Source organism: Bolinopsis microptera, chromosome 2 (genome assembly GCF_026151205.1).
Source record: "Bolinopsis microptera isolate Bmic1 chromosome 2, MBARI_Bmic_1.0, whole genome shotgun sequence".
Taxonomy (NCBI): Eukaryota; Metazoa; Ctenophora; class Tentaculata; order Lobata; family Bolinopsidae; genus Bolinopsis; species Bolinopsis microptera.
In genome coordinates, this window is record NC_087073.1 from 17,190,088 (window position 1) to 17,428,772 (window position 238,685).

The window sequence follows — 238,685 nt, forward strand, 5'->3', positions numbered from 1 at the left end:
CGATATATACATGGCCTGGCCTGGTACTGTTGAGGAGCTTCTACAATTTATGGAATGGCTCAATAGTATCCATCCGGACCTTGTGTTTACTTACGACTACTCTAAGGATGGTGTTGAGTTTTTAGACACCTATGTCTATGCTGTTGGCGATGTTATTCATACCAAACTTTACTCTAAGCCCAGTGACACCCACTGCTATCTCATCCCCACCTCATGTCATAGGAGCCATGTTCTCAAAAACATACCCTATGGTGTGGCGAGGCGAGTGAGGCAGAACAATAGTGAAGACACTAATTTCTTAGAGCAAAGGGAGGTATATACTGGTTACCTTGTAGCCCGTGGTTACCATTCTAATATTGTAGACGATGCTTTCAACAAATTCAGCGATATAACCAATAGGAAAAACTTGTATGCCCCTAAAAATAAGGATGAGACGACTACTTGTCTAATACCCATGGTGATGGATCAGAATCCAGCACTTCCCAACATGGGGAGCATTATTCACAAGTATAAGCACCTTCTTAATCTCGATCCAGCCTTGAAGAAGCTAGTACGTGCTGACAGTGTATTTGTAAGTCACCGAAAGAATCAAACTATCGGTGGCATGCTTGTACACAATAAGTATCGTGCTAGTGGAACTGTAAGCAGTGATAGAGATGGAGAAGCCACTGCTAGTCAATTTCTTGAACCATACGCTGCAATATTGCCGGCTGTTCGGGAGGCTGACAACGCAGGGTGCCATGCCTGTGGAAAATGCTATGTTTGTAAGCAAAGTTTCCTGTCCCCTTGTTCCAAATTTAGTAGTCACCATTCTAAACAAGTTTTCCCTATTACTAAATATATAACTTGTCAGAGTAATAACCTTATTTATTTAATGGAGTGTAGAACTTGTAAACAGCCGTATGTAGGATATACTACTTCTAATCTCCCTAAGAGATTTTCTAATCATAAGAGCCACATTAAGAAAGGTATCAGAAGTTGTAAGTTAGTAAATCACTTTTTAGATATTGATCATGATTTAGATTTTAGTTCAGTAGCCTTATATAACTCTTCACTTAGTACGCACCTTTCTGTTATTATAGTGGACGCTATTGAATTTAAACCTGAAATAAGTCAAGCAGATAGGGAAAAGGCCATGGAAGCTAGAGAGGGGTTCTACCAGACCCAATTGAAAACCCTTGAGCGTTATGGGGGTATGAACACCCTCGATAGTAACCACATCCTTTTTAAATCCGCTGGAGCTTAGTGTTTAGTTTATTTATTTTATTTGACATGATCTCAGCCTATTAACCCGTGTTTAGTTTACAATATTGCTATCAGAGACGTGTTATATTCATTACTATTTATATATTTTTACTGCTTGATTCAGAGAAATCTAGCTTTTTCCGAGAAACTAATCTTTAATAGATTAGATAAAATGTACGCAGCCATTCTTTTCGTTTGATTATTAATCAGTATATTTTAGTTTTGTACCGTTTTAAGTCACATAGTTTTGTACGTCTTCCTAAGACTTGTTTTCCTTTCCTAGTTTGTAAGTTATTTTAAAGATTTGTGAATATTCCAGTTGCTTTTAGAACAATTTTATCTCAGATAACGATGTTTAATAAAATGATGCAAAGACTTATTTCGAAGATCTAATCAACACCGACTTTTAATGTGTAGGAGTACAGCTACAAAATATATATATATTATATCACAACCGCTTTCTTTTATTGTGTAGAAGTCCAGCCATGAAATATATATATATATATATATATTTCATGGCTGGACTTCTACACAATAAATATATATATATTCCGTGGTTTCCGTCAGCAAATTAAAGTTGCCACATAAAATTTGAAAATTTGTAATGTTATTCTTCAAAAATATACCATTTCAGAGATGTCGAACCTTTTCTTGAGGCTGTCAAAAACATGACGAGATATTATATTGATCGTGGCGTTGATATATTTAAAGAAGCGATATCTGGTAAATTGTTTCAACTTGAATCAATAAATTTAAAAAAATTGGGTTTTCAGAATTCTACAATTATAAATTTTAAATCTACCGACATTTACTTATGTCGATTTTAAAATAGATAAATAAATAACGAATGAAAAATAAAATAAAACAATTCAGTGCCGGGCATCTCAATCCGACTGGCTTTCAAAGGAGTTACAGACTATTTTCACTTGTTTTCGAAGAGACATAGCGACCTGGTGAAACTGTTTCTAAGTCAAAACGTTGGTGGTCCGGCTTTGATATTCGACCGATTCCAGGAAGCTGGTGCTACAACAATTGGGCATGCTAAAGTTACTGGGCCGCGCTCAGCCTGTCATTCCGCCAAATCTTTATATATGTTATTATATATGTTAATTATATATGTTAATGAATATGTTAATGAACATAATAGCCTGGGGTCCTCAGGTAATGCTAAAGATGCGCCAATTACACGAAAAGTTTTAGGCCTAGGTAAGATTTATTATTATTATATGATCGATTCATGTGATTAATAATATTATTTATTTTATTTTATGTTATACTTATGTCGAGTTACTATTTCTCACTCTGAACATATAATAAATCACATATGCAAATGCTCTCTATTTGTGGTGTACTGCCCAAGACATGGCCACATGACTCTATGTCAGACGACGAGCGGAAGACAACTTTCGGAAAGAGTACCCCAGTCCAATTTCATCTGTGGCCACGGAATGGCTGGCTGACATGGAACATCGAGACAGTGTTCGTATAGAGCACGCTCGCAACGTAGGAGAATACAAATTCGGTACCCGTAGACTTCCTGTCGACGGGTTTTGCAGGTTCGTTCGCATTTTATATTAATAAATTCAATGTTTAAAATGTCGACGTTAATTGATTCTCTCACCCTTATCCTACGGTTAAATATTCATTTACATGACGCGTTTTATATTTCAGAGCTACCAACACCGTTTACCAATTCCACGGGTGCTGGTAAGTTGTATAATATAGACCCTAACTTATAAAATATTTCATTCATGTAACGAGTTCGTAAATTCACACATGATAATTAATTTCTGATATGTTGTAATTTAGGTTTCACGGTTGTCCTACATGCAAGATTGATAATCGCGACGAGAAAGTGCAAGGTAGAACCCTGAACGAAAAGTTGAAGAAAACTCAAGAAATTAGCCAATACATTCGTGACCTAGGATACAATCTCACGGAAATGTGGGAATGCTCCTGGACCCGATACAAGGAGAATCATGAAATCCGCAATAGATATGTGTATCCAACCGAACACTTATTCAGGATGACCAAACATCAGATACTCGAGTCAATAATGGATGGTCGCATATTCGGTGTCGTTCAATGTGATCTGAAAGTTCCTGACCACCTCAAGTCGTATTTTGCCGAAATGCCGCCTATATTCAAAAACACCACAGTGACGGTGGACGATATAGGTGAACATATGACTGATTTTCTTCGTTCTACGGGGAAATCATTCAAACCAACTCGATACTTGATTGGTTCTATGTTCGCCTACAAAATCCTAATCATCAAGCCGTTACTGATTTGGTATGTTCAGCACGGACTTGAGGTGGCAGAAATTTATCAGATTATAGAGTTCTGCCCGAAAAAATGTTTCAAGTCATTTGCAGATAGAGTATCTGACGATAGACGCGGTGGAGATCGCGATCCTGCTCTGAAAGTGGTGGCTGAAACCAGCAAGCTAATTGGTGAGTCTTTTAGATTTGAGGTTTTCGATGCAATTCCCTGATAATGTTGAATTCTCTCATTTACTATATTGATATTACTAGTGTCGATAATTGTATCATATTATTGAGATTGTTTCAATTTGTTGTCTCATAATCTTTTCTACTCTTGCAGGAAATAGTTTCTATGGCTATTCTATAATGAATAAGGCTCGACATACAGACGTTAAAATAGTCAATGCGGCGACAGCTTCAGACCTGATCAACAATCCCCGATTTTCTACCTTGGATGAACTTTCGGACACCTGCTTTGAGGTTGTTATTTGAATTGTGATTTTTAATGTCTCGCTTTTTCAAAATTTTGTATATCTAGGAACATATTAATGTAATATACATCACGATAAACTTATAAAATATTTATTAGTGTACAATTTCAGGTCACGTCGAAGAAGAGAACGATCAGACATAACTTACCTATTCAAATCGGATTTTTTGTCTACTCGTATGCGAAATTACGAATGTTATCTTTTTATTTTGATGTATTACTTAAATTCATCCCTCGATCCTTGTTCTCGCTTTGTGAGATGGACACAGGTTAGTCGGCACCGCGCACGTACATTTACTTTACAATTTACAACTATTAAATATTCTGAATCTGACAGTGTTCGTGACAGTCAAACGACTTGTATTAATTGTATATAATTCACAGATTCATTGTACATGGCGCTTGCAGCCGACACACTGGATGAGTTGGTCACTCCTAAGCTACAATCGCAATGGAATCAAGCTAAATTCCAGTGGTTCCCGAGAACAGATACAGCTGAAAATGTTGCATATGATAAACGAACTCCAGGTTAATTTACTGCCTTACACTATAAAGACTTAAACTTCGAATGTATAATGTTTTCATATTTTAACTGGTTACCTGGTTACCTGGTAATCTGGTTATCTGGATTATTTCGTATCTATGGTACTTATTATTGGCTACATATTATTAATATATAATACTCAGTTACTTTTCAGGATTGTTTAAGGTGGAATGGAGTGGCGGCGGTTTTGTAGGTTTGTCGGCTAAAACCTATTTCTGTTTCGAACCTGATGCCAAACAGAAAGAGAACCCAAATGTAGTTCCCTCTGGGACCCCATTCTTCCTAAAATTGCCAAATCCTTAAAGTCCAGACCATCTGGCATTTCCTTCTCAACCTCAACAGAAGACTAAATTTTTATTGACATTGTACTGTATTTTTCACTTTCCCACCCACACCTCCCCCACCCTCCATCCCTGACACCACTCAATCACATATAAGCATTGTCCACCACATCACATTCAGCTGACGACGATTAACACATGTTTATCGAAAGCTTCTACAAGTTAAATCATCGTATCTCTTATATGTTTTTAACCCAACTCCACTCAGAAAGAGAAGTGTTCGACAAAAGGCATCAACAAGGCAGCTCAGGTCACTATAGACCATTTCCGTTCAGTTCTGCAAACGAAGCAAAGTGTCAGCTCAACAAACAGAGGCTTCATTGTCAAGAACAACACCATGCTGAGCTATCGAATGGAAAGAAAGGGCTTGAGCTACTTTTACTGTAAAAGGAAGATACTTGATGACGGAGTTAGCACCACATTTTTAGACATCTAGTTGTAAAGAAATTGGACACAGTTATGGATTTTCAAAATAGAATAATATTACTACATCAACATACCGATTATTTAAATCTAATTTTAAATAATTTAAAACATATTGATCGTTTTTTTGGCTAAATTGTTACTCAAGATTCAACGTCACCGAATTTCGTCTAAATAATTTGAAACAAGCTTATCATTTTCCGCTAAATGTACACTAAATACAGACAGACAGGATTTAAAACTACGCTTGCTCAGCTCTCTAATGAAATAAACACAATAAGCACCGCAAGCGTTTGAAGTTAAACGCTGCAACCACTTTCTGTTACGTGAGATAGTCTCATCCCCGATGTAACTTTTTATTGCTAGGGTAAAATTAGCTTCAAAAGTAGCGTCGTTGTAATTTCGCCCATAACTGTCGATAAAGTAAATCCTCCCGTGTTTGCGCTGTAACACCAGCCAGTGGTCACCAGGTGACGACGAATTACCAGTATTAATCACCAAACTAAAATCTTCATCAAGTTTTGGTGGTAAAATGTCGTACGCAAAATTAGCGCCCCGAAAATGACTGACGTCAGCTAATGTTTTGTCAATCTCTAGCGTATCCATATGGTCACATCAATGACAGATTCATTGCTTATATACCATAAATGGAGGCTTATATCACGATTACCTGACGATCGTTTGTCACCTCTATAATTTCATCATACCAGGCTAAAACCATCAATACCCTCCCTGCTGGGGCAGCTTTTGGGAACTCTAGCTGGAGTCGCACAGTTCCGCTTCTTTGTAAATTCAGGGCTTTCTGATTCCCGCCACTAGCGTCTTGACTCAAATCAATGAATTGGGCTGGATACGCTCCATAATAATGCTGTAGAAGATTATCACCGCTATTAATATATCCGGATTGATTGAGAAAAGCGTCCCACATGTATGTGTAGTCGTCGTTTCCTATACGTTCAACGTTACGTGGAAAATGTTCACGCCCATTAACGTATTCCTGCAGTGACTTTAGGGGATGTAATGAGAATGCGTTTTTGGAGCGAGTTTTCCCAAAACTCGCACGATCCTGGACACCAATTAAAAAAGAGTGTGGTAGTGTTGAGCCAAATATCGATGATACAGTCAGATCCGCTGCTCCTTCTGGAATAGAATGAAAACTCAAAACGCTCTTGTCGGTATGATAAATTGCATTTTCTTTTTTCAGCCTCTGTTCAATTATGTTAAAGACAGCGTCCTGTGGTCTCTGAAACGTGCAGCGTAACATTATTTTATCGAACTTCACTTTGTCTGTATGATTGTCGGGAGATAGGAGAATGAACTCTGAATAATTTTTGGTTAGTGTCACTTGCAATGCAAGTGACACTAACCAAAAATTGCAAGTCTTGCATCTCCAATTCTGACGGAAGTAGCTTGTCCTGTTTGAATATGCTAGCATCGAGGTCAGAAACTAGGCAGACCTTTTTACCTAGAGCTATGTTTTTAGCTCTATCTTGTCCACCACCGTTCACAACAGCTGTACCTGTATCAGGGAAGAAAGCAACGTCTTCAGAATGAGCCTTAGTTTTAACAGTATCGATCCAGTATCCTTCTTTGGAGTGTAAATGAGGGTGACAACCCGATCGTGTGTTCAAAGTGGTTTCCCAGAACTTCGAAATAGCATAAGCATTATCGAATGATTGAACTAAGGAGGCGGATCCAGCAGTAATTTCAACATTCCTGTATAATGCAGCTGCCAAGTGCGGGAGAGTACTGACCGGGTGATTTGCTTCAGGATTTGCGTCGGCCGCCGTCAAGACACGAATTTCACTCACAATTTGAACATTTTGCAGCATCATTTTTGACATGGCCGGAATTATAAACGTCAAAGTGTCAGAAGCTTCAATAGATGTTGTCGGAAAAATATCGATAGTCTTTGTTTCAACAATTCCAGTTTGTGTGTGAATTGTTTCCCAAAGGTGTAAATTTGAAGGCAGAGCCTCCACAGATTTAACATATTTGGTCATCGTGCTGTTAGTGTTAAGTCAAGAATGAGAGCCAGCTTACAACCGGCTTTATAAAGCCTAGGAGAGCGTCCCGTATTTCGGTTTTTTGACGTTTTTGTTGATCTTATCTGTGGAGATGGCATTTCCCAATTTCCTGACTCCGTAATTTGCTCCTTTTTCGATACCCTTAACTGCTAATTTTTGAAGCTCTGGCTTGGCTAATTCGATGCCACTTCTTAAAAGTGACTTACCTATTGGCACGACTTGTTTAAACATCTTTTTCAGAAAACCGCCGATTCCGAACCCGGTCTGATTATTAAAATGATAGACTCTCAAGTCGTTATTCAAAGCGTTTTTGAAAGCTTGCTCCGATGAGCGGTTTGGTGTATAAGTTTGACGCATTCTGTCAGGACAGTTCAATAATTAATTGCAAATGAAATGTTCACCTACTTATATAGCTACGAATCAATCGGATTAGAATTGAGGTCTTCTAATGTGTAAGTTTAAAATAGTGGGATAGTCCACATTCGTAATTGAATCACAAACAGATCCGCATCCCGATGAATGGTCAAATTTGACGTCCTCACCATTTTGGTCTGTGATAATGAAACTCAGGTCTGTGAAAGAACTTACGGAAAGTGGCTTGTAGCTTGGATTCTGAAATTCGTGGAAGCTGTACCCCTTTTTGGATCGTAACGGAATACAGGTCATCAATCTCGCAAATGTATTATTGATTATGGAATCTTTCACCACGCTCGAATAAAGAAGACCACATACGACTGTGGTTTTCAGTGGGTAATCGTCAACTTCAATCTTATTCTTGTCAGCTGTATCTTTATAGCACCCAAAGATTTCAAAGAGAGGAGATTTTTCATCAAATGAGAAATTTTCTGTTCTCTGGGACAACTTCAAAATATTTCGACCATTCAAATCGATCTCAAAAGTTGGAGGATCCTTTAAATTTGATCTTTTTCCATCATAATCTTCATCAAAAGTTTGATTCATTACTTTGTAGGCGGCCCTTAAAATTTCGCATGATCTATCATAAAAGCCATTTGAAATTTCGAAACGTGAGATTTTTCCGCCTTTGATGACTGCAAAACTGTTATTTTTTTCTGTTACATTGAATATTGGCGCATGGTATATGCTTTTGACGGCAATTTCATATCCATCTGTGAGATTGATTACGCTATTGAAGCTTGAAGAAAATCTACTCAGGGAGTCTCCGCTTGTCACGGTGATGTACTGCTCCATTTTTTCGAATAATGGATTTTGAGGTTTGATTTGGTTTATTTATAGAGCCCGTAGTCTGTATTTTAGAGTCTACTCTCTTAATTTTAGATCCTAATCTCTTTACATTAGAAGCAGTGCGTTTTTTAGACTTTGATTTTTTCACATTAATCTTATCCTTCTGAACAAGTCGGTCTGGGACGTCAATGCTTTTCCTGATAGACGGTTGATCTGCTGAAACCAATAGAAATCTCATAATATTGCCGGGATAAGAGGCAGCACCGTCTTCAATATAGTTTGAAATATTGAGCCGCCTTTTTGTACCTTGGTATTTATAGATTTGTTGGTACCCTTAGCCAGTGACTTGATGAATTTTCTGTGAGGTTTTAGTTTCTTTACGTGCTTTTTCTCGAGTCGTAAAGTCCCATTTAAAATGTATCGGCATAAAGCCTTGATTGCTTTATGCATATCCGGGGTGTTTTTTAGAATAATGATGGCATTGTTTCTTTTAGCTTTTGACAGCATCTTTAATGCTCCATGGTGTGATTTAATGCTCATGTGAATACGCTTGGGCATTGCTCAAAGTAATCAGTCGTAACTAACAGCTCCTCTGGTACAAATGGGTGAAACGAAAGTAATACGAAATCAAACGGTTTCACATATTTATAGGCTGAGAGTAGCAACTCTTGTCTCGTTCCCAAAATTTGTCTACCTAATCTGGCAACTTGTGAAAAATTTTTCTTATTTTTGAAAAGAAGCAGATACTGACTATTATTAGATATCAACCTATAGAGTTCATTATTCAGAAACAAACTGTGAGATATAAAGATTGTAGTTGTGTTCTTGTGTGACGATCCTGCTATGAAGTGTTGTGCAAGTGCTCTATTCAGTTCGAGAATGAGGTCATCGCAAATAAAGAGTTTTGGTCCCTTATATTTATCAATTACACTAAGATCGAGACCTTTCACAAATGTTATTGGTGGGTTTGATTTATCTTTTTGCCAGTTTTCGAACTCTTCTTGATAAGCACCATACAAGTAAAATATCTTACTAGGCATCGGGTCAATCAGCTTCTCGCGAACAATCCTCAATACAGCAGTAGTCTTGCCTGACCCACTTGAACCAATCACCAAGATATTTGAATTTGCAATAAATTTAATCGACATTCTGGAGCTCCTCACTGTAGAAAGATCCTAGTACAGGCTCTTTATCCTTATCTTCAAGTAAGAATGTTTTTGGTTGCGTATCAAGTAATGCTTTTATACGAAATATTTCGTTCGTCCAACGCTCTTCATACTCTTTAGCAAAATCTCTCTTGTATGTTATAATTCGCACTTTTTGTCCTACTTTAAATTTTGCTGGCTCTGTTTTAAAGCCAGGATATAACCGTAATCCTTTTCAGAAACTTTTGCTGGTTTCATTTTTATTGACGAGTGGTAACTATTATTGTAGGCATACACCAAATCGTCAATATGGTTGACCCAATTGTTATTCTTATATTTTGTAAATAGTCTTCCTATTTTCCCTCGTAATGTCCTCTGTACCCTTTCTACCAAAGATGCTTTCGTTTGCGAATAAACGTAGTACATCTTGGGACCAAAAGCCTCTAACATTCTATTAACATCAACATTAAAAAATTCGGAGCCCCGGTCACACATGAGACGTTTAGGTCTTTCAGTCATTATTAACAGAGCGAGTGCTTTAACAATCGACTTTGCTGACTTATCCTTTAAAGTTTTGACCCAAACAAATCTCGAAAAACAATCAATAACGACACACAAATATCTTATATTGTCATTTTCTCCTTTAAATTTTTGAAAGTCCAATAAATCAATTTGCCAAAGATCTTTTGGTGCGTGGGTCCATGTTTTCCGAAATCGTTTAGGGCGAATAGCTTTTTTATGTAAAGTGTAAGCATCTAATTTACGTAGAGTATGTGAAATTTCCTTCTTCGTCACTTTAGGATATACTTTCTTCACTTCTCGAAAAAATTTGTCGGCACCACTATATGATCCGGGAAAGCCTAGATCTAAGTAGAGTTTTGATAGATTCATTTTTAGTGTATAGCAACAGAAGCAAACTAGCCGTTGATATTATTACCAATGCAAAAATTAGACCAAAATCTAATCGAGGCTTGCATTTATACGAGAAAGGTTCGACATGAACCAGAGGATCGTGGTATTCAGAGTCACCCCCTATCACGCTAGTAAGGTTACATAGGTAATACTCGGAGTCAAATTTCATTGGGCGGTGAATAGTTCCTTCGTAAAGCACGAGTTTCATTTTTTGGTGATTTACTTTCGGTGATAAACCATTCCACTCGAAAAGGAGCGTTGAGCTGTTTCTAGCTGTGTAGAGTGCATAATTTATTTCATTCTGACCTAACCACAGCTCAAATTGTCCATTTCTATGATGAAAATACGCGTAATTGCTCGAACCGTTAAACAGAAAATACTCAAGACATTTTGGATCAAATGAAATCTTAAAATTTTCAAATTTGGACAATTCTACAGTTAATACGACAACAATCACTAAAGAAAAATTCAATAATATATTTCGCATCTTGAAACTTAATGAGATTCTAAATGTGAACAGTGTCCTTATATAACATCTCGGTAGTCAACTTTCCCACAAGCCGTTAGAATGGTTTTGTCTTTGTGTCGCCACCCTTCTATCTCAACTACGTCATCTTCTGTGATATCGTCCAATAAATTATATAACCATGATTTGCTTGCAATTGTTATTGGAAAGACCATATCATCTTTTTGAAGAAATAACTCTAAGTAGCCACGGGAGTAGTTTTTATATAGGACTGTCCACTTTCCCTTTAATCGCTGGATTTCATTGTCATGTTTTAAGACGCACTGCTCTGCTGTCAATGGAAGCTTACAAATATCACATGACTTGAATTCGCATCTTATTATTGATTCTAAAACAAATCGCCTGCATCCATCGCGGGTTGTATAGTTACCAGATAACAGTACACCGGCCCCCAACTCTATTTCATCTTGTAACTCAGCGGTCACCCGAAATAAGTAGACATCGGATTGAAATCCTGTTTCCACAACGACCACAATTCTGGTGTATTTTTCGCGCTCAGTGATATCATAGATTGTTCCCTGGAGCAGCATCTTGAGAAGTGATAGCCTTTTTACTGCGTTTTGCTTTTATCAGCTTCTTGTCAGATGAAGGTTGTCGCTTTAAACTGCTGCATTCAGTCGGTTTGGGTTTTACAGACCCATCCAAGGTACTTTCTATGACAATAGATTCAGCAGCCGATCTAGAATCTTTTTGTCCATAAATGGCGTGATCGTTTTGATGTGTGATGTACTTTCCATACATTATTGCTTCAGGTGTGCTGACATTAAGAAAGATTTCTGCCAGTTGAATGTAGTCTCTTCGATTTAGGGCAAACCATCCAAATTGTAAAATGAATTGATCGAAAAGATACTCAAGATCAATGACAACACGCCCCAAGTATCGGCGAATTTTATCCATCAAACTCAACTCGTTGTGAAAATGTAAAAGTGGACTGATAACACCGTTTCTGCAGGCCAAGCATTCTTCAACGCACATTGTTATGCATCTTTGCACAATCTCAGCTGTCACATAACCCAGCCAGGTTCTACTGCTAGAATTACTTAGTTTCAAAGTCATGACAAACACAAACGTAATACACAGAAATGAGAGTTTTACTGTCACGCCTCTGTTTTATAGGACGAGTCTATGACGTCACGTGACAGAGTTAGTGTTACCACGAGGGTTACTCAACATTTTGTCCCAACCTTTTGATTTGTATGTAAAAACATCAAACCAAAATGACACATGTCCACACATTTGAGGATTACTCTTGTATTTGATCATCAGATAATAAGATGCAATAAATAGACTTTGAATCGCCAGTACACTATCGACAGTCTCCAATTCTTTTACAATACCCGTGAAAATGTTCTTCGTATCTGTAAGTAACTCATCAATAGAGGTTCGGTTTCCTGGAATTTTATGAAACAATTGGGCGGCGTATTGCTTAGTGTAAGCAAGAGAAAAATCCGTTAACTCTCTGAAGACCTTCTCAAATGTTATGTTGTAGCGACTTGGTATCGCATTAACATTACAATACATACGATAAGCAACATAACTCGGTAAATCCATAATTTTGACACGAAACGTAACTGAACAAAAACGTAAATGAAAGTTTATGTCACTTGCGTCGCCAATTTATAAACATCGAAGCGAACACAAACGATTTTCTCCATTCTCCATACAGTCGAGGGTCTATGAGCCATTGCGTAAGCTCTAGCATCTTCACTTTGCAAGTCATCAAGGATCTTTTTCATATCTTTTCTATTTTTTACCTTCATTGGTAATTCGTATAGCATTGAATTTTGTGACGGATGAAAGAAACTCAAATCACCTGTGCGATGATTCCTCAGAATAAAGCCGAAAGCCACGTTGATTTTGTAGGCATTATTACGATTTACATGGTGAGTTGAAAATAGTGTGTGGAAAGTAAAAATCGATAATTTTTTTATGAAGGAGCAAATTTTGAAAGTTGAATTGCTATCAGTTCATAAACTTTACATATTTCATTCTTGCCTCTCATTTGATTCTAACTCATAATTTGGTTGATTTTTGGCAGTTTTCCAAAAAATCTTAAATTCGTCCTAATGGGGTTCTCAAATCGTGTGCCCTGGAAATCGAGTCTAAAAATCTATATTCTCCTACATTTTTAAAGCAATCACCCTGAAACTTTCAGGGTATGTTCTAGGGATCATTTAAAAGAGATGAGCCAGACAAAATTTTGAGATATGCATTTTAAAAATTTTTATTCGATTTTGAAAATCGTCGATCTCAAAAAATCATCAAAAAACAAGGTCCAAGATTTTCAGAATCGAATAAAATTTTTTGAAGGCCTATCTAAAAATTCTGTCTGGCTCATCTCTTCTAAATGATCCTTAGAACATATACTGAAAGTTTCAGGGTGATTACTCAAAAAATGTAGGAGAAAATAGATTTTTAGACTCGATTTTCAGGGCACGCGATCAAAAATCGCTCGCGCAATACAATTACCACACATGCGCTGACCTTCGACCGGCAATAATTTCGGCTAGGAACGATATTTTTCCACGGCATCAAAAGAATCTGATAGGTATTACTCCCTTCTATCAGAAACAACTAACTAAAAAGTCGATTTGGAGAAAATTTCCATGAAGACCCCCCTGCCCCCATAATACAGTCAAGTCGGCTATAGACAATTGTCTTACACGTTATCAATATGTCCTAGCTAATAAAGGACGATGGGTTGAGCAAATTATTAATTATTAAGTATTTTAATTGTATTATCATAAAAAGTATATATTTTCATTACCTAAATATGCAAAAATTAAGTGGAAATTTCATTTGTCAAAAAAATTAGAGCCATTTACTTTCCACACACTATTTTCAACTCACCCTGTAATTCCATATCAATTTCTGAAATATATTCTTTAGCTTTATTCCGTGAGTAATCGCAGTGACGAGAAAATGGTACACCGTTCTAAGACGACCTTTATTAGTAACTCTTGTACGAATTGTCTGGTAATGTTTTTTGTAGATAGACTTGTATTCATCCTCAACATCGAGATTAATTTCGCTGGGGAAGTCCATTGTTTAATAGGTTAATGAGAGTCGTCCTTTGTGTCGCTCCTTAAGTAGGTCATACTATCAAGTATGAAGTAGGTTACTTTGTGTAATTTGATTTGGACGCCTGTTCAATTATATAATTTAATATGTCTAGCTTATTAAGAAATGGATGACTACCGGATCGTCAAAACCTATCACAAGACCGTCAACCGTCTGAAAATAAAAACTTATCTGCATCAATTCATCAACCGCAAATTCGTGAAATTCGCCTTGGGAATTACTAAAGTAATTCCCATCACGTGACATATTTATCACATCTAGTATTTGTCTTTTACTTCTTCCAATATATATGGGTCTGATAGCATCACAAAACAAGTACACAGCTTGAGTACTATTTAATTCGTTTTCAGTGTCCTGTTGAGTACTAGATGAATAAGGTATATGAGGTATATACGCAAGTCTTTTATCATTAGAACGATTTTCTCTCTTCACAAATAATGAGAATACACTCTGCGACGATTGGTCTGGCACAATCTTCAGACCGCTTTCGCCGTAATATATGGCTGTATAAGGTACAGAAACGAATCTTGGTTTGCTGTAGTTGACTATTTCAACATCTTGTGACTCGCTGTCGATAATGTAAGTTTGTGAGTTGTTAAAATCTAGAGAATCGTAGAGCTCACACAAAACTGTATACATTGTTTTCAATATGTCTTCAGACCAATACCAGTTCTCTGGTGGTAGAGAAAGAGTATGAATATTTCCTGTAACATCTTTGACAGAAAATGTATATCGGATAGGTTGGTTCTGTGGAATCGGAAAGTTCACAGATTTTAGTCGAATAGATTTCCCCTGAACAGACAAGGGTCGATCAAACATGGTTTTTATTATTTTCCCTCGTCCAGAAACAATTAAACTTGTTTTTATTTCATCCATTGTAGATTTGATCATGATGATGATGTCACACGCGATATGGAACTAAACTATGAGATAGCAGGAACGCTTTTATAGAATAACTGAGAGAAAAAATGTGAAGTTTCTCATTAAACAAGAGACGTTGCTTCTAGCTGGTAGGTAACTCATTTAGCATTCAGGTGCGCTTGCAGCTTGCAACTGGCTGATCCTTTGTTTAATATCCTGTAAATGGAATTGTCTATTCTGAAAAGTACGGTCACCAATAACATCAACAGTTTCTTGATTGGTGTTTTTGCAGTGAGGTGCGTGCAGTCGACCCGATTCGGGAATCAGAATTGGATTATTTCTCCTACAATAAGGTAGTTCGTATACACTGCTTTCGATTTCAAGTATTCTTATACGAACTCTTTTGGGTTTCTTCTTTGTGTACAGATTCTTTAAAACTTTTTTGGTTGGTGTCTCTTTAGTGTAGTCTTTATAGTTGTTTTCTGATTTAAACCATGGGTTATTCGTTCTTAGATCAAGTTTAAATATTCGCTCTAGAGTAACAACGAATTCGAATTTTTGTAAATTGTTGCCAAATTTAACATGTTTAAGTTGAGTGGATATTTCAGAGGCGTGACAGGATGAGTTAACTCTGTCGGTAGAGAAGGTTTTTGGTATTTGTAAATCCAATGAGAAGAAAATATTTTCGACTTCGTCAACTGCTAATGGTTCAGAATTTTCTATTTCCGAAAAGTATGTTGTAGACATAATATGGTGAAGGTTTGTGGTTACGTTTTAATATGATTAAACTATTGTAGTTTCTTAAATACCTGTAACCGATTAACGTTAGTTATAACGGTTATCGTAACAAAAGCAGTCCTTCGGGGAAGTAGACCAGGCGGGATTCGAACCCACATGTTCCCGCAGAGGAAAGTTACCGTTAACTCACTAGTCTGAGGCCCCAACCGGACTGCTGCATAATCACAATTACGAGTGTACTTATGACATTCAAAGTTATCGCGAAAGTCACGTGATTGTTTCCTACATCAGCTGACCTCTGACTCTATATAAACCGACATTACACAGCAAGGCGAGTCACGCGACCGTTTCCCTACGTCAGCTGACCTCTGGCTCTATATAAATCAACATTACACATCAAGTTATAAGCAATCCACGCGATCAACTTTAACCAATCAGAAGACATACAGCCGCGTGATATGACGCTGAAAACCAATCAAATGGTAGTATTTTGACTCATGTGACAACTGTGCAGAATAAATAGGATATCGATATTGTACAGCACCCAGATCACTACTTACAGTGGTGTCAAAATTACCCGCGCTTTTGTCCTCATATGCGACGTGTGTAGCCTTTCAGACATTGATTGCGTAAACGAGGTGTCGTACGTCACCTCAAGGGTGACAGGGGGCTGACCATGCCCGAACCTAATTGATCATTGATTGGGTCTGAGGTTACGTGATTATGAGCAAAGCAACGAACTGGCAACAAACTAGCAACAAACTGGCAACAAACTGGCAACAAACTGGCAAAAACTGGCAAAAACAAACAAACTAGCAAGAATGCTAGTTTGCGCGGCGTGTCGAAGCGGCGAAGTCCTCCAAGGTCACAGGGGGAGCTGAAACCAGGTTTTCGATCAAACTTGTCATACGTTGTATGACCCGCCGCGCACGAGTGCGCGGCTCCCCCTGTATCGCCGAAACTCTACAGTGAAGCAACCGTGGGGGTCACCACGTGATACAAGTTCAAACGCTGCCATGTGTAGTCAAATGTCGCCAACAGTTGCTAGCTCGTCCAATGAAATCGCTGCATTATGGAAGTCAAGCTCCGCACATGAATATATGTAATTCAATTATGCATACTGACTTGCAAAATGCAGCGATCTCGATTTCATTGGACGAGAGCAACTGTTGGCGACGTTTGACTACAAATGGCAGCGTTTGATCGAAAACCTGGTTTCAGCCCCCTCCCCTGTGAGGTCGCTTCACTATCGGTCTTACGACAAAGGGGAGCCGCGCACTCGTGCGCGGCGGGTCATACATGACAACTTGTAGCGCGATGCGTTACTGTGCTAGATCGGCGAGATGCGCTACTGTGCCGCGCCGAGCTGCCATGAATTGACATCGTCAATTAAATGACAACGTATGACAATATTTAATTGTCATATCTTCGGTTCCATTGAATGAGATCATTCAATTTGACGGATGTTACTCGTCTAAATTTCTTCGAAGAAGCGCTGAGCGCGCGCCGCTTTCTTCTCGAAATGCTCGATGGCAAGTGCTACGAAGTAGCGCGCGCCGGGCCAGACCATTAAGTTTAACAATGGTCAGGATCATTTTGAAAATTTGTGAAGAGCTTCCATGCAGTAGGCTTTCACAACTAGGTCCAAATTTGGTGGTCCGCGGTGGATATCGGAATTGATATAGTAATGAAAATGGGGCAAAATACGTGGCTTTTTAGCTGTAACATAATTTTTGATGGTTGGATATGCTCTAAATTTTGTGGACAGTTTCATTGTAAGCTTACAAATTTTTGTTGAAATTGGATCAAGGGAAAGGTTACTCAATACGCAGTTTGCTTTAATGTTTAAGACTTTTGTGCTGGCCGAAATTAGCGCTCAAAACCTTGTCATACGTTGTATGACCCGCCGCCCACGAGTGCGCGGCTCCAGCTCCCCTAGCTGTATTATATCGTAAGAAGTTTCACTTCACATTTAGTGAAACGACTGTGAGGGTCACCACGTGATACAAAAAAGAACCATCCTACAGTCGGCACGCGCTGCTCACTCATCACTGTCGATGGCGCACTACCTTTAAAAAATGTATCAAAGCCAAATCTAAGTCAAAAGATTTTCTACTCGTACATTTATGATAGACATCCGAACTTTATCTGTTATCAATAAAACTGTGAAACCTATTGTATCATGTATTAAAACTTTAAAACAGCGACACAAAACTTTTTAAATTAGTAAAAAGTGTTGCAAACTGAGCCAGTTGATTCCCGGTTCAATATCCGAAAGAATTACGCATCCAGATTGCAGATTGGGATTACCTGGGGACCCCATGAGCCCAGGCTATAATGTATAATGTTTATTATAAACATATTGAGATTAGGCGGAATGACAGACTGATCAGCGCCACCCAGTAAGACTGGGACCCGGGCACTTACTAGTACAATCAAAGTCTTAGCAACTTTAGCAAAATACAGTTATTTTTAATCTTCAAACTTTAGCTTCAATTCAAATTTTTGTTTCAATTCAACAATTCAACCTTCTTCATTTTTTGTTTCTTTCTTTTCCAAAATTTTTGTAAAATTGTAACGCTAGAAATCTAAGTCTATTTACTTGAATGTTTAAACAATACAGATAGATTTTTTTTATTAAATACTTTTCAAATTTTACAGAGTACAGCAATAGATGAATATAAAATAGAATCGTTCAAAATATCGCCCCCATCTGTAAAATATGATGGGCACCCAAACACGGTAAACACATAGTGAACTATGTCCGCAGTAACTTGGACCCATTACATCGAATTAATCTAAATCCAAAAATTTATGAAAAACTATTTAATAACAAACAAATCCATGATGAATAACTGTGGATATAGAGTCAAAATTGGTATTTCAATACGTCAAATTCCAGATACATTAGATACAGGTCTAATATGGTCATTAATGTGTTAGAAGGTGTGCGGGTGAAGTGTGATATGATGTTGAAAGTATAGGAAGGAAGATAAAAAAATTAATAAAACAAAAAATAATAATATGGGGAGCAAAGAGACTAGGCTAGACTGTTGTTTCACTATCTAATAAACATTTCCATAGATGCTTAGTGACCTCAGCTTTGAAAAGACTAGTAGACACAATCTGTCTTACCTGTAAAGGGAGTCCATTCCACAGTATATGGGTTCTGTAGAAAAATGATTTTGACAGTGGGCTATTTGAGGTACATATGGTGTGTGAATTTTGACTTAACTTAGGTAAAATTAATGACACAATAGACAGACTGTCGAGGTGGCAACGTCTTAGTCGAGAAGTGCCCTGATATAAAGAGAGATAGTGACTAAACAAGTAAGGGATATTGGTCTATAGTTTTCAACCTCACTTTTCTTACCTTTCTTAAATATTGGGACAACATTTGCAAGTTTCCATTCTTGTGGAATGTAGCCGCTGTTGTAGGATCAACGAAAAATGCATGTTAGAGGGTAAGCTAAACCTACGGAAAAATTTTTTAGAATTTTACCGTGTATGCCATCTGGTCCCTGGGCTTTATTTGAATTAATAAAAATGATGACTAGTTACTTATAATTAATTATATTAATTAAGAGTGAGTGGCCTTGAAGGTCCCCTTGGACCTTCAGAGGTTAATCACTCCCCAGTTCAGTATGTAATACGCCAAGGACTGTAAAAGATCAGAGACTGCTAGTAAGGGCGGTCTCTAGGTATGATTCAGGGTTGGACAAGTGAGACTCGTAGTTATGTTTAATGAATTATTATAAGGAAGAAGTACAACACAATTACATGATCAAAGCCTCTCCTTCTGGAGAGTTACTACAAATTTGTTCCTAGAGGCTGTCCAGTTAAGACTATGTCTCTCCCCGAAGGAAGAGCCAAACAATCTTAGAACAGGTAGAGTAGTAGAACTATTAGTCAATACAAACTCAAACCCGACTGGACACTTATGAACTCAAAATCGCTTCTTTAAATATGAAATCTTTGACTCCCTTGACCCTCTTGACTCCCTTTATTATCAAACATGTCAATCTTACAAATGTCAACAATCCTAAAATAATTTAGAACCGAAATGTGATCCTTTGTAAGATTATATGTCCCAAAAGTCAAATTGACTTGTACTCAAGTATAAAGTCGAACAATTTACTCCAATAACCACGGTCACTAGCAAGTTCTCTCAAATGAAGAATATCATCATACGACTCAAGCAAGATGAAACGCTTCCAGAGGTCAACCTTCAGGTGGTGTAGGAGGTTACGTCTGTGAGCCCCGAGTCTACCAACTTCACTACACATCTCGACAGCAAAACACAGCGCAGCTTGAGCTGGTGATCTTTCATCGCTCCTCAGTATGTGTCCTAGCATCTTCCACCTAGATAACTCAGCACGCTCAGACATAGGGGTAGAGTTACTCTGTTTGTAGAGGGTATCTTTGGACATCATACTGCGTGGCCAGCTGACATTCATGATCTTTCTGAGGTGGTTACGGTGACATGCATCTAGTTTGTCCCAGTACGATTTGGGCATTCCCAGCAACTAGAGTTATACATGAGGATAGATACTACTTGGGCCTCATAGACCTTCAGCTTCTTCTGTAGGGGGATCTTACTCTGGCACCAGACCTTCTTGAAGTTCTGGAATGCTACATTGGCTAACATGATTCTTCTGGTGACATCTTTCCTACTTTCTAGCAGAGAACCCAATAACTTGCTACTGCACCATTCATCATTCATTCTAAGGGGTTTACCATCATCCATGACCTCATCTTTCCCAGCTATGTAGACGTGTACAAACTCTGTCTTTGATTCATTAATATTCAGATTCCACTCTTTGAACACCTTAGTAGCGATAGGGAGGAGGGCTTCTAGAGCATCTTTGTCTTCACCAAGATAGTCGATGTCATCAGAGTAGGCATCTTCTTCAGGCATGCCACTAGGGCTTATAGGAGGGGTTGACTCCCTTGACCCTCTTGACCCTCTTGACTCCCTCAGTAATCTTTGGAGTATAAGCTCCTGGTGTCAGGTTATTACATTGTGCGTTAAATCATCTGGTTGTCATGCCAACTTTAGCAAAAGGGCATCCTCGCGTTTGAGAGATTATAGTAAGAACTGTTTCTTACAAAATTACAACTAATAGAAAGTAAATATATACGATGTCGCAAAATTAACCTTTGTCAAGGATGTTGCAAAATTCACCTTTGTCAAGGATTCTTTTGTTATATATTAGGATACTTTAAATTTTCTTTGTAGTATCAAAAAAAACAGCAAAATCATTAAAAGTAGATCACTAAGCAAATTGCAGCGTGACAGTGCGTATTCAGTATTATATCCACCAGCGTGCGCTTTTTCGCATAGCGGGCTCTCACCAGCCCGCTGTAAAAGGGCCCGATATCTTTACAGCCCGCTCATGATATAGCCCGTTAACAAGTGACATTTAATTTGACCAGTAGCAATATAGCCCGGAGTTCTCTAAAATATTTTCAGTTTCTGTATCGTCTCCTTGTGAAATTCCTTATTACACTGACTATATATACATTTTATTTTTGTGTCCGGTAGGGTCATGCAGCTCGTGAGCAGATGACATGATACTTTGATTTATATCAAAGTTATTATAACACACTACATAATACACATCAGCACTATAATCGGTCACCCTATATTATTGATATTCATCGTCACTGACATTACATTCATTATTCCCACGGCCCAGGAATGCAGTGCATCTCCAGCCCCTAAATACGACACACCCCTTTATGATTGGCTTACATTGAACAAGTGACGTGTTACCATGGTTACAACAATTAGTGGTGACCTTTTCTAGAGTTGACTTTTATACAAGCTCCATTGTTTATTTATAAAATTATATATTAACTGTAATACGCCCGCTGGTGGATATAATCCACATCACCTCGACCTGCGGGCGGAAAAATCGTATAGCACTCGGGCCCGATGGGCCCTCCGTGCTATACGAAAATATGTCCTCCTCGGGCTAGCGCCCTCGGGGACATATGAAATATTGCACGCGCGTGCGCGTGCAATATTTTGTTCCGCCCGCGAGTCTCCGGTGATATGTATATATATTGATCCAGGGCATCTAGTCGCAAAAATCAACTAATACACAACAACGTCTGTGGCAGCATGTCCATATATCTTCATTTGCATTTTGCGTTGTTACCTGGGGACCCCAGCCTATAATGTTCATTGTTCATAAACATATATTCTGCCGAATAGAGATTTGGCGGAATGAAAGGCTGAGCGCCGCCCAGTAATTTGCGTTGAATGTTGATAGAATCTATTTTGTGGGGTTATATCATTACCATGATAAAGATGGTATCTGGATCCAGGATCTAAAATTAGAAGTACGAATGAGTGGAACTTTTCAATTTATTCGTATCGTACGTACTTTTCAATTCTACTGAAAAGTTCTCCTTCTAGATATCGATGGAAAAGTTCTAAATCGCATGTTACGAACTATAATATTGAGCGTTTTCAAAAACTTGTGTTTCTATATTCCATGATCGTCGATTAACTTAAAGTTTAACTTTAAGAGAAACAAGCTGTTTAAAAAAAGTAAATTGTCTGGTAATTTTGTAGAATTTTTGTTTTACTTTTAAATACTTGCGTAATCACTTGTACTGTAGGTTTACAACCTACCAGGACGCGCGCCGATCGTTGGACTCGTCGATGGAACAGATATTTTACGAGTATCACCCGTTAACTAATCACCTAAGAATTGTGTGTTTAATTTGTTCGCGAACGGTATATTTTCTCTAACATCGGCAAACAATTACATTTTACAACGGCCCCGATGATAATAATTCAAAAACAACAAAATTCTATCTGAATCGTACGTCGTATGACTCGGACTTTTCAAAGTTGCGTACAAGTACGTACTTTTCCCCCTTAAGGGGGGGTTCACCCTGATTTTTTTTGAAACCTGGTTTCGAGATAGCAGTTGACCAACAAACTAGGACCAGTGACCGAACTTTTGAGGGGGTCCCGGACCCCAACCGCCAAACGGTGCCCGCGGGGCAGCCACGCCCATATTTGGTCCAAATTAGGCCCAATTTAGCCAAATACCCTGAACATGCCCAAAATCCAGATTTTAAGTGCTTTAGTTGTAGCTAGTGGTCCCATGAACTCGTATATGAATTTTCATCAAGATTGGACAAAAAATGACTGAGTTATGAGCCAAAAACCATATGACCATATTTGGGCATACGCACCAAATTTGATCGATTTTGGCCCATAAATTAACGAGTCCGTACATCTTAGTCCAGGATAATGTCCGCCCGGTGCCCAAGGTACGCCCTGATAGGCCCCGAAATAGAATCTTATATTTTCGAAACATCAGCAGACAATCTAAGCAAATAATCGGATCACGTTAAATTTTTATTGACCTGACAGTTACATGTTAGTTCTCTCAGTTTTAGTGTATCAAAAAATTTCGATAATGGGATGAAATTGATTTGCGATTTTGATACAACTTGTTGGTCCAAATTTTGGGAACTAAAGTTCTCATTTCTTGGCCAATCTTTTATATTTAATTTTTGCTGACGGACAGAAAAATAGCTAGCTCTCTATTTACGTTAATAAAATATCCCTAGACGGTAAAAATGACAAACCTACTCTTAATAATAATAATAATAATAATAGGATTATGGCCACATGGCCATCTCGACAAAACTTGAAACCCAACTGCACTCTACGCTATTGCAGTTCGCACAATATTATCAAAAAGAAAAATGTTCCTATCCGGAACATTTAATGATTAATTATTTTTAGGACGTTAACATGTAGTTCTGAATTTAACAATCAGGAAACATTGATTCCTCGGTATTTAGCAATCAATGGGTTATTAGACATGAAATGTGCATATGAATCATGCTCACATGTATTTATTTTTGACATCAAGGTTTCGCTGAGATCCCAGAAGTGACCCTTTGACGATGCTCCACTCGCTATCAGTTCATTTTTATAACATTGAAGTCGAGCTTTGAATGCGTCTACTGAACTGGCTTCTTTAACCGAACTTGGTACTTTGTTCCAGTAATTGGCAACACGGTTACTGAGGACCTGATTTCCTCTTTTATCTTTTAGGATCTTGGTACCGCTACGTGATATCCTGAAAAGATCTTGTCCATAGTCCACTTTACCCGTCGTTATTTTAAAGGTTTCAATAAGATCACCCCTCATACGGCGCTCCAGTAGTGTTGTTAACTGGAGGATTCTCAGTCTCTCATCGTATGGTAGGATACCAATCCCGTCGATTATTCGTGTAAATTCTCTCTGAACGTCTTCTATCTTCTTAATAGTCCTCCAGTTTCCGTGCTCTGCTGGTAGATTCCACACTTGCACAGCGTATTCGATGTGAGGTCGAACTAGAGTTCTGTAGACATTTAGCATAACAAATTTGTTACGGCAGATCAAACTTCGTTTGATCCAGCCTATAACAGACTTTGCTTTTTTCACGGACTTATCTATATGATCACTCCAGTCCAGGTTTCTGGTAGTTAGAACTCCAAGATCCTTTTCTGCCTTCACTTGGGGGAGGCGTTCCCCATTCATGAAGTACTCGTGCATTGGATTGTTACGCCCAATATGTAGTACCTTACACTTGCCATCCTTCACATTGAATCTTAGGAGCCATTCCTTCTCCCACGCATTGAGTTTCAGTATATCATCTTGTGCAACACTGTGCTTAGCTGTGCTCGTTACTAGCTTAAGATCGTCCGCAAAGAGTGATACGAAGCTCTCAATTCCATCAGGGAGATCATTTAGAATCGAAAGCCTTCTGAAAATCGAGATACAGTATATCAGCTGACCCGTCCTTCTCTAGTATCTCACTGACAATGTCCATACATTCCAGTAGGTTCGAGACGCAGGATCTTTTTGGTAGGAAACCGTGTTGTTCATTCACAATCATGGGGGATACGTGAGCTAGAATATGGTTCCTTAAAAACCTCTCAAAGATCTTGGAAAGAACGCACGTTAGGCTAATAGGGCGATAATTGCTGGCTTGGGATTTATCCCCCTTTTTATGCAATGCAGTGACATTTGCCTGCTTCCAGATTTCGGGAATCTTTCCCTCGTTGTAGCATTTTTGGAACAGTGCTGTGACTGAATCAGCAAACTGTTTGTTTTCGGCTAGTGTTTTCAAAAGCTTGGGGTGTATATCATCAGGTCCAACGGACTTCCAGATGTTAACTTTACGAAGTTGATCTTGAACTTCACTTGTATTGAATTTCAGGTCAGGAATCGTCTCCTTTGCGCTGTCTCCGGGTAGTGGGTCAGGTAGACCTTTATAAAGACATTCTCTCAAAAATCGAACCGGGAGATTTCGATAACGAAGGAGTTCCAGAAAAGATGGACTTATGGATCGAAATGGATGGAGTAATAATCCAACATTGGGTAAATGGCAAATTTTCATCTACAATGTACATTGTACAAGTGCATCTTCAAAAAATGATAGCAATGTTGTAGAAGAAAAATTGCATTCGCCTGAAATGTTTATCTTTTTAGAAATATCGCATCGTTTAACTGTGTATTGTGTAAGGTACTAAAACGACCATTTAAGAATCGCGAAGGTTTAATAGTTTTGATTTTTGAGAGCTGTTTTGTGATTTTCCAACGTTGATTTTCTCAGGACTTGACTGACTGGCTACATGACCATGGAATGGCTCGAATACACTACAAAAACGAATCATTGAACGTTAACATGGTGCTACAATTCTCCAACAACGATCTAAGGGAAAAGTTCAAAGACGATCCATCATGGAAGAAGCTACAAACGTTGGTAACCTACTCCGAGATCCAATTGAACACCACCACCGAATATGAGGTACTCTACGAAGAACATTTCTTCTATTGGACCATGTTAATCGCAGTCTTCTTCATCATCATCGGACTAGTTGGACTAACAGTCAAACTGAAAAACAAAAATTACAATTCGGTGGTTAAGATAACCAAATGTTCATCTTCAATATGGATAGTTGTGGTAGGAACCTTGCTCGCTCTCTCTGAAGGAACCTACTTCGTGGCTAGTAAGGAGATGGGAAAGAGCGCCTTGCTGTACATGATGGTAGCTAGTGCGGTGTCCAGTTTGATTAGAGTCGCCATCATTGATTACAAGATATTCACCACGATTCTCTACTCCTTCCAGAACGTCATGATCTTTCGGCCCTTCTTCTTCCGGCGACACAAGGTTGGCTTTTCCAAGTGGCTACTTAGAACAACGCTGGGACAGTGGGTTGTGACCACTACTTTATTCTTATCTGGCACTATGTTTCTCGTTAACTTCAAGCCGACGGAGGGCGGATGTGAAGAAGTATTCAAATGGGAGGATATCTGGAGGGTGACAGTTATAGGGTCCACGTATCTGTCGTTTGCCCTGTCCCTCATTCTCAGCTGCATCTATGTAGTGGGCTACTCCACCGCAACCATCACTAATCTGTCACAAACCCGCCGAGTGGAGATGAGACAAACGTTGGTGAGCTGCTCTGTCGAGATCCTCTCCGACGCGAGTATCCTGCTTTACATTGGCCTCATCGCACAAAACTGCATGATAAATGATGTTGTTCGGCCATACCAGTACCTCCGAGACAAGAACTGCACTGAGGTAGCACAGAGACTGCAGTCTCTGGAGATAGGTGTTGGCAAGTGTGCAGCTCCAGTTTTGGCTTCTCAGCCGCTCTGTCAAGAGTTTGCCTTGCTGGTTCTGGAGCTCATCACTTGGTCTCTGGACAAATTTTGAGTTAAAATATTTAGAAAGACTGGTTTACAACTTTTTTGATTTCGATGAGTATATTTTGTTTCTTTGAAAGTGTAACAAATAGCCTGGTGCCGAGTTCTAACGGCAGAACAACCGCACTTTTGACAATTGATATAAGAGTCATGCCGTTTCTGAGGTTTGCCAGTATATCTTTGCCATCCGGCTAGCTAAGATTTTATTGAGAGCTTTTCTATTTATGCTGGCTGCTGTTTTGAGTGCCTTCGCTTATTTCGATTATCATTAATTATACACCGTGACCGAACTAATTGCGAATTTAATTTAAATTATATTTACATTTCCAAGAAAACTACGGATTCTACGAATTTTAAAGATATTACTAGTAGTTAGTACTACCGAGTTGTACAACACTGATATTTACTAGTACCACCGACTCACTGAACTTGAATTTCCATGAGAGCTTCGGTAAATCGGGATTTACTTCAAATTAATAAAAAGAATTTCTGAAACCAATAAAATATTATATGTAAAAATTTGATCTCCTGAAAATCAAAATATCATTCTGTTAAAGATTTAGTTCAAAAATATCAAAGATGAAAGAAAAGAAGTAGTGCATTTTTTTCTGACGTCAATTTAATATCATACAATATCTAACAAGCTTTAATTTAATTAATTGAACCCTAAAACTTTGGGTGTGCGACAATTGACCCCCCGACAATTGACCCCCCGACAATTGACCCCCCGACAATTGACCCCCCGACAGTTGACCCCCCGACAATTGACCCCCCGACAATTAACCCCCCGACAATTAAACCCCCGACAATTGACCCCCGACAATTGACCCCCCGACAATTGACCCCCGACAATTGACCCCCCGACAATTGACCCCCCGACAATTGACCCCCCGACAATTGACCCCCGAAAATATAATTTAATACAATTAACCCTGACCCTGACCCTGACCCTGACCCTGACCCTGACCCTGACCCTGACCCTGACCCTGACCCTGACCCTGACCCTGACCCTGACCCTGACCCTGACCCTGACCCTGACCCTGACCCTGACCCTGACCCTGACCCTGACCCTGACCCTGACCCTGACCCTGACCCTGACCCTGACCCTGACCCTGACCCTGACCCTGACCCTGACCCTGACCCTGACCCTGACCCTGACCCTGACCCTGACCCTGACCCTGACCCTGACCCTGACCCTGACCCTGACCCTGACCCTGACCCTGACCCTGACCCTGACCCTGACCCTGACCCTGACCCTGACCCTGACCCTGACCCTGACCCTGACCCTGACCCTGACCCTGACCCTGACCCTGACCCTGACCCTGACCCTGACCCTGACCCTGACCCTGACCCTGACCCTGACCCTGACCCTGACCCTGACCCTGACCCTGACCCTGACCCTGACCCTGACCCTGACCCTGACCCTGACCCTGACCCTGACCCTGACCCTGACCCTGACCCTGACCCTGACCCTGACCCTGACCCTGACCCTGACCCTGACCCTGACCCTGACCCTGACCCTGACCCTGACCCTGACCCTGACCCTGACCCTGACCCTGACCCTGACCCTGACCCTGACCCTGACCCTGACCCTGACCCTGACCCTGACCCTGACCCTGACCCTGACCCTGACCCTGACCCTGACCCTGACCCTGACCCTGACCCTGACCCTGACCCTGACCCTGACCCTGACCCTGACCCTGACCCTGACCCTGACCCTGACCCTGACCCTGACCCTGACCCTGACCCTGACCCTGACCCTGACCCTGACCCTGACCCTGACCCTAACCCTAACCCTAACCCTAACCCTAACCCTAACCCTAACCCTAACCCTAACCCTAACCCTAACCCTAACCCTAACCCTAACCCTAACCCTAACCCTAACCCTAACCCTAACCCTAACCCTAACCCTAACCCTAACCCTAACCCTAACCCTAACCCTAACCCTAACCCTAACCCTAACCCTAACCCTAACCCTAACCCTAACCCTAACCCTAACCCTAACCCTAACCCTAACCCTAACCCTAACCCTAACCCTAACCCTAACCCTAACCCTAACCCTAACCCTAACCCTAACCCTAACCCTAACCCTAACCCTAACCCTAACCCTAACCCTAACCCTAACCCTAACCCTAACCCTAACCCTAACCCTAACCCTAACCCTAACCCTAACCCTAACCCTAACCCTAACCCTAACCCTAACCCTAACCCTAACCCTAACCCTAACCCTAACCCTAACCCTAACCCGATTAATTTACCCCAGTTTAATTACAATTGTCGGGGGTCGATTGTCGGGGGGTCAATTGTCGGGGGGTCAATTGTCGTACTAAGCCCTAGTTTTCGCGACAATTGACCCCAGTGTAATTACATAAAGGGTCAATTGTCGGGGGGTCAATTGTCGGGGGGTTAATTGTCGGGGGGTCAATTGTCGTACTAAACCCTAGATTTCGCGACAATTGACCCCAGTGTAATTACATAGGGGGTCAATTGTCGGGGGGTCAATTGTCGGGGGGTCAATTGTCGGGGGGTCAATTGTCGGGGGGTCAATTGTCGCGGTACCAAAATTTTGTATCTAGACATTTTCTGGCGCATATTTGAAACACATTATATCAGATAAGTTGGGTCGGAGAAATGTGGGGGTCAACGTTTGATGGTGTGTACACTTTTCAGGTGTACTGTGTAGTGCGTAGCTTTCATATTTATTTTTAATGTATTTTTTAATATTCTGTATCACTATGGTATGTTCTAACGATTACAGACGTGTTACATTCTTATTTTTGTATCCTTATTTTCGTGATATATAATAAGGCCCCTTATAAAGGGAGAAAGAGTTGGAGAGAGGGAAAGTAAGCGAGACACTTAAGTATCACAATGCTGGCAAGCATTACCGTCGCCCTTATATTCACAATACTATTTACCCCCTATACTATTATATCCCCTTTATTGTTTTCCAGGCATTAAGACTCATCGAAAGTAGTTCAGCAGGTATATTTAAGTTCAAAACATTCTAATTCAATGTTAAAGATGACAGGAATAAGAAATAGTTATATGGAGGTTTTTAAGACATTTGCGCAAAATACGCGCCAGCATGTTAGTATACGAAATTAGGTAAAAAACCCAAAATCGCCATATTCAGGTGCCTTAAAAACCATGTTAAAATTGAGTAAGAGATCTGAAACTTTGCAGGGCGTCTAGACCTTGTCCAAATCGACTGTAAACAAAATTTCATGTTTCAGCAGTATCGGCAAGTGGGTTTTCTGGAACCCCTGTTTTACAACAGATTGTCGTGAAGTATATCTATCTATCTATCTATCTATGTATAGACGCTTTTGGCAGTCAATTGTAGCCTACATTTAAGTGTCCGTAGATCCAAAAGTATAAACGATACAGTCATCTCGAACCACAGGTTTTAAAGATAATCGTTTAAGCTTTAGTTTACATTGTATTGAAAAATAATTTAACGTCATCATCATCACTTGATGACGTCATCAAATTAAGTGTTTTTAAAACTTAATTTTTGACAAAGTAACAACTTTTCAAATCGATTTTACACCATTAAGGAGTAATTTTATTCAAAATCTGAGGACATTTTCACCTTAAATAATTGTTCAAGCATTCCGAAAATCTACCGGAAAAGTTTCCTACCTTGCTCCTTCATAAAGATATTTGCTATTGAAGTTAGTGCTTTTTTGAAGAATAATTTTATAAAAACACAAAAGTTGTGAATTAGTATTCTCTGGTGTTGGGCCATCCCTTGGGTTGTGGAGCTCAATTTTGCTTCTTAAAGGTCTAAATTGTGTTATAGGCTAGTTTTAAAGTTGAAAATCGAAAAGTTGCACACGTGGGGACACGCCCAAATTGATTTAAAATAGCTAAAATCACTAAAAATTGTTATTTTCACGATTTTTATCAACTTTGGAGTCCCGTTGTGATCCAAGTTCTTTTTGAAATCTTCTGAAACTTTGCATGCTTATCAAACTATATATTAAATACCACTATGCAAAAATTTACGGTGATTCAATATTGTATGCGCACGCAACGTCCGCTCAAAGTTTGCACGTGCGAAAGGTGAGAATTTTGCTCATTCGTGATTTCGAATATATTCTGCTTTCCACAATATTTAAATGGCATTATATATGAATTTAATGCCAACCTAAATGAGTAAAAAGTGCCATATTCAGTCGGTTATCGACAGATATACCTACCTAAACACAAGGAAAAGTTTTCAAAGGCAGAATATCGAAATCGTTGAAATTATCTCCTTATTTATAATTATGTTAATGAAGTTTCGACTGTGTAAATTATCCTGACATTATAATCAAAAAGAGATGATATTTGACCAAAACCCATAATCATGGGTAGAGTGTACCGCTGCCAGTGTCTCTCTTTTCCAAACAAAAGGAAATGATATTAATTTGAGGAACCGTCCGCTAATGCAAAATGATACCGAGAATGAAATCGGTCGCTCGCTTTTCCCATTTAATAAGCTTTATTACAATTCGTAAGCCGTGAATGAATGGGAAAAGCGAGCGACCGATTTCATTCTCGGTATCATTTTGCATTAGCGGACGGTTCCTCAAATTAATATCATTTCCTTTTGTTTGGAAAAGAGAGACACTGGCAGCGGTACACTCTACCCATGATTATGGGTTTTGGTCAAATCACATATATTATATTATATAGGTTCAGTCACTCCACAAGTTGATTCGAATTATCTAAGCTTACGCTGGATTTGCATTAAATCTGCAGCGTTCGACTTTACATTTAATAATATAACGGAAAACCTGCATAAATAGTGCAAACCTGTTGTGGGTAGGGGAAAGGTTAGGCAGGTTTTGTCTTAATTCTGCAGGCTTTTCTAATAATCAACAACTCAATTAAATAATCACGTGAGATACATCTCTGCGCGAATAAGATAAATAGGCAGGATTGCGGGAATCATATTAAGGCTTTAGATTGATTATCAGCCTTACTGTAAAACCTGCCAAATTAGGTGGCAGGTGGCCATGGCTTGAAGGGGCCTTTTTAATGGACGGTAAAGTGAGGCTATCAGATCATTCCTAATTTTTGAATTGCGTTTGAACAATAACGTCCTTTAAACTATCCTTTGACCTGGTATACATTATATGGATACTTTAGGTCGATGGCACTTATAGACTCCACCTATTATACCCTTTCTTTCTTTTGATGAAGGGTAAAATAAGGCTAACTATCAAGGTTTTGTTAATTTATACTTGTTCTACTGCTTCTTCGGACTAGCCCTTCAAATTGTTTGGAAGCCTCATTTCACCATTTCAAAAGATGGTTAGCCTCATTTTCACCTCAAATATTTAAAGCTTAGATCTCGATCAAGTATAATCACTATCTATACTCATACTAGACTTATCTAAAGGTAAAGGACGACTATCTGCCAATGTTTAGTGGCAAAGTTGTTTCGCATGATAATAAACCGAGATGAAGTTTATGAACATTTTTTCAGTAACTTAATATGCAAAACGAAGACAAGTATTGGACAGGGCAGAACAGAATTATTCCATAAATGTTCAAAATCAAATATCATAACACAAAACCTCCAGTATAAGTGAATCTACGGATAGTTTAAATTCTTTAATAAACAGGTTGAAATCATAAACTTTGTTTTAGAACTTCATTTTTGAAATATTTATCAGAATTGAGTAATGATCGTTAAATTGAAGTGACATTGTAAAATTCGCCCGGGGCTGAAGTAGCTGAAACCAAGTTTAAAGCCTAAATTGAAAAACTAAATTGAAAACTGGATAAAAGAAATCAGTTGGTCTTTCACTGTGCAGCTACTTTCTTTTAAACTATCAATAACTTACAGATACAACATTGATAAGTGCCGTAAAGGCGAAGAAGCAATTAATGAGCTATTCAATAACAATAAATTATTATGCATTAATGATTAAAGCCATCTCCTATTCAAATGCTCAATTTAATTGAACTTCATACTTCATACTCATAGGTTCACTTTCCAGTTATTAATTTTGATGTGACTCATGGGTGCCATCTCAGGACTCATTTTTTAGAAACATTTTATTCTCCATAACCTTCTTGTAAATTTTAGATCCTCTCTTTACAAAATATGGGACAAAACCCCGACCCACTAATTTCATTTCCATATTATAGGCCCATATCGGAACCGGAGAGTGAACGAAAAGATTTATTTTGATCCGACCAAAATGTCAACTTTGTTCAAATCTTAAGCACACTTTTGTTTAAAAGTGAACTTACATTTGGATTTAAAATCCACGGTGGTACTAAATGATTCGTCTGATCAAGCTGATTACGATTCTGTACAAAATATTTCAAAAAAACTGATACTTTTTGAGTAATAAGCATTTTAAGCCTTAAATCTACCATTTTTGGCCCTTTTTACGATGAATTTTACTAAGTCGTTTGAGGCCACATTTCATACCTTAAAACTCAGAATTGAGAGAAATCCTGTTCCAAAAAGTTGGATATGATCATCAGCTACACTCACAAGAATTTTTGAAGCGATATCTGATGACCTGGGCGAGTGGTAAATGTACAACTTTGGTGGTAGGCAAAGTTTTTTCACCTTGTTTAGTCTGTAACTTGGTCATTTATTGTTCAATTATATAATCCTTTAAAGGGTTGTCTTGTACGGAGTGTAAGTAATGTTCAGTAAAAAAATCAGCCAAAAAACTTTTAAAATGGCCGAAGTATCGGTATTACAGTGACAGACTTCTCCAAATTTTAAAAATTTTCGAAAAAGAAAAATATTTTTTTTCTCGATGAGGGAATATTTTTAGAAAACTTTTAAGGTGTGCAATCTTATTCTTTTTGTCTATTGAACCATAATATAAAATAAAATCGATGTTCGGAGCAAAAACGTTTTTGGTGTATCTCCCCTTAAGTATACCCAGTGACGAACCTAACAAGTTCTATTAAATATCTACATTTCCTGCTCCTCCGCTACCTTGTTGTGTTTATGTGATGACAGGGGACTGGCTGTACTTCTGGACCTATCATACACCTGCCTGGGTAAAGAAAGCATATCAGTAGTCTTTGAAGCAAGGTTAGCAAGGGGCATACTCTGGTACCTGCCATTTGTGGCCGAGTTCTCAACTAAATGTACCTGAACAGTCCCACAAATCAGTGAGATTTCCTGGATAAACTGTCGAGATCTGAAGATGTAGATAAGGGGATTGACAGCACTGTTCAGGTAGATCAACATCTCAGAGATCGATCTGTAGTAGAACCAGAACCGGGTGATGGGAGTGTTCTTGTCCACCTTGAAGAAGACTAGAGCGTAGCGGGGAACGTAGCATATAGTGAACGCCAGAACGACCATGAGAGCTGTTCTAGAGGCCTTTACGAGGGAGCTAGTGTTGCCAAGTTTCTGTGCTCGACCCCTCTGTGCTAGAGTGTGCAGCTTCACTATGTTAGCGACGGAGGTGAAGGCTAGAATAGCGTTGGAGATCACGAAGGTGGGCACGAACAGGAAGTCTACGTATTTCATGAGGACGGGGTGGTTCATGATGTCCCACATGCAGTAGATGAACACGGGGCTGTAGACGTAGGTAGTCCAGTAGAAGTAGGGGATCACTGCGATCAGCAAGCAAAGCACCCACGCTGTCACCTGTCAGGATATGATTTAGATTTGGCATCTTTATTCTGAATTTTGGATAATTTCTTTTATCGATTATTGCAATTATCATAGATTTTAAACGCATTTGAGAACATATTGAAACTTAAATTCCTGATATTTGAATATGTTTTAAGGTTCTAATTCTAAATCTGATCTTTTTGTACTGACCGACGAAACAACAGATCGTTTATACGTGATCAGAGTTTTGTAGCGAAGAGGAAACCGCAGAGCTCCGAATCTGTCTATTGCTATGAAGCAAACCGCAAAAAAGGACATCTGAAAAGTGAAAGGTTAACACTGTTATACTTATAACGGAGAAAACTTGATTTGGATGACAAAGATTAAGTTAGTACGACAAATCACTATACATTTCGCCAACAACAATTACTCTTCGATTATCATAAATCCCATGAACCTGTCATATACCCATATATACCACTGCCTTTTCAAAGTTTTCATGCAGTAACCAACAAAATTTATATGTTTTTTGTAAATCGGTTCAGAAATGGGCGAACGTATCAATTCATTACGGTTAGCCAATATATCTCTTGTTCACGACAATTTATTTGACCATGTGCAATGTGCATCGATTAACGATTTCAAACTCATTTGTATTCCTTTTAATGGTTTTTCATTAGATTTCTAAGACGCCCGACCTTCTAAAGTTCTAATCATATACAAGATATATCTTGTGAATATAAAACATAATAGTAATATAAAAAGACCCAATGTTTGCCAGCTGGTTCTATCCCTCAGAACTTACCGCCCCACCTAGTTTGTAACCACAGCTTTGCAAACTCAAAACATTTATCTTATAAAGATCTAATTAAGCACAGCTGCAAATTAAGAGAGAAACCGTACTCATGACCTAACGTTAGTTCATTAGCCTTCATCAGTTGATGTACAACCTGTGTTGTAGGTTCTAGCTTGGGTTAAACGGTTTCTAACTTATGACGTAAGACTCGTGACTGAGCACCGTGTTCTTAGAAAGACCAGGGCTATTAGTTTACAAGGTACAGAATAGTATTTTCTTAAAACAGCTGTTACGCGTTGAACTAAAATGTTCCAAGTCATGACGACTGAAGCTGATGACTGTATCAAGTTACATGTGCTCCAGGCAAAATTCAAAAGCATATTCTCAGATAGAAAGCTGCGATCACAGCTTATATACATGAATAAATAAGTAGCGATAGTTGTAATAAATAGTGATTTCATATCAGACTAGTATACTGTATAACACGTGCGTGCATGTTGCTAGGATGGGGTATAATTATATAAACTATCATACTAGCGAACAAGATTACCTCAACAGTCAACATGCTATATTGTGGTATATGAGGTGGACCATGGCTGATTGATATGAGTGGATTTTACTTACTTCAGCTTCACTATTATAAGTATCACGTACGTCGTACAGGTGGGGAATATAAATAATTTATAACTGTAAACAAGATTATTACCCCAAATATTGTAGTATATAGTGCACCATAACTGATGAGGCCTCTAGAATGTGTATCTTATTACTGAACCTAACGCTATGCTGTGTTCAGGTACAATGATTAGGAATATCAGGTCTTCCGTAAAAATCTGTCCATATAAACCAATTTCATTGGTAATTTATCTACAGTTTCAAAAAACTGTGATTGCAGTGTTTCCAGACTCTGTTAATGAAGGAAAGGAACCCATAAATATATCACTTAAATTTATTTAACCACATTTGAACTTTGATCCACGCGGATTAATTTCTTCACTTATAAAATTGCGGACTATTTATTCAAAATTCTCCAGAATATTAATGACCTTTTAGCCTCATTTTAATTAGTGTGGTTCATGCGGGCAGTATTTCTTTACAGCTGCGATGCTTATTATCATGATTAAAATATTTAAATTAGCATTTACTACTATTCTAAATTTACTGATGGACTCATGACAAATTAAGCCGTAAAATATCCATAGGATTATAAAATTATAAAATCCTCACAATAGGTCAAAATATGCCGTTGCAGCTGTTAATACCTGTCTCACGCAGAAGTAAATGACTCCAGAAATGTTGCAGAGTATCCTGCCCACAGAGGAGTTGGAGTCGTTGCTGAGTACGTAATCTCGCTGATTGAGAAGGGAGGATATCACCACAGGTAACTGGAATATACACAGTCCTAGATCACTCACTACCTGAAGAAAGGGAAACTTTAGGGTTGTATAAAGAGAAAGGGAAACTTTAGGTTTGAAGAAAGAGAAAGAGAAATATCATGCTTTTAGTTTCACAATATAAGTATGTATTATAGCAGCCGTGTTAATTTATTTGAGAATAGTTTGTAATCAATTTGGTTTGTGTGAGGTACAGTTTTATGTTTTCACTTTTGAGTTAGATGCGTTATTTGCATTCTTATATTCATTTTACTTTCACTTTTGACTACTGCACATTATAATTTGATTGCAGTGCTGTCTCAAAATACTAGTGAAGGTGTGCACAATATGACACACACTCACTTGACACGCTTGTAACAATTCTTAAACACTGTCGGTGCTAGGTCATGCTCATATTCATTTGAAATTAATTTTGTCTGCCCTGTAACTACAATATTCTTGAAATATCATAATGAGTATTGAACACGTGTTTGAACACGTGGGCTTCCCAAAGCTTCAAAGTGAACCTGCACGTGCATTTAAAGATTCAACTGACCAAACTGAGAATGAACAGGTTGCTGGGCAGCTGCTTTCTCAAGAGTCGTACCACTGAGATACACATGAGGGCGTTACCAACTAACGCCGTCACCATGACCAGAATGTTCTCGATCGCTAGGAAGACCTCCAGTCTGCTGTTGATCAGGGACTGAATCATTTTCCTACTAGGGACTTAGGGAGAGTGAAGATTATTAGCATTTGTTGTTTGATACGAGTAGACCGGCAATAATAACACTGGTGAATGTGAATAGCATGAAAAACATTCAATCGTTTATTCAATAGAAGAAATGAATTAAATGGTCTCCTAAGAACAAATAACATTCGGGGATTACAAAGGCAATTTAGAGCCAGGAAACGGCAGCTGACTGTCCATCCAATAAAAGGTGTCAAGAGTGACAGTAGTATTATCGATTATGCTCGAGACCCCGTAATATTGGGTCCCTTAAAGTCGCACGAGCAGTTTATGCTAATTGCTAAAAGCTATTGTTCAACCGAATCCAAGACTACTGTTCTGTCTGTCATGTATAACATCGAAATAATTTTGCATTCGAAACAGAGCGCATATTATTTCAAACAAATATTAGCTAGCGTTCATCAGCGCGAACCATGTCACCGGATGGGACCGTCACCATATCATTCATAGTCACACAGCAATCATAACGCTCATTATTGATAATATGGCCGCTTAGGTAATATCTGAAATCGAATGGTCCCACCGGGATTTAATATTACTAGTATCGTCATGCGCCCTGTATTCGGTCTCGTAAGTCATAACACTCCAGTCGTAGTAAGGTTCGTGATAACTGACCAATGGCCATGCGAACATTTCTAAACTGTAAAATTTACCTTAAAAGCTTAAAGAATTCTTTTTTAGATTAAAAGAAAATTACTTATAATGAACAATCAAGGCAAGCTCATTTTTCAAAGATTCTTCTTCAAGATGAAATGAACACCTGTAATACTATGTTTCTTAAAACGTAGGAAGCCTAATTACCACTACTTTGCTTTTTGATTCTGTATCTGATATAAAGGAGTTTTAAAAGCAGGCAAGACCATAAAAAAGACACAAGTCAACATGGCTTATACAAGATATGATAATTCAGCTTGAGATCACCATTAGTAGTAGATATATAGCACCATTATCGACTTGAATGTGATAATACATTAATGGAATAGAAAGAGAACAAAAAGAAAGATGATCTGGATCAATATAACCCCATTACATTTTTCCATATCATCTAGGTTTGTGCAGAACATAATCGGTTGTTTAAAATGGGGTGTGGTCACTAGGGACCATGGTGGAGGATAAGACGCGGCCTGGGGAGTTATAAGACAATTAATTAGCTCTGCTCACTCATTGTTGGGACTCTGCACTATGATATCCTGATTCTACGGAATTTTAACGGTGTGTGTACTGTGTATACAATATAATACAACCGGTCGATGGATAGTCAATAGTATTAAATAAATTAAAACTATATTAAATAAATTAAAACTATATTGATATTTTTCATTCAAATTAAAACAAGTTAAAACAAATTCTTTATGCCGTGCATCCTGGGTTTGAACAGGATATGCCCGCTTAAATATGACATAAAGAACAGTCGATCACTCAGAAGCACAAACGTTGACCAGGTCGGCAGTTTCATTAAAATATTAATCATATAAACTTTTAACCACAGTACCAAAATGATGTCACGTCATGTGGCGACTTTGATGGTGCCACCGGGGACAAATAGTTACTTACTGCATCATGTAATCTTTTAACAGTCACGTGAGCTCCCTTTATTTTCCTAAAGTACTACCAGGAAACTAAAGGGAGCTCACTTTTCTGTTAAAAGATTACCTAATTCAGTTATTGACATCTAGCATAACTAGGGATGATTAAACTCAAATCAGTAATTTACTTATACTCGAGTATTTGTAACTTAAGTAACACGTGCTGTTCTTTGTAGATTTTATTCGATCAAAAAGTACGTTTCCAATACGATAATATAAGTCCAATGTCCGTAGCAGGTTATAACGGTAATAAAGATAAAAGATGATTACCGTAGTATACTACTATTACTAGCATTAGATTACGAAAAGGATGATAGAAGCAAAAATATTACCATCTATTCCGTCGAAACTGATGTGATCGGGAAAAGTTAAGACCAGTTTGGTCAGATTGAAGAGATTTTACTGATTAGACACTATCACACTATTGTCGATATTTAGAATAAAATATTCATCAGAATTAGCGTTTTAGACTAATTATATCAACATTACTATCAACATCAGCAATCCGAGAATAATCTTGAACTCCACTAGAATTAATACGATCACCTTTCACCATACAGATTTGACGTAGTTTGACTCCAATGGAGTAACTCTATAAATTTATGATCTTCCAATGATAATCACAACTTAATCCTGGCAGACCACAGCATAAAATAGTTATCAAATTTAATTCGCTTCATGCTAGGTAACACCCACAAGAATCATTTACCTTAAAGTTTAAATACCTCCGTGCTTCATAACTCTACTAAAAATGGCGGCGGTTTAAGTAGCGGCGTGGAAAACTACTGTAACAGCTGGTTTAGGAAGTAATAAAAGTCGGCTAGGTTCTATTTAAATGGAGCTGTGCAAAGTATTGAAGAGCTTGGGAAACCGTAATAACCATGGTAATCGTGACTATAATAGCCGGTTATTATAGCAAATGAAATTGTTTCATTTCCACCAAAGTAGTGAACACTCCCAGGGATCTTACGTGGATAAACTGTTCATTTAAAGGGAAATCTGGTTTCGACTGCTTCAAAAACTCGCTACTACACCTATTTACTAGTAAAATAGTAAGGAGCTGACAGCAACTTAGTGCTCTGCAGTCTGCATGGTTGACGTATACAAGCAGTGAATTTAATGTGGCGGGTGAATTAATTACATTAGACAGTTCTGCAAATCGTTTTGAACTTTTATTTCGACAACGCCAAAACGTTTATAAAATAATAATATTATCTTGCGGTCAAGCTTTGAAAATATCACTTTTATATAGTACCATTTATACCACCCATACAAAATGAACAGCACTGTCGGCGCAGAACGACGAACTAGAAGCTGCATCATCAACATGTACTAGTAATCTCCGGGCAATTGTGAGTTTTTAGGCTCCATGATGGCTATAGTACGGAACAGCTGGTCAGTGGTCACATATTATAAGCCGGACAATTTTCAGCTATTTCTTATGTAAAATCAAGTAGTATAACTTCGGCAGCGGGGACCGGTAAATTAATGAATTATATCTCAGCATGTGTTATAGAGCACGATATTGTGATTAGTGGGGTCTGAAAAAGGTACGAACTACATATTATAGCATATGCACAGTTGTGACACAGTAGTAGCGGTGACACTGTAGTGACACGGCAATGACATAGTAATGACACAGTAGTTACACGGCAGTGACCCAGAAGTTACCCAGCATGGTTACACAGCAATATACAACAGTAGTAGCGGTGACACGGCTGTTGCAACCAAGTTTGCCACTAAGATTTTATAGGTGTTGTATCATTTGCCAAATATGCTGCATGAGTCTCTACCCACATTATAGATGCATTAAAATACTAAGTCCCTATTCAAATTATAGATGTATTAAAATACTAAGTCCTTATTCAAATTATAGGTGTATTAAAATTTGTAACGACCCGCACCTTAAATGCCCCTAATATACTCAGTTACAATCATGATCAGTTCTACTAATCCTTTGTGTGGACTTATCAACATCAGATCTTTGGGATGTCTCTTACAACTACTTTAGATTCGTGTTTAGTTCGATAATAAATCTACCGCTAACCAAAAGCGGACCTAATGATTTGACGCCGTTTACAGATATGGCAGCCAGACTTGTAATGGCCAGTATATTCACAAAGGCAAATGGATTGAAAGGCCACATATTGGCGCCAATTGCGCCCTATTGTATATTTTAGGTACTCTACTGCCATCTCTCACAATGTTGAACTGATTTAGCTATAATATAAGAAAGGCTAACATTATTATTTGAGACTATTTAACGAATTACGGGGCTAGTATGGGCAAATGAAATTGAAAGGAGATCTAAAGTACCAAATTATTTAGCTCAGGATTTCACAAAGAAGTATAAAAGTTTGTTGCGAAACTGTACTGGCGTGTTCCAGCCCTAAAAGTGAGCAGAAACTGTTTCGGCAGTATATATGACGATTAGTGTTTGGTCACTGACTCTCACTGTAGTAAACTGAGAAATGTCTAGTCTCGGCGCTATCACAATCAGTGAGCTGTCATCGCATGTAATTTGAATGCACGCTGAAACCCACCAAAGGTCATGCGCCATTTACAACTTCGCTATTTTCTTATTTAGCAATCTCGCCGACCAGATAATCTCAAACAGAGAGGAGAGTGGAGACACCCTCCCTGATATTATTTAGAAACAGAGAGGAGAGTGGAGACACCCTCCCTGATATTATTTAGAAACAGAGAGGAGACACCCTCCCTGATACTATTTAGAAACAGAGAGGAGACACCCTCCCTGATATTATTTAGAAACAGAGAGGAGACACCCTCCCTGATATTATTTAGAAACAGAGAGGGGACACCCTCCCTGATATTATTTAGAAACAGAGAGGAGACACCCTCCCTGATATTATTTAGAAACAGAGAGGAGACACCCTCCCTGATATTATTTAGAAACAGAGAGGAGACACCCTCCCTGATATTATTTAGAAACAGAGAGGAGACACCCTCCCTGATATTATTTAGAAACAGAGAGGAGACACCCTCCTGATATTATTTAGAAACAGAGAGGAGACACCCTCCCTGATATTATTTAGAAACAGAGAGGAGACACCCTCCCTGATATTATTTAGAAACAGAGAGGAGACACCCTCCCTGATATTATTTAGAAACAGAGAGGAGACACCCTCCCTGATATTATTTAGAAACAGAGAGGAGACACCCTCCCTGATATTATTTAGAAACAGAGAGGAGACACCCTCCCTGATATTATTTAGAAACAGAGAGGAGACACCCTCCCTGATATTATTTAGAAACAGAGAGGAGACACCCTCCCTGATATTATTTAGAAACAGAGAGGAGACACCCTCCTGATATTATTTAGAAACAGAGAGGAGACACCCTCCCTGATATTATTTAGAAACAGAGAGGAGACACCCTCCCTGATATTATTTAGAAACAGAGAGGAGACACCCTCCCTGATATTATTTAGAAACAGAGAGGAGACACCCTCCCTGATATTATTTAGAAACAGAGAGGAGACACCCTCCCTGATATTATTTAGAAACAGAGAGGAGACACCCTCCCTGATATTATTTAGAAACAGAGAGGAGACACCCTCCCTGATATTATTTAGAAACAGAGAGGAGACACCCTCACTGATATTATTTAGAAACAGAGAGGAGACACCCTCCCTGATATTATTTAGAAACTTGATCGCGTGCTTCAGCTAGCGGTGTTCTCAGTGCAGCGAAATCAATGCTTTTGACAAATAACAAGCACACTACTGATTTACTACTGTACTGAACCCATGATATTGGTTTGAACCACATGACAGCTTACTCTCTCGACTCAGAGAACCGGCCAGAGCTCTACTCACTAGAGCTGAGGATCGTATCTTATCAAAATTGCGACGGTAGATTGATCAACAAATCCGCGTCAATATAATTTTCATAATGAGTTTGCGATCCATGTCTTGCTTTATTAAGATTCTCACCCCAAAATTATAAGTGTATGGATATATTCTAGACAATCATATCGACTACGTGCACCTTACAAATCGAGCTGTCCTATATTAAATCAAATGAGATGGCGTACCAAAATTGGCTCTCGTACTAGGTCTGTATTACCGCATGGATTACACGACCGGTGAATTTGTTTTGAAATTTGATGGTTTCAATATATATCGGGCGTATGGTAAGTTTTAGCCCAAAATGGTGATCTCTAATGAACAGGTTTTGTCTCTTCGCCCATACTGAAAATGGAATTTATACGTAAGTGAAAACCCAGCCCCTGCTGGATCAGATAGCTCTGTTTAATCCTACTGATTTGATCAAGTCTACCTTAAATCCAATAAGGGATTGTTCACATATTAAGTAAGCCAACTTAGAGGGAGGGGTTTTGAAAAGTTTGTAATTTCTCGATCACAGCTATGAGCTATGTTTAAAGCGGCTGACGGAGGTCTAAGATACCTGAAATTTGGCTAACGTAACATGAGGATGATTTATAAGTTAACATATAAATTCAAAGAACAGTACAGCGTGAGCACGGAAGACGAACTACCGTGGTGGCGTTAAAAGGCCGGCCAGGTGAGTTATCGGTGCCACTACCGATTTGTTCTATTTTTCTTTGTTCCTCATAGCGGGCAGTATTATATTTATATTGTTTTAGCTGGACAGGTCCCTCTTTCTTCTCTGTAAAACACCTGGTCCCCCCTGTATCGTGGTTCTTATTTGACAGTGGCCCCAACATATCGAACACTTCTTATAGCGAGTCTCCTACCAGGGCTGTAAAGTGCAGATATATAAAGTACAGATCTATAGCTTGCTAGAGAGAGATCTATCAAGATTTTTGATGCGTTAAGACATATGGCCTGATCAAATTAGAAACTTCGGATCTTTTTATATAGTTATAGGTTTACAGAACCAGATATAAAAGAAATGAGAAAGAGAAAAGAAAAACTGACGGTCGCCCTGCTTAAAGATCCGAGATCTTGCATACTTATTAATCTGTTACAGGGTTTGGCTGAGCTTCAAACAACTGGCACAATTACAACCGCAACATGAGAAAAGACACGATTGAGCTTGTCAGTGCAAACTTCAGCTAATGAAAACTATTTTGGTCCGTGGTTTACTCGGTTTGAAGATTAATCAAAGATACTGCATGCACAGCTGAAACAAGGCTGAAGTGTATGATGGAACCTCTTACGACGCAAAATCACAAATTTGTACTTGCAGGGAGATAGGTTGTGTGTATCTTGATTGGTTAAAAGCTCCTCGTAATGAGTGTCTCTAATTTATTACATGCATCAGTTTTAAAATTTTTAAAACCCCGATGGGCACTCTCGAAAAACATAATTTCTTAAAAAATGTATCAAAAATAAAAATTAAGTCAAATGTGATACAGATAAATCAAAGAAAAAGTAATCGATGGTGTATATCAATAAAAAAGAATTAAATAATCAAACAAGTTTTGTATACACATCACACTTACAATGAGTTTGATTACAATGTGTGAAAAATTGTAATTATCAACGTAGCATTGATGCATTGATTTGGTTAGATTACCAGGAATTTTATAAAAACCTAGTTATAGACATTACCCCCAATTATAGCAGCAAAACTCAAAACTGTTACGAATTTGAAAGCAAAACAAATTTTATTATTGCAAGGTTGAGATGCCCTATTCATCAGAAATGATGCTGCAACTTTATGAATAATTCAAATCATCAGTACAGTCCACTCCTTAACCCATTCCAATACTCATCCAAGATCATTATTATCTATCGTATCTTGACTGAATCGTGTATTATCATTGAGTCTCATGATTTGATGTTTCTTTCATTAAAATTTCTGATTATAGACTCACTGAGTCTGAACAGAAACAATCAGAAATGTGAATGAAAGAAATATTCTATCTTGCTAAATGCCCCATAATCATACTTTAATGGCCTAAATATTTGTAGATTTGTAGAATACGAACGTTAGAGGACAATGAACTAATAGTAAGTGGTATTGTAACAGTTGTTTGATTCCATATTTTCGTTATTTATATTGCAGATTTGAAACATGATAGCCTATAATCACTTATTAAATTACCAATAACCTTGAACATTATATTAACTTGGATTAAATATTTAGTGATTATGCGTAAGTTGTAACTTACCAATAACGTGAACAATGAACATGACCACTTAGATTCGATAATCGTTTAAGAGCTGTGATATTCAGCTGGAGCATTGCAGAATGTTCTAGAACATACTGTGGAGTAAAAGGAAATTGAGCTAAACTATAAAGGAAATTCAGCTAAACTGTGCATACCAAAGGATAATTGTGGTATCGCCCACATCCAGGAAGACGGCAAATAATCTGCGAGGAAATAAAAGACCTGACCTTTTTTTCTTTTTTTAGGACATGAGAATATTTTTAAGGGGGAACCATTGATTTGCGAGAAAATTTAGAAATTTCTGAATTTGGGGGTACTGAAAATGTTCTAGAACAATACAAAATTTAGATATTGATGGAGAGCCATTGTTTATAATTACTGTCACGTGTTAGAAAATACGGTTCACTTCCTTGCCAGTGTCTAAATGATTACCCCATTTCAATAGTTACAGTTTCAACACTGTAAGAGAATGGGGGAATAAGATTAGACTTAAAGAGAATATTCAAAGCATATCTCATATCTATTATAAGCATACGATATTCTTCGTTTATCGTTACCGAGCACAGCTCCTAAATGAAATTGCAACTAACACATGCAAATGAAAATGACGCGACGCAAACCATTTTCAAACCAAGCTAACTGATATTGGTAACCAATGTAACGGATATTGGTAACCATGAAAATATACGGTTAGGTTAGCCGCACACGGGTTATAAGGGACACACGACCATTTAAAAGCTTAAATGGTCGGACTATACGAGCCTGGGCCCTGGATATTGCTCGGCGCGCCTAATGCTAAGTCGTGTAAATTAGAAGGAATACATTTGTTTAGTGTTTAGTGTTAGCCCCATGATGCAGGGGTAATAGGGTATTGTGGGTGAACTTGATTACCAGGTAGGTTACTCAATAGTATGAAGATTATACCCCCTCTCTCTCTCTCTCTCTCTCTCTCTCTCAGTCTCTCGCTTTCTCTCTCTCTCTCCCAGTATCTCCCCCTCTCTCACCCAGAGTAGACGTGCTAATGGAACACGAGAGTATTCAAACGAACGTGTTAAAATGACACCCAGGACAATATGCGGAGACAGGGTCGCTAATGACGAGGGTGAAGGAGCACGAGAAGGGAATAAGAAGGGGATAAGAGGTGGGATAAGAAGGGGGATATCAGATAAAAAGGGAGATATAGAGGTGGGATTATAAGAGATGGGATAGGAGGGCTGAGGATATGGAATTAAACGGACACGACACGACAAGAAAAGACATCCTGCAGGTATGACAAATGATCTGCACTGATCTTGGAAGTCTGGCATTTGCCAATTTCCCAGCAATTTATAGATTCCATCGTTAGATCGTTAGCTCGCAAATCATTAAATTGGTAAATTTGATATCCGTTTAGAGAATTGACGCTGTTTAAAAGCCGAATCATATATTTTACTGAATTAGGACATGGGAGATTAAAGATGCAAATTTAAACGGGACGTTAAAAAACTAAATAGAGGCATGAGGTTTATTTTTTCAATAAATATGATCAATTACATTTTCACCAAACTGTATGATATAAAATTCAATTTTTATTAAAAGCTACGAACATTTAGCACCGTTCGTGATCGACCTGTGTGTTATCACGAGCGTCTAATAAGTTAAGCAAAAGTTGCTATAAACGATACTAAAGACTTGTAAAATTGCTAGAATCCAGCTAAATACATGTGTTCACGAAAGGAAAGCAAAGTATCGTGTATACTCGGTGTACGTTTGAAAGAGATTGTACGACCTCTGCACGAATGAAAAGCAGAGCATAGCATGTATACCTAAAAAGCAGAGTATAGTGTATAACTGGTATACGTTTGAAAGAGATTGCACACACACACATAGGTCACAGCTGACCCCCGATATAAAACCACAAATTATACTTACAGGAGGGTGAGTTGCACCTGTTCAGAGTAAATCACTGATAGCAAACCTGGCGTGCAGCTCACACAGTCATGTGTCTGCAAACTGGTAGGAACTGTGGATTATAGCACAGACTTGCATTCCAGATCTGTAGAAACTATCGTGAACTGTGGATTATAGTAGAGACATGTACTCCAGATCTGTAGAAACTACCGTGAACTGCGGATTATAGTAGAGACATGTACTCCAGATCTGTAGAAACTACCGTGAACTGTGGATTATAGTAGAGACGTGTACTCCAGATATGTAGAAACTACCGTGAACTGTGGATTATAGTAGAGACGTGTACTCCAGATCTGTAGAAACTACCGTGAACTGTGGATTATAGTAGAGACATGTACTCCAGCTCTGTAGAAACTACCGTGAACTGTGGATTATAGTAGAGACGCGTGTACTCCAGATCTGTAGAAACTACCGTGAACTGTGGATTATAGTAGAGACGTGTAGGTACTCCAGATCTGTATAAACTACCATGAACTGTGGATTATAGTAGAGACATGTACTGCAGATCTGTAGAAACTACCATGAACTGTGGATTATAGTAGAGACGTGTACTCCAGCTCTGTAGAAACTACCGTGAACTGTGGATTATAGTAGAGACGTGTACTCCAGATCTGTAGAAACTACCGTGAACTGTGGATTATAGTAGAGACATGTACTCCACATCTATAGAAACTACCGTGAACTGTGGATTATAGTAGAGACGTGTACTCGTGATCTGTAGAAACTACCATGAACTGTGGATTATAGTAGAGACATGTACTCCAGATCTGTACAAACTACCGTGAACTGTGGATTATAGTAGAGACGTGTACTCCCGATCTGTAGAAACTATCATGAACTGCGGATTATAGTAGAGACATGTACTCCAGATCTGTAGAAACTATCATGAACTGCGGATTATAGTAGAGACATGTACTCCAGATCTGTAGAAACTACCGTGAACTGTGGATTATAGTAGAGACGTGTACTCCCGATCTGTAGAAACTACCGTGAACTGTGGATTATAGTAGAGACGTGTACTCCCGATCTGTAGAAACTATCGTGAACTGTGGATTATAGTAGAGACGTGTACTCCCGATCTGTAGAAACTACCGTGAACTGTGGATTATAGTAGAGACATGTACTCCTGATCTGTAGAAACTACCGTGAACTGTGGATTATAGTAGAGACGTGTACTCCAGCTCTGTAGAAACTACCGTGAACTGTGGATTATAGTAGAGACGTGTACTCCAGCTCTGTAGAAACTACCGTGAACTGTGGATTATAGTAGAGACGTGTACTCCAGATCTGTAGAAACTACCGTGAACTGTGGATTATAGTAGAGACATGTACTCCAGATCTATAGAAACTACCGTGAACTGTGGATTATAGTAGAGACGTGTACTCGTGATCTGTAGAAACTATCATGAACTGCGGATTATAGTAGAGACGTGTACTCCAGATCTGTAGAAACTACAGTGAACTGTGGATTATAGTAGAGACGTGTACTCCAGATCTGTAGAAACTATCATGAACTGCGGATTATAGTAGAGACATGTACTCCAGATCTGTAGAAACTACCGTGAACTGTGGATTATAGTAGAGACGTGTACTCCCGATCTGTAGAAACTATCATGAACTGCGGATTATAGTAGAGACATGTACTCCAGATCTGTAGAAACTATCATGAACTGCGGATTATAGTAGAGACATGTACTCCAGATCTGTAGAAACTACCGTGAACTGTGGATTATAGTAGAGACGTGTACTCCCGATCTGTAGAAACTACCGTGAACTGTGGATTATAGTAGAGACATGTACTCCAGATCTGTAGAAACTACCGTGAACTGTGGATTATAGTAGAGACGTGTACTCCAGATCTGTAGAAACTACCATAAACTGTGGATTATAGTAGAGACGTGTACTCCAGATCTGTAGAAACTACCGTGAACTGTGGATTATAGTAGAGTCGTGTACTCCAGATCTGTAGAAACTATCATGAACTGCGGATTATAGTAGAGACATGTACTCCAGATCTGTAGAAACTACCGTGAACTGTGGATTATAGTAGAGACATGTACTCCCGATCTGTAGAAACTACCGTGAACTGTGGATTATAGTAGAGACGTGTACTCCCGATCTGTAGAAACTACCGTGAACTGTGGATTATAGTAGAGACATGTACTCCTGATCTGTAGAAACTACCGTGAACTGTTGATTATAGTAGAGACGTGTACTCCAAATCTGAAGAAACTACCGTGAACTGTGGATTATAATAGTAGAGACATGTACTCCAGATCTGTAGAAACTACCGTGAACTGTGGATTATAGTAAAGACGTGTACTCCGAGTGAGGGCCGGTGGTAATGGTTTATAGACCATACTCTATCATACTTTAGATATAGAGTATAGACTAGCGATTGTATGTCCGGCGGAAAGTTAACCACAGAATGAAAGAATGGCACAAAAGAAACACGTTATCAAGATTTTCAATATACAGGATGATCGCGGTTTCTAGGGAACCTGCTGTGGTTGCTATATGTTGGTCTTGGCAACCTGATTATGAACTATTGGATCACCCTGTATAAAGGAAAGTTCCGGAGCGACTTGTGACAGACTTAAAAAGAATACTAGCTTACTGTTTAACTGGACGTTTTTGTTGCACAATAAAATTTCACATAACCTAAGCTGGAAATCCGGGAATCTGAGAATCTGGGAATCTGGGAATCTGGAAATCTGGGAATCTGGTTAACTCTGTAAGTACTAATTATATATTCCATAGTTGCTCCCTATAACTAAACCGCACTATTACTCTACAACTCTGTAAGTACTAATTATATATTCCATTGTTACTCCCTACTAAACCACACTATTACCGCACTAAACCGCACTATTACTCTACAACTCTGTAAATGACGATTCATTTCCGCAATCCTTGTGCCCTATTCAAAATCCTTTGCATAATTCAATTTAAAAGGGTAAACCACAAAACCCACTCTGTTTTCAGAAATGAGACGCTAAATATATTTTGTAACCAAGGATCACTGTAATAGAGAGAAGAAACTCCGTTAGTTAAATTGACGAGAATATAGGCAACAAATGTCTTGGCCTTCAATATCGGCAATGAGATGCACGTAGCAAAACCTCGATAAATCAATTGCAAGGGAGAGCGAGAGTAACGCACGTTCAGCGTGCAACATTTCAACTTGGAATTGTACTATAACTTGCCCATTGTCAAACCTACAGTTAGTAAATATTACACCTGGTAAACTATAGTTGTTACTGTCCATCTTTTGGACCACATTGAAAGCTAACAGTAACAGTGTCATATAGTTCCAAATATCGAGTGTAATTTAAAGTAAGTAGACAATAGGAACTGATGATCAGACTCGATGAAGCAGCGCTCCACTATACTTTACAGTTTAATACTCATCTAGAACTGACGACATGTCTATCAGTATTAGAGGAGGAGAAGTAAAGAAGTAAGGTAGCACCATTACGTCAGTAAGGAGGAGTAAAGAAGTATAAGATAGCAGTGCACCATTGCACTTCAGTGAGGTGAGGTGCATTTATTTGTTGACAGTAACTCCAGGTGAAGAAACAAAGCTCTAAAGTTCTGCCCTCCAGGACTTAGGTCCTTGGTCCTAAGTGGTCATGGTGTGTCAACAGCTCCAACTCTCCAAGTCCAATTATGCTCAGGACCAATAAGTCAACACTGATACCCTTACAGAATAAATACAGTTCTGCTAAAGGCATTGCTGATGCAGTTAGCGCTGACCACCACTGATTTGGAGATAAAACAAGTCGTGATAACGCAATCATAAACAAGGACCGGGTGGTATGGAGATCACAATGGAGATCACTGATTCTGCACGTTAAGACCTGCCTGGACTTTAGTGCGATACCCTCAGTGTTATGACACCACTTAAAGGTCATGCATTGATCCACCCTCCCCGTTTTGAGAGCACCGTAATGAGCTAATACAGATTTATAACACCTTGTCGTTCAACTTGTGCACCTTGGATTCATCAAAATGAGGTTTTAATATGATATTTGGTGAAAGTAAGCTGTTTTGGCGGGCACTCACCCTCCACCACTGTCCGCTGGCCCAATGAGATTGGAGTTTGGATGTTCAATTTTCAGGGATATCACGGACGTGAAATAATGGAATATTGTAATATGGTAGACAGACTCAGGCTTGAAGGTCATTTTTATCCGTTCTTATCAGCTCCAATGATGATTACATGTGAGATTTATGAGGCCAGTGAGCTATTTATGGGGGTCATATCGGGATGTGGTTTAAGAAATGATTCATTCTTAACTTTCTCATACTAATTACATGACCACGATCATAAGAAATGAGGATTATAAACCGATAATTTTCCTAGGTACAGTAAGACTAGATACAGTAAAACTTATACGAGAAGCCCGGTATAGTATGGAGAAATATGACTGTTATGATTTTGAATTGATCATAAAGCCAACAGTCAAAATAATGCCTCAAAGGCAGGTAAATAATTTGTTGATCTATCCTCACGTGTCCCACCGGCCACCCCTTTGGCCTACAAAAATATGGCTATTTTAATGATGATGGAGGCACCGGACAACAAAGTTGGTAATTGCAGGCTGTAAAGTACGCCAGTGCAAATAACAGCCAGAATTAACTAAAGTTACGACTTAATCGTTATAACACATACAAGAACGAAATGTGAAGAAGTTGCAAAAGTTTTAAGAATATTGTGAATTTTCTGATAAAACAAACGCGCCGATGGCACACTAAATTATTGATTCGGATTGCATTGAATTGGAATGCTTAATTGATAGATACGTAACAGAATTACAGTAGGCAGATGGTTTGTAGCGAAAGTATTTCAACAATCCCTCAACAAATTCTTCTGTAATCTGTATTTAGAAGAAAATACCGGTATTTCGCTCCTCAAAGCCTAAAACTTTCCAATGAGCAACGAAAGTCAGATCACGTGGTCTGTGACCAGATGGTCAAACTGCTGCCTCCAAGAATGAATTTAATATACATTAGAGCAGGCTCTGTGTGCAATGTTCTCCGACCTCCGTTGTTACATGTTATTCTGGAAAATACCGGTTCCGAGATAAAAAACATGTTCAGAAATTATAATTCTTGGTAATTCAGCCATGGGAGTGGGAAATGAGTCCCATTCGTAGTTTAACTACTATCAGTACAGGAAATCATTCAACTTCGTCAAAAAGTGGTTAGAACTAGGTTATTCTAGATATATTTTATTGTTATAAAGTAATATAAATCCAAACTTTAATACGACGGGAGCAAAGACAAGGTTATTTAAAATACACCGCTCGAAGGGTACTGTGGTCTGTGTAGGTACGCAGATCCAAAAATCGATCAGTCGGGCCCTCGCAAAGTAAATCAAATTGGCCCCTGATTGCAAATCAAAGGAGCATATTATCTATTTACGGTGATAAGCTTATAAATAAGCTTCCCTTTGATTAAAGTGGGGCACGCAGAGCTTTCTCAAAATACTCGTACCTACTATGGTATTACACAGCAAGAGTAATATGATATAAGGCTTACAAAATCAAACAATCGCTGATTTTAATAAACAAATATAACGCTCTTGAAGATATTCTCTTACATAACCTTGTAAACCTGTAAATATCACATATTGTAAAAATAGCACACGTGTTGTGTGGTGTTACCTGGATATCAACTATATTTAGGCAACTACTTCCCAGATACATTAGCGGAACAAGTTAACTGTGAAAACCAGGCAGCAGCTTAACTTAGCTGCATTTGGAAACCTCTTGGATTGTCAAGCTGATCTTTAGCTTTTATTGACAGCTACCCTCTCAGGGAAAGTCTAAAGTGGGTTCAGGTGTCCGTGAGCCCCCTGGACTGTCCAGTGGTAACAAAATGGTCAAACCACTGAGCTTTAGCATAGCTCACCATATTTATAATAGTCAGTTTAAAAAGATATGTAGAAGTTAGATAACAAGTTATCATTAGTTTTATGTTAAAAAGTTTAAAGACTCAAATTACTGAAAGCTCTCGCTTCTGGGTTTAGAGGATTTTGATCTGAGAAATTTAACTGTGTCTCCATGGGTTGACTATGTTTCGTCAAGGAATCGAACTTTATAGACTTTACGGCGCAGACGAAACTGTGCCAGAAACTTAGAAATTAAACGAAGTAGATAAAATTATTTTATGCTATAAGTTAATTCAATGTTACAAGACAAATGCAATGTGTAGAAGTGTCGAGTAAACACAGTATGTGGATGAAATTTGCCGTTTTAAACAATGATACATATACAAATTATACATTTATTTAAGTACTTATGCAATAAGATGTTATTAAGAATCTGACCAAGAGAAATAAGAATTTACCATAATAACGAACAAATAACGGTATGAAGAAAATCAGTAAGATGAGTACAAAATCAGGTATGGAAATAATAACTCTGATATGATTTAGTTGTGAGACATTTAATTAAGTTTAACTTTTCAAATAAGCTGTTTTCCTTGTATTGCTTAATCTTTGCAAGAGGAATGTTTCCTGCCACATAACGTCGAGACAAGGAAATAGGAATATACTTAAGTACTGAACACTGACCACCGAATCTCCGATCAAATTCAAGGAAAATATTTAGCTGAAGTACTGACCACCGAATCTCCGATCAAATTCAAGGAAAATACTCAGCTGAAGCACTGACCACCGAATCTCCGATCAAATTCAAGGAAAATATTTAGCTGAAGAACTGAGCACTGACCACCGAATCTCCGATCAAATTCAAGGAAAATACTTAGCTGAGGTACTGAGCACTGACCACCGAATCTCCGATCAAATTCAAGGAAAATACTTAGCTGAAGTACTGAGCACCGAATCTCCGATCAAATTCAAGGAAAATATTTAGCTGAAGTACTGACCACCGAATCTCCGATCAAATTCAAGGAAAATACTTGGCTGAAGCACTGACCACCGAATCTCCGATCAAATTCAAGGAAAATACTTAGCTGAAGTACTGAGCACTGACCACCGAATCTCCGATCAAATTCAAGGAAAATACTTAGCTGAAGTACTGAGCACTGACCACCGAATCTCCGATCAAATTCAAGGAAAATACTTAGCTGAAGTACTGAGCACTGACCACCGAATCTCCGATCAAATTCAAGGAAAATACTTAGCTGAAGCACTGACCACCGAATCTCCGATCAAATTCAAGGAAAATACTCAGCTGAAGCACTGACCACCGAATCTCCGATCAAATTCAAGGAAAATATTTAGCTGAAGAACTGAGCACTGACCACCGAATCTCCGATCAAATTCAAGGAAAATACTCAGCTGAAGCACTGACCACCGAATCTCCGATCAAATTCAAGGAAAATATTTAGCTGAAGAACTGAGCACTGACCACCGAATCTCCGATCAAATTCAAGGAAAATACTTAGCTGAGGTACTGAGCACTGACCACCGAATCTCCGATCAAATTCAAGGAAAATACTTAGCTGAAGTACTGAGCACCGAATCTCCGATCAAATTCAAGGAAAATATTTAGCTGAAGTACTGACCACCGAATCTCCGATCAAATTCAAGGAAAATACTTGGCTGAAGCACTGACCACCGAATCTCCGATCAAATTCAAGGAAAATACTTAGCTGAAGTACTGAGCACTGACCACCGAATCTCCGATCAAATTCAAGGAAAATACTTAGCTGAAGTACTGAGCACTGACCACCGAATCTCCGATCAAATTCAAGGAAAATACTTAGCTGAAGTACTGAGCACTGACCACCGAATCTCCGATCAAATTCAAAACTTCCCATTTATTGACCACCCACCTGATAAATTAGTGACTTGGCGTTACTTCAAGGATTATAAGAGTCTCAGATTATTAAGCTAAAACGAATTATCTAAAAGAGAATTAGTCTTGTGACCTCACAAGGAATATCAATAAGAGGGTTAATACTTAATTCACAGCTAGTTCACAGCTAGTTCACACTTCACAGTTAGTTCACAGTTCAGGTCCTCGTTTTAACAGTAATTATACCAACAAGGTGCAAACCAGCACAACCACTACTAATCCGACTAAAGGACTGGTGCTACAATCCTCCTGGTGCTACAACCCTCCCTGCCTCTCAGTTCACCAGTACCAAACTATTTAACAACTCAATAACTCCTTATTTGGATTAAGTTAGTATATACGTTAAGATTAAGTTAATTAATAGGATTAAAATTAAGTTATTGAAATAGAGTCTGCAGATCTGGGCACAGATCCTATAACTCCGCTAACACATTACCAGCAGGTAATTATTGGCTGCAGGCCCGTACTATTTTGCAGTTTAACCTGGCACGGTGCAGGAGTGGCTTAGAAAACGAACTGAGTACAGTAGACAACCCCTCCTCCGCAAGCAATCCCCTCCTGGATAAATTGACCTTAGCTTACCTTTCTAAATAAGAATTTAAGAGCTTAGCTGAGCATTCGCTGAACTCTGTCAAAGTCTGTGATGTGTCCCGAATATTGTAATACTGTCTGGTGTTTGCCTTTAGCTGCAAGTTCGCATACTGTCTACCAGTGTCATAAGAGTTAAGAAATTAAAATGTTTTGAAAAACACATGCGGAGTCCGCGTTGTCATCTCTTAATGAAGCTTTTAGAAATAAATGAGTTCGTAAAATTATCAGATTCTGGTAAAATGTTACAGTTTGTCTAATAAACACTTGGCCTATTTGGTTTAACCAGCTTATTATATAATCGTGGTACCTCTAACCGTAATAAATGGTACTCAGCTACTATCGTCAATTTCATCAAAATTCAAAACATCAAGGAAAGAACTAAAAATACCACAGCAACATGTAAATGTACGTGTATAATTATGCTTGATCTTTTTCGCAAAATTTAACTGCAACACGCTGGTCGCTGCTATACCGTTTGATAAAGTCTTTTAGCATAAATTCATTTGTGCATGATCTATATGCAACATTTCAAATATAATATTGAATTCGGTCCAGCTACTACTACTAGTACTCTATTGAATTCGGTCCAGCTACTACTAGTACTCTATTGAATTCGGTCCAGCTACTAGTACTAGTACTCTATTGAATTCGGTCCAGCTACTACTACTACTAGTACTCTATTGCGTCAAAGTAGTTACTAAACTAATGTAACTTGAAAGAATTTTAAGGTTTATTAAATAAATCTTATTTCAGAAAATTTCAGGGTGTAAATACTTAACTAGTGCCAGCTCTTGTACTGCAATCATGGTTGCAGACGCTAAAAGATGCAGCCGCTAAATGGCGCGGCCGCTAAAGGGTGCAGCCGCTAAATGGTGCAGCCGCTAAAGGGTGCAGCTGCTAAATGGTGCAGCCGCTAAATGGTACGGCCGCTAAATGGTGAAGCCGCTAAAGGATGCAGCTGCTAAATGTTGCAGACGCTAAATAGTGCAGCCGTTAAAGGGTGCAGCCGCTAAATGGTGTATCCGCTAAATGGTGCAGCCGCTAAATGGTGCAGCCGCTAAATAGTGCTGCTTGAACCCAACCAACCGGTTTTATTTAAAAGAAGCATATCTCAAGAAAGTATCTATAGGCGTATGAAAATTTAAAATAGCATCGTACGTTTTATTTTTCGATGCTGATTTCGAAACACCCCAATGACAAAGGGTTAAAACGCGTCCCTGAGGATTTATGGGCAAAAAAACTGTTGTGGTCACGTGACAGGCTATTAAAAAAGCTTAACCTTATATAAAAATGTTAGCACCATGAACGAATCGAACTGTAAGTATAAAATGTAAAAGGAAAACATAACATGACTACATTCAGGACGCTATATCCTTGAGACCTCGAGCAGGTGCCCTTTGCACCTTAACACGTATTTATGTTGTAGTTACCATGTAACTATAATGGTTTTAGCACCTTCAAGGACGGTTGGACCTCTATAATGTTAAATCCTGGTCTGGTGACAAATGGCCTTTCTTGTGCGTGTGTTGTACTTGTGTGAGAGTAGTCTTTGTAAGAGGACCTGCACCAACAACTCCTAATTAGGGCTTCATTTAGTGCTCCAGATTCTCTAATGTTACTTACCTATACTTTTTGTTTAATAGTATTACAGGCAATCCAAAGCGATAAAACTCTACTCAATAAGTTACAAACTATGTGAAGCTCTCTTAGATCCAATCTATAGTGGTTGAAGTACAGGTTACCAGGGTGGTAATATAGGCTGCTCGAGTACAGGTTACCAGGGTGGTAATATAGGCTGCTCGAGTACAGGTTACCAGGGTGGTAATATAGGCTGCTCGAGTACAGGTTACCAGGGTGATAATATAGGCTGCTCGAGTACAGGTTACCAGGGTGGTAATATAGGCTGCTCGAGTACAGGTTACCAGGGTGATAATATAGGCTGCTCGAGTACAGGTTACCAGGGTGATAATATAGGCTGCTCGAGTACAGGTTACCAGGGTGGTAATATAGGCTGCTCGAGTACAGGTTACCAGGGTGGTAATATAGGCTGCTCGAGTACAGGTTACCAGGGTGATAATATAGGTTGCTCGAGTACAGGTTACCAGGGTGATAATATGGGCTGCTCGAGTACAGGTTACCAGGGTGGTAATATAGGCTGCTCAAGTACAGGTTACCAGGGTGGTAATATAGGCTGCTCGAGTACAGGTTACCAGGGTGATAATATAGGCTGCTCGAGTACAGGTTACCAGGGTGGTAATATAGGCTGCTCGAGTACAGGTTACCAGGGTGGTAATATAGGCTGCTCGAGTTCGTTCTATACTGGTATTTCTAAGGTATTACCAGGCTAGTTGTAGGCATTTTACGGTTTTTTAGTTTTTTAAAGAGAGGCTGGGCCAAGATGACCCACGAAAGGATAGCATTGGGATGCTCTGCCTACCTCTGGGGTGTGGCAACCCTGTGAAAGCTGGTTGCCGAAACCTGGTTTCGGTATCGTTTTCTTTCTAGACTAGTTCTCTAGTTATACCAGCCTGCTACATAATTGTGTGGTATTAAATGGTTCGTCTACAAAGTGGTATTTAAATTTTAATTTTAAAATAAGGTCTTCATAAGACTCCCCTGCATCTCCACAGTCTTACCATGCCCACATTCCACAAGGAGTTGGAAAGGTATAGCGTCGTGGTTTGAAGTGTTCATAAACCATCATTAAGAAGCAGGGAGCAGTCGCCGCTTTATTAACTACCAAACTGCTTATTGCTTAATCCCTGAGGTTTTTGTAGTTTCGTGATAGTTACCTATCATGTAGAGGATGGTTTGGCAGAAGTGGTTGCAAAACCAGTCACTATCAAAATGTTAGCAATTAGTAGTAGTAAATCTTTCAAAGTACGGAATATCTCTTTAAAAGAGCATCCTAGGCACCTTATAGATATCAAAACGCATAAAAAAGAAAACAAAAACATCAACCATCTTCTAACTTCTTCCACTCCTCCCTATCTAAAGCTAAAAATCTAAGGTCTTCGAAATCAGTCAAATTCTTAAGTCTAATATCAAGATTTCTACTAGTCAAGTCTTTTCTAATAACATCTAATAAGTTTAAACATGGTCTACCCCGTCTCCCTTCCATAAAAATATCAGAATTTATAGCAAATAACATAGAGGTGTATGCTGGTGAGTCTTCCTGTCCTCTTAAGATATGTCCTAACATTCTCCATCGAAACTTAGAGACTCTCACAGACAAGGGAGTGACATAACAACGAGCATAGAGTGCCTCATTAGAAATAACCCCAGTAGGCCATCTGATGTTGAGGATTCTTCGGAGGTGTTTGCGATGAGCAATATCAAGTTCATTCAACGAAGCTAGTGGTGCAGCCCAGGAGTTGCAGTTGTAGAGTAGAATAGAGACTACTTGTGCCTCGTAGATTTTGATCTTCCTTTGGACTGAAATCTTGCTCTTCATCCAAACTTTCTGAAATTTACTAAAGGCAACATTACCAAGGAATATTCGATTCTTGATATCCTAAACAGTGCACATCAACGATCCTAAAGTTTTGTTAGAGCGCCACTCTTCATCACCTCTATACACTTTTCCAACAATCACCTTGCGTTTAACAGTGGGTTTAGGATCTGCTAAATAAAAATGGACAAATTCAGTCTTAGCAATTAGAATGATTAAATTTAAATTTGATTTCACCCAGCAGAGGAAGCTGACGGCAAAAATGAATCTGCTTTTCAGCGCTTGTCATAAACTCGGAATAAGTGAAGTGTAAAGATTCATGCATGGAGCTGTGCGAATGTTGTTGATGAACAATGCAGTGGAGAAATAATTATCATCCCTGAAATATTCACAACAAGTGAGGATGAAAGGTGATTCTAGTATAGCTCATCCTGACGGAATATGTCACTTTCTACGGCAGATCTCTTGCTACTGCTAGAACCTAAGATTGCCTAGTCTGAGAAAGTCACTTCTTTATTCCGGTGGGATGCGCTTAGTGTTCGATTTTAGCAATTTCTAGCAGTTTCTAGCAGTTTCTAGCAGTTTCTATCAGTTTCTATCAGTTTCTAGCAGTTTAAGCAGTTTCTAGCAGTTTCTAGCAGTTTCTAGCAGTTTCTAGCAGTTTCTAGCAGTTTCTAGCAGTTAATCAGTCCTCTCTGGGTTTCAGAGCTCTGGGTACTGTATTTTATAGCACCCTCACAACTAGTCCAAAGCTTAGTGGTAATAAGAGCCTTCCTATATAAAAACCATTGTGGTTTACACCTTTTGATAATGTAAAGGTGCTAAAAGCTTTTTAATATTGAAACTTTTGCAGGATCAGATGCAAACAGAAATCTCCCTAAAATGGATTAATTGTGATCTTCTCCACAATTTGCAGTTCAACTTCAACACCTTCTGTGGCAGTAAATGGGGATCAGACAGTATTTTAGATCAACCTGACAGATTATGACAAGGACAATTTTAAAGATTATTCTTCATAATGTGCTATGATAATGACGTGCAATGGCTCTGCTGATATTGTACGCTTCAAAATTTCATCAAAAATATTATGGTGTGTATTCAGAAAGGTTCAAAAGTATTGGATTCGTCTGCTGACCAGTTAATTTGTAATGAGCAAACAGTCAGTTTAATGATTTTTTCATAGCATTTAAAAAATTAGGTAGGCCAAAAGTCAGTGTGCAAACGTTTGCAGTTTGGTCTTATATCTCCGCCGTCTTTTATATTTGAGAACTGTTGCTTTGCAGATGGCATACTGTACCTTCTTGTTCGAGGATTCTGTCGCAAAATTTGAAAATTCGAATATTTTAGACCACGCCCATTCAATATTAAAACACCTATACTGTTCTCTAGCAGCTGAGCTTGCTGGACGCCTAAGTTTTTTCAGAGCCGGTAGATTATTAATTAATGTTGCATCTGATCTGAAATAAGTTAGGCAAAACGGATTAGAAATGACGAAGTTATCAAGCATTTTGTGTATCTCGTTAACAAAATTGACTGGATGATTATGTGACACCGTGAAACGACACCTTAATTGGGCAGCCTTAACAATTCCCATAATGTTTAACGAGGTGGTTAACGGGGTCACCTAATCACGTGATTAGGTGAGCCAATCACCTGATCACGCGTCGGCGTAATGAATAAACTCGTTATGCTTCGTATCTCGAGAGGAGCTACAACTCTAATTTTTTTCAGAACAAACGTAATTCGAATGGCCAAACACAATTCAATAAAATTTAGCTCGATCCGACAATCCAAACTATCAAATAAATGCAAAAATGAACCTTCATTTGAAAACATTGAACACGAATATTTTTCGATTTGACAAATTCCTCGAACCAATGGTGGTAGTAAGTCATACCTGTAAGAACCCCCGATTGGTAGATGAGATGCCAGAATATTATCGTAATCACGCTGAATGCTCGAGATACCTCGCTACGTACAGTGTTCATCTGAGACGTGACCATGTACGTGACCTTGAATCTCTACCCCGTTCCAGTAGCTTCTAGAACAAGTTTTCCCGCCCCATCGTAACTCGGAGATGCCCAATTACCTTACCTACTCAAATTGCCAATTCCCATGGAGGAGCCCCGACCATCCCACGACGGTAGCTCGCCCCTAATTAATTGGAAATCGGAGACGGAGTCAATGGAACTTGGCACTGGTCCCGAGTGGAACGCGTCGGACAGAGAGATGGGGACACTTCTCTTCCAGGCAATTACGTTACGCAGCGCAGTCCCCGCCGAGACCACGAATCCTGGATCTGGAGGACCACGCCGCTTATATCGTGGATCTCAGAATGCCGACTAGGAGAACTCATACCTTGGATTAGCTCTCAGCAGTTACAGAAGGACCTCGCCACTCCAGATGCCGGCCCGTCCGGAGACCTCTCTCCTGCTAACGCTACTAACCCTATCCTTCCCCAACAGCAACATGACAAACCCACCAATGTCAGAATGGAACCATGCAGCGATCATAGGCGCGACAGCTCGCCAGGAGAACCACGACAAAGACGCCCGACATAATGCTCGACGACGAGGAGCAGGGACCACAGCTCGCGACAGCTCTCTGCAAGCACGTCTTGCCCCTACTGTTTCAGGGCGAAAAACCACCCTGAGAGTTTCACGAATCAATTTTAGCTGCCACGAAGGCAGTACTCAACGCGACCTTCGGTCAATTGGAACGCCGAACGCTGGCCACAGACATGTGGTCCAGCTACGTGCAGACAGTCGCCATCAAAGCCGCACGCGCGGTAATTTACGACCCGAAAGAACGCCGGGAACCGCTGAGGGCGCTCATAACAAATACAATACAACAGAGGATACCTCTGATGGGTCTGCGCAGGGTGGAAGTGGCCACCCAGACCGAAGAAGAACGCCCGGACAGCAGCGCGGACGCCGACGACGCGGAAGACAACGTCAGCGCCCGCTCAAGCGACCACCAGCCCGACCAGGAGGACGCGAACCTGGTCATCCTCGACCACTGGTGGTAATTAGCACGCACCACGAAGACAGTGTTTTTCAACACTCAACGTATCCTTTCGAACATATCCGCATATATCATTTCATCATTCTCCTCCGTGCAGGACTAGTCTTCGGGAAACCTGCACGTTAAACCTTGTTTAAAAGCAAAAGTTAATACCGTAATGCCGTGCACGAACGGCCGTGCAATAACTAGGAAAAATCGCTATTACGTGTAGACCTACTCGACTGCACATACTCCACGCGAAAGTGACTGAGAATAGGGTTGCAATTGCACGCTTGTCATATTTAACGTCCCCATTAACTAAAATTCCAAGATAGCAACGCGCTATGACTGACGCAGGAAACGTAAAGTTACTCGGGATCGACCTCGGGACGACCACGACGGGCGTGGCGGAGTCATGCACGACAACACGCCGACGATGGTCACCTGGAAGGACAGCGCGACGGCGATACTCTCGACCTACGATCTCGACACCCAAGAAGTGGGAAAGGACCACTCGAACAACGCCGCCGACTTAGTGCGCGAGTCGAAGAAATTTATGGGTCTGTCCGCCGCATTATGTCAGGACGTTCTCGAGAACTGCAAGTATCCATACAACATGGAAGGAACGAACTTCGTCGGGTCAAGCGGCGTAGAGATGCGACCGGAGGAAGTCGCAGCCCAAATCCTGAAGAAAGTCGCCGACAAGTTCCCGGACGCGCAAGTGAAAACAGTGATAACGGTCCCTGCGTACTTCGACGACCTCAGCCGCCGAGCGACAAAGAACGCCGCCATGATGGCGGGGATCGAAGTGGTGGAGCTCATGAACGAGCCGTCGGCGGCAACAAACGCCGAGGCACACCGACTTCCGAAAGACTGTAAGGTGATCACGATCGACATGGGAGGTGGCACCATGGACGTGGCCGCCATCGATAAGTCGGTCAACGCTCTAAAAGTCGTTGGGATGTCGGGAGATCCCCACTTGGGAGGCGCCCAAATGGATCGATCGTCGCCGACTGGATCGTCTCCAACAAATCGCGGAAGAAGAAAGGATGACGATACAGTAACCTGAGCAAGGAGGCGCGCTCTCGACTTCTGTCAGCAGTTAAAGAGGCGAAGCACGACCTTTCGAAGATGACCACAGCCGACATACGAGTCACCAACTACGACGCCAAGGGTGATCTGTCGGTCACCTTGACGAGGGACGACTTTGACAAAATCGTCCGACAAAAGCTGTCGACCGTGACGACTCACATTACCGAAGCTGTCCTGGACGCTGGCGGTGGAATGCTAAGGACGTCGAGAGCATCCTGCTCGTAGGAGGAAGCGCTCGATAACCCCTCCTCAAGACCCTAGCAATGGACACGCTACCCACCGCCGGGATACTTGAGGGCGTGAACGTCGCTGTCGCTAAAGGAGCCGCTAAAAGGATTGGCACCTGTTGCAACGGCAACAGAGTACCCAGCCTACCGAGATCACCGAGATCGCAGTACACACGCTTGGTATTGGTGTCGTGAACGACGGGTTCACACCAATCATACCGAAAGGCACTCAGCTGCCAGCAATTCGCGATCGACCCTTCACCACGAGCGCAGATTTCCAGAAAGTCATGCACATCGCCGTGTTCAGAGGTGAGACTGAGAGTGACTGGGGCAGTCTTATAACACCTGCCTGGGCGTATTCGCTCTGAATATCATGCCGATGCCACGAGGCGAAGCTCGAGTCGTCGTAACGTTCCGAAATAGCGACTAAGGAATGCTCACGGTGACCGCCAAGGAAATTTCGGGACTCTGATCATCCGAACGCCAAGTACACATGACGAGGGACTCACCCGGAGAGTTCCATCCCAGCGAGAAAAGTCGCTGAAAAAGACGCCGCCGAAGAATCTAGCATTGCCGACTCTGCTTGACGAGGAGTGAACACTGTATTTATCATATAGTAATAGACTGTTTTCTGTCGCTGAGACTTATTAAATTATTACAGGAACGTGACTCGATCAGTTCGAATTTCTCGAACTCACTACGCTAAGACGTTTTTCTATTTTACGACCTTAAGGTCGACTAAGTTACGAAAGCGCTAATTTTGCGCGCTTGGGTTTGCATGTTATGCGTGACTCTTTATATTATATTACCACTTATTATCTAACATTACTTAAGGGGAGATACACCAAAAACGTTTTTGCTCCGAACATCGATTTTATTTTATATTATGGTTAAATAGAGAAAAAGAATAAGATTGCACACCTTCAAAATTTTCTAAAAATATTCCCTCATCGAGAAAAAAAAAATTTTTCTTTTTTCTTTTAGTACCAAATAGGTGATTTTAGAAGACAAATTGTCTTAAATAATTTTCTAGCTCGAACACAAGGATCCCCCCTTGTATAAATTTTGTACAAATTGTACACATTTGTTTACAAATTTTGTGTCTTTAACTATTATAAATTTGGTACTAAAAGATTCGTCTTACCAAGCTGATTACGATTCTGTAAAAATTATTTCAAAAAAACTGATACTTTTTGAGTAATTAGCATTTTAAGCCTTAAATCTGCCATGTTTGGCCCTTTTTTACGATGAATTTTACTAAGTCGTTTAGGCCACATTTCATAGCTTAAAACTCAAAAGTGAGAGAAATCCTGTTCCAAAAAGCTTTCCATGATCATCAACTACACTCACAAGAATTTTTGAAGCGATATCTGATGACCTGGGCGAGTGGTAAAATGTACAACTTTGGTGGTAGGCAAAAATCCCAATTTTTATTTTTCCACCTTGTTTGGTCTGTAACTTGGTCATTTATTGTTCAATTATATAATCCGTCTTGTACGGAGTGTAAGTAATGTTCAGTAAAACAATCAGCCAAAACACTTTTAAAATGGCCAAACTATCGGTATTACAGTGACAGACTTCTCCAAATTTTAAAAATTTTCGAAAAAGAAAAATTTTTTTTTTCTCGATGAGGGAATAGTTTTAGAAAATTTTGAAGGTGTGCAATCTTATTCTTTTTGTCTATTTAACCATAATATAAAAAAAATCGATGTTCGGAGCAAAAACGTTTTTGGTGTATCTCCCCTTAATCTATTGCCGACTATCATTGACTCCTCTCGCAAATATAAAATGATGGCCCCGAAATGTTCAGGAATACGCAGGTACTACTCCTTGTGCGAGTAGCATGAGCTTTAAAATCTTTGGTGCACGTGCGAACAGCCGCATCTCGGGCTGTCTTCTATACGCCTTAAGTTTGTACTACCTTTACCTAAATTTGGTATTTGACTTTTCCGCATTCACAGAGGTAATAACTGTTATTCCTGAACACCCGAGCGCTTCCTAAAGTTCGATTCTTTATTCTCAGCATCAAAGACTAGAGTACAATTCGTTCTGAATCATGCTTGTAATGTTAAGGCTTGGTTGTCGTAAAATAATGTTGATCTTAAGTGTAATTGCTTAACTATAACCACACCTTATCAGGAATGGACGACCAGCTATATATGCGATACTGATTATTCGGTGTCGTGGCGAACTGTGTTAATAACCGCGGTATTGCTCGGTAAGCATGCTCGACCTCTTCAGGACCTACGCCATGTTATACGAAACCATGTAGTAGTGTAGGTCCTCAGAACCAATATCTTCTTTCGGGTTACTAACCGGAATTCTTTTCAGTATCACAAGCCGCTGGGACGCAAACGGTGACTATCACGGGTGATAAACGACACAACGCAGCCCCCTCGACCGCGTCAGTATAACATTACTGATTGGAGACGCAATTACGACCTTCGCAACGACAGACTCCTACCACCCTATGGAGTAACCCAGACTGATGTTGTACCTGTTACAACTTCCCGTCATAGACTCGAATGAACTCGACCACGGACAATATATTATAATGTTGTGAGAATATAGACGATAGCGTAAAATAAATAGTCGCGTGCTGGGCACAATCGAAATAACTATTCATTTGGAAGTTTGAAGATACGTAGCGAGGCGCAGTTAAATTATTTTAAACAGCTCCCGAGACGATGGGGTTTAAGATAATAAATGTACTTACCTTATCGGACCTTATTTGGACGGACATTACATGAACGGACATAATTGTGAACGGACATTAATATGAACGCTCGAAGGCATTCAAAACCATAAAAAATCCGAATTTTTTTCAGTTTTTTGACTTTTTTTAATTTCAGCAAATGATTTTTTAATCCATTTTTCATACAGTAAGTAAGAAAAGCAGTCATAAAGCAGTAAAAATGTTAAAATATGTGTACATGATCAGTGTCTAATATCACATATCATCTTCATTAAATGGGTTTTCGTGCATGAAATAGTCCATGCTTAAACAAGCATCAGTGATTTCTAGCTTTTTGGAAACCTTTTTTATCAAACTACCCCGGTCCTGCATTTCAGTGTTAACTTTTACAAGCCATTCGGCGTGAAGTGGTTTTTATCTTAGACAACTTTAGGTTAACCTTAACATCACGTAGAGTTTTCCTAGCACTGTTTCATTACCTCCCCTCAGTAATATGAACTATAACAACGTCGGACAATGTCCTCGGCAACACGATTTACCGTAATGTCTAGAGGCTGGAACAAGTTTGTCATGTTGGCGGGGACTATAGCTCATGAACTATATGTTGTTGAGTGCCATAATTTTGTTGACTTTTTTCCGCCAAGTGACCCTTGAAAACATCATATACTAGTAGAGTTTTCTGTGCCTCCGGCAGACCAAGAAAAACGTTTCCGTCGTTAACTTACGGCACAATAAAGTTCTCAAAGTTGTCATATTCTGGACAAAAAGTTCGAAATGGAAAAATTTTTGAAAAAATTTCAACGGACTTTAACTTGGACGGACATTAATTGAACGGACTTTATTTGAACGGACATTAAGATACACGCTAGGGCCTCCAGCGTTCAAGTAATGTCCGTCCAAATAAGGTCCGATAAGGTAGTATATACGTGTACGTTATGTTTTCGACGAGGTACGCCGCCTCGTGATGGTTTTTGCACGTGTACCGTGTTGATAATTCAACAGTGGTCATGACCGGCTTTTATTACTAAATCTAATTCGCTCGCCCAAAAATTTCACGTGACTTTGGTTTTTATGGTTTTGCAGCCGTACAAAATGGTTTTACATAAACCCTAATCCCAACCCTAACCCTAACCATAACCCCGAAGTTGCTCTATCCAGAGCCCTTGCGCTTGCAGTAGCGCGCGCCCGCCTGACTTGTGAAACAAGCGCGCCCGAAGTGGCGCGAAAGCACATGGTTAGGTGAAACCCCGAAGCTAACCATAACCCTTACCACAACCCTAACCCTAACCCGAGCCCTAAGGCTGAACAATCGAATTCATGTTTTACTAGCCTGTCACGTGACCAAAACGGTTTTTTGCCCATAACTCTCCGTGGAAGCATTTTTACCCTACGTCATGTGGGGTGATTCGGAATCAGCGTCCAAAAATACACCGATTCAGATCAATTTCACACCCAAAGGGCCTTTTCACAAGAATTTTCTTAAAATTTGGGCGAGCGATTTAGTAGCTAGGAGCGGTCATGACCACGTGAAACGATGTGGTTACACCAGAGGCAGATGCCGCCTTCTTTTTTTTAAATTACGCAATTATATTAACCGAAAGTTTAGATGATCGACCTTTATAGCGTCGCATGTCAATGATAGACATTTTTAATTTAAATGGCCCTCTAGTCCGTTTAGGAAAACCGCAGACTCCTTACCTTTAAACCCTTCTGAAAGATGGAACTTCTGAACCTGCTGTTGTAACATCCACTCCTAATACTGCTGGCACCTAACTTGTTGACGAGGACGTCAACTCTAAAAAAGAAGAAAGCTAGAACCCCCGATTGGTAGATGAGATGCCAGTATATTATCGTAATCACGCTGAATGCTCGAGATACCTCGCTACGTACAGTGTTCATCTGAGACGTGACCATGTACGTGACCTTGAATCTCTACCCCGTTCCAGTAGCTTCTAGAACAAGTTTTCCCGCCCCATCGTAACTCGGAGATGCCCAATTACCTTACCTACTCAAATTGCCAATTCCCATGGAGGAGCCCCGACCATCCCACGACGGTAGCTCGCCCCTAATTAATTGGAAATCGGAGACGGAGTCAATGGAACTTGGCACTGGTCCCGAGTGGAACGCGTCGGACAGAGAGATGGGGACACTTCTCTTCCAGGCAATTACGTTACGCAGCGCAGTCCCCGCCGAGACCACGAATCCTGGATCTGGAGGACCACGCCGCTTATATCGTGGATCTCAGAATGCCGACTAGGAGAACTCATACCTTGGATTAGCTCTCAGCAGTTACAGAAGGACCTCGCCACTCCAGATGCCGGCCCGTCCGGGACCTCTCTCCTGCTAACGCTTCTTTCCTATCGACGACTGGGTGAGTACTCCTAGAGTGGCCTTAGACTATAACGTGTTAAATTATTCTATCGCTAACTAATGTATGTACCCAATGCTTAGTTTATTTACCTTGATGTCAGAAGCTCGATTCTGGCCCCTTAAATAAGCGTACTTCACTAGACTTAAAACATACAAGTATGTGACCTAAGAGTCACTAGCACAGGAACAGTCCTGTGCTATAATTATCATTGACAGTGTTAAGACTGGGAATCCTCGCGGCTCCCAGCATATAATCGTGGTGCAGGTGGTAATGCACCGGTCCATTGAGGTTGGGTGTCACTATATTAGTGGAACTGTACGATCCCAGACCCTGGTGAGACCTGAAGGAGGATATGATCGAGGTAAGTGCTAGCCCAAATCTCCTGGCTAACCAGGCATGATCATATTTCGAGAGCAGTAGGTACGCTCTCGTGGAGCCTATAATAAGTATCCTGACCTACGTTTTATTAGTGTGTTTCGGTCCACCCTTTTGTAGATATTACCGTTTCAACAGAGCGTTGTGTCTTACAATACCGGAAAGAATTATTTCAATTGGGCACTCAGTGACTGAGCTATTAAGTCCAACATTTACACACTGACTTTTGGCCCACCCTGGATAGACGTTGTATAAACGATACATTCTAAAATTTGTATCTTTGACCTTTGATGTCTGACTATAATTGCTTTCCCAACTTATGTTCACTACCATCGCACCGATCACGCAACAGATCATTTTAAGAAGGTCTTCTCCCAAAACCTCGAAGACAGTCTGGTGCATAACTGACAGAATTGCAAATTTATCTATTTTTGTTACAGATTTATGAGCACTATAGTATTAGTTGATTATAGGTTAGTTATAAATAAATATGTCTGCCGAACTACATCATGATTTTTTTTGCCGAACGGATTCAGTCAAAAACTCTGTTTAGTTAAACACCGAACGAAGTTTTTTGTAGCGGCTGTCTGTTTACAGGAAAGTTTTACGATAAATTCATACTCACCACAGCAAAACTCCAGACCGAACTGTCACCGAAATATTAGTAGTTTCTTGATCTATTAAGGGGGGTTCAGCCTGAAATTTTATAGCTGCGATATATAGCTTAATATTTATAGAAAAGCTATAGATCCACTCCTCAAAAGTTTGGCCATGGGTCTTAGTTTGTTGGTCAACTGCTATTTCAGAATCAAGTTTCACAAAAATTCCAGGCTGAACACCCCCCCCCCTCCCCCCCAGCTTTGGAGGTCAGAAACTATCTGACAATATGGATATTTGTATAAATTGCTATAATTTTTACTAGCCTGTCGCGTGACCAAAACGGTTTTTTGCCCATAACTCTCCAGGGAAGCATTTTAACCCTTCGTCATGGGGGTGATTCGGAATCAGCGTCCAAAAATACACCGATTTAGATCACTTTCATGCCCAAAGGGCCTTTTCACAAGAATTTTCTTAAAATTTGGGCGACCGAATACCGATTTAGTAGGAGCGGTAGGATTGCTACCTGACTCTGACGAAGCAGGTGACTGTGGTTTGTTGTTTCCTCTATCTTCTGGTTTCGGAGGGATTATCCTGGGTTTCAGGGTCAGGGCTAGAGGTGACATTACCATGTCCTCCACACCGTCTTCATCTGAAGATTCCTGAACAATATACCTTACTCTTGTAGTTGTCTCATAAAATAACAATTTCTTTTGACAAATTCGTTATTGTTACAGCTTTTCAATAGGATGATGATAAATCACCTTACACAGGACTATTACGTGACTAACTTTAACACGTTCTCTATAAGAATATATTATGGCTCTGTGAATATAATATGGCTCTGACGGGCAATCCAAACCCCTAACCCTTATATACTCACTCTGACCCTACCCCTAACCAAATCCCGGCCATAACCCAAGCATTTGCTAAAACCTAATTTAGCCTGACGAGTAATTTGACCTACTTATATGGCACGTGATTTTTTCGCCGATAACTCCGATAACGCCGATTTAAAGTGATTCTGAAGTAACTCTGAGTGCCGATAAACGTGGCTCCCTAATCGCATCCTCCTTTCCCGTATCTTCATAGTTGCCCTTGGAAGTTAACCATGGACTTTTTTGAAGGATTTGCCAAACTTCCAGGCTACGTTTTAAAGCGCCATCCTTAAAATTTTAATGTAGCAGCCATTGAATGATCGAATATCAATGTCAATGTGCTTCTTCAATGACATGTTTCTGAGCCATACAATAGCAATAGTATTGACTCAACTGTAGCGACGAAAAACCGCATATTGAGTCCCCTAGAGCCATGTTCGGAGCCATTAAGATGGTCTCAGAGCGATAAAAAGATAGACATCTCAACAATGGATTCAGAGTTCATAAGTTTTAGTTAGAACCTCGGCCGACTAGAGACGCAGTTTTTGCCATGTTTATCCTAGATCACAAAAGAGTTTTAATATAATAAGGCTTCATCTAATTAATGAATACAGATACTGAAATATCATGGGCTTGATCAAATTAAAATTCGTTACTTAGATTGGATGAACTTGAAGTTACAATTTATGAATTAATTTAGTATAAAAAGGTTTTTAATTGACTACTTAGTAATATCACGCCTACTTATATATATTATATATATACAGGGTGGGCCAAAAGTCAGTACCCATACGTTGGCCTTTATAGCTCAGTCACTGAGTGTCCAATTTAAATACTTCTTTCTGGTATGACTTAGTACCACCACTGGTTCGAGGAATTTGTCAACTCGAAAAATATTCGCGTTCATTTTTTTCAAATGGAGGTTCATTTTCACATTTATTTGATAGTTTGGATAGTCGGATCAAGCTAAATGTTATTGAATTGTGTTTGGCCATTCGAATTACGTTTGTCCTGAAAGAATTAGAACTGTAGCTTCTCAGATGACCGAGATATGAAGCATAACGAGTTTATTCATTACGTGTGATTAGGTGATTGGTTTACCTAATCACGTGATAAGGTGCCCCCGTTAACTACCCCGTTAAACATTATGGGAATTGTTAAGGGTGCCCAATTAAGGTGTCGTGTCACGGTGTCACATAATCACCCAGTCAATATTGTTAACGAGATACAGAAAATGCTTGATAACTTCGTCATTTCTAATCCGTTTTGCCTCATGTTTTCAGATCATATGCAACATTTGATAATCTACCGTCTCTGAAAAAATTAGGCGTTCAGTATGTTCAGAGAAAACAATATAGGTGTTTTAATATTGAATGGGCGTGGTCTAAAATATTCGAATTTTCAAATTTTGACGACGGAATCCTCGAACCAGTAAGTACAGTATGCCATCTGCAAAGCAACAGCTCTCAAATATAAAACACGGCGGAGCTATTAAGGCCAACGTATGGGTACTGACTTTTGGCCCACCCTGTATATATCATAAACACAATTATTACCCATAAAATTAGCCATATGTTATATAAAATGAGCCGAAATAAGATTATAGAGTTCATTCTGTAACTGACTTCATTTTAAAAATTGACAATGTCCATAACTCGAGTATTTTCGTTCACCCTATCTGCATTTTCCATGACGGAAACAAACAAATCCTGAACTTCCTGGGCATCTTTACAGTTATTGTCTCCGTCACAGCAGCAAGTTGTGTAGTTTAAGGCCCCGTTAACACTGTGATACAGCACCACTTGGTTTGCAAAGAAAGGACACCAGTAAGATCCCACCGAATGGGTTGAAGTCATCTCACCCCAGCTGTATTTGGTGGGATACTTGAACCCTACCTGGTTACTTGGCAGGAACTCGCAGTAGGTTCCTTCTGGGTGAGAGTTGAAGTACTCGGAGTGTGTCCCTGTCTCCACTCCTTCTTTGTAATTCGCAAACAAGGGAAACCTCTTCTCCTCGATACAAGATTTGAGCTGGTGGCTGATCTTTTTAGCCGTCTCCAAGAGCGTGGTTTCTTTGGTTATCTTCTCACTTGTTTCAACCTCAGCAATACAGAGCATAAAGCTCTCATCCCCGGGATCTGGATCTACCCGGCTCCTGAGGTTAGCAACAACATCGGTGTACAATTTTGGAACCCCCTCTTCGGGAAACTCTCCTCCTTTTCTCTTAATGTGAACTGCAGCTACCGCGTAGAACAAAGCTGCAAAGCTGAGGCAACCAACAGTCACCCCTGATCTCTTGCACAGGGCTTTCAACTTGGTCAGACCCTCTACAGTTCCTATTGCATGCAGAGTTTTATTAATCCAAGGGTTGCCCGCCTGAGATGCTGCCAGTTCTTCACGGTTGAGCGGCATGAGCATCTCCTGAACCTTGGCTCGTTCCATTCTACCATCAATCATCTTCTCAACTAGCTCGTCGTTCTTCACAAACTTGGACATGTCCTCGCCTGATATCAGCACCGCAGCTGGTGACAGATCCACTGCCTTCCCAGAGACCAACAGATCATATTGCCTCAGTATCTCGTTGATTATGCGGAACCCTGTGGTACCGTCACCAATGCCGTGGTGGTATCGGTTAAGCAGGATGTAGCAGTCAGGTCTCTTTACAAGGTAGGTTTTGTGGAGTGGAGCCCCAGATCCACAGGAGAAGGGTGTGTTGACTAACTTCTCTGAAAGAGCCCAGCATCCAGTGTAACCTGTAACCCCTCCCGTATCTCCACTCTGGTCAATGAACTCGAACACATCGGAGAAATCAGTAGCAGGAGTGAAGCATATCACTCCATCTTCTCCCTTCCTCACATCTGCTCTAAAGTTAGGCTGATTGTAAATGAGAGCCCTGACTGCTTCCTCAAGCTTAGCAGGGTCAATGTGGTCCGACTGGATGCACGTGTTCATTAAAATGTTACAGTTCGAGCTGTGATCCAGGTTTCCAAACAGCTGATTCTCCCAGTAACCTAACCTACGAGTGATCCAGAGAGTAGGGTCATCAGGTCCGTGTAGAGCCATGCTGTCTCACTGGAAACGTACTGATTGTTACGTTTTAAATAAAAACAATATAATAATGTTCACTTTATTATTGCTGTCTATGCATATGATATTTTATTACTTAATGGTTATTGTTACTATCTTGTAGTACACTAAGTTAGCAGTTTCCATATTTTATTACTACAGTATCTGCCAAAACCAACATGGCCCATGTAGGAGGGGGACTTGACGTTGCATTGTTTCCCACTTTGCCCTGCATCCCAAACTGACTGTCGGCCTCCACTCCCTAAAAACTTACCTTTAGTGAAGGCCGATGGTCAACAAATAGCGATGTTTTCTACTTTGATATTAAAATTGAATTGGAATTTCATGGCTCAAAAGCTCAAAGTCAAACCCGCCATGCCGTTTTAAAATTGACTTGGACAAAAACCCAAAGTCAAATTAATTTCGATGTTGATCTATTGAATTGGAATTTCATGGCTCAAACCTGCCATCGTTTTCTATTTCAATATTGAATCAGAAGTTCAATTTCATGGCTCAAACTCTTCATGTCGTTTTAAGGAAGTTGGTATATTTCTCGTTAGGGTTAGGGTTTCAGCATATGCTTTTGTTAAAGATTGGGTTAGGGTTAGGGTTAGGGTTGGGATCAGATTAGAGGGCTAGGAATTGAAGGGCCAGCTATAAGAGAACGTGTACTGTTTAAAAAGTCACGTGACAGTCGAGTGAATATTGATTATTGATTAATCATCATGCTAGCTTGTACCTTGCCAAGCACCTTTCAACTACTTACTTTAGCTAAATATCTAATCGATTTTGTAATTTTGTATGAGCACTATCACTATCAGAGCGAAGTTGGGTAGAATTTAAATTTAAATTTAAAAATTGTCGCATTGATATAAATATAATACATATTATCATAAATATAATTAGGGTAAAAATAAAAATTCACATTACGAAATCAACAGGATGATCATAATTAATCAATCTACACTCGAATTTCACTGATATGATCACGTGACTCATTTAAACACGACGTAAAATTCAAAATTCTAACTAAAAATCTAACAGTAACGGCTTACCCTCTAATCTGACCACAACCCTAACCGTAACCCAATTAATAACTGAAGTATATAATATATATTCTAAAATCATATACTAACTTTTTTTAATGAGCTGATTGGCTGACATGTTATCTAATCTAAGATGAGTAATCTCAGTTACTCAGAATATTGCTTATTTTCTCAATTCGAACAGTTTAAAATGAATCCTACAGTTACGATGATTATATCACATAACTGATTATGATAGTATAACTAATCACGGACGGGCGTTGATCACGCATACAAAATGGACACGGACAATAATACAAGTTCAAATTACACACGGTTAAGGGAATTGTTCCACAGTCAGTCATTTTTTATTAGATTTCACATGATTGAGTTAGAAACAAATAAAAAACGTATTGGCTACTTTAATAATAGCCACTCAAACAAGAAGAGAACAAAAAATTCAGCAATACACTCCACACCCGTTCAAAACTCATTCAATCCACATCACATATATCAATATGTATTGCTTTTCTGTACTATTATTTCGTCCTTGTTATGTTACTCTGTTTTACCATCTGTATTTTTGAAAACCCTTTTACAAATCCTGCTAAATTGATCCAGCTTATTAAATCTCCCCTCCTACTAAATATCAACAGTCTCTGTAATTTACTTTGCAATTTCTACCTTGTTATCATTGGTACTGCAATTAGACGTACAATGAGTAGCTTATATCTATTTGAGGTAAAACACTACATACGTTTTTTGTTAAACACTAGGGGGCCAACCGATATTATCGACCGATAATTATCGGCGATAATTTCCCAAAAATCGTTATCGGTTATCGCGATAATTTTCGAGAATTATCGCGATAATCAACAAATTTTTGTTAGGGTAAAATGGCCAACATTTAACATATTTTTCGGATCCTTTTCTCTGTTTGTAAAGTTAAAACCCAGTGCTGGCATAATTTGCAGTGTGATGGTCTGCTGACGTACTGTGTAGTCTGTACTGTGTAGTGTGTATGAATTTGTGGCAGTGAAAATTGAAATGTTGCGTTATTGCATCTAGTAGGTAACTTGGAGGTTGCATGGTCAGACGTAGTTATTGTTGTTTGTTGAAGCACGAAAAGGAACTCAGCCTGCAATAACGAGACTACAAAACCCGTTGGAGCTCGCTGTGCAGTATGTTGGAGATATATGACCGGATATAAACTGATGCAATGCACGGAATTTTAGATGACTTGGAGCTAGGCAATAATAATATAAAACTGTATGTAGAAGAGACTGAGTTAGCTAAAGACATTACCAAGACTCTCACACCGTTCAAGATTGTAACTGATTTTTTGTGTAAAAGAGACAGCATGCTCGCACAAGCAGAAGTGATTATTTAGTTTATTGACTGCAAGCTAGAAGAGATCTGAAATAGACTCGCCACTTTCTCGAACCCTTCTCGATAGGCTACGTACACGATATGCCAAGAGAAAGAACCTTCACTTCGTATCGCTGGTAAAGTTCTACTCGGACCTCGGTATTCTAGATGAAGATGTAAGACAAGAATACAGAATGATCACAAAGTCAACCTTGATACGTAACTCAAAGTTTCTGCAACAGCTGTTGTTTAAGCAGAAAGAGACAAACAGCGATTGAGCTTCACAAGTAGTTCGACGATTGGTCCTATCAAAGAAATACGTCGTGCATGTGCTGATTTCTTTTTTTTTAATGTTGCTAGAAGCAATAAGCAATAATAAGAACATATTTTGTTTATGAAATATGGGCTTGTTAAATAAAAGGGCAATGCCAATATTGCAATTTGTTTCTTTAACAAAGCAATCAGCACAAGATGTTACATAGCATATGAGCATAATTCAAGTATGCAGAGTGCATACAAATATTACTTAAATTATATTGCCAAATTTATCGCCGATAACCGATATTATCGCGATAATTTTGAAAAAATTATCGATTATCGCGATAAAACAAATGTTGTACCGATAATGGCAACCCTATTAAATACAATCCCAAACGTGGTTTAATCCCATATCTACAAAATATAACTGGATCACTTTACCTTTGAGTTTGGATACTACTCATAAACTTTCTCCTTATCTTTATTTGTAACCCTAGCATGAAAAATCCAGGACCCCCGGGAAACTGATCAGTTGTTTATTGTATAACGTTCAGGGCTTAATCCCTTTTGATGAACTTGGAGATGCAAATGCCACTCTCCACTCCACAACCATGAGGATTTCGCCACGGTTAAACCACGTACGATCAATTTTCCCTACGATGTACTTGTACCATTAATTCTTTTGAGTGAAAAGTGTGACTGGAAAAAAGTGCACTATATTTACATACTATGTTTATTAATAAATGAGTGGGATTCGTGCATGGTAAAAATTGACGATTTATATGACCAATGCAGCACCGCGCATCAACAATAAATGAATCCAGTAATTGCGGAAAATAACTTTGCGAAGGAGGAATTTCACTGTAATTAATTAACACATGGCTTGCGAAGGAGCAGACTTTTGTCATCACCGCAGGTCCATCGGGCCACCTCATATATCCAAATCCGATTACTTATTCCCTACGATCTTTTTGCCTTCGGCAAGAGTAGGGAAAAAAATTCACGAACTAAACCATTTTATTTGTGTCAATAAACCAGATATTGTAGTTTATAATGAAACATGGTTAAAGGACAAAGTCCATGATAGTGAAATCATCTCGACCGATGAGTACAAAGTATTAAGACTTGACCGTTTTATCTTTATTCGTCCCCCGGACCCCCAGAATAGTCGGAAATTCAGATTTAATGGGGGTGGTGTCCTTATTGCCATAAAACATTGTCTTGGCGGGTTTGACTTTGAGAATTGAGCCATGAAATTATTCCGATTCAATTTCAATATTAAAGTGGAAAACGATTTGACATCGGGGTTTTTTTCGAATCAATTTTAAAACGATGGCGGGTCTGAGCCACCATACACTAGGGTCTAGGCAATTAACAGTTATCAAGAAAGATACAAATAGAATTTAAGGCTTTATCGGAAAATTTATCATAACACTAAAAAATCCAAGGGTCGCTCAAGATATTATATATCACGGCTAACGTAAATTGGTGCAAGAGTAGGGGAAGTAGGGGTCAAATGAAACGGGTACAAACTTTTGGATGCAACATCAATACCATACATTGGGATATACTCATATTGGGTACACAAGCTCTTAAGAACGTTCTAAACACTATCAACCCACTTCATTCATTAAAATTCAATAATTGTTTATTTAATTAGATGTTTCATTTGACCCTAAGAATTACTGCATTTCAAATTACCAGGGTCAAATGAAACAGGCCTCCTCAGTGTCAAATGACTTCCCCTACAGGTTGAGAACTGTAGGGGAAGTAGGGGTCAAATGAAACGGGTACAAACTTTTGGATGCAACATCAATACCATACATTGGGATATACTCATATTGGGTACACAAGCTCTTAAGAACGTTCTAAACACTATCAACCCACTTCATTCATTAAAATTCAATAATTGTTTATTTAATTAGATGTTTCATTTGACCCTAAGGGGTACTGTTTCATTTGACCAAATCGTATATGGTGAGAGTTTTTCAATACAGCATGTTAATTGTATGTTCCTATGCTTAAAAACCACTAGAATACTTAAATACGATCACTAATGTTGAAGATTAAATCAAGAAACATTCGGTAAATGTAATTGGTTCAAGCACAGAGGCACCAAATGTTAAGCGCAACATTCTAGGGAAAGATGAAGTGGAGAGGAAGTAGATTGTAACTCTATAATCAACTTTTCTCATATATTCTAGGAAAGGTATATGTAATAGGTAATTCAATAGAAGTCGATCCCGCCTGTTTTAAGCCATGACAAGTTAATAGTACTAGAGATATAGCCGTGTTTCATTTGACCCTGGTGTTTCATTTAACCCCAGCTTCCCCTATACTCTCTCAGTCCGGAAACAGCCCGAAATTTGATTATAAGTTCCCCCTAATAAGATTATACTCTTATAGTAGCACATACGGGGGTTGGTGAGTCTTTTTTCAAAAGACTCACCAACCCCCTTCGCGGTACTAACTGTTTTTTCGGATAATAATTAAGACACCCACCCCTTTTACCGGCTTTTGCAGACTAACTGTTGAGAAATCACGGTACTACTACTAACTGTGTCTTGGTATATAGAATAAGATACCCACCCGGCCACCCATAAATTGCTTTAAACAGCTCATAGAAACATTGGGAAATGGGCAAATTATACCCACTATTTAGTAGGGGTTTTGATTTCAATGTAGTCGAATTAGATAAAAAGTTACAACAAAATTTTAAAAATAAAAAAAAAACTCAAAAAAAAAACCCAAAAAAACCTCAGAACCCATTCCCAAAATTGAAATTTGAGGTAAAATGGGTTTTTTGAGGTTGGACACCCCCCTTAGTACCATGTATTAACTGTTTTTCTGGGAAATGAGCAGCATACCCACCACTTAGTACAAAAATACTAACTGTCCCACCTACCCCCCCCCCCTCCTTAATGAAAGAATGTGATACTGATCTGATACGCGCAAAATACCAGGCAGTTGATCTTGTGTTGCCGGAATTATTTGTGTATTTCCAGTCCCTTTTTTTTTTTTTTTTTTTTTAAATTTTTTAAGAGAGGCTGGGCCAAGATAGCCCACGAGAGGATAGCATTGAGATGCTCTGCCTACCTCTGGGGTGTGGCAACCTTGGGGAAGGTTGCCGGTGAAATCAGAGTGATTGGTGGAGGATGGTGTAAGATGATATATGAGTCAAAATGATACGCTTAAATGCCAGCTAGGTTTGGAAAAGTAAAACGAGACGAGACAGCATATGAGCTAATACTTTAATACTCTTCCGGCACAATTAAGCGTTTGGTGCGGTTTGCGAAATTGACAATTGTGGTGATGTGTTGGTTGTCGAATATGTCATTGACAGAGAGGTAGTAGTCCTGGAAATATTAACCTCTAATTTGGGCAATAGCTGGACACTGTCCAAGGAAGTGTGAGACAGTTTCCTCTCCGTCGCCGCACATAGGACAAGCACTGGTGTTTGATTTGCAAATGGTGTGAAGGTGTTTGTTTAAGCCGCAGTGACCCGTGATGAGGTGAACTGCAGTTCTGTAATCTTGTCTGTTTTTGCTGAGTGTAGTGTTGAGGTTTTTGATGATTTTGGCATGCTTGTGGCCGAGTGTCAGTTTGGTGTGTCTGGGACCGTCAGTTAACCAAGTTTCCTGATTCAGTCTGTTGACTTTGTTGTCGATTTGACGCTTGATGTAGGATTGTGGAATTGGACACTTCAAAGTGGATTCACTGGTTGTACCAAGCTTGGCCAGCTCATCTGCTTTTTCGTTCCCCCACAATCCGATGTGTGCTGCAATCCATCGTATCTCTAGCGTGTTGTTGGATCCGAGTGCATTAAGAGAGTCGTAACAGTCTCTTGTAGTTCTACTTCGCGTTGAAAGCGCAGAAATAGCTTGTATAGATGAGAGACTGTCAGACCATATGATGATATGTGTGTTGGTATAGGTAGAGAGATATTTGCAAGCTTCAATGATGGCGGTGAGCTCTGTTTGGTAAACAGTGCAATAATCAGGGAGCTTGAATGATCTTTCTTCAAGGGTGGTGTTATTGTTGTCAGTTGTGATGATATAGCCAGCCCCGCATCCTGAGTCTGTGAGTGACCCGTCAGTGTAGCAGGTGATCGTTACACTGGTAATGTTGTCGATGGTGTTTTGAAGTGAATTTCTATATTCAGTGGTATCGGCTCCAGGAGTTGTGACGGTGAAGTGCCGTCCCAGCATCATGGTTGGTGTTGTTAGGTCTCTCGTTGCTCTAGGTGGGATAATGAGGTCTGCCATGAATTGTTTGTTGATAGTGGTATGATTTTTGATAGTTCCCTTCCTGAAAGCGATAGTTTCAAGAGTGAGGCTGCCATAAGCTTGTAGCCTGGCCGCACCCTTTGCTGCTTCGCCTTGCAGGAACAGTATGATGTCAGAAGTGTCGGTGAGGTGATTCAATGCGATAAAAGGTGTGCTTGGCATGGCACCAGACATCATTCTGATTCCAGTCCCTTGCGTATTTCCAGAATCCAGATCCTTTAACTTAATCATAATTTAATTTTTGCAAAAGCATGATCGCGATAGATCATAGAACTATAGAATAGAAGAATTTGATAAAATTCGGATTAATTTCATGCAACGGAACTCTCTCTAATAGTAATACTGAATACAGATCATCTGCTACAGGTCTTATCACTTTAAAGGACTAGGAGTTGACCCAACTAACTATTTTACTGTTACGTACACAGTCTCACTATCTTTATCTCACTAATTATTCTAGAAATATTGTGGGAGCATTAATTGAGATATTCTATCTTTGCTCTGTACAATTGAGACGACTTCGACTGTACTCGAGGTGGAATAATGAGGCACATAATATTCACGATTATCAAGTATAAGAAGACTTTCAAATCTGGCGAAATTGAAACTAGTACAGGCTGTATTGAAAATTTCGCCTGATCTAGTGATCTTGAGAGATCAATTCAATATTGAAAGTAGCTGTCTGTGAAAATACCGTAAGCTGATGAAAATTAAGCCCGCTTTTTAAATAAATTTGCAAAAACAATTTCTTTAAAACTTTATAATTATAGTTGCTCTGCTTTCTAAAACCATGTCCTAAGAAATTAATAACTGTTAGCATTTTCAATAAGCTCATGAGTAATGGGCGGGCTTCATATGTTGATAAGAAATTAAGGTACCGCAAGTGCAATCAATATAATACCACAGATCTCGTAATAGTATATTAGAGCTTGATATGTGGGCCCTTCCCCTGCAGCTTATCGTAAGATCATAAGCTGCATAATGTAGGTATACCCATATATAATATATATATAATATATTAAAGTCACTATTGTGACGGTACATTAGAACCAGACAGAAACAAAGTGTGAAGGGTTATGTAGAGGATTTATGTTTGTGCACTCTACCCCTCTACCCCTCGAGTAATGCTTCATTGCTTATGATTATTATAGTTGTCTTCTTCTACAAACAAATATGTGCATCCACTTAAACCGTCAAACAAAGAATTCGGGTCGTATCGTTGATGCTAGAACGCAATTTGTAGGGTTTTGATAATCGCTATCTGCAGTATCTGTTTCTAGTCATTATTAAATTCATTTTTCATTTTTTCAGGCCTGCACTTCACTAATTGATGAAACATAATTGATCATTAACATTATTTTCGTCGGCGCCGTAGCCTAGTGGTATCAACTTTGGCTAGGCAGTCCTTGGTTCTTTTTCAGTTCTCCCTGCGAGATCCGGTCAGCCAACCAAGTTTCGATTGGTACAGGGCCTATAGGCCTTGGAAATTACAAATGATACAGGTATAGGCCTAGGAAATTACAAATTAATTGTTGGTTGCGGTGATTGGTTCGGGGCTCCTTGTTCAGAAATGCATGAATATCTTCCTTCTCGCTTACACTTGTATGAGCTTGGAGAAGCATCCTGATCGGATGCATCATGATCTCGTAATGGGAAGCTTAGCACGCCTTAGTCTAGTAGTAAGCCTTTTGAACTGTAGCAACACTACAGATCTATTAAATTTATTGAGATGCACAAAGTGCTGGGGCAGGTGTGTATATATTGCGCTACTATTTGGGGTACTAAATCTTTAAATTCCAATCAGTCTTTATTCTCCGCTCAAAAGAAAGCTATTCGCGCTACTGATTCAGAATATCATAACTATTTTTACGACAAAGAAAAACGTAAACTGCCATCTCACACTAAATCCATTTTCAACAAAATAGGAATTTTGGCTCTTCCTAATCTCATTGCTAAAACTAAAAGCTGTCTAACTTTGATGCACAAGGTTTTATGGGAGTAGCATCATCAAGTATCTGTAGTATATTTGAAAACTTACCGCTTAGAATTACGGTAAGGAGATAACCACAGTATTTTGAAATTAAGTTCAACAGATTACGTAATACGTATCACCGATTATAGCATCCCTAACGTTATAGGACCACGATTATATAACAACACGATAAACGAAATAAATAAAACTTTTCCCTTTAACGTACCTAAGTTACACTTACAAGATAAGTTCATTAATTCATTTAAGGACAACATTGTACGTTACTTACTCGATAAACAAAAACTTGAAGTAAACAACTTTTCGTGGACGGACAAGAACTTTGTCCTTTACAACTTTTAAACAAAATACTAGCAAAATATAACAGCTGTAAGAATCCTCAACGTTAGTGGAGTCGAGTAAATGAACTGCGATAATGCATTTAATTAACAGTCAGTCACTGCAAGTGCAATTAATTTTTCAACTTTCACTACCACACTTATATCTTACCTACACATTTTTTAAACGAAATTCCTTGCAGTTGCACACCGCGTAATAATAAAAAAAAAATACTTGGATTTCTACCGCTTTGATACTGATAGTATGAAAATATTGTTATTATGATTTTTATTTTTTATTAAACAAACATGACAAGAGTTTAGTGGGGAAATAATATAGTTGATTTATATAATATTGATTATTTATTCTTTAGTGTAGATTAACTTTATTTTTATATTTACTAAGTGTGAAGGATCAACCATATTGCATATGTTATTGTTATTGATATTGTTGAATTATTTAATGATAATTTTGAAGTGCAGTGAAGAAAAACTCCAATTGATGCCCAAAGATACTCAGATTGCAAACATACTTGATACTACCGTACGAGACAAATTTATATTCGACATAATATTGATCCGGTGACCTTACTGGGCGGCGCTCAGCCTGTCATTCCGACGAATCTTTATTCGTTTATGTTGTTTATGAACATAATAGCCTGGGGTCCCCAGGTAACGGTGACCTAAATCAGTAAATGATTTGGGAACGGAAATATGGAATTTTTGCCAAAAACCACCGCATTTCGTACCCCAAATTAAATCATGGTATTTGGGGATTGTTGTCATTTCTTTGTTTTACAAAAATAAAACTCAATATTTGAAAAAATCAATAAAATTAAATATGAAATTTTAAAAAATGACAAGTCAATTTCTTCTTGATCTTCTGGTTCAGGGACGTTTCTTTCTCCATAGTGTGTAGTCCCAGGTGTATGTACCTCTAACAAGCTGTTTCATCTTATAAACAGTTTCTCCGCGCGGTGCCTTTGAAAGTTATAGTTTTAACTTTACTTCCAATCCTCCAGTCGGAATGGGAGACCGCCGGTGTTTGTTATCCTCCACCACTCTCGAAATTTCACCGCCGTGGCAAATGAAATAGAAGTAGAGCTTGCTGACTTCTAATGGAACGTGTCCAACCGTCATGAATCATATTTTTAACTTATTATTATATTGATAGTTATAAATCGACAAAGTCATAATTAAAGAAAATGCATGAAAAATAATTTGGGGAAAATAATGATGGTGACTTAAAATAATAAATTTTGGTACTCCGAAAATATGATGGTTTTTTGGAAAACCACCGACTTTCGTACCTTTTAAATATGTCTCGTAAAGTACTTGCATCCCTCACAGAAAATGGTCGATTACGCAACGGTGTTATAGTAGGTTAGGCTTGACTCTTATATAGAACAGGGTGGGGTATGGGGCCGGGGGATTCTCATTCAGTAAACATATGTATGTTGGGGGCAGTGCTTATTTCGGTTATTTTGCGATAGTCTAAACGCGATAGCTAGTGCTAGTTAACGGTAACTATATATTGTAAACTATGTATCACTTTGCGATAACTAGCGCTATCGTTGCGATAAATAGCGCTATTGCAAAAGAACCCTTATCAGGAACCGTAAACATTACAACGGTTATGAATACCATGCCGTGGTATACAGCAGGTTGCCGTGTTATGCAAACATCGTCATTCAAATTGACTAATGAAAAGACAACATTGAACATGTGTGTCCAAATTTTCTTTGACCAATGAAAAGGCTTAAACTCTTAAACTTAAAGCTTTAAAGGCCACTTGAGAAAATGAGAATATCATAATCAAGAATTTGATTTGATTTTAAAAGGTTTAACATGAGGATTTGTATATTTTAAGGGATATTGCTTAAAGAAAAAAGCGATGTTTGATTTAATGCTATTTGTTATTTGCATACAGTTTGATATTAAGGTCATAAAATAAATCAAATGATTGATGGTTAGGAAATTTAATGGTTTTGACATGGTTGTGAAAATGACATGGCTATTTCTTCATCCTTCGGGAATCGGGATTTTAGTTTATCACCGATATTTGCTTTTATCGGTTAAATTTTACGGTTAAATTTTACCTTTATAACTTAAATTTTGTGTTAACAAAAAATCTACTCTACTGGTTGCTATTAAATGTGTGATGAAACAAAATATCGTACATTCATACATCAAAAAATATCATGATTCAGTTTCAAATGGTCAAAAATATATTTTTAATTTATTTATTTAAATCTATTTTTAAGTATTGTTAATATAACAATGTTATATCACTAGCTCTTATTTAAAATATCAGACCTCGCAATTGTTTGACAATTTTCAAATCAATCCAGGACGCACGGGATTGTAATGAAAATAACTTTGTGAGGTTGTAATATACTCACAGCGTCATACTCATAGTGACAAATGCAGGTGGCGTAGATGCTATGCATCAAAGACAATATGGCTTTAAAAATATGAGGGAGAACGAAATCAAAACAAATTTGTTTGATATTTTTAAATTAAAAGCAATTCGTTGTTATTTTTAAACATTTATCTATCAGTAATTATCTTACTGGGCGGGGCTAGGTAATCGTTATCGCGAGTTTTTGTAGTTGTCTGGGTGAAATCATGACGTGACTTTGAGAACTACCACACCTTGAGTATTTTTACATAATGTCTGGATCAATAATGCTATTACTACTAAACAATGCTTGCACGTACTGCACTATTTCGTTTTGCTGACGTATGTGGTTAAATCAAGTATTAAAAATCTTTGCCCTAGTTGGTAAGTGGCATACCTTAACGTAATGTCTTGCTAAAATAATGTAGTTATTTCTGGTTTGGGAGCTTATTCTACGAGCTTTTTCATTCCTCGTTTAATATGAGTCATTTTTGGACTCTCAGACTACCTAGTTGAGTGTGTACCACAACCTAGCACCTTGCCTAAACGTTTGGAATTCTACTGGACCTGTGTGGCAAGCCTGCTCCCCAAATAAACAAAAAACAGTAGCCACACATGATTTGTAACTATATTTAAGATCTGAAAGACGTAATTTGTAAAATGGTGAGTTCTAGTTGTAAAGTTAGTAAATTATTGTTTATTATTAATTGCAGTACATGGACTGGTGACTGGAGTATGAGGACTGGTCACTGGATTACGAGGACTGGTCACTAGAGTACGAGGACTAGTCACTGGAGTACGAGGACTGCAGTCACTGGAGTACGAGGTCTAGTCACTGGAGTACGAAGACTGGTCACTGGAGTACGAGGACTGGTCACTGGAGTACGAGGTCTAGTCAGTGACTAGATCTCAATTCATGTTACGACTTGATACAAGCTAAGAAATTAGCTTCGTTGATTTGATTCGAGAATTTCATCAAATAATGAACGTTAATAATATGACATGAGGCGTCGCTTGGCAAGTGATCGTTCACATATTAGGTAAGCTGTCTGTTTCCTTCTTCTCTGTACTCCACTTTGCACAACATAGCTGATAGAGTAATAGCTTTTGTATAGAAATAACAGTAAAGGAGCCTTCAGTTTTACGTCAGGAGTGGACGAGGGGGGAGGCCGGGGAGGGGGTATGGAAATGCTGACGGTTACTGACGGTAGAAGGGATTTGGGCCCTGCAGCTGACGTCAGCAAGTTATTTTAGTCTGGCAAATGCTGACATACTTGGGGGGGGGGGGGGGGGGGGGGGGGGCGCGGGGAGTCTGGGTCGTTTAACGCTAACAGTCGCTGACTGAGAGTGAGAGGGGAGTGGTTAGAATGACCAAAACTTGCTGAAGTAATATGTGAACGCTTCCCAAGATTTTTAAAAACCAATGCTGACTAGGTTGTTCACGTTAATCTCTAACGTTAACAAAAGACCGGAAAGTAATTATTGAACTAACATTGTACGTGGCTCATCACAATATTAATTGATAACATGTTACTTGCACCACCTTCATTATTTTACTTTTCATATCAGTCCACATTCCAAGCTCGCCACAAGCTGGGATATTAACTTTCGTCATTAATATAGCCTATAAAGCTGTAAGCTTCGTTGTTTTTTAGCATAGTTGTCAAGTCGACAACATTTTTATTATTATCTCTTCCGCCCTAAAGCCTTATCTTGGAAACGTTTATAATAAAGGAAATGAGTTAATATTTGTTTGTCGTGTTGTGTTCCACAAATTCAAAGAGTTTAACCTTTGTTCTTAAAACAATTTCCATGCTCAGGAATCAGCTTGTTTGGAAACATTGTGGGTATATATAGTGCACGGTTATGCAGCTACATTTGGTAATGGGGTAAGATATTTTAACAATATTCATACTATGTATTATAACCGGCTATAAGTTACAACCGGTTATAGTTATATATATAGTTATATAAGTATGTAACTTTAACCGGTTGTAACCCTTTACTTTCCAGTTCCCATTCCGGCCATTATCCCATAACCCATTGTTCTCATTCCAGGTCTTTCTACGCTAACACTCCTAGCCCAGATATTGGTAATAAACATTAAACAGTGGCAGTTTGAGCATGTTTGTTCAGAAGCTCAGTAAGTAGAGGCTGCAACTGAAGGTACATTATTGTGATGTTGCCTGGTTGCCGAATTCTGTACTATGTAACCACCTCCCATTATCCTCATCTTTAGTCAGGCTTCTTTCACTCTTACATGGCACAGATGGCACTCATGGTCATTTGTAATTAGCAGTAATGACATGAGTAGAGCTTGCTTTGCAATTACATGTCATACTTTACAGCTACTATAACACATATTAATTGATCCTCCCACTCTTAACACATAATATCACTATGTCAGACACAATGAGGAACCTCTCTCGTATGTTAAAACGAGTTCTATATTCAAGAGATTGAAACTAAGGGGGTCTAAGTAAGAGCTTAAAGGTGCTAATTACCTCTAAGGCCTCTATTTAGATCCCTTAGTACTCGTTACAGTGCCAAGGATCTATTATAATTAACGTTAAATATATTGTTGTAGCTTCTTTAATTAATAATTTTATTTGTAACTCATTCTTTGTCCCTTTCTAACATCTTTTTTAGTGTAGCCTTTATGGCTCTGTTTCTCTAACAGTACAGTCTGATATATACTGTATAGGTATAGACACAACCTTGTGCTCATAGTTTAAGATTCAAACTATTAATTAAGTTTATCAATTTCAAGTTTCAGTAGGGCGAGAGAGCTTGAAAATATTCCTCCCCGTTGTACCGAAATGGGTCTTTAAGTGTTATTTTATAAACCCAACGTTAAGAATTGAGTTCTCTGCAACTGTATAATGTGTATATACTCCTTGGCCAAGTTTTTGTTTTTGAATGTCCCAACATTTTCGTTGTACGTGAATCGTGATTTGCCATGTTAGCAATATTAACATATCTCTGTTTATTGAAGGTCTCAGTTTAGTATTTGAAAATGCAGTTGGCTGTCTTCCTTAGAATCCATCAACTGTATCTTATTAACCACCCTACCTACAATTATACACTACAACCTTGTATCATAGCATTAAACTTATTGTGATAATTTGTAAAGCTGTAAAGACAAAAGTCTCGTCTGGTTTTGTTTCAGTACATGTTCAGACAATGGAACAGCTGGCGTGAGGTCGTTGCTTAGTTAGTCACTTAATTAAAAGCTGTTGATATGAATACAGTTTAAAATTTCAGCAATTTCACTGTACTTTATTTAATTGTATTTATACATTGTATTTGAGACTACAGATATGAAAAAAGTGTTGATAAAGACTTGTCAACAAGTTGGCACGAATCAAGACGAACCCAAATTCCACTACTTTTCATGTCCCTGCGGCTGCAATGATATCTCTCTAGTTGTTTATCTGTAGTTTACTTTATTCTTCTAGATGCTTTGCTCTACTAAGGTACGTTTTAATATTGGTGATAAGTAATAGATAATCGCTTTTTAATTACATTTACCACGTTCAATAGAACTATTTATCACAGTGCTGGCAAGCACGACCGTTAACATTTACACCCCCTTTACACAGTACACGCACATGTTGCTGAAATTAAACTGCACATATCAGTTAAAATTGGACATCTAGCGCTATAAGATGCCGAATTTTAACTATCGCTAAAGAACCTTATCACTCTGTGAACTGGAACTTAAATATGTGATATGTCTGCCATAGCTGCATTTTATCGGGATTTGTACTATTTAAATTTAATGGTAAAGGTATGACATAAGAGTCCCCACTGAAGCGGTTCTTGATTACTTAATTATATAATCTGTATCTTTTATAGCTCTATGCTTACTTTACCCATCAGTATTACTGTCGAAATATAAAGCTGCTCCACTAACCTCTTCCAGTGGTTTTATTCCGTTTAATCCCTCTCATATAAAGTTCACTGTAGTTACATCATAGGGAGACAAATGGTATCTAAAAATTTGTTAACCCACCTGTCAAGACTTCCAAATCTACCAAATTACTCGGTGAAATTTGATCGGTCAGACAATTTCTGTTAGATTTGAATAGCGGGAGAAATACTGCATGACGTGAGGCATTAAATTCTTGACATTTCTATTTAAATGGTCCCAATATTGATCTTGATTTCACTAGTTATTGCGAGCTACCTATTAAGCATTGGTAGGGAAGATCTTGCTGTAGACTTTTAGAGTTATAACACTTCTATTCCACAGAATTACTTTCCCTTTTTGAGTCTGATCTGGTGGTATGGGTTTATGTAACATTACCAAACTATTCTCGTACTGATTTAAGCTTATCTTATACTTTAATTATAGTTGTCGTATTCCCATGGGGACTGCAGAGATTAGGGATGAATGCTTTCTAGAGGGGTGTGATTATCAGTTTCTCATAAACTTCATTAAGCACAAAAAAGTAAAAGCTTTCCGGCTTATACAGATAAATCGGCTTTTTTGTAGTTACGGCAAAACGAGTAGGAATATGACTTTTATTTTGTTCATTTTGAAAATATGAACCTACCTACTGGAGATCATGTCAACCTCCATTGATATGAGAAATACATTCAATAAAATGTCAATGAAATTTAGCCGGTCAGACGATTTGAATTATAATTCACCAGCCATGGACATATCCAAATACGGAATTCCATGACATTTAGGATTAGCTTCACGTCCTTGAATTTAATCTATAAATTTCTCATCATGATATATTTGTCACGACCTAGAATATGTCATATTATTTTAAACCACGTGTTTGTACACGTGGCCGGTTTAGTGGAATGAGTTTATCTTGACAAGTCACAAGACTACCTGAAAGTTATAGAGTTAGACTAAATTTAATCGCGTAATGACCCTTTTTATGAAATTCTGATATTCTAACGTGCTATCTTAAAGTTAATTTTTATCGTTAAAAGATCGTTTTGGGATGGACAGCGAAATGGTTAATACTATCAACTGGTACGCAGTCTAGATACAGTCCACAAATTGCGTCCTAACCAGTCGACCACCAAGTCAATATACTATAGAGCTATAATATAGGTTGTCACGTTGGATTAGCACAATATACGGGGCTCGCACCTAACAGAGCAACAGGCTCTCCGTTAGGGCCTGTATTATAACTGCTTCAACACGTATTGGACTTGTTACAAGGTTAATTAATTGCATTATACCTTACAAGACATTTTTATAACGTACGAAATGCGACGGTTTTCCCGAAATTTCGCCATATTTTCGGACCGCCAAAATTTCGGTCGTCGTAATAGAATCCGTTGCATTATTTTTAGCTTATTCCAATAATTGTGGCTTCATCGATCCATTTTGTTTTTGAAAAGTTAGTGATATGATGGTGGGACAAATAAACACAATATTCCATGATGAATTTAATGTCAAGTTATACGTTTTAAATTTACAATAAATCACATTTATGTGCTAACATAAATGTCTTATAGACTAAGTCAAAATAAACAATTTAATACCAAACTTGATTGACGATGTCAATCCGTCGAGATCGTTGCTCTGCGAGGCAGAGCAACGATCGACGACGAAGCAAGAATGCTAGTTCGCGAAGGGGGTGATGCAACGACCATTAATGACCATTAATGACAATGTCAGTTTTGCCAAAATTTCAAATACTGACATTAATGGTCATGTTTTTTTTCGCACTTCCTGGAACAAGAAGGACGGACACGAGGACCACTTAGAACCTACCTAAAGTTAATTAACAATAAGTAGACGGTACTTTACGTCTTGGAAGGGGATGAAAAGTTAATTTTACAACTTTCTCAAACACTCATATTACCACATATTACAACTAACCCAATTATACCATAACAATTAATGAAGATCGCTATCTAAGCTCTATTTAAGAAAGAGATTTATACCAATGATAACATCAAGCATCAAGGTCTCTCTCTCTCTCTCTGTTCTGGTCAACGGTTTCTGGCCTCTTACTAAAAGATGGAGGCCTTCTCACCGTGCCCACAGAATGCAACTCCTGCTAGCTGCACGCCAGGACTCCCAAAGTATATACGAAATCATAAAATAATAAATATCAATGCAACAGACCCCTGGAGTCTTGAAGCTGTCACTACCTGTCTCAGAGCAAACCCACTTCCGTTGTAGTACTTCTGCGGGCAGACAAGGGACTTCCGAGCAAGGTCAAAGCCTGGGAGATATGTCTCTATGCAGAGATGGGCCTATGTTGAGTTCCTAGTATGGGATTTAGCGAAAGTTCCTGGCGAAGAATCCTAGGAGGTTACCCAAAAGGGTTTTCCCTATCCAGTCTTGTCGACTGTTCCACAAATTTGAAGATATGATTGTAGTTTACTGTTTTTAAGGTAGAGTTTACCAATTATCCTCATTCTGAACGTCATGATCTGGATGCACTTGCAGAGGAGGTGCTGGGATGTTTCTGCTTCTCCTGAAAAGTGTTCACAATCTTGCGTCTCGAAGTTGACGTTGTTTGCCACGTTCTGAAAATAAACTAGTGGGCTGTGACCTATCCTGAAAGCGACCATGTAAGCCATCTGATGTGAGTTCCAGAAAAATTAAAGTTCCTGTATTTATATTTGTGGAGGAACATCTCAAGTGGAATGTTCCTTTGTCACTGAGTGTGGCCTAATTGGGAGGAAGGGATCTGGTCCTATGGGGATGTTGTTGGATTGATCGTCCCTTGCGAATTCGTCCGCTAGTTCTTTACCGTATACTCCTTCATGTCCTGGAGTTCTACTCGATGATAATACCTAGTGAGTTGAGTTGGTCTGAGATGTTCAGAACAAACCTGGAGTTAAAACTGGTGCTGTTAAGCGCTTTAAATGCAGCCTGGGAATCTGAGATGCTAAGTTATCATTAGTCCAGATACTTGCCATGTATAACGCAAATAGCGGGTACAATTTCCTCAATGAACCTGAAGAAGGAATATCTGTCCTGAAATGATACCATGTATCGTCGAGCTAAAAAATGAATCAAAAGTTCGAGTAAATCGTTAAACGTTGTATGTCCTATTTGCATCCCCTAAGCATTGCAATGATGTTTATTCCTGGTCCGGTTAGCTTTGCGTCACAGAACTAAAGAAGTCCACTATGCTTTAGTGAGCTATGCTGTCCACCAGGGTACTGTAGATCTAATGGTTCCCCGTGTAATGGGGCAGGCTGTGAAAAAGCATCTCTGCAGGATGTCCGAGATGAACTGTTTTCGAGTGTTGAGAACTTCCGCTGTAGAACTGAATAGAACCAGTTGCAGTAGGGGTGTCAGTCAAACACTGCTGGCTACTAGATGATTGTAGAGCGTCCAGTCACACTTCAATAAAGAGTGTGGCAAAGCTAACCCGGTCCCCTGAAAAGTGGTTACTGGAGGAAGAAGTGCCAGGAATTCTCGCTATCAGTGTGTCCTCGTAGTCAGAGTTGACATCCCTAACACTGTCTTATCACGAGCCTGTGTCTAGCGTGTGTCAGCCCTAACGCATTAGCTGTCTTAACTGAAAAGACCTGAAAAGTGGTTACTGGAGGGAGAAGTGCCAAGACTACTCATTATCAGTGTGTCCTTGTAGTCAGGATGAGCGAATTGGGATCCCTAGCTCTGTGCTGGGTGACTTCGATGGGACCTGAATGCTGAAAGAGAATTTCCTGGTGATTTAATAGCTCTTAGAGCTATGTATCTGTGTCTAACGTATCGTCGTTTGTGTGTGTACTATCTTGTAACCTGATATCTGAAAGAGAAATTTCCTGGTGCTTGGTAGCTGTTAGTGTTGACTTCCTGGTTCCTATGGGAACTTTGAGTTGGCAAGTCCCAACCTTTGTACTCAACAAGAGAGCACACCACCCGTTAGTGCCAACCAGGCCACACCACGTGGAGGTTCGGAGAGGATTTCGTGACCCAAATTGCGGGTCAAGCATCAAGGTACCGAGCAAGATTTAATTCCGATGAATGTTCTCTCAATCTAAACTTATTATTGAACCATCCTGGGTCTTCACCCAACACTGGGAAGATATATCGTGCTCAATACAGATCGCCACCGCAGGTCTTCTCTCTCCCGATCGAGCATTTCCTTTTCTTTGTGATGCTTTAGATGTCTTAACAGATATAGAAAGCACTTTGCCCTGCACAACCGTGCGCCTTCTTTTTTCATCCTTGCCTGTTATGAGTATACCAGTTATTGTTCCACCAACTTGCACCTCTTGAGCGTTGCATAGCTCTGGTTCTGCTAAACCTTTACAGACTGGGCAATACAACCCGATACTTGTATCCAAGGCAAGACCAAAAAATCTGTTCCTTCGGCTTTTCGCACCAAAGTTGGTCTTGCCTTGGTTACAATATTTGGTCACGGCAGACCGATAGTCTATCTCCTTCCCCCGAATTCTGACCTTAGTGGAGCTATCAACCAGCTCTTCGTCCTCATAATCAGAAAAATTGTCTTCACTCTCATGGTCTGATTCATCATCTGATTGTTGTTCACTACCATATGAGAGTGGAAATTGGAGACTCCGCCGTCTTTCAGAAATAACATTTCCATTATCACCTGAAAGATACAAACTTCTATAACTAGAAGAGGAAACAAAGAGTTCCTCTCCAATCTTGGATCCTCTTTTTAAGCTTTGGAAAAGGTTACTCATCTTGACCGAACCTCCAAAATCAACAGCAATCTTTTTCTCTGGATGTTTGCTCCACTCAGAACGAAAGAGTGTCTTCCACCGGGTATGAGCGGTTTTATTAACACTTGTACCACATTCAACATCAAGCGTATTCTCCACCTCTAATAGTCGGTTGTAACGACCCGTGGCTTCAGGGAGTCTTGTAGAGTCGATTTGTGTGCGTCTACCGGAGTGCCGTCCAACCCTAATTCGAGCGAAGAGTTGTTCATTATGATCAGACGATAAAAACCACGGTATTACTGGTGCTTTGGGGTGATTACAAATCAAGTCGACAAAATACAAGACAAGGCCGTTAGCTGCGGTTATTAAGTCTTTGAAGCTTTCTCTAGTTATGAAGTTCTCGCTGGTATTGAATTTCTTCGAGTGTTCTCCCCACAGAGTGAAGAACGTGAAAACAGTCCACGCATTTTCAGCTCTTTCTGAAACAGTCAGCGATTTGTCATAAAACGCTGCCAGGAGCAAAAACCCGGCCTTAAGATAGGCCGAGAGGCTCAGAAATCCTGCTTGTTTTAGAACATCCCATGTAGCCATTAGCTCTGCAGCACACTGCGGGTTTTGTCTATCAGAGTGCTGCAGAGTTGTAATAGGGGATACAGAGTCTCTGAATTCTTCACTTTCCGTAGCGAGTTTAAGAATCATCCCCCAGTTTAGGGTGAACTTCGTGTCCTCGATCGAATCAGAATCGGCCATTATGATGAATCTAGTACTGAGGTAATGGAGACAGTTAACCAGTTTTTTCAACACATGACAGATGTCCTGCATGGGAACAGGGAAAGTCTCCTGTTTTGTTGAAGTAAAATACTGGCGGGTACTCCAACTTCGACAGTTCGCTCTGACAGCCAGATATTTCAAAATTTGAGATATCTTATGACCATTAATGACCATTAATGACAATGTCAGTTTCGGAAAAATCTCAAATACTGACATTAATGGTCGTTGCATTACCCCCTTCGCGAAGCAAAAATGCTAGTTCGCGCGGCGCGTCGAAGCGGCGAAGTCCTCCAAATACCAAACTCAATAAGTGAAACTGAAAGATTCGAGCCGGACCCCTTAGAGGAAGATGAAGAAATCGATTTATAAGTTTCATTTTGTTTCAACATGATTTTACCGATTTTTAGAAAATTTTGAATTTCCTTTGTGTCAGAAAACAAAATGATGAAAAATACCCTTATTTTCTGTGACGTCCGAAATGTGACGGTTTTTGTTCAATTTTGCCATATTTTCGGACCGCCAAAATTTCGGTCGTCGCAAATTGGTCCGCCACAAAAATGTCTTGTAAGGTAGGTGTTAAGAACATTTAACAATCTCACTCCTGCTGCTGGTTGATGCACAATTCTCAAATTGCATCAAACGTACGTGTTCCTGTATTTATTGGTCGGATGTAAGGTTGGTTTAAGAGCTGCGGTTTAAACTGAAAGGACGATTAATCGATACCATATTTTATTAACATTATCTCTGTAGTTTCCTTTGGAGCTTTAGCTGCGTGTGCCGTGTACGTTTATTTTTTACTTTTTAGAATTAATAGCTTTTTTAGATGGAGTCCTTTGCAGAGTACTACGAAAGGGCCTGGTACAGACTCTATCCCAGCACCCCTGTCCTCTTCGCCGACACCACTGGAGGTGGAATCAGCACGACGTATTGGCCGGCATATCTATCTCCTCTAACGTCGTACAACATGGGATAATCCTACCATTTGGCGTTTAATCGATGTCCTGAATAAATAGCAAAACCTGACCGACTGGGAGATTAACCAAAAGCAGTTGAGACTGGTTGTGCAGTTGAACTGTCTAATAAGAAGATTCTGAAGACTGAAGAGTATAGTATACTCAGTATACGAGCTGTTGACAGTATGAAGCTAGTCAGCTGAGACTGCTAAACTATCCATTACCGATAATTTATTCTAAATCGTCCACAAAGTCTAGTTGTGTTTTGTCTCGTTGCCGGGCCGGGGGGTTTATGATTACTTTATAGGATTTTGATCGGTCGGTAAACTTTTTTATGGCCAAATTTGAGTCTTTTTGCTCGACTTTTACTTTGATCATTACTTCAGTCGACACCAATTTAAGAATAAACCCTAACCAACATTGACAAAATCAAATTCTAACCATGAGCCTCACTAAATTGAATGTAAAATATATCCACTGATCTAAATTCTCATGCCCATGGACATTATGGTTCAGATGCTGCCAAAATATTTTGTTGTTTCCTTGTCAATTTCTTTAATCCCAAACAATAAGGCGATCGTAACTGACCAAAATTTGAAATATGTATTTATTTTGCATATTTTAGATGGTTGACATAGTTGTGCTAGTTCGCTACAGTGTTGTCAAATTAAATACTTCCAGTTTCCTTACTTGCTGCTATTTAAGTAAGATTTGTATCCACTTATTTAATATTCCTTGTTTGATCTGCTACATTCTTTAATTGATGTACAGTCAGTAGGTAAGATAGGACCTATAGTACAGACAGATCCGTCTGAAAAAATCGATCTGCCGTCACACGAAGCTTTTAAGGATTTTTGACGTTTTTGAGTGCCATTAGGTGCCCTTTATGGCTGCAGGCTGACCAACTTTTCCAAACTTTTCCACGTGTGTCGTGTCTTAAGGCCACTTTTTGCCACTTTACCACTTTTTACCACCTATCTTGTTTGTCGAATATTTTTAGTTGTGAACATCGTAAAAGATTGCGGATCAATCGAGGGTGTTCATATTATGAGGAAGAAAAACTTTTGCGCAGACAATTTTTACGTCAGATAATCAGTTAATCACTTAATTGGATAATTATCAATTAACTAATTAGCAAAATTGTAAATATTTTTTATTGGCTCAAAATGATCGGAATAGCTAAAAACACGGATAAAAGTTATTTTTAGAAAAACTTTGAAAGTTTTTTTCGAGACTTGAAAAATTTCGAAAATTTAAAACATTTTTTCTCCCAAAAGTGATCAAATTGCATGAAACGCGGAAGCAAATGCTCTCCAAAAAAACTTAGTGAATTTTAATTTGTTTCAAGAATACTAAAATCACCAATATTTGTAGTTGGAGTTCAGTAAATCTCGGCAGATTTTAGTAATCAGGAATTACTAAGTGGAAAGGTCTGAAACTGAAAAACGTCTCCGATATCAATTCGGCAAGATGGCCGTTGGGTTCATTGGATATACCATCTTGCTGTTGATAATTTATATATCGTTCAATGCCACGAAGTTGATGCAAGCAAGTTATTTGAAAGCCATTTCATCGTACGCAATTGTTTCAGTGGATGAAAGCTACATGTTATGGAGCACCATGACTTCGGCTCTACGCATCTACTGGTTTTCTATCGACCTGGATAGCTGAATCTAATCTTATTCTTGCCATGTGTGGTCGTCTTTGAAAGCTTCTTGGTAAGCGCAGGGTTACCTGGGGACCTCAGGCTATTATATTTATGTTCATAATCATAGAGATTCGGCGGAATGACAGGCTGAGCGCGGCCCAGTAAGCGCCTAGGGTCTCTGCTGACAAGAAAAACTATGCAGAATAACGATGAGAATAAGTTCAAAAAGGTCTCCATCACCATCGCGCTCTTCACGGCACTGTTCCTGGTTTAAGTTATCTGCCTTACTTTATGTTGCTTGCAACTCACATTGTTAGCACTTTTTGTGTTATTAAAGTAAATAAATCTATCCACCGTTATGGATTTTTGGTGGCCACGTTTCTTCTACCTCTGCTAAATTCAGCTGCAAATCCCTGTCTTTACATCATGAGGATGCCTCGGTACCGGAAGTGGCTAGGAAGTGCTCAGTGACCGGAATCATCCAGCAGAGTTACAGAGACGCTCTGGAGAAAGGTGAAAACAGGGGTGAAGGTTTCTGATGCTTTTTCAGCAAAATAATGCATCCATGCTTTGGAAACGAATGGAACCGATAATCCACAGTTATCATAAAAGGACTGTCTTCTGTCCATCAACCTTAATTTGGGAGGACGAATTTTGACGTCTTTAATATATATTATGTAAGGAGAAGGTAATGTGTATTTTGGATTTATCAGAACAAGGACAATGCAAAATGCAGTCACAACAATTTACATAATTATTCCGTGATTCGATTGGAAGAACCAAGTCCTCACGTAGATTAAAGAAAATGATAACCGTTGAGTGGGCCAAGTATTGGCTGGCACCTTATAAATTTTATAATTTAATCAAAATAATTAAAAATAATGGTTATATCTGATAAGACGTAATAGTGTCTTATATCAAAAGTCAGTTCTGTTAATTTTTTGACTCTTTGATCCCTTCAAAGGTTTTTTTCGTATTCTTTCTGACAATTTATAAAATTTAGCAATTTACCTACAGCTATGTAAAGTTTGTATATTATATAGTTTATGTCATATCTTAACCTAAGTGATCAAATTGCATGAAACCCCGGAGAAAAATGCTTTTCAAAAAAACTTAATGAATTTTTCGTTCCAGGAATACTTAAATCACCAATATTTGTAGTTGGAGTTCAGTAAATCTCGGCAGATTTTAGTAACCAGGAATTACTAAGTGGAAAGTTCTGAAACTGAAAAACGTTAACCATACGATATAAGAGTTTCATAACTTAAACTAATTACAATACAGCCTTATCGATTTTCACAGAAACTGCACCAATGGCACAGTCAAAATCGAACCGATAGCCTGCTGTACTATCATTTTATTGATTTCAATAAAATTTTAGTTTCAGACCTTTTGCGATTCCGCACGTGCCGCGATTTCCTTTTGTCCTGGGCACTAAACCGAGTGGAACAAGGGATGTGTGTGATGCAGGCCACTCCAACGACTAGGAGTAGACCTCCTTATGTATATTATAGCATGTTGTAGCATATTGTAGCATGTATGTAATATGTATGTATATTGTATGTACAAGTAAAACGTAGGCGGTCACCACTTTCCTTGACGAGTTTATGTTTCACTCATCTTTATTGTTTAATTTTTATCCACCTCCATGAAAATGAAAGGTGGGTTGATTTTCTTTGAGTTTGATCTCAAAAGCTGGTTTTATACGACGGATAGCTTCAGCCTTAAGTCACTGCTATTAATGTTATACAATCGTATTGACCATTAGTTTGTGTTCGAGTGTTGTCACTTAGTAATGATTCTTTATCAGTGGTGATAAGGCATTGGAGCTTGGTGCTTTAAAATTCCGTAAGATTTAAATTGGTCGAATTTTCCATTTGTCCTGTCTTTTTATGTTTTATGTATTACCCATATTATTTCATCGCCACATCTATCTCGTGCGTGAATATTTAATTAGTGGCATATATCTATTATCATAACTTTAAAATAAAAGGATTTATCGGCGAACAATTCTTCAGTATCATTATTGATTAATAAATTGTTGTCTGGCAATTTAAAGATCCATTTTGCTTAATGACTGCTAAGTTATGATTGTGAGATGACTGCTACTTGGTAAGAAGTTCTAAACCTACTTAGCAGAAAGTTTAAATTCGTGGTAGCATTCGATTCTAAGGTGCTTTATTTACCTCCTACAATCTGATTGTAATTGATATTTAGAGTTATTATAACCAATTATGGCGAAGAATTATTTTGACAAAGATTCCTTCCTCAGATTGTAGCGAAATTATTCTTTCAGTGTATTATTATAGGAATTGCTTCTGCAGCGTAAAAATGTGTTCCGAAACTAAAGAACAAATCAATGTTTCAATCTTATGACTCCAATTTATAAACTGACTAATACAATAAATAACTAAAGCAGATGGCTGATCCCACGACCGACCTTGCAACCAGCCAGTATAGGACTTCTGATCCCTACGAGTGGGGCGTCACATTCGAGTGGGCAGATTACCTTCTAGCCTCCTCCTTTGTTCCTCTTATCCTACTGGGCACGTTTGCTAACACCAAAACTTTTGTGTTGCTTCTCATAAACCGTGGACATGTTAAGTAAGTAACATATTCGCATGTGCTTTTCGTTACGTGTTTTTGAGACGAGCGTCCAAATTGTACAGCTACAGTTGTTAAACTATAAAAGACTAGTTAGCAAAATATACTCGGGAGCACTTTAGTAAATATCAAAGTTAGGTTTGATTAAATTTGCATGGCTAAGGTTTTAGTTTGATTAACAAAATTCTGAATATAATAAATATGCTATTACTCCAAATCTAACAAATAGCAGTGGGCACTGAACAGGGCCTTGACATCATTATTTCTGAAGCTGATGAATTAACTTCTCACCTAAGGTACTTTTTGAATTCCGAGTAAAATTTACTTTCCTAACACAATGAAACTAAATAATACAGGGTGGCCCAAAAGTAACTACCCACACGCAACCCTTTAATAACTCACGTAATTCGTGTCAGAATTTCACAAAATTTCAGAGAATAATATAGATATGGGTCAAACTTAGAATTTCTGAAAGTGTCGCAACAGAATTTCATGACTAACAGATGAAATATTACAGGTTGAACGCATACGTGATCCTCTCAGTAACCCTCTGTGTAAGTGACGCTCTGATGCTCCTCTTCACGGGTCTCCCCACCGCAGTGTCCATGTTTAAACTGAGGAGAGCTATACCCCATCCCTACTGCACCATATCCGGCTGGTTCCTCAACTTTAACATCAGACTCTGCTCCTTCATCACAACTTGTATCTGCAGTATGAGATGCTTTGCAGTGCTCTGCCCCCTCCGCTCAAAGTCCCTCCTCGGAAGCAAATCCCTAGTGCTAATAGTGCTGACTTCAAGCACTCTTGCCTTTCTCAGCGCCTCTCTTCCTTTCTTCTTTTCTGACCCGGGCAATTGGAACCGGGTGAAGTATTACCAGTTTAACAGGGCGATCGGGTACTGTTTCTTTATTCTACCCATCTCCTACACTGACAACTGGTTCCTGACCATGTTATTAATAGAGGGTGTTTTCTTTGTCCCTTTTGCCATCTCCATAGTGACGTGCTGTGTCATGATACCTGTTCTTCGGAGTAAGGCTCATCATGGACCAATAAACTGTGCTGAAGCTAGAACTCACAAGGCCATTTGGTCCATTTGCAGAATAACCCTGTTTACGGTGGCTTGCTTCGCACCACAGCTCGTGTGGTCTATTTTGGATAAAGTGTGCGATTTTTATTCGTCAAACTGTTCTGAAGACATACACGGCTCAGATTATTGCAGGTAAAACACGTTTTAACTTCTACTTAGTCATAGTGTATAATTAATGCGTTCTTTAAAAAAGCGCCGACGGTATATATTTTTAGATTCTTTACCGTTATCTCGAATTATACTGAATTTAATCTCCTAAAATACTGAATTCAATCTCAAAGAATATCATTTATATCTCAAAATACTGAATCAAACCTCTTAAAGCAGGCACTGTGCATCACTTACGATAAGTACCTACCTCAACTACAGTTTAACCCATCTCTTAATGAACTTCTGTAGAGCCACCTTCAGCCCCTTCGTATCCAGGCTGAGTAGCTACATCAGCCAGTTATCTGCTAACCACAGAATGAATGGAGCAGCTACTTTGCGTTCCCTTCAGTCAAGGTTCGCACAGAGGGTTAATAATGTGGGTAAAATGGTGAGTTTGGGCTGTTAGAATATTTTTATTCATGTTAAAATATTAGCACGTCTTGCATTCGATTCCGATCATTAGCTCATTAGTATTTGTGCAACTTTATGGTTGAATATTTTTAAATTAATGAGATATCCTTCAGGTAACGTCTCCAGTCCGGTTCGGGATTCCAAAAGATGACATTTCGTTTCAAGTTTGTCAGGACACTGAATTTTTGGCACTGAAAAGTCCTGAAGTTTGTTCATGAAATAACATTCATTTTTAACCTTTTAATTGTTTTTGCTGGGAGGATACATGATTTATCCGTTTTAGTAAATTGATACTGTTCTGCTAACTTACCTGAGCTGCTGATATTTATTTAAACATTAAACAACCAATCTTAAAATGCTCACAGTCAAGATGGTCCATTTTAATCTTTAAAGGGGGGGGGGGGGGGGCAATGGGTATTTTTTTGTGAAACTTGATTTCGAGATAGTAGTTGACCAACAAACTAGGACCAGTGACCAAACTTTTGAGGGGGTCCTGGACCCCAACCGCCAAACGGTGCGCGCAGGGCAGCCACGCCCATGTTTGGTCAAAATTAGGCCCAATTTAGCCAAATACCCTGAACATGCCCAAAACCCAGATTTTAGGTGTTCTACTTGTAACAAGTGGTCTCTTGAACTCCCATATGAAATTTCATATTGAAGATTGGACAAAAATGACTAAGTTATTCAAGTCAAAAACCATATGCCCATATTTTATTTGGGCATACGCACCAAATTTTGTAGATTTCGTCCCATAAATTGGTCAAATATCAATATTTTTCAATTAAACTTAGATTTTTTTGATTTAGGCCTCAAAAAAATTTGGATTCCAAAATTATATTACAGAACTTCAGAATTTGGCCGCCAAATTTTTTTGAGGCCTAAATCAAAAATTTGTTTTTAAAATAAGGTCGAAATGCGATTTCGAGTTGATTTAAAAAATTTCATGCAAAAATTTTGAAAACTGATTGAGTTGTTACAATTTTAATGAAATCAATTCCGCGATATCGCAAAACGAGATATGGACAATTTAGTTAATTTCTTCATTTTTCCCCCTTAGCTTAATAACTCGATAACTTGATAATTTAATAGCGTAGATACAATTTTATTTCTTGCTGTATATTTTTGTTTTGAACTTGTTGTAAATTGTATTTCTTGCTATACATTTCTTGTTGTTAAATTTGACAAATTTTGGAATTTAGAATTCTCTAAAAATAGGTTCCGTCAGCAGTGATGTAAAAGATCCTCTCTAGGTGTAACGAATGTAAACAATAAAACAAATTATAACATACCTTGTTCTTACATTCCAAAATCAATCAAACTAAAAGTAAAAACAATTGTAATTAATCCATGTCGTAATCCATCGTAGAATACAAAACCTGTTTCAACCGCACCCTACTGCTAAGAAGAAACAGATTTTATAAAATATTTTGTTTCCCTAAATTTGTTGCAATAACTTAAAATTAAATTTTAATAAACCTCACCTATTCTAGAGCATGGATCAGGTCCATTCCATGGTGGAACGTGAGCTTCACATTCTAATTGAACTGAAATTATAGATGTTAGAGATGTGGGATAATGCTACGAGGAATCGTGCCTACTAATATTGTGTGTTTTTAATCATTTCACATCCATGCTAATCTTCATTTGACCCTTGTTTAATTTTAAAATCACACGAAATTTAAAAAGACAGCATATAGTATATTTAGACAACAATGTGTCACCAAATTAAGTAATGTCCCCTTACCTTGTTTCTCGATTATTGCCACCTCATTTATATACATATAACGCCCTGAGATTCTTTCTATCATCACCCTGTTTCCGGGAAAGCAGCCAGATCGATCCGGGTGGTAACCAGGCTGCTCACCTTCTGTGAGAACTGTGACGGTAACGTGTTGAGTGCAGTCTGGACCCTCGCAGGGATCACAGTCCCTCTCCGAGCAGCTCCATGTGCGGCGAGCATTACCATGAGCCCCATACCAAACTACCTGATCAATACAATACACCTGGGCAAGTGTTATCTTTACCCAACACGCACCGTGAGAATCAGCTTTTGTGTTCGAAAGGGTTTCCAGATCCAAGTCTATAGCATGTGCAGCAGCGGACTCCTCCTCGGTATGCCTGGTATTAGAGTGCTCTGCTAAAACTGGTGTTATCTCTCCAGAAACTCTTTCTCTTAACACTGAAATTAACTTTGTAATTAAAGTATGCTATGAGAATCAGAGTTTTTTAGATTTAGTGGTTCAATCCCCTACTTTTAACTAAAGTAATAAAAATAAAATACAGTTACTAAGTATCTTCATTACTAACCTGCTAATGAAGGAGACATTGTTCCAAGAAATATTAATAATAACATTGACATGGTATATCTATAGAAAAGAAAGATTAAAATGTTGCACTTAATCGTTCATATTTTAGTCATAATCATATATTATGAACATAATCTGGACTTAATATTAAAATTATTGCTCTTGATATAACTGCTAGTTTGTCTCAGTGTCAGGTTCTAGGATGCTAATCGTGGGGTCTCACGAGACGGAGAGAAACATTCCAACGCTAAACTGAACAGAAAATAATGCAACTCTGTAACTAATAGTAACGTGCCTAACTGAACCCACATTAGGTGGGCACGTAGCACTTGCTAGTTCATTTCCTATAAGATCTAGATTCAAGACTGTACCATTAATAAACACGTGTTTTTTCAGTTGTCTGGTTGGTTTTATAGACAGTAGATTATCGGGAAAGGATGCAGATGGGAACTTATCTTCTATATTATCTAGTTATTAATAACGGTATAGAAAGTAGAAATGTGTTCAAACTTAATTACTGATTATTCACATCTGGAGCGAGTAAGAACTTATAATTAAAAAAAAGGGTTCTATGGGTTCCATGCACATAGCACTCATTTCATCCTAATTTGGAAACACTGTTCCACGATTTCCTGGCTGTTTCGGTTGACACATTCGGTATTTACATCTTGAGTAATCTATAAGTGAGGCAGCACTTTAACACAGAGAAATAAAACTACCCAAGTCACAATAAACCACTCCTAGATATGAGAAAGTATTTGGATACATTATAAAGGTGAAGGGTAGGTTACTGCCCAGAAGAGAGTAATAACTATTAGTGTGGGACGAGGAAAGAGGAGGAAAGAAGAGGAATGACAGCTACAAGGAAAGACGTATGAATGCTATAGTTCCTATACTTATTGGCCCGAATTGTGACATCCCAAATGTATTCATAAAAAACCGTGCCAATTACGGATCGTCTTGTATTAAACATGAGCTAAAAGATCGAGCTGATCCCCCTCAACTCGTATCATAGATAAAGAACAGCTAAGTAGCAGAATTATGTCTCCTATCTGTCATTATCCTTTTGTAATGCCGATAACCCTGGACAATAAGGCCGAGTTTTAACGCTGTCCAAAGTCCAGGCTTACACCGGCTGGTGGACCAGACGGAACCAAGTAATCTGACCACTATGATATACGTTATTAAGCATTATTTATATAAAAGCTTGAAGTATTGTGTGAGATTGAAGTAACATGTTTAAGGCCAGGGGAGGGGGGAACCCCAACCGCCAAACGGTGACCGCAGGGCAGCCACGCCCATATTTGGTCCAAATTAGACCCAATTTAGCCAAATACCCTGAACATACCCAAAACCCATACTTTAGGTACTCTAGTTGTAGCTAGTGGTCTCCTGAACTCGTATAAAAGATATTTCATGGCGGCCAAATTCTGAAATTTTCCGGGAAAATTTTGGAATTTGGCCGCCAAATTTTTTTAGAGGCTTAAATCAAAAATCCGTTCTCAAATTGAGGTGGAAATGCGATTTCGAGTAGAGTCGATTCCGAAAATTTCATGGAAAAATTTTGAAAATTGATTTTTTTTAAATTTAATTTTAATGAAATCAATTCCGCGAATATCGCGAACCAAGATACGGGCAATTTAGTTCATGTTTTGTGGTCTTATCGCCTTAGTATCCACATTTAAACAGATATAAAGCTATAACTTACAGAGAATATGTAGTGTAGGCTTACCTTTCATATAAAGTAAGTTTAATTGAAAAATATTGATATCTGACCAATTTATGGGACGAAATCTACCAAATTTGGTGCGTATGCCCAAATATGGGCATATGGTTTTTGGCTCATCACTCAGTAATTTTTTGTCCAATCTTGATGAAATTTCATATACGAGTTCAAGCGACCACTAGCTACAATTAAAGCACCTAAAATCTAGTCTGGGTTTTGGTGGGCATGTTCAGGGTATTTGGCTAAATTGGGCCTAATTTGGACCAAATATGGGCGTGGCTGCCCCGCGGGCACCGTTTGGCGGTTGGATTCCGGGACCCCCTCAAAAGTTTGGTCACTGGTCTTAGTTTGTTGGTCAACTGCTGTCTCGAAATCAAGTTTCACAAAAAAATATCCATTGCCCCCCCCGCCCCCCCCTCCCTTAATGTAAAACATTTGTAGTTGGGATTTGGGACCTAAAATATAAGTTATAAATCATTCAACAATTTTATAAAGCAAGATTGGGACTGAGATTAAGAAACCGAATGGTTTTTATCAGTTAGTAACTGAGTTACTTTATTATTGGTGTGATTATTGATTAATACCGAACTGATGTGATCTTACTTAGTCTTACGATTATGAAAATATAGTAAACATTTCTTTGACGCTCACGATTTTATAACATTTAAACACCTGCTCTAAATGCCTAATATTTTTCTTTGACAATATAAATATTTTACCTATTACCTGGTTATTATGGGGCAAGGGAACGGGGATTGGAAGATAACCAAGTAACTTGGTTATTGAATATTGAGCTGCTAAATACCTTAAATCCTTAAGAATTGGCAGGTGTCCGAGGTGTATGAATGAAACAAACAAAATACAACTTTTTTTTCAGTTTTCCATGTTTTTAAGCCGTTGCCGGTGAAAAGTACAGTATAAATAATAACATTTTGTCTAACCATAAACATTATATAATTGAATGAATAAACAAATGCAAACATAAATGAAATCCTTACATGCTGCTCACATTTTATGTTTTATGAAAATAAATACATACTTGGTACTTTTTATAACTATAAGCATTTCATTACTTACACAATTTTATATGTTTTATAACTCATATAACAATAGCTAACATTTCACAATTAAGACAATTTGATGTGAATACTGTATAACTTATATAACTATAAGTATATTATATAGTTTGTCCCCTGACCCCAATCACTAAATTATACTTCAACTGTTCTCAAATTATAAACATTTCGCAATTTGCATTATGATTATGTGATTGTTCATATATTTATCGCAAAAGAATGCAACTGCTTTTCTATCACGATCAGTTCCAAGTTTTGGGAATGACCGGTTGTTATTGTAGCGCGATGCGCTACTGTGCCGCGCCGAGCTGCCATGAATTGACATCGTCAATTAACGGTTGTTAATAATCAATTTATGGATTATTCTGGACTCAAAATGTTCACCAGGAAGTACAAACCAAAGAAAACACAATGTGACGGAATTTTCACGGAATGTCCTCTTTTCCTCACGTATGACGTAGTGCAATCATAGTCGACTATTCCTTATTTCTATGAATCATCACAACTTTCAGGAATCTCTGTCAGGGTGTGTTAGTGCAAATTCACTAGGCGGTGCACAGCCTGTCATTCCACCATATCTTCATTTATGAACACTAAAGCCTAGCATGTGGTACTGGTCCCCAGGTAAGTGCCAATGCAATGCTGTTGATGCTTTAGTGCAAGCGCGTCATTGAGCCACAACGGATTCTAAACAAAACCTAATAGGTCATCTTCCTGAAATTGATAACTATTTATTATTTATTATCTAATTTAAATTATCATTATTATTTAAATATTCATTACCAATTATCATTTGCATTATTGATTTTCAAAAATATACTGATAGTGATACGGGATATACCATAATTATATAACTTAACCTTCAAATTTAATTTATTAAATTGATAAGTGATACTATGGTAAACAAGCAATTACAAATACAATCATGAAATTATAAAACAAAAACTCTGAAGCCATAATATAAATAATGATAACTAACCTCCATAATGAAGTATGTCCGAAGCCACCTCACAAACAGTCTCATAGCCACACAGCAAAAGAAGAGCATGACCAGAAAGGCAATTGCTATCGCTTCTTCTGCATCTTCCTTCCCTATCATTACAAGTCATTATCTGAAGCGGGAGGACTGTTGATAAATCACAGGTGTTACTGTTAACTAATGAAGATAACAAGATGCTGATTAGGGACACGACACAACAACACGACTAATTAATGTAATACAACTATTTGAAACAAATGAGTTGATTGATTTCAAGTCGCTTATGTAGAAACAGAAAATTTCGCAATCATCTAGTGGTCGAAAGTAGCAGAGTTGCTGTGCGATTGCAGCAATAAAATCATGACACATGCAAAGGACCTAGACAGGGCCGGGAACATGAGACAGGAGACAGTTCCAGGAGACAGTTCCTCTTGTCTCCTGGAGGAACATGAGACAGGAGGAACAGGAGACAGGAGGAATACCAATAGTGGTCTAGGAGACAGGAGGACTTGCAGCACATTCCGCGTTTAAAATTAGACCCAAGCTCTTTATCAATTTGAACTAGCACTTAAGCCTCTTTGAAATTGATAATCAATGGACGTTAAATTCAATGAGATGCTATCTACAACGGTTCCAGAGATATTGTCCACAAGTGTCTCTAAGTCTACGAATCACGTCCAAGACGCGAATAATGTCGATAATAACTGCACCACGATGTTTTTTTCACTGTCAATGTGGGCCCTGTCAGTGCGCGGTGATATCGTGGCAAAAGCCACTATATACCTGAGGCTGAAGTGAGGATCGCGACGTGGGACAAAACCGCACTGCACATTGTCGATAAAACGTGAGGTTAAAAAATTAACTACAGCATGCAGTCCACATCAAAAGAGAACTCGTTTCTCATTAAATCGCATAGCCATAATTATTTGTCGCAAGAAATCAGAATAATCAGAAACTATTTGGAACTCCCAAAAACTGTCTATAATTATTTCTGTACAAAGCATTTTCATCATGCTTGACAAAATATATATGCATTTCAATGAAATTTGCATTTCAACATGAAAAATGCAGTTCTCCACTGCACTGCAGTGACTCGTGATAAAAACAATTCGAAATGAAAACTGTGAAAATGCAGTACGTTATAACGAGCACAGACGTTTCACCACTACCGGTATTTTGTACATCTAACTTAATTAAGTCTCATTAAACTGCTCCCCGTGCAGGGCACATCTTTTAAATTATAACACTAAAACACTGCAATAAATATTATACTACAATATAATATATTGTATATAGCCCTTGCAAGGTAAACATTAAATCGAGATTGATTGTGCCTCCAAAATTACAACGGTTCCGTAGAACATCATATTTGAGATCAATCAGAGATCTAGCCATTCCAAATTCTATCAGCCCCTAATCTGTGTTGGAGAGCACGAATTATCCTATGAGTTTTCCAGAAAACCCAGACAGCTCCGTTTCTTTACTAAAAGGTTTAGTCGTCTGTCAACCTACAACTTCCTGGCCGAAGTGACTACGGAGATCTCATTAATTTCCATTTTGTCTATCTTAGATTTATTCAGAATTCATTACTTCAGAACGATGATGCCGAGATGGCTCGTATTAAGGACTTCAGCCGCAGACTGGCCCTACAGCCCAGTCATATGGTGGCAGCTGTACGGGGGAACATGGGATCGGGCTTAATATAGGTACTGCAATATGCAAGAAACACTTACTTTATTACTACTATAAAATAGCAATTATCTATAATTAACTATAATTAAACATAATTTAAATATAATAAACTAGAATGCAGCTGATGTTACAGTTACAACAATGTAAGGACTGTGTTGCAAGTAGTGCTACTAGACAGAAAGAAAAGGAGACAGAAGGAAACGCAGTACGTGTTACTGTAATACTAATACAATAGCTGTAGTGGTGTTATTCTTCGCATATAAACACTATTCTAACTGTAAACAATACCTCTCTCCGGAGAATTAGACAGACAGTACAACAGTGTGTACAATAAACACTAACATAACAGTACTAGGAGTAACATAGTATGAGTAATACAGACTGTAATATAGACTGAGCAATATGTTGCAGTTTGTTTGCAGATGTAGCGGTTGCTTGATGAGTGGAGTTATGATAAGCAGCAAATATTAATGTAATCTGTGAGACCACACCCACTTAGACTATACTGAACTACATCAGAAGTTCTGATTCAGAACATAGTAATAAGATTGTAACCATGGTGACCATTATAGCATAGTGACCTTGGTTACTGTTGTTACCATGGGGCTATTTCTAGAGGAGTTTCTAAATTACACCTGAGATACTGGAAGGGGTATTGTTTAAACTTTAATTCATGTTCTACAAATTGAATTATTGACTTTTGACGGTGCGTGAAAGTTGATTACATTTAGATTACATTTCTGTTTTACTTGGTAACCGCCACGTCGATACAAAATGATACCAACTTTTAACGCAAAGTAAATCCTGAATATTAACAAATAGAAAAACAGCGATTATACTCTTATCATAGTGTAATTACTTCCCAAGCTTATCAATTCCATCCGTAAAACATTGAATGTAAAATTCGAATATCAGAGAAAAATGCAAACGCCTAATATAATAAGTAATTACAATATAAATTAACGAATTCAGGTCGATGACATGGCAAAATTTGATGCATAAATTCCCAGTGTGTTAAAACTTTATTGGTCTTAAAGTTAATAGAACTTTTCAGTTTTCTTGGTGCAACAGAACTAAAAATACTGCAACGAGTCATTGGACAGAGTTATCAAGATCTAACAGCCGTAAAGTTGGGTACTTCAGGTAACATATCAATGAGAGTGTCCATGTCAAACCGGAAGTTAGATAGTCTCATATCATCAGGAGGACCAGGAAAGCCCCTAGCAGTGGCGGGGTTCCCTCTCCTGTTCCTCCCTCCCCTCATCCTGTTCCGGGAGGAGGAGGAGGTGTTATCAGCTCTCTGTGTAGAGTACGGGGGTTGTTGTTGTTGTTGGGGGTTGTTGTTCCTACTGGAGAGGTCCTGAGAGTACAGTCCCCTGTGGGGAGCAGGTGGTTCGGACACGTAGCCGTGCTCTTTAAAGTGATCACGTGACCTTGAATCACGTGACCTGTTGTTGTGGTGATCTGGTCTCTCTTGTCTGTGTTCCCGGGTGTTGTGTCTGTAGTCCCCCTCGTGTCCGGGGTCTCTTCTTGTGGTGTACTGCATGCTGTTATCTCCTGAAATCAGACCTTGAAACTATTAAAAGTCAGGATCATTTCTTCTTTTAGCGCAAGGCGAAATTAAGTTTATCATTTTCATAAGAAAATTTACATCACTTTTAGTACATCATTCTTACCGTCGTTGAAGGAGGTTCCCCGAGGACGGGATCTTTCACACTCGCTCGCATTATTACGTTTCTTTCCCGTGCGGTATCCTCTCACATACTCCCTGAAACAAGAAAGAGTTTTACAGCTATTCTTTTCTCGCCATCTTCGAGCGTACTACGTATGTGAAAATTTAAAAATAACATTAAAATCTACGAAATCCACACGCAGAACCACTTCCAATATCGGAAATTAACTTCTGGCGACCACTGACCTGATAAACTGGTTGACCATAAAGAACGACTCCTTCTTCTTCTTGAATCCAGAAGCTCCTGGTAGCTCATCTACAGGGAACCAGTCAATATTAGCTATCTCACCTCGCACTTTGGTGTAGAAAACAGTGGTTTGGGGTACGTCGTGTACTATGTACAGTCTCACTCTCCTGTCGCTGCAAACCTAGTAGGGACCATTATTTATTTAAATAGGACCAAAAAAGTATAAATCACTGGAATATCGACGATGACGCAGCTTTAATGTTTTAATATTTGAAGGTTAACTTGATTGATATTATAAGCGACACACTATGTGAACGTTCATACCTTCTCAATATAATAGTTCCTGTCTGCGAGGGAGCTGATATCAAAACTTGTTTCCTCTCTAACCTCTCTAATAGCACAATCAAACGGGTCCTCGTCTTCTTCAATCTTTCCTGAAATCCAAAGACATTTTGATAGGTATTGCTTAGGTAACTTACTTCTTTACTTAAATAATACTGATCTAAAGAAATCAGAGATTAATTATTGAAGCTTTGAGTAAAATGGAACATCAGAACCGGGGTTTAGACTACAAAAGAAGAATGTGTACCTCGAGGGAAAGTCCAACAATCCCGAGTACTGTTCCCCTCCACTAGCAGCACTTGTTTCCGGTCTGGTGTTATCAGCATTGCTCCGTACACCGGCACTTTCCTCTTAAAGTCTCTCCACTGTTTCAGCACCAGGTTAGCCTGAATAATTAAAAGCAGGGGTTACATGAGAAAATATCCTTCTTCAATTTGAAATCCTATGATCTAAAACTCTTAATAACTCAAAATATAGGATCTTGTATGAACTTTAATTGTTTACTATAAACAAATTCATTGATCTGACCTCTCTGTGGGGTTGGAGTAAGCTAGGCATGTGTCTGAAGCAAGCTTTAGCGAACACTTCTACAGAGCAGTCAGGTAGAGTAGGGTCTGAGGGTCTGATATAGTCCAGATAGAACCAGTGTCCCATCTGAGAGGAGGGGGTGTTATTGAGGATCTTATTCTCATAGGTCAGTTCCAAGAGCGGTGTCAGATAGAAGGAGGACGTTGATTTAAAACAATTTTAAGGAACATACATCATGGTAACTAACAATATGCTATATAAGTTAGAATGTGTTTGAAGCTGTACAGCTATATAATACCCCTTGTTCCTAACCTCGATAGCAAAACACAATCTGATAGGATCGTTACAGTTAGACTTAGCTTCAGGGATGATGAAACGGGAGAAGATATCATTGAGGATATCCTCAGAGATATTAACCATATTGGTTTGTTCCTAGCTAGGTCAGAAATATAGTTAGGACATGTTTTAAATCAAGATTTATTTCAAATGTAAATATAAATTAGAAACGATTGTTTTAGGAATTTCCCTTAATATCAATTTATTGTCATGCTTTATTGAGATTTTAATCTACTGATAGTAACGTAATACTCATAGTATGATAAAAACGGATCGAGATATCAAAATAATATACAAAAATAAATTACACCAGCAAAATTTTAAAAATCGTTAAAACACTAAACAACATTTGACTCCTCTACTTTCCTACGTTTCTTATATTTCAACTCAAAAAGAATGTCCTGGAGTTGGTCGAGACCCTGTCCCGTGTAACAAGAAATGGGCACTATACTGTGAACTCTTATCATTTTTGAGAGTTTAGTCTTGTAAAGCCCGAGGAACTCCTCAAACTCAGAGTCTGATCCGCCTGTGTCCATCTTGTTTATCGCAACTGAGGAGATTGGAATTAAGGGTTAGGAGTTGGTTATGAGGAGTTGTCAAGATAAAATATATCAAAGACACTTCCAGCAAATCAATCAGCTCTAAAAAGCTAAAAGAGCTATAGATCATTAACTTGATAATCAAATCTTAACCTACACTACATATCACTTCAGAATATTCAAACTAACCAACAATAGGACGGCGAGTTAGACCCGCCATATATAGCTCCAACTCTCTACACAGATACCCGAACGTCTCAAACGGGGTCCGGTGTGGTGTGTTGAGGTTCAACTTGAAACCTTGTACGTCCAGGACAAATAACAGGACCTTGGTTCTCTCTATGTGTTGTAGGAACACGTGTCCTAGTCCCCTGTTATCACTTGCGCCTGATAAGGGTATTGATCAGGGATGCTGGGATGGTTCGCTATCAGGACTTTATTAACATCACTAAGATTATCAAAATATGAGATTTTGATTTTTTTAATTATAAGGTTGGAGAGGACCCTCTCCTATGTTTATTTTCAATTTTCTATTCAATTTTCTTTTTCGGTTGAGCCTTCAACGTGTGTTTCTTTTGAAACTCAATTTGCTTTCTTCATCGCCTCTCGAAAGCCTCCTGAGCTCTGTCACAATGTACTCATCGTCCCCAGTTTAGACGATACCCCTTTTATTCCCCAAATTGTTCCCACTGATTTCCTACTGTTTTGTTCCTCCCGTGTTGTTGCTCCAAGGTTCTGCGTTGAAATCACCATTTCCATCAGTATATAATGCGTTAAACTCACCACCTTCTTAATCAGTGTAATGTAAACTTTGGTTTTTGTATTAACATCCTCCAGTCAGCTTATTCGCCGTCTATAGTACCCCACACAGCCTAGATCTGTATCTCATGATCTCCCATATCTGTGCTGCCTCACCCGAGGCAATTCATAAGGGCAAAAGTTCCTTATATACCCATGCAAAACAGAAAATATTTCCTTGTGGGCATGGGTAGAAGGGTTGATTGATCCGATCTAATTAAGGTGATAACGTGGTAATTACTAATAATTAAATTCAGGTAACGAAAGCGTTTTTCTTTTTTATGGACACAAGATATTGAGTGGTAAACAATATTAAGTCCAGAGCAAACAGAACACCTGACTATTCTGTCAATACAGTTAAGCTATCATGTTTACAGTATCAGTTGTGGGGTATGTTGTGGTGGCTGCAAACGACAATAGTGCATAGTGCATTAATTAATTGCCATTTCAGTAATTACTGATAGATTAGATCATGAGGAGCTGATCTTAATTTCAATTATGATTGATTATCACATCAAACTAATCAGATCAGTCACCCAATCCAGACAATTGTAAAGACTACTAAAGATTACTAAAGACTAACCTTCAATAAGTCCAGGAATATCAGCTATCTTGACAATCTGTTTAGTGTCAATAGTCTGCATGTGCCCCACTGTTGGTTTGAGAGTGGTGAAGGGGTAGCTGCCTATTGTAGGAGTAGCTGTGGAGAGGACTGATAGGAGAGATGATTTACCCGCGTTAGGATACCTGCCGGGAGACAAGGAGTTATATTGTAGATACGTGTTAATTATAATATTCAATGAGAATAAGTCGTCTACTAAACATTATTACAATTATATTTAACCATCATTAGACAACAGTTTATTGACTCAGCTAATTATGTGAATTGTATAAATTGTGGAAAAAAAAGTTACACACACAACTGCAATAAAACCATTTATAATTATATTATACTGTTTGTTGTTCCTTTGAGGTCTGAAAGAAATTCTAGAGACCTTTGTTACTACTCATTGGACTATTTTTAAGGTTTTAGGAGAGCCGTTCTTGTTAATCTCTCTTTTACGTTTAAACAGACGCTTTGTTAAATATGGGCGGGAGAGTAAATCTAGTGTTTCTATTTCTTTCAGTTTCTTATCGTATTGCTGATAAGCCACTTCATAATATGTGTTGATATTACTCAAGTTCAACATGTTGATATTACTCACGTTCAACATGTTGATATTACTCAAATTCAACATGTTGATATTAATCACGTTCAACATGTTGATATTACTCACGTTCAACATGGCCGATCACCCTGCGGCCACTTTAAAACTAGAATGTCAGGTAGACTCCATGTCAACACACGTCATATATGATATAATGCAAATTTTTGCGAAATAGGGTGTTTTAGAGTTTAGACGACATTTGGTATTAAAGAAATTTGTAGGACATCAATAAACTGGGATTGAAAAGAATCAAGTACTTAAATTCTTCAATCAGAATTTACGACTTACTCAGGCCTCATCGTCTTAAGATTTTGACATTTCCTACGGTCTAGGGGTCACTATTGACTATTTATAGAAGTCTTCTAGAATGTTCGCTTGGATGACTTCTTTGACTGACTGCAGTCATAAACACAGCCCAGTTACCAGGCGACCATGGGGACTAGGGGGCTTATCTTTTTTCTGGGGTTCAATTTTTTCCGGGGGGCTGCAGCCCCCTAGCCCCCCCCCCCTGGCTACGTGCCTGGTGTTAGTACGGTAAATGGTACGTTAGTACGGTACTGGGGTACGGTGTAAAACATGTTTGTATATATATAATATGTAACTTATGAGAAATACTAATTTTGTTTCAACACCCAATTTAGTATAAATAAGCCGCTAATATAATTAAAGTAATCATTCCAATATGTTAATCCAACACCCTTATAGTTACCATCCATTAAAAGGATCTGAATTATCTTAGAAAATGACAGGCCTGCGACAGCTGTTGAGAAAATGTACCCCATATTAAGTAGGAAGATTACAAATCTATTTACCTTTTATCGATTTTGCAGCGAAATGGACAAACGAAATGTGCCAAAAATGGAAACAGATATGAAGATAGAAGAAGAAGACAATTCACTACCAAAACTCATTAAGAACGAAATCTGGATGGAAGGAGACAACTTTCTAGTCAAATGGGAAGGATTACCAAACTTCTGTGAATGTTCTGCTGTTGGTATCGTGGACTGTCCCGACAGTTCGACCATGAAATCAGCCCTTGATTCTCACCATCAGACTCATCCCGATGAAAAACCATATCGCTGCACTGAATGTCCTTACAGTACGAGAGTAAAATCAACTTTACTTAAACACCAGCGGACTCATTTCGTTAAAAAACAGTATAAATGCTCAGGCTCTGGGTGCAACTATACGGCAAGTGCAAAGTCAACCATGGCTAAACATAAAAGTACGCATTTTGATGAAAAACCATATCGCTGCACTGAATGTTCCTACAGTACAAGAGTAAAATTAACCTTGGTTAAACACCAACGTGCTCACTTGGACGAAAAACTGTTCGGATGCTCTAGATGCACCTAAGTCGACACTACAATCAGCCATTATTTGCCATCTGCGAACCCATAAAGGTGAAAAACCATATCAGTGCTCTAAATGTTCCTACAGTTCAATCAATAAATCAAGCTTTAACTCACATCGGCGGACTCATTCTGGTGAAAACCCATTTCAATTCTTGGAACATTCTTACCGTGCTAACCGGACATCATTTTTAGAAAGCCTACAAGCTGGTGGTATGAAACTGGGAAAATCATCGAATTCAACACATCAATATGACGATGTAGGGCCCATTTTTGTTAAGCCAGTAATTTTTGTCAAGCCAGTCTCTTTTGTAAAGCCTCTAACTTTTGTCAAGCCTGTGACCTCTGTTAATCCCTTCATCTCTACTTCCAGATTAATTCCCAGGGCTTCCTCTAGTTATCTGCCAGAATTAACTCGTCCAATACGAGGGATCCCGTCTACTCAGTCTGTACTTACTTCTTATCGAGCAGGTTCATCTACTTTCTCTACAATTCATACTGCAAACTCTACGAACCCTACATATCCTACAAATCCTACAAACCCTACATATCCTACATATCTACATGTCTTACAAACCCTACAAACCCTACATATCCTTCAAATCCTACAAACCCTACATATCCTACATATCCTACAAACCCTACATATCCTACAAACCCTACATATCCTACATATTCTACAAACCCTATATATCCTACATATTCTACAAACCCTACATATCCTACATATTCTACCCCCTACGTACTCTCCGCATCACATCCCACGACCTTCCCTTCCTCATGTCAGTACAGCGGTTAATATAGGGATTACTAAACATAAACAAAAGTTGAGGTTTATGAACCCACTGGTGAATGAACAATGAAAGTAAATATTGATAGCTTGTTTCTTTTATGAAATTTAGAAAATACATCATAGGTGTATCTATATTCTATGACCTTTAAGGTGTATTGGATGAGGATTTTAAGACTTATTATCGGTCATATATTGTAAGTGTATTATATTATATTGTAAGTGTTTTGTATTACTGAAAGGTGAAGTTTGTTAGCATGATGAAGCATGAGGAACATAATTGGGGGGGGGGGGGGGGGGTCCAACTACATTTTTGTACACTAATTTAGCGTACATTTGGCAAAAATCTGATGGCCATGTACATTAATGGTCATAAAAAATGTACAAAAAATTGGAAATCCCTGGAAACGGAACAGGAAAAACAGGAAAAAACATGTTTTGTACATTTTTGTACATGTACATTTGGCAAAAATCTGGTGGCCAAACAGGAAAAAACATATTTTGTACATTTTTGTGCATTTTTGTACATGTACATTTGGCAAAAATCTGGTGGCCAAACAGGAAAAAACATATTTTGTACATTTTTGTACATGTACATTTGGAAAAAATCTGGTGGCCATGTACAAAAATGTAGTTGGACCCCCCCATAATTAGAGGAGATTTTATTGCCATTTTTGCCATAGACTTGTGGAGTCTCTCAAATAAATGGCAAAATGATTGTTTATTAGTTGCCAAAAAATTAAAAAACTTTTCGTTATTGCAAATACACAGAATCTTTGTCGCAAGTGCAAGTGAGCGGGGTAGTTAATATTGTGGTTTCTTCATCCTTTTCTGTCGAAAAGGTTTTGGTTTGCATTAAATTAAAAGCTGTTTTATAAAGTGGAATTATTGACTTTGGAATATTAATACTTCGGCCATCTTCGTCGTCTACGCCTAATTTTGTAAAGATAATTGAAAATAAAACCGTTCATCTCTCAACATCAAAGGAGAAACTTTGGCAGCTTGAGATGAAACAACGAAGATAAAGGTCAGATGAAAAATCTTGAATATCTTGAAGAATGCCGAACCCTCCTGTCCACCTTGCGAGTCAAGATCCACAAAGGGTAAAATCTGGTATAAAAGCACGACAATCAGACTCACATCAGTATATCACCATCCTCCACAGTAACAACAGCAACCATCTGATAGATCCCCTCGCACAACATGGTGATGACACGACTCTGGCTTATCTTGGTAGCGACCTGTTTCCACAACTCTCAACAAGCAGCCCTGGTGACCAGCAAGTTCTGCTCCGAGCTCCCCAAACCTCTAAATGTCTCTGTGCAAGCCTGCTGGCGCAATACAATGGAGATGAAGGAGCTGATAGGAAAGACAGCTGGGGCCGTGGTGACCGGAGCCTGTTCTGATGTGGACTCTAAATCCGACAACAAGGATCTGGGCAGGTATCTGATTGAAGGGTTCGTGAACCTCAGGTGTTTGGTGGTAGCTGATATGAAGCAGCTTTCTAGAGCCGAGATAGACCTTCTCAACCAGATTAACATTCTCGTGGCTGAGATAACTGGTAATCCACTGATTTGCCTGGATTTCGCACCCCACTTGGAGGAGTGCCCGAAAGACATGCCCCAGGATATGTTCACCGCAGCCTCCCTTCTGGCGAGAATTCTGGAGAATCTGTACATGAGAATAGGAGCAGATGACAAGATCATGCTATTTTAGAGTGAGATGTTTGATGGACTATGTTACAGTTTCAGTTGAATTGTAGAATTTCGTGGATTCGTATTTGTTGTACCCATGTTGCTAGAAGATGGCATTTTGCAAGTTATATCATTTAAAAATTTCAAAAAAACTTTATTCAGTTACGTTGTTTAAATTTTAATCTGTTTAATTGAAGCAATCAAAATAATACAAAAAAGCCAAAATCAATCCGAAATATTTGGGGCTTCATCAAGATAGTGACATTAAGTTCTTTCTTTATAATATCTTTACAACATTCAGCCTAACGATCTCCCTGGTCCCATCTAGCATAACCTCCCGTTCCCCCAAGCTAACTCACCCTACGAGCCCCACATCAGCAATGCCCCCTACCCCAAGCTAACTCACCCTACGAGCCCTACATCAGCAATGCCCCCTACCCCAAGCTAACTCACCCTACGAGCCCCACATCAGCAATGCCCCCTCGCCCCAAGCTAACTCACCCTACGAGCCCCACATCAGCAATGCCCCCTACCCCAAGCTAACTCACTCTACGAGCCCCACATCAGCAATGCCCCCTACCCCAAGCTAACTCACCCTACGAGCCCAACATCAGCAATGCCCCCTACCCCAAGCTAACTCACCCTACGAGCCCCACATCAGCAATGCCCCCTCACCCCAAGCTAACTCACCCTACGAGCCCCACATCAGCAATGCCCCCTACCCCAAGCTAACTCACCCTACGAGCCCCACATCAGCAATGCCCCCTACCCCAAGCTAACTCACCCTACGAGCCCCACATCAGCGATGCTCTTGAGAACGAGTCTGAGAAACCTCTCTTCCCCTCGTTTAGACTTGTAGTTGTTAACCAGACTACCCCCTTTCTCACCACCCTGTAATAAAGGAAGTTTCATACACTAAATACTATTTTAGGGAACTGTAATATGAAGTATTAAGTATTGTGCAAGGGGTCACTTACTCTCAAAAGTGAAAACACTACAAATATGGCTCTGGTGTTTTCTTTACAAACCTGGAGGAGGTATCTAGTGTTTTCTTGGTCCACATCGCACACTATTTCCCCCGTCTTGATATCAGTAGCCACCGTTCCTGGCGGCACTTCCACCACACTATCCTCACCCTGTCTTCCTCGTATTATTTCGTTAGTGGCATTGTCACCTGGCCCTGCCACGTATCTGCAGTGGAGATGTCAGAATAACACCTTTTATCACTGTTAATATCGATAATATTATCAGTGAAAGCAGTATTAATGACATTCTCACTTTTCAGAACTAAGTGCCTAATATAATTAAGATATAACATCTAAACAGTTTTATTCCTGTTCCATATGATCGAGGTTAGTCAGGGCTACAAAACCTGACCAAGTTTAGCTCAATCCAGTACTGCGCGTTCGAGATATGAGGTTAAAGGTACCAAAAATAGGAGTTTTCTGGTGTGACATCATTGTTAAATGTTACATTTTTGGATTATAACCTTGATATCTCACAAACTATCCATTTGTGGTCTTTCTGAGTTACACTATCTGTTTCCTCTGGCAATTTTGGTTCAGAGTCAATTAAGTTTGAAACAAAATCTCAGTATATGTGAAAGTACTGAGGATGTCAAGTTTGTAAACGCGAGCGCGTGCGCGCGCTCGCACACATATGACCTCATATCTTCCACATTTAATGATTTTTTATAGAAATTCTTTCACCATCCTGTAGCACTCATGTGCTGAGTAGGATAGCATTCAAATCATGTCTTTAAAAGCTTTAGATAGTTACTGAGGGAGAAAATTCATGTTTGTAAACGCGCGCGCGCATGGCCCAGACTATATCAATGGACGGGAGGATTAAAGTACTTTCATACACACCAGCATGCTCATTGATGGCTTAAAATGAAGCTAAGACATACTCCTATCAGATCCACCATAAGTTAGATACCATAATAATCATTAAATGTGTCTAAAATGAGGAAGCTTTGACAAGTGCGAGTGGTTTTGGCAAATTTTGGTATAAAATAGTCCCTGAGATCATATTTTTCTCATTAAAATCACATATATCACGAATATTTATGTGTGTTGGGTGTATCCTCATTGGTATCAACCATTTCAATCATCTAGAGCAGCTTTCCTGATTCTTTATCTCATGAAAATGGGCAAAAAAAGCTCATAAATAGTCCAAAATCGGTCATTTTCGCCGCTTTAATAACCTCATTCCTGGCACCCAGAACACTTTGGGTACTCTAAACATGATTTTCGGATACCTCAGACCCCTAACTAGCACATGGAGCCAGAAAGAACAGCATGTAGGGACTTCTAAATTTCCATGGTTGAGAACCCAATGTCACACTATTCGTTCATTAATCCTGCTTTCACTGTTATGTATGTATCGAGTTGAGATGTATATCTCTTTTATATCAACCCATATGGTGAGGATGTCATAATATCACAGAAGACGTTTCCCTGAATTTTGTAGGGGATTTAGTAAGAGATTTTGCGCGCGGAACGTATGTTACAATATTTATCATTGTAGACTCTACGACGGCAGCCGTCAGAAGTCTCACCAAACTGCTCGTTAGCTCGTATATACAGTAAGATATGAATAACTTAATAACACATCCAACCCCATTCAGGCCGTCCATCCCTAAATAGCTAAAGTCCCCTAAAATACAGACTGATAATCTTTACTCATGTAGCCGAGAAAACGTTTGCCAGCTTCAAAGTCAGTTTGTCGAAGTTTCTTGCTTTGATACCGGATAACCCTCCGGTTTCCGGTTATACGTGCAGCTGGTCGAATTCCTTGGTAGACTACACGCCATCACGGTGGTCAGACATCTGATGACCCTTCCTGCTACGAGGATAAACCTTACCAAGTTACCAAGTTACCAAGTTAGCAGGGGATTTGTGTTCCCCGGTATTTGGAACAAAAATCAAATTCCCTACAAATAGTTGCGCATTGTTCCTGGGCGTGGCCTGAGTAGGTCAAGAGGTCGAAACTTGGTTTTTCTGATGGTTTGGGACATGTACTAACTATAAAACCACCTAAACATGTTCCAAATACCCCGGAACATAAATCCCCTACAGGGGTAAAGATTCTCAGTCTTGACTTGACCTGGATTCCAGTAATTTTGGGATGGGCGTGGCCCCTGGGATTGGCCTGAGTGTGTCAAGAGTTCAGAACTCGGTTTTTCTAATTGATAAGAACAAGTACTTCCTATTTAACCACCAAAACATGTCCCAAATACCCCGGAACACAAATCCCCTACAAGGGTCGAATCCCCTACAAATCCCCTACAAAAATCAAGGAAACGTACTCATCGATATATCGATTAAAATTAGAACAATTTCTCAAAGAAGTTAATCTATTGACAAAAACAGCTGATTTGGTTACACCAGAAAGGATAAAAATGACTGTAAGTTAACAATAGACACTACACAGAGAAGACTAACCTTCTGTTATGGTGGTGGTGCACGTGGTTTAGGTTCTGGTAGACTGGCAGAGCTTCCAACCACACGTTACCTCCGTTACCTCCGACCCCATTCTTCCTTCTGTATCCTTGACCTGTGTTTTACACTTCTACAGTTTACTGGCAGTATCTTAACAGAGTTTGTACGAACAGTCTGTTTCTCACATACTTTTGTGCAGAATGTCCAGTGAGATATAAGTTTAAAACTTACCTCCAGCTCCTCCCCTCGTGTAAATATACACACTGTCACATATTTCTCCTTTTTTAAACTTCTGCTGTTCCTTCACCATATCTTGCATCATCTTCCTGTAAAAACCGCGATGTATATCCACATGTTGGAAACGAACAGGTGTTCATCGACAAAAGTACAGCCTTAAGGGTAAGATTGAGTTTCTTTAACGCTATTTGTCGATAACTATACTAACACTATACCTGTCTATTACTTTAGGTTGGGATGTTGTTAGTCTTCTTTGTAGAGCTAGCAGGCTTCTAGCCACACCAAAGCCCCTCGTACACAGCTTTCTTTGGGCCATCACTGAGTTATTTAGCCGGTAAAGTTAATGTAATTGTTAGCGCCTCGCCAGTTACCACATGTTTTGTGTGTAATGTGATAAGATTGAGGAGGCCGTTTTGGCTGTGGCCAAAATCCAAAGTTCAATAATAAGAACGCACGTGTAAATCTGAAATAAAATTTAATACCGCGCGCAGTTCCTTGTACAAAGTCGGGCGCGCGTGCCAACTCTACTTATCAGTAGACCTTATTTAAAAGGTATGACCGGCTTACAAGTCGCGTGATTGATGGACGATCGATTTGTTCATTGTGACCGAAAATAATATTATAATTTAATAAACTTGTAACACTAATGAGACCATGGAAGTCAAACGAAAGTATTTTAAATTCTAATATATCGAACTGACAAACAACACCATTACAAAGTCAAGCCCCCTCAGCGAAATTACAATTCAAATTCAACAATTATTATTTTCGAATTATACATTTGATCCTCTTACACTGATCTTTGTCACAGAAATTAAATTAAATGCTTCATAGAGCATATTAAATAACAATCACAATTAACGTAAAATTGTGTCCCAACACTACGTCTAATTAACATGCCTCTAATTAACATACCTCTAACTTAAAACTAAATGTTTTTGTGGAATTTGTTCCAATTTTCTAACAATAAAGAGAGCGGTCTCTTCTTGGTGATGAGGAACTAGTCTCGTGTGTAGTGGAATTATTAAACTTAATTATGCCTTCAAATTGGGCAGAACTATTGTGTTTGTACCATTTAATCAGACGAGTTTGTGTAAAGTTTTCATAATTTTATCATTTACACACTCAATACACAGGTTATTATAGTAGGTTGTAACTGACCAGCAGTTTTCAACATCATCACATTTTTAACTTGGATCATTGTAGGTCCTTTACAAATAAACTGTGATATGCATATCGTTCCAAAATGGAGTGCACATCGAAGAATATGGTTCACGAAAAATTTTTCAATTAAGAGAAGATAAAAAAGGCAAATTTTTCAAAGGTCAGAAGCATTGAAAAGTATGTCAAAATTCCCATTTCGAAAATAGAAAATACTGTCATTCAGTAATAACCGTAGCGATGAAACGAAATTCTAAATTCACAAAAATAATTTAACACATTAACACATCAAAAACATCTGCAAACTGTATCGAAACATGCAACAAAATTGAGCAATCTTGGTTTCTGAATAATTCTAAAATATCTCATTATTAATAATAATCGAATGTATAATAATATAGTGCCTTCTATTAAGTATACTGGCTAGTGACTATAATAACACGATATCTTGAAGGAACATGTCCAAAATCATCAAATTAATTTTTCAAAAAATGGAACAATCTTGTTCGCTAGCCTATAACTCTATAAACTCCTGCACGAATAAAAGAATAGTTTTAACAAACTATACCATGTATTATTGGATGTAACTCACAAAAAATATCTAGTGCCAATCGCTCAGAAAACCATTTATAACCAATAAATTCGTATTTAGTAAATAAACAAAACGTATTTAGGAATAATTTAAATCAAGACACTACTCTATTTTATTTTAAAACTACTTAACAACAAATAACACAGTGGGTCACATGAATGTGTTGTCCAACCATGCCTTGTAATAATATGTCAATACTTAGGAATATTTAGGTACAATATTTGAGGTAAACCACTCAGGAATAGTCAAAGTGTGAGAGTGACTCAATAGTGACTCAGGAGCCAGGAGTGACTCAGGAGTGACTCAATAGTCAATAGTGACTCAGGAGTGACTCAGGAGTGACTCAATAGTGACTCAATAGTCAATAGTGACTCAGGAGTATTGAAGGTCAGATCCCATTCCTGTCCACTTGTCCGGGGCTAGCGGGAAGTACCTTTCTATCTGGTTAATGAACCTGAATGTTAATTACTCGTTAATTACTTGTTATTATCTGTCCGAGTATAATTACCTTTATTATTGTATTATCTTCATACAATAGTAGCTGTATTTAAATGAGGTACGGGTCTAATTGTCACTATCTCGCCCATTCTCGTCAAACGATTAGACAATTAGACCCCCCGAGATACTATTATCAGTTACCCAGAGGCTCTCTTACAATATTATCTCCCAACAGATTGTACAGGGACAAGATGGCTATTAGCCGGGCAGTACATCACATCTCACACACTGCCAAGATATTGACGACAGTGTTATTTAATATTAAATAGAATATTTAATATTAAATAGAATAGCAGTCATTGAAATCATACTAATGGTGTTATTATTGACCAGTTAAAACAAAATTAATTAATCAGCTAAATACCTCTCTCGGTACATTTCAGGAGACACAATAGTTGGCATTCTTCCAGCGGAACCGATCATGTTAGTTTTAAATATCATCTCCACCTGCAACAGTAAATATGCCGTTTACAATATTGTATGGATGCCCTGTTTGACAGAGGTGTAATATGCTGTTTTTGTTCTATACAGGGGTTACTTCTCCGCATAAAGAATACAATGAAATATCACCCCACTATACTGCGAATAAAGGAGTATAATACAGGGTGGATTTACAAGTGAGCCGTGTGGTTGACAATAGTTCGGAATATACTATTATATCGAGACATTCCAATGAATATGATGATACCACAGCAGTGCGTAACATTTGGCTTAATGTCGTAATTACGTTCAGTTTCCTTTTCAGTACAGTAGGTGTGGCTAAAGTGAACAAGATAAAGAATCTCTCTCTCTCTCTCTCTCTCTCTCTCTCTCTCTCTCTCTCTCTCTCTCTCTCTCTCTCTCTCTCTCTCTCTCTCTCTCTCTCTCTCTCTCTCTCTCTCTCTCTCTCTCTCTCTCTCTCTCTCTCTCTCTCTCTCTCTCCTCTCTCTCTCTCTCTCTCTCTCTCTCTCTCTCTCTCTCTCTCTCTCTCTCTCTCTCTCTCTCTCTCTCTCTCTCTCTCTCTCTCTCTCTCTCTCTCTCTCTCTCTCTCTCTCTCTCTCTCTCTCTCTCTCTCTCTCTCTCTCTCTCTCTCTCTCTCTCTCTCTCTCTCTCTCTCTCTCTCTCTCTCTCTCTCTCTCTCTCTCTCTCTCTCTCTCTCTCTCTCTCTCTCTCTCTCTCTCTCTCTCTCTCTCTCTCTCTCTCTCTCTCTCTCTCTCTCTCTCTCTCTCTCTCTCTCTCTCTCTCTCTCTCTCTCTCTCTCTCTCTCTCTCTCTCTCTCTCTCTCTCTCTCTCTCTCTCTCTCTCTCTCTCTCTCTCTCTCTCTCTCTCTCTCTCTCTCTCTCTCTCTCTCTCTCTCTCTCTCTCTCTCTCTCTCTCTCTCTCTCTCTCTCTCTCTCTCTCTCTCTCTCTCTCTCTCTCTCTCTCTCTCTCTCTCTCTCTCTCTCTCTCTCTCTCTCTCTCTCCTCTCTCTCTCTCCTCTCTCTCTCTCTCCTCTCTCTCTCTCTCTCTCTCTCTCTCTCTCTCTCTCTCTCTCTCTCTCTCTCTCTCTCTCTCTCTCTCTCTCTCTCTCTCTCTCTCATCATAGTCCGAACACGTACACGTATTATTATTGTTCTCTGTTTTAACAGAGCTCTTATTCAGAATAATTTATTAACTTAATACTGTGTAGGATACCTTAATAAGTTATCAAGGTAAACCAAGCTTTAAACCTCTCCCGATTCTATAAAACAAGTGCACGGTATAACTTATATACTGAAAAATAAACTGAATGTTATTAATCCTCACTCTATATTATATAAGAACTGATAAGTGAAAAGAGCCGGTTCTTTTGTCAGTACGACTATTATAAGTGATACAATAAATACTTACTCTACGACCTCTCAATAAACACGTACTACCGTACGTTTTACTCAAGTTTAACATATTAGAGCCAGAAGACTGTAACTTATCAAGGTTTCCATCATCAATAGACTCTATTAGTGACTGTACATTATATTATATTGTTATAATGTGGAGGCAGAGGTAGTTTATTATTATTACCCCATGTATACTAGCCCGGTTCATAAAACAAAAATATCGGAAAAAATACCGACGATAATTTTATTCTTAAACATAAACAGTCGTATTCAATCTATTAGCAAACTAAATAGAAAGATCGATTCTGATACAATTCAATCTTAACAGGTAAAATCTATAAAATTGTCAATTAAAGCATGAAGGAATGTGTTTGAGACTTTGTTGATTTGCTTTTCTAATAGTAGAAAAAGGTTAACTTTGGTCGAAGTGTCATGTCTCTACGACTTTCGGTTCTGGTGCAGCAAATCTCACGGCGGAGACGCGAGGCGCGAGATCTAGTGGGCCTAAACCAAGCGTCATGGAGACTTGAGACTTTGACTAAAGTTAACCATTTTCTACCATTACTATTAGACCCCAAACTTTTGGAGCACTAAAAGCACTCCTTCATGCCTAAATTGATGATATGGCCATGGAGATTTTTACCTGTTAAAAATTGATGAACAACATGGGCGTGGCCGGAGCCGGTGTTTCCAGTTGGAGTTTAAGCTTCAAAATTTTGTTGGTAGTTATTTGTCCTTAGGAACAACAGATAATAAGCTTATAACAATTTTAATTTGATAATATTTTTGTTTTATGAACCGGGCTAATGTATTATACCCAATACCCATTTGACCAAAAGTTGAGGATTAACTTGGCAAAATGGGCATCATTTTTATCTGTATTTACTAATTAGAGGACGGTAATGGTGTTTATTTGTATTGCTCAAGTTTTAGCTGCTTTTAAGGTTTTGCCCATCTATGCTCCTGCCCATTTGACCCATAGATAATCGTTTAAAATCGTGCATTGTATTTGTCAGAAAGCTTTTGTAATTAACTTAACAATTTACAGAATTATGACAATGTTATTGCGTAACTCTTCATTGCGAAACAGACCTGTGCGTCATGCTATAATTACTTTCACTTTCAATTTTCTCTCTTCGAATTTACAGGAAATGATCCAAAAACACACATCCCATGTGTGTAGCTACACAATGTGCAGGTTCACAACAGTGTTAAAACTCACAACAACACTGTTTAATGTTTATCAACTGCTATATATCGGTACATAACAGTACATACCAGTACATACCAGTACATACCAGTACATACCAGTACATACCAGTACAAACCAGTACATACCAGTACATACCAGTACATACCATGCCAGTACATACCAGTACATACCAGTACATACCACTACATACCAGTACATAGCAGTTCATACCAGTACATACCAGTACATACCAGAGCACATGGTTCACGCTGTACTATTAGCCTACAGGCGCCACTATACTAACATGTTAAAGTCAGCAGTAGTCCGATACAATGAGATATTATTATTATTATTGCAATAAAGTGTATCATCATTCAGTCTGACATGTTTAGCATTTTAATAGTGTGATTATATTGTAGTGTGTAATACTGATTACTGAGTGGGATAATGGAATTACAATACATTTCCACATGATATAGTTAAGCATATTGTACAGCATAATATTACGCAATACATTTAGTCATCATGTGAGTGTTTGATATTCAACAATACAGAGCTTTTACTGTGTCATGTTGTGATAATAGCGATCTTGACAGGCTAGGTTTTCTTAAATTCATAAGAAATTTGCTATAAAAGCAACCTCCAATACATAAAATTATACATACAATTTATACATATTACATATAATATATACATATAATACATAATATATGTAATAATAATAGTGGGATAGAAATGCGCTAGGAATGGTTAGATACAGGCATATAGGGACGTGGAGAGTGGGTAGACGGGTCGAGATGTAGCAAGAACCACCATCAGGGATTGTGTCGATAATAAAATTGTATTTTGTGACGATGATTAAAGTTTAACCATGAGTGTTTCAAACTTTTATATTGCGAACTGCTGTTGTTTGTGAATAACTTTACAAACACAGCAGGTACTGATTAAAATAGCTTACATTAGCACTACATTCTACAAGATCGTTTCCTAAGGAGTCAAGTTTTCAGTCGTAATGATTTAATGAGCTCTCACGTGCAATTGTTTTGATAACGCAGTTTAAAGTTATGAGAAATATGCGCATTGCACACTGCACTGAAAAGGAATATCCAGATGTGTCTCGCTTATGTTACACAAAATATTAAATATCTAATTTGATTAGTAATAATATATAAAACAAAAGAACAAAACAAAATACCTTCTTATCGAAAGTGAAAGGTATTTGAATACAACTAAAAGTTAAATGAGAATTATGCCTATAAAACAAAAGAAAATACCTTCTTATCGAAAGTGAATTTCCTGATGTAGTCGATGATGCCGATAACAATGCGATCCCCGCACATGCCCACTAGTAACGAATAGTCGATTATAGACTGGGCGGCAAGGAAGGCAGTGTCACAGTTAACCGCCTCACGTAGGAATGTTTTGGAGTGGGGACGGAGGTAGACTGGGTTATCAACTATGTGGTGCAAATAGTTCTCGTCTAAAAGCACCTCGTCAGCTTCTTCTGCTAGCCTGTTTCTTACACTCCCCTGGAGAGAGAGAAGGGTCAGTTAGTTAAGTATAGTAGACTCTTATTTACTGTGGAGGTTTAGGGAAAGGAGAAAACATGCCCATAGTAAATCGGGTTTAGCAGTTAATCGGGGCGCGGTAAATCGGGTTTTACTGTATTTCTCGTATCGCGTCAAAGTGGATCTGCCTAAACGATGAACACTAGGATCTAAAAGTTTCTTAGGTAAAACTGAAAGTAATAGGGTGTGAAATGGAAGTCAAGGATATACTGATATGCAATCCGATTCGGAAATGTAAATGTTCCTAGATAATAGCATTTACAGGAACAAATCGGATCTTCTGGCGGAAACTGTACATCTTGTAGCGTGACTCTAGATCTTTGCACGTATGACCGGCCTTAGTTACAGGATACTCAGGTTTATCGGCTCTTTGTTAAGTAGGTAGGAATAGTTCACAATAGTTTAGAGACCATGATACCTCACTTAGCTAGCTACTAAAATCATACGCACTTTTAAACGATACGCTCTATGCTGCGTACAAATGCTTAGTTGTGATCGTACTGTAAAACACAATTATACTGAGAAAATTTACGGATTAGTAGCGATACGAGATTCACTGTGAAGCAAACGGACCGTTTTAGAATTTAAGTCATATTTAAAATGTAGTTAAAAACAATGTCACTACGAACCTTGGTGCATATAAATTAAAGATATTGTAATCAAGCCTTTGGCAAGCGCTACGAATAAATCGAGAAAACGGCTACTTACTTTTTGATCATTTTCAAATTGACGATTAAAAGTAATTAGGTTTAACAGGTTTAAAGGTTTAGCAACAGAAAAGAACTACAACTGACCTTTAGATCGTAGACAGCAGTAGGGGTAACACCATAGAATATGTTCTCCATAATAATAACATCCTGCTTCATACTGATCCCACTGTAGGTGTTATTGAAGCCCACAGTACACGCACCTATTATCTTAGCCAGCAAGGTGGGTCTCTTATCAATACTGTCCGTCACGTACTCGACATAGTTAGGCATGAACATCAGCAGGGCCTGCAGCTCCAGACGGGACATCTCCTTTATAACCCATCTATCATCTTGTGTTTTACTGAAAGCTAGCCCTGATTTGCCGCCTTTAGCGCGCCATTTGTTGCAGTATGAGAGAGAGTGGATAAAGTCGTTGAGAGCTTCTCCGGGCATTAGCAGGTTACGGAGCTTGTCAAACTCAGCCGCGAAGTAGATCTGAAATTAGAGATATTTTGTGTCTGGTATATTCTATCGACTCAACCTGAGATTACACTTATCTTAGATTACACCCACCCATAATATTGATTGTACAGATTTTATAGACAGAGAATGTCTATATTGTGATTTAAGCCTAATATCAGATTCACTATGATGACGTGGCTCATTGAAATAGGAACCTGGATTGTTGTACATTATATAAAGCGAAAGCTCATTACATATTAAATAATACTGATATCGGGAATGTTTTCAGAGGATTGCCTTATAATTAAATAATCTATGGCTATTATATTGAGTCCATTGTATAATACAATGGCCGTTGTGTGATCGCTCGTTCCTTGATAAGTTAAAGGCTTAAGAAGAATAAATTTTCGTCGAGGACCGCTGTGAATATTAAATTATGTATAATATATAAATTATAAGAGTTGTGATTTATACTTATTATATATAGATTTATAATTATAAGAATGATGAGAATTATAAGAATATAAATTATAAGTACATGATATTGAAATGTTAACATGTGATTATGTAATTATGTAATTATAATTGTAAAGAGGTTGATGCCCTTAAAAAACTGTTGATGCCCTTAAAAAACTCAAGAATCACAAAAGTCCAGGAGTGGATGGTATCACCAACGAGCAACTTAAGTATGGACAGGATGGGTTGGTTGATCAACTAGTTGTGTTGTTCAAGAAAGTGTGGGAAGATGAGAAGATTCCTGAGGATTGGTCCAAAGGTGTTATTATCATCGTTGGAAAGAAGGGTGACACCTCTCATTGCGCTAACAACAGAGGCATAACATTAAGATCCACAGCCTCGAAGCTCCTTCAGATGATACTCCTGCGGAGACTTAGCATTGGCATGGAAAAATTTCTCCGGGAGAATCAAAGTGGTTTTAGACAGAATCGCTCATGTATTGACCAGGTTTATTCACTCCGCTGTATTATACACCAATGTATTGAGTATAATATCCCTCTGTATATTAATTTTGTTGATTTCAAAGCAGCTTTTGATTCGATTGACAGGCAGTTCATTTGGAGAAGTATGCAGCACTACGGCCTACCTGACAAGTACATTAGAATCATGAAGGCGTTCTTTACTCACACAGTTAGTGCTGTTAGGGTCAATGGAGAGGTAACAGGTTGGTTTGATGTCAACTCGGGAACTGGGCAAGGTGATATACAGGGACCACCAGGCCAGTCTTCAACTTTTGTTTGAATTTTTCAGCATACCTTATGGAACTAAACAAGGTCATTAGTAAGGGGGCTTTATTACAGCTGCCAGCCCCCGGGGTAGAAGAGAAACATCTCTTGGACACTGATTACGCTGATGACATGGCCATGTTAGATAACTCAAAAGAAGGGCTGCAGGAAACCACTGACCTTCTCTGCAAATACAGTGCCTATGCGGGTTTGAAGATTAATGCTGGCAAAACACAGAGCATGGTTGTCAGTAAAAGTGCTTCGCAGAGGCCGTATTCTAAAGACGACACCAGTGTGGAAGGTCTCCCAATACAGCAGGTCAGCAGTTTCACTTACTTGGGTGCTATCATCAGTGGGAATGGAACAATTGACAAAGAATTATCAGCTCGAATTCAAAAAGCCTCTGGGGCATTCTATCAGCTTAGCAGTATATGGTACAGTCGTAACATCAAAACACCAACTAAAATAAGGATATACAAAGCGGCTGTCCTCACTATACTGCTATATGGAAGTGAGGTATGGAATACCACTCAGACGCAGATGAAAAGATTCGAGGTGTTCCATCATAGATGTCTGAGAAGAATCCTGAAAATCAAATGGTTTTATCACGTATCTAATGCTGACGTACTTAAGCGGGCTAACATCGCCCCTGTTGATACTTTCGTACGAGCAGCTAGGCTCCGATGGTTTGGCCATGTGGTGAGGATGCCAGAAGAAAGAATACCCAAATATCTTCTGCACTGGATCCCAAAGCATGGTAAAAGATCAAGAGGCAGACCTCGGAAAAACTGGTTGTCATGCGTCCGGGAGGATGCAGCAATCTTCACAGGTGTCGATAACATCACAATAGAAGATGCAGAACAACAAGCTACAGACAGGGTTCACTGGAGAGGTCTAATATACCGGAGAAAGGAGTTACTATGTGGTGCAGGCCACTCCAACGACTAGGAGGAGACCTTTTCAAGTACAAGTAAAGAGGTTTCATGAGGTAGTCACGAGACAGACAAACGATAATAGCGCAAAAAGTGATAGAAGTGATATAATGCGGTTAGCTCCGCAGTATCTAGAGTGTGTGATCATAAACAGGTACTCATGACTTTGGCGGTATAAGACAGGAACCGGAATGTGAGATCATGTCATGTTGACCGTTATCCAGCAGGTTAATCATGAGATCCTAAAGTCCTAATAAAAGTAAATCACAGCTACGACTACATTTGTTGAAGTAAAATGAGTGACACGATGCAAGGCAGATTATAGTCCTCGTGTTATTCAGGTACGTGTGTAAACTACCCAGGTGAACCAATATATATCTCTATGTGTACACAGTACGTACGCGTTACGTGTGTGCTATTCAATTGTTTATGACTAGTGAAGCTTGAATCTCAATACACAATAACAACATTTTTATGTAATAGTAAATTAACCGCTGATTTATTGGATTCCAGTAGAATAATTCAATTCTATATAATATTAATTTACGTTATAGTATAATAATAACGTATATATATATAATAATACTTTATTATATTATGATAAATTTCAGTATTCAACGCAGGGCCTAACATTGCCCAACAGGTCCCTGATAAGCAGGTCAGTAATCCAGAGGGTCAGTACCAAAGTTGAGTAATCACATACATACCACACACTCTACACAAACACTAGGTGGAGCGTGAAGGATGAACTCAAACGTAATTCAATAGTCATGCTTGTTAAAATACCATCATGTATAATAGTTTGTGAGATAACTTCTCAGCGCAGTGGATTGCTGGTTTACTAAATGTTAATTCACAAAAGCACGCACGGCAAAATGTATTTTGTATAAGCTTCCACACACAGCACATTTTACTGGTTCAACACGTGAATATAATATGTCTACTGTGAAGTTATTAAATTCAGATTACTGAGGACTTTAAAATTACTTAGGACAAGATTACTTACTAGGACATCAAGAGTATGATAACAGATAATATTTAATTTTGTCATGGAGACTATTGTAGTTGCAATAGCATTATATTTCACTGCATCCTAATACCAATATTGAATTATTAAGATGCCGTTAAAACGCTTTAAATATTAAAATAAAAGATTATATTGTAAGTTTGTAATATCTAGGAAATAACCACTCCTACCTTGCAGAAGAACTTTGTGGGTCCATCCTGGAAGTCCACATCAATGTGATTAGACTTATTAATAACACACTCCTCCCCCAACATGTGATCAGCACTCTTCTGTCTCCTGTGGGACAAGTGACCGGGTAGTGAGGAAGGTTTGTTGCTGTGATCACTGCTGCTGTGTTCTCCTGATCCGTTACTCGTTACTGTCAGCCAGTGTCCCACCTTATCCTCAACTTCAGGAATGTTAGCGGAGTAAGACTTAGCGTGAGATGTCTTCCTGGAGCTGGAGCTGCTGCCGGTTTTGGTAACCAGCTCCTGGTCCGGGAGGTTTAGAGTTGTGTTGCCTGGTTTGAGGAGTTGGAGCTTGGCACGGTATTGTTCACAGGAGAGCGCGTACGCTATGATGCTGGTGAAGTGCTTCTCGTTTACAAGGACTGTGGGGCGGGATCCTCCTGTTAGATGGTGGTGTTCTTCTATTGGGAACAGCGGCTGAGAGAGGACAAGTGTGTTAGTGTGTTGGTTATTATTTTAGATTAAAACTAAAATTAGATTACATCCTAATGTGTACATCGTTTACTCAATAGTTAATACTTGTTACTAAAACTGCTGTCGTACACACCGACGGTGCTTGATAAAATCAAAATTGTACAATATAAATAATAACAATAATTTACCTCGATTTTCTTGTAGGTGTCAGTGAGAGCCTTGAACAGTTTCCTAGTACCAGATGCCATCTTACTAAACCTACTCTCCGGGTGCTTCAGATCGTCCACCTTTGTATCACACAACTTCTCTGACATCCCACCATTTCCGTGCTCTTCGATCTTCTCCGAGCTCAACAAGTCATCCAATGACCTGTGCAGGGACCTGCGCCCATGCTTACTGCATGACGTCTTAGTTAAAGTAACACTGTTCCTTAAGTCCAGATACCCGTCAGACCGTACACGCCGATGTGATTTGCAAGCTTTATCAGGGATTTTAGGAGACATTGTAGCGGTGGATGAATCATCAGGCGTACCACTGAGTAGCTCCGAGGAGGCGTAAACATGGGGTTTCACCTTGGGTTTACGTTTAATATCAGCTAGGTACTTATTCCAGGTGTCTATACAGAACACTAGCTCGCTTTGTAGTCTGTATATCGATCTGCGGATCTCTATCGGAGATTTAGAGGGGTTGGTGGTGATCTCAGTCATTTTCTGACGGAAAGTCGTGTCTTCTGTTGCTAGTTTGGTTCGGGATTCTTTTATTGTGTTCTCTTCTAATCCTGTGAACGCCTCTAACTTCTCGTTGACTGCCTGAAAGTGTATTTATGTAATTTGACACGTGACTCACGCTGCACAGTGAGTTATTACTGCAACTGTGTTACAATTTTCAAAGAAAAGCTACAAAATACGTGAGGATTTGGCCAAATGAACATCTCATCGTCATAATGCGTAGGAAATGAAACATTTACATGAAATTTGATACGCAGACATAAGTGTAAGCCATTAAAAGCGATATCATTACAAATTCTGATTGAAGTCTGCACAATGTCTGCACAACTAATGATAAGATAATTACACAGGCCTACAACTCTTCAGGTCCGCTGATTGTTTAAGAGACCATAAAGTAATTGATTAAGATAAAACACAGGACATACCTTGAGCGCAGTGTTTATCTTGGTGACTGTCTCGTTGAGTAAGACCCCATTAGACACATTTATATCAGTAAACTTATCCTCAAAGTTGTACCTGGAGAACAGAGGTGCCACCTCAGCAATCCTGATATCATTGCGAGTAAAGCACGCCACGATGTTCCCCAAAGCGAAGAAGTTAGTGTGGTACCGGTGGTAGGAGTGCGGGCACGGTGATCTAACATACAGACAGTTCTCGTAGAACTTCAGCTCCAGGAACTTTGCGAAGGAGTAGTTCCAGGTTTCCTTGGATACAATGCTGATCTCTGACATGTGGAGACACTTGGTGCAGACACTCCACATGATGGGTGTGTTGCTAACACTCTCTATAACAGAGGACAGCTTGCTCATCTTCAGGTTCACGCTCTGTCCGTTGTGGACAAACCTCCGTTCGTGGTCCACAATGTCAGTTTTACAGCACTGTTCCGGGCATTGGTACGTGCTCTGGTAACAGTAATCTCTCAGGAACAGACCCAGAGTCAGATCGTTCTTACCGTAGAACTGCATGCTGAGAGACCATGGGCTGATACAGGGGTGGGGATGGTTGAAAGATTTGATGGATAGAGACGAAAACAGAACAAGGAGTTTCTGGTGATGATAGAAATCAAGACAGTCAATGTCTTTCCCCTTCAAGTTCTGCTCGAATCTGGTTTGTATTCGGTAGGGTGCCTCTGGGTGGCACTCTTCTCCAATGATAGAACCATTCGTGCTCCTGTCCTCGTCCTTCTCAAACTCCCAATAACCAAAGGCCCTGTAAAACGCCAGATCATCAACAGAGCACGACGTGATAACTTGTCTTGTTGGAGATAAAGACTTGCCGTGGTCCGTGTCCCCATTTGTGTGAGCTTCTGCTCCGTTCAGAGGGTCAATCAACTTGGAGGGGTCGGGTGTGAGTAGCTGAGAACTGAAGTAGATGAGATCGTCAAAATACAGTCGAGTAGGACACTTGTTACCGACCTCAGTGCACAAGTAAGGTACTGAGGGCCTACAAAACGGAGTGATGGAGAACAGGGTGTTGTGAACCATGTCCTCCAAAGCTTTGTCTGCTTCAGTCACTGCCAAGGATCCAGGTAAGGAGCCGTCCTCTGATATGTCGTCATGGTCCATGATAGACATCTTGCTGTTTGAAGGACTAAGTCCCAACAGAGTCTCACTTTTAACACTCAACTCACTAACCCCGCTTAGAGAAAGAGGATTGTTAATGTTCACACTCAACTCACTAACCCCGCTTAGAGAATGAGGATTGTTAATGTTCACACTCAACTCACTAACCCCGCTTAGAGAATGAGGATTGTTAATGTTCGCACTTAACTCGCTCAGAGATTGAGGAGAATCAGGGACAAGTGACAGACAGGGACTAGTGTGACCGTTTGTATTTGTGTTGGAGTGACTGATGAAGGTTGGGGCTTCAGATACTTGGCTGTTGGATCTCATGTCAAAGTTTGGTCCTCTCCAGTGGAGTTTACACTTTTTTAGGTAGTTGAACTCTAGCCTGCGATTGTATAATGCGTACAAGTAAAACATCGCGACCTTCTTTACCTTTTTAAGGACAAGCTTGCTTTCACCAAACAGAAGGATGGTCTTGGTTAAATGTCGATCACAACCGTTGAAGAATAGCAAGGGCTTGTTAGCGCCGCAGAACCCTCTCATAAAGTCAGCTCGGAAGTCTTTGCAGTGCCCAAGTTTGTTCTTCGATGATTCGCTAGCATCATCCGAGTTAGTGATAAAGGTAACATTTTCAAGGTTCTGTATAATGTCACCCTGGGTACTCCGGGCTATCTTCTCTATCTGGCCTTGCTTCAAATTCAGGATTAAAGTTATTCCTTTGTTCAATAGCTCATCTTTCGCTATCTGCGACACAGACTTTTCAACGATCAAGACGTCCGGTTCAAAAGAAGCAACTCGACTGATAACTTTAGTCAGGAATTCTTTCTCTTGAAGGAAGACTGGGTTAAGTGAGGTCAGCTTGTTAAGAACACGCTGGTATGATATTGAGCCGTTTAGTAACATTATTTTTGGATTAGTTATATGGCTCTGCATTTTTTTATGAGCAATAGTCTTAGTACAAACATATCCATCCAGGATGCATGAATCCTCAGGGTCACCAAGCAGTTTCTTGAACTTGACATATTTCCTTATATCCATAGAGTCTCCATTCATTGGATTTGGAGTGACATCATTAGCAGCTTCACCCACCACCTTTCTGAGAATGGAACGCCAAGAAGTCGATATGTGTTCCTTATCGATCAAGGTGTCCAGAACGGCGTCCATGTGGTCCTCGTAGATATTGTTGAGGCCTCTAATTCGGTGGTCTACACGATCCAAGTTTGGTAGATCAAGATCAGGAATTTCTCCAAATGGTGGAATGTTGAGATTTGGGTTGGGACTCTTTTCTTGCTTGATGCAGCGATTTAGGATTTCGATACCAAAACTCTCAGCATTTTTCAGCTGATCAGATTCGGCGTGCTGATCGCTCTTCAAATACATTTTAGCAGTGCAATTCATGGAATCTATCATCCGATTCAGCTCCATCCCCATCGTATCATCAAGACTCTGCGAGGTATTCAGGGTCGCATCAGAGCTTTGCCAATACTCTTCATCAAGATCTTTGTCGACATCAACATGAACGAAAGAAGCAGTACTTGTGTGTATGTCAAAAGCTTGACTACTGGCCTTTGCTTCTTGAATCATCCGGTGTATCCAGTTAGTAGAGTTCTTCTCTGGTTCCCTCTTAATCTGCTCATACAACATAACCGTGTTCTCGTTGTAATCATCCTTAGGTCCGATCTTGAAGATAGATTTAGCAGGATTAACTGGCTCGAGTCTGTTCGTTTCTATCCAATCAGCCAGCATAGCACCAGCGTCCTCTGGCTTCTGGAGATGCTGAGAGAGCCAAGTGAGGATGTCAGCCTCGTGGAACGACTCTGAGGTGTACCGGAGACGGTACCAGGAGGGTTGGACTGGTACCGTGGAGCTGGGAGATCGGAACAAGCTCCACATAAAGTGGAGGTTTATCTTCTGTACATCCTCCTCTTTCAGCTCCTCCTGAGAATTGTTTCTTTGTCAGTTTGTGTGTTTCTCACAGTCAGAAGGAGCAATAATAGATTCTATGGGAGCCGGGAGGACTGAGTCATTGTTATATTTGTTTTATGGTTACAGCTACCAGCTAATATATTTGGGTTCCATAAAATTCCATAAATATATATGACAGTAGATATTGCATGCCAGACATGGGCCATGGCTTCAGTTTTGCTTACGCATTACTACTAAGATCATAATTTAAAAATGCAAAACTATCCTGCTTTTGTTTTGAAGAAATGTTTTTATCTTTAATCTATAGTCTATAGACCTGCATACCGTAATTCAAATAGTAGCTACTTCTAACCTGCAAGAAATCACTAAAGGGATCAGCGAGAGGGGAATCTGGTTCACTGGTCCTATCTACAGTAGGAGAAGAGAAGATAAGTCCCTTAGTTGTGTTTGATCTCTTTCTCTCTACCTTCTGATGTTTAGACTTAGACTGAAGACAATACTTACACACCCTTAGTTGAACCTGAAACAGAGATACTGTTAAGTTAAGATACTGTTACTAAGGTACTGAACTTACTAATACTAAGGTACTGTTACTAAGGTACTGTTACTAATACTAAGGTACTGTTACTAATACTAAGGTAGTGTTACTAAGGTACTATTACTAATACTAAGGTACTGTTACTAAGGTACTGTTACTAATACTAAGGTACTGTTACTAAGGTACTTCTACTAATACAAAGGTACTGTTACTAAGGTACTGTTATTAATGCTAAGGTACTGTTACTAAGGTACTGTTACTAATACTAAGGTACTGTTACTAAGGTACTGTTAATAATACTAAGGTAGTGTTACTAAGGTACTTTTACTAATACTAAGGTACTGTTACTAAGGTATTGTTACTAATACTAAGGTAGTGTTACTAAGGTACTGTTACTAATACTAAGGTACTGTTACTAAGGTACTGTTACTAATACTAAGGTACTGTTACTAAGGTACTGTTACTAATACTAAGGTACTGTTACTAAGGTACTGTTACTAATACTAAGGTAGTGTTACTAAGGTACTGTTACTATTACTAAGGTACTGTTACTAAGGTACTTTTACTAATACTAAGGTACTGTTACTAAGGTACTGTTACTAATACTAAGGTAGTGTTACTAAGGTACTGTTACTAATACTAAGGTACTGTTACTAAGGTACTGTTACTAATACTAAGGTAGTGTTACTAAGGTACTGACTACTGTTACTAAGGTACTGTTACTAAGGTACTGTTACTAATACTAAGGTACTGTTACTAAGGTACTGTTACTAATACTAAGGTACTGTTACTAAGGTACTGTTACTAAGGTACTGTTACTAATACTAAGGTACTGTTACTAAGGTACTGTTACTATTACTAAGGTACTGTTACTAAGGTACTGTTACTAATACTAAGGTACTGTTACTAAGGTACTGTTACTAATACTAAGGTACTGTTACTAAGGTACTGTTACTAATACTAAGGTACTGTTACTAAGGTACTGTTACTAATACTAAGGTACTGTTACTAAGGTAGTAAAATACCTTAACTCTCTGAAAGAGATACTCTTATAAGAGCCCCCTGTAACCCAACGTCATGCCTATATTTGGGACGAGTGAGGTGTATTGGTTTCGTTACACCGCGCCCTAATTACATCTGGGTAATATTAGAGCGTGCTTCTGAGCACACTTGTACGGAACAGCTGGGTAGCAAGCTCTGAACCTCACCAGGTACAGAAGGGGACTGGGGAGCTGGAGAGGAGTAGTACTTCATAGGGGCAGCTGGGTCGGAGGGGGTATTATGAATTATCGTCATAGAGCTGGTACAGTGGTGTATTGCAGTATTGCGTAATATTACACGTATTGATACACAAATATTAGGAATATTTGTATATATCAAACGGTATATGCGACTCTGTATAAAACCTGTAACTAGTGTCTAAAAATAAACGTTTATTAACAATAATGTAGTGTTCTAAATTAAATTAACATTATATAAATTCACAAACCTCTGCATCACCATATCCCGCTATCTTTCCGCTTATAACGTCGCTACAGCAGTCATAGCAGAAGATCTGACCACAAAGTCTGCAATGATGTCGTCGTTTGAAGGTAGTGAAGAGAGTACTACACTCGTAACACTCCTGTAGATAATACAGCTTGTTAATTAATTAGCTTATTAGTTAATTAGCTTGTTAATGTGCTTATAATAGTGTTAGTGAACCCTACTATAAAGTGAGTTGTACCTCCTATACAGCTATACGGTGCTATCTAATATAAGGTAATATTGTAAGTGTTATTGTTGTACAGTATGTTATTGTGTGGACGTGGCAACACGTCTAGTTATAGGTTATCTTGTTTGAAATCAGACCGACGGCCTTGTTACACTAGTTTCATTAAATAAGGTTATAAGGCCCCAGGCTGCCATTTGGTTAACAAACACTCAATCTGACGAAAATGTGGTCGTCATGGTTATAATCGGTTCACAGGACAGTAACCAGGCCCAGGGCCAGGTCCCAGCTGTGCATCGTCAAATAATAACACTAAAGATATGTAGACAAGCCACAGGGAAAAGGATGGGACAACTACTTGCACTTTCTATTTCTAGATTTGATTATTTGGAGATTCTATACGACAATTCGTTCGTCGAGCAGGAGGTAACACGAGGTAACACGAAGTAAAACTGCAATGGTAAGCTAACAAAATCATCACATTGAGTTAAGTTAGTCCCAGCTGGCGCATAACGTAATTACTCACTTTTCCATCACGGCAAAACGTTTAAATCCCTGTTTTCCATAAAATAACTGTCGATTAAAAGTTAAGACCAAGAAAAATAAGAAGAGTTTTAATATTACCTTGCACTGATCATCAGGCATCCAGTACTTCTTGTAGTCTGCGTTAGAAGTGTCTAACTCTGATTTGGAGAGCGGCACACTCACATTTCTACCAGATGTCTTGGAGAACATACTCTCAAACGGAGTCACCTAAAAAGTAATGTTACAATCTAGTGACATTACCATACAAGGTAATGTTACTACGATTAAAATGGGCAAGTAGATAAGATAACCAGATTGAACGATTGAGAAAAGACTCAGCGATAACTACTGGTAGGCATTTCTTGTCAAGCAGAAATACGTGTGTACATGATAAGATGCATTTTATAGACAAATCTTATTCTATTCATTACAGACTGTAATTGTTATGCTTAGCATATCGGACAAGTTTCATCAAAATTCGTTATGGTTTTAACTGTTTCTTCGTTCTAACAACTGGAACAAATCCCAACCAAACAATTAAGTACATTTAATAAAATAAACGAACACTGAATAAAACAAACAAACACTGAATTGCACAAACCTTGCGAACTTGAGCGATGCTGGGTATGATGGGCGTGGCACTCTCAGGCGAGGGCTCTCTAGCTGGAACACTGGTTCCCCCAACACTGGCAACAGTGTCGGTACTGGCACTACCACTGGCATTGTCACTGGTACCACTGTTACCACTGTTGGTGTTCCGCACGAAGTCTAGGAAATGTTTGAGGAATGTGCTCGAGGTTTCGGGGGAAGCACCTCCATCAAAACTCGTCAACTCATTGGGATCCGAGTTAAAGGTGTAATTCGTCATACATTTGAGTACTACACTATCTGGGAAGTAGGTTAGAAGTGAAAAAGGTTTCACAATTATTACGTCATGATATATTTGGAAACCATATTATCTGGAACCGTATTATCTGTCGAACCATATTATCTGGAACCATATTATCTGGAACCATATTATCTGGAACCATATTATCTGGAACTGAATTGAAGATATAATAAAGGTAAAAGTTCTCAGACAACTAGTATTTAAGCCAGTCTTAGCTTCTTAGGGTAGGACAATGACATTGCTGGAAATAAAATATAGTGACTATTGCAATATCATTATTTTACTATTACTTGGAAGTAAAACAAACACAATACGTTAAATAATTTAACTAGAAATAAATAAATACACTGTATAAAAAGTCAACATGAGAGTCACAATTTGAAGTCTTCTGAAGATGAATATAACGTCTCCATTCCTCTATTCTGCCATAAGCATTTCAAATATTTCACCGCAGTCCTTTGCAACTAACACACCAGTGCCAAACCAAAATAGGTTCAATGCAATCTTCCTGAGATTAAAATTAAAATTTAATTTAAATTGAAAGTAAAGCTCCATCCCGAATTAAGCTTGAATGATAGTTTAAAACGACTGGGAGATTAATGTTGGGTATATATCTATGACGTCACCGTTTCTATATTGTATAGTGTATGTGTAAATTTGATAACAATGGTATGTGTTTCACTGTTATACGCCATATGGAGCATTCAGTTTCAATATCCAGAGTGTCAGATATCATGCAGAATTGAACGTCAGAAACTTCATTTTCAGTTCAAGCTGATGTTATTAGTAACCGTACACATTACACGTGCAAAGTGAATTTTTCAAATTAAATCATAATACCATTATAATATCATTACAATATTATCATAAATTTTACAGCTGGCATTACAGCTGGCATTATACAAGGTCACAGACTCACAGATATGTCACATATGAGTCACAAGTAACGACTGAGTCGAATTTTAGGGTTTGTCGAACTAGAGCACGTGTCGAACTAGAGCACGTGTCGAACTAGAGCACGTGTCGAACTAGAGCACGTGTCGAACTAGAGCACGTGTCGAACTAGAGCACGTGTCGAACTAGAGCACGTGTCGAACTAGAGCACAAATAAGTCACATTCCACAAACATACCTTCTGAATGGGTTCGTGTATACACTACACACCGTGTCCTTTATCTGAACTAACTTAGACTTCTCTTCAGCCATTTTTCCTGTGTGTTAGTGAGTAAGTAATTAAGTAATTAGTGTGTAAGTAATTAGTGTTTAAGTAATCACTATCTGTGACTCTAGTAATGAGGTGAGTACCTCTTGAAGTAATCTGAAGTGTGACTGAAATCACATTAGTTTTGTGGCGAAGTTGGATAAGATTGTGTACTGCAAATCATACTTGAATTCTGGATCAAACTTGTTTGTAAGAGTTAACATGATTAGAAGCTGGTGAATGGAAATTTAACTAAAAATATCAAGCAAGTAACAACTAACACTCAAACATGAACAAACGGAAGCGCAAGCAAATATCTTACAATGCATCTCATATCATAACTATAACATTAACATTAATAAATCCTTGAATCTTAACACTTTTAAAGATCGATTCAAGCATCAAAAATGAGATCATGTCTGGAGAAACTAAAATGGTCGATATCAGACAATCTTCAAACAACAAAAGCGGATAACAAAAAGATATCACGTCATCCCATAACAATTAAACCATTTGAAATACTATATATATACCCCAACAAAGTGAACTACAGTCTTTACCACGTCGGCACGAAACAGCACGCCACAGCACGACGTGTACCTTTCAAGTTGAAACGGAAATCAGATTGGAGATATGAGAGGAGACGTTCCATGTGATGAACTTTATTCTTTCTGAGCACACAAATGTAGTACAAGTGGTCGATGGTGGGGAGATAATGTCCATATTCGTTCTGACAAAAAACCGCTATTTACCACATCCAGCTACAAAGCTGCTCCAAACCTAACTAAAACCCAGAACCACTACATCAGACACAAATACAGATCAACTCTCCCCCAGCTACAATCAGCACAACAACAAGAGACAACGCCCCAGAAATATTAGTAACGGAGAGAGTGAGATACTGACATGTCGACAAATATAGCAGTGACTTTGTCTGCATTATTACAATCTCACAGAGCTAACAATGGACACGAGTTGTATAGACCACGAGAGAATCTGATGATATTACAATAGTACCATCTTCCACATCTCTCAATAGTATGTACCATGTTGTAGCTCTCAACTCACATTTTCCAGCATATGTTGAGGAGTGTAATTGTTAAAATGACCCCCTTTTGTGTCCCTCATGAAACTTAAATGCAGCCTAATCGACCATTACAGCGCAAATGAACAATAAATCCTATACAAGGTTCTCACATACACGCTCAATCTGATTCAAGTTCAACCCCTCCATATACTCAGAATATTTCTTGGTAAACTCGTTCAGGCACCTATCAGGGTCTCCTGATACCCCAGCAAAATACTCCCTCAGTTTCAACTCAAACACCGGCAGCTTACTGATCATGACATTAATGGTTACATTGTCAGTGATACTGTACGATTGGACGGAGCGTTTGTTGTCTAGTTTGGTTCCCTTGTAGATCAGGGTGATTTGTACTGATGTTACACCCAGTTTGAGACTGAGTTGTCGCTTTAGGTCGGAGATCTGGGTCTGTTCGTTGGTGTGGAGAGAGGCTGTGCGACCTCCTATAACTTTGAAGTTAATGAGCATCTGGCGAGGGTTGTAGCAAGTTTAACAAAAACTAAACTGCGGAGCTGGACGGTAAGAGAGAGAGATGTACAACACAATGTCACTATATCACCAAGCACATTCCTAGGATAGTAGGAATTGTTAGTATTAGTTATTAAGGGTATTAACAGCAGAACATTTGAATGGAATGAGAAAAAAAATGTAACGAAAAGTTTTGTAGCAGCCCAGAAAACACGCATTGAATAGATTGGCATCCTATTCACACAAAATTTGTAAACAGCTCCAAAATAGCACATTGTAGACTTATAGTGGTATCCATTTCACATGTAGAAGTGTGAAAAAGTGGAACACGTACTCAATACTCATTTGCTGATTGAGTTATTGTTAAACATTGAATGTTACATTTTAGTGTAAGTATGGAAACTGGGCTGGAATGCTGGTATGCTGCCAATTATTAAATCAAATAAGCAAATAAAGCAATAAAACACGATTCATATTATTTTAAATCATAAATAGAAGTATGTATTAAGTATTTGGAGGGTAGCTGAACGTACAAAATACCTAGTTATATATGAAGAGTAGCAATAAGGAACTAGGACTCATAAAGTAACAATGGGCAATTCCACCGTGACGGACACCACGATTTTGCTGTTTTTTAAAGTTCAAACGAATGTTGTACTCGAGATGTTGTTTATTTATCAGCTCCAACTGTTTATTAGTCCACATTTAACCTTTCTACAGGTTGTGTGAAAATTTCAGACCCCTACCATTATTACTTTCTGAGATAGCACCCCTGTGACGGACGTGACGTAAATATGACACTTTTTTTGGGTGTCTACTCAGATGGTACCCAAATTTATCTCAAAAAGTTATCTATTGTATCTAATTTGGAATTACAATGATAGAAGAAGGTTTAGGGATTTCTGAGATGCCATTTTCTTAGAGATTGCTCAATTTTTGTTTGCGTGGCGCCATTTTCAAATTGTGACAGACGTGACTGTGACGGACACACGTTTTTTTTCAATTTTTCCAAATCTTCCACTTGACACTTTTATCTTGTTCAGTGACATCTACTCTGTATTCATGCCAATTTTTAGGCCTCAAATACCCCCAAGAGGTCTGCAACAGCCAAAATCGTCCATTTTGGGCATACGCTAGGGTATCAGTCTAGGGGCATCAATTATTTCTCTACTTGAACAAATTTATAACTCTGGTAAAACATTCATCACTGTTCAACGCATCATACTGTTGAGACCATCTCCTAAAAGTTTCATTACTTTAAGTGTTTAAAATGTGGAAGATATTGAATTTTTACTTCAAAAATATGCGAAAATAGGGTTAAGTCCATTTTTTGTGCCTTTTACCTCTGAAAAAGTTGTAAGCAAATAAAATGGCAAAAAATCAGTAAATTAAATTATTGAATTGCATATGATGTTATTTGATAGTCTAGTCAACATGGTCAACACAATCCAACCTTATTTGACTTCTATTTGTCTTGGTTTTAGTCAAAATAATGGAAATATGGATAAAAATGGCTAAAAGTGAGCCGTATGCCCATATATGGGCATATACAAAATTATACATAACTCGGTCATTTTCTGTCCAATTTTTGATTTGACGACATAGTTTTGTTGAGGACGGCCTCAGCTTTAAGAAAAATGCCTTTAAAGTCTGTTTAAAGATTTTTTGGAGCATTTTCAAAAAAATGTGACGGACGCGACAAGTTGGGACCCCCCTTAAAAAATTTTTTTCTTAAAAGATACAAGCCTGATAATTTCTACGGTACTCCCTTACCTTCAGAAGAGATAGGTTACAGTGGTTTTTTGAATATAAATAGCACTATGTGGCTCTGAAAAAACTTTTTTGCTTAATTTTGTGACGGACGTGACACCATCTTTGTGGAAATTTTTTAGAAAAAGTATTTGAGTAACGGTTTTGAAACTTTGCATAGCTCTCATTCTTATGCATATGCCTAAGTGTATGGAATTTCATAGAGAAATATTGCTGCATACCCAAACTATGGCCCTTTGAAAATTTGAACAATTTTTTTCATTTCCGAGTAGTGTTCCTTTGAATGAGAAAAATCAAAAGTTAACGCAATATGAAACAAAAAACTTTTGTTGACTTGTAAGGTTAAGAGTCTAATGAACATATTTTAACCAAAATCAGGTGCCTATCTTAACATTTTTCATTTTCACCAAGTGGAACCTTACCGTGGAATTGCCCCAATACATAATATTATCATAATATCAACATTCTTCACGGGTTGATTATCGAGCTGATTTGAAGACAAAACATGCTCTTATGATCATGAGAAAATCAAATTTATCTGCTTAACAACTTAGGTAAGGAAGTGAATATGGTTTATTCTCAGTAGCTTTTGAAGACACCATACAATATTTCTTTGCAGCCAAATAAACAGTTTAAAGAACTCTCTTCAAATAAATATTATGACTTTCCAACAATATTTTACTTTTTAACAAGTGTTATCAGAAAATTGGAACTTTAATTGGATGTTGATTAAAATCCACAGCTAAATATTACCCCCTTGTATTTTCCTGGCGATAAAATCATTTTAATGTTACGTCCTTGCTCAATATAAGTTGGTTGGAAATATGAACCAAGCTCCGCCCATACATTTCCATACCAAATTAATTATCGCACCAGGAATTGACCAAATCTTATGGCAGCTTTTCGATATAAAATCATTTAAAGCCAAATGATGAGTAGCCGGATTTTCGGATTTAAGGTATTATCAAACAATGTTAATAGGTGTGCATTAATGTGAAGTCAAAGAACACAACACAACGTTGAAAATACACTCAAAATGAATTCATGGGTATAAAATGTTTAAAAAGTGAAATAGTTTGACATCTCACATTGAACTCTAGAAAAAACATAATTATGGGACCCATTAGTTGGGCTGAATAACACTTCTTAATTTAGTGAACAACTCTTAAAAAGGTGCAATTAATTGCATATCAACTGTAACACTATCATTAAACTGATAGTATGATTGGTAATTGTTTGTGTATAACATATCAGTTAAATATTCACCGAATTACACAGTTTTCTAAACTTTTCAAACTTTTTAAATAAAATGTGTAATAAAATAATTTTGATATCTATTTTGAATGATATCAATAATCTAACTTGTTTAATCAATAATACAAGCACCCACAAGACAGTTCTTGGCCATTAATTAGTCTTTAGGTAAGATTAAAGCAAACAGGGTATTTAATCAGTTAGAGGATATAAATTATGGTAACGTTATCATCATATTATCATTAGTCAAGGTCTGAAACACTCTCGGCAACAAGTTGTTTTTCCTTTTTCAATTTTCTTTTCAAATATAAGAGTATGAAGAAAGTTCATGAACACAACGTTAACGCATGCAGCAAAACCTTTACAGTAACTGAAATCTGATATCTTCAGATAATTTACGATTAACAAAGAGGTCTCTTGCACTTTTTCGTTGAAGAGAAGAAAATACTGAAATATTCTTACATAAAAACTACAGGGTCAACTCAACTTCGCCAGGACGTTAAGAAACTTGAGTGAAACTATTGTCAAAAGTAAAAAAGATTGGGATAATCAAAAGATTTGAACACTGCACTGCATGATATGTGGCATCATCAGGACCTCAAATTAGCAAGGAAACTTTTTCAAAAACTGTTTTAGCGACCACCAGCTACACAGCAATGTTCTTTTGAAGATGCCAAAACGCCATTGCTGCCAAACCAGTCATTGCATGGAAAACACTAAGGAAGAACCTGGCTCGGTACTCTTCAGAATGTGGCCCAGTGTCTGATCCCTCCTTTTCCAGCAACTCCTCATGACACACAAGCTTCTTTCTCACGCAGAACTCACTCTCGCTCTGCCCTGTTGTTTGCTCTGCTGTTATTTGTTGTGCTGTACCGCACATTTCTTCCTTTTCATTTCCATCACTCTCAACTGCAATACGCTTCTGTTCCCTGACCGCACTCTTTGACAGCAGCAGTAGATTGTACATGGGGTTGTCGGGATCTGGCAGCGAGTCATCTGATCTCTCACGTTTGTGTGTCTTCCAGTCTGGTCTTGTTATCCCACTCATTGGTAAGTTACTTGTTTCTACAATTTCTTTTATCTTCGGAATAGTTCCAAGGTCAGGGTTGGATTTGTCCTCTTTTTTGGTGTTTTTGAGAGGTTCCACTTGTACTGTTTCATGAGTGATTGTCCATTTTGAATCAAGATCAATGTAGATGGCATCATCAAGTTTACTTAGTGGTGTTTCAACAGGCTTCACTTTCGATTCAGTATCAGAGCATGATTTTGAAAGACAGTCATTGGCTTTCAGAATATCATCCAAAGAAGCTCCTATAATGTCACCATGCTTGTTCTGCTTCACATTCTGAAAAAGGGATTGTAAACATGTATGTATGAGTGTTTTCACAATCAAATATCGTGAGAATACAAAACCAGATAAAACAGGTAATCTTGACTAACAAAGCTCAGACAGGAATCAAAGATATATAATATTTTCATAAATTATTCAAATACATTTCTACTAATTATTACCAAATTTAAGAGAGTGAGGTGAGCTTTCTTCTTGTGCTCAATGTAGGAGGCGTGAGTGATGAAGAATTCGCAACAAGTTGCACACTGGATAATTTCACTTTCATGATGAGTAGCAGCATGTCTTTTCATTGGCTCTCTCCCGAACACCTTCTGATCACAACGGTCACATGAGTACACTTTCCCAGGAACTGCTTCAGTCGGATCATCTTTTATGACGGGTTTTACTGAGGTGCTCTTAACGGTTGTAACCTGGAACATCCACAAATCAAGTTTAGATTGTAGCAAAGATCATACAATTATTATCAAAAATATTATGAAAACATTAGCACTTTCAACTTTTCAATTCCAGAAATTACATTTTGAAATCCAACCAACAGAAGTATAAAACTGATTTGTTGGAGTAAATAAGAAATTAGTTTAAGTTATTCATACCTTGAGAACAGCACTGCACAAGCCATCTTTATCCCAGGCCTTTCCTCGATGTGAAGCACTCATGTGGTCCTGATACTGAGCGAGCTTATCATACATGCAACCACACAAAGGGCATTGCAATTCCACCCTCTCCCGCATGTCACTGTTCTTAATGAAGGCTTCTATCTCACCCTGGAGGAGGTTCCTTGTTTAACAATAATGAATTAAGCAGACTTGCCACGAAAGTACCTAAATAATATGTAATTTAGAATAGCACATTGTTTAAAGCTTGACATAATAAAATGTAACCTACCACGTCTATGTGAGGTGCCTTTAGGATAGGTGCTGGTCCTGTGTCTGATTGTAAATGGTCATCAAGCAAATGGGCTTCCAACTCAGTGTGAAATGGGAAGAATTTCATGCACACGCCACAATCAAATGCCTGAAAATGATACAAATTCAATGAAAAGTTTGAAGAGATAACAGATTATGGACTGACTTCAATGAATTTGTTGCGATGCCACAACAACCAGCGTGTTTTAACTTTTAGCATTAGTGTTGCAAATAAATTATATATATTTGCATTGGATGTAGTTACCTACTCTTAATTAACATTGGGCAATGGTTTTGTTTACCTGGATCTGAAAGTGCCGGTGCTTTAGATGATTGCTGATATCATGTATAGAGATAAAAACTTCTCTGCAAATCCCACATTTAAGAAGATTCCTTTTTTCTTCAGACTCATTGCCCTGCAAATCATTTTTCCTGGGTGGAACTCTTCTTTTCTGCTGATTGTTGTTGTTGTTGAGTTACATCTCCTGAAAAAAGCCATAATTAATTATTTGTGTAAGACAAACGCGAACGGTTAATCATAATTTGCTCATTATACATTTTTCTGATTCTAAGTTGACTGCAATATTTAGAGTTTAAATCTGGTTGGCTTAAAATTTGAAAGAGAGAATTGAAAATAAACAGTAGGAGTTGACAAGTTTTAAACAATAAATATACTCACGAGGGTAAGCCTTCCCAGCTTTTATCCCTGGTCCAACTCGTACATTGAATCTTTGTAGAACAGCAGTACTACCATTATCCATTATCACTCATATGATGCATGACTTACTGAATGAGATAACAAGGAGATTTAGATACATGCACATAACATTGTTAACCAGAATATTACATGTTTCTGCAAATGAATTTCAATAAGTAAAACAAAATTTTAAGTAAAACAAAATTTAAATTTTATTGCCATAACAATGAACAATGATATCATAATAAATATAAGTAGACATCCGATAATAAACTTGTTAGGTCCAGTACAACCCAAGATGTCGGCCGACTAACAAAATAAAGAAAGCTAGCATGTTCATAGTTTTTCAAACGAGCATACTTACAATTTAGGCTGTACGGAAATAGCTTTAATTTTATGTCATATTAAAAACTTTACATCATTTTTTAAAATACAATTTAAATTAAATTTAAACTAAGTATTTCTGATACCAAGCTTTACTTGCTTAGAATTAGAGGATGGCGAACACAATGTTGATTTCATCATTACTCTAGTTTTAGTTATTTTAAGACTTTTAGTTATTTTCAAGGCTTTTCCTGGTAGGCACAGGTGAAACTTCACACAGATCCAAAGGATCCTTAGCCATCTTGCCAGTAGAGCTGACTTCTCTGTTGCCTTGTTTTAGAGATAACACTGTCTAACCACCATTCACAACATACACCAGCTGAGAATACTCAACATCCAGGTAGACTATTATATAGAATATAGACTGGTGCTTGCCACCCTGTGGGTCATTGGCCCTCAGCTCTGTGTGCCCAGTAACCACTGTAGCTATATCTTGACCATATGCAAGGTCTTGAGAGTTAAGATGAGGATCAGAAAGGACGGTAAGGTATCATTTGAAAATGTTCCAAGATTTTCATTAAAGTCTAATAATCAAATAAGATGTGATTACTTCACCCCGGTGGCGTAACGAAGGGCCCGCTGACCCTGCTGTGGGGGGGGCACCAAATCGTCGTTTGAATGTGGGAAAATTTTGAAAAACTTAACGGAGGTACTAGCAAAACTGCGCGTTTTGCTCTAAAAACACACCTTTTTAGAGATTTTACCAAAGTATCCTCTAAAATCACATAATTTTTTCAATTATAAGGAGAGGCACCAAAAGGGGAGGGGTGCCAACAAGGGGGAGCGCTTTTTCGGCGGGGGCGCCAACAGGCAACATTACGCCCCTGCTTTACCCGGCCCTGTATGCTAGTCATCACGATTGATGGAGTCGATAAACTGTACTATTTCATCATGGCTTGGTATGGATGATCTACTATCATATCTATACTATCCCATTAGGAAAAGAAGATACCATATCATTTGGGCCAATATTCATCAGACTTCTTTCTGAAAAAATTGTCTTTTCTCAATCATACATAGCATCACAGTATTCCCAGTACCATGACAATCGTCATGGTACCTCGTGCTGTGGGCCGTATAAACGGCGCACACCACCGCCCCGCCTTACATTATATTACTTCGTGGTTGCAGGGCGAAGCCTGTGGGCTGTGCAGTTTGTTTCGGCCTCGAGTGGCGTGTGCTTGCCCATCGAATACACGATTGAAACACTAATTATTTATTGGCATTCTACAGTCTCCAAAACGAAGTACGAAAGTAAATTAACTTTGAGCTTTGTTTTGGCGACTGCTTCATCGATGGGCGAGTAAGTATTTGTTGTTTAGCGGTGTTGAAGATTAGAGCAATTATATAATGTAAATCTCCATCATAATATAGGCTAGTGTAAACATATATAATCAATAATACAAACAAATAGTATAAGTAACTTGCTAGATGTGATTTAAACACATGTTTACGTCAATTATTACTAAAATTAATATTCTTTTTGCTTTAATACAATTACATGTCGCATAATTGATTAGTTGAATGAAACTTGTCACAGGAGGGGCTAAGTGTACTGCTACTAACTGCTGCTCACTCCTGCTGTCGCGCGCGCGCCCAAAGCAGCAGTGAGCAGCAGTGAGCAGCAGTTAGTAGCAGTGAGCAGCAGTGAGCAGCAGTGAGCAGCAGTGAGCAGCAGTTTCTTTGCACTTAGCCCCTCCTGTGTTGTGTTACATTAAATGTCTACGCCTGACGCAGAACTGCATACTGCTTAGCACTTCATGCTTGAGCGTTAATGTTGTTCACAGAGGCGCGCGCTCAATCACAAATAATGAGCGGTTTTTGGAACCCCTCCATTATTATATTAATTAGACCGCAGTGCTCACGGCCTGTACTGCATACTGCGCGAAGGACAGAAATATCTTTTAAATTATTTTGCTTCTGAAATTTTGGCTCTAGTAATTAAAAAATACGACATGTAATTGTAAAATAACAATTAAATAAATCCTGTGCGCGGCGCCTATACAGCTGCACCTAAGAATTTCTCAACAATTTTGGCTGTGCGCAGCGTACTGTATATGTGGTTGAAATTAATATTTAAATTTATTTAGAAATATAATTATATAAATTATAATTAATTGACGATGTCAATTCATGGCAGCTCGGCGCGGCACAGTAGCGCATCTCGCCGATCTAGCCAGAGAAAAGCCTGATTGAGTGCGCGGCGCGGCACAGTAACGCATCGCGCTACAACCTTTTCGGCTCAGTAGTGAAGTGTGCAATAGGCAACAAAATCGTCTCAATTTTTAAAACAAATTATGTCCCTTATAAAGCTATTTTAAGAATACTGCTTAACGCAAGCCGCGCGCAACTGCTGTTGTTGTAAAGACCCGTATAGAGCCACCTCTAAGGGCTTTGAGACAGTTTATTAAATATAATATAATAATCAATAATATCGAAAGTCGTTTCAAAATATTTTCAAACTCAAAGTTGAAATCACACTCACACTAAAAAGATCAATTATTTATATTTTGTCAAATAGTAAAAATTTTAAAAAAAAACTCTCGACACATTACAGTACGTAAGCATGATTAGCATCAGCATGCCTTTCATTTTATTTGTACCACTTAAGTCCCAGAACCTTTTATCTTTTAATTCTGCTCTGCTACAAACTGCTACAAACTGGCACTAACTGCTACAAACTTACCTGGGGACCTCAGGCTATTTAATTATGTTTATGAACATAATAGCCTGAGGTCCCCAAGTAACGGTACTGCTGTTCACAGAGGCGCGCGCTCAATCACAAATAATTAGCGCGCGGTTTTTGGAAACTCTCCATTATTATATTAATTAGATCGCAGTTGGCAGTGCTCACGGCCAACTGCGATCTAATTCGATATAAAAATTCGATATAAAAATTCAATAAAAATCTTAGAAAATTTCATAAAAACCCTTTGTGGTAGTAGTAAAAGTAGCCAATTCAATTTGTTGGCTCTAAATTAATATCTAAATCTGATATTTTAACTATACTACCACTTTTTATTCCTCTTTCTCCTTTAAGAGCAATAATTGTCGTAAGTCAAATCTTATTCTTTTCCTGATAAAAGTCATCGCTTGTCTGTATCTTTGACCTGATTTTCTAGACATTCTATCAGCTAACTTCTTGAAGAACGTATTTGCTTCTCTTCCCATTCCACCTGTTGTTGATAGGACTATTGGTGTAAATGTCCATGTTCCATTTGATATAAAATAATTTATGTTGCTAAGTAAAGTAAGTAAGTAAGTAAAGATTATGACATAACATCATCACAAGTGTCTACAAAATATCATTGCACTAAATAAAGAAATAATTTAAATAAATATATTTTTCCATCAACATTAATAATTTATCAAATTCAATTTTATTAATTAATAAAATCTAATACATTATCTATAAATAATAATTAATACTTCCCAGTGGAATAAAGATTTATAAAACTTTGCCACAAAAGGACGAAACCAAAGATATTCATTATGTGTCTCCTTATTGCTTAAATAACTGGGTCCTTCAATTTTCCCCAAAACTTCATTCGAAACATTCCAAAAATAAAAATCATTTACAATGTTTTTTGAAATCATTTCTTTCTTAAATCCTTCCAATCTAACTTTAAAGCTTAAAACTGTTGAGCAGTTCTTGACATCTGAAGGGAGTTTGTTCCAGTAAGGAATGACTCGCTCCGGAAGAAAAGAAGACTGGAGATTCTTAACTTAAGTTACACTCTTATTACACCTATTGGTTGAAACTAGATTAAGACCAGATCTGCTCATTCTGAACAAACCCGATCCATATTCGGTCAAACCACTAGTTACTTTAAAAGCTTCGATAAGGTCCCCACGTATTCGCCGCTCTGCCAGCGTTGTCAAATTGAGGATATTCAGTCTACGGCTGTATGGAAGAGTACCCACCTCATCTAATCAATAAGACGGGTAGACCGCCTCTGGACGCTCTCCAGCTCCAAAACAGTCCCCAACTTCCATGAGCCGCAACTGGATTCCACAATTGGACACAATACTCAAGATGAGGTCTTATCAAAGCTTTATAAATAGCTATCATTACAACCTTTTCTCTAATAACTAAGTTCCTTACAATCCAGCAGATCATACGATTTGCTTTAGAAATACATGCTTTTATCTGTTCATTCCAAAGCAAGGAGCTATGGGTAATAACCCCCAAATCTTTTTCCTGTGCAGTTACTTCTAGTTCTACTCCATTTACAATATAATTCGAGTTAGGATTATTGTTCAGATTAATATGGACTACTTTACACTTGGCAGGATTGAAGTTTAAGTGCCAAATACTCTCCCAAATTTCGAGTTTTAAAATATCATCAGATACACTTCTATGGTTAGCGGCATTACAAACTAACTTGAGATCATCTGCAAATAATTTAATCTTATTTTGCTGGGAAAATATTAATTATATATTTTTCACATAGTGTGTTGGTATTGTGATGTCGTACATTTAAGTTTACTTTACTTTACATAACAGCTTTATGTAACAGAATGCTGTGATTTGCTTTCCATACCATATGTTTCTATTTTATGGTTGGGTAGTTCTTAAGGGGGCCGGGGGTCTTCATCAAAATTCTCTCAAAATCGACTTTATAGTTGTTTCTGATAGAGGGGAGTGATGTCTATCAGCTGCTTTTGGTCGCATGGAAAAATATTGTTCCTAGCCGAAATTATCGCCGGTCAAAGGTCAGCGCTTCTGTGTAATTGTATTGCGCGACCTTAAAAAGATTTATATGTGGAAGTAGTGAAACTAGCGGCTGCTATGAATGGGAACTTGCAACCCATGGCAACATTGAATATATTAACTTTATTACATCGCTTCCACACTAATTTTAATTAGTTTGCAGCGTTGAAATCAGTTTAAAAGCCTATCTTATTTATAAATCAATCACGGTTTTCCTAAATTAAACGGTGATGAATTGGTGGTGAGATGTCTTTTCTCATTGATTAATGGATGGAAAGCATTGTGTGTTAATGGTAAGTTCACAGTACACTCACTGTACAGTGTACAGTACTTCACATTTCACAACGATAATCCACATTCCATGAGACATAAAACATTTACACACAACATGCACATACTTCACTCTTGGCAGTGAGGTATCCCAGCTGCATATAATGCAGTGTACTAATAGCAGGAGATAACGGATAACAAAACGATTGCTCAGAATGTAACTCTGCCGGCCCATGATTTTCTGAATTGTTTATCAGTTAAAATCGAGTTCATCCAAATATCTACTTTTACAAGGAATACAAATTTTTAAGGAATACAAATTTGAATTTTGATCCTTATCACAGATTATACATATCATAGATAACCATAAATGCTGCGCGTTGGCTGATTGCCTCAATATGGTCGATACATGACAATCAGAGCCCTACCCACAACTAATTGGACCAATTTTGGAATTTTTCAAAAGACTCACCCACCCCCTTCGCAGTACTAACTGTTTTTTCGGATAATAATTAAGACACCCACCCCTTTTGCCGGCTTTTGCGGTACTAACTGTTGAGAAATCACGGTACTAACTGTGTCTTGGTATATAAAATAAGATACCCACCCATAAATTGCTTTAAACAGCTAATTAAACATTGGGAAATGGGCAAATTATACCCACTAATATTTAGTAGGGGTTTTGTTTCCAATGTAGTCGAATTAGATAAAAAGTTACAAAAATTTTACTGTTTATCTGGGAAATGAGCAGCAGACCCACCACTTAGTACAAAAGTACTAACTGCGTTTTGGAAGAAAATATGACCCAGCCCCCCAACGTTACGTACAATTCTGACCTTATGATCCCCCCGAATCCCGATGAGTTCAGTTTCATCTACAAAAGGTAATTCTCGAACAGCTATAGAAAACTGACTAAATTTCAGTATTTTGGTTCAATTATTTCATGAAAATGGCGAAGAGCTAAAGCTCACGAAGGTTTTTATCAGTTTTAAAAAGACTGATCTTAGATTTGACTTGTTTAGTGCCCCGGTCAGTAATAAGAAGAAGCTAATCATTTTTATCAAATTTGGTAATGTTAATGTGGCTTTTGATATGTGTTGGTTCAGCCGAATTAATTATTATATAATCAAGTTTATCTTTCTAGTTAAGTTAGTTGTCATCCGGCCACACATTATGCAACTTAAATTCCAGTACCATTTTCAATTAGTTGTTAGTCAAAATAATGTTATTGTAATTATGAATGACTGAAATGTACCCCTTGATTTATATATATAATAATTAATTAAATTTTTAACGGCCAGGTAGCGCAGTTGGTTAGAACGCCTGTCTTACAATCGTTAGGTTGCGAGTTCGAAACCCACTGACTGCCTGGTCGTGGGGTGAGCGTCGTCGACGTTCAGCTAAGGATCATGAGTGGTCTATGCAGCCCCCCGGTCTACTCGAGAAATCGGGGTGTGAGGGTTAAATGAGGAGCTGCACATTGCAGCAAAGTCTCGGACGAAGAAAGTATGGTACACAATACCTTAACCGTCACTGGCCAAAAAAAGATCCTTCGGCTTCCTGTAATTGGCTGGTTGCACTTGTGTAACATTGTGGCTGTTGGAATACACCGAAGTAAAATAAGTGTCTAGATAAAAAAAAAATAGAAATACAAATTAGGAAAGCAGACCTAAGGAACTTAAAGCAGAAGGCCTATGAAAGTTACACTGTTGTTCAGCAGGTTTTTACATAGGCCAAAAAGCTTGTAACTGTTAGAGAAACAGAAGCCCGTCCTGCAGAAGGAGCTCCATTGCATTGGTGAGCCTGAAATAGATGTTTTGACAACGGAAAATTTGGCACGTTTGGCATATGTTGCATCATAAGTTGTGGTTAAATGAGACCATTGTGGTTAATTTGAGCCTATCCAAAAGTCTCTATGATACACAAAAGCTGAGATAACTATATGAATAGAACTGAAATGGCCTTGACCAAAAGGGTGACTTTCCCAGTCTGAAGTTTTGGCCTCAATTTGTTTTTGGTTCTTAAGGCCTTGGAGAGGCCCCAAAAAATGTTCAGCCCTCTACTATGAAATGCAGGTAAACATCTCATTTCGTTCATACCTACTGACTAGACCATTACTGTTATCTGTGAGATATCAATATTCAATAGAAATAATGAACTTAACTTGTTAGATACTAGTTGATCTAATGTTTCCTCAATAGACTCTTGTTCAAATAAAATCCAACTTACTGTTCACTGAACAGTATTTCTTTAAATTTCTTTAAATTCATAACCATTGGAAACTTATTGTTTTATTGAACCTTTATTGATTATATTAGGCTGTGCGCCATCGACCGTAATATGTGCTGACCATTGAATGGTTTTTTAGTTCGTATTTCGGTCAGCACATTATTTCGGAAACAATCAAAAAGTTATAATACTTCCCATATAATAACAAAATAACAATTTTGTTGAAATTTGGTCAGCTTACGTAAACACTTATGTTCTACTGAACCTAAATTAGTTTGAGCAATTTCGATGGTAAGAATTTGACTTATCAACGAAATTTTATCTATTTTGTCATTTTTAGACCTCTTAATCAAGGCCAATCTCTCCCAACTAATTTAGGTTCGGTAGTTAAGTATGATTGGAAGGTTCTGACAAATTTTCAGCATGATTCATGTTCAGAAACCGAAGATATGACAAAATAATACGACAAAAATCAACGAATTTCGTCAAATTACGCAACTTTTAACCCTAATTTTGCTCCAAAAGCCGCGCACCATCAAATATGGCACCTAGGCGAAACTCACTGATCATTCCAAAAAGGTATGACAAATTTGGTACTGTAAAAATTCTCACAGTCTCTAGAAAACAATGGTACAAAAATTGTGAAAATCCGAGCAAGTTTATTTTTATTGTGCACCTCCTAATTATATCTTATTGATTATCTGTTTAGATGTTATCAGCTGTTCATGATGCAGGATTATAGAATCAGAGTGCTCTACCATCATATAATTGGAGTAGGGAGCTGATACAAACTTCAAGACAAGCTGGCGCCCAACTACGAGTTACAATCGGACCCCAACTTCCAGGGTTGTTCAGCAGACGGTGGCATGTGCAAAGCATTTCCTTTCATCGCTGCAATGGTCATACTTATTGTCACCACTGGAACATTTAATGCATTCACGTAAGTTTTAAGTTGCGGTAGTTATATTATTTCTATTCAATTCTTTAGGTTTTTATCAAATGAATGTATTGAGTCAATACAAGTCTTAAAACTCATTATATTATATCTAAATTAAGTATCTGATCATTTGATGAAATTTAAATTATTATGTTTCAGGATACGGTGGTTGCTTGAAGATACATCATTCAATTTTATCCCTATCGTAGTTATATCAGAGATCATATTTCTATTCACTTTGCTCAATTTCCTGCAAACAGCATTCACTGACCCTGGAATCTTACAGAAAGGTAAGATCGATTATCTAGCTATTATTTAAATTATAAACTTACTGCTAAAAATAGCTGAGCCTGTCTACATTATATTATATATAATAAAGATTACAAGACAATGTAGGGTGGACTAAGTACTACGTTCTAATATTTTAAATGTGTTGTTGAAATAATATTTAAGTAGTAATATTTCTAAGCATTGGTTTGATGTTTTATATCAAATGATACATTATGCATTATATATTTAAAAACACATTTATAACATGCTATGTAACAGCATATTTATACTCTCATGCGTGCAGTCAACTTATCACTTCATATTAAACAGATATAGATATAATCTATAACTAAACGTCACATCAAAACGACACTAACTTATGGGTTTCAGAGAACGAGGAAGAGAGTGATAACGATTTCCACACCCCTCTCTTCAAGAATGTAATAATAAATAACACGACAGTGAGGTTAAAGTACTGTGACACCTGTCAGTTCTACAGACCTCCCCGCACTTCTCACTGTAGCATGTGTAACCGGTGTATCGAGGTAAATAATTCCTTATCTTTTTAGTATCACCTTATATTTATCTTACTGTCCTCATAACTTGTGGCATAAAAATGTGGGGAATGTCTCCTCAAAAACTGATTGATTGTCGTGGTTTCGTAGTTATCTGACAAAAATTATGATACCTATCATTATCATTGATTAGAACACAACAGAGATTGATTACTGATTGTATAAAGATACCCAAAAAAGGAAAATTTCAATGACCGGACATTTTAACGCCCATCAGAATCATCGTGCACTTTTATTTGACTTTATTGCAATTTTTACAAGCCCTGAACAGTGAAAAGGAGGCCCGTGGTTCAAGTTGATAACATCACACTGTAACTCTATCCCTGTATTTAACCATGATACCCCCCAGTGTTTCACACTATTTCATTTAAAAGGTTCTGTAATCAATTCTACTCATACCGTAAATTCCATAACTGCTACTTCATGTTTTCTGGTATATTGCATTACAGCACACAGATTGTATTAGTCCCTCGCCAAATCTCAACCACTCCAACCTTGCCTCAGTGTCTACCGTGGTTCAGGGTCAAATATCAATAGTTCAATTCGTAAATTTTAAGTTTAATATACTTAAATCAAATAGACTTTAAACATAGACGTCTTACAAGATAAACCTTTAAGATAGACATTTAAGATAGACTTTTAACATGTAATTTAATGCTGAACTTCTAAGATATGTGTACTGCTCAATGTGCTAGGTCTGTTAAAACTAATTAAGACCCCCACTAACCTCCTCCCTTCCTCCGCAGAACTTCGACCACCACTGTCCCTGGGTAAACAACTGTGTGGGGAGGAGGAACTACCGGTTCTTCTTCTGCTTCCTAATGTGGCTATCTCTCCACATACTCCTCACTCTCTCACTATGTATATACCGGTGTGCCAGTGTCAGGCCGTTATGGTCCGACATTCCGAGGTAACAATTTTAGAAACTTCTCTCATTTTGTGTCACATTCCTTTTAAGTTCTAAGGTATTTTGTTAACTAAACGGCTGAAGATGGTAAATTTTGCAATGTTTTCTCATCAAATTTCATGGAATTTTTTGCCGCGCTTTAATAATGACCCGTCAATTTCACGAACTGCTTTACATGGCATGGCCTGGTATCGAAAGAAACATGCGCTGTTATGAATTTCAGGGTACTCAAACCAATACGTCGCTACTTGAAATATTTGTTAAATGAATTGTTCGACTCTTAGATGCCTACCGGAATGAAATGACAAGCTAATCGAACCAATATGTTATATTTCCAGATAGCTCTTCACATGGTACTCCTAATTAGTAATTATCCATTGCCAATTAACATTAAGGAAGTTGCGATGTATTGCATATTTCTACCTAGATAGATCATTATTGCTATTTTTGATAAAACTCACGTAATAATGGAGGAGATATATTTGTCCGAGCTTGTGTGACGCATTACAAAATGAGCTGTCATTCATAAAGTATGAGATACAGGTATTATGCGAGTCTTGATTGCCGAGAATATCGATCAGCCCCCTGGCTTTCAGCACACGTACAATACATGTACATGAATTATCCAAGCTATCACGTACGTCATACACGTACTGTTTGCTAAGGAACAATTTTAAAGGTTTAAAAATTGCTCGCTTCACTACGCATGTTGTGTTTTCTTAGCACAAGGAAGGTTCAGAGTGTTTACACACAATATAATATACCGGCGACAGTTCCGGCTAATTTCCACCTACTCATCATGCTGTACGAGGTATTTTGGACAACATGGAATGTTTTAAAACTTTAAAAAGTTAAAATATATTGTGATCCCATTTAATGAACTGTCAGGTAGAAATTGGCCGAACAATTAATGGAATTTAAATCTGTAATACGTAGTAATATGATAAACCCTGTCACGGATCGACTATAGCTAATAAATCAGAATATATGTGAATAATAAATAATGTAATAAATTAACTGTATGAGGCTGTAATATATAATGTTACAGTCTAATCTCCTACGTTGATAGCTTCACATTATTATATTGATAGCTTCACATTATTATATTGACAACTTAACATTATTAAGCATCACAAACTAATAAAGTTAAAGTTATAACTCCTCTAAAACCCTTTACAGCTTCATAATAACTGCACATGATGATATTGTGTTATAAATAGTCACAAATTAACAATTATCTACAAAATAAAACTGATTAAAAATATGACTTGTTGAACCTTTTTTAGATGTAACCATCAATTTTACGCAATGTGCACGATTAGTTTGATCGGCCTGGCACATATTGCAGCGAACTATTAACTGTTCAAGATCGAGAATTGGGATATATATCAAGACTCATATATTATTCAATTTCTTAACAGATATTTCATATAATATTTAATATAAGCATGATTTTAACTTTGACCTGACATTGTTATATTTCAGTTTAGTGGTGGCTATAATATGTTTTCTAACGGTGTTCCCTATAATCGGTCTACTCAGTTTCCACATAGCTCTTATAAAAATGGGGCTCACTACAAATGAACAGGTTTGAAACATGATTGTTTACATATCATATAATATACTGTTATATTATATTATTATTATATTACATAACTGAACCCCGCCAGATGTTTAGTTTCTGAGTTTCTGGTTTCTTAATGTTTACAAATAGTTTAGTGCATAACAATACTACACACTTACCGTGTGGTTGACGGCTGTATTTATTTGATTTAATGTAAAATAAGTCGTCCCCCTCCCGATCATAATGTGCTTTGAAGAAACTGATGCATGTGAAGTGTCTGAGCGAGTTGTAACGGTCCTGCTGATCTTTTCGTGACGTCACAGAAATATCGAGAAAAAGAATGTAGCGGTGCGGTTATCACATGAGTTAAATAGTGTATTCTAGTGTTGCTAACTATGTGATTTGTGAATAGTATCATTACACACATGATAGAGTCGGAGCTGCATTTCATTTGCCTGACTAAGTGTCACGTTACAATAGTCGAGCAGTGTCCGACAGCTTTCTCCTCACAGAGTCTGAGGGGATTGTGGTTTTGGGTACAGTTAGAGTAATTATAGGATAAGGAGACAGGTAGAGGGCAGTGAATTAATCTAGTAATTTGAAGGCTGTTTTTGTTGATATTTAGCTCAGATAAATGCTTTATACGTAGGGGTAATGTGCCCCTGTTTTAATACTTTCAACACTATTATATAACAAATAATTTGAGCCTGAAGAATGAAGATGGCGTTGACGCCGAAAATTTGCCTACATTCCTAACTTCCTGTTTTATTTGTCCTAGTGTCTCTTCCAACCGGATATTTTCCAACTATCTGTAATGTGCCCCTGTTATACTGGTTTGACAGTATATGAAAATATAAGTCACAGAAAGACATTTGACTGATAGATATTGCTGATAATTTGACTGTGTCTAAGCTGAGGAACTGTTGAGGGGTGGTAGTGATGGTACCACCCCACAATAGTTATTGTCTCTGTAACAGACAACCATGGGCCGCGATGATATATCTAGAAAACTCTAGAAAATCCATTTATTTCTTTTGTACAACTACAAAGACCAATGATACAGTTGCACATCAAGCTAGGCTAGCATGTCTACGATATTATGCTTCTTTATTTGATGAGCCATTGTGAACATTGTGTCTATACGACATACGTCTATACATTTTTTAATGTACACATTCGAAGAACAATATTTTTCAATCGGCAAAACATTATTGTCACGAAAACTTTCAATCCAGATGCAATTTGCATGACTTGAGTATCACTTAAGTTAGTTTACGGAGGGAAAGGTTTTATATCATGGGACCAAAAGTATTAAAGTAAATCTTCTTAAGTTACACATGTGTAATTACACTGTTCTTATGTGAATGTTATGTTTAAACAATAAACATGTTATTTAAATATAACATCATTCCATGACAACAACAAAGGGAATGTTATTCGCATAATATTTTATACATGTTATTCACATAATATTTTATACATCTTATTCACATAATATTTTGTACATGTTATTTACATAATATTTTATACATGTTATTTACATAATATTAAATCATGTTATTTACATAATATTAAATACATGTTATTTGCATAATATTAAATACATGTTATTTCAGGTGACACATAAGTTTAGTGGTAGTGATAACCCCTACTCACACGGCTGCGCCAAAAACTTTATCAACCTCTTCTGTAAAGCCAAACCTCTCAGGTAAAAAATTTATTTTTAAAAAACCTCTCAGGTAACATTCTTATCAGTCAATTTACTTTTAGTTTTTTATAAGGTTTTTTTAGGTTTTTTTATAAACTTCTGCAAACTTTAAAATTGAGTGCGAGTGTTTTTCTGTGTGTGTTTGCCATGATATTTATTTAAAGGCCAGCTCTCTTATATTACAGTATCTGACGTGTCACTCTTGAGAAACTATTAAATGGTGCTGTCAAACCACGAATATCAATTTTAACCTCTCATACGACCTCTTATATTTCACCATTTCACCTTGAATGATATTATAGCATGGCACGTTAAATGCCTTTAATATATTACATAATCCGAGTAACCACACGATCCCTGAAATTAAAATACTAGTAATATGTTTAGTGAGCCGGCGCTTAATTTGTTCAAATCATCTTGTCACGTTTTTAGGGCTTCTCCGCTTGCCTGGCTTGATACTTGGGGAAGATTAAATATATCCCGTATTATATTATAATGTATAAGAGAGAGAAATATAGAGAGAGTGAGGCAGACTACATGTATTGGTAGTTTGGTGCACGTGGGGTGGACACGTGGTCTGTGCAGACAATATCGTACACAAATTGTGCACGTAGATTGTGTGTTATAATGTATTTCACACACTATAATTTCCTGGCGGCTGGGCGTGGTTCACCTGGTGTCAAGTACTATCTGGTGGACACCTCTAAATTAGAGGCTTCACTCTCCAGTTTAACACGCTGTATACTACTAGATTCTAGAGAGAGAGTCTAAAACTATAGTGAGAGAGTCTAAAACTGTGTAACACCGTTTAGTACCACCCTTATTCTGGAACACTGAGTTCGGTAATTATTCTACATTTGAGTACATATTATTATATAATAGTAGTTGAGTCACGTGTACACGGGAATTGTGTCATCATGCTGTCTATGTGATGCCTCTAAGTGTGAATACAGCTCAGCGTGTATAATATAGGGAGTATATATCACTATATAATAGTATGTTATATATATATATATTATACTATATTATATTGTAGTGCACATCTGATGAAGACTTTTTATGTGTTAAGAGCACGTGCCATGACAGAGTGTGGGTGTGTGTGTGTGTGTTTAATGTTACATTATTATAAGATGAGTATTGAGAGCTTGTTGTGGAGTTAATAAGGTCCTAATTATCAAAGCTGTAATTAGCGGAGCTGTAAATGGGGAGAGTGAGAGAGAGGGGAGAGAGAGAGAGAGAGTGTGAGAGACGGAGAAGAAGTGATACACTTTAGTATCACATTTGGGGTGCAAAACCATCAATTTAACCACTGTCCACTAACCATTGGCCGATTTAAAAAGAAATTGTTTATTGGCTTCGGCAGAGTTTTTGGAAACTACCGAAAAAAAACCAGCCCCATAACTCTGACCGTTTTCTTGATTAAGCCGTTCGGAAATTACACACATACACACACACACACATACATTTATTGGAATTATTAGTATAGTTGAGTGTTTTGATTCAAAAGACAAAAGAGATTCTGATCTAATGACTGTCATTGACTCATTAGTTATGACACGAAAGTGGTCAATAAGACTGATGATCGGTAATTCTCCAAAAGAAAAACGATTGTTTATTCAATAAAACAATTATTTATTCTTACGGCACAATCAAACACTATCGACGGTAAATAATTTTACAATAGACTGAGGACACGAACTCGATAAAACAATAGACTTGTTGTGTGCAAACTGATTCTACAGAACGCAGATAATTTTAGCTGATAAACATATTAAAAAGGATTGTTCATGTAGATTTTGTATTATCTAGATAGTACGGAGGTAGGGACGATTAAGTTAATAAATATCGTACGATGTTCATTTCGTCCAGAAAAAAATTATCGATTTTGAGTTAGGCTAACGATCATTCCTTGAATTGTGGAATTCCCAATAACGTTGAATATGCATATCTTAAAATGTAATTTATGGATATCATTGGGTTATATTAGCATGATACTTATATTAAGATATTAAAGTCTTATTATATCTCGGAAGTTGTTAAAGCTCTTTTCCTCGTTTCGGGTTAAGTTAAATTCATTGAAGTTCATTATTTATAATGCTGCGGTAATTTCACAAGGAATGTCGGAACTATTTTAAAAGATATAAGGAAGAGGATGGAGGCTCACCATGTATTGGCACTAAACTATTGTAATAAGATCAAGTGTACTCAGCTTCAGGTGTACTCAAGTGTACTCAGCAGCCACATTACTCATGTAATGTGTAAAGAAATATTTAACATACATTAACAAGTTTAGGAAATTCCATTTCCTTACTTTCCAGTTCTGTTCACCCAAATTCCAACAAATGTTTTTAAATCTATTCATTGGAAAACCGAGTGTGTGACAAAAATGTGTTTAGATATTCCCCAGTAATTGTTACCACTCTAGTTACGGAGTCGGGAAGTTAGCTAATTGCAGTTTTTAATTGCAGTTTTTAATTTGAGCTACTTCACTGCCATTACTCCACTTACTACTCCTTTCGTCCCCAAAGCTTCCCTTAACGGAACTTATACTGACAAACTTGTTAACAACCCATGACGTATCATCACCAATATTGCTCCATGTCTCAACAGAATATCATTAGATGGAGATAGAGCTCGCTCCCATGTGGTTATGCGGTTACAATATGTTGCGACACACCATCTGTCACTTAGTCTGTAACCCTTTGAATATTTCTACAAATACTTGGGGTTGATTTGGGGTTGTAACTGGGATAGAACTTTACCTGTTACCCTATAAATATTCCTGTAAATACTACTCGCATATTTGGGACATTGGAATATAAACGTTTTTTAACCGATGGTGGGTTTCGAAACTATTTCGCTTATATAATATTTCTATTAATATCTAATATGGATTCTGGTACAGAAATAGAAACGTTGGTGGCGTGATTAATTCCGGGGTCCTTTTAAACGCTTTATTACGTCTTGGCGCGTAGTCGACAGGAAATTAATATTCTAATATTATTAATAATTGGCATAATTACTTGTCTCTGCTAGTGGGTAGATAAAGCGTATATTATATACGTTATTATAATTATGTATGTATCGTGTCAAGGTTATAATGATGTTTGCAGTTGGTTGGTTCTTCTCAGCTCAATTTAAACTGACCTATAATTAGAACAAACATTTCTGATTCATGTATTTCTCTATCATTACAGCTTTACAGCTGAATCGACTGAATCGGAGTAATGCGTTATACTGTACAGTAAAAAAATGGAGAGTCATATCAGGAAAATTGACAAACTAGGTAAATTGGCAAAGTGCCATTTAAAAATTAAAAGTTTAAAATTGTCTAAATAATTATAATTTATAGCTTGCGGTGAAGGTAACTCCACAGTTCACATTATAATTAGTAAATTTGTAATTGGTTGATTCTACACATCACCTCCCCAGTTTCCACATTGGTCAGCTTCCCACAAATAAGTTATGGCCGGGCACACGGTACTCTGCAGAATTATTAATCTAGCATCCTGTTTGAACACTCATGGTTTTTAAAATTTCTAGTATGAATACCGATCTCAGATCTGTTAGAGCGTATTTAATAAAACAAATATTTAATAATAAAACAAATATTTATTTTTACGGCACAATCAAACAATATCAATAATAAATAAATCAGGGGAGGTTTGAAGAGGTTTCAAGTGCCGAAGGCCACTGCTTATCTTTAGGATTTGAGAGTGACCTGTGCTTGAAACCCCCTCAACCATCCACTACGTCAATATATACTAATTACAGTATACAAATATAGAAAAATATAATAATCTTAAATTACTTATTGGTTTAGTTTGGTGACAAAGGAGAGCCCAGTTGAGTTTTAGTTTAGCTTTAGGTTTTGAATCACAGTTTAAAAGGTTAGCCATGTTTCATGGCAGAGAGAGATATCATGTGTGCATAGCCGTACCGGATGTAGAGTTTGAGATATAATATAGATTAGTTACCATGTATTAGGGTCATCTCGATTTTGGAGGGATAGCAAGTGCTTTTTAAGGTTAGATTTAATAACACCTGACGAAGCTGATAAGTCTGAATTCTTGGAAGAACCCGGGATTATCAACCCATCTACATTAGCATCACATATTTCGAATACATAGGGGCTGAGGTCATTCCAAATTTTCGTAGAGGTGTACAAAAAGTTCTGTTGGGAGATATCTAACCTCAGTAATGGGACAATCAGACGAAGTTTTTCATTTCTAGGACAGAACTTGAAAAGATCTTTAATCGACTGGGGGACATCAAATTTAAGAATTTTGAATAATTCCATAAATGTATGGTACATGTGCAGATTCTCCAGGTTCATAATTTTCTGCTCGGTGAATAGCGGTTTAGTGTGTTCAAGACAGTAGTTCTTGCTAGCCATATGTTCGTTATAAGTTCTTGAACGTGCACAGGTTAAATAGTATTCTTTATGATCAAAATTGGGAATGTTACCAAATAGCAGTCTTATACATCGTTTTTGAATTGCAAAGATTTTATTCAGCTTATGTTTAGGGATCCCACCCCAGCAACTTATACAATAGCTAAGATGTGACATAAAAAGAGCATTGTATAGTTTCAAATATTCAGATTTGGGAATGAATTTGCAAATTCTCTTAATCGATACATTACTGGAGTTCAGCTTTAAAGATAAATGATTAAGATGTGGTTCCCAGCTTAGCTGTTCGTCTATTATCACCCCAAGAAACTTTGTACATTGAACTTTTTCTAGCTTTTTGCCATCTATTAAAATCGTTAGATTCCTGTTAAAGGGCCGTGTTCTGGCACAGGTCTGTGTTGCTCTTGACAAACCTGGCTGAAAATGCATATAACAACTTTTCCCTGCATTTATATGTAACTTGTTAGACTCCATATGGGCAATTTCGCGTCAAGTAATTCACCATTTGCATAGAAATTCTAGATTCTAATGGTCCCAGAGGGCCATCTGAATATTATACAAGCATGAAAAGGTGTTACAATGCAAGGTGGAACCATTTGCTTGATGATGCAAAAGACCGCAACCTTTCATGAGTTGTAGTTCATGAGTTATGGGCGTTTGAAAATGTCAAGTAATTCACAGGGCAAAATTTACACTATTTATAATTCTGCAGAAACATCACGTTTTGTGCCCATGTGTGTACACTGAACGTGTAATAAGCGGTGTACATAAACACTAAATCATTGTTTGCAAGTCTGTATGGTTACTTTACTGAAAGTTTATCCATGTAAACTCTAATTGTTATTTACATGTTATCATTCATGTCAAGTAAGTCACATTCCTGTGTCCAGTAATTCACTGTGTGCCTTTTCAGTGCAGATTTTGCTGCTTTAAGAGGTTCTTGTCTGCACCCTGCTTTGTAACTTACGTTCTTTTGAGTTAATAAAGAGATATCAGTATAATTCATGATTTTTCAATTTCTACTAATTTGTTAATTGGCCAATTACTGTTTGGCATTTTCTATAAATATGCCTCGGTGTGTCAATTAGGCATAAGTTCATAATTGTTGAACATAACACATTAGCATTATTTACAAGCAAATAGGGTGACTGATATATGTTGGACGTTGGTTCAGTGCAAACTCAATGCTAGCATACACTATGACCAGCATGGTGCATGTCAAGTAATTCACATTATTGTGTCCAGTAATTCACTGTGTGCTTTTTCATTAATATTTTGCTGTTTTAGTTGCTTGTCTGCATACTGCTTGATGAATAATGTTCCCTTGATGAACTGGAGAAACCTTGGGTTGGCACCATCAGCATACCCAGGATATCAGCAGTCCACATGGCTAAGTGTGGCCTTTAAGGAACTATTGAATCTTGGAAGCTTCCATGAGAAGGCCCATTGAAACCTATACACTACTCACTGTGTACCTTGCCAGTAACCCCACCAGCAAATCAGGCTTCCATTTCAGCTCCTATTCCTGAAGTTGTGGCTGATTCCCACGAAAGAGATGATTTTTCTATCGTAGTGATGATTTGTCTATCGTGATGATTTGTCTATCGTGATGATTTGTCTATCGTAGTGATTTGTCTATCGTAGTGCAATTTGAGGATACAGCTGGAAAGGTAAAAATGAACTATGCTATGTTTGTCAGAATGTAGGAGAAGATGGCGAGGATGTAGTGATCAATAGTTACCTTAAAGTCACTAGCAGTAAAAACTCATGTAGGCAGGAGGGAAGGCTGTTCAAGAAATATCCTGATGAGGAGAGAGCAGTACGATCTCAGTTTTTGGCACAGCTGCCAACCCCAGAATACAAGGCTTCTGGAAGAGTTTTGTTTGATGACTGTGTTGGTTTTTCTGCCCATTAGAATTGTAATGTTATGAGGGACAGTATACTCGACTTTTTATTTTTATCAGCATGTATAGTAGTCTGTATCATATCCTGGAACAAAAACGGCACCAAAATTTTCACATTTTTTAAAAGTATTTTTAACAATTTTTATTGCAATTACTAACATTTTAATGGGGTTAAATTATCAAAATTTGATATATACATTTCTTTTTATCAGCATGCATAGTAATCGGTATTATATCCTGGAACAAAAAAAGGTAACCACAGTTTTTACATGTTTTAAAAGTATTTTAACAATTTTTAATACAATTAAATTTACCATTTTAATGGAATTAAATTATCAGAATTTGATATAAACTTGATTATTTTTACCAGTTTCAATGTATTATTACTTATTGACATCACTTATTGCATTACATAAATGTAAATTGCTTTATATAATTCTTTCAAGTCAATGTGAATTACAGGATAAAACTTGTGAATTACTTGACATGTGAATTACTGGACACCTATACTGACAAACCGGAAGGCCCATCCATTCTAAAAACTAGTTGATCATGTCCTGCAATGAAAGTTAGAAGTACAAGGCAGTTTTAAGGTAAAAGGAATGGAAATTTGGCACAGAAAAAAAACTTTTTGGTAATCGCTGTCAAGTAATTCACTCAAAAAATAAAAATATTTGGGAGCGAATAAATCAGAAATGGTATGAATCATGTATCAAAAAGTTGGTAATCGTTAAATGTTACCTGATGTAGCTAATAGAAAAAGAAAATATGGTTTGTGAGGAAGTTATATTCTCCAGTTTCGATCTATGTGAAGAAATGGCAGTTTTAACATATAAAATTGCTAATAATTGCAGCAATTTCAAAATGCGATAGGAAAAAGGAAAATTAAGATATTTACAAACGGTTTTTTATGTCTGGTAGTGCAAACGGTTGGCTTCAGAATATAATCAAAGAAAAGCAAATTGCTAAAAATTTTACATTTTCATCCTGGTTACCATTTGCCTGAAATTGCCCATATAGTTACTGACTTGTTTCATTACATGATTAGCTTTTTCAAAAGCTTCCTGTGCTGAACTACCTATCACAAAAATATTTGTATCATCAGCAAACAGGACGAATTCAGCCAAGCTTGAGGAGCTCACAATATCATTTATATAAACCAGAAATAGTAGAGGTCCTAACACTGACCCCTGGGGTACACCATACTCAACTGAACACTTGTCCGACTTTTCAGTTTGAAAAGCGCACAACTCCAGCAGATTACTGAAGAAGTTTAGTCTCAACTATCTAATGCTTGATGAAAGTTGTGTGGTCGCATATAAACACATCACATCATCGTTTTAATTATACAAAATACAAAGGAATTTCGAGAAATACCGGAATTGTCGATGCTCTATAAATATGAAATTAATTAGTTTGATACAATAAAATGAAAGGGTATTAGTTTGTCCATCAATTGGAAAAATTCGTGTTTTTAAAAAAATTTACTTAGCGAGACAATGTCAACTGAACGATTCTTAATCGTTACATGTAATGTGATGTCAGAATGTTAGGAGAGCTATTCCAGATCTTTCCAAGATGAGCCTCAAAAATCCACCAGATTTCCGAAAAGTATTTTTCAGAGACTAGTCCAGGCTGTCCAGGGACGTCAGATTTCATAGATTTTGGGACATGTTTTTGGTGTCTTTAAATAGGCCAAAAAGGGTTAAAACAACAGAATTTTTGCTGATGGCACTGCATTACAAATGCTAAAATACTTTTTTTCCCAAAATCACGTCTCGCTGAGGCCCTGCAGGCCTCGAGCAGAATATGAAACCTCGCTTTGCTCAGACGGAAATATTCATATATTTCATAGATCTTTTCTGAGATTCATACACATACATGCTACATGAAGAGGTCTCCTCCTAGTCGTTGGAGTGGCCTGCATCACACACATCTCTTCTACGGCGTAACATGTTCCTCCATTCCACTCGCTTTAGAGCCAACTGTTTTACTGCATCTCTGCTGATGTTATCGACACCTGTAAATTCAGCCGCATCCTCGAGTACACAGGCCATCCAGCCTTTGCGGGGTCGTCCTCTCAGTCTCTTTCCATAGTTTGGTTTCCAATCCAGTAAGAAATTGGGAAACCGTGTCTCTGGCATTCTGACAACATGTCCGTACCACCTTAGTCTAGCCGCACCGATGAAAGTTTCGATAGACTTAATTCCAGCACGCCTGAGAACTTCTTCATTGGAGACATGGAAGAACCACTTTATCTTCAAGATTCTTCTCAGGGAGGTCAGATGGAAGACCTCAAACCGTTTCATCTGCTTCTTTGTTGTGTTCCACACTTCAGCTCCATATAACAGAATAGTAATAACAGCAGCCTTGTAGATACGGATCTTGGTGGGCGTTCTTATAGTTCGACTGTTCCATATCTTCCAAAGCTGATGGAACGCACCATTAGCACGCTGGATCCTGATGTCAAGATCTCGGTCAATGGTACCATCCCCACTGATGTTGGCACTAAGATAAACAAAGTTGCTGACCTGTTCAACAGGTTCTCCCTCCACTGTTAGCTTTATACTGTCTCTTTCGGTGTAAGGTCGCTGGGACGCACACTTGCTGATCGCCATGCATTGTGTCTTTTTAGCGTTGATCTTTAACCCAGCATAAGAGGTGTAATAAGCTATAAGATCAGTGGACTCTTGCAGCCCTTCTTCAGTATTGTCCATCACTGCCAGATCATCAGCGTAGTCACTATCCATGATAACTTTTTCATCTGCACCCTTTAGTTCCTTTTGCAGTACAGCACCATGACTGATTGCCTTGTGAACCTCGGCCAAAAAGATTCCAAAGTTCAGACAAAAATTAAATACAGGAGGGCCCTGGATATCACCCTGTCCAGTGCCCGAATTAACAGAGAACCAATCAGACATTTCACCATTAACCCTGACAGCACTCATGGTTCCGTTGAAGAATGCCTGAAAGATTCTAACATATTTCTCAGGAAGTCCATAGTGTCTCATGCTTGACCAAATAAACTCTCTTCTGATGGAATCAAACGCTGCCTTAAAATCAATGAAATTAACATAAAGTGAATGTTAAACTCAATGCAGTTGTGAATAATGGTGCGGATGGAATAAATCTGATCAATACATGAGCGGTTCCGTCTGAACCCACACTGATTTTCCCTAAGAAGACACTCCATTCCAACATCCAGCCTCTTAAGAAGAACCATTTGAAGAACCTTAGAAGACGTTGCCCTAAGAGTTATACCCCTATTATTGCAGCAGTATGAGGTGTCTCCCTTCTTTCCGATAACCACTATAACACCTTTAAGCCAATCCTCAGGGATCACCTCTTCCTCCCATACCTTTTTAAACAGTAGCTCTAGTTGGCCAACAAGAGCACTTCCACCATACTTAAGTTGTTCATTAGTTATCTCATCAACCCCTGCACTTTTGCAGTTCTTCAGTTTCTTTAGAGCATAACTAATCTCATCTCTAGAAGGAGGTCCATCAGAACAAGAAAGGTAGTCAAAACTCGGTTGTGAGGGCACACCATCGAGGTCATCAAGATTGGCATCCGATAGTGGAGGATTTAAGAGCTCAGTAAAGTGCTCCTTCCACCTTTCCTTCTGACTGTCCGGGTCTGTAATAAAATGACCATCCTTATCCCTTACTGACATACCCACTTTCTTCTTCTTTTTCCCAGAAATCTTCTTTATCTTATCCCAAACTTCCCTTTGCTGGCCTTTCTTAGAAGCCTCCTCTAGAACAGTCGCTATTTTAGTAGCCCAGTTGTTGTCGTCAATTTTACAACTTTTCTTAACTAATTTATTAAGTTTAGAGTAGGCTGATCTATTGACGTTTGAAGTGGGATCCCTCCGTTTGAACATTCCCCGTTGCTCTATCAAGTTCTTAGAGGTTTGCGAAAGGTGTTGTTCTTTAACCTTCCGGGGACGCTTTCCAAGCACTTCCATCGAGACATCAGTGACTGTTTGCTTGAAATTATCCCACATGTCCTCAAGGTTGACCTCATTAGCCAGACAATCAAAACGGTTCTGAAGAGCCACGTTGTACTCTTGAACCTTAGACGAGTTTCGCAAATGTTCGATAGCAGGCACATCGTGCCTTTTAGCAGTGATCTTAGCTAACGACTGCAGTTTGATTTGCAGCCGTCCACGAACAAGATAGTGATCTGAACCAATGTCCGCCCCACGACATACCTTAACATCGAGTAGCGAGTGTTGGAATCGTCCACTAATACAAATATGATCTATTTGATTCACAGTTAACCCGTTGGGAGACCGCCATGTACCCTTGTGGATGTCTCTATGCTGGAACAGAGTTCCACCATTAACAAGTTGATTGGCTGCACAGAAATCCATGAGCCTGGTCCCATTGTCGCTTGATGAACTATGGAGAGATTCTCCACCAATAACTCCCTCGAATCCATATCTGTTTGAAGTAACTTTTCCATTGAAGTCACCCAGTAGCAGTTTCAGATCATGTCGGGGCAGTTCACCAAACGTGTCTGATAAAACGTTATAAAAACGATCTTTCTCTCCGTCATATGTTGAGGTGTTTGTCGTGTAACCTAGCTGTTAAGACCCGCTCTGATGTAGGTACATAAGAGATCAGGGAGTTCCTGACCTTTTTGGAAAGACATAGGCCAACCCCTTGCCTTTTGATACCATCTCCCCTACCAGAATGAATAAGTAGACTACCATTGTCCAAAAGTGTACTTCCAGATCCTGGCATATGAGTTTCAGTAATACCCAAAATATCAAGACTGTAGTGATCAATCTTCTGACTGAGTTGATAAAGCTGTGAAGATGAGCTGACTAAAGATAAAACATTCCAGGTTCCAAAGTACATTGAGTGTTTGCTGTAGTTGATAGGATTGGACTTGCTGAAATCAGTGTCAACATGAGCGATCTGTTGACTAATTACTCTGTTGTTATGACGAGCAACCACTCTTCTCATCAGGCCACTGGGGTCCCTGAGGCTTTGCCCAGTTGCCGTCATCCTGGTCTCACCCGACCTCGCAGAGGTAGAAGCACACCGTCCTTGATTTGTGTGTAATGTTTCAGTAGCAAACTTTTAGAGAGGAGAAGTTGCCAGCATCTCGCACCCGGTTTTTTATCGACCTTTGCCTGTCTAGATCCATAGTGTTTTGTTGCACGTCATCTGTTTATACTGGAGTCACCCAGGACAGATTACAATGCTTAATAGTAGCACCTCGAAAAGGATGTGATTCTTCATCACGCACTATGGTCATTGGAATAGGAGAGGTTATTGGCTTCACTGCCTTCACGATCACTATTCCCTGAGATTATAAATAATCTCTTGCCACCGAGATTCATAGATTTCATTTTCAAAATCACCTGGACACCCTGGACACCCATGTTTACAGACCATATTATTTACAATAAAAATGTACATTGTTTAAATTTCAGTTAAACGCATACTTGTCATACATCTCTTGTTCTTTACAATTCCAACAGATATAATTTCTTAAATTCTCACCGTACTTCTTCATTTGTAGCCCAATTCTATTATGTACGTTTCTTCTAGTTAAATTCCGTTTTCCTCAGAAAAGAATGGTATGCCAAAATTATGCCTTTAAGATAGCTTTAAACTCGACCACAAAAAGTTACAGTAAAGTGCCAACGCATGAACTCATAGAATGATTAACATAGTTGGCATTCCATTTGGTGAAACCGGATAGTTAAAGTGGTAACCATGATTGCAATTTCACATAGTATTGCCACCTATTCTGGTAATAGCGTTTGCTCAGATTCCTGCTTGTAAACAGATGTTGTAATGCTGTTATTCAGAAAATTTTCTGGATGGTTTCCTCAGAAACAACATGTTGTAGCCGTTTTGTTTTTAGTTACAAAAGTAAGAGATGATATTATATACAGCTAATAACTTGGTGCCATAGAGCGTATACCAATAAACACAGTGGCGGTTAATTATGTTTCCTATTCATTGATATTAGATCATTTCTCTTTTGTTTGTCTGTATATAATATACGTACCAAGTACACCACAAACATACAATGTTTGATGTTTATCCATGAGGGTATTATTACGCTGTTTAATTTTGGGCGCAATCAAGCTAAGAAATCTGTTTCTAATTGTTTGTAAATATGTTTCAAGTGCGCCATGACCTGATTTAAAGTGCGTTCATAATTAGGATATAACGCAACATTAACTGTTAAAAATGTAACTTGATCCGCTGAAAAATACTCCCCAGCGTAAATCGGTAAATCGATTCCTTCACACCACTGTACTATCTTATCGAAATTTCCCTTCAAAAGTACTGCTATACTGAGGTCATTGACTTGGTCAGAATCAACTCATCACGACTAAGTTCACATTTAACAAAAGCCAAAATTATACTACAGTAGTTACGAAAAAGAGCGTGCCTCCGTTGCATCCTCAGGCACGCTATCGCTAGTTTTTGGAATTAACAAATGCAGGCCTAAAACTATTGTTAACTTTTTTGATTGCGCGTAACGATGCGCGCGCATTATATTCGCGCGCAGCTAGTTCGCTGAGCTGCATGTAGCTTACCAAGATAGATCTGTTGAAATTAAACCAAGGAGGAGGTGTTCGGTGTCAATTCACTGTTATTCTTTTGTGAACATGTCTTATTACTATAGACTGGGGGTACTGAGTTTTATCGTATACATTTCTTGCAAAAATGTGCTCATTTCCTGATAATTTCCAAGAAAACCCATTCTGGTTATTGACACCTGAGATAGATTAAAACCACCTCCTTAACACCCTTATTGTTTTCACTCAATTCCCCCATCATTGATTATCCTCTGTTCTCTCTTCACTCACTTTAACTTAATAGAAATCGTCTGGATCGTTTAGAATTGAAGGAATGACGAATATGAAATGAAGAGTGTTTTTTACTTGATTGACTGAAAAGTTGACTAAAATGTTACGTAATATTGTTCAGGTACCTGGGCTATAAAGAGATGTGTAACGCAAAGCCACGCCTCACATTTCTGCGGAGAGAGAAGGGCTATAAACTACAGGCCAGCGAGGATAATGTATCCGAGTATAGCTTACAAGTTGAAAACACGGTGAGATACTGTGTATGATTTCTATTTTTAACTGTGGCTGACTTTAATGTGAGGTTGATGTCAACTCAGTAGTTGATTCAATGTTTCGGAATCTTAAATACACCAGATCCTATTCACCATTATTCTCAATCTATGTGCCATCTCTTCGTAATTTATTAATGCCTATTATTTAGGATTTCTTTTTTTTAGATATATTTTTTCAGAATGTGTGATAAGTTTGTTACGATGGAATAAGGAATTAGACACTTTAAAGACGTTACTTTGATATGCTGTATAGTGTATATCAAGACATGGAGGTCGAGTGCGGATGAACAGAATGGTTCAAGGCAGAATACAGAGAGTTAATTTGTGGGGCAGAGATATCAGGATCACACATGCAGTGCGCAATTTTAAGATAATTAATATTAGGCCAGTCGGGGGAAAAGATTTTATTGATTGTCGACTTTTAAGAGACCGAGAAATGTGACACATTGTGAGTGTTGTCCGGTAATTCGGTAAATGAAGCAGTACATTAGTTTTGAATATAAACATGGGCCATAAGCCGTACTTTTGTGCAAAGTATTTTAAATCTATAAAATCGTATTATTATCTTTTTAAACAACCTTCTTTGGAAGATGTCAGCTTTGTATGGTTATCGTCAGTATAATCAGTTGAAAGGGAGGATGTCAGGATGTGTAATACTCAATACTCTGTAATACCACACATCCAAAAACCTTCAAAGAGCAGTTCATTTTGATTTGACCGGAGGTATCCACTTCTTTGCAACATGGCCAATTCGCTTATAATCAAAATACATATTCATTGATATTGATTTTAAACTAAATTTTGGTGATGCAAATATTGCATAGGCTAACGCCTGACATTCTCTAACGATTACAACGCTTTTCATGTATAAATGTTGTGGCACTACACTGATATATTCAACTCTTGAATAACGCGTAAATTTAGGTGAAATTATGCCCGATTTCGTTTGGTATATTTGTATTTATTGTTTATGGATGTGGTTTTTATGTGCTTCGTAGAAGCTTGTAAAAGAGCAGTTATAGTTCGGTGATTGATTTGTGGAAACTTAAGGTTTGGATTTCTTTCAAGTTGAATTTAAGATTTTACACGCCCATAATTTCGTTAAGTTATTAGTAAAACTTATCTTCTGAAAGACATGATCAGTTAAGTTAAATATCGTTAAACTAAGAAATTTGAAATTATCAACTGAGTTAAGTTAAATTGTATGTACTTTTCTTCAGCTCAACTAGAGTACCTGTGGACAGCTGTCTATTTGTTTTTTAGTTCTAATTCGTGTATAATATTCTCTCGTCGCCGGTGCGGGTTGTTGTACACAGATATACAATTACATGATCTTAGTTTGTTGCCCTACTTTTTATGTTTGAAGAAATATTTTTATTGGATTTCATGAAGTAGCTGCAATTGTTTTACGTGATCACAGTAAAACCTTAATAATATATCTTACCTGTAATTTCGTGACACCGTCAACTTTTTGTCCCTCCTAAAACATAAACCCCTGCATTCGCCAGTTAAAAAGTCTCGTTCACATATTACGTAATCACTTTTTGGTATTTTCAACCCCTGATTAAGGAGTTTTACACAATTAGCCATTGCGTTAAATTGACACTAGCATAATGACATTAAAAAACCCCTCAGTGATAACGTAATATGTATGTGAATGACCCCGAACCTGTTAGTTTTCGTGAATTTCATAACATCTAGATTCTTCAGGGCCAAATGCTCAAATAATTGTAAGACCGACATTGGAGCTCAGATCACCCTCGGGATTATTCCCAGCAACTAGTCCGACTACGCCAGGCGCAGGTCACACTCACCCTAATGTTGTTATGGGATACCAACTAGTCCGACTACGCAGGTCACACTAACAGTGGCGTAACTTTGCCTGTTGGCGCCCCCTAAAAAAAAAAAAAAAAAAAAAAGGTCGGGTACTTTTTTTCTCCCCCCCCCCCCCCCTACAGCTTTTTGCGCCCCCTGAAGCAAAAAAGGGTACCCCAAATATTTTTTTCGCGTCGACCGAGCGCTAAATTGGACAGGGAAATACACAAACAAGGCGTTTTTTCAGTGAAAGGGCCTAAAATTCAGGAAAATTGCGCCCCCCCCCCCCCCCCCTTATACGGCGCCCCCCCCCCCCCCCCCGCATAGCGGGGTCTGCGGGGCCCTAAGTTACGCCACTGCACACTAACCCTAATGTTGTTATGGGATACCACCTCAGGTATAAGCTATAATAGTGCTGGGGAACATGTTTCAAGAAAAAATGGTCAGTGATAAATTCTGAAAAATGAATTAGACATCTTATTGCATTCTCAAAATCATACAGCATATTATTAGCAAAGATATTCTGAAACCGTGTTATAAATCAAGAGGCTTGCATATATTGAACATATTGACACGGGTGCAGAGTTGAGTCTGTACGGAACCTAGTAGTTTCAGATCCTTGTTTAACTTGCCGTACAGCAAGGTCATCCACTACTTTAGCCCGGCGAGGCACATAACTCCCTTATGTCAACTGTGTGAACTTAGAACTACTGCGAAGATTTTGGGTCGAGTGATTGAAGTTACGAGCCCACCTGTGCCGCATGAGTTGCAGCAATGGATAACCTATCGCAGTGCCTTTTCAGTACTTTTGCCCCGGTACTTAAATACATTCTCAATCTGTACAGTTTCAAGACGCCCTTGCCAATTGCCAAACCTGCGCTCGCTCAAGAGATCTGATAGGTCTCGCTGTTGGCTAGCGAACGGCCTGACAGATCTCTCAAGCGTGCGTGCAAGGCTATACAGGTTTTAATAGCTTAAACAACGCCCATGCACCTAGATAGAAATTCAGTCGGTCACTACACAGTGCAGCCCATCTCACTTAATATTCTAAATAGTACACGCGCGGGCCGGCACGGCGCGCGCGCGCGCTTCCCATCTTCACGAGCTGTGCTTTTATATTTTGCTTTAATCATCGCAAACAAATTTGGGGTTTGCGCGTGCCGTACATGCACAAGGCTTTCCTTCCGATGCCTGAGGATCAGTTTCCGGTGACCGAATCCGTGATACTGCTTGTGCTCATTTTAATTTCCAGAGAATGTTGTGGCAACGAACTAAAACATTGATTATAATTAATTCATGGTATAAATATTAGACACAATTAATGTAAATTGTAAATACTATAAACTTAATTTGAACATATCATGATATATGAACTAACAATTTAGGTTTTGCTCGCTCAAAGAAAATTGTCAAGCCAATTAAAAAGATCGAACATGAATTATAAGACAAATTATCAAAATTACGTCATACTTTAAGTTCAACTACATGTATAAATGATAAATCGTACACAGTTAACTTCCCGAACTTCGATTTCGATTGTTAATTATTGTGTGATTGTATAATACTATAAATGCGAAGTCAATATTGTCAACTTTAAAGGGAAAGGATATTGTAACAAATAGTACAATAATAATTGGCTGTTTAAATATAACATCAGCCATTTACATCCCTCCTCCCCCAACGTCAGCAAGGGTGCACTGGGATATTGTGCGAAAATAACGTCAGCGTCAGCATTTAGACAAAAACTCCCCCCTAGGACAATAAACGGAAAATTTAATCACTCTATTATTAAGGCTCAAAAAGATTCAACCAGTTACATACTTTGTAAACTAATAACTTCCCACCACTAACGATTACAAATACATCACAAATCGAGGAACTCCCCCAAGAAGAAGCATATATTAATATCTGATAACTTATTATAAAAACCATTAAATGTATTAGCTTCTAGAAATATTAATAAGAGTGTGAATGAAGAAATCCCCACAATTAGACTTTGATATTTCAGGCGAACTTAATAGGGTTATAGTTATGGATGCAAATATTTGTTGTGGCTCAAGACTACGTTTAAGGTGGAAAGGATTTGGAGTCATAGTCAGTTGACTCATCAAAAAGACTTAATGCTTTTCTGAAAAATATGAAATTGTGGGGTTTTCTGTGGGCATCAAATATGAGTCAAATTAAATCATAAAAAGATTATAGATTGGTAAGTCAGCGATAAACTAAAGTATAAATGATCAATAAATGTGCAATATTATGCAAAGTACCAATTGTAATACTAAAAACATGTCAAAACCCGCAAAAATTAAATCCACGTAATAATGAATATTATGTACCTAAAACACTACAATCAAAGCTCTTCCCCCACAGTACATTTACTGCAGAAATACTTCTTCCTAAAGGACGGAGCACGTGGTTTCCCTACAGACCAGTTTGCAGGAAACTCTGATTTGATAAGAGTAACCAGTTCCTGGTGCTCACCATCACTATCACCGTCAAGTAACAGGGGAACATCCGCCAAAATTACATCTTCTAATTTAATATACTGTTTATCACAAGTCTTGTGCAGACCCTTGGTGCTTTTCCGTTTTTTCTTCGGTTTACTATCTGTCTGTTTTTTCTGATGTGAAGGTTGAGTGATGGGTGCCGGAGGAGGAGGGGCTACTGGTTCTCGAGGTTTCAGCGTTATTTTCTTAGCGTCAAGTTTAGCTCTGCGCGATGAGGTGCGCACAGATGATTTAGCGCTGCGCAAAGAGGTCCGTACAGAATTTTTAGGAGGGGGGTTCAAGGTTTTGTGAGATAATTTGGGAGGGTCTGATTGGAGTTTTATCTGGTTATTATCTGATAGTACCTTGTGATTCTGATTACACATACTTTCAGAAACTATTTTCTCGACCAATTGAAGTACTTGTTCACTGGAATTTGAGCTAGAAGGTGCATTTAGTTCATCACTCACATGGCTGAATTGGTCGTTCATATCACTTGAAAGAGCTGAACTCTCATCAACAACATGCCCATTAACAACACCACCACCACTACTCAGATCTTCCTCTGAACCATGATTACTACACTCTGAATCACTGGGACCCGCTGTGCGCTTCCTCTTACGGGACGCAGCATGTTCCTTAATAGCAGCACACACATCCCTCACACCATCCTTTAAAGGTATGCCATGTAACAAGGTGTTGTGCCGGTTAACATTCAGCCCCTCAGCAACTGTCAACATGTCTTCTCCAGCTTTACTCCGCACTCTCTCGATCACCTCGCTCAACAGATCAGATAGGATCCCCGTGGTGCGTTCTCGTATTGTGTTAGTCCGTCCAGCCTCGAAGAAGAGCTCCATCTGTCATGTCATCTCCTGTTTATGGTACGGATATTCAGTGTGGACGATTCATAGAGATTATATCATTTGATATTTTAATAATCTCATCCTCGAATTGGTCTTACACGTATAATTTGTTTGATTTTAATCAAATTGATTTTTCGAAGAAAGGAAACAAAGATATTCTTAACCAATCTACAAACGTAACGAAACAAATCACAATTTATACCCCTTTATAGGTAACAAACCTTGTCAATAACATTGTACAATAGCGAATATATATAAGAGTGTAAGAACAGTGAGCGGGCACACAACATGTGCCGCAAACCAGGATGCATGGTTACTTAACAACACTCTGTTGTGATAGGCTGAGCTACAGGATGTACACTAATACCTACCTTGTATACTTGTATAAAGTATACCTTACTTGTGGTGTACACTGCACCTATGTTTTATGTTTATGCGCATGTTTTATACGGTGTTTATGGTAAAATCTAAGCTGAAGTCCACATGTTAGCTGTTAAGTTCTAATTTATTCCCATTTGCTATGTTATAATTTAAAAAGTAACCAATCACGTACGTACTTACAAATACCAGAGCTAAATCTCTGGGCCCAATACCGATACTGCACACCATAAAGAAACAATATGAAATAATAAATTACAGGATGAATCATCTAATCTAAGCTAACTCCTACGTTATCTCATATCACTAAAACTATCAGGCACAATAAACCTAGCACCCTCTATCCCCCTGGTAACGTCCACTTGACATGCTAGCCGTGATGTCTCCGTCACCCCATCCACAGCATCCAACACATCTAGCTCCTCCTCCTCTGGTTCCTCCAGCTTGTCAAATGTGGCCTGGTCAGCTATCACGTGACATGTTGAACACTCGCACATTCCTGAGGGGGCAGGCTGGGTTATTGTTTATATTAGAATTACAGGTATTACCGTGATTACAGGTGAAACCGTGATGATAAAATCGTGGTATTTTGAAACTATTATTTAGTCAGGTTTGAACCCTCTTATTGCCACTATGGGGAGATACCACTATTAGAATATAATAATTATTCGTAACAAAATGACGAAAATACTGACCACCACAAACTGATGGGAGGTTGATGTGGTTATCTTTAGCTGTTTCCATGATTGAGTCTCCTCTAATTGCTTTAACGTGCCTCTCTATACCTGGTATTTAAAATACAATATAGTTGCAAACTTGTACTTTTAAAAAGCAACAAAAGGAATCTTTTGTTTCGATTGGAATATTCAACAGGGAATTTTTTAAACAGGGAAATCGAAAGAAAAATCAAATGAGATTAATGTGGTACATCAGTTGTGTGATCTAACCTTTCTCTATGAAGGTAATGTTAACACTACAAGAAGGAGTAGTGTGAAGATGCGCGGTAGTTGCCCGGAACAAGGACGGTACTAATCTGCCACATAATCTTGACATCCTGCAGTCACCACCCGGTATCGTTTACTTGAAAACTGGTGGGATGGGGACAGGAATTTGTTATTACTCATGAACAACTTGTTTCATGAATTCAATCAAATTTGCGCCACATTTTCATAAGCTTTTAACATTGTCATTATAGATAGCATGTCTTATCGTCTCTATTCTCTACATTTGTAAAACTTTTGCTTGTCGTTTAAAATTATGCACAAATGGGCAGTGTGAAAATTCATTCGACCAATCACTTTCAAATAGCTAGCAGAGTAAAGAGTCGAATTTTGGATATTAACTGGCAAAAGAAAAGTTCATAATAAATTATATTACCAAAACCTATCGATTATAGAAAATTATTAACCAACTCGCTGTAAAAGTTAGTTCTGTAGAGGGTCAAAAACCTAGGGTCGAAATTATCGATTATAGTAATTCAAAAACCCACTAATCTTTAGCGAGGGTTATTTACGTACTTTACGTTACTTGAAGTGTCAACATGCATCAATAGAACAGCGATTAGGTTATGAAAATGCTTTCTGCATTGCAGTGTCACACATCACATGTGAAATAAAGTAGAAACTGACCCATGGAGACACAATCTTTACACTACACAAATACACAGCCACAATCGTACTACAAAAATGAAATATAAACGAATCCAATAATCAACACTATCGCTTTCTCCACTTATACCTCTTACGAGAGTTCTTCTTATAAGCCTTATTATACTCAACTCTCATCTCATTCTTATAAACAACCTCTAACACTCCCCCCAAATGAGGACTATACATTTGTAAACAGTCTGCTATAGACATTGCTATACAGTGAGCTAAAGAGTGTAATTTATTAGGATTGTCCTGTTCCACCTCAACGTTAATATCAAAGACTCCCAGTGTCCTTGTTACCCTGAGGGGCGAGATAACGATCATTCTAGAGAGAATCTCGGGGAAGAAATCAAGGAAGGGTTCATTGTTGATGGTGATCTTCCCAGAGCCAGGGACCACAGTTGTGACTACACTATTGAATACAAATGATCTGTTGACTTTACCCCGGAACACTGGTAATGAAGCACCACCTCCGCCCTTTTTCCGTGCTGATATTGGGCCGTTTTTCCTTTTTTGTTCAGAATGAAGTATATGCTTGATAGCTGGGTAGTACATGTTAATTAAATCAGGTCTATCTTGGATGAGATGATTTAGCCTGTTGAACTGTAGTTCGAGTGTTTTTTTCTCCACCTTCGAGCCATTTTCAACGTTACGGGGTTTGAAAGGGAACATAAGCAGAGCAGACACTACATCTCCATCTGTAGGAGTAAATGAAATGTCCTCACCAGAGTCCAAATTTTCAACTAAACCAGCAGTTTCTATATCATCGGCAATACTTACATCCGCCAACTCATTCGCTAGTTCTCCTTCATAGTCAGCTACTTCACTGATAGAGGAATTATCAACAGGATTATCTACAGGCTCCTCTGAGCTAGGAGCTGCATTAGCCGTATCAGCAGAAGGCACTTCTGGTTCAGTGAAAACAACCTCATCAGGATCTATAAACAGTTCCAGACCAGGAGAAATGTTTATTTGCTCCATTGCATCTAACACAACACTATGAACCAGTCTGATTTCTCTGCGGAAACTTTTAAAATCTGAACTTTGTGTACCTGCTTCTTTATGTTCACTGCTGTTGTATTGTGATATTATATCAAGAAAAGCCTGGACAGGTATTTCTGCAGGAATGTTTGGTTTGTATTTCCTCCTCTCAATGTCTGACGGCAAAAGGTACAATAGACTCAGTTTTAAGTGAAGATCAGAAAAATGATCAGGGTCAATCCCCATTATCTTGGCTATATTTTCCTTGGTAGATCTGATCTTGGTATTGTAATCCATACGGTAGGGTTTTGATGTTTGATGATACTCAAGCTGTTCTTTAATGTCTTCAAGAAACCAATTTTGCATTTTATTCCAGGAGAGGTAATCATGGCCCTTTTTGATAGGCCAGCTGATTGTGACTTGTTTTCTGTGGAGAACAGCAGCGGTTGAGCGAAGTGCTGGGAATCTGCTGCAGAGAAACATCACCTGAGCTCCTGAGGAAGAAATAAAGATTACCAAATATTGACGTACGTAACTTAAAAGTTCATTATTGATTATCACAACTGTTATTTTCAATAAAGATTTGCAACACTATTACTTTACATATTTTTTTGGTAGTTATCATAGTTCAAAACCTTTTGGGTATTACACGATTGCAGATTTTTCATTGAACGTACTAGTAACTGGTCATTTATTTTCAGTGCATTAAATAACGTATATCTTTCATTTGATGAAAAAATTGAAACAAGATTGGTTCAACACTGATGTAATGAAATAATAATTTAATAAAAGTAGTAACGGTTCAATGAAATCTCATCTTAAGTCTTTTAAGGTGAGCTTGCTAAAACAGAAATGGTTCAGTAAAAAGATTTAAAAACGAGTCAAAACTTCAATTTAAAACTTCTTTTTCTTCTTCCATTTCCCTTTACCAGCATCGTTCGGCCTTTTTCTCGGCCCCAAATTGACTTTCTTCGAACTGTCATCTCCCTCATTTTGGTTATTCCTGAACTTTCCATTTTTAGCGTGCAATTCCTTCATTTCAATCATAGCTAAATGTTTAGCTTCTGTCACTCTATCCTGCAAAACCATAACTTCTTCATCTACAGTAGGAAATTTGGGCAGCTTCTTGCCTATCAAGTGTTCTATCCGCTGAAACAACTCCACATCATACTGACTGACAAAAGTAACAGCCCGACCTGATCTACCAGCACGAGCAGTTCTCCCCACCCTGTGTATGTAGTCTTTAGAGTGGGTTGGAATGTCGTAGTTCATGACCACATCCACATGAGGAATGTCGAGACCTCTGCTGGCAACATCTGTAGAAACTAAAATTGTGTAATCTTTTGATTTGAATTTATTGAGTGATCCTAACCGTTTGCTTTGGCTCATCTGTCCATGGAGAGGTATGGCATTCAACCCAAGGTTTCTGAGAACAATTGCTATTCTAGATGTATTTGCACAAGTACTGCAAAATATCATAAACGAATTTCCAGCCATTTCATTAAGTATATACACAAGATAACTCTCCTTGAATTTCTGAGGAATAAACACATAATACTGCAGAAGTTTCTCAACGGTGGAATATTTGTTTGCCACCTCAACTTTAACCGGATTTTGCAAAGAAGCTCTCTGAAGTTTCTGTACCTTTTTGGTCATAGTAGCAGAAAATAGGTAAGTGTTTCGCTGCTTTGGAATTATCTTGAGGATCTTATCTACTTCATCTTCAAAATCCATGTTGAGAATTCTGTCAGCTTCATCCATGACTAAATATTTTAAAGATCGTAAGTTGAAACCCTTGGTGTTCTCCAGGTGATCCACTAACCGACCAGGGGTAGCTACGACAATATGTGGTTTCTTTGCCAACATGATAGCCTGTGTCATCATATCGATACCCCCAATAATGACGGCACATTTGACTCCAATGCCAGAGCCAAGTGCCTCGAATTGTTCTGATATTTGGTATGCTAACTCTCTCGTGGGGGTAAGGACCAGAGCATATAAGCCTTGAGGTGATGCAAGCAATGATTGTAAGATAGGCAAAGCAAATGCCCCTGTTTTACCACTACCCGTTTCAGCTAGTCCGATCACATCTTTCCCGGATATTGCTACTGGAATGGCTTCTGCTTGGATCTTACTAGGTTTGGTCCAACCAAGCTCATTACATGCAATACACAGTTCTTCAACTACTCCAAGTTCTGAGAATGTCTCTGGTTCTTTGACTTCTACATCAACATTCTCTGGCACATTTTCTGTATCCACTACGTCCAATATTTCTGGCTGATTCTCTGTATCTGACATACCCCTGTCCCTGTATTAAAAAATGTTAGCACCTCTGGTGTTGATTTCTCCGTAATCGGTTAATATAATCAATTAGTTTCACCATTTCAATTTTAATTTGATTAAAATATAACAATTATTATAGATTACGATTGAGAAAGTCAAACACTTCTAAACTTGAATAAATAAATGTTGCAATCTATCATAATTGATTATAAAAAAGTTAAAAATGAAATAAATGAAGAATGCATAAAGCACATCAGTAGTTTTCATGATATCATTTAATGGTTTTTGAAGCCCACTTTTATTTCGATGCAAGCAAATAATTCTACTTCAAGAGGATCACTTCGTAGATGCCTACAAAAGAGCATGACATAGAGCTCTTTTATGAAAATAGCTCAAAACCTTGAATTTACTAGAATCTGAAAACACCAAGTAGCTAAAAATATCAAATACTGAACAGAAAATAATCTGAAAAAAAAACCAACAACCTCATATCTGGTACCTTCAGTTGATACCATTGACTAACCATTACAATTTAAAAGCAGGAACCCTGGACTTATTACCTTTTCCCTTTTTTGGAAATCCATTGTTCATGAGTTACGAGGGCCAGATCTAACTGATCGCTCAGATGTTTCAAAAACCGAGTGTCCTTTGAAGGTAGTTTATTCATTGTATGTTGAAGTGTGGTGTTTTTATACTTCAAGATACTTTCAGCCATTCTGTTAACCTTCTCCTCGAGAATCGGATTCGTGACAGGAAAGCACATCCAAAAGTGGCACAGAATTTGAGATGCATTCAAATAACAGAGTCTTATTTCTTCCATAAGAGTGGAGCCTGGTTTAGGAAGTTTTGAAAGATGATTAGATGATACACTATCTGTGATTTCAACCATTGCCTGAAGGGCATTTTGTGAACTGATTGCTTCATGCATTCTGGAGAGAGTAAAATTTTTCATTTCTGCTTTAGTTTTCTCAAGAGCATGTGAAGCTTCGATTGATGAAACTTGAGTCGTACTTACAGCTGATCCAGACATTTTTGATTTGGAAAGATTGAGTGGCACTCGAGTTTGCTCAGACAAAGTTTCAAGATCTGTTTGCTGGGTTACCTCTTTAAGTTGCTCCCTCTTCACAAGATCGGCAGACTTTTGATTGTTTAGGTCTGTTTGAGCAAAGTTTTGACATATCATAAAGCTATGATGGTTGTATTTACGCAGAAGTGGCTTTGAACCAGCACTCGAATTATTAGCTTGCATTACGCCATAACCCTCACTATTCAGGTAATTATTTGATTCAGATATATCTAATAAAGGATCTCGATCACACAATAATAGCTTCTGAAGGTAAGTCTCCTCGTCCTCTACAGCCAAATTAAGGAAAAGGTCATTCTTGGATCCATTAGAAGCAGAATTTTTATCCTTATGAAAGTAGTGAGACTGAAAAAACTTGGTCCAAAAATCCTTCTCAGTAATCTTATCTGGCACCATTTCTTGATGCCTTCTCTTAATCATAGGGTAAGTATGAAAAATACTTTGAATAATTTCTGGTGTGATGTTATATTGAATAGAATTACATCCATCAACTTCAGGCCTAGCTTCTGACATAAATGCTGAAGTGACACCTGAAGATTGTTGAAGGTCTTGTTCAGCTGACAATAGTTCCGCAGCTTTTGGAATAGTCCAAAAATCTTCAGCAGATATTATACCACCGCTAACTAAAGTCTTATACATGATAAACATCTCCTCTGAACCTTGCAATATTTTTTGCTTAATCTCCAGTTCCTTACTCAATTTCTTCTTTGAGGGTTCTTCTTTAGCAGTGACTGTCTTACTTTTTTGAAGTAATTGAACAAGAAGTTCTTTCACTCTTTCTCTTTCAGCTTTCTGTAATTCGGCAACTGGATTGCTAAAATGAAATGTAACTGTTGTGTCATCATGTAATACAAGCTGCAGTCTTACTTTAGGTGCTGAATCCGGACTTATACGCTGAGCCTTTATCTGAGAATATTCATATTGCACAGTAGGACCTGATGGGCGATCAACATGAGTCCACACAACGCGATTGAGGGTTACATAAAGGGTTCCATTTTCTTTCTTAAACTTGGTACTTTTCACCTCCAGGATTACGTTTTCACCACAGTTGAGCCATGGTAGCATAATTCTGAAATAAGAATTATTTTTTAGCAATAGAACAGTACAGTGAAACAATGATGATGTTTTCTCTATGAAATATACACAATATTTGTAATCCTGAAACAAATTGAAAATAGATTTAATGCAGTTAAGATTAACCAGTGCAGATGGGGTTCAGATGTTGTAGATCATGCAAATAATTTGTTGGATTAACCAGATGCTTCTGAGCTCACAATTTTTATTGAAGGTTGTCAAATAAGTACTGTGGCGTAAGAAAGGCTGTGCGGCGGGGGGGGGGGGGGGGGGGGAGGGGACCGGCCGGGCCAGGGCAGAGGCATCACCTTAAAGTGGCGCCAAATTATTGTTTGAATGTGGGACACTATTGAAAAAGATTTGATTTGATATATCCTCTAAAATCACCTAATTTGTCCAATTTTACATTTCTACTTTATGTCCAATTTTACATTTCTACTTTCTACCCCCACGCCGAAAAGGGGGGGGCAGGGGTGCCAACATGTAACGTTACACCACTGTAAGTGTTATATGTTATTCTATTTTCTATAACATTTACCAGAAAAGGGGTGAAATCATAAACTTTCTCATTTTGGTTCTTGAAATAGTGGTTTAAAGTTGTAAGTAAATCCTGGATGGCTTCAATAGGTTACCCGGCATCTGAAAAGCCCACTAAAGCATTCTGTGGATTACTGAAAGCAGTAAAACTTGTAGCTTGTTCTAAATTACTTTTGCGGAAAAAGTGCCTTTTTCCCAACTGAAAACAAAAATTTTTTAAATAAATAAATAAATACAACATTTATAAACCGCCTTATAGCTAAATCATATAACTCGATATAATTTAATCCTGGAGATAAACTCCAGTGCTTTCTAAAGCGGCTCTTACATTAACTGAGCTTAGTTTAATTAAAAATTAGACATGACAAGTTCATTTTACCTATGTAAATGCAAAATCAATCAAATGCTAGAGAAAAGAAGTATGTTTTAAGTTTGGTCTTGAAAGATGTAACTGACTCAGCTGATCTTATGTCGTGGAAAACTAAGGTAAAAATAATCATTATCAAGACGTACATTTTTAAAACTTTGCTGCCTAGGAGATATCAACTCTTTTAAGTAAGGAGGAGCTATATTATTTAAACACTTGTAGTCAAGTAGGGCAATCTTAAAATCTATTCTAAATCTAACTGGTAGAAAATGAACTTTCTTAAATGCCAACAATAATGACCCAGACCACATCTATCAGATATTGGGAAATTGGTGAAATGGGTTGGCCTGAAAGATGGCATAGTCCTATCCTTCGAATGCAGGAGGTCAATATATATATAAAATTATTCAAACAATATACACATAATATAGCAATGACCCTATATAAAATCAACCCTTTCAAAAAATTCCCTTATAATCAAAAATTACCCTTGGTGTTGTAGTTGGGCTTTTAGCCAGAACAAGTAGACAAGTAATACTCTGCTTTAACATACAACTCTAAGGGACCTAAATAGGGAATAGGCAATAGTCAGTATAATGTAATTAATATAGATAATAACATCACAACAACTTCCCCATTAAGTTCATTACTCTCTTCTTTCTTCTCAAAATTGAAACTGCACGCTAAATTCTACATGCACATGTAATGTTGTCGTGTGCGCGCTACAAATTAAAATAAAAAACATGAGCGCCTTCCATCGATTATCAAATAATAAAAAATGGCGGGAGAGATCTTCTCGAATAAACAATAATTAAGGCTGAAATAGATAAGGCAACATTAAGTCAGATAACGATTAAAAAGTTCAATTCTGTCATTATCTCAAATAAACTTTTAATTTCAAATAACGGAGTAGTTCGCTGTTTATTAGTCTCATGATTGAAATACTGATATCTGGATATTATCCGGTTGGAAGAGACAAGGACAAGTGAAACAAGGAAGTTAGGAGTAAGGGCAAATTTTCGGCGTTAACGCCATCTTCAGGCTCAAATTATTTGTTATATAGTAGTGTTGAAAGTATTAAAACTTTTGGATAATATCCAGATATCAACTTTTAATTTCTCAAATTTAAACCTCAATTCACACAGGATAATGAGCCCTAAATATAAGATAACGAGCCCTCAAAAACCGTTTTACATTTTGAATCCCCGATAAAAACATTCATTTATAAAACTCTTAATTTCAAACAGTTACACACATGGTGTACCCAAATAATAAATCTGGTTCTCTGTATTACAATTACACAATTAAATTACGCATCTTGTTACTGAATTCTAATGATGGACAGGATCACCGTAAAACTTAGTTTTCCTGTGTGTTCGTTCTGAGCGGCGAAGGGGAGGCACTGCGGCGGGAGGTGCCTGGGGGTCGGAGTCCGACCGTCGGACTCTGTCCGGGGACAGGGGACAAACGCCGGGTTCTGTACCTGTGCAGGTACAGTGTTCGTACTGGGTGTGGTAACATGATTTTCCGGAAGCTGTATGTGTGTGCCGTAGGTAGGTCAAAACATTTCTTTGCTTGAGAGTCAAATAACCAGTGGCCTGAACTAACTAAAAAGTTTCATTGGCCTGAACTGGTTAAATGGTTTCATTGTAGAGAATATTTATTTTTATCAAATCTTTAAAAACAACATCGTCCTGTCTTGCAGACTTGGTATTATCAATTATGCAATTAAGGGTTAGAGTTCGAATTAGAATCAAATTGACACAGCAACACAATAAGAATAAAGCATAATTTTACGAAGCTTCAATCTGCTGTGCTCGACATTCAAATCAGTCATTACTGGGCGGCGCTCAGCCTGTCATTCCGCCGAATCTTTATTCGGGCTGAGTGAATTACGACCTCCATTGCCCTGAAAAAAAGTGCGGATGCTCATTGGATGTTAGAACGCACGTGACTCGCATTCACGTGATCGTTCAGAACCAATTACAGCCGCGCAAAAGAACACGTGCACGCCAACTACCAATAAGAAAGAAGTGACGTATGCGCTACAAGAGCCGCGCAATGAGTTAGATTGTAAAATCTGATCATTTGATTGTAAAATTGCACAAACGCGCCTATTTGCGCGTTTTAGAGGGTTCAATTACGCCAGGCTATGTTTATGAACATAATAGCCTGGGGTCCCCAGGTAAATCAGTCAAAAACATATAATCAATGATAGAGTAGTTCAAACAATATATAAATAATATGTAATATCACAATGAGCCTAAATAAGAATAAACATCTGATATGAGTAAAAACACCTTCAAAACTGAGGAAAAAACCTTTATAGTAAAAAAGTCTTCGGCGGCGCGCGCTTCGCGCGCGAAAAGTGGCATGCAACGTATGTCAAATTCATATCTAAATCTGCTATTTTAATTGCACTTCCACTTTTCTAGTTTCACCCCTCTTTCATGTTTCAGTCAAAAACTGTTTATAAATTACTCGGCGGCGCTCAGCCTGTCATTGTACCTAATTTCTATTATGATTATGCAATGAACATAAATATAATAGCCTGGGGTCCCTTGTATCACGTTACCTGAGGACCCCAGGCTATTATGTTCATTAACATAGCCTGGTGAGACTGAACCCTCTAATACGCGCAGGTCTCTCGGACGGGCGCGTTTTTGCGCGTGGAATGCTGAGCGCGCAAAATATATGTTTTGTAATGATAATCGCATATCGGTAGACCTTTTAAAAGCAGTATGTGACAGAGTGGCAACAAGCCGACAAGCGACATGTTGTAAGTTACTAGTGCGGTAGCGTTGTGATACTTTATGAAGTTTCTCATTTGTTTTGGTCAATTTGCAATTGCAATTGCAATCCCGAACTTTGACGGATCAAAGGTTTCATGATGGTATAACTAGTATTACTATTACTGAATTGTTAATGATCACACGACAACTCGCCTAGCATTCCACACCAAAAACGCGACCAATGTCATTCCACCATATTATATATCAATCGTGTTAAAGAACACAAAAGCCGGAGGTCTAAAGGTTAATACAATCAAGTGGAAAAAGGTGGTAGACATATCACAGAATTTATGTCAACTTTCATATTTTAATCATTTTATTACATAATTTAAAGATCATATTCTAATAATTTTATTACATAATTTAAAGAGAACGGTTAATAATGGAGTCATTCGTAAACTATTGACAAATAGCTATTCACGAGAGTGCTCAGTTCACAGTTGTCAGTGCTATAGCCAGTACCATTACCAAATACACAAATCACTCAGAATATTTTCAGCTTTAACTTACCCGGGGACCCCGGGCTTTGTGTTCTCAAACACAGTAGTTATATTAATATTAGATTTTAGTAAATATGCTTGATTCATGACTGATACGTGTATGAAAACCTAAAACGGGGTCCCCAGGTACTCAATCGATTAGATATGTAAAAGATTCCGATACGAGGGATTATCATACCTCATGCTAGCTATGCATTTTCGTATGATACAGAATGACATTAACTGCGGAGCACCGTACTGAGTTTCTACAACAAGGTCTACACTAAACTGAAACAGTAAACATGTGAAGATGATTGATCACTCAGTACTCGACCAACTGCACGTAGCATACTTTAACACGTACTACTTCAAGTAGTCCTTAGAGACTATTAAAAATCTAAACCCAAATTAGAGTGTAGAACGTATGTTGAAAACCATTACCCGTACGACTACGACAAATTATACCAACATCCTTATTTGGTCATTATAAAGAGGTTCATAAAAGGAAAACATATCCAAATAATTTTTTATCAATTAAGATAATTTTACGTTCATAAGGCTCAAAGAGTTTGTTGGCCTATTCTTGCTGCAAGGAGAGCTCTTCGCTCTAGAGGTAGGTCTTTATCAAACAAGGATTGTGGGACGAGCTTTTCAGTCAGGTCCATGTTTGCCTCTTCAGGACTGCCGTGGTGATGGCTGATACTATGTCCACACTCTTGTACCTTTGAAGACTCTGTAACAAACGGGTGTCGGCGGAGGCTGTAGATTCAAGGAAAGGAGCGCTGAACCAAGCTCTCAAATAAACGAAGACAACAAAGTGAGCCATCTTCTGCACGTTTCTCTTCTTCGTACAGTGAATTGGTATCTAGTGAAGAAAAGCCATCTTCATAATGTAGAATGTAGATGGACTTAGCCATCCATCTGGCATGGTGGTCAGCTCCAGGTCTTTGTATCTGGAAGACGTATCCTTTCTTCATATCTATGCTTTCTCTATGGATTAGTTTAGCAAGCTCTAGGAATTCCTTGTAATGTTCTGGGCTGGTTGTTGAGTTGACGGATGTGATTAATAAAGGATAGAATATCTCCTACGTCGTTCCTTTAGCGCGTAGGGATATCGGGAAGGACGATGTTCTGCAGATCGATTCCCAGGAGGTCTTCATGATCTTGAAGAGGGTTACTTCGAGTGATATTGTGTCACCGAACAGTTGCTTGGAGGCAGATCCTCTTACAAGCTCCGCCTCCAGGACGTGATGTCTGCAGGCCATCCAGAGGATCTGTCGATTGAGGACCTGCTGAAGAGAAGTACATGCTCTTTTGTGAACTCCAGTATTGGATGATGTCGTATCAAATCCAACGGCTATTATTTTATCTGCTAGGTCCGGTCGTCGAGAATCTTCTTCACTTTGTCTGCTTCGTCCTAGTCCTTTTAGACTGGAGAGTAACTAGTCGTACAGATTGCGAGTATCTTGTTCTCCTCCTCTTGTACTAGGACCATAGCCAGTCTGTTTACTTTACTAAACCCTCCGAGGTCTGTTTTCGTCAAAATTTATCTGTCTGACATCAGAGGTAAAGTCTCTTTTTATCTTTGCTGCTTACTCTGATCGGACTGTGACAACGTTCAGTGGACTTTGAGAGGGAAAACTGCTTCATATCCCCGTGTCTCCACTGAGCAGTGAGATGCAGTGTCTCCTCAAACCGTCACTGAGGGAAAGAAAATAAGCTACTACGTGTGAAAATGAGGAGAAAATGTTCAACTTCTATCATGAAATTACCAAATTAACAAATCTGATTCATTTCTAATCAAAGATGAATATGCAAGGCGGCTTTTAGTTTTAACAACCAGGGTTTAAGCCAGGAAGGATAGTTTTATTTTAAAATAATGTATACCTGATTTTTAGAGATACAACTGCAGCCAAGACTGATATCAAGACGATTGAACTCCGCAAATTTCTGGCCAGAAATAGATCATCTTTCATTATTGTAGATCACCTCCTGAAAAATAGGTGTGCGTTTAGAAATCTATTTAGAATTTATAAGCTAAGTCTTATAATATTCCAGTTACGTGGGATGAGTTGCATGGGTACAAATTGTCGGAAAAGTGATTGATTACGTAATATAAAGTGGTTATGTAATATACAAACAAACATAAACACAAATTCATGGGATAAGTGCGTGGCTGTATTAATTGACGTTGAATGATCCATGTTACGTGTCATATGGAATGTGGTATCTTGAAAATTCCCAACACGTTTGGGATGTAAAATAAACTGTGTCCTTAACAGTGAACATTCTTTTTAAATTTTTGACGGAAATTACCAGTAAGTGAAGAAAAAATAAAACATTGTAACCCAAATATCAACTACCGTCTTCAACCGGCGAAGTTTTCTTTCTCTTAGTAGGGGTGAGCGATTGAAGGGGTGATAGAGGTGGTAGCGTAACTAAGTCTAAAGGGTCGATCAGGAGGTGACCGGGACATGATTTTAGGCCTGACCGGGACCGGGACCGGGATACAAAATGTGACTTGACCGGGACCGGGACCGGGACTGAGATTATCAATTTACCGTGACCGGGACCAATAATTTCTGGGATTTCTATCTTACCGGGACCGGGACCGGGACCAACAATCCAATTTTACCGGGATGACCGGGATGACCGGGACCAAAACTGGTATTCTCATATTGAAAGCTGCAACTTTCATTTACATTATAATTGAACAATTTGAATAAGTAATAACTAGAATATTAAATTAGAAAAAACTTTTAAAAAACCGTCAATATGGGGCATGGGCCTAATGTACTACACCAATAATGTTCATGTACTGATTACTCAAGTTCACCCTCATTCCTCATTCCTCAATCAATGATCCCTCAAATTATTCAACAGTTTCATTCTCCAATTCCAATTGACAATTGGGCGTAGCCCGAGTTGAAAACTTGATGTTAGTTTGCACTTATGAGTTATGTAACGATATTAGTTACCTAAACTTGTTTAGCAATTTTAAACATTGTGTTATTTGGCTCAGAGGTTGTTTAAAGATGAAATTCACAATGAATGAAAGTAAAAACTTAAAATCACAGTGAATGAAATTATGTGAAAGATCCCGGTCAAAATCCCGGCAAATTTGAGTGATTGACCGGGACCGGGACCGGGACCAAGAATCCTGAATTAACCGGGACGGGACCGGGACCGGGATCATAAATCAGCATTTGACCGGGACCGGGGGGGGTGATGCAACGTCAATTAATGTCAATTAATGTCAATTAATGTCAATTAATGTCAATTAATGTCAATGTCAGTTTTGCAAAATTTTGGAATACTGACATTAATTGACACGATATTTTTCGACCAGAGATTATGTAGTTCTACCATATTTTTAGCACTTTAGAACGTTTATATCATCAATTTATTCACTACTTTCACATATGGAAATGTGAAATGTGAAAAATTCAGATCATTAAACAATAAAACTAAAATAAAACGGTTTTCCGAAATTTAATTTTCTTAAATGGGCGTGGCCATCCAAGGGCGTGGTTCTCAACATCATCAGAACTTAAAACCCACATTAAACGAAATGCCTTCATGACATTTATATTTGAATAACGAATCTTAAACAGCTAACATTACTCCTTCATGCTAAAAAAGCCGATTCTAGATATTTTACCTGTATAAGAAACCAATAAAATATGGGCGTGGCCGGTGGGGACCGAAGATGGAAGAGTTGGAAGCTAAATTTTTTTTGGTGGTCTTTGAACCTCAGGATCAACAGATAAGAACATAATCATAATTATTCAAGGACATTTTGTTTTTTTTGAACCGGTCTAACTTACATAGACGTGAATATCTATCGAATAATGATAATCTCAAATTTCAAGACAAATTAATGTCAATTAATGTCAATTAATGTCAATTAATGTCAATTAATGTCAATTAATGTCAATTAATGTCAATGTCAGTTTGGGGTTTTTATGGAATACTGACATTAATTGACGTTGCATCACCCCCGGACCGGGACCGCGACCGGGATGAAAAATGTGACTTGACCCGGTTGACCGGGACCGGGACCGGGATAGCTCAAAATTGCCAATCCCGGTACCGGGATTCCCGGTCACCTCCTGGGGTCGATCACTTTACCGTCTGTACGCGACAATTCACGTAACGTACTTAAATAATAGTTATTGACACGGTATTGTGTCGAATGATTTAGGGACAGTTCACATATTACGTAATCACCCTACGCGCGTGGGGTGGACTCCTGGGGTGGACTTTTATTCAGCGCGTATTTTGTAGCCTGTTCAACTTGACGTTTTGATTCGTTACTATCTCAATGTCACAGATACACAGAATGTGAGGTGATCATCTTAAAGAGAAACGTCTCAGCTTTCACCTGGTGTAAAGTTTATCTTTGTACTCAAAATATAGCTCGCTCAGTGTGCAATAGAAGTTGACAATACAATAACCACGTCTGCGACCGGTCGTCAGGTACCGGAGTGTTGCACAAAATTGGGTCCCTAAATTAAAATTCTATGACACAGTTACCATGCAGAAATGTCTGGAGTAACATTTGGTGAAAATTTGAAGGGTCTACTGTAAATATTGCAAAAGTTATTGAAAACAAACTAGCTTAATCAGAAGTTTTTGGGAAAATTTCAAATTTTGTACGTAGTGGGGTCTACAGGGGTGGACTCTTGCGGCGCGCATCTGACGGAGTGGCTTTTTCAACAGCCGTCAGTACGGCCAATATCAGAGCACAAATTATTGTGAGTAAGACCTTAATGATCAGCTATGAACCCCTCACTAGAGTAGTAACCGTATCTAAAAACAAGGAAATGTTATTCCGTCAAAGCTCAAATTTTTTACTCTTCTCAGTGCAGTTAGTGTTACTATGAATGTACTAGCTAAGTATCGTTGATCGTAGCTGCATTACACAGTAGAAAGTAACCAAGGAAGACTGCTGATTAACGAAGCAATTTCAACGTGAACAGTTCCAAAATACATAATCATGGCGACGATAGTTCAACTTGAACCTTTATAGTTTTTACAGTCTAAAATCACAATAAAATCACGTGAACTGCAAATCACAAAATCAAATCACTCAAATCTGATAGTCCCGTTACAGTACGCTTTCGTGACAACCTCAACGCTTAAAAAATAAATATTATCCAGTCTTGTGACCACCGATGGCCCTAACTCTCCCTTGTCCGCGAGGAGCATCGTTGCGACCATGGGGTTTCAGTTCTTTGTTCTTCCCACTCGGCTTCGATAGATCGAATTGGCTGGAAGTCAATCTATCAGAAAGACCTTTGTCGATCTCAGGGGCGTAGTAAATTGTGGATGTCGGAGTATAAAGCTTCCTGAAAAGATTGAGACATTCACTCGGTCTGTTGTAAATATCAAATAGTCCTTGTAGGCAGAGATTTAACTTATGTTGGGTTTGATAACTAGAGAAGGCGATTTGATATTCATTGATAGTATAAGCATATAAGCATAAGTGATAAGTTTATATACCCTTTTTATGGTACCTCGAGGCTCGATATCTGTATTCAGTAATCATCACTAAAAATCTACTTATTAAATTTATTAACTAAACAAGTTAATGTATTACCGTCCTAGAGAGGTTTCCTGAGAATTTGAAGTCTCTGTAGGTTGCTGGCATGTCTACTAAGCTCTTCGATTGAGGAGTTTTGGACCCCTCGGCGGTCCAAATGATTTATAATGCTGTGGGCATTTTCAACATCTATCGAGGTAAACGCCCTCGCAGCATAACCTGTAGAGAATGAACATGTCATCAATGTGAAGTTCAATGATAAAAATCAGAGTGGCCGATTTCAACGGGCAGAATTCTAATATCATGGCCATGGGGAATGGACTATTTTTTGTCGATTTTGCAAACCAAACTGGCAAACGATTGTTGATTTTCGTCACTAGTCTAAAATGAATGCAAACGTTCGGCCGAACATTTACATGATTAGAAACTTACCGGTTTCTTTCGTTATTATGTACAGACATGGCCGGGCTTGGGTTCCGCATACGATATCTTCTATCAGATTAAAGTTGAACCCACACTTTGTACTGCTCGTGGGAGGAGGAAAGCAAACGGAGACCTTTTCCATGAGCATCTCGTGTAGTACCATCATCATGTCGATTCTGATATCAGCTGCAAAATTCGTCTATTACTAAATGCTAGCTTTTCGAACTTCGTATCTTGGAAATAACAACTTCTATGAAAGAACACACACACACACACACACACACACACACACACACACACACACACACACACACACACACACACAGACAGATACACACACCCACAAACACATACAGACATAGACACACACACACAGAGACACAGACATACAGGCATACAGGCATAAACACAGACACAGACGGACACACAGACAGACACACAGACAGACACAGTTACACACAGACAAGGACACACAGACACACACCCACAAACACATACAGACATAGACACACAGACACAGGCATAAACACAGACACACACAGACACAGACGGACACACAGACAGACACAGTACACACAGACACACACATAGTTCACTTCAGTGCACTACATTACAATTACAGACACACGCAGTACAATCAGAGACACACACATGATACAAAGACAGACACAGACACAAACACACAGAGTACACTTCAGTACAATCACAGACGCAGGCACAAAGACATATACAAGAAGAGCAGATTGAAGTACCTTCATTTGCAGATGTTGACGCATTGATCTGCGGGATATGTTCTTCAGTCTGTAACTGATCATCTGCTAGAACTGTCTCATCTGGATCAACCGGAGGAGTATCTTCCGGCAGGAGTCTGAGTGGGTCTATCGGGACAGCCATGGATCGCTCTCCCTACCTTGTTGAATTAAAGACAAAGGTCAACGACGGATGTCGCATGTTAGTCCTGTAACTAAATGTAATCCAAAATAGTGAATAAATAATTTTTACATCTGAACGATTGTATGTCTGAATGGTGATTTTTAATCAATGAACAAAAGTTCAGGATTTTACCTTCTGTTAAGCTGTTAGCAATGACTCTAGCACCCTCTCCCTACAAAACGACCATATCTCGGTCTGAAGCTTTAAACCGTCTTGCCTCAGCAGCCATCTAGCACAGTCGACCTGTCCTGTTAATTGTGTGATCATCAAGTTACCAAATTTAATCCTTCAATATTCAAATAATTGATTATTAGACAAAACAGAGTTTAGAGCTCGACGTATGCTTCAGGGTTTCACACTGTGCTGTAATCAAACGCATGACTAAAACCTCTTGCTACTATTACCAATAAACCCATATTGTTAAGGCGGTCGAATGATTTACCTGAGTTGATCGCGTCCATGAAAGGGTTAAACTGCGTTCTGTCCAGCTTGTTAATGTCCGTTCCAGCAGCCAGCAGTGCCTCCGCCTCCGTCACTCTCCCTGCTTTGCATGGCCAGTGAAGCGTAGAGCTCCCCTCTAAGCTCTTTGACGATCCGACGAAGGATCCAGATTCCCTTCTTTTCTTTTGAGATTGCTTCAATTCTTCCTGGAGTATGCGGATTACCATTTATATACTTCCATACAGGGCGCGTGAACAATCAGCAATGAATAGCCAGCTGCTGTGGCATGCTAAATAGAATTAAAGATAACATTCCCACATCACTCCATAAAGATCTATATCACACTCTGTTTGAAAGCTATCTTGCATATGGTATAACTGTCTGGGGAGGGGCATCTAACAAAAAACTTGAACCTCTGTTCAAAGCACAGAAAATGTGTGCCCGCATAATGTTTGGAGATAAAGAAGCATACTTGGATAAATTTAAAACTAGTGCACGATGCAGACCCTACGGGGAGCAAATCTTGGGCAAGGAATTCTACAGAAAGGAGCATACAAAACCCCTCTTCAACACTCATGAAATCATGAATGTGCATAATCTGTACTTCTACCATTGTATTAATGACATCTTCAAGGTCTTGAAATATAGAACCCCTATATCACTATACTCCCTCTTTGAAACATCTGGCAGACTTGGCAAAGAGACCCTCATTCTCACACCTAAATCATCAGACAGCTACATATACAGAGCAGGGACAATATGGAATACAGTACGACAAAATCTCATGCTAACTACATTCACCTGTTATAAGCCCAATCACCTCAAATCATCCATAAGAATCACCATCACTCACACTCAAAAGGAAGGAGAACCAAATGACTGGAACTTAGCCTTAAACAGCGTTCGACAAAATTCAAAAACTTTAAAATTGACCTTGCCTAGATTACTTAAGCTTGAAAAAGCGGTAATATCTTAGCGAAATATAACTTGCAGCAGCCCCATACCTTGTCATGAACATAATATCGAAACTACCTCTGTGATCACATCTTTCTCTGGGTGCAAAATGAATATATATATAGGTTTATTAGTTTTATAGAAATTTAAAAGTTCTATAGAAATTTATTATATAAGGATTATAAACATTTTGTTTGTGTGTTTTGTGTTATGCATTTTTATACCTATTTTAGAAGAGATTTTTATAGAATGTTACAAGTGCAGTAGGGTCAGTTTCAGACGAATTAAGCATAAATGACATCATTGCCATGTCTGAAGTGGTTTGTAAATGGGCCATTGTTAGCCCCAAGCGTTTTGGTCCCTCATTCCTGCCACTCAGCATTGCCTACTGTAAAGTAGAAATTTTTCTAAGATAATAGAGAAACTGACCTTGTCTCACTAAATTCAACCACTTACCATAATTAAAATACTAACAACCAAATAAAGTTTTTTAAATAATTATATACAATCACCAAAAATATTTCCTCAAGTTTACTTCTAGCTAACTAATTCGTGGTTTAAGCTCTTATTTTATTTATGATTAAAGGAATGTAAAATAAAACTTTTCGTTTCATTGAAAACTTTTCGTTTCATTGAATTATCAATTAATCAATCTAGTTTTTGAGTAGAAAGTCCACAGATTGTGATACATTGGATTTGATATTGGAAAAGACATAGCTTACCAAATACCTTTTCATGGGCTTTTTGGAGGACAGGGATGACTTATTCCTGCGTGCCATTACACCATAACTATCTGCTGTAACAGCAAAAATTAGAATTATGTCGGACATAATTCTAAAAAATTGGAACATCGTAGTTAATCAGTGTGGTGCTAACAACAGAGAGCGATTTGAACGGTAGGCAATTTCATAAATTCCATTAACGCGATATAAGGATGATTGGAACAGGCTAAAATCTACTATGTAGCATTGATAACTGGCTATATCGCTGCATTAAACGATAAAAGTATTGCTAACTATGGATATTCTAAGTGATCTAGGCAGAGGGGAACCGGCACAGCCAGATTGCGTTGTCTTCAGTGACTAAGTTTCACGATAGTAAAATTGACCTTATTTATTTTTAAAAAGGATGCACAGTTCAAGCAATAAATCGATCAGCTGCTCATATGATATTTGCATTTAAAGGAGGGCCCAGTGCAGTGACAAGTAAGTCTGTTAAGGCAACATTTAGTTCTGAGATTAGCTGAGTCTTGACAAAGATAAGTTGAGTTTCGAGAAAGTGCACACGGATAAAGTTATCAAGTGAAAATGATAAGACTAAGTTAGGGTCCAGTCAACAGAATGGCAGCTGTAACAGAAACAGTTCATTGGATAGGGGAGTAGGGGATTATGACGGAGTGAAGTTTATATAGCAGGGCAAACAAAAAACAACTGACAGCACTGAGCAAGTGAACTGGAAAATTGAGGAAGGGAAATAACTGTGGTTGTCAGCCCTTTCCGTAGCAATCAGGATTTCCCACGAGATCGATCAGGCAATCAGGATTTCCCACGAGACTGCTCCATCCGATGCGCGCACTTTTGTCACGTGACGGCCACGTGACGCTCAAATCGTTGTCACGTGGTACAGAAGGGAGTTTCCTAGAGCGTTGATCTCGACAAGAGGGAGTTTCTCACGGTTTATCTTCAATAACTATCGCTATTTTTATAGTAGAGAGTTGAAACTTTCACCAAATGTTTCCCTAGACATTTCTGCATGGTAACTGTGTCATAGAATTTTAATTTAGGGACCCAATTTTGTGCAACACTCCGGTACCTGACGACCGGTCGCAGACGTGGTTATTGTATTGTCAACTTCTATTGCACACTGAGCGAGCTATATTTTGAGTACAAAGATAAACTTTACACCAGGTGAAAGCTGAGACGTTTCTCTTTAAGATGATCACCTCACATTCTGTGTATCTGTGACATTGAGATAGTAACGAATCAAAACGTCAAGTTGAACAGGCTACAAAATACGCGCTGAATAAAAGTCCACCCCAGGAGTCCACCCCACGCGCGTAGCTGGTGGTAATTAGGTTATCACTATTGGCCAATTCTTACACCTCCCCACCCCCACTACGTTATCAATTTTACAGATAGTATAGCTATTGTTATGTGTCATAATAACACTAGCGTAATCTAAATCATTTGATGATTTGAAACCCCCGCCCTGCCCCATCGGCTGATCGGCACGCCCGAGAGCGCGGTAAAATATAGAAATATATGCTGAAGTGAGTGTGGTTTATATAAAACTTTCGGATACATTTTATGAATGAATTTGTGCGTGACTATAAAATTATGGCATGACTAGAGCCGCGCACACGTGCCAGCTACCACACATTTGAAACTTATTCTTACAATAACACTAATTACAGTGGAATGTGTAATGTCAAATGGGAGCGGTGTGAACAGAGCTGAGTGTAGCCGTGTGTACGGAGGAGCTGTATTAAGTGTCATCTAAGAAGATAATATGCCATTATTCCGTTTTATTAATATTACAGTATTTGGCGACTGGCTGGCCGATGGTGCTGTGTATCTTTTGGAAGGACAATACAAGGTCAGCAATATAAAGTATATCCCCGGGTCAAAATCGGAAAAAATTAGAATATTTATATTCTTCGTTAAGATTTACATGATGAACTATATTTTTCGCTTAGATTCGCAAGATAAGCCTGTTTTAGGACTAGTACATGGATTTACATCCAAATTGGTCAAAAATTGGCTGAGTTATGAGCTTTAAAAAATATGCCCACATTTGGGCATACGATTTTGCCCAAATTTGCTTTTGCCTAAATTCGATCAAACTTCAATATTTTTTAATGAGACTAACTCTATGTGAAAGATATACCTCAGTGTTTGTTGAATATAGTGATTACTAAGTAAAAAGACCTCTATGAAAAAAATTGGGAAAATTGCACATAATATTATCTCGGTTCGGAATACTAGCCAAAATTATGACTTTATTAAAATTGAAATAACTCTATCAGTTTTCAATATTTTTGCAAGAACTTTTTGGAATCGATTAAGAATTGCATTTCAAGCTTATTGTGCCGGCAAAAATTGTTGATGTAGGCCTCCAAGGAGATATCCGGGTCAAAATCGGAAAAAATCCTATATTTTAATATACTTTAATATGGTTGCCCCCCCCCCCCCCCCCCCAATGTTTGAGTGACACACTAACTATGCAGTTTTACCTGTTTAGAGGGGTTTTCAAAGAAAGTTTTAGTTCCCAAAGTCCGTCTCAAATACCAAAAGCAAAACTACCAGTACCATAAGCTTTAAACCTGGGATATCACTAATTTTACAAATAATAACATAATATCGAGTATGGAGGCCGGAGGGGTTAGAGGATGGTATTAAACTAAAAGTATAACAGCTAGGCTGTAATAATATCCAAGATTGTCAGAAAATATCGTCTAATCAAGCCAGAAAAGTTTGGTAACTTATCGACTATCGAGTAATCGCACGTACGACAGGTTTCTCGTTTATCTCACCAAAAACTTCAGCAGCTTTTTTTCTCATCGTCAGATTCACTTATTCCATACGTAATGACCCTCCTGCTTCTATATCGTCCTCTTCAGCTTCTGTCTTTACTGCTCTCTCCGCGGCCATCTGTAAATGGGGGGTTGTAAAAAGATAAAAAATGTAGTATACAGTTTTCAGCCAATCAGAAGACAGAATGAATCAAACGGTTTTTCTTTCCAAACTGATCGCTTGTTCAGGTTAGACGATACGAAATTTCAGTGGCCTTTTACTCCCAAGTTATAGACATATTTCATTAAAAACACTGTTTGTGGCTCTCGCAAGCTGATCTGCAAATTTTATAGCAAACTTAATATTGTGATAGTGAATATTTTACCTTGAGCGGGCCCGTCACAGTTGACAAAAAGAAGTATCTCGACGAGGGAGCTGGGAGAGATAGAACTTAGCTAAAATGATAGGGAAAGGGTTAAACAAAGTTTTGAAAACATTAAAAACGAAATAAGCAGCATTAATAACAAACATGATGAGCCATAATCAGAGTAACACACCACGTAACCAATTGCCATGGTTACGCGCAAGTTGAAGTAACACAGTTACGATAGATATTGATATAATTTCATAAATATAGCCGAAAAGAAAGACAAGTAAGTATTTTAGTTGAGGTTATGATATGTTAAAGAGTAAAAGGTTTTGCAATTCAGCTGGCTGCCAAAATCAGCGGTCAATCCAAAGATAGATTTTAGTGACGATCGTATAATAAACTACATCGTCACTAAAATCTCATTATATGTAACTACTGACAGTTCTGCCCGACAGTTCCGCCCAATCTAGATCAATTGCTTCCATGGGATGATGCGACGAATCAAAACAAAGTTTTAAAAACAACCTTTCGTTGGTTGTACGTAAATCCGGACCTCTGTCAAGGAGCTGGTCGGATCCACACTTGCCGGTGAGGAACAATTACTGAAAACTGTCATGATATTTCACTTTCACTGCTTTTTACTAAAAAATGGCTTAATTTGCATGATTTTAATCCCATCCACCCTATTGTTACTAGTAACATAGATTACTATTAAAAATATAGGTAGAGTGAATGGGTTCAGCCACAGACCTCAAATTACATTGCCCGTATGCATGGAAACGAGTCATCTTTAAGCAATTCTAAGTAGTTTTGTATGTATCATCGCGTCTGGATCTGTCAGCATTGATTTACTTTAGCATATTATGACGTTTATACTTGTCCGGCTAAACACGGCTTTGTATAGATACGATAGGAAGTCTGTCTCATTAGGAAGAACTAATAAGAATTATTAAGAACTCATGCAGACAATTTTTAGAAGTGCAGCAACGTGTGTCAAGGTGTGCTACAAATAGAAATTATCATTGTCAGGTATATTACAGCAGCTTCCTGTCTTTTAGCTTTATTTTCTAAGAATTGCTACGATGTTGCTAGGGGACCACTATGGCGTTACAATGGTGTTGCTGTGGTGTTGCTAAGGTACCCTTCAGCTCTGTTCAGACCATAAGTTGCTTTTAAAAGGTCAAATAAATATACTCATGGGTTTACTTTTAGGAAGTTTCTGGAGTCAAAGAAATAACAACACAGATTTTGGCTGAATTTGCTTGAACTTATTCAAAACAATTCATTTCGGCGTCCGGACTCTACGGCTTGAGACACTCTTAAATGCACTCGCTGTTTACATTTGAAAGTTTGCATGATATTAACGACCCAGGAATATCTATAATGTATAGTACAGTATGACTATCGTTTTCAGATAAGTTCAACCCGCTATGTGTTCAAATCAGTGTTTCATTTCATCGGCTGTATCATAGGTCAAGATAAATATTTCTTGATGAGATAAAAGCTTACTTTCGAAGAACATTTCCTGTAACCATGGGCACCCTCATTTGATATGGAATTCTATCTATTTTGATCGAAAATATGAAACAAATATTTCCCGCCGTAGAGTCCTAGTCTCTACTGCGCCGCCGTAGAGTCTTACGTCGTTGAGTCTCACACCCTATAAGAGTACCGGTAACCGGTACCATCGTTTAGATGGATACAGGCACCCTGGGGATCTCCAAATAATATGTAGATGGGCTGAAATCATTGGATGATGATTAATCACTCTACACTCGACTGTCACGTGACTTTTGAAACCTGTTCTCTAGGTGGCCATGAATAACCCTATAATCTGATTCCAACCCTAATCCAACCCAATCTCTAACAAAAGCATATGCCTAAACCCTAACCCTTTAGAGCGAGATATTTGACCAATTTCCTTATATAATGGACATATCACGTGATCAAGACAGCTATTCGCCAATATCTCGCCAGGGGAGCATTTTAATGTCATGAGGGGTGATTCGGAATCAGCGTTCCAACTGTCGGGGGGCTTTTTAGAAAAATCTTGAAGGTTGACTGTAGAGTGGTTTAGCACGCTCGGCAACCATTCACCCTACATATATTGTCAATAATAATAAACATTCATCAGTAGTTATAGGGTGTTAGAGATCATAATGATACAAATTAAACCATTTTTTGATTAAACAAAGCAAAAAACGGCCCTTCGTAAACAGGCGGGGAAGTGAGTGATTTGAACAAAGTTACCGTACCATAAGTCGAAAACTAAAAGTGATGGCAAATCCTCGAAAGAGGTGTTTGATCACCAAACACTGTGCAGATATTAGGAAAATATATTATTATTATCTGTATCAGGTATTCTTATAAACCAGAGGGCAATGAGATCTGGCGTCTCTTGATTCTCTATAGCGGTTTTCGACTAATAGTTACTGTTAAAAAAGAACAACGAAGGACCACTAAATAAATGAAGTAATGTGCACGCCAGTAAACGATATCCCTCACCTTCTTCCTGAGTCAGGGGTCTGTTGCCATAGCAACGAGGGAAGAAGAGCGGCAGCGGTTAGGGGTGGGTTTTGCAATGGTTAATGATGAGCCGCGCGCACGTGCCAGCTACCACACATTTGAAAATTATTCTTACAGTAACGCTAATTACAGTGGAATGTGTAATGTCAAATGGGAGCGGTGTGAACAGAGCTGAGTGTAGCCGTGTGTACGGAGGAGCTGTATTAAGTGTCATCTAAGAAGATAATATGCCATTATTCCGTTTTATTAATATTACAGTATTTGGCGACTGGCTGGCCGATGGTGCTGTGTATCTTTTGGAAGGGCAATACAAGGTCAGCAATATAACTTTGTATGGTAGCCTACCAAGCCTGTCAAACAAGCAACGAATCAGGAGATTAGAAATGGCGGGACACTGCATTTAACATCCTGAGCTACTTGCCAGTGACTTAGTGCAGTGTTATGGGATCTTAACATAGGATATTAACGACCCGGGAATATCTATAATGTATAGTACAGTATAACTATCGTTTTCAGATAAGTTCAACCCGCTGATATGTGTTCAAATCAGTGTTTCATTTCATCGGCTGTATCATAGGTCAAGATAAATATTTCTTGATGTGATAAAAGCTTACTTTCGAAGAACATTTCCTGTAACCATGGGCACCCTAATTTGATATGGAATTCTATCTATTTTGATCGAAAATATGAAACAAATATTTCCCGCCGTAGAGTCCTAGTCTCTACTGCGCCGCCGTAGAGTCTTACGTCGTTGAGTCTCACACCCTATAAGAGTACCGGTAACCGGTACCATCGTTTAGATGGATACAGGCACCCTGGGTATCTCCAAATAATATGTAGATGGCTGAAATCATTGGATGATGATTAATCACTCTACACTCGACTGTCACGTGACTTTTGAAACCTGTTCTCTAGGTGGCCATGAATAACCCTATAATCTGATTCCAACCCTAATCCAACCCAATCTCTAACAAAAGCATATGCCAAAACCCTAACCCTTTAGAACGAGATATTTGAACAATTTCATTATATAATGGACATATCACGTGATCAAGACAGCTATTCGCCAATATCTCGCCAGGGGAGCATTTTAATGTCATGAGGGGTGATTCGGAATCAGCGTTCCAACTGTCGGGGGGGCTTTTTAGAAAAATCTTGAAGGTTGACTGTAGAGTGATTTAGCACGCTCGGCAACCATTCACCCTACATATATTGTCAATAATAATAAACATTCATCAGTAGTTATAGGGTGTTAGAGATCATAATGATACAAATTAAACCATTTTTTGATTAAACAAAGCAAAAAACGGCCCTTCGTAAACAGGCGGGGAAGTGAGTGATTTGAACAAAGTTACCGTACCATAAGTCGAAAACTAAAAGTGATGGCAAATCCTCGAAAGAGGTGTTTGATCACCAAACACTGTGGCAGATATTTGGAAAATATATTATTATTATCTGTATCAGGTATTCTTATAAACCAGAGGGCAATGAGATCTGGCGTCTCTTGATTCACTATAGCGGTTTTCGACTAATAGTTTACTGTTAACAATGTAGGGTCAGTGAATAATAAGTCTTAAATCCTTAAAAATTGATCGGGAAATTAAATATTTATCTTAGATTACATAACATTTTCGTAGACTAAAATATTTAAAGATACCTTAGTATTACTGCATACTGTAAATTGATTAAAATGTCCTCGCCTACTAGTTTGCCTGGGAAACAGGCTGGGACTGTCATCGAACTGCGGGCGAAACGGCCGTTTTCGTGGAGTGAAAATACTAAAACATGCCGTGAAATGGTACAAAAACTAAGGTTTTTGTTTTCTGTTTCGACCCAGCCCGTCTATAAGCTCGTTGACAGTCTCAGCTATTTTTTGTATCACGTGAAAGTTGCATCCTGGGAATTGGATTTTGAACGTGGTCGGGACAGATTATCCCGGTATGGACCGGTTTGGTTTCCTTAGTGATTTAGGGTTTAGGAATTTTCTAGTTATTTGTCGAAATAGAAGATTAGAAAAAGATATCTTTGGATTTCTGTACATGACTACTTTCACTATTGATTTTTTGCAAACCTCGAAATTAAAAGCCTATTAGTTGTTCTGTAGATCTAATGATTCCAAGTTTACTCCCGTTTAATTCTCCACATGAACTAGTGAGTTAATTGGTTCATAGTTATGAATCGTCAAATACTCGTGAAATATCCGTGTAGTGGAGCATTTGGACAGGGCCATTTACTTTGTACTCAGGTCACAACAGAGATATTTTAGAGGTTCATCGGCTCACTCTTGAGTGTCGTTCATGTAGAATCATTTTATAGACCAGCTTGTGTTTTGGTCAAATCTATGAATCTGAGTGCACGTATTCCATAATACTCTCGAGACCTTTAATTCGAGGGGGATTTCCCTCCCACTCTAATGTAGCCGTCCAGCTCGTAATAACAAACTCATGACGAAACATTAGCTAATAATGGAATTAAATAATTAGCAAACACCTAGACCCCTAGACGATCAGCCAAGCAGCCAGGGCTGCGCTACAACAAAGAACAACGAAGGACCACTAAATAACTGAAGTAATGTGCACGCCAGTAAACGATATCCCTCACCTTCTTCCTGGGTCAGGGGTCTGTTGCCATAGCAACGAGGGAAGAAGAGCGGCAGCGGTTAGGGTGGGGTTTTGCAATGGTTAATGATTTACCGAAGTTTGCTAAAAACGTCGGTGAATAGTATTCTATGTCATAAACAGCCAATGATCAGCTATAATAGTACGGTTTATTTTACACGGTGACTCGTTCTACTTGAAACTGTCTCAATGGTAACAGAGTTTAAAATGTTCTTACTCTTAGTCTTAGTCTTACAGGAGATCTACACGGTGAATGTAAGTGGGTCTGGGAATCTATGGCGTAAGACTCTACGGTGGAAAACTTTACGGTGGTGCCGTACAAAAAACAACAGGTGTAAAAAACAGGACTATTAGGTGGCAAAGTCTATAATCAGGCATGAGATAGTAAGATAAAGAACTTAAGAAATAATGCGAGCAAACAAATGTTATATTTTTTTATCGATATTGATAAATTGGCAGGTGTCCCTCATTAAATTTATGAGTTACAGGAGTTGCAAGAGTGGCAAATTCGAATTCGAAACAATAAATTTGGATTAAACAGTTGTTTGCCTAAAATTTGTGACAAAGAACAGGCAAGGGGATATACAAGGATTTCTAAAGTTATGATATTACACGATATAAATTGTGTCAGTGATCACAAACGCCTGTCCTATCCCAGGTAAATATCAATATATAATCAGGTACTAGATAGTAAGAAATAATGCGAGCTCTCAGCATATATCTCAGAGTCAGTATCACTATCGAAATATATTGTGGATTGTACGACTGAAAGATGAAGTTTATTAAATTCCGAGACAAAATATTTAACGGCAGCTTCCTGAGAACAGAACACGGGGATTTGAAACTTAAAACACACGAGATAGCCGGAACCAGTACAAATGAGTGAAGCTATATTTTAACTAATTATTCTTAGAAGACTGTTTATGGTTTAGTTGACTCTGAGATCAAACCTTCACTACAAGAGGCTTCGTCATAAAAGTAAAAGTTGAAAGTATACGTGATCCTGATGCAATAACAGATATATTGAACGTTCAAATCATTTACACCTACGCTAAAAACTTGTCCACCAACACTGTACAAACTACAAAAATATTTGATTGGCAGACGGATAGATAAAGAACGAATTATGAACTATAGACCACAGAGTGATCGTTGAATATCATAAAAGAACGGCACAAGTGCACAACACACAAAGGCGATCTGAACTGATATGGAAGTTAGACCTAGGCAAAATTGAAAGAATCGCACTAACTGGGGCCGCGCTCAGCCTGTCATTCCGCTAATCTCTATTAATGAACATAATAGCCTGGGGTCCTCAGGGTAAAAGCAAGCACTGATAACAGAAACAAAGAATCATATTTCACTTGTGTTGTTCCGTTGACCAAAACAAGTGCTAACAGACTAGATGGTTGATGAAATAAGCCTCTTGACTCCCATTGTGTGAAATTACTAACACTAGCAGTAACCGGTGTTTCTTTAAGGTGGGGGTCAAGAGACATTAGACAATAACACACGGAATTAAAGAGGAATTAAAGAGGAATTAAAGAGGAATTAAAGAGGAATTAAACAGGAATTAAACAGGAATTTAAGATGAAATTACCAAGGAGAACACTAACGAACTCGTCTTGGCTATACATCAATTAGAAAATGTTATTTATCAAATTTGAGATTTTTACACAAGCCCATTTAGATGAGCTATACAATACTCTGTAAAAGATAACATAATATAGAATGTAATTGTCTGGGAGGATGACTGTAAAATTTGGGAAAAAAAGTATCCTGTGGTTAAACAAAGCACAGATACTAACAGAAACAAATCAAACGTTTGGTTTGATCCACATTCCACACTACTGATATGTGAGATCAGACACAACAAATTATGACGCTCTCAAAGCATTTCACAATAAAGGATAATGTATAATATAGATTAACTCCCGATTTCAATTCAGGGAGACTAATCTATTCTTGCAAAAATGTTAAAACAAACTAAATATTTTTACAACATCTAGGATTAAGGACAAAGTGACTAATATAGAGTACGAGAACACATGATTTCCATCACAATGCAATCTATTAAATAAGTAATAACTAGGATTAAATATCTTAATCCATCATCAAAGATTGTACAGTATGAATATCAGACCATTAAAGTGTTTTCTACGATCCAATTCAGAATTTGGACACTAACTGTCAAGGAAAAAGGTGCAGGGCAGAACTAATCTATAGATCACATCTAAGAGATTTCTTTCGATCACAGGGCCTTCTTTGAAAACGACAAAAAGTAGCCGGGCCCGAACAGGCAGTCCGAAAGAAATAAAAACTATAACAAACAGACAGTATAATGGTCAACATCAATCTGACATATTTTGTTCCTTCTAGTACCCTGAACCTCTTGATTTGGATTTAAGTAACACGACCTTAGTTCGGAAATTTAATTCAAATGCATAGCATGAGTATATAAAAGAAAATCTTCAGATATAACTGCAAACTGATTGACAAACTAAACCATCCCTCATCAGAGTGGTAGTCATGACAGGACCATGTTTACTTTGATATTAAGTAAAGCTAACATCTTTCGCTAGGGTCTTTAAACGAAGTAAATGTCGGGCAGCTAAATATAAACAAGTGTAGACAACTGGACGATTTTTTAAAATGTCGTAACGAGCAAGAAAAGGTCATCAAAATATATTTTAACTACAGGAACAACATAAACATGAAGGAGGGTACCGATGTAACTGTGCAGTGTGATAACACGAGGTGCAGTGAGCAGCACATCACTGATGACACTCATATCGCTCGATTTTACAATCCAATAATCAAATTTTACAATCTAACTCATCGCGCGGCTCCTCTAGCTAATACGTTTACTTTTCTCCAATTGGCAGTTTGCGTGCACGTGTCTTTTTCTGAGGCCCCAATTGGTTCTAAATGATCACGTGAATGCTGGTCACGCGCACATCAACTTCCAATGAGCGTACTGCCATTTTTTCTGAGGCGATGGAGGTCGTAAATCACTCAGCCCGAATATAGATTTGGCGGAATGACAGGCTGAGCGCGGCCCAGTAAGTATCACGTTGCGACCCCCACGGTCGTTTCAATATGTTACCTGGGGACCTCAGGCTATTATGTTCATAAACATATAGAATAGAGATTAGGCGGAATGACATAGTAGAGGCTCTTACGGGCAAATATCGCACTTCTCTGCTAGAGCTCTGGGACTTCTTTTAGGGTTCTTATATGATAGAATGGAGTGTACTGAACACTCTGACGGTATCGGGAACCTTCTAGAGCCTTCAGAAGCTGTGTTGTGAGCACTTTACTGCCAAAACTTCGGACATCTACAGACACCGGAATATCGACTAAAAATTTTTTCTGAGTTGTTCCCCTAATTTCTCTTAGGTTGCTTAAGCCCCAGAAAGTGTCAGATCGTCTAAATATTGCTCTATTCCGGAGTTAGAGACCTCGAAAATTTCGACCTCGTAGAACGTGTTGCGCGTCGTATGTATGTTTACAATGAAAAAAGTGCACTTAAATCTGATTCGGTTGCGGCGCGTGACGTATATTGCTCAAAAGCGCATTACTGCGCCAGAAACCTCGTGGTACCGTAACACTGTAGAAATAGATAATCACAAGAGACACAATAAAAGTATCATCACTATGCAAAGTTAATGTTAAAATGATACAATAGCCCTGCTTTAACAGATTAATCCACATAAACACTATATTTCTACAGATGCCACCGATCAGTAAATCGAACATAGCTGATAGAATTCGTTTCTACATTGAAAGATTTCTTTTCTGATCTCCTTATATTATGAAGTGCTGTCTTTGTTAAAGTGTTATCATCTCTATCCGCATCTATTGTTGCGGCAAGATTAGATACGATTCTGCTGTCGAAACAAACTCGTCTTACCGACATTGTCTTTCTGAAAACTGATGTGATCAGATTAAACATTGCTGGAGTTTGCAGCGTTCTCAGATAAATTAGAGCGTCACATTAGTCATTGTACTTAAGCTTCGGGTCAGACACGAGGTACAGTTCTGGTAAAACATTCTCCTGCTCCAGTTAAAAGGTCCGTACAGCGTCAATACCTGCACTCATTAATGCAGCATTGGTGTTGTCGTGCGTGGACACGTGTCTTTCCATTTTAAAACCTGCCTTAGAGACAGGTTTTAAACTTACAGCTTCAGATAATTTACCCTTCAATTGTTTCACACCCTCGAGTTGCTGTACCTCAAAAACGACATGTTTTGTGATATCTACCTAGCTTGCTATAGAGGATATTTTCCGAGACTCTCAGGGGTTAAGAACAGGGCACTTGTTCATGTGCGAATCAGGAATTAAGATCGATGTTGCACAGATCCTGACGATTTCTGTAGATGACCACAGATAGTATGTTTGCGAAATCGACGAAGAAACTTTATCTTTTCTTGAATCATACTATCCTTTTTCGTTTCTAACGTCTAGGGAAATTCGTATTGTTAAAGAAGAATAACCTCTCATACTCTTAAAATTAAATCGAGATAATATGTATAATAATTATATTGCGAGCAAAATTTTCACACAAACCTGTTTCAACCTGGGCATATGAAACACAAGTCTCAGTCCATTTCAAACAAATCAACATCTGGTCCACTTGATTGGGAACTAATGAAGATAGTCTCCCACATTTTCTTAGTTCGAGTTCGAGGAGGTGACAAAGGCGGGACTTTTTCCACTTGGATGCAATAGCTTCTTCAATCTTCATCACAAGAGGATTCGTCAATTTCAGAAACAGCACTGTACACCTGTAAATACTTTATTACTTCCACATTTATATCAACAGTATCATATCACATAAGTTTGAGATCGTACAAGTGTTATATCATTTTAAAAGTTTGCAAATCCGATAGAAATGGATTAAAAATTACTACTCGCTGTCTATTTACCTTTGAATAATAATGTTTTTAAATGTTAGTAAAACAGGAGGAAACCACTCACCCTGTTATAGTTTGTCTTTACATAGTTAAGACACTGAATACACAAAAAAGAGGTTTGCTTTGGTGAGCACAACCCAGGATTGATCTTCTACAGCAGGGCGAGGAATTCTCTAGACTGTTTTGTCATTCGTTTCACTTTCAGAGCGGAAGAAAACTGTTTCATTAAAATTTTTATTTTATCTTTATTTCTATTCGGGTACAGATACAGCACTCTGAAAATTGATGAATGGTCACATTTTTGTATACCCTACGGCAAAAGTCTTATGTCTGTGGTAAAAGAATGATATTCTTTAAATAGTTTTTCATTAAAGCCTAAACTTAACTTCTACCAATTCAAAATTGTTTACGTCGGTCTCCCCTCCTTGAGCCACTTTTCACATAGCTATTGAGTATAAATCACTCTAGCACAAGCGATTTCAAACCCCCTCCCCTAGGGTGGATTAGGTTATATGTGAACTGTGCTCTAGTGCATGACTGAGTTTACATTATGCAGAGCATGCAAAGTTTTGATGTTTCATAAACTTATGAATAAAGTTTAAAAATCGTGACATAAAAGGCAGTGGTCGACCGGTGCCCCGGCCAAAATCACAACCCTTAGCCCTTCCCGGCCCCGGCCAAAAATTGGGCAATTCGCCGGGGGTAAACCCCGGCCCCGGCCAATTCTCAGTGGGTCAGCCCCGGCCCCGGCTATATTGGGGCTTCCCCGGCCCCGGTCAGAATCCTGCCCCCGGTCGACCACTGATAAAAAGTTAACGTCACTGGATTTGTCCAAAAGCGAGAGAAAGAACTGAGAAAGCACTTATATACGTCACCACCAGAGGGCCTAGAGAGGTTATCTTTGTCTGTTTAATTGAATATTGAGTATATAATATATGAGATTTAAGATGAACATGATAGATATAACGTCCAAATTCTAAAGTTCCACCAAAATTGAGTCACATTAAACTTGGTTAACACAACAATTTTAGTTCTTCATTATAGTAGGTGATTTGACATAATGAAGTGTAGACTAAATTATTATTTATAATAATTACCTGTCGGAGGGATTTAAGTGTTCCTTTGAAAAGTACTTTCTGGAAGGTTGAGAGCTTTCCATACATCCAGAAAGCCAAATTTGGATTTGTCCTTCTTTTCGGGCATATGCATTCTTTGATATGATGCCTTGTACATTTTGAAACCCTGCAGTTATCATTATTCAATGCTTATAGTGCCTATAAGGGGTTAGGGGTCGTTCACATAATATTGTGTAATTGCAATATAGTAAGGTTACTGTACATTTCCAACCCTTTGTCATGTATATCACAACAGATGATGTTAAAAGCATCATAATATTATGATACAGTTTTACAGTTTTTTGTTACGTGTTGATAATCTAGCTCTTATCTCTATTTTATCGCTACATAACAACTGCCATTTTGCTGGTACTGTGTTTTTTACTTTATACAAGTACAAGTAAACGATGGAGGAAATGGATACTCTTTAAAGATTGTCAGTTTATTCTACCTACATTACTGAAGAGTATGAGGTCTATAACGGTTGGATCACTGAACTCGCGGAAGCTACGAACTGTTAGTGACAATAAATCTGAGTTTTCAGTGAAGTCAGTTTCAGTAAAACATTTGTAATTTGTATTCTGCGTATCAGACTACCGATAATCATGTAAGTACGTTTCTTGATAACAAGAAAGATATGGAGAGTTGAAGAGCGATCTTATCCGATCGCAAAGTACTGTTATCAAGCTGCAGGCTGAACTTCTGGAAACTAAATCGAAGCAGTTGGAATCCGTGCACTCCACCGTCAAGAACCGCCGTTCAAGACACTGTCCAAGCTGAGTTGAAGTCATACAGTCAAGCTGTGACTAAAAATGCACCTGTGCTTGCAGAAGAGGAGTTTAAAAAAGGGGTGTACAGAATGCCTGTATCGAAGAGGAACGCAGTAGGAATGTGCTCATATTTGGTTTGAAGGAGACTGATGAAGAGGAACTGTGCAATAAAGTTACCGTGATTTTTCAGCAGATTGAAGAAAAACCACGTTTTGAAGCTATCTGGGTTGGGAGAAAATCAGCCAACAAGACGAGACCAGTCAAAGTTTTCGCTAGGTAATTCTAGACTTAACCGTTCATCAGATATTAGTAAATGCCAAAAAGCTGAGACTGTGTGAAGATCATAAGACTGTTTTTCATCTCTCCAGATCGATCACCTGAAGATCGAGCTATCCATCATCGGTTGGTCTTGGAAATGAAACAGATAGCCAAAGCAGGCATGGCTCCACCGTGTAGGTTCGGGTCACAGGAGGGGCTAAGTGCAAAGAAACTGCTGCTCACTGCTGCTCACTGCTGCTCAGTGCAAAGAAACTGCTGCACACTGCTGACTCACTGGATGCTCACTGCTGCTCACTGCTACTAACTGCTACTAACTGCTGCTCACTGCTGCTGTCAGTGAGCAGCAGTGAGCAGCAGTGAGCAGCAGTGAGCAGCAGTGAGCAGCAGTGAGCAGCAGTTAGCAGCAGTTAGCAGCAGTTATATGCGTGTCTTTACTGCACAACGCACGCCGCGCGCAACTGCTACTCACTGCTGCTCACTGCTGCTCACTGCTGCTATGGGAACGCGCGCGACAGCAGCAGTGAGCAGCAGTGAGCAGCCGTGAGCAGCAGTGAGCAGCAGTGAGCAGCAGTTAGTAGCAGTGAGCAGGCAGTGAGCAGCAGTTAGCAGTAGTTTCTTTGCACTTAGCCCCTCCTGTGGGGTGGGTGCGCACCCACCCAAAGGATGTTGCAACCCACCCAAACGATTTGAAAATCTTCACACAAAAATTGTCAAATTTTGTATAAACTAAGGGTCAATTGACTTCTGTAATCAATTGAGACTGTTTTGGAGATATTAAAATACCGTTAGGAGAGTAAAATTCCAAAATTAGGGGGGGGGGGGGGCTTCACAACCCCCCCCCCCCCCCCCCCCCCCCCCCGTGCGCCAAGCTGCACCCCACCCAAAGATTTTGAGCTGGAGTCATGCCTGAGCCAAAGAAGACACAAAAAAACATTATTATATCAGAAGTGGTAATATTTGTAGTGAGGACAAGATGTTAGAGAGTGATACATAATAATGAGTGACATACGTCCCATAAGTATCTCATGGAAGGACAAAGTCAGCAATATAACTTTGTATGGTAGTCTACCAAGGCTGTCAAACAAGTTACGAAGCAGGAGACTAAAAATGGCAGGACACTGCATCAGACATCCTGAGCTACTTGCCAGTGATTTAGTCTTATGGAAACCTATGCATGGTAGAGCACAGCAAGGCCGACCAAGACAAAGCTACTTGTCTATGTTACTGAAGCAAATTGGGACAAACTCAAAAGAGGAACTGTGAACCCTGATGCGGGACAGGGATATATGGAGGGGGTTATCTGGCGTAGATCGGACTTAGTTCCGACAAAGTAGTAGTATTTCATTTCATTTCATTAATAACCTGCATCGTTTAAAAGTTGATTGATGAAGTTTCAATAAACAGGGCGTCGTTCAACTCCACTCATTTCGTTCCAAGCTGGAATGTAGTATTGTTTAGTATAGGTTTGTTCATGTACCTCTCATCATCAAAAGGTTTCAACTTATACAGCATCGATAACATCATCTAAAAAAAGCTGTTTGAACAGCTTAAGATTCAGTTAAAATTACATTATTCAGATACAGTTTGCGAAATGAAACATTGTCAGCCTGTATTTAATTAATTATAATAATTATGGTAATTTAGCTAAAAATCAAACCATTTGAGTTTTCATTGTTATCAAAATAATGTCGATCTAAATTCTTCTTAATCTGCATGGCTGTGAGCGGATCGAAGTCTTTTAACAAACCACGCAAGCTTCTTTCATCAGGAAGATTCTTGAAGTGATCCGCATGTACACAGAGAACTGTCTTAGCTAGTTCTGGGTCCATAAACATGTCACCTTCTTTCTAATGGTGATTGTCAAGTTTGTTCAGCAACATAATTCAGAATTACAGAAATTATTTGAATCTACTAGAGATGAAATGGCTTAAATAACTTGGCAATAGATGTAACTAAACAATACATATTGTAGTATGACTACTTCTTTGAAACAATCAAAGAACGGGGGAGCTAAGGGAATGATTGCTCAAAACGAATGATATCTTCATGAATTCAATGCAGCATCTATACATTTATTCGAAATTAGTGATGGCTGAGGGGGTTTAAGTCAGGCATTCCTGCCATTTACTCTACTACTATTTATAAATTCAAAATCATGTTAAGAAGATAGCAGCAACTAATCTATATTATTTACCGTGCTCTATTTTATGTGTAAATTAGTGATGGCTGAGGGGGTTTAAGTCAGGCATTCCTCACATTTACTCTACTACTATTTATAAATTCAAAATCATGTTAAGAAGATAGCAGCAACTAATCTATATTATTTACCGTGCTCTATTTTATGTGTACTGAAGAGTGCCTTTACAATATTCCACTTTGTCGTGTAGATTTCCTCCATATCCAACAGGCAACACTGAATGAGTGATGGATGAGGGGGTTTAAGTCAGGTGTTCCTGACATGTATTCAAAATTGCATTGAGAAGATAGCAGTAACTAATCTATATTATTTACAGTGCTCTATTTATGTACTGAAGGGTACCTTTACAATATTTCAGTTTGTGGTAGGGGTCCTCCACATCCAACAGGTAACACGGAATGAGTGATGGATGAGGGGGTTTAAGTCAGGCATTCTTGTCAAAAGATCTTCAATTAATCTTGTAAGGGTACCACACAGTAGACATTATATTGTTGATTGTGAACCAAAAGTTTATTCATACCCACAATCGATAAATTATAAATCCAAATAGTCATATAAGCAATGCAATACTAAATTTGTGAAATTGTATTAACAAAAGGTAATCAGTCAAGTAAAGGTATCTCAACAATGTAACATTGAAGTATTAGAAATGGCACTCTACTATTATAAAACACTTTACTGTACTGTATTAAACAATATTAAATGAAATTAAGCCAGAGAAGGCATGAACTTCAGAAAAGGACAAAACACTAACGGTACAAAAACTTAAATGAGTTTCAGGGAAGGGTTACTAAAATTTTACGGTAGCGCTCGATTTTATTCAAAAATTTTCAAAGTGCTCAGCACCACGAAAAATATAATTTTTTCTTCCGTTTTCAAAACTTGTTTTGACGCTGAAAAACTATCAAATAGTATTGTTGAACAGTATTAAAACACTTTGTGGGCAAAAATATTTCATTATGGATGTATAAAGAGCCGAAAAAATTTAGCGCGCAAAAAAACATTTTTTTTGGGAGGTTTTTTAAAATTTTGACCGGGTAAACTCTTAGGTGTGCTTATTATATTGGTATTAGCTAGTGCGGCAAATAAAAATGTACAAGAAACCAAAATATCTAAGCTTTTTCATTGAATTAACCTGTCGAAATTTCTAAAAAACCTCAAAAAATGGCCATTTTTGGGGCCAAAAAACGGTTTTTTTCAAAATAAAACCAGGTAACCCCCATTTTAAAACACTTCTAACCACTTTTAATCGATTCTACGGTCAAAAATACGTCTTTTAAGATGGGTCTGGTGATTTTAGTGTATCGAGCAGACAAAGCCCGTAAGAGCCTCTACTAACAGGCTGAGCGCGGCCCAGTAATTTTCACCTAACCATGTGCTTTCGCGCCACTTTGGGCGCGCTTGTTTCACAAGTCAAGAAAAGCACCTATCCACGAACCCCAATGGGAAGGTTCGTGCGCGCGCGCAGTGCTGACAACAGCGTCTATGTATCGCAGGTAGTCTTGGCACTTCTCCCTCCACTATGCAGTAACCACTTTTCAGGTACTTATTATAGTGCACAGTGACAGTGTATAGGGGTTAATTAGGTATGAACTACAGTACAGCTCAACAGCTGTACTTACACCTACATTCACAAGCATGCAAGCTCACCTGGTCCAATGAGCGGGAAACGGAGTAAAAGGTCTGGTGACGTCATAGTCACGTGACCTCATAGGCTCATAATCACGTGACCTCAGACCCAATCAATGATCAATTAGGTTCGGGCATGGTCAGCCCCCTGTCACCTGATCTTGAGGTGACGTACGACACCTCGTTTACGCAATCAATGTCTGAAAGGCTACACACGTCGCATATGATCGAGGACAAAAGCGCGAGAAATTTTGGCACCACTGTAGAGTGGTGCCAAAATCGTTGGGTGGGTTGATGGCTATAGAGCCCTTTTTACCGCCGTGAGGCGGGTGCGCGCTACTGCAAGCGCAAGGGCTCTGGATAGAGCAACAGTAATTCAATATGGTGAACCTTTATCGTCCTGACGATACAGGGGAGCCACGCACTATTGACCATTGTTAATGATCTGGCCCGGCGCGCGCTACTTCGTAGCACTTGCCATCGAGAAGAAAACGGCGCGCGCTACTTCGAAGAAATTTAGACGAGTAACATCCGTCAACACGTACTTTTGCGTGGCGGGTCATACGACGTATGACAAGGGGTCCCCAGGTAAATTAAATTTATCACAGCAAGTTTTGCAAACATTTTTTGCCGGCGCATAGGATTTTCAGACGTCGACAGTCATGAAACAAATATTTGACAATTATTGCCCGTTACACAAGCAATTTTCTTTTTATCTGTAATCTGTGAGAGAAGCAACTGTGCCGCCTTTAGCGGTCGCGCGCTATTGCAAGCGAGAGGGCCGGCTTTGGTTACAGGTTAGAACTAAAAATAACGTAGCTTGACGCGACGGGTGATACTCGTTTAAATTTATTCGAAGTATCTATAGTGCGCGCCGCTTTTTTATTAAAATATTATGACCCGAGGCAAGAGCTACAAAGTAGCGTGTGCGCTGGGTCAGTTCATTAACAATGGACAATACAAAATATAAAAAACAATAACATAGGAAGTTTTAGTCAGTTTTAGTTAAAGTATAGCCTTGTACGCACGCCGCGCTCTACTATATACATAGTTGTGGACACAACAAGAAAATTGAAAATAATCTTGTGCGAGGGTAAGGACCCAGATGTCGTTTCTAACCCAAATAAACTTTAAGGAGGCTTCTCATCAGTAGCCGCACCTCCGTACTCGGTTTCTGAACTGGAATTCTATGGGCTTCCAGACGGCCAGACCGAGTATTACCATCCCATCCTTCTAGAGTTCATCACAAGTAGCACCCACCTTGAAGATCTTTGACACCCAGACACACCCCATTGGCGAACAAACTTTGGATATAATCTTACATGCTCCCGAAGGAATCCCTGGTTTATGGTCTTTCTCATCGTCACCAGCACTTTCACTAGGTCACCAGCTCTTTCACTGAAGTCATCAGCCCTTTCACTGAAGTCATCAGATGTGACTCTGATCAACGGTATAGTTGTGGACACAACAAGAAAATTGAAAATAATCTTGTGCGAGGGTAAGGACCCAGATGTCGTTTCTAACCCAAATAAACTTTAAGGAGGCTTCTCATCAGTAGCCGCACCTCCGTACTCGGTTTCTGAACTGGAATTCTATGGGCTTCCAGACGGCCAGACCGAGTATTACCATCCCATCCTTCTAGAGTTCATCACAAGTAGCACCCACCTTGAAGATCTTTGACACCCAGACACACCCCATTGGCGAACAAACTTTGGATATAATCTTACATGCTCCCGAAGGAATCCCTGGTTTATGGTCTTTCTCATCGTCACCAGCACTTTCACTAGGTCACCAGCTCTTTCACTGAAGTCATCAGCCCTTTCACTGAAGTCATCAGATGTGACTCTGATCAACGGTATAGTTGTGGACACAACAAGAAAATTGAAAATAATCTTGTGCGAGGGTAAGGACCCAGATGTCGTTTCTAACCCAAATAAACTTTAAGGAGGCTTCTCATCAGTAGCCGCACCTCCGTACTCGGTTTCTGAACTGGAATTCTATGGGCTTCCAGACGGCCAGACCGAGTATTACCATCCCATCCTTCTAGAGTTCATCACAAGTAGCACCCACCTTGAAGATCTTTGACACCCAGACACACCCCATTGGCGAACAAACTTTGGATATAATCTTACATGCTCCCGAAGGAATCCCTGGTTTATGGTCTTTCTCATCGTCACCAGCACTTTCACTAGGTCACCAGCTCTTTCACTGAAGTCATCAGCCCTTTCACTGAAGTCATCAGATGTGACTCTGATCAACGGTATAGTTGTGGACACAACAAGAAAATTGAAAATAATCTTGTGCGAGGGTAAGGACCCAGATGTCGTTTCTAACCCAAATAAACTTTAAGGAGGCTTCTCATCAGTAGCCGCACCTCCGTACTCGGTTTCTGAACTGGAATTCTATGGGCTTCCAGACGGCCAGACCGAGTATTACCATCCCATCCTTCTAGAGTTCATCACAAGTAGCACCCACCTTGAAGATCTTTGACACCCAGACACACCCCATTGGCGAACAAACTTTGGATATAATCTTACATGCTCCCGAAGGAATCCCTGGTTTATGGTCTTTCTCATCGTCACCAGCACTTTCACTAGGTCACCAGCTCTTTCACTGAAGTCATCAGCCCTTTCACTGAAGTCATCAGATGTGACTCTGATCAACGGTATAGTTGTGGACACAACAAGAAAATTGAAAATAATCTTGTGCGAGGGTAAGGACCCAGATGTCGTTTCTAACCCAAATAAACTTTAAGGAGGCTTCTCATCAGTAGCCGCACCTCCGTACTCGGTTTCTGAACTGGAATTCTATGGGCTTCCAGACGGCCAGACCGAGTATTACCATCCCATCCTTCTAGAGTTCATCACAAGTAGCACCCACCTTGAAGATCTTTGACACCCAGACACACCCCATTGGCGAACAAACTTTGGATATAATCTTACATGCTCCCGAAGGAATCCCTGGTTTATGGTCTTTCTCATCGTCACCAGCACTTTCACTAGGTCACCAGCTCTTTCACTGAAGTCATCAGCCCTTTCACTGAAGTCATCAGATGTGACTCTGATCAACGGTATAGTTGTGGACACAACAAGAAAATTGAAAATAATCTTGTGCGAGGGTAAGGACCCAGATGTCGTTTCTAACCCAAATAAACTTTAAGGAGGCTTCTCATCAGTAGCCGCACCTCCGTACTCGGTTTCTGAACTGGAATTCTATGGGCTTCCAGACGGCCAGACCGAGTATTACCATCCCATCCTTCTAGAGTTCATCACAAGTAGCACCCACCTTGAAGATCTTTGACACCCAGACACACCCCATTGGCGAACAAACTTTGGATATAATCTTACATGCTCCCGAAGGAATCCCTGGTTTATGGTCTTTCTCATCGTCACCAGCACTTTCACTAGGTCACCAGCTCTTTCACTGAAGTCATCAGCCCTTTCACTGAAGTCATCAGATGTGACTCTGATCAACGGTATAGTTGTGGACACAACAAGAAAATTGAAAATAATCTTGTGCGAGGGTAAGGACCCAGATGTCGTTTCTAACCCAAATAAACTTTAAGGAGGCTTCTCATCAGTAGCCGCACCTCCGTACTCGGTTTCTGAACTGGAATTCTATGGGCTTCCAGACGGCCAGACCGAGTATTACCATCCCATCCTTCTAGAGTTCATCACAAGTAGCACCCACCTTGAAGATCTTTGACACCCAGACACACCCCATTGGCGAACAAACTTTGGATATAATCTTACATGCTCCCGAAGGAATCCCTGGTTTATGGTCTTTCTCATCGTCACCAGCACTTTCACTAGGTCACCAGCTCTTTCACTGAAGTCATCAGCCCTTTCACTGAAGTCATCAGATGTGACTCTGATCAACGGTATAGTTGTGGACACAACAAGAAAATTGAAAATAATCTTGTGCGAGGGTAAGGACCCAGATGTCGTTTCTAACCCAAATAAACTTTAAGGAGGCTTCTCATCAGTAGCCGCACCTCCGTACTCGGTTTCTGAACTGGAATTCTATGGGCTTCCAGACGGCCAGACCGAGTATTACCATCCCATCCTTCTAGAGTTCATCACAAGTAGCACCCACCTTGAAGATCTTTGACACCCAGACACACCCCATTGGCGAACAAACTTTGGATATAATCTTACATGCTCCCGAAGGAATCCCTGGTTTATGGTCTTTCTCATCGTCACCAGCACTTTCACTAGGTCAATAATACAACGACAATTAAATAACTAGTTGTAGGTTTACAACATACCAGGCCGGCCGGACGCGCGCCGAGTTGGACTCGTCGACGGTCCTTCCAATATATGGAACAAATATTTTACGAGTATCACCCATTAAATAACTAGCACACATATTGCGGTCGATCGGAGGACGTACAAGAAAGATTTAAAAAAAAAAATTTTCCGCAATTTTTGATTTCCAGCATTTTCATTTGGTTTTATTAATTAGTGTAGGGCCGGAATTTTTTACATAATACGTAATCACTTTTTAAACCATTTTTTCCTCCACTGTTATACTTGGCGGCCCACTCAGCTTCATAGTCCTTACTCGGTCGCGCTCAGCCTGTCATTCCGCCTTATCACTTATCTCTATAGATTATTCGAAACCCTAACCCTTTTATAATCTGACCTTAAACCTAACCCTATACCCAATCCCTTAATAACAAAAGGATATAATGCCGAAACCCTAATGTAACCCTGCCTAACGTCAACGAGAAATTTCGTATCACGTTGCGACCCCCACGGTCGTTTCACTACAGGGGGAGCCTTACTGGTCCGCGCTCAGCCTGTCATTCCGCCAAATCTTTATTCGTTAATGAACATAACAGCCTGGGGTCATCAGGTAAGGGGAGCCGCGCACTTCGTGCGCGGCGGGTCATACAACGTATGACAAGAAAAATTATAGTTATACCAACTTTCTTATATGGTTCTTATATGGTTATAATTATATATCACGTGATCAATTAAGAAGTTGTTCGCCGATATCTTGCCAGGGGAGTTTTTTAACCCTATGTTAAAATACATTGATTCAAATTGGTTTATGTAGCGCAATGCACTTCTGGGCCGCGCCGCGCATCTTCTCTTGACCATTGTAAATGATTTGGCCCGGCGCGCACTACTTCGTAGCACTTGCCGTCGGGCCAGACCATAGAAAAACGTAGAGTTTTACTCCACATTTTCACATAGCCATGTGCCTACGCGTACTGCGTGACGCGCTTGCTACGTGACGCGCTTGTTACTGCAAGCGAGAGGGCTCTGGTTAGAGCAACTCCACATTTATGGAGTAAATCAGACATTGGCTGCGCCCTATGTCACGTGACGTACGCGCGCAACCAATTACAAGGCCAGAATTTGATCACGCTTGTAGGTTTACAACCTAACAGGACGCGCGCCGAGTTGGACTCGTCGACGAACAGATATTTTACTAGTATCACCCGTTAAGATCACGCTCAAAGTGAGAAGAAAGCGGCGCGCGCTACTTCGAAGAAATTTAGACGAGTAACATCAGTCAAATCTTCTTGCAACCACATATGCAGATTGGCGAGATGCGAAGGATTGACATCGTGAATCAAAATTGGTTTCAACTGTCGGGCGCTATACTGATACAAAAATCTAATGTAGAGTGCTCAGGAAACCTTTCTGGCTGGGGTCTATTTCCGAAAGTAAAAGAGATATAGAGACTTTGCTCCCGGTTTTTTCAAAATGTTCGTCTCGTAAATTTTAAGTTAGCTCCCCAGTCAGCACAATTTGGGAAAACATAGATTTTGAGTTATCCAGAAAAGTCTTATTTATATTTTGGGCCAAATAAAAGTGGGTATGTAAGTAATACAAGTATTTTAATTCAGTGTATTTTGTACGCTGATTCCGAATCACACTGAGTATGACGTATGTGCTATGATTATTTTTGTCACGTGACAGGCTAGTAAAACTAAAACTTTGGTTGGAGCGAGTTACTAATACTGTGAAAGATAAAAAATCGTAGGTACAAATATAACGCAACTTTCCAGCGATCTGTCCACTGCTTAGTAATGACGTAACGAGAGGCAGGGTCGGTTAAATCAGTTCAACCAGGGATGTATGGCAGCCTATCTTCGTACGACAGAAAATAAAAGGCTTCCAGATCACAGATCGGTACAGCAAAATAACGAAAATGGTTACTGACCCTATCCGGCTGTCAAGGTCACTGATTGCTGATGCCGACTTTGCTGACGACCTTGCTCTTATGACAGATAGTGTTGCGGAGGCACAAGATTTCCTCAGGAGTCTGGAACTGGCCGCCAACTCAGTTGGACTTCACCTCAACGAGGGAAAACTAAGTACATGGGAATCAACATAAGAGATGATGATAACCCGTCTCTGGTTGCTGGGAGCTGGAAGACCATTAAGAAAGTCGATGACTTTGTATACTTGGGTAGTAGAATGAAGAGTTCAGAGAAGGACTTCGAAGTGAGGAAAACTAAGGTATGGGGAGCGTGTCACCAGATGAAGTTTGTATGGAAGTCGGATATGCGTAGAGATCTCAAGATACGACTGTTCCTGGCTACAGTTGAGTCCATTTTATTGTATGGCTCTGAAACATGGACTGTCAGCCAGACCGTCGCAAAACGTATTGATGGATGTTATACGAGAATGCTGAGGATGGCACTTAACATAGACTGGAAAACGCGGCAGACTAACGCCAAGGTATATGGACACCTCATCAGAGCATCTGATAAGATAGCTGAACGGAGGATGAGACTTGCAGGTCATCTAGCCAGACATGAAGAACTTCTGAGTCATCAACTTCTCTTCTGGGAACCCCTTCAAGGACATCGTCGTAGGGGATCGAAGACCACACCTCACATATATTGACATGTGGCTTGACGACAGCAAGGAGATTAACAAACTCATGCTGGATAGACAGTTTTGGAAAAAAAAACTATCTCTGTTCGGACGTTGAAGCCGCCCTAAGTCGAAGAGTAAGTCGAGTTACCTTTTTGTTTGTTTATGATACAGTTTTTTTGGCATCACTTTTAAAAATACCTAAAAGTAAAACGTAGTGTAAAACGTTCAATTTCTCCTCAAGTATAAGTAGAAATTCTGAAATTGTCAACAATCAGAAAATATCTTTGAGTACTCCAACAGTTACTTCTTTTCTGGAACATCAGCTCCTGAAAAAGGTTGATCACTGACGATGAAAGTCTTGACATCAATAATTGTCAAATTTACCCAAATCCCTACGCAAATTTGGCCTTGATGTTTTTTATCTTAAAGGGGTTACCTATGTAATATGAGTCAGATGCTGTATGGGTAATTGGTAAATAGATTGTGTTTGCTTCTCGTCCGTAATATGTAGCCCATGTGGTACTATATTCTGGATTGTCGCATATCTCCGAGGACGCAGCCACTTCTAAAACCATTTTCCCATTGCAGTATACTTTTATTGTTTTGCCACGCTTACTGATCATCCAGGTCCTTTGTTGGTCTGCAGGCAAACTTACTGGGAAACTGGTGTAGTAACGCATACACTCCCCTAGCAGGTACTTAACCGAGTAGGTGGATACAAACCAGATATAGAATGATCCAGCCTGGTATAGGTCTGTATCATAAAACCATATCTTAATGTTTTGTCTATTTCCTAAAAAACTAATCGAAGTTGTCATATGCAGATACGAAGTCTCCAAGTTAGCATCGAGGAATCTTTCTCGTATCACGGGATTCCAGGTATCATGCTCTGAAATATAGATTATTAATAAGAAGTGAACTTTCAGATATCTCACAAAAAGTTAGACTTTAAATCCTTGTCTTGGATGTAAAATGTAAGAGAGTCAGTAATTATTCATTCAATTTTATTTTTGAACGAGCAGTTCATTTGTGATGAAATTAAATCTGGTAGTGTAAATAGTCCAATAAGAAGCCCAATACTTTCTTAATAAGACTGGAATTATATATTTCATACGAACCAGTAAATGTCTTATTTTGTACAGAATCCTATAATCTAATTTTTATACAAGCAGAATTTCAGCAATCAACTCACCAATTCCCTGGCACTGAAGAAATACATCTTTACTGTGATCACAGTTGTGAGACCATGAATAAGAGCATGAACTCCATTCACCACTGTTACAAAACACATCATCCATAGCAATGGTTCGATCATCTTGCATTTTCCATTTGTCAGTAGAAGTCCAACTTATTTGACCACTGTACCCCATCCCACGACAAATAGCATTGGCAGAGTTGTTGCTGAAATCGTCGTTACAAACTGTTCCCTCATTGACTATCAGTAATCCTCGTACTCCCACACCAACGTCTCTACCTTTCCAATCTATCAGACTAAAATCTGCATCAGGTGTCGTTACTGAAAGTGTTACAAATCTTGTTACATAATACTTCAAGTTTGCCATTACGGCTACCAGATCGATACAGCAATATAACGAATATACTTGATTGGTATAACTCTTCCTACTTATAGCCATCTCCGTACAACATACAAATTTTCAATTGTGTATCACTATGATTCTTCAGAAATATTTGTAAAAACGTCTACTTGTGGGAGTACCTATAACTGTTTATCCATACTAACAGTTTACTTCTACTTACATGAACACTTTGGCTCAGTCACAAAATAGAATTGCGTATATTGATGACATGTGATTTCAGTGTCCCCAAATTGATGGTATCCATCCTCACATCGGAGAATAACCTTTGTTCCATTGAGTACTGGAAAGTCACTGCTTGCCACAATGTTGCTCCATTTAGCATCTAGTCCAGTGCATTTTGGAACATCAGTTCCTGAACAAGTTTTGATCAATGAAAGTCTTGACATCAATAATTGTCATATTTGCTCGAATCTCTATATAAATTTGACCTTCATGTTTTTTACCTATGTAATATGAGTCTGAAGCTGTGTGGGTAATTGGGAAGTAGATTGCGTTTGCTTCTCGTCCGTAATATGTAGCCCATGTGGTACTATATGCTGGATTGTCGCATATTTTTGAGGATGCAGCGACTTCCAAAACCATTTTCCCATTGCAGTATACTTTTGTCGTTTTGCCACGCTTACTGATCATCCAGGTCTTTTCTGGGTCTGCTGGCAATCTTACTGGGAAACTGGTGTAGTAACGCATACACTCCCCTAGCAGGTACTTAACCGAGTAGGTGGATACAAACCAGATATAGAATGATCCAGCCTGGTATAGGTCTGTATCATAAAACCATATCTTAATGTTTTGTCTATTTCCCACAGAACTACTAGAATTAGTTTTCATATGCAGATACACAGTCTCCAAGTTAGCACTGAGGAATCTTTCTCGTATCACGGGATTCCAGGTATCATACTCTGAAATATAGATTATTAATAAATTTCAAAGCACTCACAGAAAGTAATAGTAATCTTTGTAGCGACCTAAATTATTGAAAGGAAAGGATAGTCAATAAAGTTTCAAATTGTATATATATATATACAATTTGAAACTATATATATATATATATATACTTAAATATTATAAGCATATAGATGAACCGTGCCAGATATTTTATAAATTTCTTATTCCTACAGAATCCACTAATCTAATTTTCGAAATAGTAAAATTTCAGTAATCAACTCACCAACCCCCTCGCATTGAAGAAATACATCTTTACTGTGATCACAGTTGTGAGACCATGAATACGAACATGAGCTCCATTCACCAGTGTTACAAGACACATCATCCATAACAATACTACTACTACTACTATGTCGGAGCTAAGTCCGATCTACGCCAGAAAACCCCCTCCATATATCCCTGTCCCGCATCAGGGTTCGCAGTTCCTCTTTAGAGTTTGTCCCAACTTCCTTCAGTAACATAGACAAGTAGCTTTGTCTTGGTCGGCCTTGCTGTGCTCTACCGTGCGTAGGTTCCCATAAGACTAAATCACTGGCAAGTAGCTCAGGATGTCGGATGCAGTGTCCCGCCATTTTTAATCTCCTGCTTCGTAACTTGTTTGACAGCCTTGGGAGGCTACCATACAAAGTTATATTGCTGACCTTGTCCTTCCATGAGATACCCAGCACCATACGCAACATCTTTGTGTATGTCCCGTCCAAACTTTTCTCTTGAGCCTTTGTCAGTGTCCAGGTTTCTGATCCGTAGAGCAGTACTGATTCACAAGCCGCTATGAACAATCTAATCTTTAGGCTCTTTGAGAGTTTGGATTTCCAGATATCCTTCAGTCTATGTAGGGCACCCCACGCTTTTCCCTTTCTAACCCTTATCTCCCTATCTGTGCTCTCAATCCAGGAGCCTAAGTAGATGAAATCATCTACATTTTCTATGGCTTCCCCGGATCGACTTTGTAGGTCGCTTGATCGATCCTCCATATTCAGTGTCATGACCTTGGTCTTGCCTTCGTTTATGTGTAGTCCCACGCTTGCTGCCGCCGATTCTACTCTGAGCAGGAACTCGTTAGCCTTGTCCATGTCCTCAGATATAAGTGCTATATCATCTGCAAAGTCCACATCGGTGATGATCTTGGGCCCCACTCTTCTGCTTTTTCTACGTTCGAGGGTGAGTCCAAGTCGCTCCGCATCATCGCCTATGGCTTGCCTCATACAGTAGTCGATGACTATTGCAAAGAGGTAAGGTGCTAAGGTATCACCCTGTAACACACCTGCAAGTATCTCGAACAATTCAGTTTCTCCGTCTGGAGTTAGGACTTTGGCCATTGTCTTCTCGTACATGAGCCGTATAAGCTGCACGATTTTGACTGGAATGCCGTAAGCTTCTAGAATCTTTAGCATTTTCCCACGATGTACACTGTCGAAAGCCTTCTTAAAGTCTATAAATGTCAGAACAGCTGGCAGTTTCCGACTCTTGACACCCTCTATAAGACGTCTCAGTACCAATATCTGTTGAGTTGTTGACCTTCCTGGTCTGAATCCATTCTGGTTTCTACGCAGAATTGTCTCGATTTCTGGCTTCAACCGGTTTAGAACCATCTTGTTTAGAGACTTGGCAACTAGGGATGACAAGCTTATTCCCCGATAGTTCATTGGTTCGCTAAGGTCGCCCTTCTTTGGAATTGGTATGATGTTGGCAGTTGACCATTGGTCTGGTTTCTCACCTTTCAATAGAGCATTGTTACAGAAGTCTAAGACAATTTGATCAAGGTCGCATCGTTTTAAGACTTCTGGGGCTATGTTGTCGTCACCCCATGCTTTCCCTTCCTTTATGCTGGACTTTGCTTTCCTGTACTCATCCAACGTAAACGGTTCTGTTCCGATATTCAGAGGTGGGTGGACTGGATCAATATCCTCTTCCGCGTTCTCTACCGTCGGTGGTGAGCCGAGAAGAGTAGCAAAATAGTCCTTCCATTTCTGAACCCTTTCCGTTGGTGAGTTTCCCTTGATTTTGCCAGTATATGATGGAGCTTTACCTGTGATCTTGTTGATCATGGTCCAGCTTTTAGCATGTCTGCCCTGCCAACTTGCTTCCTCCATAACAATGGGTCGGTCATCTTGCATTTTCCATCTATTAGCTGAAGTCCAACTAATTTGACCACTGTACCCCATCCTACGACAAATAGCATTGGCAGAGTTGTTGCTGAAATCGTCGTTACAAACTGTTCCCTCATTGACTATCAGTAATCCTCGTACTCCCACACCAACGTCTCTACCTTTCCAATCTATCAGACTAAAATCTGCATCAGGTGTTGTTATTGAATGTGTTACAAATCCTGACATAATACTTTAAGTCCTGCAACTGTAACGTTTACATTAATCAATGTTACTCACGCTGCTGTTACCTTAATAATTTTTGTCATAATCCGATTAAAAAACATAATAAATGATTAAAATATTGATTTTAATGCTTGATAACCCCTCCACTTGTACAATGCCACTTTTAATCCTCTGTGGCCATTTTCTAAGTGCAAATCACAAAACATCACTGAACAACAATCCACTGGACTAAAAACCACCGTACAATAACTTTGAAGGACAACACATCACAATGGGGTACTATGATTCTCAGACCATGGATTCTGTGCATTCATAGAGCATCTTCATCTGTTCATTATGCTGATTCCGGGAAGCATTCTTAGGCGAGAATTAGGGGCTCAATTATAGGGGCTCAATTATAGGGGCTCAATTATGGGCTGTCATTCATAAACTGTCTCCTCATATTCAATTTCTTATCTCTAAAATGTAAAAATGGTATATCAGATTTATGTGGATGTCAACTATCATTTTAATCGAAGTTCTTATTGGTATTTATAATGGTCAGACTAAAAACTCACCATAGACGTTGAGTGACACAAGCGTCTCAGAGGGTTTTGATGAAGGGTACCGTCCAGATGTAACCACACAAGTGTACTCCGTATCCTCTATGTGGGTTGATAACTGTCAGGGTGGAGATCTGATATTACACGATCAGTTCCCCTTCAGTATTGATCCGCCTACTGTTTGGTTTCCCTTGGTCCCAACCTCACTGAAGCTTTTGCTTCTAATCCCGTGACTTTACAGGAGAGGACAGTTTTCCTTTACCGTTATAAGCGTCTTTGTGTATCGGTATTACATCTACAAATCAATGAAAATTAGACTTTGTTCACATCGAAACATGTCTCTGGCTACTACTACCAAAAATATTTTATTTTTGAAGATTTGAATCCTTCGATCCCTCTTTTATTGAATTATTCACTCAGCCTAACAAAAAAGTTTATCGATAAAAAATATAATTTTATCAGGATATGTAATACATAATTACATATTATAATATACGTATACATATATTTATTATTTTAACTTAGAATACTTACTAAAAACTTTCGAGCTCACCGCCGTTTTCTGGTCTATTACTGTATTAATTGATCCTGAAAATGAAAGTCTGAACATGACGTATTTATTATATTATTTATGTGTTGTTATAAATAACACAAAGTTATTAGTTACATTCCATTGCTTCACTATAGTAATCAGCCACACGTACAAAATATATTCGAATAAATTATGCTATAAATATCATAAGGACTATGATTTGATAGAAAGAAAGCTTTTATTCTACTGCAATCTTGGAATTAATTTTACTTAAACTTACAGTTTTCGTAAAAATTACGCGAGAAATTTACGGACAGTAATTCTATTGAAAGTGTGGAATTTAACCTCGAATCAAGAATTTCTGAAAATGAATAATTTTTTTTTTTTTGAATTTTTTTGCTTTGGTTGATTACATTTTTCACTCTATAGGTCCTGCTGTAGGAAGCCATGTGTAGTGTCTGGGTAAATTTCTAAAGCGAATCGTAAAAGACGATGCAACTTGAACACTGTCAGCTAGAGTGGAGAAAAGTCTATGGATAAAGTTTGATGTACTGAGAGGTCCAGATAATAGACCTCCTTGGTATTTTCTGTAAATAGTTGAAAAGGCGTGACTTAAGTTACCGAAATTTATCTTTATAATATGTAAATATATATGATTTAAATTATGAGGAATATTGCTGTTTGACGGAGCCACGATTGACGAATTGGCGCAATTGGCCCAGGAATATAATGCAGGGGGGGGGGGTGGGGGGGGGGGGGGGGGGGGGGGGGGGGGGGGGGGGGGGGGGGGGGGTTGGGGGGGGTGGGGGGGGGGGGGGGAGGGGACCGGCCGGGCCAGGGCAGAGGCATCACCTTAAAGTGGCGCCAAATTATTGTTTGAATGTGGGACACTATTGAAAAAGATTTGATTTGATATATCCTCTAAAATCACCTAATTTGTCCAATTTTACATTTCTACTTTATGTCCAATTTTACATTTCTACTTTCTACCCCCACGCCGAAAAGGGGGGGGCAGGGGTGCCAACATGTAACGTTACACCACTGTAAGTGTTATATGTTATTCTATTTTCTATCACATTGACCAGAAAAGGGGTGAAATCATAAACTTTCTCCTTTTGGTTCTTGAAATAGTGGTTTAAAGTTGTAAGTAAATCCTGGATGGCTTCAATAGGTTACCCGGCATCTGAAAAGCCCACTAAAGCATTCTTTTTTTTTTTTTTTTTTGAGAGGCTGGGCCATGATAGCCCACGAGAGGATAGCATTGAGATGCTCTGCCTACCTCTGGGGTGTGGCAACCTTGGGGAAGGTTGCCGGTGAGATCAGAGTGATTGATGGAGGGTGGTGTAGGATGTTATATGAGTCAAAATGATACGCTTAAATGCCGGCTGGGTTTGGAAGAGTAACGAGACGAGACAGCACATGAGATAATACTTTAAGTCACCCCGGTCTGATCCAGCTTTTCCGGCACAATTAAGCGTTTGGTGCGGTTTGTGAAATTGACAATTGTGGTGATGTGTTGGTTGTCGAATATGTCATTGACAGAGAGGTAGTAGTCCTGGAAATATTGACCTCTAATTTGGGCAATAGCCGGACACTGTCCAAGGAAGTGTGAGACAGTTTCCTCTCCGTCCCCGCACATAGGACAAGCACTGGTGTTTGATTTGCAAATGGTGTGAAGGTGTTTATTTAGGCCGCAGTGACCCGTGATGAGGTGAACTGCAGTTCTGTAATCTTGTCTGTTGTTGCTGAGTGTAGTGTTGAGGTTTTTGATGATTTTGGCATGCTTGTGGCCGAGTGTCAGTTTGGTGTGTCTGGGACCGTCAGTTGACCAAGTTTCCTGATTCAGTCTGTTGACTTTGTTGTCGATTTGACGCTTGATGTAGGATTGTGGAATTGGACACCTCAAAGTGGATTCGCTGATAGTGCCAAGCTTGGCCAGCTCATCTGCTTTTTCGTTCCCCACTAAAGCATTCTGTGGATTACTGAAAGCAGTGAAACTTGTAGCTTGTTCTAAATTACTTTTGCGGAAAAAGTGCCTTTTTCCCAACTGAAAACAAATGCCAACAATAATGACCCAGACCACATCTATCAGATATTGGGAAATTGGTGAAATGGGTTGGCCTGAAAGATGGCATAGTCCTATTCTTCGAATGCAGGAGGTCAATTGTGGTCGCCACTTCTTTTGGACTAAACCATGTGTACATGTGTGCCGTAGGTAGGTCAAGACATTTCTTTGCTGGAGTCAAATAACCAGTGGCCTGAACTAAGTAAAAAGTTCCATTGGCCTGAACTGGATAAATGGTTTCATTGTAGAGAATATTTATTTTTATCAAATCTTTAAAAACAACATCGTCCTGTCTTGCAGACTTGGTATTATGCAATTTAGGGTTAGAGTTCGAATTAGAATCAAATTGACACAGCAACACAATAAGAATAAAGCATAATTTTAAGAAACTTCAATCTGCTGTGCTCGATATTCAAATCAGTCAAAAACATATAATCAATGATAGAGTAGTTCAAACAGTATATATATATAATAAATAATATGTAATATCACAATGAGCCTATATAAAAGTAAAAATCTGAGTAAAAACCCCTTCAAAACTGAAGAAAATTCATAAAAACCTTTATAGTAAAAGTAGCCAAATGACAATCAATGCACTGGCTCTAAATCTATATCTAAATCTGCTATTTTAATTGCACTACCACTTTTTGTTTTCACCCCTCTTTCAGTTAAAAACTGTTCATAAATTACTTGGCGGCGCTCAGCCTGTCATTGCATCTAATCTCTATTATGATTATGAACATAAATATAATAGCCTGGGGTCCCCGAGTCAATTAAATCTATCACAGCTATTCTAGCTTCGCAAACATTTTTTGCCGGCGCACAGGATTTTCAGACGTCGACAGTCTTGAAACAAATTTTTGACAATTATTGCCCGTTACACGAGCTTTTCTTTTTATCTGTAATCTGCATGAGAGAAGCAACTGTGCCGCCTTCGGCGGTCGCGCGTTACTGCAAGCGAGAGGGCTCTGGTTAGAGCAATAGTTAGAGCAACACAATAACTTAGCTTGACGGATGATACTCATTTAAATTTATTCGAAGTATCTATAGTGCGCGCCGCTTTCTTATCAAAATATTATGACCCGAGGCAAGTGCTACAAAGTAGCGTGTGCGTTACCTGGGGACCTCAGGCTATTATGTTCATAAACATAGAGATTCGGCGGAATGACAGGCTGAGCGCGGCCCAGTAAGCTGAGCGCCGCCGAGTAACTCCATAGTTTGTAGTATAGTATTAAACATAGCTATTTTCTCAAAATTACACTAGTGTCATTTACATGGAAACCCCCTTTTCCTTCCGAGCGTGCTAAATCACTCTACAGTCGATCTTCGAGATTGTTCTAAAAGGGCCCCCGATGGTTGTAACCAACTTCAATCGATGTATTTTCGGACGCTGATTCCGAATCACCCCCCATGACATAGGGTTAAAATGCTTTCCTGACGAGATATTGGCGAAAAACTTGCTGTATCGATCACGTGATATGACCGTATAAGGAAGTTAGTCTAATTTCTCGTTAAGGTTAGGGTTTTAGCATATGTTTTTGTTAAGGATTGGGTTAGGGTTAGGGTTATGATTTACCTGGGGACCTCAGGCTATCATGTTCATTAACATAGAGATTCGGCGGAATGACAGGCTGAGCGCGG

At 38.6% G+C, this 238,685-nt stretch overlaps 12 protein-coding genes and 1 long non-coding RNA gene across 15 annotated transcripts; 2 read left to right on the forward strand and 11 right to left on the reverse strand.

Moving 5' to 3' along the window:
- Positions 1-33,469: 33,469 nt before the first annotated feature.
- Positions 33,470-37,007, reverse strand: LOC134826853 (adenosine receptor A2b-like). Its single transcript, XM_063839357.1, has 4 exons — positions 36,849-37,007; positions 36,191-36,337; positions 34,334-34,441; positions 33,470-34,156 (listed from the first exon to the last, which is right to left on the reverse strand). The coding sequence occupies exons 1-4, from the start codon at positions 37,005-37,007 to the stop codon at positions 33,470-33,472; spliced, it is 1,101 nt and encodes a 366-aa protein (XP_063695427.1).
- Positions 37,008-98,940: 61,933 nt separating this feature from the next.
- LOC134826854 (type-1 angiotensin II receptor-like) lies at positions 98,941-101,086 on the forward strand. The gene is made up of 4 exons (XM_063839358.1): positions 98,941-99,125; positions 99,643-100,344; positions 100,537-100,750; positions 100,887-101,086. The coding sequence occupies exons 1-4, from the start codon at positions 98,941-98,943 to the stop codon at positions 100,989-100,991; spliced, it is 1,206 nt and encodes a 401-aa protein (XP_063695428.1). The 3' UTR covers positions 100,992-101,086.
- An 8,254-nt stretch (positions 101,087-109,340) lies between these two features.
- On the reverse strand, positions 109,341-191,758 carry LOC134811276 (m7GpppN-mRNA hydrolase-like). The gene is made up of 8 exons (XM_063818053.1): positions 191,732-191,758; positions 111,654-111,776; positions 111,342-111,467; positions 111,061-111,199; positions 110,796-110,905; positions 110,471-110,652; positions 110,229-110,320; positions 109,341-110,109 (listed from the first exon to the last, which is right to left on the reverse strand). Exons 2-8 carry the CDS (start codon positions 111,759-111,761, stop codon positions 109,661-109,663), a joined length of 1,206 nt encoding a protein of 401 aa, XP_063674123.1. The 5' UTR covers positions 111,762-111,776; positions 191,732-191,758; the 3' UTR covers positions 109,341-109,660.
- LOC134811277 (GTP-binding protein 10-like) lies at positions 111,936-191,756 on the reverse strand. The gene is made up of 9 exons (XM_063818054.1): positions 191,733-191,756; positions 121,954-122,056; positions 121,733-121,827; positions 121,505-121,616; positions 119,087-119,249; positions 118,843-118,949; positions 113,598-113,761; positions 112,406-112,603; positions 111,936-112,227 (listed from the first exon to the last, which is right to left on the reverse strand). Exons 2-9 carry the CDS (start codon positions 122,052-122,054, stop codon positions 112,016-112,018), a joined length of 1,152 nt encoding a protein of 383 aa, XP_063674124.1. The 5' UTR covers positions 122,055-122,056; positions 191,733-191,756; the 3' UTR covers positions 111,936-112,015.
- LOC134826674 (1-phosphatidylinositol 3-phosphate 5-kinase-like) lies at positions 123,053-141,453 on the reverse strand. Its single transcript, XM_063839145.1, has 11 exons — positions 141,171-141,453; positions 140,669-140,797; positions 139,823-139,957; positions 138,148-138,315; positions 134,730-137,807; positions 133,765-134,385; positions 133,106-133,579; positions 129,379-129,768; positions 128,291-128,545; positions 124,354-124,436; positions 123,053-123,945 (listed from the first exon to the last, which is right to left on the reverse strand). Exons 1-11 carry the CDS (start codon positions 141,435-141,437, stop codon positions 123,864-123,866), a joined length of 5,682 nt encoding a protein of 1,893 aa, XP_063695215.1. The 5' UTR covers positions 141,438-141,453; the 3' UTR covers positions 123,053-123,863.
- On the reverse strand, positions 146,422-150,276 carry LOC134811275 (uncharacterized). Its single transcript, XM_063818051.1, has 6 exons — positions 150,170-150,276; positions 149,793-149,975; positions 149,471-149,599; positions 149,179-149,349; positions 148,747-148,995; positions 146,422-148,579 (listed from the first exon to the last, which is right to left on the reverse strand). Exons 3-6 carry the CDS (start codon positions 149,576-149,578, stop codon positions 147,881-147,883), a joined length of 1,227 nt encoding a protein of 408 aa, XP_063674121.1. The 5' UTR covers positions 149,579-149,599; positions 149,793-149,975; positions 150,170-150,276; the 3' UTR covers positions 146,422-147,880.
- On the forward strand, positions 158,492-178,567 carry LOC134811077 (palmitoyltransferase ZDHHC5-B-like). Its single transcript, XM_063817787.1, has 8 exons — positions 158,492-158,724; positions 158,881-159,011; positions 159,382-159,536; positions 160,313-160,476; positions 161,959-162,061; positions 163,654-163,745; positions 177,023-177,149; positions 177,353-178,567. Exons 1-8 carry the CDS (start codon positions 158,651-158,653, stop codon positions 177,359-177,361), a joined length of 855 nt encoding a protein of 284 aa, XP_063673857.1. The 5' UTR covers positions 158,492-158,650; the 3' UTR covers positions 177,362-178,567.
- LOC134811274 (dicamba O-demethylase, ferredoxin component-like) lies at positions 181,238-185,841 on the reverse strand. 3 transcript variants are annotated; one of them, XR_010159780.1, is made up of 3 exons: positions 183,663-185,835; positions 183,411-183,500; positions 181,238-183,214 (listed from the first exon to the last, which is right to left on the reverse strand). XR_010159780.1 is itself a non-coding variant. In XM_063818049.1 (3 exons), exon 3 carries the CDS (start codon positions 182,329-182,331, stop codon positions 181,339-181,341), a length of 993 nt encoding a protein of 330 aa, XP_063674119.1. In that variant the 5' UTR covers positions 182,332-183,214; positions 183,411-183,500; positions 183,663-185,841; the 3' UTR covers positions 181,238-181,338. The 3 variants fall into 3 exon arrangements, 2 of the variants coding, with proteins under 2 accessions (XP_063674119.1, XP_063674120.1); XM_063818049.1 differs by having other exon boundaries at positions 183,663-185,841; XM_063818050.1 differs by having other exon boundaries at positions 183,663-183,799.
- Positions 186,100-189,777, reverse strand: LOC134811272 (general transcription factor IIH subunit 1-like). The gene has a single exon (XM_063818047.1). The coding sequence runs from the start codon at positions 189,775-189,777 to the stop codon at positions 188,185-188,187; it is 1,593 nt and encodes a 530-aa protein (XP_063674117.1). The 3' UTR covers positions 186,100-188,184.
- LOC134811273 (probable ATP-dependent RNA helicase DDX47) lies at positions 186,100-189,782 on the reverse strand. Its single transcript, XM_063818048.1, has one exon. It carries the CDS (start codon positions 187,641-187,643, stop codon positions 186,240-186,242), a length of 1,404 nt encoding a protein of 467 aa, XP_063674118.1. The 5' UTR covers positions 187,644-189,782; the 3' UTR covers positions 186,100-186,239.
- Positions 191,759-198,916: 7,158 nt separating the features above from the next.
- Positions 198,917-201,555, reverse strand: LOC134811471 (uncharacterized). Its single transcript, XM_063818313.1, has 6 exons — positions 201,305-201,555; positions 200,995-201,110; positions 200,682-200,839; positions 199,939-200,115; positions 199,564-199,725; positions 198,917-199,312 (listed from the first exon to the last, which is right to left on the reverse strand). Exons 3-5 carry the CDS (start codon positions 200,821-200,823, stop codon positions 199,568-199,570), a joined length of 477 nt encoding a protein of 158 aa, XP_063674383.1. The 5' UTR covers positions 200,824-200,839; positions 200,995-201,110; positions 201,305-201,555; the 3' UTR covers positions 198,917-199,312; positions 199,564-199,567.
- A 14,853-nt stretch (positions 201,556-216,408) lies between these two features.
- On the reverse strand, positions 216,409-217,331 carry LOC134811060 (uncharacterized). The gene is made up of 3 exons (XR_010159753.1): positions 217,298-217,331; positions 217,023-217,086; positions 216,409-216,475 (listed from the first exon to the last, which is right to left on the reverse strand). It is a non-coding gene; the product is annotated as an uncharacterized LOC134811060 (long non-coding RNA).
- A 12,090-nt stretch (positions 217,332-229,421) lies between these two features.
- Positions 229,422-233,908, reverse strand: LOC134826855 (uncharacterized). The gene is made up of 5 exons (XM_063839359.1): positions 233,038-233,908; positions 231,071-231,322; positions 230,788-230,979; positions 230,222-230,545; positions 229,422-229,918 (listed from the first exon to the last, which is right to left on the reverse strand). Exons 1-5 carry the CDS (start codon positions 233,906-233,908, stop codon positions 229,422-229,424), a joined length of 2,136 nt encoding a protein of 711 aa, XP_063695429.1.
- Positions 233,909-238,685: the final 4,777 nt, after the last annotated feature.

Bases quoted from the DNA above. Each gene is read 5' to 3' on its own strand.
- LOC134826853 (XM_063839357.1), bottom strand. From the start codon at position 37,007: ATGATTCAGTCCCTGATCAACAGCAGACTGGAGGTCTTCCTAGCGATC. The intron at 34,442-36,190 runs GTGAGACAGGTA...TTCACTTTTCAG, and splicing joins CTGGAGTCATTTACTTCTGC to ATGTCCTTTTTTGCGGTTTG. The intron at 34,157-34,333 runs GTCAGTACAAAA...ATATCCTGACAG, and splicing joins AACGATCTGTTGTTTCGTCG to GTGACAGCGTGGGTGCTTTG.
- LOC134826854 (XM_063839358.1), top strand. From the start codon at position 98,941: ATGGCTGATCCCACGACCGACCTTGCAACCAGCCAGTATAGGACTTCT. The intron at 100,345-100,536 runs GTAAAACACGTT...AACCTCTTAAAG, and splicing joins CACGGCTCAGATTATTGCAG to CAGGCACTGTGCATCACTTA. The intron at 100,751-100,886 runs GTGAGTTTGGGC...GATATCCTTCAG, and splicing joins TTAATAATGTGGGTAAAATG to GTAACGTCTCCAGTCCGGTT.
- LOC134811276 (XM_063818053.1), bottom strand. From the start codon at position 111,761: ATGGTTAATATCTCTGAGGATATCCTCAATGATATCTTCTCCCGTTTC. The intron at 111,468-111,653 runs GTTAGGAACAAG...CCCTCCTCTCAG, and splicing joins GATTGTGTTTTGCTATCGAG to ATGGGACACTGGTTCTATCT. The intron at 110,321-110,470 runs GTCAGTGGTCGC...TTCTTGTTTCAG, and splicing joins ATGGTCAACCAGTTTATCAG to GGAGTATGTGAGAGGATACC.
- LOC134811277 (XM_063818054.1), bottom strand. From the start codon at position 122,054: ATGGCCCAAAGAAAGCTGTGTACGAGGGGCTTTGGTGTGGCTAGAAGC. The intron at 118,950-119,086 runs GTTTGTAAAGAA...CCTTTATTACAG, and splicing joins ACACTAGATACCTCCTCCAG to GGTGGTGAGAAAGGGGGTAG. The intron at 113,762-118,842 runs GTGAGTTAGCTT...GTCTCCCGGCAG, and splicing joins GCTGATGTGGGGCTCGTAGG to GTATCCTAACGCGGGTAAAT.
- LOC134826674 (XM_063839145.1), bottom strand. From the start codon at position 141,437: ATGACGAATTACACCTTTAACTCGGATCCCAATGAGTTGACGAGTTTT. The intron at 140,798-141,170 runs GTTTGTGCAATT...ATTACTTTTTAG, and splicing joins GCATCGCTCAAGTTCGCAAG to GTGACTCCGTTTGAGAGTAT. The intron at 133,580-133,764 runs GTAAATTATTGT...GTCCTCTCTCAG, and splicing joins ACACCTACAAGAAAATCGAG to CCGCTGTTCCCAATAGAAGA.
- LOC134811275 (XM_063818051.1), bottom strand. From the start codon at position 149,578: ATGAAATTCTTCCCATTTCACACTGAGTTGGAAGCCCATTTGCTTGAT. The intron at 149,350-149,470 runs GTAGGTTACATT...AACCTCCTCCAG, and splicing joins AGGCACCTCACATAGACGTG to GGTGAGATAGAAGCCTTCAT. The intron at 148,996-149,178 runs GTATGAATAACT...TGGATGTTCCAG, and splicing joins TGTGCAGTGCTGTTCTCAAG to GTTACAACCGTTAAGAGCAC.
- LOC134811077 (XM_063817787.1), top strand. From the start codon at position 158,651: ATGTGCAAAGCATTTCCTTTCATCGCTGCAATGGTCATACTTATTGTC. The intron at 159,537-160,312 runs GTAAATAATTCC...CTTCCTCCGCAG, and splicing joins TGTGTAACCGGTGTATCGAG to AACTTCGACCACCACTGTCC. The intron at 160,477-161,958 runs GTAACAATTTTA...GTTATATTTCAG, and splicing joins TTATGGTCCGACATTCCGAG to TTTAGTGGTGGCTATAATAT.
- LOC134811274 (XM_063818049.1), bottom strand. From the start codon at position 182,331: ATGGAGCTCTTCTTCGAGGCTGGACGGACTAACACAATACGAGAACGC.
- LOC134811273 (XM_063818048.1), bottom strand. From the start codon at position 187,643: ATGTCAGATACAGAGAATCAGCCAGAAATATTGGACGTAGTGGATACA.
- LOC134811272 (XM_063818047.1), bottom strand. From the start codon at position 189,777: ATGCTACCATGGCTCAACTGTGGTGAAAACGTAATCCTGGAGGTGAAA.
- LOC134811471 (XM_063818313.1), bottom strand. From the start codon at position 200,823: ATGGCTGTCCCGATAGACCCACTCAGACTCCTGCCGGAAGATACTCCT. The intron at 200,116-200,681 runs GTACTTCAATCT...CGAATTTTGCAG, and splicing joins GTCAACATCTGCAAATGAAG to CTGATATCAGAATCGACATG. The intron at 199,726-199,938 runs GTAAGTTTCTAA...CATTCTCTACAG, and splicing joins CATAATAACGAAAGAAACCG to GTTATGCTGCGAGGGCGTTT.
- LOC134826855 (XM_063839359.1), bottom strand. From the start codon at position 233,908: ATGTCAGGATTTGTAACACATTCAATAACAACACCTGATGCAGATTTT. The intron at 230,546-230,787 runs GTAAGTAGAAGT...TAACACTTTCAG, and splicing joins GACTGAGCCAAAGTGTTCAT to TAACGACACCTGATGCAGAT. The intron at 229,919-230,221 runs GTGAGTTGATTG...TCTATATTTCAG, and splicing joins TCTTCAGTGCCAGGGAATTG to AGCATGATACCTGGAATCCC.